The sequence below is a fragment of the Emydura macquarii genome, unplaced genomic scaffold (genome assembly GCF_026122565.2).
Source record: "Emydura macquarii macquarii isolate MOO-44397 ecotype Brisbane River unplaced genomic scaffold, CSIRO-AGI_Emac_v2 contig_2432, whole genome shotgun sequence".
In the NCBI taxonomy this organism is placed as follows: domain Eukaryota; kingdom Metazoa; phylum Chordata; order Testudines; family Chelidae; genus Emydura; species Emydura macquarii.
The window spans coordinates 3,103,062-3,345,683 of NW_027132569.1; the positions used below are offsets into that span (position 1 = coordinate 3,103,062).

The following is a 242,622-nucleotide window of genomic DNA, read 5'->3' on the forward strand; positions in this document are numbered from 1 at the left end:
AGACTGGAGTATTATGGGCCACAGGCAGAGAATAGGAGGGACTGAGGTGCACCAGTGGCAGGGAAATAATTAAATGAGCTATATCCGGATCTGCAGCCACACACTGCAAAGGAAGGTCAAAAACCCAAGGTCACTGCCTATCTGACTTGGGGGGAAAACTCCTTTGTGACCCCCATAGGGGGGTCAGTTAGAGGCTGAGCTTGTGAGCAAGAACCAGCCAGCCAAGCACCTGAGACGGAGAATGTTCAGGGCCACCTCAGAGCCCTGGCCCCACCCATCTAATGTCCCATATCCAGCTGTGGCCATCCCTGATGCAGAGGAAGGTGATCAACAAAAAAAAACCCAGAATACCTGGGTCGGGGGGAATCCCTCCTTGACCCCTGTAGGCGATGGCTGAAGCCCTGAAGCGTGAGCTTTTAGGAGCGTGAGACATAAACAAGAAGTGAGCCCCATGGCTGCTGAGCTCTGCCCCCACATCACAAGCAACCCTAATAAATTTTGCACTCATAAATTTGTCCAGCTCTCTCTCAAAAGTGTTTGCCCTCCAACTCTTGCTGGGGGGCTGTTCCAGAACCTCTCTCCTCTGATGGTTAGAAAACTTTGTTCTACTTTTTAGCCTGAGCTTGTTCATGGCCAGTTTATATCCCTTTGCTCTTGTGCTAACATTGTCCTTTAGCTTAATTAGCTCTTCACCCTCCCTGGTATTTACTCCCCTGATGTATTTATAGAGAGCAGTTGTATCCCTTCTCAGTCTTTGTTTGGCTAGACTAAACAAGCCAAACTCTTGCAGTCTCTTCTAGTAAGATAGGCCCTCCCTTCCTGGATCATTCATTCTAGTAGCTCTTCTCCGCACCCTTCCTGTCTGAATTCCTCGTCCTTGCCTGTGTGAAGTTTGGGGCGGCATTGGGGGAAGTTTGTTTCCCATGCTGTGCCTGGCCTGTGGTGAGAGGACTTCCGTCAACAAGCTATCAATCCAGCAGCTACAGCCAAGCACTACATTTGCACGTATGCAAAATTCTAAAAGTAATTATTAAAAAACAAGAGACATAACAGCCAACAAGGCTATGAAAGAGCAAATCAGCATGTACCGAAGGGATGTATTGAGTTTGAAAGGAGCTGTAGCCCTGCCAAATGCCCTGCATTCTGGTCAAGGCTCTACCAGATGATGCAGCACATTTTTCACGATGAATAAAAAGAAAAGGTTTATCACTTTGTGCTATGGAGAAAAAATAAATAGTGGCTTTATGTCTGAGGTTGTTATGAGCGAGTGCTTAAAAGCAAATACGTTAATCTCCCCACACCACTTTCATTGTACTGGCTTTTGAAAATATTGTCTAAACTCAAATAGTAGTAACTAAGTGATAGCACTGGCACATACACATTGTTACTTTGCAGAAACAATTATTTTGAACAGATTTTATTAAAAAAAAAAAAAAAAGGAACTGGAATAAAATAAAGCTGTTTAGACCTGATTCTGAACTCACACTGCTATAAATCCTGGGCTAACTGCTGAAGACCACGAGAGGTACGTCAGGGTAAGTGAAGTCAGAACCAAGTCCTTTGTCTCAAGAGAATTTGCAACAGGCTGGCCAGGTTCTTAGAAGAAATTTGTTGTTCTCCCTCCCTTTCCAGTTTTAGCAAATGGATACAGTTCAAACACACCCAATTCAATTACACTGTTTGTTTAAGGTTGGGGAGAAAATCAACCCTATTCAGAAAAATGAACTTTGAATAGCAAATAGAAGATTACTTCATGAAGTAATCACATCCTTAATATTTGTAACAGACTCTTACTCCATGAGCTTTCAAGTGAAAGGGAAAATGTATTGTTACACTACAGTATGTTTCATGTTTAACATTTACCTAACTGAGTTCCAGAGGGGTAGCCATGTCAGTCTATTTTTAGCAAAACAGCCCGAGTCCTGTGGCACCTTAAAGACTAACACATTTATTTGGGCATAAGCTTTCATGAGGCATTGGACGAAGTGGGTTTCTGCCCACGAAAGCTTATGCCCAGATAAATTTCTTAGTCTTTAAGGTGACACAGGACTCTCGCTATTTAACTAAATGTTTCACAGAGCAAAAGATTTAATACATTGTTTACATTTATAGGGCACCTTCACTTCATAGACGCCCTGGTTCTGGAAACCCTGTGCACATGCTAAACTTTCAGCACAGTCCCACTGCATTCTCATGTGCTTAAGTATATGCATAAATGTGTGCAGAACTGGGGCCATAGATTTCAGAGGATTTTACAAAGACATGTTTTTTAATTTCCATTTTCACACACAGAGAAACTGAGGCACAAAGGCTTGCCCAAAGTCACAAGTGAATGACCAGCAGAGCTTGGAATAACATCCAGGTTTGCTAACTCTTAGTGCTGCATTCACTGGACCTATGGACCTGATTCTGCCCCCTTTACTCATGGTGGGTGGCACCTAATTCCTCAAGCGTTCCCACTGAAATCAATTGATCACTTGCAGAGAAAGATATTACTTAATATGAAAGAGTGGCAGAATCCTGGCCTATATGAATAACCTGTCGTCAGAAAATGATCCGTATAGTTTTTACTGCTTTTTTTTAATTTCTTAATATTTTTCCCTCCTGTAAAATGTGGCTGGAGACTGAATTTACCTTTTAGCTAATGAAATAGAAGTTAAATGGGGCAGATTATCAGCTGGTGTGAATCAGTGGAGTGGCACTGAAGTAAGTGGAGCTATGTTGATTTACACCAGCTGAGGTTCTGGCCCAGAATGCTGATGGCAACCTTTAAACTGTGGTGGGTACAGTCAGAAAAGTGGCTATAAAATGGAGAAGGGGGAATCTCTAGTACAGCAATGAGTTACTTTAGCTCAGTGTTTCCTTCCTGCTACACAAGTGCTCTGAGGAAGGTTAATGAGGCAAGGTTGCAGGTCAGTGTGGTTCCACAAAAGAAAGGCTGGAAACTCCAGCAGAGCAGAGCTATTTGGCAAGCAGAAAGAGGAGATGATGTCTTGGAGCATGGAGGATTCTACAGGGTGGAGGTAACAGCCCACATGCTTTTGATTCATGACTATGCATAGTAAGTGAATTTCACCTGTGTGAGGGGTGATGTAAGGCATATACCCCTATTACATCCCAGTAGGACTTATAAATGGTGTGTAGGCCTCTTGCTGGCCCTCTGCACAAGGGATTGAAGCAGCTATTTAGAGGAGTTTGTTTAGATTGTTGTATATCAGTGGTTCTCAACCAGGGGTATGTGTTCCCTTGGGGATACACAGAGGTCTTCTAGGGGATACATCAGCTCCTCTAGATATACGCAGTTTTACAACAGGCAACATGTTGTATATGGTGCTCTCTGAGCACCTTGAAGAGGAGGGTGGGTGGTATTAATGGCTCTTGTCTGGAGTAGGGGGCCTTGGGATATTTTGCTTTCCAACATGCTCACTACCTGCTGTCACACAGTTAGCCTCTCCCTAGCTTCTCCATCATGTTTACTCAGCTAACAAGCCAAACCTAGTCACCAACCCTGCAAATGCAGCCTGCTGCCTCCAAGTCAAACAGTGCTCTTTGTGCTGCATTCATCTTCACCAGCAACTAAGATCAGAGAAGCAGAACTTTAGGAAGCAATTTCTGTGTGCATGCCTGCGGCAGAAACAAAAGTAGCTCACCGTTCCATAGCTGCATTGGCTGAGCAGTCCTGACAGTAACACACACTTGGGCCTGGCAGCAAACCAAGCAAATGGGATTCAGTCCATGCAGAGAGGGGCTGGAACATGGTGCCACCTTTACAAACCACTTTATATTGTAGATAGGGCCAAGCCACAAACTTGAATCGACGATCTGGATTTTGCACATCCAACACGTCTTCAGGGTTGTTTGGATCTGGGGGAGGGAGGTGGTTTGAGCTTTTAGGAGAAACACGGGTCAGACAAGACTCTCAGATCTGGAGCCAGCTGTAGATTCTGAACCCATTCAGCCTTATGGGGTGTGTTGTGGATCTGTATTGGGTTGGAGCCCAACGCTACTTGTTAATAATTCTAACCATACCCTTTAATCCAGTTAGTATCTGAGATGCTGTTCATCCCAAGTGACCAGCTGATATGACTGTGATTTTTACCCTTTCAAAAGAGGCACTATTCTCCGAGCAAGTTGTGAAAACTGACAGGACTGCTTACTCTATATGTAACTCCCAGAACCACTCTGCAGTTGCGCTAGCAACACTTGAGAGCACAAATGACTCCACTGAAAATGAATGGAATTAGTCACACCAGTGTAAACACAGAGTAAGCGCTAAAGTCGATCTACAGTTTTCTTCCACCCTTAGTAAACTCAATCCATGCACTGGTGAAACCAAGATTCTCAATCTCTCTGTTCACTTTTAATTGAACAAATGAAAGCAAGAACATTTTAAAGCAGCTATGAAAATGACCCACCTAGAGTAAATGGCATGTGGCTAGCAATAGCGCAGAGCTATTCACATCAATTAATTCTATCTGTCACCAAACATTTGATAGTCCTTCAACTTTACTAGGCCCCTGGCTTTTGTAGGCAAGTTTGCTTTGTGTTAGACGTTAGTGTCTTCCTTTTGGTTCCACTTTAGGGTGTGTATATTGTTTTCTGAAACTAATTATAGCCTGCTTCAGATCACGGTTAAGAAGAATTGCACTAGACAAGATTGTGAATTAGTGAGATGTTTAGTTCTCCATAGTTTCATTTCCTGTTCTTCCCCACCACCGTATACCTGAAATGACAGACTCCTTGGAACACACAGGACTAAATCCTCCTTGATGTCTTTAGGTGCTTTGTCCTGTTGATTTCAGGATCTGTCCTAAGCTGTGTACCAGCTACCTGTGTTGTGTACTGGTTACCAGCTTGTACCATTAGATATGTGTGTGTATAATACATGTCAGTTGGTCAGATGTTCTAAATGGTCTGCAAAAAATAATCCAGCTCTGGGGGAAATGTTTCCTGAAAGGTCTCTGAAGCCACTATAGCCTAAAAGAATGAATGCCAAAAGGGAGAGGTTTTATCAAGCTGGCTGAGGAATAAGTGGCTGGGAATGAATCATATCTAGATAAAGTTCTAATGTTAATCACATAACCATATCATCACTCTCAACCTCCTTAGCTCAAACATACATTAGATTCAGTGTCCTTTCACGAGGATTGATGGGACTGGCCTACTGATTGTGCTGTGCACTTGGCAGACTCAGGTTTGAAACTGACCATCACTTGGTATTTCCTGACTTTGGAATGCTTGACTTTGCATCTTCCACATTTTGCATGCGTGTGAGAGAGTGTGTTCCTAGACTTTTGAAAAAGCACACTGAATAGATAGAAATTCCATCGTGTGGAACCACCCTGACATTCACATGGGTCATCAGCACAAACCTCTACCACTAGTAAGTAGCTGGTAGCAGTATCAGGCATTTCACCTTAATGTGGACCTGTCACTAAGGAGGCATGAGTTGCACACTTTACCAATGGGTTTCACAGCGCTTTGGTGATTAAAGAGGAATGTTGAGATTCAGGAATTGTAAGTTCAATTCCAGGATCTGGAAAGGAGTGTGCTCTATCAATTGCAGACCCTTCCGTCCCCACCACACCCAGCCTGCGTAGGGTCTTGCTGCTCTCCATTCTGGTGCCTCATGTCACAGAGGCGAAGAGGAGCACCTGCAGGAAAAGTCCTGCTCAACAAGTTCTGTGAGGGGTGGAATACGTTCAGTGGCAATGAATGGAATACTTGAACTTTGTTGCTAGTTTCTAACAAACCTCTACTGAGCATTTGCAAACTGCAATTTTCAGACGTTTATATTTCAGCCAAATTTCAGTCAATTTTTGGTGTCAGAAAAAGGCCTCTCTGATCCCAGGGCCACCCGCTGCCAAATATCATGTTCCTGTTCCAAAGCATGCAGGAGCCAGAACTTCTCAATGAAACAGTTGTCAAAAGTTTAACACAGGCAAAACAATGTATTTTTCTGTGACCGATTGCACCCCTGTATTCACATCCTACACATCATACTCTTTGTAAAAAACAGGCCTCATGAGATATCATTTGAAAACTAATAACTCGCTGGCCAATAATATCATGATGAAATGTGTGTAGCAACATTATATGTAAAGTTATGAACATAAGCTGAAATTATGATTGAAATGTGTGTACCAGACAAAGTCTGGGGAGAGGGTAAACCTGTTTCTCAAATACAAAGGACAAGCTGACACCTCTAGCCAGGTGTCATTAAAGTTGATAGGCAGTCACCGGTCAAATGGCCGTTCTTTGGCAATGGAGGGGGGGCAGTAACAGATCAATCTGCATTTTAATAAACCACAACCTGGAATCTCTCTTTCACCACAAGTCTTCATGTCTCCATCCTCACAGTGGGAAGGAACTTTATTTAGGGGCAACTCTGAGGAAAATGCATTTCAAAGGGTGACTGGACTATAAAATTGAGGGGCAAAAGCATCCCAGATCAATCTTTCTTTCTTTCACCTAAGATGACAAATGATCCAGCCTTTTGACTTTGAGAGGGATCCTGACGTGAAAATTTGGTTAGCAAAGTTTCTGGGAACATGTGGTCAGGATTTTACCTTGAACCAAGTCTAGCTTAAGTTTTAGTTATTGGAAAGAGTTTTTTTTTCTTTTGTAACCATTTCTGACTTTAATACCTTATACTTCTACTCACTTAAAATTTATCACTTCGTGATTAAATAAATTTGTTTTATTTCTTTAATCAAAACTAATCCAGTGTAGAGGTTAAACAGAACTGTTTGGTAACTCCAGTTAAAGTAGCAGGCTGTTGGATATTGACCCTTATGGGAGCAAAATACCTCTAATATCTGAACTGTTCAGGAGGTGGTTGGACAGTGCAGAACACACTGGGGGAAATCCAGGACTGGGAGTGTATCGGGGTCATCTTGCAAGACACAGACTACTCAGGGTGTGACCTGCACACCGGCAGGCTGTGAGCAGCCCATGTTGGCAGCTACAAGAGTGAAGCTTTGTGAGGCACCCCAGATTGCAGGGCAAGCGGTGACACAGCCCCCCCCCCTCATGGTCTGGCTTGCACCCTGGAATGTGATATTTTCTCTAACCTTTTCTTGGAAATGGCTGGACTTGTTTTGTTGAAACTTAAAATTTAACCTCAAGCAGACACCCAGCCTGGAGAACTTCAGCCTGACGGGACAGTGTTTGGCAGTTACAAACAATGGAAAGTGCTAGGTCCTGTTAAGGATAGGCACTGCTGCCAGCTTCACCTGTTATAACTAGAGGCATCCCTACTAGCTCTGCCTGTGCGGTACTGCCAAAAGGCCGCTATCAGGGCCCTATTGTGCAAGGCACTGTGTGCACACAATGGAAAAGCAATCCTTGCCCCAAAGAGCTTCCAGTCTAAGACAAGACAACAGGTGGATGTGATCTGAGGAATTTGAACCTTTGATCTGACAAGGACTCGAAATAAGGGGATTTACCCAGAGTAACTGTGAGCAAAACAGCGAGAGTTCTGGGGCACCTTAAAGACGAACACATTTATTTGGACATAAGCTTTCGTGGGCAGGGACCCACTTTGTCTGATGCATGTGAGCAAAATGTGGCCCTCTGTGCTCATCCAAAGATGTCTGAATGCACCCCGTGCTGTAAAAGGGGTGCAGACTCGACTCACAATGGCACACAAACATCATTTGCAGAGTCAGCAGCAAGGCCTGCAAGAATTTCCCTGCAGATTTGCATGCAGCAACCCCCTCAGTAGCTGTGCTGTCTCCCCACTTCCTGCCATTCCCCTCAAACCTGCACTGCCCTCCCCACATGTTGTTAATGTGCGGGAGCTTCCCTGAGATCAGAGGGAATAGGGATCCTGCTGGGCATCTCCATGCCCTGACATGGGGTCATTTTGGGGCACCTGTGGGGCCCCCCCCCCTTACTGAAGGGTTGTCATTTATTTCCCTCCTTGTCCCTCCCATCAGTCTTTTTTCCTCCCTTTCCTTGTGATAGTCCCATTACATCACTTCAGTCCTCCACTAGGAGGTTTCTCTCTGTGTAAAGGCATTCTTCACTTTAGCCCCATCGCTCGGTGACATGCTCTCCAGGGCAACTGCCAGCAACGTGCTGGAGTGGAAAGGAAAGGTTTCTTCTAGGCAGGGCCTGGCGTGTACATACTAATGTGCTCTGCTTTGCAGTGCTGTGCGTGTCCTGGGAAAGTGGAAGGAGTAAACGGAGACGCTCCAGAGCAGAAATAGTCTGTCGTGATTTACTCAGGAAGCTTTTCCCCAAGTATTTTCTCTGTCCCAAACAGGTCCATACGGATGATAATGGATCTGCTTTCAGCCATGTGTTCTGCCTCATGCTTAGGAATCAGACCTGAGAACCAGCACACGGCCATGCGACTCCTTTCTGACATTCTTTGAAAGAGCTGCCCAAGGTGTCTCCCTCCTTGTGTGAGACTCCTCAAGCCAGCCCTCTTCTCCCTGCATGACGGGTCACATCCATGAGGGCGTCACAGTAATGCTGCAAGTTTTCAGTGCCATTGCCACCATGTACAGGCAGCTACTGACCCAGCCTGGCATGACAGTCGCATATCTCCTCACCATCCATACCAGCGGGGAGTACCAAACAGGCTGTGCCAAGTCTGCTAGCTCTCAAAGATAGATTTTTTTTGTTTCCTACTATCTCTTAACAGGAGTCTTGCGAATTTTTGGTGTCCTTCTCCCATTCTGTTCAATGAGTACCCCACCCAGCCCAGGCAGGCAACAGTGAAGGAACAAGAGAATGTGGGGGCAGATGTGAAGATAACGTATGCTATGTCTTTAAATCTGTAGCAAGAAGGCAGGCCAGAGGGGCCTAAGGAAGGTTGTAGGCAGAAGCTCTGCCATGACACTAAGTGAGTACAGTTTTAGGGACAACACTGTTTGTTTCCCATCTTCTAATAAAGTTGTTCAGTATTAGAAGAAAGTGACTTTGTGATTCTCATGCTCATGACAGTTGGCAGGAGAGACAGAGACTAGTGCAAGGAGGGGTGGGGGAAGGAGACCTAAGAAGGACTGGAAATGCATGGAGAGCAGAAAGGTAGACTGGGGACAGAACAGACTGGGTGTAGCAAAGGGGTGGGTGACGTGAGGATGGAAGGGGGGGAATGACAGCAAGGGAAATGGGGCATGTGGGTAGAATGTAGGCGCAAGGTAATATGGAGTGTAGAGTGGGGAAAGATATGAGATTGCAAAGGGAAAGGGGGGAAATGGAGGGAGATAAATTAATTTATGAGACAACTGTGGGAGGGAAGAATGTGAGACTAGCAAAAAACAGGCGGGGCAGGAACAAAGACTGGGAGGGGATGAAACAAGAGATGGGGGAAGTGGGCAGGAAAATGGTAGATGAGTGGGACAGACTGACCGCTTCCCCCACTCCCATGGGTTAGGGCAGAGAACACAGAGTGTCTCTCTCATTGCACTTATGGTAGGACACCCATAGTTGGTGTCCATTGAAGAATCAGGGACCTACTGGGGTTGGAACAGCTTCCTTCCTAAAAACTCCCAAATCAGAGCAAAATCCAAGACGATTTTCAAACAAACAAACAAAACCCCGACATGATTTTAAGCCAGTCTCATGAGTTTTTGGATCTGGCTCATCATTTTGGAACACTGGGGACTAGCAATCCTTGCAGGGGCATGGATGTGAGCCTGTTTCTGGTGTCAGGGGTGACAGAAGATTAGGCATGAACAAATGCAACGCAAGGGGTGGGGCCAGGTGGTAGGATGAAATTTAGGGAGGGAAGTGAGCAGATTGAAGCACAGGGAGTGAGAGGAGAAACAGGTGTCCCAATGTATTCACTTTGAAAATCTAATTGCCTTAACTGCAGTGGAAACTTAGCTACAGCAGGCAGTAGGGAACTACCTGAATTGCAATCAGGCCAGGACATTAGGGCTGAATGGCTAGCACCATTTCCTGCATCACTAATTTTTTTTCTTGGGGTTTTTCTATTCAGACAGATCCTTATGCAGCATGATCCTACTTCATTTGTGAGCTCTGACATCACTTTCTTGATCTGCACTTTTCCTCACTTCAGACTATCTGCCCTTGGCTTGGTTTCATTCCTATGATGGCTTATTCTCTCAGCTGTAACATCACCATGGTGCCAGGAACCTCTGTATTTTCATTCAACTTCTTAGAAAATCCTGCAGATCCCCTGGACCTGTGGGACAAATGGTCTAAGAGGGAGAGAATCCCATAGACACTGTGCAGTTGTTACAAGGTTTGACATTTTTCTAAGTCTTCATTATGTTGCCTGCTATTTTCATTCTCCATTGTTTTAGGTCTGTGTGATTAAAAATGGCGAACATACTTAAAATAACAATGTCAATAAGGAATTAGTTTAGATAGCCTTACTGGAAAGGGCACGACTATGCCTCTAGCTTTAATCCTGGCTATTTCTTTTGATGTAATTATTATTATATATTAATGCAAAGTTATGTCATTACATTTTAATTGTCAGTCACATGCAGGCCGTAATTTAATATGGACTGTTCTGAGATATAAAGAGTCTTATGATTATATTAGCATAGATAGTACATAGAATTGTCTAGTGAACCCAAAATGCTGATAGATGTTTTTCTAATTGCATTTGTTCCTCATATTTTATTTTAAAGCTACACAATCTGCTTATAAATAATAGATTGAAAACAACTCTTTAATTTGGCATTAACATTTTATGAAAAGTTAAAATAACTTTTAAACTCCAATTTACTTTTAAACTTTGCCATTTATGCACTCCTTTTTGCATTTCTCTCAGTTTAGCAATGGATATGTCTGTTTCACTCGGGTTTAGATTTGTTTCTAGTCCTCTTCCATTATGGTTTTCCATGCTACAATGCACCATCAGGGACCATTTAAATCTACACCAAGTTTGTTTCAATTAACTCTTTATTTCTTAAAGATATTCCTATGGGTAATTCATTTTGTAAGTCTTTCTTTCTTTTCCCACCTTCTCCATCCCAAACCTAGACTTGATAGCGATGTCCCTTTAAATAGCTTTTGCAAGAGATGAACTGACTTGTGAGGTGAACCACTTAAATCCAGTATCATGCCAAATATGTGGCAATGAATATTTACTCTGTTTACATTATAATACAAGGTGTACATTTATTTAGCCTTTTTTTTGTATTCTGTGACTTTGACATGACTTAAACATATTCATACTATTTTTGTGTGTTTTGCACTTTTCCTCCTTATAGCAGGTCCAACCTGTAGAGCAGTTTTGATAAGGTTCAATGGGCAAGATTTTCAAAAGTGACTAGTGATTCTTGGATGCCTTTGGTATTTAAATGTTCAGACTGAGACACCTTAAAGGAGTTTTTGTTAGAGGCACTTCCTTACTTTATTTTGCTCTTCCAGGCATTTTTTCTTACTTGAAGACCTCTTTGCACCTCCCAGATTCCGAGCTGCTTGAGGGGCCAGCGTAACCCCTGACCCGAGTAAGAGAAATCCCAGTGAGTTACTTGGGCTGCCTATAGCTGCTCCACTGCTCATAATGTTTGGAGTGTGGTGTGCTCCAGCCATTCCCTCAGCATGCACTTCTGCTGCCTGTGCTCCTCCTCCCTCCCCCCCGCCACTGGCAGTATTCCCTTAAGAGCCATTTCCACAATCTTTAAGGCCCCCTAAGGCCTCCAGTGTGGTGTAAAGGCTCCTTAGTGGAAGGACAGAATCTTCCCCTTTATGCCTTTCCTCCTTCATGTCACTTTGGGCCTTGTTCTCCTCTCATATACGTACCTCAGTTTCACACTTTTTTATGTAAAGTGGAGGATCAGGCTCTTTGTTTTTATTTTTAAACTTGTTGTCTGTCCCCCTGTAACAGTTGGCTCTGATTTCTATCCCCTCTCACAAGCTAAACAGGATTGGGCCACCTCCATAGTTGGACTGGAGACACCCCTTTCCTCCCCCCCCCCCACCCCTCCCAGGAACCCCTATTTGTTCCAGAAAGTGGTGTTGATGATTCAGTAGGGGGCTGTCTACTCTTAAGAGTGACAACTGAACCAAGACCCCAGCTGGCTAAAAGCTATTTCCTATATAAGGCATTGTCTATAAAAACTGTTTTGCATAGCCAGAGGTGCTGTTTCTGTAATTGACAAAGGAGGTGGGAGCACTGCCTGCAAAAAGAATTAGTTTAATGGGAGGGCTGGTCAAAATTTTTCCACCAGAAGTGTTTTGTCAAGGGGAAAATTGGGTTGTCTGCTTTCGGTTTTTTGTCTAAATATTTAGAAATTGGAAATTGTAGTGCCTCATGGGTGTTGTAGTTTTCTCCTTGTGTCCCCATTCTCCTCTACTGGCCAGGATCCTTAGCTGGGCTACATCTCCCATAATGAACTACAACCAGGGACTCCAGGACTCCCCAAATAGGGAGATTGTGGGCTTGTCTACGCTTACAGCGCCACTGTTGCGCTTAATGTAGACGCTGCATACACGTGTAGTTAACTATCGCCTCTCAGGTGGAGGTGGATTATGTCAACGGGAGAAGCTCTTCCGTTGACACAGTGCTGTCTCACCGGGAGTTAGGTTGGTATAACTTTCACTTAAGGGTGTGGAATTTCCACATCCCTGAGCAACATAGTTATAACAACATAAGTTGGTAGTGTAGACATAACAACATGATAGTGCATTATGGGAGATTCAGTCCAGCTGGGGATCCTGGCCCATAGAGGAGACTAGGACATGAGGAGCAGACAACTCCCATGAGGCAGTACAACTCAGTTTTGGCCAATATGTTTTTTGTTGATCAATTGAATTTTTCTGTGGAAAATTTGTATGTTTTCATGTTTGTTGAAAATTTCAATGGAGAGGTGTGGGGGAGCACATTTTCTCAGACCAGCTCTATTAACATATATGAGGGAGTGGAGAGATTATTAGAAAGAAAGGAGTTCCTCTTTATCTGGCAGATTGCTAGTTCTATGGGCCTGAGCCAGCTTTGTAGGAAAGATCCTAGGCATTAGTATCATCAGATGACTTATAGCAATCAATTTAAAATAAATTCCTGCGGTCAGTCCAGTTTCCAATGAGCAAGAGCCACATCCTGAAACCCACTGGGCTTGGCTATACTGGTACCCCTGTGATCATTCAAAGGCCAAAGATCAAATGGACATGGAAAACACCCTGCGAGATGGCCCCTCCAGAGCAATATTAATGCTGCAGTGTGAGGAAGTTTATACTGCTGCTGCCCATGCTGTATCTTTTGTGTTGGTGCAAATCATCAGTTAGGAAGCTTTACGGACTATCATTCTTTATTCACACAACTCAAAAGCTGTAGGAGGGACTTAAAAATTCTTCTTGTTGTAGGTTTGCCACTGGAGTGTCTTTAATGAATTTCAGATTGCTACCGATAACAAATGGAAAACATTCATGTTCTATCACACTGACTTAGAGTTGGTAACTTATGCGCTAATATTTAATGAGAGTACAGTTAGGAGAAAGAGATTTATGAGAAACCTAAACCAAAACTCCCATGAGGCAGAGTGGCACCATTTCACAAATGAAGTTTTGGCCAGAAACTTTTGGGCTTCAATTTTTGCCAAAAAGTCAGAATTTTCCATGGAAAACTTTGATGAAAACTTTCGTTCTCACAGCTTTAGACCTAGTCATTTTTTTTTTTTTTTTTTAAACTAACAAGGGCACTGCGAACCACAATGCTTTCATATCCTAACTTGTGTGTTTACATTTGCAACTTTGTTGCATCTAAAGGTCTTTATCTGAATTAAGTTACCCCTGTTTAACTTTTCTGATGTAGATCAGGCTCTGGGTGTGAGTGAGGTGAGTGGGAGTCAGGGAAGAGAGAGGGAGAGATGGAAGGGCATGTGGGACACTTTGGATGGTGATACTCTTCATTTTGCAACTTAAACAATTATTAAAGATCAGAAGTCTGTTATCACATTGATCGATATTGTGAGACTTTCTGATTGTGACTTTATACGTAGTATCATCCACATACTTTATTACAGAACTTCAATTCTCTGACAATAACAAGGTCCATCACAATAAAAATTTCAAAAAGTTTACAAAAAAGTACCATTACAAATCTGAAATACTGTTACAAAGGAGGCAGGACAAGTTCGGTGCTGAAAAATAGAGGTTGACGTGTGTGCCTGCTGCTACAGTACTATTGTTTTGCTGACACTTCCAGAATCTAACCTTGTACTGGAATACACCGATTCACATAATGAAGAATGGTAGAAGTGGAATGGGAGCAATTGCTGTGAGGGAGAATAAACCCCAGGGCTTTTAGAGAAGAAAAATAAGTCCCTGGAGTTCCCATTGGCAAACCCAGAAAGCAGTATTGGAGTGTCAACGGGCAGTTGAGAAGGAACTGTAACAGTCATATTCTGTAGCAAAGTAACAAATAAACGTCATGTTTTCAGTGACACCATTATTGAAAATAGAATAGTCCCGACTATTACCATGACTACTACTGGGTTGCTTAAGTATCTGTATTTACTACAGAAGTGACTGGGGGGAAATGCAGGGGTTATTTAGTTAAGAAAATTTCACCTTTCTTTCACAAAGAATGGGACATACATACCTCTGTCACAACAGTGGGCCAAATGCATCCCTGGTGTAACTCCACAACCCTCAATCCCATTACCTCCAAGGATGGCTTTTATCTGGAATCTTCACATTCAACCTTTGACATGTGGAAAAATTTTATCTGCGCTTCTGCTGCTCGCAGCAAAATAGCTGAGCTGACATTCTGAATGTCTGGGTGCATTAGTGGGGACTGAACTGCAACTATTTCTACCAGGTTGACGCAATCGTACAGCAACTCAGTTTGCCGGTAGGGCTTTGAAACAAAGCTAGGCAGGCAAAGCTAAGATTGATGTTTTGGGGGCAGAGAGGAAGATTCACCCACTAGAATGCAGAGATTAAAAGGCTTTCAAGCTGCTAACAATACAAAAGTAAGGCCGCCATGAGGTGTTCTTGGTCCATAATTTGTAAATTGGCAAACTTGCTCATTGAATTTCTGGAGCAGCTCAAATGCTTTTTTTTTTTTTTTTTAAGCAGGCAGCCATCCTAGCACACATGTGATACTACTTTAAATGCAGCTGGTTTTATGGGTTATTTAAAAAACTTCAAATCCTCTTGGCCACGTGAGATTTCTTTTCCTTTCATTTTAACACTGGTCACAAACTTTAAATCTGGCATGGACACCATTGTACTTGGTGTAAAGTCTGAGCGTTTGGGGGTTATTCCATTCCTTGATCTAAGACCACTGAGTTCCACACAGGTGGCTGGATAGTCATTCAGCCATATGCAGCCCCACCAGGGTGTAAGACCTCCCCACTCCTGTGGTGTGTCTGCATTAGTGTTCCACGTATTGCAGGCAGCTCCTGACATACAGAGTGAGGGGAAAATTGGGGCCAGTATACCCCTCCCTCAAGCAGGTGAGTGGAGCTTTGGCTCCTATTCTCTTCTCCCTCTGACGCAAAGCAAGCTGAACCCTATTCTTCTTAACCTCTGAGGACAGGACAAGAAGCAATAGGCTAAAATTGCAGCAAGGGAGGTTTAGGTTGGACATTAGGAAAAACTTCCTAACTGTCAGGGTGGTTAATCACTGGAATAAATTGCCTAAGGAGGTTGTGGAATCTCCATCATTGGAGATTTTTAAGAGCAGGTTAGACAAACACCTGCCAGGGATGGTCTAGATATTACTTAGTCCTGGCATGAGTGCAGGGGACTGGACTAGATGACCTCTCAAGGTCCCTTCCAGCCCTATGACTCCTCCAGAGGCACAGGGACTAGAGGCTTAATTTAGCCTTGGTAAAATGATATAAATTAAAAGTAAGTCCAATACGTGAGATGCAAAGCTCAATTGAGCCTTTACTATGGAACTTCCGGTAGTGCTTTTGTAATACTTTGGACTCAGAAAATGTGGTCTCTGTAGTGAAAAGCCCTCTTGCCTTGCCTAAGCAATTAGTCTGAATAGATGACCTTACGGTAACGTGCTTTCTTTACTTGTTTTGTATATCACCAACATTTAAAACAGAGCTAAGGATGCTTCAGATGTATAAGAACACTGCAGTTGCTTTGGACATTGGAACAGGGTGCTTGTGAATTTTGTTGTCCCACCCCCAGTTAAAGTTTCCAATCCTACAGTGAGCTCCATGTGGGCAGAGCTTTTTGCAGCACTGGGGCCTAAACCACCTTAAGAAACCAAACCCCCAGTTGCTAGAACTAAGGGGTGTTTTTGCTTTTTGAAATGAAATATGGCCCAGTATCTAGATTTATTACCTACATTAGTCAGAAAATTCTCAGTTCAGCCAGTCCTCCTTCCAAACCACTAACACGTTCCATTGCTAAACATGCTAAATATATTCTCAAGGGCCAAAAAAAGGCCCTTTCCTGTAACTCAGCCTCTTGAAACATGTACTGTACAAACGCGAGGACAGTCATTTAAGTGAAAGGCATATAATGCTGAAACAGCACAACCCCTCTTGGGATGAAGAGGGCAACTTTCTAGCCTGTTTATGGCCATTTAAACATTTACTGCTGCTATTTGAAACATGAAGTGTGGAAATCACCTCTTTATAGCATGTCCAAACTACAATACTGTTGTGCAAGGGAGTGTGTCTGTGCATTTTTTCAGAGGGGTAACCATGTTAGTCTGTATACAGCAAAAACAACAAGAGTCACACTGTAGCACCTTAAAAACTAACAAATTTCTGTAGGCATAAGCTTTTGTGGGCTGCAACCCACTTCATCAGATGCATGAAATGGAAATCACAGATAGGAGGTGTGTATCTATATACATCCAAGGGTAAGAAACATAACAATGGGGAGGGCAAGTGCTAACAAAACCAATTCAGTTAGAGCAGATGAGGCCTATTCACAACCGTTGATTAGAAGGTAAGAATCTGTGAACAGTGACAATTACTTCTTGTAATGAGATAACCATTCCAAGTCCCTATTCAGACCCAGTCTGATTGTGTCAAGTTTGCATACGAGTTCCAGCTCTGCAGTTTCTCGCTTAAATCTGTTTTTGAAGTTTTTTTTGTTGAAGTATGGCAACTTTCAAGTCAGCTACGGAGTGTCCTGGGAGATTGAAGGTGCTCTCCTACTGGCTTATGGATGTTACCATATTTATGTCTGATTTGTGTCTGTGCATTGGATCTTACAATGAGGGAAGCAGTATAAAATGGGATAGAGTTAAGAAGATGGTGGCATAGTCTATAGCAGTTCCACAGTTGTTTTGTTGGTTGGTTTTTGTTGTTGTGAAGGCCATGACCAGAAATGAGGCCAATGTCAGTGAGCCAAGGGGAAAAATTACAAAACAGAGACTTCTGAAAGAACAAAAAGCAGCGTATCATAAAAGCAAGAAATTTCTAACAATCCTGCTTAGTGTACAGAACATTTAAGGGACAATGGGACTCTGAGCAGTCACAAGGGAACTCCTAAACGATGTAGCTATGTTCAATCCATAATTTATTGGGAAGATGCACAAAGCTTTTTTGTAAAAAAAACAATATATATCATGAAATGAGGAAAGAATCTCAAAGAACTCTTTTTCTTCAAAGAAACGTTTCTGAATCAGTAGTCTGAAGTTTGTATTTTTTCTTTAAAAAATTAACAGAGCTAAATATTCCAGATTTTTGCCAAAAACAAAAAAATAAGTTGAATCATTCTATTTTTTGCAAGCTGTGGTGAAGTCCAGTTCTGCATACAGAACATATTTCAGGTAAGAGACTGACTATTAAAATATGAGATCCTGGAGCTCTTTGTCAGTCAGATCATTGACTTCCATGATCTTTTCCAAGTGTCCCATATATCTGACACGGTCCTGCAAGAAGTGTGGTACCCTCATGTTCTCGATCGCAGCAAATTCCTTCAAGCGATCCACATCCTCATAAGAAATCTAGAGGAGAGGCGAGGGGGTTAATTCAAAGTTGTACCCATTTTGCATATTTACATGTCTAAAACACCATTGCATTCCCCTCCCATAGGTGACAAAAGGATTCCAGGGCATGGGTGTTTTAAAGCCGCTTGTCAGAATCCTTCTCTCGAGGTGATTATAGAGTCTGGCTTTATGCATGGCCCAGTATTACAACATGATCCCAGAGGAGTTACTATGTCCTTTCAAAGGAGGCCTGTTTCTACTTCCATTGAAGTCAACAAACAGACTCTCAGAGCAGGTCTACTCTACAAAATTAAATCGACTTAAATTAATCGACCTACAGCCACTGCAGTAATTAAATCGGCTCTGTGTCCACACTACCTCTGTGCATGTCCTCATCAGGAGTGCTTGCACTGACTTAAGTGGGGGCATTATGGGTTACTGACTGCCATAGCCACGTCGCTCCAGGGCTGACAACCGTCAAAGGCAGCAACAAGCGATGTAAGCTATGTACTGACTACATGGACACTGCGTCAACCTAACTACATTGACCTAAGCGCTATGCCGGCATAGCGGGTGAGTTAAATCGGTGGGTGGAACACTGTAGTGTGGACGCTTACACAGTCAGGTCGATGTAACCTGCCTTACACCAACCTAACTCTGTAATGTTGACCAGACCTCAATGACTTCAATGGAAGCAGGATTTGTGCTTGAACTAGCCTGGAAAAACTGAGTTCCCTCCCAACCACAAGGATGGCATTTCCACCTCTTCATTTTTGATGATCCTGTTGTATGTCCCAGCAAATGTCCATTTTCTTACACTGGGGCTGATATCTCCTTGCAAACCTTATGTGCTCTGGAGCTTTCCTGGGTGGAGATGCCCAATGCAATTGGGGTAAGGGAGCTCTGACACAGAAGCCACCATGTGAGCAAGATTTGAAAGGCAGAATGAGCTTCCATGCACAAAGGATTAGGGTTATTGCAGGCCCTCTTAGGTGAGGAGGAAGGGATAGAAAACTTGCTCTGCACAAGTTCACATGCAAGGGGAGGGGCAGGCCTGATGGAAGATGTGAGAAGGGAAGGGGAGCTGTTGCAGCCAAGGTTTGGGGAACTAAAAAGAGAAGTGGAAAGGCTCTCCGAATGTATGGCGACTGCAGGGGTGGGAGGAGTCCTCAAATGGTTCAGAGAAGCTTTGGGGAAGTATTAACAGGACCCAAGTTTCCAAAGCTTTAGTTTCATCCTCAATAATTCACTTGTGCTTGTACAGAGCAAAATAAAAATGTCTTATTCTATCATGAGGGCTGCCACCCTCTGAGTTACAAAACACTGGGACATGCAGGCTGATTTGGGCCCCATAAAACTGTGTACTGAGCTCCCTTAGCTGTCTTTGGAAATCTGTATCTCCAAAAAGGAACAATACTGAGAAAACTTGGATAGGTGGCATACCAATTAGTAAATAACTTGTTGCAAATTATGGTTGCAGTATTGACAATCTAAGCATTCAGAAATAATGAGTAAGGTCTCAACAATCATGAGATTACTTTTGTAACAATCAATTGTGGGTTCCTTTTCTTTGCCTTCTGAGCCATCCGAGTTCAAATGGCATATGTTTTCATGCATTTCTCCACTACCATAAAGACTATACACTTTTTTTTTTTTAAATAACAGCTGAGAGTCTCACATAATTAATATACTCGAGGAGCTGCGGCTTTAAGAAAAACCCCAGCTATCCCAAGATTCCTGATAAAATTATGCAAGCTGGCAGCTCTCTGATTGAATCCTGCAGGGAGGAAGTGCGAAGGGGGGCTGGCTCGGGTGTTAGCCACAAGAGCCATCCTGACAGCATTTTGGGCAATGTCCAGCATGATGGAACCTACGTGGCTGCTCCACTGGCAGGACTGAGGCATGGATGTTTCTACTAGCTGGCAAACCACATTTCCCTGGGGCCATGTTGTGCCAGATGGGATAGTAGCAGATCCTCTTCCCTAGAACTCTCTTGAGGACAAGCCGGTAATCCTGCTCTGCTCCTGCATAGGGATGGGGAATTGCAGGTGCACCCACGTCCTCTGCTCTCACGAGCACTTTTGCAGGATCTCGCCCTGCACGATTCCTTCTTCTCTTTGCTAATTGAGCATGTGCCATTACAACATTAATTTTATAAAGAGATTTTTTTTAAATAATCTTGGAAATGTTTCTGCAGCAAGAGATTTCAGCTCGAGCGTAGTGTTCTCTTTGTAAATGAAGAACAAATACAAGACGTATTATTTGTTTTTATAGAATGTGGTGAGGTAGCCAGAGAGCTTTCTAGGATTGCATCAGTTTCTCCCACCTCCACAGTGCTCTCATATGCTATTGCTGGGTTGGAAACAAATGTAGCTTCACTAGGATATAGCTTAAATCACAGGCTGGCAGTGGAATAGCAGGTTGGGAAAGGAAGGCTAAAGAAAGTTCTTCTGACTCCCTGAGGCAGGTGGTTTGCTGAACGTCTACACTGCAGTTTTTAGCCCTGCAGCCTGAGCCCAGCAAGCCCAAGTTCAGCTGACCCAGGTCATCCATGGCTGTGCCGCAGTTCTTTTACTGCAGTGTAGACATACCCAGAGAGAGTTGGGAAATTGGTGAAAACTGCCAGAGACCTGAGGTCGCTGTAGGTTGTTCCTGGGTAAAGGCTAAAGTCAGGAGAGCAAGAGGGGTTTGCTGGCTAACCTCCCCAAGCCAGAGGGCTGGAGAGATCGGAGGGCCAGGGGGAGTGAGGGATGCTCCCCTGGTGAGGATGAACACCCAGCAGAGAGGCAATGTGGGGTCCTGCCTGGGAAGAGCAGGGGTGGCTGTCCTGGGAAAGGACTGGAGAGGATCAAAGAAAAGTCTGGGTGTGGTGAAGATGCTGGAGCGTGGTATGTGCTGTGTTGATGGACCCAAGGAGGTGATATTTTACAGGCTATGAACACTGGCTGGGAGAAATGGACTACCGTTGGGACTTTTGTTATGGATTTGAAACTCTGTTTTGGCAATATACTGGCCCCAAGGAGAGTACGGTTGAGTCAAGAAAGCTTCTGTGGAGTTACTGGGGTCTCTGAAGGAGGGAAACGGAAGCAGGCTAATTAATTAATAGGCTACTGGAGACCACTTGAGTCAGGGTCACTCTGACTGACGCCCTTTTGATGCCCTGCCTTAAAATTTCAACCTGCTCCCCCCAAAGGACAATGAAGTCTTTATTTTTGTTTCTTACAAAAGGTAAAATTCCTATTTGATCGGAATCTGCACAGGTGCTCAATGCTCCTATTTTGTCGGGATGGTATTTATGGTATCACTGCATTAACTATGATCAAATTATAACCCAGTGAAGCTGCATCTCCCCCAGCCACTGTCATCACTAAAAATGACATGGCAACATTTTAGGAGGGAAAAACCTGCATCACCACATAGCCTTCTGTTAATAGGCTACTTTCATCCCCATGTGCAAGCAAAACTGTTGTACTGGGCCAAAAGAAAAAAAAAAGATTCTTGCCTTTGAGTTGTTTCTGAAGCTGATTTTTTCGATCAATCTTGCCAGCTTGCTTTCCAAAAATGTGTTAGACATTTTACATTCTATTGTGACTTTCAAAAATCTTGAATTTGATGCATTTAAGAATCACGTGCAATGTACAAATAATGCTGGACAACAGAAACAAAGCTCCATACATGATTCTCATGTTCTAGGCTGTAAAGATTCCGAGATTTAATTCCTAGATAAACCACTGCAAATCTCTAAAATGGCTACTTCTCAAGTATTCTTTCTCTCTAGGCTTCAGCCTCTTTCATCTCTTTCCCCCCATCTGGACATGGCCAGCACACTAGTCAGACTCTCTCTGCATTCCTACATACTGCTGTCTTCACAATCCCAAGTAAAATGAGAAGTAGCAAAAGACAGGACTTTTTCGGGGATTGACAAGGCTTTCAGCACTGAGGAAAGGGAAGAAAACATAGAAACTGCTCCATGAGCACTATACTAAACACATTTCCAGGATAAATCAGGACCCTGATTTTACAGACACATTCATTTTAACTACCAATAAAATGTACAAAGTAATGATTAGCAGCACTCTAATCCTTCTGTTCCCTTTTAAACCTGCATAGAACTTGCATTCTTAGTAGGAAAATGCGCATCTTGTGACCTGTCATCTGTCCAGAACTGCTGCAATAAGTCATGAGACCGTGTTCAAGTTTTCTGACTGAAGTGAGCGCCATCCACTTGGGAAACTATCTTCATTGTGATTGGATCCTTTACTCTTTCAATTTCTTTCAGCAAAGCTTAGTATTCTTTTTGGACTATCAAAATATTCATTTTTTTTGGTAAGCTGGTCTTATCATAACACTACCATACGTCAAATTCCTGTGGGAGTTTATATTCATATCTGATGGCAGAATTTGTCTTTCTAAGATCAGCCACTGCTCTTACATGTCTCAGTCTTGGTTTTCTTACAAAAGATACTTATAATGAAATGTATTAAAATTACATTAAAAACCTCACATTAAAAGAACACTAAAGTTGCAAAACCTAGCACTCATAAATTAGAAAATGCCAGAATGAAGGGTGTCTGTCCAACTGTAATTTGGTCCCCTTGTGTGTATACATTATGATAGTCTTTAATTGCATGATACTTTACTATGTTTTCCACAGGACACCTGCCTCATTCAGTGCACAGGATGGACAGTGCTTACTGATTCAGTATTTATTTTTATCCTCATCATTCAATGTGTAGCCTCAGGCCATATTATTGCAAATCATTCAAACCCTGCACCAAGACAAAATTATTAATTTCCTCAAGGGCTTTTCTAGTATGTTTAATCAACGTAGTATCTCAGAGTTTCACAAACAACAATGAATTTATCTTTACAATTTCCCTGTGATGTAAGGTGGTATTATTGCCATTTTAGATGGAGAAAAGGCACAGAGATTAAAGCCAAGTGTTGACTAATTTTTGGTGCCCAATCTAGGGCTTGATTTTTTTCCAAGTACTTATCATTTTTATAGCAGTTTATATGCTCAAAGCACTGCTCCCACTGACTTCAGTTGCAGCTGTGAGTGCTCAGTTCTTCTGCAAATCAGACCTCAGGGTCTCTAGTTAGGCACCCAGAAAATGAGGAACACGTAGTTAGTGACCACATGTGAAAAGTTTGGTTTAAAAGACTTGCCCAGCATCGCATACAAGTTCTATGGCAGAAGCAGGGATAGAATCCAATCCTCCAGGGTAGCATTCAACTGCCTTAACCATGAGACCCTCCTTTCTTTTCTTGCAACCCCTTGCCTCCTTCACTATACACCTTCCAACTGTTGCAGCAAACGAGGCAGGGGTCCTACAGACACACTACAGCTTCAAACACTACCCAGACTCCTTTCATTCCTTAAGGCTAAACTACCCAGTGCACTGAATGAGGCTGGTCTTGTAGAAAAATAGTATGTGACTATGTAATTGCATTGTATCATAATGCATGCACGCAACGGGGCAGAATTAAGATTGCACAGGAAACCTTAATTCTGGCAGCTCCTAACTTTTGAGCACTTGATTTTGCAACCTTAATGTTCTTTTAACATGGTTTTTATCCTATGTAATTTCCTAAAGTTTTAATAAAAGCAAACTGCAAAATCAGAATTTACATCATGTGGTACTAGCAGGGTCATTGACGGGGTGACACCTTTGGATCCACAGTCTAGATTTTCACCACTTTGATGGAGTATCTAGTAGCAGTAGTTGGCTATTATCCTCTTTGTGGACCAGCCACTAGACACATGGGCCCAGATTCTCAAAATTATTAGGCTCCTAACTTCCACTGAAATCAATGAAATGTGGGAGTCTAAATATCTTTGAGGGTCTGGGCCACAGTTTGCTAGTGGGTTTCACACCCGTTTGCTGACAGCAGAGAAATGTAGAAACTCAGGATTCCAGAGTTCATTTCTAGGTTCTGAACGGGAATGTGTTCAAAGTGGTTATAGACCTTGCTGCCTCTGTCCTTCCTCTTCTCCCCCCATTCTTCCCCCTCATCCCCCTGCTTGTACTCCTAGTCTCCCCTCACCTCTTTGCATTCTAGCTAGTCTGCTTCCTCCATCTCTTCTTTGTTCCCTGGGTGCCAGTAAGCTGGGCACTGAGTACTATGACAGAACATATTCAGCAGCATTGCCAATGCTCACAATTTGATTATTTTAAAGACCCAGCTACTGGAATCAGCTTATTTAATGAAATCTGAGATTGTCAGTTACATAAAGTAAGTTTCTAGTAGGGCTGTCAATTAATTGCAATCGATTAACACAAAACAAATCAATGTGACTTTTTTAATCTCGCGATTAATTGTGATTATTTTTTTAAGTAACTAGTACTGACAGTGCACATAATGATAGCAGCAGCCAGTCATTTTGCCTTTTGAAAGCATGAATTGCTCAGTCTACAGCGATCCATTACAGTAGTGCTTAGTGATGGTTTGAAAAAGTGCTGGCAAAATATAGAAAACTTGTGGGTCATTTCAAACACTGTCCAGCGAACAGTACAGAGCAAGAAATACAACAAGCTGCAACTGGACAGAAACAAGAACCTCTTGTACAAGATATTTCAACCAGATGGAACTCCACATTGGGTCTGATTAAACACCTGCTTAGAAATAAAGCCACTATCACAGCCACATTGTGCTTTAGAAGAGCTAATCTACCAGTGCTGACAGGTAATGATTTTGAAAAACTGCAAAAGCTAGAAACACTACTTGAGCCCTGCAGGTGTGTGACTGAACTCCTTGGGGGAAGAATTGTATGTCTCTTGCTCCGTAGTTTTGCTATATATTTCGTGTTATGGCAGTCTTGGATGATGACCCAACATATGTTGTTCTATTTAAGAACACTTTCACTGCAGATCTGACAAAACACAAAGAGGTACTAATATGAGATTTTTAAAGATAGCTACAGCACTCAACCTAAGGTTTAAGAATTTGAAGTGCCTTCCAAAATCTGAAAGGGACGAGGTGTGGAATATGCTGTCAGAAGTCTTAAAAAAGCAACACTCCTCCGTGGAAACTACAGAACCTGAACCACCAAAAAAGAAAATCAACCTTCTGTTGCTGACATCTGACTCTGATGATGAAAATAAAAGTGCACCAGTCTGCACTGCTTTGGATCATTATCAAGCAGAACCCATCATCAGCATGGAGGCATGTCCTCTGGAATGGTGGTTGAAGCATGAAGGGGCATACACATTTTCAGCATATCTGGCTAGTAAATACCTTGCAACAGAGCCATGCAAACGGCTGTTCTCACTTTCAGATGACATTTTAAATAAGAAGCATGCAGCATTATCTCCCGTAAATGTACACAAACTTGTCTGTCTTAGCGATTGGCTGAACAAGGAATAGGACTGAATGGACTTGTCGGCTCTAAAATTGTACATTGTTTTGTTTTTGAGTGCAGTTATGTTTAAAAAAAATCTGTTTGTAAGTTGCACTTTCACTATAATAGATTTCACTACAATACTTGTATGAGGAACTGAAATTCATTTTCTTTTGTTTATCTTTTTGCTGTGCAAATATTTGTAATAAAAAATAAAGTGAGCACTGTACACTTTGTATTCTGTGTTGTAATTGAAATCAATATATTTGAAAATGTAGAAAAACACCCAAATATTTGCAATAAATTTAAATTGGTATTCTATTATCGTTTAATAGTGCAATTAAAACTATGATTAATCATGACTTTTTGTAATTATTTGACAACCCTCGCTTCTAGCCCTCATAGTTCCAAAGAAAACCTTGAAACTATGAACGCTAAACGATCAAACACCGGAAGACAAGAGGAACACAATTTTTATTTTAAAAATTTCACAATTTTTAAGGCAATTTCATGATTTTGAAGGGTTTGACTTGTGATTTTTTTTTTTTTAAACACGGGGGGTTGGCAATACTGCAGTCACTGTGCAGGGATGGTGCATGCTCAATCCAGTAGGCACACAGGCACTGTGTGGGGATTGAACAAGTTCAGTACAGAAGCAATCTTCAGAAAATAATGCTGCCAGCTTCTAAAATACACCTATTGAGTATGTATCAAGTGTGACACTTTTTTTTTTTTTTTTTTAATTTTAAATTTTTTTTTAATTTATAACTTGGCCAAATTTGGATAACAGGGAAATAAGGACACCTAAAAGCACATCCCTGATTTAAGAATGACTCCCTGACAAATGTACCATCCCTGCTTCAAAGCTGCATGATAGCTAGTCAATGAAACAGCTGTCAAAATTTTTTAATATGGGCAAAACAACATATTTTTCACTAACCTAACAGCTGAGCTGCTTTGGTTGAAACTTTCCCAAAAAGTCACCCTAAGGCAGACAACCAATAGAAAATTTCAGCCCAAATGGTAAGTATTAGCATTTAAAAATAAACAACTCCAGAATAGGTTCTTGTAACAGAAAATGTTAGGCAGCCTTAACTATAGGGACTGCTACCACTGTCACCTATAAATAGTCATTTGTCACCTGTCCATCCAATGTGACATCATTATACCGCTTAATAATATATGGACTAAATGTAACTTCATTGGATTTGGCCCATTGTGTGTTTCTGAAATGGTTTGCAAACACGAAAGTCAAACTACTTGGTAACTTCTGTATGTCAATGATCTGGTATAGCTTCCTTGTTTGTTGAATACTATTAACCACATCTGCTTTTTCTCCATATAAATAAGGTATTTCCCTATAACTTTATCTAGAGAGCAGGAAGCAATTTATGTCCTGAGTCACATGTTCCTGACCAGGCTTCCAAAATGGAGCGAAGGCCTTGGGTAGACCACTGGCTTTCCTATACATCATCCCCTTCAAAGATGAGGAGCTCATTCTAGCCTCCCTGAAGCTATGTAAAGAAAGAGGTAACATCAAATTAAGTTTTCAAGTGAACAGCAAGAAGCCTGTCAATGGTTATCAGTGAGGCTATGGTGAAACCACTGCATGGACATATTCTTTAAAACACAAGAAACATCTTGCCCTCTTGAAGGAAGAAATGAAATTTTCCCATTTATTTGCAGAGGACTCTGCTTAAAATGGAACTCTGTAGATTTTGTGGGAAAGCCTATTTTAGCGTTTTCTGCAAAACTTGTAAATTGAGGCAATTTCTACATATTTTGTTCATGTAATTTCCCCCCAGTTGACACCCAAAGGGCCAGTGCACTGTGCTGTATGTCTACACAGCAACTGGGAGCAAGTCTCCCAGTCCAGGCTAAACATAGCAGGTGGATGCTCTTACGCAGCCAGAGCCTTGAGCTAGTGACCTGAGCTTGGATCAGGGAGTTGGGTAGGTCTGAGGTCAGGTGGCTAGCCCAAGCCTTTGCCAGTACAGCGCTGCCCACTGCTATTTTTAGTGTGCTAGCACGAGCCCTGATTGCACAAGTCAGCCTACCCAGTCGGGATGGCTCACTCCCAGCTGCAGTGTAAACACATAATGCTAGAGTTAATACACTGCCAGCATGAACTACCCATCTCTGGTATCCTTTCTAGCTTTAAACACCTGGGGCCTGACTCTCTGTTGTCCTGTGGCCCCTTATGCTTGAGAATCAGTCATACTGATTCCCTGGTGAACTCTCTGGGGCAGTATGCCAGCCTGTAGGTGTAGGAGGCCCTAGGGCAGGCGCGAAGGTGGCTGGGGAAGTAGTTGAAGCAGAGGTGTGAGAAGCCCTAACCTGTACTTGGGGGAGGGGTGGGGAGGTGAACTTGTCCTGGAATCATCTTATGCATGTTGCCTGCACCAGAACTGGGGTGCAGAGATATGTCCCCCTCTCTGACTTTGTCTTCACTGCTTAAAAAAGCAGGTTTTAACAGTAAGATAACGAATGTGTGGTTGCTGTAACATCCTAAATGGAGGCAAAGCACTGGGCTGTGTCTCCACTATGGTTTTTACAACAGGATAGCTAAAATGCACATTATTTATCCCGTGGTAAAATCATGCCTTTTTATTTGTCAGTGAAGACAAGTCTTAGTCTGATTCTTGTCTTCCATACAGCAGCTGGGCACCATTGATGTTCCTTATTTACACTGCTGTGAGGACAATCAGGTTTTAGAACCGCTGCCAGACTCTAACAGCTTTGGCAATGAGCAGGAAAAAATAGGATTCCCTCAGAAGGCTGCTGATCAGCGCTTGGCAATCTGTGTGGTCCCAAGAAGGAAGAGTTGCTAACCCATTAAAACTAGTGTTCTCCTCTCTCTGTTGCAATAGGTCACCTCTTTCCCCTCCCTTTGCCCCAGCCCCCACCTTGGTCACACAGTAGCAGGAGCACAAAGTGAACAGTGCTCCATTCCAGGGTCTGAGCCTGGATGCAATGATATTTGGTTTTAATCCTGTTTTATCGAAATGTAAATCCTGCTTCATGAAACTTGGAACCTTGTCCAAAGGTTCAGTTCCATGAGTCCAATGTGAACCTATAAATTCCAGTGTAAATCTGAGAACAAACTGTTCCATCCTTATATTTAAAACTCTTCTCATGCTTCTCCCTTGGAGAAACTACCAAGAAGTGATGAGATAAGAATGGGAAAGAAAGCAAGTTCTGTGCATTTTGAACCCTCAGACTCCTAAAAAGGGTTGGGGTTAACCACGCTGAAGAGAGAGTGCAGCAAATAAGCTACGGAACTGTAGAACAACATCATTTTGGGGAAGGACACAGGGCTCAAACATCCTGTTTGGGTTCTCTTCTCTCCTTATTGCAAGTGACTTCATGGGTGGAGGTACAAAAGGGAGGGCACGAGCATCTGCAGACTTTGCTATTTCAGTAACTCTGCATTTATTAATCCAAGGACCTCAAAGTGCTGTACTAATAACATTAATCAAAGCCTCACAGCAGCACTGAGAGGTAGGTGAGTATCACTATGTACTGGGGAAGGATGGTCCTGTGATTATGGTTCTGGATGGGATTCAGGAGACATGGATTCAACTTCAGCCACAGATGACCTGTGTAACCATGGGCAAGTCACTTAATCTTTTTGTGCCTCATCTATAAAATGGGAATTACAATATCTCGTTTCCTCCCCTCTTTGTCTGTTTAGACTGTAAGCTTTTAGGGCAAGGATTCCCTTACTATGTGTATGTTCAGCACCTACAATAAGTGGGTGCTGAATGTGGCCGGGCTCTAGATGCTATTATAGTACCAATAATAATAGTACCCATTTATAGATAAGCTCTGTATCTCAGTATGCTCATGTCTACACTGCAGCTGGGAGTGAGCCTTCTAGTTGGGGTAGACCACTTTACTTGAGCTAATGAACTAAAAATAGCAGTGCGGATACTGCAGCACCAGTAGACTTAGGCTAGCCACCTGAGCTCAGAGCCAGGAGGCTGGGTGGGCTTGAGAACCCAAGTTTCCACTGGTGCCATAATGTCCACACAGCTATTTTTAACATGCTAGCTTGAACCTCGCTAGTGCAAGTCTGTCTAGCCAGGATAGGAGGCTTGCTTCCAGCTGGAGTGTAGACAAACTCAGAGATGTTAAGTGACTTGTCAAGTTGGGAGCAGAGCCTAGGATTCCTGACCCTGTGTCCTGCTTCAGCTAACAGATCACACTTCCTACTCTCATCTGAAAGTCAAATCCCACATTGAAATTTTGCACTTTGCTGTTCCCTCTTCTGCATATTATGAACTGGTGGCTACGTCCCTGTTTGTGCAGATAACACTGCAAGTGGGCTAAAGGAAACCCACTTACACAAAATCACACGGCCGTCTGAAAATACATTACCTGCCATTGTTACAAACACCTACTGTTAAAATAATTTCAAGATGAGAGAGACATTAATTTTTAATTTCATTTGGGTACGTTGTAGATTTGACATAATTTGTGTAAAGTTTGCCCGTTGCCCCAGTTGTTGCAGTGCAAAAGGCCCATGCAAATTGGGAGGAGAAAAACATTTAAAAGAACAGAGAAATGTGTCTATAAAACCACAAACTGGCAGGTAGAAGGTGGTAGGAACCTGACACGAAGGTGTAGATCCTGAAAGTACTTCTAATTCACTCTTTGAAATTGACTATATTTCAAGTTGGTGGTGCCTCTTTACTATAATGTACAATGATGTCTGATTTTACAGACAGTGGAGACTCAAGATCAAGGTGATGCAGAGGGCCCCAGAATATTTTAAGACCACACATATAGGAAGTGATCCAGTAATGTTCATGCAACTTAACTATTTAGGAAGGTGCTTTTTAAAATGATACTGATATTGCTTCTGTTCTGAGATTGATTCCACTCACCTTGCCAAGAGCCATCAGCAAGTGGAAATCGATGGACTCCCTGTATCTCAGGATTTGGAGGATGCCATCCAAGTATACCTGATCCTTACTGAAGCAGCCTAAAGGAATCAGAGTTATGGTATTTTTTTCAGGCTTTTTCAGAGTAATGCATTTGCCAAAAGTAATTATGCACAAAATAATTTTGTTACATGCCATTAGATACTTCTGTCCCAGGGCTTGAAAAATTTATCAGATTCCCACTGGCTACAGCAGTGGCTCTCAACCTTTACAGACAACTGTACCCCTTTCAGGAGTCTGATTTTCTCATGTACCCCCAAGTTTCACCTCACTTAAACTGCTTGCTTACAAAATCGGACATAAAAATACAGTAGTGTCACAGCACACTATTACTGAAAAACTGCTTCCTTTCTCATTTTTACTATAAATTATAAAATAAATTGAGTGGAATATAAATATTGTATTTACATTTCAGTGTATAGTACATACAGGAGTATAAACCAATTTTAGTTTGTACTGACTTTGCTAGTGCTTCTTATGTAGCCTGTTGTAAAACTAGGCAAGTATTTGGATGAGTTGATGTATATCTGCAGACGCTGTATCTGCAGATATCTTCTTTGTATCTGTGGATAGCTGCATCGCTGGATGCAGCTATCCACAGACCATTTCAGGACCTCAGTGACTTCTGGAGCAGGGCTGGAGCAGCTACCAATCAGGTGTGCAGCCAGAACAGCTGATCAGCTGTTAGGCAGGCAGGGCTCATCAGCTGTTTGGGGCAAGAGGGGCTCTACAGCTGATGGGGTAGAGAGAGGAAACTATTGGCTCCAAAACAGTCGATGTGTGGATGTGGTTAAATCTAAAAGAGGGAGAGCGGATTGCGGGTTGGGTAAAACTTTATTCTAGTGGATGCGGATCGGATGTGGATCCATGTATTTGTATATGTTTAGGACTCTACTGATGTACCACCTGGAAGACCTCTGCGTATCCCCAGGGCTACGCATACCCCTGGTTGAGAACCACGGGGATAGAGGATTAAGCCTACTTGAAAAATACTAAGCAACGGCACTGGCCTTTAGGGAGACTTGTTTGCTGGGAATCTCACAGTGTAAGGCAAGGAGCGCCACAGCCTTAAAACCCCCAGTCACCGAAATCTACAGCACTCTGGTGACAAGCCCAGCCCCGGGCATAAAAAACAAGGGAGGTCAAACTGAGAATCTAAACATCCTTAGAGTGTCTCCTTTAACAGTCATTAAAAATCCTTTACCAAATCAGTTTGAAAGTCCACAAAAATAAATTGTTTTTAATCTTAACCTTGGTTTTAAATGAAGGATCCTGGCCACTTTCTGGTATCCATTTTTGAAAACAAAGAGTTTAATTTTTTCCACAATCCTTTGCACAAATTCTACAACCTGCCAAGACAGCTGCACAGCCTCCTTATTTTGAGCAAAGCTTTTGGAGAATTAAGATGGAATGTGCTCAAACTGCATAGGAAACCAACCTGGCTGAGAAGTATCAGTCCACCCTCTCTTGGCTCGTACACAGTAATCCCACCTAGTGTTGGGGTCCTTGACAAATCTCCCCACATCCTGGAAGAGCTGACTGAAGGACATTTGGCTAGCTTGATAGACAGTGTAATAAAGAAGGGCAGCCCTCCACAGGAAGGGGTCTTTTCGGAACAGGACACTATGAATACTCGCCAGGCCTTCCTCGGTAGGGTTGATTGGCTTTAACCCAAGCTTTTTACGTCCATTCCAATTGCACCAAGGCTGGCTGTTGTTGTTAATACCTCGAAAATAATGAGTTCCTAGAAGGAAAGAAACCGCGATCTTAGAACAATAACAACCAATGGCTCAAATAATAGCTAAGTTTACGATCAACTTCAGGATTCTCACCTGTTGGCTCAATGAGGGACTGGGAAAGGAGGTAACTTTGGCTTTGACTAGAGTGGAGAATTTTACCAGTGTTAATTAAATGACTGAAATAGCACTCATCTAAGCTCCAACTGTGCAGCATGTCCACAGGGTGATTCCAGTGGAGATTTTCAAAAGGACCTATGGGATTTAGGAGCACAAGTCTCAGTGAATGTCAGTGGGACATGTGCTCCTAAATCCCTGCAGGGAGGTTTTCAAAAGTGCATAACACACAGGGCATTCACAGACACAAAACTTAAAAGTGTAACTTGGTCAAAGCCACTGGATTTCATTTGGGTTTGATCTGCTAAAATGGAACAGAGATTTCACCTAAAACCTAGAAAAAGTTGGAGAAACTTTCTACTATTCTGAGCTAAACTATTCTATGTTATAGAGGTTTTTATACCATGCTCATCACTGTAGTATCTGAGTGCCTTCCAGTAGTGCATAAGCAATGTGACTACTACATGTCTGTCATGAGTTGTTTGGTCTCTTATCCTCTCCCCAAATAACTCAAAACCCAGGGGGACTTGCACAGATTTGGGGTTCACCGGCAATATTTATCACATCTACATATCTCAAGGTACTACCTGAGTGTTTTAGCTCTACTGTATATTACAGTTACAAATAGTCCTTTCTTATGCTTTACCACATCTCCAGTATAAGCTCTTTGTGGCAGGGGCCATCCGTCCTTTTGGGTTTGTACAATGCCTTGCCAGTTGTCAGTGGTACTGAATACAAATATTAAATAGGAATGCACATATTCTCTCCTGCATGAAGAATTCATAAAATGTCCATACCTATTTCATGCCTCAGCATCCCTTCTAGCCAGTGTTCACGTGCAGTGGAAACATTGATAGTCAGAGTTGGGCGGCCATTCACCACTGTCATTGAGGCACGAGAAAGCAGGTCCTCAGTGAGATGAACTACAATCTAAAGCGAAAGGAAGGCTTGAGGCATACAAGAGCTCTTTTCCTTTCCTGCTTTTGCCTCTTTATTCTTCCTCCCACTTCCCAACAAGAGGCAAATCACCCCATGTGCTATGTTTTTGTGTGTCTAGAAAGGTTCTAGTCCCCCTGTGTCTGTGTGAAGTCTCATTGACTTCAGTGGGACTCTGCATGGGCATAAGGATCACACATGCAAACCAGATTGCAGAATTGGAACCTAACTGTCCAACAGAGAGGGAACAGTGAAAGTGACTGAACAAAAAGTGCTGTCAAAGGCGCAAAGTAAACAAACTGAGAAAAGAGAAAATAATTCTCTTTTAAGTCATTTATTGGAACCTTGTGTCTTACTAGTAGCAAAAGAAGGTAGATTTTAAAAAAATCTTGACAAATCGGTATTTAAATTGACTGAATATACGTAGACTTAAATCTACGTTTAAACTAAAAATAAAAATTCATTTCACATCTTTAAAGGTCACCTACAGAAGTGTGCTATCTTGCTGCATTATGATGCTTTATGGGCCACTTAATGCTCACTTAAATCCTATTCTGGTGGATTAAGTCATGCACAATCTTTGTGTGGACTCTCTTCACAGGAGTAAATTTCACCCACTGTATATGGTCATTCCTGACATGCAGGTAAGACTAGACAAACCAATGAGGTCTAGCTGGCAAAATCCAGCATAGCTCTCTTATTTAAACCTAATTCAGCATAAATGTATACAACAGGAAGAAGAAATATAGGAAGCAGCAAAAAACAGCTTTGCAATATAAGATGGCTGCAAATTAGAGGAGATCGTGATGTGATATGGCAAAAACCCAGTGCAGTTTGGGGCAGACATACAAGTGGTAACTAAATGGAAATGTGCTACTCTACAAATAACTGAAGGGATAAGGAAGGAGAGTTGTTATTTAGGGTAAACCTACAAGTAATAGAATGAAATTAAGAAGGGGAACACACAATTCATGTAGCAGGGAGGCTTCCTGATGAGCTCTATTACACTATTACCAAGAGAATTGGTGGAAGCCACATTGTTTAGATCATTGAAGAACTAGAATGGACAAACCCATTAGAAAATAAAATGCAAGAAGTAATCCTATTCTGACAAGGGATGCACTACTAGATAACCTTACAGGTCTTTTCTCTTTCTAATTTCTAAATCTGTGGTTAAAGGGGAAGCTTCTTCATTGATCTTGTGTGCCTCCTACCTCACCAAGGCAGCCTTCTTTCACCATGTATTTCCTGACATGATTCCAGATGCGACTTTTTGGCAGCAGGCTACCTCCAGTGGCCTGCTCAAACTTTTCATAGCTTCCATATTTCTGCAACGTCCGTTCCATAATATTGACAGACTGTAAAAGACAAAAGCATAGCAGACATAAGTGCAATAAGATTCCAGCTGCAGACTAGCAACTGTATTAGCTCTGCAGCTATGGGACAAATGGTTGTTTTTTCCCTTTTACTATCATGGGATGCATTATTGAACTCTAGTAGTTACATATAAGTTAACACCCTCCGCAAGCAACTTCTGTCATCTTCAGAGCCTCATATGAATGCAAATACATTGAGAAAAAGTTCTGGAAACCTGGTTTACTCATCTTAGACCCCTATGGACACTGCTATGCTGTGGACACCTAGTATTAGCTTAGTAAATGGAAACCAATTCCCTTTATGACTTTGGAAAAATCACTTAAATCCAGATCCTCAATGGTATTTAGGTGCCTAACTCCCCATGGGTCTGAGCCTCTTCGTCTCAGAAACGGCATCAGAAATGCAAATATGTTCTTGCCTACCTAACAGGGATGTTGTGAGGTTTAAGGAGTTAGCACTTCTGCCATACATTTTCCCATCCAAGTACAAATGTTAAGCATTATTACAATCTCCCCGTTTTATTTCTTGATATTTTTAAATTTAGAAATGCTGAATCATGACTAAGCATTCCTGACATATTCCTGATATTTTAGCCCCTCTGTACAAATGATGTATGTGTTTGGAGAGAGGAAGGGGTGAAGGACTGGGAAATCTAGTCACTGTTTTCCTATTTAAATATGGGAATAATTTTCTCAGAAGCACAAAAAAGGAAGGAGGCAAAAACCACTTGACTGACAAACCAGTAAGTGTATTTCTCTGGAAATGCTTATACTTGGTTGCTGAAAACAGGACTGAATATAGACAGCACAATACAGTGTTCAACTTGTATGATGGGAACTGAGGTTAATGTGAGCTGAAGATCTTATAGGGGAGATGGGGATAGCCCACCTCGATTTGTTTTCAAACACTCTGTCATTTAGTGCACTCCAAAGACAATAAAATACTTATGAAGATCAATTTTTATGATATTCAGAGATATGTCAGCTTTGGTAGAGATGATTTAGCAGTAGCAAAGCAAGGAAGAGAACTCCCTCAGAGGCAGGATGACAGGAGAATTCTATTTGTTGGGAAAATTTGTACAAGGAGTTCCCAGGAACTCCATCCAGCATATCACTACCAATATTGCCACCCACAAGTGTTAAAAAAATCATGAAATTGGCTAAACAATCATGTTTTGGCTAAAAAAATGGTTTGAGTTCTTTTTATTTCCCTGCTGTTTTTTGAGCCTTTAGGGTTTGTTTGGGTCACATTTTCACGCTTTTCCCTACAACCATCAGGGCTAGAAATCTCCTTTAGAGGGGAAAAAAAAAAAAAAGCTGAGATTCTCATATGTTCATAAGACTCCTGGAGCTGGAGCATTCAGACAAACATGAAATATCATGAGACTTGCTATAAAACTGAAAGTTGACAATGCTGCACTGGACTGTTTATAGAAAACTACACATCTCTAAGACGATGTCACATCATTTCAAATTTATTCCTCCAATATTTCTTGTTGTCTCCCTTATTGAGGACCAGGTCCTAGTGTCCTCAAATACAGCTATTATGAATGGGATTTCAGTGTCTGCACTATCTTGCAGGACTGAGCTCTGAGTAAGTATCTCTGAGGCTAGGACTGGTTTACAGTCATTGCGTGTGGCTGCAATTTGTGTAGACATGCCCCGAGCTAGCTTTCATCTAGCTCGCTCAGGTCGCAGAACAATGAAGCGTGACAGCACTTACCTCAATGTGGACTAGCTTCTCAAGAAATTACCCAGGAAATTATTTACGACGCGCACGTTGCCCCAACTTCACTGTTCCAGAACCTGAGCTAGCTAAATTAAAGCTACCTCAGGCATGCTGACTCAAGCTGCAATCTTGCAACCTAGACCAGCGGTTCTCAAACGGGGGGGGGGCGCGAGATGGATCTTGTGGGCGGGATCGCCGTGGGCGGAGTTGGGGGGCATGCTGGGTGAGGAGCTGGATGGGCTCTATTTGCGCAGGCTCTCAGTTTGCGCAGCTATCCTCACCCACCTCCTGCAGCAGCAGCAGCAGCCCCCCGCTGCTACTCTGAACGCTCCCCACGCTGCCACTGCTCCTGGTAGCCGCCACCACCTGCCTCCCACAGCAGCAGCCTCTCACTGCTACCAGGCCCGCTCCCCATGCTACTGCCACTGCTCCCAGCAGCCACTACTGCCGCCCGCCTCCCACAGCAGCAGCCCCCCCAGTCGCTACTGGGCACGTTCCTGCTCCCCATGCTGCTGCTGCCACCCCTGCTCCCCGCGACACCCCTGCCACGGCTGCAGCTGCCGACCCCCACTCCCCTGCCTGCTGCCCGGTTTTTTTTTCCTGAAAGTGGTGGGTGAGTTCAGGGGAGGGGGCGTAACTGTTGTACAAAAATCCACCGGGGGGGGGGCTCCATTTTAAAAGTTTGAGAACCACCGGCCTAGATAGAGCCTTAGTTTCTTGCAAAAATGAGATTTCAATGGTTTAATTATGAGAACTGCATCTGAAAACTGGGTTGCCAGTTATAGGCCTGATCCTGCAAGATACTGGAAACTTCCGAAGGCGGTTTCGAATATCCTGTATTCACTCTGAAGTTAGGAGGAACTCAGCACCTTCCCTTGGGAGAGGATCAAAGAGAAGGAACCATATGAGACCAATGTTAGTCACATTGCTAAGTCTTAAAAGACTGCTTCTTGAAGCAGCTAGTCCTGGAACCCACAAGAGAAGAGACCATTCTTGATTTAGTCCTAAGTGGAGCACAGGATCTGGTCCAAGAGGTGAATATAGCTGAACCACTTGGTAATAGTGACCATAACATCATAACATTTAACATCCCTGTGTGAGGGAAATCTCCAAAGCAACCCACTGTGGTAGGATTTAATTCCAGAAAGGGGAACTACATAAAAGTGAGGACATCAGTTAAACAGAAATTTAAAAGTACAGTGCCAAAAGTGAAATCCCATGAAAACTGCATTTTTAAAGACACAATAATAGAGGCTCAGTTTATATGTATACCCCAAATTAAAAAACATAGTAAGAGGACCAAAAGAGTGCCACCATGGCTAAACAATGAAGTAAAAGAAGCAGCTGGAGGCAAAAAGGCATCCTTTAAAAAGTAAAAGTTAAATCCTACTGAGGAACATAGAAAAAAGTATAAACTCTGGCAAGTGAAGTGTAAAAACATAATCAGGAAGGCCAAAAAAGAATTTGAAGAACAGTTAGCCAAAGATTCAAAAAGTAACAGCAAAAAATGTTTTAAGTAAATCAGAAGCAGGAAGCCTGCTAAACAACCAGTGGGGCCACTGGACGATTGAGATGCTAAAGGAGCACTCAAGGAAGATAAAGCTATTGTGGAGAAACTAAATGAATTCTTTGCATCGGTCTTCATGGCTGAGGATGTGAGGGAGATTCCTAAATCTGAGCTATACTTTTTAGGTGACAAATCCAGGCACTGTCCCAGATAGATGTGTCATTAGAGGAGGTTTTGAAACAAACTGATAAATTAAACAATAATAAGACACCAGGACCAGATAGTATTTACCCAATTGTTCTGAAGGAACTCAAAAGTGAAATTGCAGAACTACTAACTGTGGTATGTAACCTATCATTTAAATCAGCTTCTGTACTGGATGACTGGAGGATAGCTAATGTGATGCCAATTTTTTTAAAAGGCTCCAGAGGCAATCCTGGCAATTACAGGCCAGTATACCTAACTTCAATACCAGGCAAATTGGTTTAAATCTATAGTAAAGAACAGAATTAACAGACACATAGATGAACACGATTTGTTGAGGAAGAGTCAACGTGGTTTTTGTAAAGGGAAATCATGCCTCACCAATGTACTAAAATTCTCTGAGGGGGTCAACAAGTATGTGGACAAGGGTGACTCAGTGGATATAGTGTACTTAGATTTTCAGAAATCCTTTGATAAGGTCCCTCACCAAAGGCTCTTAAGTAAAGTAAGCTGTCATGGGACAAGAGGGAAGGTCCGCTACTGGATAAGTAACTGGTTAAAAGATAGGAAACAAAGGGTAGGAATAAATTATCAGTTTTCAGAATGGAGAGAGGTAAATAGTGATGTCCCCCAGGGGTCTGTACTGGGATCAGTACTGTTCACCATATTTCTAAATGATCTAGATAAAGGGGTAAAAAGTGAAGAGGCAAAATTTGCAGATGATACAAAACTGCTCAAGCTAGGTCAGTCCAAAGCAGACTGAGAAGTGTTACAAAAAGATCTTACAAACTGGGTCACTGGGCAACAAAATGGCAGATGAAATTCAATGTTGATAAATGCAAAGTACTGCACATTGGAAAACATAATCCCAACTATACATATAAAATGATGGGGTCTCAAGAAAGAGATCTTGGAGTCATTGTGGGTAGTTCTCTGAAAACATCCGTTCAATGTGCAGCAGCAGTCCAAAAAAAGCTAACAGAATGTTGGGAACCATTAGGAAAGGGATAGATAATAAGACAGAAAATATCATATTGCCTCTTTATAAATCCATAGTATGCCCACATCTTGAATACTGCATGCAGATCTGGTCACCCCATCTTAAAAAAGGAGTTGAATTGAATTGAATTTAAAAAGGGCAGCAAAAATGATTAGGGGTATGGAACAGCTTCCATATGAGGAGAGATTAATAAAACTGGGACTTTTCATCTTGGAAAAGAGACAACTAAGAGGGGATATAATAGAGGTCTATAAAATAATGACTGGTATGGAGAAAGTAAATAAGAAAGTGTTATTTACTCCTCATAACACAAAAACTAGGGATCACCAAATGAAATTAATAGGCAGCAGGTTTAAAACGAACTAAAGGAAATATTACTTCACACAACACACAGTCAACCTGTAGAACTCCTTGCCAGAAGATGTTGTGAAGGCCAAGACTATAACGAGGTTAAAAAAAGAGCTAGATAAATGAAGGATAGGTCCATCAATGGTTTTTAGTGAGGATAGACAGGGATTGCTGTTTGCCAGAAGCTGGGCATGGGCGACGGGATGGCTCACTTTATGATTACCTGTTCTGTTCATTCTGTTCTCTGAAGCATCTGGCATTGGCCACTGTTGGAAGACAGGATGCTGGACTAGCTGGTTGATCTGATCTAAAATGGCCGTTCTCATGTTAGTGTATTACTGGAAGGTGCCCAGATGCTACAGTGATAAGGACACTATAGGAACCTACATAAAATAGACTAGAACAGGATTAAGCCTTACCACATTATTACTGCTAATATAATACCACTAATAATAATGGGAAACGACTTTTTTTAAAATGCTGACTATCAGCACACAGCGATAATAAGGTGACTATGCACACTGTTTGCAACTAGATTATTCTGATATTTGGGGAACCTGTGGGTGGATTTACTGGGCACAAGTTATGATTAATTTAGAAACTTACGCAGCTACAGTCTTGTTTTGTTTGAACTAAAACTGAGCAACACCAAGCAAATGCCATTGGAACACACTAATGCTATGCATGAGGTGTTCTTTAAGTATTGGAGATCTTGGCTGAAAGAGAGAGAGATTCTCTGAATGCTGATCAGATATTCCACTCCATTCCTGATATTTTCCTATGATCAAGCTCAGAATGTTGCCTCTCACACTTACTACATCCAAAGGGCCTCCTGTAAGATCTGAGGGCTCTATTCAACTGTAACATCAGTAGCATAGTTCACTAAATTTAGCTCTAAAGAAAGGTGATTGGTCAAAAGAAGCCATTCTTTTTTTTTTTTTTTTACATAGGTTCAGGGACAAAGGATATATCTATGTATTATGTGTAATCGGCATGACCTTTCCTCCCTGACAGACATCTGCTCCTGATTTACCATATCCAGTTATTTACTGAACTGCTTTTTAAGTGATGTGAGTGGAGTGCATAATAATCTGCACGACATAACAGTAAATCAGATAAAAAGGTTTTCATTACTGTTGGAGCTATAGGGCCAGATCCTCAGGTACATGCAGCTAAGTTGTGCAGCACTGCCAGCACAATCTGTCCCCAGAACTAGTGCATCTGGGGCTGGAAGGATCACTCCAGTACAAGCAGGATCTTTCGTGCTATAGGCCAGGCAGAAGCTCTTACACACTCCCCAACTCCCTCTGGCTGCTGGATCAGCGCACAGAGAGAGTGGCCAGAATGCCCCATCCCATAATAATGCCCCATATTAGCTGCAGTGTCGGCCCACTGAAGCCATTTGCAGCTGGCAAACATTCGAGAAATCCTCAGCTGCTCCAAATTACACTGGATAACTGGCCTTGCATATGGTAGTCCCAGGACCAGGGGAGTGCAAAGGTGAGCTTTAAGTCACGATTGCCCTCCCCTTCAGACAGACCCCAGGATCCGGCCCTTAACTGGCAGAGTACTTAGAGTTTTCTGCTGTTCCCACTAAAGCCAATGGGATTTTTGTTATTGATTTCAATGGGAACTGAATCAGGTCTCATTACCAACAAACACATCAGTGAGGAGTAGTAGTTCATATGTTTTAATTTGTAAAAGATTTTCTTGTAAAAGCTGAGGTGATTATATGTGTGTGTGTGTGTGTGTCTCTGAAAATATACAGAGTAAACCGGGAAAGCCATGCACACATCTCAGGTTTATGATGGCATCCCAAATCACTTTACTTAGGCTTTTGTGGTTACTGTGATGTTGTCTGACCCCTGGAATGTGTGTGTTTATAACTGCACAGCTCAATATTCAACAGAGGGGGAAGTTTCTGTTTTGAAATGACAGAATGGAAAATAAATCCCACAGATACCAAAAACATGAAGCTATGGAAACACTGCTTTTCTAAAAAGAAATCAATTAAAAAATATTTATAAAATATAGAGGCCAGATCCTCAGCTGCAGTAAACTGGGGAAGGTCTGACTTCAATGGAGTTACATCAGTTTGCACCAAATGAGGATGGTTTTGAACATTCAAATGAAGCTTAGTTAGGGCTGTTGTTTTCACTTTTCTGTTCATTGTCTTATTTTATATATATATATGACTGAGTGACAAGAACTATAATGGGATGTGTATATTATAGGCCTGATCCAAAACCCACTGAAATCAATGGGAATCTTTCCAGTGATTTCTGTGGGTTTTGGATCAGATCTATATAAATGCATAGTTGTGACTGAGTCTTACAGATGAGTAAAGTTTAGAGGAATTACTCTACGCTAATAACTCAGTTGTTTCTCAGTTTCTCAGTTGACAGGTCAAGTCAATTTGTTTAATTTAAAAATTACTTCAGACAGATTATGCACTAGTTTGTTCTGATTTTGTTTTAAAGGGAAGAATATGAGTTCCTTAAAGGAAGGAATAATTTGCTTGCTTCTCACAGACCAAATCTTTATTATTAGAGCCTATGCTTAATGTGCTGGCCTTCTGCACAAGGGTGAATTTCGCATTCTGCACTTCCTTCCTCACATGAGGCCTAGTCTTTGTACAGTACTAATTGCAGTGAAAATTGCTGGCTGTTAGCAACTCTCAGAATTAGAAGCTAAAAGCAAAGAAGAAATCTAAGTAACATTTAATTCTTAGTTAATTGCCCAGTTTGTTTATTAGTCAGGGAACCTGTGTGCTTTCTCAAAGTGTTTTTAAAAAGGCTGAATTATAAATTTGTTCTAACCATCTTCTGATATTCATTTTAAATGGGTGTTTTCCTGTCACTGTGCACATTCTGATGTGTGCTCTCATGCTTGTATACATCACTTATATGAAAAATAAGATCCCTATTTAATTACAGGAGTACAGTTTACTTTCACTGAGTAACCTGAATAATTCAGCACACCAGTTTTTCAGTTTCTCTTATAATGCACCAGATCTTTTCAGATATTCATGTTATCTATTAGTTGCTATGTGTATCTCGTTTCATTGAACAATTAATATTTAAACAGAATTTAAACTCCTCTAGACATAGAATTTTCTTCACTGCTTTTGAAACAAGGAAATTCAGTGTAGTCTGTTAGGTAAGCACCTGAAATCCCAAGAACTGGGCACCTATTTATAGACTCTGAGGCTCAACTCCCTTTGAACATGCAACAGAGACCTGCATCACAATGAAACTTAATTGACCAATCGTCTCTTATTCTACTTCCCATTCCTCTTTTCTCTCCCTCTCCCTCTCCCTTTCTTGCCCCCACATCTATCCAATTCCACCTCTCAAAAATGAATAGTGGATAAATTTTACTAAAATGTATTAAGATGTTGGAAATAAGGATTTAAATCAGATTTAACAGACAGTGCTGTTATGTGAAATTACTGCACCAATTGATCAGTAAGAGTCCAGTTCTGCCACCTTATTCACACTGAATGAACTCCTCTCAGATTATAGTGCTACTCAGCATGGAGGGCGGCAGAATCTGTCCCTATGGCTACAGTCCAGCTCTCGTAGATGACAATGAGAACTTCTCCATTGAGAGCTGGATCAGGCCCTAAAACTTTCTGTCACAACTATGTTGAACTTCATAGTTTAACCACAACAATAATACATTAATTATCTAATAATCACAGTAATATGTTTAAGCAAGAATAAACAATAGGGAGTGTTCCAGGCTAAGATCCTGCCATACCTTGAGTGGATTATTAGTCATGAGGCCAAAGGCAGAGCAATGCAACTGCCCCAAACGCCATAATATGCTGTATGAGCAAGATCCCTGTGCCTTTTTATCTTTGTAAATCTAAAGTCACCTTGTGCGATTATTTATTATGACATTGCCTTTGAAAAGTTCTTAAATAATTTGATCAAAATTGTAATAAATCCTTGTGAAAAAGTTTCATATTTTAAATTCTGTAAATAGAAATTTTTTTTAAAATCATTCCTTTAATAGTCAAGTCAAACTGCTTTATGTACACTGTTAAAATTGGCCTCTCTATAGTCTTGTGAGTTAGGGAGGTAATATTTATTCCTATTTACAAGCTGGGAAACTGAGGCACAGATAGGTTAAGGCCAACGTTTTCAGAAGTGGCCGCTGGTTTTGGGAGCCTCGGTTTTTGGAAGCCCAACTTCAGACACCTTCGGCCTGACTTTCAGAAAGCACTAAACACCCACAACTCCCGCTGACCTCAGTTGTAGCTGTGGATGCCCAGCAGTTTCAAGTCCTAGGAGTTTCAAGACGAGCACGCCAAGAATGGAGGTAGCCAAATCAGTTAGCTGCTTTTGAAATTTTGGTGGTAAGTGACTAGCTTAAAGTCACATGAGAAGTCAGTAACAGAGTCAAGAATGAAATCCAGGTATTCTGACTCCTGTCCTTGGCTTTGATCTTGGCTGAGAGGCGTTAAGAGTGAGATGTTGGGAATAAGTTTGTTCACAACATGAAAGCTCACCCATAAAGGAAAATGAAGAGGCTTAGTAAAGGCAATTACAGGTAATCTTTAGTAGATACTCCTGCATTTTGACATTGCTTATAGAGGAATGTTGATATTAACTGTGATACAGTTTGGCAAATAAAAGCAGCTCTGGCATATGGTGCTGCTATCTCAGAAGAATGCACTGCTATTTAACTAATCAGACTGCAATATTTTCTACTACTACTTCATTATAAATAACAGTGAGGAAATGTCTTTAGAACACTGAACATAAATGAAGCTCTCAGTGACAGGAGACGCCGATCGCTAATGCTAGGCTTGGGAGTCTCTGTGAACCAATGGATGGCGCACTGGTCTCAGAGTCAGGAAACCTAGGCTCTATTGGCTTGTTATGTGACCTTGGGCAAGTCAGTGAACCACTCTGTGCCTCTATCCCCCATCTGAAAATGGGGCTTATGATATTTACTAACCGTTGTAAAGTGCTTTGAGACCTAGGGATCAAAAGTGCTATATAAATACTAGGTTCTCATGGATACATTCCTGTGAAAAGGTGTACAAAATCCTTTGAGGATCATGAGATGAACCCTTCTTGGCCAGATGAATTCAACTCCAAAGGAGAATAACCTATTCAAATATGTAAAAGTGTAGGGATAGGTTGAGGACACTAGCAGCAACCTAACACATCCATTGCAAATAAACCATTTTTATGCTCTCACCAGATCCAGTTATAATAAACATGGTTGAGCTGTGTCCACGACACAGCCATGTGTCAACTGAGTTTGTGTGTCCACAACTACTACACTGTGTTTTCTATCTGTGCATTCTGAGAAAACTTGGGCAGTTATCCCATAGTGCCAAAGTAGGGTTCAGAGAGCCCAAAGCATAGGCACAAAGAGCAGTCCCTGCAAAGATCAGATAATGTATTCTGAGCTGTTCTCCTGCACAGAGCTGAAAGAAAGGAGAACTAGCCAAACCAGTTACAAAGATATAGTCAGGGGACCCAGTCAACAGTGTTACAGTCTAGGAAGCCAACCATATGTAAGTTGTTATAATTTATTTGGTTTCTCTTGTAGAAAAAGCCCTTCCAGAATAATTAAGGTAACCAATCAAAGCCTGAGAAAGTTGCATAAACACTGAGGCCTACATTCTGTTATAGGGAAAATGCTTTATGTACTGTATATAGCAGTGTTTGACTACAAACTACTTGACATACTGAGAACTGTTTGTTAACTAGTTCCAAGAGCTGAAACTGTCTCTTCAGAATGTATCAGTAACTATAAAAGGCTATAGAGTGTTTCCCCTTCTCTTCCCAAACTCATTTTTCAGTTCAGACTTTCAATTCACACTGCAGTGAGGCAACAACTTGTATGTCATTTTGGATACTATGTTGGCTCATCTGGATAAAATCTGTAAGAGTCTATATTCAAATCTGCATGAAGATGAGGTTTTCTATAGTTCATGAAAAGAAATAGTGCCACCTGCTGGAATTACTATTACTTGAGTTATGACTGCTGCTATTTTGTTTATTTAAAGTCCAGAATCTGTTTATTCAATTCCTTAACAAGTCAAACTTTTAGATGTTGTTTTTCTTTACAATGTCAATCACTTAAAATAATTCATTTGATCAAGCAATTCACAGCTCTATCTGGGAAAAGCAGTTTTCCGTTGTTACGCATCTGACTAAAGAGAAATGATCAGAAATGTCATGGTTCACTGGAGAGGTGACAAACATACAGCACTGTTTTTGTATTATGATATTAAAAATTGTAGTTCTCCACATTCAATTATGAACTAGAAAAGTTTAAAGTGACATTTCAGTCTCTAAAAACAGACAGCATACTGCTGAACCATTCATTATTAGAAAAGACGATTCATTATTACGGTGTTTAGGTTTACTGAAATATGCAGAAAGAAATCAAACCTTTAAACAGATACGTTACAGGTTTTGATATATGCAATCTTCATATAAAATCCTTTTATGGTCTGATTTTTTAAAAAAATCTAACATAGGCTGAATTGTTTGGTTTTTCATATCATTAGCCTTTTTGAATTCAAGTGCAATCTGCAAAATTTAGTTTTGATAATAAAACTATTTTATTGCTTATAGAAGGAAAAGAGGACCTGAATTTGCAATCATCTATTTTTATACTTCTAAAATTATTGAAAGAGCAAAAGGACATTTGTTTAAAAAAATGACAGAGAAAGAAAAATAGACTATTTTGTCACTTCTTAGGACAGAACAGATAAATTGTAAGTTCTGTTTTTCATCATGGTAATAATAAAACCAAGCTACTGGGTTACATTAATATATATTCTTTAAAATAAAATTGCAAATTACACCTTTTAAATATGATAACTATGTGAATCAATAAAAATGAATCTCTGAAACTTCAGAGGTTTTGAAAGTGAAGGCCATAAAATTCTTCTTCAATCAGATGTTAGAATCATGGGTGTTTGGTTTTTTGTTTTAAATTTTTGCACTGAGCTTCGTTACCTTGAAATGAAATAATTGGCCTACTCACACCCACCAAAACAGAACCTACTACAAAATGATAGGGCTTGTAACCAGGGCATCACTTGTAATATTGGATTCTCTATTAAACACATTTTCTAAACATCTTTCATTTTTCCTAGGCTAGACAAGAATCTTACCAAAAGATAGCTAGTGGAAAGGGGATCACTTCTGAAAATGGGTAGATAAGCACTGACTGTGTCTCATTTTGTTTACATTTAAAATAGTTTAATGTTTAAATAAAAACATTTTGAGCCTGAGAACACATAGTTAGAAAGCCACATTACTAAAATGAAGGGAAAACTCTGCAGATTAGTTATCAGACAAACAACATCATCCTAATAACCCCACACTGAAATTAGGCCATGTGTCATTGGAAAACTGATTTCTGAAGCTTTACCTGTCCCTGGAACAGAATTTCAATCACAGTCAAGGGCATAGGCACTGATTCGCTGCCTGGCTGAGCCTAATGCAATGTGAAAATCCTTCCAAAGCTAATTAAACCAAATGAAATCAACACATGCTTATCTGATAATCGTGACCTTAAGGCAAGCAATAATAAATGTATGATTGCCCCCAAATCCCTGTTTCATTAAGAGCATTGGCGGGTTTTCTAGGCTCTTCTGCCGCTCCCCCTTGAGCCATATACAAAAAGCCTACTTTATTCAGTGTACTTTTCCTAGATTAGATCCTGTGTAATTACTATATGGTCCCTTTCATGCTTTAAATGGGTTTAGAGCTACAAAAAGTTATAGTGAAATCTTGATCCATAGAGCAGGCTAGTCAAAGAAAACAAGAAATAAAGAAAGACATCTAGTAATTAACATCTTGTGGACAAATTCTTATAGATTATGCTAGGATGTTTTAGGTGCTTTATTCCTGAAAAAAAAAAATTAAAATCAAAATACGTTCAAAGTGAAAAGACTGCTATAATACAGATCTGCATTCAGTACTACTAATATCCCATATAATTTGTATTCTGGCAGCTGCCATATTTTCATACTCTACTTTAATATAGCCTGTTGGGAAAAGGTTCTACAAAGAGGAGTGAACAAGGAACATGTGTGACAATAACTGTACCTGTTTAAGGAACTTGTCAGATGCTTGGCTGTGCTTAGCTAACACATTTGGCAATGCAGGATTTGCATATTCAAATTGAGGATTATAAATAAAATCGGACTTGAAGAATTTAATCTTCTCTTTTTCCACATTGGAAGGCTTGATGGCAGTTAGTATACAGAGTTTTCGGCCAGAGACATCTACCTCTTTACCATGGCTTTTTGAAAATGGAGGCGGCTTTGGCTTTGATAGACTAGAAAAATAATGCCTCTTAGCCTTGCTTTTGGGTCGAGGTGGCAGTCCTATGCTGTTCCCTGCAACGGAAATACTGCGTGTAAACTTTACACTGCTAGACACTGGGCTAGTGATAAAGATGGATGGCTGCCTGCTCGTGCAGTACCATCCGCTACTGAGCAAAGGCAGTGGGGCTTTGATCTTGCGGTGCTCGTTGCTTCGCGAGGTAGTAGAAGACTTGGTGGACTTTCTGTGTCTCTTGTGGTGGGCAGATGACAGCTTTTGAGAGTGGTGTTTTTTCTCCTCTTTACTTTGCAGAAGGACATTGTAGCTACTGGTTCCTGTGGTGAAAATATCCTTAAGGATTCCAGAGGACAGGTGCTGAAGACTGCTTTCATTCTTGATCAGCTTATGTTCTTCTGGACTCAAGACTGACTTTTTAGAGAGCTCTTGCTTAGGCCAGTGAAGTTTTTCTGCGTTTAAAAAAGAAAACAAAACAAAAAGCTAGAACAAATCTGACTGTTCTGTAGATACAATATCAACATACAATTCTTAGGACCTAACAGAATAACGGGTATGAAACATAGAATTTGAATGCAAAATAACTTCACCTGATTGCAACTACAGTACCTTAAGCCAATCTTGATTTTAAGATACAAGGAAACAGACACTTCTCTGTGTGTGTGTTGTTAGACAAGGTAGATGTGGAATTTCAGGAATAATTTGTACCAACAGCTCCATGTGCAGTTGCCTGATATGGGTGTGCAAACTCAGTGCACATCTCAGCAATTAATTACCTTGTTAAAATTCAGATGCTGTGCATGACTATATACATTTACATAGTTATATTATGTAATTAGCTTTTCTACTCGTTTGTTTTGAAGCAAAATATAATTATCATTAAAGGTTTTTTTAAAAAATAATTGCTGTTTAAAAAAACTGTGAGCTTTGAATTACACCAGCTGTAAGTGGCAGTGTGTAGGTGCACCTCCTGACCAAAGGGGAGACGTGCCTCAGAAAGTTTCCTCTGAGGCTATGTCTACACTTAGAGCGGCATGAAGAGTATATACGCTGCACGCCCTACTAGCACGGGTACAAACAGCAGTGTAGATAGTGAGACATGGCTTAGCTGAATAGAACAAAAAACACACCAGAACCTTACAGTAAATACCCTTCCTGACTCTACACGTTCTAGCTGTGCCTCCCCATCTACACTGTTATTTTTAGCCATTTAGCGTCCTGCTGACTCCCCTTCTGGAGTTTTTCCCCACTGCAGGGAGCTGCCAGAGCCTTTTCCTGCCGCAGCAAAAGACTCAAGTAGTGGGGAGAGGCTCTGGCAGGCAAGGAGCAAGAGGGGAAAGGCCCCAGCCAGCACCTTTTACTGTCACTTGCAGCTACACACTGCCACATGGTCACAGTCTGTTTTTCAATGTGGCATGTAGCTACCTTATACACCACTGTCAGTGTAGATGAGACCTTAGACACAGTTTCTCAGGGACTCCCTTATTGTGCTGGAGAGAAAAATAATGTGTAAAGTCCTTTAAAAGTGCAATTTATTCTCCCACATGCATCTAGCCTGCTCAGCGAGACACTGGGGGTAGGGTCTGAACCACAGGTCCCATCTACCTCCCTACTCTCTGCCCAGTTGCTCCTGGAGTGAGGGAAGCACCTGCTATGTAGCCCCATGCTCCACAAGTGCCAGGACTGCACCCTAATATTACCACACAATGGAGTCAGGGAGGCCTTATTACTCCCTTCTCCTCTGAGCAGCTGTGTTAGGCCTGCCGACGCTCTAGCCTATAAAAAAACTGTCCGTCTCCAGAAAACTCGACTCCCAGAATAAGCAGCCAGAGAGGTGAGAGAGATATAGGATGTGCCAACCACTGTAAAAAAATTTCAACACCGCAAAGATGATAGCGTATGTTCAGGTACTTAGTGTGTTTTCCCAAACTCACATTTTTGGTTGCCAAGGGGTTTATCAGCTATAAATTAAAACCCTCCATTGATGAAGACTATTAAGAAAAGAGAACAGTTAATATCAAAGCCATTTCTAAGGATCTTAACTCCATATTGTCAAAACATCTACTCAAAGCTCTACAACATAGAATCATAGAAGATTAGGGTTGGGAGGGACCCCAGGAGGTCATCTAGTCCAACCCCCTGCTCAAAACAGGACCAACCCCAACTAAACCATCCCAGCCAGGGCTTTGTCAAGCTGCACCTTAAAAAACCTCTAAGGATGGAGATTCCAGCTATATCAACATTTAGCTGGGTTTAAAAAAATGTGCTTGAAAGTATAAACACGACAAGCTAAACTAAATTCAATAGGCAAATAAGGTTCCTCAAGGACTGTATTAAATCCACTTTAGCGAAGAGCAAGTCCATTGCCCCCTTGGCAAGGCAGCACTTATGGCTTGGAGCCTTGCTGGCTTCAACCTTGCAGCTGATTCCTTCCCCTGGGACATCCCTCAGGGAGGAGGGATCTACAGTGCCAAGGGGTTGCACACAAAAATCAGTATGTAACATCTGTGCTGATTGCTCATGGAGTTAGTCAGCACTACAGGTAGGCTTCTGTTTGGCCTAAGGGACGAAGACAGTATGGTGGCCAGTTTTGGTTGGATGTATTCCTGAAGGTTTCATCACATGACATAATCTTTAATTAAAGATTATTCTTTAATTTCTGGAGTCTCTGGGACACTCCTGGAGGGCTGGCAACCCTATAATGATGCCACAGATACACACTTTCCATTTCTGTGCCTAAATGATAAGGATTCATGGAATAGAGGATATGTCCCTGAGTATGCACAGAATTAAACTTAATAAAGACCTCGGGACTTGGCCCACCATTAGACATATCTGAGCTGTAATTAACTGTATGTACAATAATTGTGCTCTGAATAGAGCATTAACAAAGGGATCATTAAATCCCTCAGAGGTAACTGAATCAATAATTTAATTCCAGCTTTGTTTTCCTAGTAAAATTAGACTTGGCTCTCAGAACAAATGAGACAAAAAGCAACACCACACCACTATGAAAGTTTTCATGCTCTATGAACTCATTTTCATATTTCTCACGTTCTTCAGTGCTACTGGGGCTATTGGTAAAAGCAGTAAACAGATCAATGTACTGTGGTCTTGTGTACATTGCACTTTCCTGCAAAACATATCCAGAAATGGATGGGGGGAAGGGGGAATACCACATACAGTCTTGGAGTGTTCTTCTAACACTGTAAAGATGAAGTTAGAAGTATTAGGTTATTTTTCTCTGTTCTTACAAGCAGATATTATGTAAGATTAATTTTGCTTTATGGTCAATTTGTGACACTTCCTTTATGCTTGGCACAGAGATGGCTTTAGGGCGTTACAGTCCAAGTTTTATAAGATCAGTTTAATCAAGCAGGACAGACTGCTTATCTAGCTTATTTGCTTTGGCGTATACTTTAGCAGTGTGCAAAATCACAGTTCTCAGCACAAAGAAAACAACATTTAGTAACAGTCCCTCAGAGTACGATGCAGACAGGATACTCTCCAGTGGGCTAAAGTTCACAAGCAGGCTACTAAAATTTTCGGTACACAGTTTTAATTGTGCATATAAAACTGAAAGTATAAATTTACAAACCGCCTTTGAAAATTTAGCCATAGCAACTTACAAAACAATTAAATTCCAGCTATCTAACAGTGGAAATTTATCACCTTCACTATGTATCTGTTCAAAACAGTGTTGGGGTAGAAAAGGCTTTTCTGTTGCTACAATGTAAGCAATTCCTTGGAACTGAAGTAGCATGTCACAAGCATACCTAAGAAATGAGCAAAGCAGAATAGAAGTAAAATGCAGGAAACAACCCAAAATAAAATAAAATCCCAAAGATTCTTGCACAGAATGACCAGATAGCAAGTTTGAAAAATCAGGACACTTTTATCCTCGAGAAGGGTGGTGTAATAATTGCCTATATAACACAAAGCCTTTAATATCGTTATGTCAGGTCACCCTACTCTTGCATCAGTCTAATATCATGTGCTTATTTGGGGAAGCACATGCCAGTGGAGCTTCTGGATCTCAGTACTACAGCCAGGGCAATCCATAAATGGATCACCCAAATGTCTGCCAATCTCTGCACATCACACGGCAGCAGCAAACAATCCGAAACCTCCTATGACTATCATGTATATGTGGTGTTGCAGTTTGGGCTATAGAGTTCCAGATTCACACAGCTCAAATGTATAATAAATATTCCATCAATTGCCACCTGCAAAACTCTAGTTATATTTAAATGGGCATTCTGGTTGTGAGGCTTTTTCTTGCAGCTGCCAAACACAGTATGGGCTCTTTAAGTATTCTCCAACCTAAATTTACATAGAATATATCTTACCCAATATTAATATCGTTTGATACACATTTGTGCTGGAAGATGAGGGTCAACAGAGGAAACAGAAGATTTTAATGATTATAACAGATGCTATTTTCTGTAGCTCCTACAAAGGTCAAAGATTATGTAACTGTTGTGCTGGATCCTCTATCTGATATTGTAACCTTCATGAAATTATTTTCCAAAATAAAGCACAAGAGACTGACGTTCTGAGACATGATGGAAAAGCAGCTTTGGAAAAACTGTCATGAAAATTTAATCGTTTTGGCATACAATCAATTCAATTAGTGACTAGTAATGATTAAAAGACTTATGATGTTTTATTTGCTCAGGGTCAGTGACCAGTATTTATTAAACCTGTTTTTTATCTGTGACATGTCACCTACGTCATGCCATGTCACTGCCAATCTGTGGCATGGTATATTTTTGGTGTCATGACACATCCGAATAGTAGGTGTGTGACCAGCCTGTCAGTTCACTGATTTACTGCAAATAAGCCTCAAAATGGTACAGTCCTTCTTGCAAAATACATGATTCATTTGCTGTTTTTCTGGTACAAAGAAAAACATACTCATTTTACACCAGAAGTCTGAAATTTCAAAAAATGATGTCAAATAACATGCATGTGTACCTGAATTTATTCAGACTGAGCCACACTCTTTTGTTTTGAAATGTTGTTATGCTTGTTTAAGACATGGCTACACTTTTCCTTGAAGAACTTCATGTGGAAGCAGGATTATATTTGCCCCAACTTGTCAAACAGAATTCTTAATGGCTCTACAAGTCTCTAGATGGAGCAAGGAGAGACAATTGAAGTACATTTACATGTAAGGTATACAAAGCTGCCAGGCAAACCAATGTAAAGGGTGGCCATTTAACACTCTTGAGGGGGAAGCAAGTTACAGCTGCAGAAAAGCTCCCTGCTTCCTGAAGCAAAGTCATTGGACTTTGGAAGATACAAGGAGAGAGCGAGTGAGACACTTTGGCGTCCTTCACCTGAAGAGTCAAAGAAACCAAGCACTTGCGGCTCTTGTGATTGAATCCTGGCTAAGGACTGGCCAGCCGTACTCAAAGAACAACTGTGGTAAGAAAAACTACTCTAAATAAAAGGCTCTAGTTTGTTAAATTAGGCTTTAGTCTTATCAGCGTACTTTAATTTTTGTTTGTTTGTAACCATTTCTATCCCAATTCCTTCTACTTGGTATCACTTAAATCCATGCTCCTTGTTACTAAACTTAATCTTGTTTTACTACACAGCTATCTGAGTGCAATGTTTCAAACTGAAGTAAAATCCTCAGACAAACTAACAGGCTAGTGCTTTGCACTGTCTCTTTAAAAGAGCAGCAAATCTGATAAGTTTTTGTGAGTGCAACAGTGAGTGGGGCTGAGCAATAGAGAAGAAACGGTACTGGGGAAACTTGGGGCTGGAAGGACTGTTGATGTCACCCAGCGAGGAGTAACCAGGCTGGTGGGAGCCAGGGTGAGGTGACTGTACTGTAGGCATGCTGTTGGTATCTGGGTGCCAAAGTTGCACAGCACAGGGCATCGCGGGTTAAATGGCATGTGATGACACAACCCCTTACTGGGCTGGGCTGAACCCTAAAATGGCCAAGTGCAATTTAATTTCAATATATGGTTCCACTTTCTTATCCAAGGTAAGCGTTACAGATCTGTTCTACCAATGGCACTAGGTCATGATCTGGAAAATCCACTATTTACCAGAAGCAATGTCTTAGCACTACAGCTGCACCAAAGCCACTCAAGAAATCAGCCTCTTTAGTCTCCTTGATCGTTATCAGATAAAACTGCTAAAACTAGTTGGTTTTCTCACTGGAACTGTTCTGAAATACTCGAAAATACATTTTAATGGCATGCCATACAGGCAAGTTGTCATCCAGTATCAAAGTGGCCTCTAATTTTATATATGCAAAATTACTCACTTGTTATGTATATATGGTAATTAGCTGCATAATTACTGCATATGCACATGCAAATGCCTTCATGCATTAAAAAACCTGTCATTGTGAGTGAAATTCACCCCAGCTCAGAGACCAGCCTAAGGAGCGGAATTTTTCAAAGGAGCTCCATTCCCAGGCACCTAAATGAAGTGGCCAGATTTTCAAAACCCAGCATTTTTCTCACTGCTTTCAATGGGAATAGCTTGGTACTGAGCACTTTTGAAATCTCACTATTTCTTTTAGATGTTTGGAAATCCAGCCCCAAATGGGGCTGTTGAGCACTCATAAAAATCTGTTTCTTTGGTATCTGCATCATTTGAGTTCCATTTGAGTCAGGGATTCACAAATTTTTTTGCTGGGACTCCCTTTGAAAATATTTCAGGTATGATGACCCCCACCCTCCAAAATGAAGGCCCCTCCCATGCCATGGCACCCTTACCAGTATGTGCAGGGGCTGACAGCTCGTGACCCCCCTCATATAACCTTGCCACCCCGAGGGGTCCCCCGTTGAGAATGCCTAATTTAAGTACTCAAAATAGGATTCAAGAGGGCCATAAGTGGTGCATAGGCCATAGCGGATACTCTTCACAGGGCCGAATTTCACTTTGTCTGTGATGGATGTGCATGCAGAGATTGCCTTAGCAGTCCACAAAGCCTAAGCCAGCAAGCCCCAATAAAAACTTTCATTTAAAAGTAGAATGTGTCACTAATTGGTTGTGTTGCAGAGAACCTTGAAAATGTAAAACAATTCAAGTCAATTGTTGGGATTGGTTTTTTTTTTATTTGAAATATTTAGTAAAGGTAATAACTTAGAAAAGTAAAACATAGCACCACCTTCCTATGAATTTCTACCAGCTTGATGACGTCCCCTTGAATCAACTAAATAAAATGATGTATGAAGATCCATTTCTTTGCAACGCGTTATCTAATCTATAATTACAGAAACTTCTCTATGAAACCATATAAAAACAAACCTGTGTTTGCAATATAGATAAAAAAATAAAAGAGTTGTTTGCCAGGGTATATTCATATGTTATAGGGATTTGTGTGCTGAAGGGTTATACTACGTTGTTTTAAATCCAACCGCAGCCTACCAATGAACAGCTTTATCCAATCTAAAATTGTGTTGGCTTCCAAGAAACCCAATACTACTAAGTACAAGAGTTTGCAATGATTAATTAGCCTGCATTAAATACAAAACTGTTAATACTGAGATTGAGATTCCGGGGACTCCCATAAATTGTTCCCCTCAAACAGTTTAAGAATTAACACCATATTGTACGTCACTTTACTGTATACGGTGTTAACTTTTATGTCCTAGACTTAGTCTCTGTGTGCAAGGAGGTCAAGTTACAACTGTTCTCGGAAGTGTAATTTTGAATTTCCTGACTTTATGTTATTTATATCAATTTATACAACAACAAAAAAGAAAAAATCGTCTGTCCCAGATTCTGGGCAGCCTTGATGACCTCGCTAAAACTATATGATATACACACAGATTCTCTCAGTTAATTCCATTGCACCATACTCAGCAACGAAAACCATATCACAAAAACATAATACTTCTGACAAAAAACCATCAGAATCCCTTAAAACCACATTACTCCAACCTGGCTTTCTCCATGTTTTTTTTCTCCTGTCTGTAACACCCGCATTGAGGCTCTACGCAATTGTGTAGTACCTTCCTAACACTTGCAGATCAACTTGTACACTGACTGGGTAGTTTTCTTCTTATTTCCCTCTTTCTGTTTTTATAACCAACCTGTAGTTAAATGTGAAATACTTTCTGCAATATTATGGCTGAGTTCTTAACACACACAAAAGTCAGGAAAGGTCATGATTCCTACAGCAGCTATAGTTCAGCCACACTGAAGGTTCATAGAACAGCATGAAAACAAACACCATACACTGTATAGTAACAGAAAATATAAATGGCCTGATTCTGATTCACTTACAATGGTTTTACACTAATATAACTCCATTTACTTAAATGGAGTTATGTCTGATTTATACCACTGCAAAAGGAGAATCAGGCCCAAGACTGGAGATGAGTTGTGGCTGTTGTGGGAGCCATAATTCGACTTTTTGTTACTTGTGTGTGCATGTGGAACTTCAACAAAATGTTGCATTAACATTGATTTTGCATTTATTAACTGCATTTATTTTACCCAATTCCTAACTTCAGATCATGTAGAAACCTAGTGGTAGCATGGCCCCGCATGGGAGGGAGGGAAGGGTACACTTTGCCAGGGCCCAGAGGCCCTGGGAGGCCTGGCCAAGGCTGCAACCCCCATTATGTGTGTGAGAGGGGACCCATGTTACAAGTTTGTACTGGGCCCGAAAAAATTATGCTTGGCCCCTGAGTGGTAGCAAATATTTGTTGGAGGTTATTAGAAATTATTAATACAGATTTTAATTTCATATAATCTAATTCTTACTGGCATTATTTCTCTTTCAATATCTTGTTACTATGGGCATGGTAATAGCATCATTTATTACATTGTAACTAAGAGCCTGATCCAAAATCCACTGAAGTAAATTAAGGTTTTTTTTCATTGACTTCATTGGACTTTGGATCAGCACTTAGGGCCAAATCCTGGCCCAGTGCACAGCTTAAATGATTGAACATCATCATACCTGGGATCTCTGCAAAGGCTTGGCGAAAGAAAACAATCTCCCACCTAGACCATTTGTGGTCATTCTTGCAGCCTCAAGGACTGGGTAATTCCCAAATATCTTAAATCTTGCTCTGGTGGAGATAATGGAGTGGGATGAATGGTTGGCGGATCTTTGTAGTTGCAGATCTCTCTACCCATTCCATTCCCAGCTCTCAGCACACAGGGAGCTCTGGTGGTCATTTTCCCTGCCTGGCACACAGGGAAAGTGGCCTTTGCTGCATAAGGAGCAAATCCTGTCCCACTCACTGTACTGATTTTGGGGGGAATCTTTGCACAGAGGTCCTTGGAAAGATTACTTCCCCAGGCAACCCTCCCATGTGTTTAATTGTGGAAAGATAACGATCTGAGCTGTGATTTTTTAATTGTGTGACTGTCATTTTAGAGTACCACCCTCAATAAGTTATCTTAATGTGATTTCTTTTCTATTCAATTTCAATTCAAATTCAATTTCTATTCAATATCAGCAACTACATACAATAACACCATGTGTTTGGCTGTCTATTATCCAGAAAAGCCAAATAGATTAAAGCAATTCATGTACAAAATAATAAAGTAGCAAAAATCTATAACTCAAAGTTGTAGGGAAGTTATCTCAATAATTTCTTTCAGAGCAATGTCCTCCCTCTGACTCATCCCACAAATTTTAAATTATGTTTTTTGGATATTTTTAAACTTGTAAACAATTCAATATTTGTCATGAACATTTAAAAGATGGTACATGCTCTGACTGTCTTGAAGATTCTTGCTAATGTGCATTTTGTGTGCAGAGGGCTGCAGAATCAAAATTCTGAAGGCTAGGTAATATCATAAATAGGCTAGTTTGTGTATATGCACCATATTCTGCTTTAGCTCAAATGATAGGGGCCTGTGTCTTGAAACAGCAGTTTCTTTCTCCTGAGTGACCATGGTGTGTAGCACAGTGACAACGACAACAACAAAAAATCCTGTATGGCCTTGGTTTTCTTATAATGATAAATATATTCACGCTGACTCATTATTTATAAATGGTATTTCAATAGCAACCAATCACCCCAATAAGTCTGAGGGCAATTGGATGCAATACACAAGCAGTGTTTGTAAGAGCACATATGAAGACACCGGATGTAATTCACTGCCCTACAGCAAGTATAATGCCTCTCTGAGGAACAGCCCCGCTACAAGGGGCCCCATGCCAAGCACAGAGTGAGCTGGTGCCCTTGCTGTAGGGAGCATTCTGAGATAGAACAGTGATGTATCCGGTGAGTGTGGTTAAGGCAGACCTGCATCCTGATGATTCTGCATCTATGCAAAGGCTTACAGTGGCTGCTGAAACAGGGACATATTTTAAAGTGGTCTTCTGGGCTGCCCTACTCTACACTGGGACCAGGAAGGACTCTGGTTGACCATGAATAGGGTAGGTTTCCGACATATACACCTATTCCCTGTTCTGGTGATGAAGCTGGTCCATGGTTCCTACATGAAGAATTTACAATCTAAGGAGACTTCATATATGTGGGTGCATATATATGACACTAGAAAAAAAATACATTACAAGAATGCTAGGGTTGCAAAGTCGAGCACTCAAAAGTTGCTTGTGCAACCTTAAATCAGCTTGTGTGTGCATCTGCATTGTAATTCAGTCTTTAATTATGTGATCAGATATTATTTTTTTCATAGGATCCCTGCCTCATTCAGTGAATGGGTAATTAGTCAATATTTTTTTTTATCCTCCTCATTCTATAAATCCTGGGGCTTATTTAAAGCACACTGTCCAAACATTGCACTTAATACTTTTAGGCATTTCTTAATACTTCTAGGCATTTTCTATAGTGCTCTCACCATAGTATCCGGGTGCTTCATAAACATTAATGAATTTCTCTTCTCAGTACTCCTGTGAGATTAGATGATGGTGTTATCCCCATTTTACAGCCAGGGAACTGTGGCACAGAGAAATTAAAGCCAAAATTGTCAAAAGTGTCCACTAATTTTGGGTGCACAACCTGAGACACCTAGGACCTCCTTTTTCAGATACTTAGCATTTTATACAACTTTAGAAGTTTCCAAGAAGCTCTCACATCTGCCAAGTCTCTGTCTGTGTGAACTGAGATTTTTCGGAGGCTCATAACATGGTTTTATAATGGAAAATGTTGGGAAACCTTAACTATATACGTGGTGTGACCAACTCTGCAATTGACTGAGAATTGTACAACTTCTCAGTAAGCTCAATAAAAATAATAATTTTACGTAGCATGCATATTAGCTAATTTTCATGCAATCACAACAGCTCATACATTAAAAGAGATAATTGCCTATCTAAGGATCTACTTCATGTTATGAACTGCCTGCAAAATTAAATTTTAGAAGTCAAAGCTGGTTGTAAGATTCTTTAAAAATCCTACCTACATTTTTATCTTGTAACCTAGTATCTGCTATTCAAAGGGTATTTTTTGCCATTAAAACCATAAATTTAGCTACAAAGGTAAGTTTCAGCCCCCTGGCTTCTACTGGGCTCCATTAAGGCACAGAGTTTAACATAAGAATGACCACACTGGGAAGACCAATGGTCTATCAAGTCCAGTATCCCGACAGTGGCCAGTGCCAGATGCTTCAGAGGGAATGAACAGAACAGGGCAATTTATAGAGTGATCCTTCCTTCCCCCTGTCATCCAGTCCCAGCTTCTGGAAGTCAGAGGTTTAGGGGCACACAGGGCATAGGGTTGCATTCCTGACCATCTTGGCTAATAGTCATTAATTCATTTAATTTTTTTTAACCCAGTTATACTTTTTGCCTCCACAACATCATCTGCCAATGAGTTCTACAGTTTGATAGCGCACTGTCTGAAAAAGTACTTCCTTTTTTTTTGTATTAAATCTATCTGCCTATTAATTTCATTGGGTGACCCCTGCTTCTTGTGTTATGTGGAGGAGTAAACAACACTTCCTTATTCATTTTTTCCACACCATTCATGAGTTTATAGACCTCTATCATATCCTCCTTAGTCATCTCTTTATTTAACTGAACAGTCCCAAACGTTTTAACCTATCCTTATATGGAATCTCTCCTTATATGGAAGCTCCTTATATGTTGCCCTTCTCTGTTTCCTCTTTCTCCCCCCCAGTTCTAATGTATCTTTTTGGAGATGAGATGGCCAGAACTACAGGAGGTATTCAAGGTGTGAGAGTACCATGGAATTATATAGTGGCATTATGATATATTGTTTTACTATCTCACCTTTTCCTAATGGTTCCTGATATTGTTCGCTTTTTTGGCTGTCGCTCCACATTATGCAGATGTTTTCAGAGAACTATCCACAATGACTCCAAGATCTCGTTCATGAGTGATAACAGCTAATTTAGACCCCATCATTTTGTATATATAGTTGGGATTACATTTTACAATGTGCATTACTTTGCATTTCTTGCCAAGTCACCCGGTTTTGTGAGATCCCTTTCTAACTCTTTGCAGTCAGTTTTTGATTTAATTATCTTGAGTATTTTTGTATTGTCTGCAAACTTTACCACCTCCCTTTTTCCAGATCATTTATGATCTTATGCAGATTCAGGAGCAGAATCAGGGCCTAAAATTAACATCTTCACTGTTAGCTATGATTTAAGATTATTATTACTGTACATTTCTAGAGAAGACTTCATCTATTCCTCCCTCTAATTCTTATTTCTATTCCTTTGACATCTCCAACTACTGACATTTTCACAATCACCCAACAGACAGTGCCACTACCAATCTGAAGCCATACACGTTTAAAAGGCCTATACAGCTACTCATGTCAAGGCTAATTAAAAGCAATCCTAATAATGAGCATAACAATGTCCTGTGACTGTGCACTAAATCAACTCAGTCATACCCCTCACTACAGGAAACGTTTCCCAGTGGTGGGATGTATTGGTCAGAAGCAGTTTAAGAAATGATGTACAAAATCACTATCTTTTAAAAAAGAAATTGTATGGGGAAAAACAAACAAACAAAACAAAAATAATTCAAACTTCAGGAAGTTAATGGGATATTCCTATAATTTCAACTTAATTGTATACAGTACATATATTTATTCCTATATATTTATTATGTAGTAGTAGTTTAATTGTTATTTATATAGTCTATGCTACTTTCACTATCGTTATTATCATATGGTAACTGTTTGCACAGTTTTCTGAGCATATATGTTGCAAAGGGATGGGAAAGATACTGCAGAAATAATTACCAGCAATTTTTATTACTATTTTATGCTTTATTTGCTTCTTCCATTATCTCTCTTTTAGTGTTTTCGTTAAAATGCTGTAGTTACATTTTAATTCTACAACTTCTTAAGATAGAAGGGTGCCTCAAACAAAATTATTAGCATTCTTGTTTAGTGTTTTATATGGTTTTTACATTGCCTGTTTTGTCCTCTCACTGTTTCCATTATATTTAAGCTGTTTAGGTGTGCGGCACCCCGAGTCAGTGAACACACAGGGAAGCAAGGGGTTTATACACTATGTGAGCTCATTTAATATTTTATCTGGTTGCCATTTTACATGTTTTTCTGTTGTTATGCCATTTTAATTGCGGTTGCTAGAAAACGATTATATTTTTTTCAAAGCTGTGCCCCAAAACATATGTCAGCAGGGTGGGAGATGGCCATTTCAGGAACAAAATTATGTGTCATTTCATATTTAATTTGGGGTTTTTTTTATATTGCTTTATTCCATTGTGATTGTTGTTGATTATAATCATTACAACAATGCAGCATCCCAACTGCACCAGGGGGGAAAAAAAGGCACTGATAAATATTATCCATTATTTAATGGGAGAGGGTGGTGTTTAAAGTCCATTTTGTGCCATTTTTATCTGCTTAAACTGCTGTTTTCCTGGTGTAGTTGGCAACTGCAGGAACAGGACAGGAAGGGAAGGGTTGAAAGCGAATGATGATGATGATGATGATAATTAATAGCAATACTCACCAGTGACACGGATGGATTCGAGCATCATTCCTCTTGCAGTGCGTGTGGTTGTTGTGTGTGTAGAGCTGCCTGTATGTCTACCTCTCGCTCTCTATTGCCCCCCTCTCTGCCAGGGCCCAGCATGGAGAGCTGTGAGGCAACAGCAAGCAAGGAGCAGCGGGGAGATAGCTAGTATCCTCCCTTTGTTTATACACGGGCTGGTGAAAGGGGGAGGAGAGGGCTGAGGTGGCTGCAGCCGTGGGAAGGGTGCGGGGCTACGTGCAGCCCGCCGCCCACCCACACCTAGCAGCTGCTGCTACCTCCCCTGCTGCTGCTGTTTCAGGGGCAGCAGGGAAGCGGCTGGCTCTGTTGCCAGGACACCCGCCGGCCTTCCATGGCACGGCACAGCACAGCCCTAGGGCGGCGAGAGGGGAAGAACAAGACCCAGCAGCATCTGCGAGACTGACAATGCGGTCATCCAGGAGGGAGACTACCAGTCCCAGCATGCAGTGCGCCACAGTGATTCCCAGCAGTCCTACAGGCAGCCGGGAGCAAGGTGGAGCATTGCATCCTGGGATTTGTAGTCTGGGAGGGAGATTAAAGGCTGGAGCGCGGCTCTGAGCAGCAGCGAGGCGGCGTCACACAACAACCACCCCAAACATTCCAAACGCATGCATGCGGCAATGCTTGCTGTGTACGTCATAGAGGGTGGAGAGCAGTACAGTGTCCTGTGGCTGACACCGCCTCATGCCATTTCGAGTGGGGCGAGTCCCCACACTTTTATTTATCCACTTTCATCCCTTGTGGTTTTATTTTACTTGAGGTAAATGCAAAAATACTGGACCAAATTCATCAGAGAAATCAATTGTAGTGTAAATTGCACCTGATGTATAAGGTGGTTAGAAAATGGATATCCATGGCCCCGTAGTGTGACTTGCGCCAGTTTAACATTCATTGCACGTGCAAACTGATTATACCATTTTGAAATCTCTGAGCCCAGGGATTGAATGGAACCCTAGCGTAAGCAGATTCAGCTCTCACTGAAGTTAATGCCTGTTGCATCCACTCAGGCTACATTTGTCATCTGAGAGTTTGGGGCATGCTGTGGGTGCTTTGCATTTCTTTTTATGACACCCATCTACCCCTTGACATGTAAGTTACACAAATTTTAAGTACCCACTATGTCAAACAGCAGCAAGTTACACTGCCTTGACACTTACATCTGTTTTGAGAGGTTCTGTTTTCTTTCAGATTCCAGAATATTACCGAGATAAATATTTTTGAATCAGACTCTATTGGAATAGATTTGGTACAATAATACATTGTGGATTTCTAAATGGTCAGCACTTTACTGACACTTTTAGTCACTGTTTTTCAATTATGTAAAATGTACACTATTTGAACTAACCATTTAACAAAAATATACAACATACTATATATGGATTTGTAATAATATAAAGTCATGACATCTGATTGTATTAGAGTGTGAAAGAAAATGAATGTCCATAAGCTTCAACTCTACAGCAGTTTAAGATCTAATTCTGAGTCCTACCTGAAAATGTTTCATGGAGCGCCGACCCGGCCCTTCACAACACGCAGCTGGGAGCCTCCTGCACCCCCCTGGCCGCACATTGTGAAGGGCTGGCCCGGCACATCTCCCTGGCTGAGGGGTGAGGCTGCCCCATCCGAGTTGGCGCCGGGCTGCGGGGCTGGAGCAGGAGAGCTGGGCGCCACGCAGCGGGTAACTACTGGTGGGGGGACAGCGGAGCCCGGCCAGAAGCAGGCGCCGTCTGGCCAGGCTCCGCCAAACCCCACAGGAGGAGATAAGCAGCATGTTCCCCCACCCCTGTAGGTACAGACACCCCCCTCTCAGGGCATTGGAGCCCCAGGGTATGCCACTGGAGCCAAGCGGGAAAACCATGAAGGGGTACTTCAGGTGAAACCTTGAGACCATAGGGGTACAGTCTCAAAAAGCTTGAAAACCCCTGGTCTAGTTTAGTGGTTCTGCTAGCTGGTTGACTAGTTTCTGACCAAACAACTTCACTGGCAATCTGTCTCTAATTGATTCTCTCTTCTGTTGCACCTTTTCTAGAGCCTTCTCCTAAAGTCTCCATGACATCGCTGTCTGACTCCAACTGGATTCTAACGTTCTCCCTGTAAACAGTGACTATACTACCTGTTTATAGAGGGCCAAATCACCTTACTGGTGTGCACAGGCCTATTCAACTCCTTTAAGGCAAGCAGATACTATGCAAATCTTTTTGAAAGAGTAAAACCTGACACAGGGCATGTATTATCCTGATTCTGAGGGCTAAATTTAGCATTGGTATATGCCAAGGAACTGCATGCAGCCAGTGCAGTTTGGCAGTGGGTGGCACAGCCTGGGAGAGATCTGGTAACTAAAGCTGTTTCCTGATTGAATCATGAAGGATTGTGACACTGGAAACACACCCTGCCCTAAAATGACTGTGAATCCCTGGAATGCAGCAGCCATTGCTCGTACAAAATTCCACATTCCTGTATCTGCAGGAGTGAGTCTGATCCAGGGACTACAAATAGTTTGCACAGGTTTAATTAACTGAAGCATTTGACTTTATGTTCGTTTCCCTTCCCATTTCACTCAGACTACTAAGTTTTACAAATTGTGGACCAAATCCTGAAGTCCTTACTTGGTTTTTGTTCAGGCAAAACACTCATGAAGGCAGGGGTAGTTTTGATTAAGTAAAAACAGAGTAAAGAGGTCAGGATTTGTGCCTAAAAATACTCTCTACCCTTTTCATTTATCATACAGATTTCCCAAGTCATCTTCAATCTTTTTGGAAAGCAATAGTTCAAGTCCTATTTTGGTTACTTTTAACAAAACAGATTTTTAAAAGAGCTAGGGACTTAGTAATAGATGACCATGAAGCACGCCTGAAACTTTCTTTGCATGTGAATCTCAGTGCTCTCCAAGAGCCTGATCCTGCGCCACGGAAGCTTTGCCATTGACTTCTGCAGCCACTGCATCAAGCACCTATGGAAGGAGGGGTCAGTTGCCTCTGCAGCAGTGTCACATTTACTGAGCGCCTATCACCAAGATCAGGATCTGCATGGATGGAGTGGCCTTTGCCTAGCCTGGTGTTGTCTCTTCATCTGTCCTGTGGAGTTCCTCAAGGACAGGCAACACAGCCTGGACTGTCTGACCTTTTCAATGAGGGCCCTCCATGGTGGGGAATCCCCTCTTCACAGGGTTTCAGAGGTAGGTTCAGCAAAGGGAAGTGCTCAGCATTCAAGTATGAAGGGAGAGAGAGAACCAAGGCAGTGCAACATTCAAGCTTTGTTTCCTGCTCCACATATATACTCCTCTCTAATATCAAGCACTTTTTGAAAAGTAGAGTTCTCTAAATCCCTGGAGATTACCAGTTGCCTAAGCATATCTATACTTATCATACTATAGCACCCCCTACTGGGAAGCTGTCTATCATAATAGGAAGCCCTGGCAGTAAGAGAGTAGTATGGAACTACAGGGACTCTGCACTGGTAACACTGGCCTCCTGTGGATCTCCCCAGGGCTTTTGAACCAGACGTGTAGAAGGACAAGCAGCCCCTCTCCTCCCCTCATCCAAAACAGCACCACCAAAATGATGTGGTGGAAATTGTCTGCCGGAATCATGTTGTTTTTTTCTTCCTCCTTAGTCCCCTTTGTGTTTGACTGCAGGAGGAGGTAACCCTGCCAGGTATTATATCCTGCTGCATTTGTATTACACCCATGCATTTTATAACACTGTATTTGTATTACATATCAGTATTTTATGTATTATTTTTCAGAGGTTTTTGCTTATGCTCCTTATCGCCGTGCATGTTAAAATCTCTATTCCATTTCCTGTCAGTTACAGTTAATCTATTTTCCATTGTATTAATAATATTTATAAAAGCAGGACTGAAGTGTTTAGGATATTTAGTCATCGCTGGCCACACTTTCTTATGTTTATTTGAGTAGCTTAATACTGCAGCAGAGATGGCTATGTTAATAAAATCTCTTCATTGTAGATATGTGAAAAAATACTGTCTACATTACATTTAGGTTTGATTTGCTCACAGCATCATCGCAGTTTACCCTCTTACACAGCCTCATTAATTTAAGCTGTGCTCACATATTTTAATATAAAAAATATATTTCCAGTTGCAAAACATGTTAAATAGTCTTAAAACCCATTAATTGTTTAAGTCATGCCCTCTAGTGTAAACATGTTGTAATTGCATAAAAGATTTCAGGACTCACTGCTTGTTAAAGTACAACTTGTTAAGGTACAAAATGCAAAACAAATGGTAGAGAAAGCAAGTTCACAAGCCAATATTATATGCCATAAGATGCAGGTCCTACAGTCTGATTCAACAAAGCTTTTAAGCTCATACTTGTGTCCTAGGTATTCTGCAAAGCACTTAAGCATATGCTTATTGTAATTTAACATGACAAGAATCACTGCTTGGCAGCAACAGAGTACTGAAAATTATTATCTTTTGAATGTATTGCATGTTGTGTCACCAGATTGTAATCTGTGGACTAGAATTTCTTTAAAAATTTTCAGCAAAACAAATTTTCAATTAAAAATGACTTTTCAGATAAAATCTTCCAGTTTTTAAACAAGAAGGTTTTTTTTCCCCAATTTTTCAAAAACTCTTTCCAAAATACAAAATATGATACTATGTTATGTGGGATATGATTAATGATGTGATTTTCTGTCATTATTGTGTCATTTCACATAACCAGCAACCACTGTTTCATGTAGAATTAAAGCCAGATCCTTAGTTAGCGTAAATAAGCATAATTCATTTGAAATACCTCCATTTTAGCCATCTGACCATTTGTCTTTTTCAGGAGTTTTATGTCAGCAAAATGTCACAGCTGTATTGAATGGCAAGGGAAAAGAGAGGAAACATTTAGTAAGTTAGACACAAATGAAAGAGGTCTTTGTCTTTTCCCCCTCCTTTGCCTTTCTGCATCAATGAAGAAAAGTCAGAAGACCCAATTTAGAGGTCCTGGGAAACCTTCTGTGATTTTGTGATACAATATTACGCTGAAAAGATTAAGAATGGAGCAAAGTTTTTCAAATTCCTGCGTGGGGAAATGTTTCTTAATCCACATGACCTTGGAAAGATGCAAAGTTCAATTGCTCAGACAATATTTCAGTTTTGAAAGCCTGCTGTTGAGTTGCATGTAGAGTTCATTTCAGACATTTGGGATGGTGCTCCAGAATGGCAGAGAAGTTGAAAAGTATATATCTTTTGGTTTCCTTACTTCAGGTTAAATGGTTCAGCCCCTCTTCCTCTAGAGCAGTGTTTCTCAATTGGTGTTCCGCAGAACCCTGGGGTTCCACGGGAACACTGTTAGGGTTCCGCGAGCAGCTGTTCTCCGCGCCGCCGAGAGCAGCTGTTCTCCGCGCTGCCGAAAAAGGGAAGATGTCTCGGATTTTCCGGCGGAGGGTATCCAGTGTAAGTGTAATTTAAGTGAGAAATGCTGACCTTTGCTTATTTCGACATTTGAAGACTGCTAAGGGTTTGGGGGGTTCCGCAATTATTTATGGAGTTCAAAAGGATTCCGTGGCCAAATTTAATTGAGAAACACTGCTCTAGAGTAATCAGGTGGGTGTTAAACATATCAAAAGAGAAGGGTAAAAAGAGGGAAGATATGAGCACATGGTTAGCACAAAATCAAGATGTTGAGAACAATATTAAAAAAGGAATCAAAGAACATGAAGAGAAGAAAGTCTTGGATTGCTTATACAACAAATTTAGGAGTCTGGGTAACAAACAAAAAGAACTAGAATTGCTCATTTATCAGCATAAATTTGATCTAGCTGGTATTACTGGTGGGATGATTCATACTATTGGACTGTTAAAATCAATGATTATAACCTATTTAGGAAGGATTGAGTGGGCATAAGGGGAGAGGGAGTGGCAGCATTACCTGTTTCTGAGTCACTGATAACTTGGAAAAAAATTATCTTGAATGCTTATGGATCAGTATCCTAACAGATAAAGCACAAGATGGAGTATTAGCTGATGTCTGCTACAGACCACGAAATCACACAAGGTAACAGGATGTTTACACACCTATCTCTAATTTGTAGGAAAAAAAGCTCGACGATCATGGGGGGAAGGGGGTGCATCATTTTGAGTGACATATGCTGTAGCATCTCACGCTTCCAGTACTAAAACATCCTTGGAATTGCCAAACATTATAGATGATAATTTCCTAGCTCAGAAAGTGTTGCAGTCAATGTGGGCAAATTTTTTACTAGACCTTGTCTTAACAGATAAAGAGAAACTGATAACAGAACTACAGAATAATGGTAACTTAGATACAAGTGAAGGTTAAGGGGTGACTTGATTACAGTCTGTAAGTATCTACATGGGGAACAAATATTTAACAATGGGCTCTTTAATCTAGCAGAGGAAGGTATAACATGAGCCAGTGGCTGGAAGTTGATGCTAGACAAATTCAGACTGGAAATAAGGCAAAAATATATGATGATGAGAGTTTGGAAAAATTTGCCAAGGTTTCCATTATTTCCATTTAAAATCAAGCTTGGATGTTCTAAAAGATACACTCTAGGAATTATTTTGGAGACGTTCTATGGGTTGCGTTATATACAGGAGATGATCACAATTGCTCCTTACTAACTGTGGCATTTAAATCAGCTTCTGTACCAGATGACTGGAGGATAGCTAATGTAACACCAATTTTTTAAAAAAGCTCCATAGATGATTCTGACAATTACAGGTTGGTAAGCCTAACTTCAGTACCAGACAAATTGGTTGAAACTGTAGTAAAGAACTGAATTATCAGACACATAGATGAACGTGATTTGTTGGGGAAGGGTCAACATGGCTTCTGTAGAGAGAGGTCATGCCTCACCAATCTATTAGAATTCTTTGGGGGGTGGTCAACAAGCATGTGGACAAGGGTGATCCAATGGATATAGTGTACTTGGATTTTAAGAAAGTCTTTGACAAGGTTCTTCATCAAAGGCTGTTAAGCAAAGTAAGCAGTATGGGATAAGAGGGAAAATCCTCTCATGAATCAGTAACTGGTTAAAAGACAGGAAACAAAGGATAGGAATAAATTATTAGTTTTCAGAATGGAGAGAGATAAATAATGGTGTTCTCCAAGGATCTGTACTGGGAACATTGCTGTTCAGCATATTCATACATGATCTGGAAAAACGGGTAAACAATGAGATGGCAAAATTTGCAGATTGTACAATATTACTCAAGATGGTTAAGTCTGAAGCTGACTGCAAAGAATTACAAACGGCTCTCACAAAACTGGGTGACTGAGCAAGAAAGTGGCAGATGAAACTCAGTGTTGACAAATGCAAAGAGTGCACATTGGAAAACATAATCCAAGCTATACATAAAAAATGATGGGGACTAAATTAACTGTTACCACTCAAGAAAGAGATCTTGGAGTCATTGAGGATAGTTCTCTGAAAACATCTGCTCAATGTGCAACAGAAATAAAAAAATCTAACAGAATATTAGGAACCATTAGGAAAGGGAAAATAAGAAGACAGAAAATATCATAATGTCACTATATAAATTCATGGTACGCCCAAACCTTGAATGTTATGGGCAGTTCTGGTCACCCCATCTCAAAAAAATTATTTTAGAATACAAAAATGATTAAAGGTATGGAACAGCTTCCGTATGAAGAGATTAAAAAGACTGGGACTTGGAAAAGAGATGACTCAGAGGAGATATGATGGAGGTCTGTAAAATTGTGACTGGTGTGGAGAAAGTAAAAAGGAAGTGTTGTTTATTCCTTCACATAACACAAGTACCACGGGTCATCCAATGAAATTAATAGGCAGCAGATTTAAAACAAACAAAAAGAAGTGCTTCTTCACACAACGCACAGTCAACCTTTGAACTTGTTGCCAGGTGATGTTGTGAAGGCCAAAACTATAACAGGGTTCAGAAAAGAACTAGATAAGTTCATAGAGGACAGGTCCATCAATGACTATTAGCCAAGATGGTCAGGGATGCAACCCCATGGTCTGAGTGTCCCTAGTCTCTGAGTACCAGAAACTGGGAGTGGGTATGGATTACTCCATGACTGCTCGTTCTGTTTGTTCCCTCTGAAGCATCTGGCATGGGCCACTGTCGGAAGACAGGATAGTGGGCTAGATGGACATTGGTTTGATCCAGTGTAGTCATTCTTATATTCTTCTGGTTTTGGAATCTATGAATCTTGCTCTGCCACTCTGGAAGCTAGTCTGTCTGACAAGTGGCTCTTTTTGTTGGTGGAATACATTATTTTTGGCTCTTTCCATGTTACACTACCTCTCTAATTCTGTTTTGTCTTCTGATTTCTTCTTTTCCTTTTTCTCTTCCAGTTCTCCCACTTCCTTCTTATCTACCTCTAACTATAGCAGTGCACATTTATCTGGATACTTGTATGGCCCCCTCAACACAGACTATGAGCATTTATGTAGTGCTTCTAATTTGTAATATGAGTGGTACTACACTACAGAGCTAAAAACAGCAGTGTAGATGGTGGAGGCACTACTTGGGCATGTAGAGAGCCATATAGGGTATATACCCAGCCTAAAGTATATAAAAGGATATGCAGTGTACTCTGCATGCTGCCATACATGTAGACCTGGCCTAACTGTTGGTTGTTAGTAGAACTGGTTAAAAATTTTCTGATTGAATGCTTTTTTGTCCAAAAAATATTCATTTGTCAAAATCAACACATTGTACAGGAATTTTGACATTTAATTTAAAAGTAATACAAACAGCACTTTTATAAGGTCCAAAATGTTCTGTTTAGATTTTTTTGTTTCAAAACATTTCATCTTGAAATTTCTTATATATTATTTTTAATTTTATGCTATAGACTATTGTATTACTTTTATTTTTAAATGTTTGTTTGTTATATTATAAAATTAAACAAATATAAATAAAATAAAGTTTAAATCAAAACAAAACATTTGGACTGATGCAAAATAAAATTTTTTCACAAATGTTTTATGGGAGATTTCAAAATTTTGATTTTTAATTTGAAATCAGGATTTTTTATAGTGAAATTTCCTGCAGAACAGAAATTTTGAGTTTCTAGATGTTAATAACGTGCACCATATCTCTAGAGCAGCAAAGCTTTCCATATAGGTAATACAGACGCACAGACGCAAAGGAGGATAGGGGCAATAAGGGCAAGAAAAGCATACATATGAATTATAATTTAAAAATCAAAGAATCGGTGCATTAAAACAATAACATTCGCAGTTAAGGCACCAAGGTAGCCCAGTGTATGTGGAAACAATAGTAAAGCCCCCTTTTCCTGTAAATGCACATTTTTGTGATTTGTAAGCTGTCTTCTCTTCATTATTTGAAGTCTGTGCAGCCCCATAGCTGAGGTATTTTTTTAACCTATTTTGATTTTCTGAGCCCTATACTCTGTAGAGCTCTTTTGAGCTGTTTCACTGGCACAGAAGAAGATTGCAAACTTGGTGATCTGGCCAGCTGGAAATTTCCTCTGGAAAGGGGATTCCTTGGATGGCATGAAACCCATGTGCTAACAGCTTGGAGATGCAGAACTGTAGGATGATTTGGGACTACGGTTAAGATCCCAACTGCATTAGAAAATGGAGCCATTTATTAACATTGTGGTGAGCGATCCCCTAACATGCTCGTGTTTGTAGCATCAATGGATTAGTCTACAGTGTGGTTTGTAGAGATCTCTCAAAATTAACCCTGTCCACACTGGACAGGAGGAAACCATGTTCTGGAAGCCACACTTTGTAACCTCACAGCTACCGCAGATATTACTCAGAAAAGGTACTACAGTCTGATGGTGGGGAATCTCCCTATATGGAAATCCTGGTGGGAGCTGTGGCCAGGGGAATCCCTGGTGGTGGGGACACAGAGCTGGTGCAGACACATACGTCTTCCAGGCAGGTGGTTCTGGTCTCCTTTACATTCTCCAGGGTTCGTGGACAGTGGGGATGGAGTAATCACCTGGATGGAACAATCCCAAATGAACTCTGCAAAAGGATTCTCCCTCTTAGCCCCCTCACGCAGGCTAAGTAACTTGCCCATGCTGCTGTTAGAATTAGTGTCAGAGGTGGGCCTATAATTTAGGAGATTGTGACTCCCAGTCCTGTGCACTAGACTATGGCCTGATTCTCCTCTGCCTTGCACCTTGTGTAGCCATTTACACCTGTGCAGAGTGAATGTAAAACACTGCCAGATCAGAGTGGGAGTGTTTAGCACACATTTAGCACAGATGTAAATAATGGCACATGGTGCAAAACACTGGAGAAGTAATCCTTGTATATATCAGATCTCCAGCCCCAGCAGCTTTTTCCAGCACTGTACAGATTAGACTAGCTTTTACTTGGTTTAATTGACGACAGCTTTTAATTGAGAACAGCAGCCAGAGTCTAAGAACCATGTATATTAGAGTTCCCAATACGGCAGCTGACTCAGCATGAATTTTTGTAAAAATGATTTAATGTAGACAAAATTCTACTGCATGTAACATTATAAGAAATTTTTTTGAGATGTCCTCAGTACTTAGCTGCAAAGGTCAGTGTAAGCTTTCACTTTGAGTTGTGTGTGTTGTATCGTATTTAAAGGGAACTGTCCTCTACTGTTTGGCAGTAGTCAGCCAGGATTTCTCTGTGTAATGCATAGTTCGTCTAAGTTTGTCCACGGATCTAGGGAGACACTTTGCATGTACCTCCCAGTTGTCTTTCTTTGCTGGCGAACCATCAGGATCGTAGATGCCATCCTGTCAGCAAAGGGCAAGCTTTGGGAGATATCCTCTCAGGATTAGAGTCGTGCTTCATAGACGAGTAGTAGGGTTGGGTTGCAAAGTCAGATTGGTTCCACACTGTGGACCAATAATAAAACAAGGATTTTGTTCTTCCGTGTTTAACACTCAAGTTTGTATTGGTATTTTAAAGGACGAAAGCCAGTGCCAGACAGCATTTGGCCCAAATTTTCCAAGTGAGGTAAGAGAGTGCTCCACTTTCTTAGTCATTTGATACATGTTTGTTCAGTTCCTTGAAAATGTAAAACCATCCTTGGAAAAATTCCATTTGACCTGTGCAAGTAATTTTTGTAGGGGAAATGGACAAGTCAGGCATTAATAATTTATTTGTTTGTTTGTTATCATGATAAAAGGCAAGTGATTAGTTTCTGTGTCTGGGCTGTTAGTTTTCATGACAAGTTTTCAAAGCTGCAGAAAGTGTTTGATACATGCTTTGCATTTTATTGTTTATTATTAACAGAATTCTCTTTCACCACTGCTAGGAGACAATTGCCAGTCCCACCTGGCAAAATGGAAAATCTGATGATCTCAAACCGATCTCTTAGATCAATTTCATGATATTTGGGTGCCTAACTCATGATATTTGAATCTCTGAGATTGGCAATACTGTGAGTCTAGTGCATAGTGCTGGGCATTCTTTCACCTATCTTCAAAACAGAATTCCTTGCTGTCTTTCAGTTTTTCAAATTTGTAAAAGATTATTTGATGCCTGTCTTTTGATTCCTTTTTAGGCTCTATGGAACACTAAAGCTTAGTATTAATTTATTTGGGGGGAAAGTGTGTCATTGTGATTAAACCTGGTAATCTGAGGTCCCTTGGCTCCTGTTGTGCCCAAAAGCCCTTCCGTAGCACTGTTCCAAAAGACTGACCTTCTTTGAAGCTTTTGACTGGTAAAAAGATATCAGATTAGTGGGAGGATGGTCCAGTGGTTCTGCCATTAGCCTAGGATTTGGAAGACCCACGTCCAATTCCCTGGTCTGCTACAAACTCTGTGTAACCTTGGGTAAGTCACTTAGTCTCTCTCTGCCTCAGTTCTCAGTCTGTATAATGGGGATAATAGCAGTAACACAGGGGTGTTATTACGATAAATGCATTAAAGATTGTAAAGGATTTTGAGATCTAACTATGAAAAGTGCTATATAAGTGCTACATATTATTAATGAAAACAGAGGTAATTTCCTTTGAGAACTCCAGTAAATAAATTTTCCCAGTTACATCAATCAGAGACCAGTGCAGTTTGGATCAAATTGATAAAGCATTTATTGACTATACAGAACAGAGAGAAAATAAATATAATAGTAAACACATATACTTGTAGAAATCTTAATCTTAATTTCATTTTAAAGACTAAACTTCCACTAAACTTCCACTATTTGCACACCACACAGCTGATCAAAATTGTGTACAATATATTAATACAACTTGACAATGTCTAAAGTGGAATGGATGGACTTGCCAAAATGATGCCTCTATGTACAGCATAGTGCAAGGAGGAGTGCAGTGACAGGATGGAGTGCTTGGATGCAGGTGCAGGAACATAGGCTAGAGCAGTATTGCATGATCCCACCAGAAGCACAGTAAGTCAAACTGGAGCAGTTCTAAAATGCATCCCAAAGAGTTGAAGAAGCCTGCTAGTTCTTGAGCCACCTTCCCTTTGGATTGCTATGGACTACATGTTGGATGGCCTGATTTCTATCCCTCTATTGTTCATGGAGTCTGTCCTAATACTCCAACTAAAGAAATTGCTCTTTTACCCCCACCAGTAGTGGCTTGTTCTTTTAGAGAAGGAAATGAAGTCTCACCCTTCTTACAGTTGTGAATGCTCGTGTGGTCACAGAGCATAGTATATAAGTGATATGTCTCTATGGTGGGCTCCAATGATGCCCACCTTCCATGAACACGTTCTAATCACTGGACTGTAAACTGCTGCAACCCCTGTTACATGGGAGCATTCCTAACTGCTGGTTAGGAGGTGTCCAAATGGCAGACAGGGGACTGATCAATCTCACATTCTCACATATCCAGAAAAGACTGGGAATTACTGGGTATACTACATCTTAACTTCTGCTGCATGTTGTGTTGCACTGTTTCTGAGGCAACACTTGTTTACCTTGGCATGGCAATAAAACTAGTATTTGGATTTGAAAAGAAGGGAGACAGATAGTGAGAGGGCAGGATGAAAGAGAAGAAATGGTGGCTTAACTGGAAGTGGGAGACAGGGCTGAAACAAAGGAAAAGAAAGGGGAAAGGTAGAGGAATGGAAGTAAGGAAGGGTGTTAGAAGTGAGGAAGCAGAAACTTATATTATTCACTCGGGAAAAGAAATAAAAAACAAGCACAACTCCTACAGATCTCAGCACCCAGTTTATGGGCTATTTGAGTAAGCTCAGCACAGCGAAATGTGCCAGACTAAGGCAGATTCTCATCAAATACAAAATCAGTGACCATAACCTAGTGGGAAAAGCATAGCGTGGGTTATGCCTAGAGAGGAACAACGTGACAAAAAGGAGAGATGGGGCTGATGAGCCACTTTCTACTCAACCTACAGGTCAGTGTGAAAGATATCGCTATGCTGCCATCCAAAGTGACAAAGAACTTCCCATTTCAGGGCAACAAGGAATTCCTGTGTGTGACCCTGGGGAGAGATGGCAGCAGGGCTGGAATAAGGTCTGGGTGTTATTGTCCGTGCATCAAAAGCTCAGCTTTCGTGATGTAGATGCAGCTCTGGGGGAAGGGGGTGTGTGAACAGGAGCTTGAAGACAAAATGGGGTGTGAGCACAGCAGTGCTAGTGGCCTGAGTCTGCAGAGAGCCTGAAACAATCTCTGTGAGAGGGAATGGCCTACACACCCTAAGGGGGGGGGGAGAAGGATGATACCAAGCCCCTGTGCTTCCTGCAGTAGAATGCAGCTGTGAGCCCAACCACCAAGGTGGGGCGGGCAGAGGGCCTGGTGAAGGACTCGCCATTGCACCAGCCTCCGGCTCCTCTCCCCTTGCCCCTCCGACGGGTGACTCGATGGGCGCGCTCATTGCCCGCCGAATGGCCAGTGCCCACGTCAATCAGAGCTTTTGTCCCGCCCTTTCCCGCCCTCCTCACACAAGCAGCGAGAATCCGGAAGAAAAAAAGATCCGGTGGGATTACGTTCCGCCGAGACTCCTGAGCGCACATGCGCAGCCCCTCCTCGGGTGGTTCGGTTTCCCTTCTTCCCGACTCAGCACGAGCCCGGAGACCGTATCACGTGACCGCGCGGGGCGGGCCGCGGAATTGGCTCCCGCTGGCGGCGCGTGCGCAGTTGGGGCGGGCGCTGAAATTCAAAATCCCGAAGAGCGGTTGGGGGCGGGGGTTGGTGGTTTAGCCTGGTGGATTCATTGCCGCAGTCGCCGCTTTCGCTCGGAGCAGCGCGAGGAAGGGACGGGGTGACGGACTCCGACGCGGGCGGCGCCTCGGCATCAGCGATGGACCCCTTCACCGAGGTGAGCCGGCCGGTCCCCTCCCCTGCAGCGAGCGGGGCTGTCACGGCCGCCTCTTCTCTGCCCGGGAGCCGGGGACTTGGGCTGTGCCCGGTGTCTGAGCGCAGGGTGTCGGCGGCACCCGGCGCGGGGGGGGATCCCTGCTGGGTGTGAGCTCGCTGTGAATGGATCCTGCCCCCTCCCCCCCACCAAAAAGCTTTGCTCTTTCAACAGGCTCCTGGGCTGCGGGGCGCCCTGTGCGGGGTGGCCCTTGGCAGTGTCTGAGGCCGGGGGTGGGCTCCCCTCCCCACCCCCCCCAGTGCCCCCATCCCCCCCCCTTGCAACTCCAGCATCAAAGCCGGCGAAGCACCCTAAGGCTCCGCCGCGCCCTGCTGCTGACGCTGTCACTTCTTGCACCGTTGGCTCGGCTGCCTGACGGTTCAAATCATACAGCCCCGAACAACGCCGGAGCGTCCCCACCGCGCTGCCGTGCCGGCGGCCTCCCGGGAGCTCCTGGAGAGCCAGAGGCTGTCGGGCGGGGCGCTCCCACGCAGGGCATCTAGCTAGCTGATGTAGCTGCTGCCCCCTGTGGAGTTTCTCCCTTTCCTGGCTGCTCTTTCTTTTGCCTGGCTTCAATGCAGATTGCTAGGAGTGCTTATGCTTCCCCATTGTTGTTACTTACCCTTGGATATGTGTGTGTACATATACAACTCCTAGGTGAGTTCTATTCCTTACATCTGAGGAAGTGGGTTACAGCCCAGGAAAGCTTATGCCTGCAGCAATTAAATTGGTTAGTCTTTAAAGTGCTACAGGACTCTCCTTGTTTTTGCTAAATATGAACAGTGACCTGGAGGTGAACTGAATGAGGTTGAACAGTCTGAGTCCCTGTGGTGGTTGCAACTGATCTAAACATGCTGCTTTCAGAAAATTAAAAAAAAATCTGCAGAATTGTTGTCCAAAGCGATGACACAGGTACCAGCATAGAGCTGTCTTGTGAATTCTCAATAACCAATTCTGTCCTGGTTTAGTTTGGTTATAGCAACATGGCTACGTATACTCGTAAACTGGTTGAAGAGTATCTGAGCATCTTAAAGTGATTTTAATGTAAATGATTTAAGAGTGCCTGCACAAATAGGTAGCATGGATTTAATTGGAGCACAAACGTTAGCTCTACCCTTAGTTTATGTTAAAATGGAGTCCGTTTAGTCTCTGTGTACGTAAGATTGTTATATGTAAACAACTTAAAATCGTTTCCTTAATTGGTAGCTGGTGACCTGATGAGACTAGTCTTAAATTCCTTTTCAAGTCCAAACTACTGAACCAAGTTTAAAATTGTTTTGCATGCTGGGAAGGATTCCAATATGCACATACCCTTCTTGTATGTAACTGAATTTTGAGAAGTACAAGCTGGAGCTGTTAGGTCACTCCTTAGAGTAAACTTTATTCAAATATTTCACAATACTAAAGGATACCTAAAGCAGCTTCCATCAAGCAACTGCATTTTTTTTGGAGGAACTGATTCTGCGCTTTCTGGAAAGAAGTATTATTTGCTAGTATTGGCCAGCCTTCAAGCCTAACACAACTTTCCTTGAACTAAAATTAAATACCAAGCACCCTCTGTTTAATATTTTAGACACATTAGTTGTATAATAATATATCTCTTGATAAACCTTAGGTACAAAAACTAACACAGATCTTGTCTTCTGAATGTCAGTCAACAATCTGTCACTCAGGTCTGGTCTACATTACAGACCTATATTGGTATAACTACGTTGCTCAGAAGAGTGAAAAATCCATAGACCTGAGTGATGTGGTTATGCCAGCCTAACCTCCTATGTCGATAGTGCTATGTCAGCAGGAGAGCTGCTCCTGCCAACATAGCTACCACCTCTCAGGGAGGTGGATTAACTATGCTGACAGGAGAACTTTCTCCTGTCATCTTAGAACGTCTTCATTAAAGTGCTACAGCGGCACAGTTGTGCTGATGCAGTCTTTTAAGTGTAGACATTCCCTTAACAATATTTGGCTGTCTAGGTGAGAAGTGGGATAACTTGGAGCCCTCTGCCTGTGTGCGCCTTTAAGATAAGGTAATAGATCCTGTATGGGCTATGTATAAATTTTAATTTACTATATATTTAGGAAGTACGTTTTTATGGCAAGTACTAAAAACTATGAATGTTCTGATTAAACTTCTAGCCCTTGGCAAAATCCTTACAGAACACAATAAGCCCACCCACCAATCCCCAAATACTAGTGGGCTTCAAAACGAATTCTAAAGGTCATTTTGAAGTGTGGCTTATTCATCAAGTGTGTAAGAGCAGAATTTGAGTTATGACAATTTCTTGGAAAACTTGAATATGCTGCAAACCAATAAACGTTTGAATTTTGTGTTCAACAATGGAGCTACACATTCTTGTTAAATGACATCCTAACTGCAGCAACTGAAACTTAGCTCACGCTGGGCTAACTGAACAGAATGGAATGTGGCTGTACATTTGAATAATTCTACGTGTCCCATCTTACACATGCTGTTGAACTATTCCTTTGCTGCATATTAACAACCTAGTCTGCATCTGAAAACTTTTAACACATGTATAGTTCAGTACAGTTCTCTTTTTTGTGGGGGTAGTGGGGTGGAGCAAGGGAACTGGGTGGAGTGCAAAACTGACATGCAACTTGTCACTACAGGCGCTCAAGGCGTTTCATGTAGTTTTCCAAAGTGCTCCTTTGTTAGTTACAGAAATTTAGAATCAGCATTTTGCTTTTGCAGAGAACTGCTGAGATTGACATTTCATTTAGTGCTATAACAAGAACATAAGAATGACCATACTGGGTCAGACCAATAGTCCATCTAGTCCAGTATCTTCACTTCGGACAGTGGCCAATGCCAGATGCTTCAAAGGGAATAAACAGAACGGCAGTTAAGTGCTCCAACCCCTATCATCCAGTCACTCGCAGTCAAAGACTTACGGACACCCTCAGCATAGAATTGTATCCCTGACCATTTTGGTTAATAGTCATTGATGGACCTATACTCCATGAATTTATCTAATTCTTTTTTGAACCCAGTTACGTGTTTGGCCTTCACAACATCCCCGACAATGAATTCCATAGGTTGACTATAGATAGTGTGAAGAAGTACTTCCTTTTGTTTGTACCATGGATTTATATAATGGCTTTATGATATTTTCTGTCTTATTTTCTATCCCTTTTCTAATGGTTTCTAACATTCTGCTAGCTCTTTTGACTGCAGCAGCACATTGAGCAGATGGAATTAAAATCTGAAATTATATTTGACTGCTGTGCAATGGGGAATATAACGGGTTATAAAGCTCACAGAATTTAACTACTGTGTGCCATCATCACAACACAGCACTAATTGCTGCCTTTTCAAAGCATATTGGAACTTTTATAACTGAACTTTTATGTCTCAAAGCACTCTTTAAAAATTTAGCTCAAAAGTTAGTGTTCACACTTAAATTGATCAAATCAAGTAGTGCTGTATTCCATAAGCAATATCTAATACAAATACTTTAATTTTAAATAGTACTTGAAGACTCCAAATACCACTTGTTACAACTTCTAAACTTTCATTTTGAAGTGATTGATACGTAATGGAGTAAGTCAGAACACCAAAAATGACACGCAGATTATAACAATCAAAGCAGGGAATCGGAAGAAATATCCCATATCTTTGGGGACATAACTGCTATATCTTTGTTTAAATCTTTCCTCTTTTAAATTGAATACTTCTGTCCGTATAAAGACAAATATTGTCGTGTGGTTTTTTGGTGTGTTTTTTTTTTTTTTTTTTTTTTGTCTTTTGCCATCTAAACTTAGAAGTACCGATCTCTTCTTTTGAATGGCATCCTCTGCATCCATGATGGCTTCAAAATGCCTCTCTTTAGTCTCTTCATCCCGCTGGGCATGCTCATTTCAGAACCTGTTAATGCTGCCTCTCAGTCAGCTAGAAGGGTTGCACCTTTGGCAGCATGGTAATAAACCCCAAAAAGTAGTAACCAAAAACGTGACTATTTTTAGCAATACTACTATCACCTGACATTTAGAAATAAATAATTCACTATTAGTCACTATGTCACTACTTATGAATTTCTTTATTTAAATGGATAATGGTTCAGAAAATCAAAACTTGTAATTAGTAAGCTTTCAACATCTGATAGATGTATTTGGTTCTGAACTGAAGCTTTTGCTTCCATAGTGGAAATCTTTTGCATAGGACATTAGAAACATGTAACTGAGAATTTACTGTAGAAATTCAGTGTGTCAGTAATTTATACTTTATTAGTAACATGAGTTTCCGCTAGAATACTGAAATATGTAACAATCTGTGCCTTTCTAAATATTTAGAAACTTCTTGAACGAACCCGTGCCAGGCGAGAGAACTTACAGAAGAAAATGGCTGAGCGACCCACAGCAGGAATGAGGGCCACGATGCAAACAAAGAGAACTAGAGAACCTTTGTCAGAAACTAATAACCAGCCACCTTTGCCTGGTGAAGAAGGTATCTTGCATCAGTGTAGTACAGAAATAAAAAAAACCTCTTGAAAAATCATGACTCACCATTTCTATGTGAAAACTCCAATTTATTTCCTTTGATACATGTTACTCTGACTAAAAATTACTACTTTTTACCACTAAAGTTTAACCCTCTTCTTTCTAAACTCAGCAGTAAGGGTTGCTATTGCCTGCCTTTTTAATTATGTCCAAAATGCAGTTAGCCTCTAAGCTGGTGGCAAATGTCTTGCAGATCACTCATTTAACGTAACTTCAGGGCCCAATGAATAGTTTAAACAAATCACTGCAATTAGTCATTCTCCTTAGTCAGTAAAACTGACACACATTTGGGAATGCAGAGTTTAGAGGGATAATCCAAGATTTGATGATGGACATAAAGATTGGGGAACTCTTCCCCCCCCCCCTCTCCCCCCCAATCACACACACACACTCGTACACACTTTTTTAAAGAAACTCATACGTAAGACATAGTAGAAGGCTTAACAAAATAAAAAGTTCTTTCAGGAAGATGAAGTATGTTCAGTACTTTTAATTGCAGACTGTGAAGATCATGGCTAATAACTGACTGGTTCAAATATTTTTAACTCTTACAGTGAAACCTAGTACAAAGCCATCCCCATCAAAAAGGCTCTGTTCTGACAGCATGGAGGTTCCAGTTTCAAACTCAGAGAATAAACAGCCAGTTAATTCAGTTTCCATAAAACATCTTCCTCCTGAGATGACTGCACAGCCACAAGCAACTGCAAGTAACAGGGCTCCCTCAGTTCAGCCCGTTCCGCTGCTTGTTGAGAAGGAGGAACAGAACTTGAAATCTGAAGTACCTGCAGCCCTTACAATCAAAACACGTATGCAGAAATTGGCACAACAGCGACGATGCTGGGATGATAAAGGTCTGTTCCTCTTCATATAATTAAAAAATTAAGCCATTTGTCATAACAGTGGTGTAAGCATGCACTAGAAAATTTTTTCTCAGTGACTGTTCCTGATGCAGGATTTCTTTAAATTCCTGTCTTTTATATTTCTTGTAACACTTACGAATACTGTGGGAAAATAAATGGGTGCCCAAAAGAATACAAAATAATTGAAAATAGACCTGTACTCTCTGCCATCCCCCTATCTGATTTTTACATCATTGTTATATTTGGTGTAATCAATTTTTAGAAATTTAACATTTCTTGGGTTCTAATGAAATAATCTGCCATTGTCTTTGTAAAATAACCTTCCTTTGTAGCCATTTTAATTGAGTTGCACAGGAACCTTATTTTTAAAAGTAATCGTTATAAACACACACAACAGGTACAACACATTGACTGTTTCTAGTGTCTTGTGTTTTTAAAAACACATGTGCAGCTCTTAACTACCTATGTCTTAATTTTCAGATCCATCTGAAAATTCCCCCGTATCTCCCCTCCTGTCAAAAGAACAGGCAGTTTCCCCACCCAAACAGCCATCTCTCTCAAATGATACCCCAATTGGGCGAAGAGGCCGTTTAGCTAACCTTGCTACTACAATTGGTTCCTGGGAAAATGACCTAAGTCATCCATCTGCAAAACAAAACAATACACAAGAACAGCCTGGCACTACTTGTTTATCCAAATTGTCCACTACAAGTGAAGCATCTGCTCGAATCAATAGTGGCAGTGTAAAGCAGGAAGCTGCATCCTGTTCTGAAAGGGCAGTGAACGTATCTGTAAATAAACCAGCAACCTCTAAGATATTGGTGAGTGATCACATTTAACAACTAACCTGATGTATTTTTTGAGGGATGGATGTTAATCCTTGCATGTCTAATCTGAATGTTAGTGACAAATGATAATGACAGTTTTAAAGTGAGTAATCTTAATTATTTCTTGCTTATAATTTCAATCTTAATACCTTTTAAAGTGTCAGATGAGCAATGGTATCATAAACTTCTCTTTTCATTACGAAAATTAAGATGGACCATAAGAGCAAGAAAGGGGAGCAGTGGCTTCCAAATGTATGCTATTTGCATTTCTTTGTTTGGTCACCAGTGGGGATTTGTAAGAGTGGGGCACTCCCAGAGTAAATTTAACAGGCTGGAATTATGAGGGTCTCACTTTTAGAAATCAATTGTTCATGTCATTAATCGTGACATGAATCAACTATAAATGTAAACATTTTTATAAAATGCGAGTCAGACATCTGAAACTAGTAGCATCTGTTATAAAAATTATTCCATTCATGAATTTGTGGTGTTCCACTGAACTTAGAATTAAGGATATGAATTTTAAAGAACATGTGCAACAAGTGGCAAAGATATAGAATCAGATATTGAAAAACTGATATATTGGATCCAAATGTTTTAATGGCATCATTAACTTGATCTGCCTTTTCTGTTCTCTTGGGAAATACAGGTGTCCAGATTTCAAACAGTGCTATATGCAAAACTTTTTCATCTTGCTTTTTCTGGGTGAGTGAAGAATGTGTGGTCTTCCCATTTAACTAAAATCATATCCAGATATATATTTCTTTTCCTCCTTAGGAACCAAATAATTACGTAACCGACTCCTCTAGAGTAACCAATCCCAATCGTAAGGAAACTGAGGTACCAGAACCATTAAAAAAGAAGCCCTGCAGCCCTCAGAAAACAGAGGGACTTAAGACAACAGTAAAACCAATCTTATCTCAGCCAGTTCAGTCCAAAGAAGAACCAATCAAAGGAACACATGTGCAACTTGAACATAAAGATAAGCCTACAACACCAGGTAAATGGCTGTTTAAAGCAATGAATGATATAGTTTACTTTTTAACCGGTACTTTCATTTTAAAATTCAACTCACTGTAAATGTTTCCAACAAACTATACTAATGTATTCCTCCCCCCTCCACCTGAAGGTCCAAAACTACCTTCTAACTAATGCTGGTCTATACCATGTAATGGTTAGCTGTTCATATTCTGAATTATAGATTATAATTTTTTGTAACTTTCTACTAATAAAATTCTAACCAAGCATTTTAGTGATAATTTAAGAGACTCTCCATAAATTTAACTTCCACAGTCTCATACTTTTGGTAGCTCTCACTAGAACCACTTTTAAACTCTGAACTAACTTGTTTATAGATAAAGAATGTTTCAGTCCCTCTAAAACCAGGTGTCATAATTTTGGTGGGTTTTTTTTTGGTTGAACCCTTGTCGTAGTCTGCTGAAGGGATGCTGTCTCAGGCCTCTAGCAGCCATCACTCTGGGCACGAACCAATGTTCCTTTCCCTTCTGACCAGGAGTTTAGGCTTACAGCACACTTGACTATTGGGGTCATAATTAATTGAATCAGTTCAAACTGGCCATTTATACCCCATGTTCTTTCTTTTCTCCTTTGACTTTGGAGACTGTCCTGAACTATATATGCAAACTACCCAAAAGGATGGTACTTTTCTGGAGCTGTTTATAGTCCCAGGCACTGCAGAAATTACCCCCGCTGTTTCTAGATCCTGGAGAAACTGCAGTAACCCTCAACTATGGAGTAGAACATAATCCTTGGCCTGCAACTATACATAACGTTCATAAAGTTAATACAGTACTCCCCAAAGATACTGTGGTTGCAATATTGTCACACTAGCCAACTTGGTACATTTAAAGTGATTTGCAAATTATTAAATCTTATAAAATTAGGTTCTTGCTGCATATGGACCAAAGAGTTGTTCATATGATATCTTACACAGGTGTTACAGCATGAAAGTGTCATCCATTCCTCAGTTTCTAAAGACATGTTTTGGAATATTTGGATTTTTGAGAGCTCTTCTAGTGACTCTTAATGTGACACTAGAAGATCAGCGAAAAATATTTGAAAGTAATTGTAAACAGTCTCAGCCAACTAGCTGATCAGCTGGCAAACTGAACTTTACTCCTTCTTCTTTTTCTTTTCTTAAGTTAGTCCTGCAGTTTCTCTTTCTAAGATTCACTTAGAGTAGAAGACAAATCTATGCTATTAGACCCAACAATGCTATTTTAAAATAAGGTAAATGCCAGACAGCATCTCCACCTTGTTTTTCCTCAGCTTATTGAGTGCCACTTTGTACTAACTTGTAAGTGAAATCTGGTTCTGGAAAGAGTAGGTGAGGAAGCAAGCCAGTTTTAACTATCATTGCGTTTAGAGTGTGAGATGTCTAGCAACTTTGATTTGCACTGCTGTAATGTCCATTAGTCTTCTGTTTGGAACGAGAGCAACAATTACATTCTGAGCATGTTCAAAAGTTAATGGAGTATAAGATGCAAAACACTGAAGGCTTTACAAGGAAGTAAGTAATATGTTGAATGGTCTAAAAATTGTTAAAAGTATATGACTCTTATCAAGTTAAAACCATTGTTTTTGTTGGGGGATCAGGAATCAAGCCCTTTCTGGAACGTTTTGGAGAACGCTTTCAAGAACATAGCACGCGAAGTCCTGCTCCAACTACTACTGGGTACAGAACACCCATTATTACCCCAAACACAAAAACAATCCAAGAAAGACTTTTCAAACAGAATGAAACATCCTCCACTGCCAGTCTAGCACAACAGCTCAAGCAGGTATGGCTTGCTGAATTTTAATAGCTTATTTGGAATCTCCAGGAATGTTTCTTAATGCTCTACAATTGCCTAAGGAATTAAAAAAACAAACAAACAAACAAAAAAAAAACCAACCACTTCATAACGTATCTATTATGGCCACTTAACCTATAGCAGTGTTTCTCAATTAAATTTGGCCACGGAACCCTTTTGAACTGGATAAATAATTGCAGAACCCCCCAAACTCTTAACAGTATTTTTACATATGGGGCCAAAAAAAGTCGAACTAAGCAAATTATATACAAACAACTAGGTCAGCGTTTCTCAACTAAATTACACTTACACTCGATACCCTCCGCCGAAAAATCCAGGACATCTTCCCTTTTTCAGCGGCACGGAGAACAGTTGCTCGTGGAACCCTAACAGTGTTCCCGCGGAACCCCAATTGAGAAACACTGACCTATGCTTTTGTGTAACATAAATTTCTCTCATGCTTAGGAACGTGAAAAAGAACTTGCTTGTATTCGTGGCCGGTTTGACAAGGGCAGTCTGTGGAGTGCTGAGAGAGGTGAAAATTCAAAGAGCAAACATCCAGAAACTAACATGGTAATATATGTCGGAGTGCATTTTTGACATGCGCATATATATAATATATAAATAAATAAAATAATCCATATAAATCTTTGCTTTCGGGGATAAGCTGCACAAGACTTCTTATTCCAAGTGGTTTATATAATCATTCCTAGAGTACTCATTTCCTTCTCCAACAACCATAACCATTCATTTGAAAGGAAGGGGAAAAGATGATTTGAGTTTACCAACTTCATGATGATATGCTCTGGATTTAACACTTCTTTATCCACTGCAAAATCTTATATATATATTTTTTTTTTTCAAGTACTTGAAAAAAACAACTTGAACTTGTGTGCATACACTATATTACTTGCATTTGTCAGTATTTTAAAGGAAAATATAGAATCTTCACTTTCACTTCACTTACATTCTAATAGTACCTCAACAGTAGGTTTGCCTCACCTTCAGAGTAGGTGCTATTTTGCGATGTGAAATTTGCCCTTCTGGATATATAGTTTTAAAAAAATAAAATACTTCCTTCCATCCCACAATAGATGGGGGTTCTATGGGATCTGACCTGCTACATGTGAAGAGGACTACATGTGAAGAGGAGCCACATAGCTGTATTTATTTTCTAGTCTTCGAAATAAAACTGATTATTATTTACTGAAAACAAATTTATAAAAGTGAGGCTGTGCCACAAATGTTCAGATGTCAACTAGTTCATTAAGTTTTACAAGCAACAGTACATTCTGAAACTGACTTTAATGTAACTTTTTTTTAATTCAGGAAAGCCAAGCTCAAGAGAGTTCAAAACCTCTTGCTAGTTCAGATGCTACATCCCTTGTAGCAGAAGAAAAGTCAACATCTGAGAGATCAGTAAAATCTCCTCCCTCAGAATCTTCAGGTGAGAACAGTCCTTGAGTTAATGTGAATAATATTGGTGAAAGGATTTCATATTCATACTTCATTATGAATGTGTGGGACTCATAGCACTGGTTAAAACTGGGCATAATATATAGGCATGCCACTTCGCATGTGCTGCTAATGCATCTTAATCCTGATATGTAACATGATTGCCCTTCCTGTCCTAGGCTTCCTGAACAGACTGTTGACCCCGATAATGGCATTTATGATATAGGCAGATGTGAACTCAAATTACATAAGCTGATCTTAAAATGTTAATCTGTCTGACTTTTGTGTATGTAGGGGGTGGAGATAGTATGCGTGAGGGCTGTAACTACCCATACTGGAATAATAAAACTGGGGAGTGTTAGGTTCTCCAGGAAAACCCTATTGTGCCTGACTTCTGAGAAGCATCCCCTTTACTTCAATATGGTAGGCATCATGAAGCAATCAAATATCTACCACTGTAAGGGCAGAGGAGCAACAGAGGGTTTCTTGACAGGGCCTGGGAAGCTTATAGGACACTCCACCAAATACTTATCAGTGAAGGAATTATAACCTAAGTGCTCTGCCCCATGGCGGGGGGGGGGGGGGGGGGGGGGGGGAAGGGACAGAGGCCCCCTTACTACCTTTGTGTGTAAAGATGCTGGGCTGGCTCTGCATTCCCAAACACAGCCATGGAGGGCCAGGGTGATCTTCTGCCTCATCTTACTTTGAAAGATGGCTCCTATGTCTTCCTTGGGAGCTGAGTGGTAGTCTGTCTGAGTATTGTTCCCATTCAAGCGTCTCTCCATTCAGGGAGTGGGGGAAGGAGTCTTCCCCAGTGCTCCATGAGGTTTAAAATATTTCAGATTAAAACTTCAAAACAAACAAATTTATAGTACTATTATGTGGATTATTATTTGCTTTCACTTGTAGATTTATGGAATTTTTTTAAGAATCAGATGCATTGGATAGTTTTGACTATACCTGCAGTAACTTTACCTTTCTTTTGTTTTTAAAAAAAAAAAAAAAAAAAAACTTCCTAGGCACTTCAAAATGTGAAGAGACTGAAAATCCCAGTCCTCTGAAGACCACTTTGCTAAAGAATCCCCTAAAAGCAGTTTCTGTCTCAAAGCTTGAGGAACTTTCAGAGAAACAGAATGGTTCGTAGCACTTCATTAGCTAGTACCAAATGAACTTGATGACTATGATGATTTGTTGGGCAGAATACATTTCCTGCAGGTTAAGAAGGCTACTAGTTCAGCAAGTGTCTTTTTTGCTATCAAAGCATATGTTTGAGATCAAATTCATACAAACTTTACTGTGTTCCTTTAATTATTTCTTCATAGTTGGAAAATAGAAATTTATTGTGATATTCAGGTTTCAAAGGAATATAAGGCTGATGTGTGAACTTATTGCAGTGGAAAAACAACTGGTCCTACAGTGATGAAACACTCATATTTAAAACCTCTCCATTCAAAATTGGGATTTCTTGACTAAGTGCATCTTTTATTTATTAAATATCAGTTCCTTAAATGTACTACAGGGTATGCTCATAAACAATATTCTTGGGATCTCTGACCTTTTTTCAGATGCAATACGTGAAATTGAGATGAGTGTGGATGATGATGAAATGAATAGTTCAAAGATAATAAATGACATCTTTGATGAAGTTCTTCAAGAGGATGGGCCAGACATAGAAAAACTAAAAAAAGAAATGAGTATGAACTTGGAAGCGGAGAGTGATGATGAGCAGGAACAGTCACTGAATATTTCATCCATGTCTCTGCTAACTCCTTTAGCAGAATCTGTTGGTGTTATAAGTCCAGAGGTGAGAACACATACTAAATGCAGGGATCTACAATTTGACTGTGCACCAGTATTGCTATTTCACAAAGGTTTTTATTGTGGCCTCTGAACAAATATGAATAAAATGTGAGAGTTTCCTATTATATGTATTAAATCAGTGAAATGCTTAAATTCTGGTACTCCTCACCAAAATCCCTCCAATTAAAGTCACTGCCTAAACATTTGTTAAAATAGCACACAATCCCATTTAACCTCAGTTCATAAGAGAAGCCCCATATTCCTTGGGCAGTACAACTATCTCCACTTATTCTATGACCTAATCACTGATGCAGAATTTTTTTCACTGGGTTTGCTTCCTAGTTTTAACCCTTCCAAAGCAGCTCTGTGAGATACCTCCTTGAAACACGTACTTTCAGCATGCAAGTTTAACTTAGTTTCTACTATTTGCTGACACTGCAAAGGCAGGGGAAAATAGTAGTTATCCCCATCTTTTTCTCTGCCTTTCTATTTTAGCATATTTCATTCATGATGAAACTGCTGTGCTCTGTGGCTTGAAAGAGGTGCACAGCAGCTTTTTTATTTTTCCTAGAGCTTTCAGAAAGAGCTGCAGTGTCTCTGGTACTTTGCCTGATCTGTGTTTGGGTGTGGTGGAGGAGGGTCAGCTAAGTCACTCTGTGGCAACACTGGGGCAACTGTCTGCATCTCCTCAACAGTTTAACAGTTGCAGTTTTCTGTCTGAAGTGGCTGCACTTCAGTAATATAAAGCTTTCATTTCTTAACTTTCATTTCTTCATAACAATCAGTTTTATAGAAATGGAACAGGCTGAAGATTATTTGTGTTACTACTTTTTTTCTAAAAAAATCAGAGGGCTTTGCAGGTCAGAGGTGGTGGGGACAAAACTATATAAGCTACTTGTTTCATCTGCACTGCATACTGAACCCCTGGATTTCCCCAAATCTTCATTTAGTGAAATCACTGTGTACTGGTAGAAGAAAATAACAAACATTTGGCAAATCTTCCTGCTATGTGATTTCTGGAGTTATATTTTACAAGATGGTTGTAGAGTGATGTTTGCTAAATAACAAAAATGAACTTGATCAAATGCTAAAGAAAAATTAAACCCTTATATAGGGTTTAAAGAACAACTAGAAAAGGAACGTTTTGACTCACTACTTCCAAGAAGTTACTGTTAAATCACATTACTAGTCAAATACTTGCCTTTCCTTCCTTGGAGATGATGTTGTTTCTGTCCTGAAATCCTTACTTAGCTAGAACTCTAACATCAGTGTGAGCCCCAGAGGCATAAGGATTGCTGACTCTCATTTTTGACCATCAGTCAGGATCTAGTAAATTATTTCTGGTCCTAGATACCCTGCTGCCTCAGAATAAAATAGAACAGAACTAATTATGCAATAAGCTACTTCTTCATCTTCCCTTAAGATATTTTAAGGGTTTGTGTTTCCTGCTAGTGGATCTCAACCTAACGTCAAGCTGACAGCATCATGTTCTTAAAAACTAACTTTTATGTTCAAGTTTCAACCCACTTGTCAAAGTACCTAATGATAAAGCAAGGAACAGTCCATTAAACTGTCATAGTATATCTAAGCGTATTTGCAAAGTATAGTTTAAATAGTTCTTCTGACTTTTATTAAATATAGGTGAGGGGTTGCTTACTCAAAGGGAATGCATGGGAAGAGTAAATTAGGGTGGGGGGAACAGAATAAGCCACATTTTAACTGGCTGGTTATTTATGATGCATAACTTCCCCCCCCTTCTTCTCCCCCAGGTTTTTGCTTCACCTAATAGGTCAGTTGCTGAGAACAGCAGTATAAATGATGGAAGTCCAAAGTCTGGCAAATTCCAGAGGACACGGGTCCCTAGAGCAGCATCTGGAGACAGTATTGGCTCCTTGTCAGAAGATAATAACCTTCTATATAGGTAACAAATTTTCAGAGGTTTTGACTGAAATATGAATTAAGCCACAGTGCGGCCAGTATTTGGCTTTATTAAACTGGGTGTCTCCTGGAGGGGAAAGGCTTGAAAAAGCTTCAGTCTATCTCTTGGCTCCCAACAACTGACTACTTTAGTTATGTTGCTGTGACAAGGCTTTGTCAAGAATTTATCTAGTACTTTCATAGAGTTTAAGGCCAGAAGGGACCATTGGATAATCTATTCTGACCTGTATATTGCAGGTCATTACATTCACCCAGATACCTCTGGTCTAACTAGAGGCTTAACACAAAACATTTCAGCCCTCAGGGAAACTAAACTGTGTGCAAAAGGCAGAAAACAGGAGAGAGGCTTGAGGCAGGTCAGGAACCTGATAACAGGAGATGCCCAGATGATCTCAGCTTCCTCAAAGGCCTCTCCTCTACATCTTTTTTTAAATAAAGCCACCTTTATATTGCCACAACCGTACTCTGGACAGGAAGTTGCAATAAAATTGCTCCCATCTAAATGTGTTGACCTAGGACTTCTTTCTTGAGAGTGCATGGACCAAATCCCAAAGCATCAATACTTCAATGTAAAAAGCTGTGCTGGACAAATTCTAAAAATGCTAAAGGCATCTAACACTTGATTTCTTCTTTTAAAAAGTATTGATGCTTATCGATCTCAAAGATTTAAAGAAACAGATCGTCCTTCAATAAAGCAAGTGATCGTTCGCAAAGAAGATATTGCTTCTAAATTAGAAGTAAAAAGGAATGGAACTTCTGATCAAATTAATATTAAACAGAAAATGCAGGTACATGTAACTTTAAAACCCCCCAGCTATTCTCCCACTTACTGAGTTCTTGTATTTTCATTTTCTTTGTTCTGTATGAGCCATGAACAATAGATGTTGCTTAGACTGGTAAAATTAAGGCACCTTGTCCAAATTTGACTCTTACATTAATACATGTAGCATAATTTGATACATACTAAGTGCTTTGGTTATGGAGGTTGTTGTGTGAGACTATTTGTGGGCCAGTAGTCTAGAGGGAGCAGGGCTCTTGTATTGGGCACTCTTGCTTGTTCTTTCTAATCTACAATACTGCCATTTCCAGTTTTATGCAGGACTTGCAATTACAGCTTTAATTAGGCTGTGTTCTGAAACTTCCTCCCTTGCCTACAAATCCACCTGTATCTCTCTACCCCATATCACCTAAGAGTGAGCAGCCCTATTGAAGGTGGTAGCTCCTTCTAGAACATTCCCCACTGTTGCCTTGCCACATCTGTACTGTAGTTGGTGGTGGAAGGGAAGGGAAACAATTGTGAAAGTGAAACTTCGTACTGTAAGATTTATAGTTCAGTGCTTGTCTAGCTACATTTATACAGACTGGAGGAAACCATTTACAAAAAATGCTGTTTTAAAGGCTTTCTTCTTCGGTACTAGACCAAAGAATAAAAAAATTTTGTAACGTCACTATTTTTATGTGATTATACTAGGAGCTGAGTAATGAGATCAGTTTGCAGCAGACTGTGATTCATCAGGCCAGTCAAGCTCTGAATTGCTGTATTGATGAGGAACATGGAAAAGGGTCACAAGAAGAAGCTGAAGCAGAGAGACTTCTCCTACTTGCAAGTATGTTTTAAAGAATGGCTAATACCCAGACTAATCCTTTAAATTTCAAAACAATTTCTGAATAGCTGAAGTTTCAAGGTAACAAGTTGAGAAAAGTCCAGTTAAGATGACACTCCATAAATCTCTCTGGTTATCTGTTATAATCCGTCTTCTGAAAGGACAAGGAAAAGGTAATTAGGGGGGTAAAGGTCACTTGCCCTTCCATTCTCCCACACCCTTCTATCAGTACACTGCGTGCTTTTGTACAATTTCCTCTAGCATATTGGCACTCTGTCCTCAGAAACACTTCATAATGACACACTAACTCAATAAAGGAATTGATAGCAAAGGGTACTTGGAGACACTCGCTCTACACTTGGTTGTGTTTTTTCCTGTTCCAATTTAAATAACCTGTCTTTACAGCTGAAAAGAGAACAGCTTTGCTTGAAGAGCTCAACAAATTGAAGAATGAGGGATCTCAGGGCAAAAAAAATAAAGCTGCTTCTACACCTGGTAAATTTGCTCCATCCAGGGGATCTGTTACTCTTTCAGAAATGAAGCTACCTCTGAAAGCTGATTTTGTCTGCAGTACAGTTCAGAAACCAGGTAAGGTGCTTAGCTGTAACTTAGGAAAAATATTTATCCTGCTTTGCTTAAATTTTAATTCATGGATGTTGATGTTTCCCACAACTGCCATGGAGTTTGATAAGGAGATTATAGTGACTGTAATACAAACCTGGTTTTAGCTAAACTTTATTTCAAGTTTTTTTTAACAGCACCTGTCATAGTATCTGAGCACCTCCCAGGAAACAGCCTGGCTGCCTTAAAGTAGAGAGAGAAAATGAGACCTCTGGCCTATTTTAAATATTGTAGTTCTCATTCCATTATCTTTTCCCATCCATTTTCTAAAAGCTAAAATAAGTGTCTTAAAAATGCAAGATAAATATACCATGGATGCCCATCCACAGGCTTGTCTACACTGTGTAGTAAACCCAGGTCTGTGGGACCAAGGCCTGCAGATTGTTCTTTCCAAACTTTCACTTGTAGCAACACAGCATGGATTCTCATAAGCCTGATACGCATGCCTATACATCTATGCTGCGCTGTGTAGACATAATTCAAAACACTGTTTGTTCTGGGGATGTATCCCAGGGTTCTTACCACCACAGTTAGCTGTAGCTGCTCTACAACTTGGTTCATGGTATATTGTGGGAGAACTTGTCAGCCCATCCCACGGAACTTGACTGGAAGGGCTCTTAGCCCACCAACACATTCAACTGAGCCATTTTTGGGTCTGCACATTCCCTGTAACGGGGGTTAGCAACATGGATCCAGCACTGATGGAAGAACTTCTCATGCTTGTGCTTTCACTACTATTTCAGCAGTCAGGTAGGGCATTTGTGAGATACTGGTGAACATTTCAGCAGTGATATTTGTCCTATTGTAGGTACCTTTCTGATGGGGGATAAAGACTGAAATCAGGGTCTTGGGAAGCATAAGATTTGCTCCAGCTGCACTACATTGCCACTGTTAAGTCCTCTTAAAACCATAGCTCTCTTTTTGTCTCTTTGGGGCTGTGGGAGAAATATTCCTAGGATCAGTGAACAAAAAGCTTCCCACACCCTCTTTATTATAAAACAGAGGGATTTAGTATTAAGGAAATGCTATAACATTGATTTTTCTCACAGGAATAAAGTGGCAATATTATTGAATACCCAGCTACCTAGTCTTTGAATGGATTGCTTGCATAGTATGGTTTCTCAGAGGATAATTTTGGAAACTATTTTGAGATAATGTAATGCCTGGAAATGATTCCTACGAGAAGAAAATCCTAAGAGAAACCCTGTTGTCAAGCCCTTTGCAATAGGCAGAAGTTGCAGATATAGATGAGCCACTGGCAGTTGGTAAAAATGTGCCAAAAAAACCCTTGTGTCATCAAACTCGAATTTCAGAAAACTTTGATTATCTGTAGCCGGCTTCCTGCATTGTATTTTTCTTAGCAAACTGGGAATATCTGAAAATAAGCCTATTGGGCTCTGAGCCTGCAAATTAATTTGACTGCCTATGTGGAATAATTAGGGCCCTTAATTAGTATCAGATTAAGAAAAGAGATGCTAAAACTGATACATCCAGAACTAGTATAGAAAATCCTCTGAACTTCAAGCTGTTCTTATCAATAGATTAAGGACATATAAAAGTAAGTTTCCTGCTTTTGATAAAGTACTTCATGACTCACTAAAAATGTTCAAGTTCTGACTTCCTCTAAATTCTAATGTTCAAAAAAGGTCTAATCCTTTCCCTGATTTTTCTTGGATTTACTGTCTCTACTTTCTGTGGTTTGAATTTGCTGTATGAATTTCTGGATTAACATTTAGTAATAGCCTTGTATCAATGTGGTGGTTCGGGGTTTTTTTTTTTTTTTTTTTTTTTTTTAAAAAAAAATTTGCTCAGTATATGTCTAAACTACAGTTGCTGAGGAACAAGAATAATTGTTTCAAATTAAAGAATAAATAAATGCTCTTTCTGATAAGTAGTCATCTACGTGCCTGGTGTGTCTGTATGAAAAGAGTTGAAAAAAGTTAAGAACTGAATTTGTTAAATGTGGATCTGAAGGAGCACTATTTCATCTCATCAAACAAAGATTGTATATGTTAAACTTTTTGAAGATTTTTGTGGCAAATACTGGAAAACCTGAAATTCCTGTACCCAGTGGTAGTTAAATCTAATCATTTGCAAGCTCGCATTAACCAACATGCTTTACCCAGTATCAGTGATGTTATCTAATACCATCAGAAACTTCAGTGGTTTCTAATGTGTTACTACTTTTTTGCAGCACCTAAACTGTGAGGACAAGATTTGGTCTAGTAACTTTGTGTCTGTATGAGATAAACAGCCTCTTTTTACATGTTATGCATCATAAAATAAAATCTAAAATGTGCATTCAGTTAATGTTCTCTAATGTGAATCCTGGCGGTAGGAAGGCACATGTATCTGGTGTGATGTATTTTGTTTCCTTTATAGTTATTCTGCCAACTGTTGCATGTAAATTGGCTAATCCCATTGTTCATTTGCAATTGGGGCCCTATATATTCCACAAATGTGGAATTTGCCACAGTTGTGCTCCAAAAATCTCAGCTTCCATTTTTAAATCAGTTTTCTGCCTCTACTGTTGAAGAGAACCTCAAATGTGAACAGTGTAAACTATTGTCTGTCTGAGTCTGCAAAGTGCCTGAACCAATGCCTCTGAGAGGGAAAACTATTCCAGTCATTTTACTTTGGGTCCCATGGATTCTGTGGAGCTTGGTGTTTTTCCAAGATGCCACAGAACTCAGACTTTTTTTTTACTTTTTGTTTGCTGCAGTCAGATATCCGGATTCTCCTTTTGTCTCCTTGCCCTGCTCAGATATGCCTGCAGCTGCCTCTTACTCTGTACCTTTCCCTGCAAGGGGGAAATAACCCTCTCCTTCCTGCCTAGTTCTGTAGAACAGTGTCATCCAGTTAATGAGCCAGGGAGCCAAGAAAGCTAGCATGCAGGCTGTGTAGCCAGGCTGTGGAGAACACAGCAGCAGCAGAGACCTGGAAAGCTAAGAAGATGAACTGCTGAATTTTGATTACAAGCTCCCCTCCATCCTCTGGCATGTAGCGGGTGGAGTTAGACCAAGATTAACTGCCCAGACCATATCTTAACTACTTAAGCCTGTAGAGCTGGACCGTCTGAACACAATGGAGAAGAAATAATCACTGTTTAATTCATCAAGTATTTTTGACTGAGCCATGGTACAAATGTCTGTGGAGAATGGGAATGAAGAGTATTTCATGGCAATACAATAAGTTAACTTTGTACAATTGGGAGTCCTGTTCCACGGGGTGCACAGATCCTACTTACACTGATCATCTCAAATCATTCCACAGAAGCAGCAAACTACTATTACATAATATTGTTGAGATCTGGAGCAGAAAACATGGTAGCAACTCCCATAGCAAGCACTGCAAGTTCCCTAAACGGAGATGCTCTTACTTTTACTACAACGTTCACTCTGTAAGTATAAAGAAACAATTTCAGAACTCAGCTAGCTGGCTTTTGAAGAAGAGTATATAGGTGAACCTTGTCCAAACTAATTTTAAATGTTAACCTTTCTGTAAGAGCCCGGTATTCCACGAACATTCAGAGGTCTTGTGGCATGAGTATTTTCTTCTAAAAATGTTTGGAACAAACTTCCATAAAGAGCAATTTAATCAATGGATTGTAGAATAAGTATCCTCTGTCACTTGGTTTTTTTTCTCCTGTTATCTCTTGGACACCTGCAATGACAGGAGAATTACTCTCCCTAAGAAAAATTTCTGTTGACTCTGACTGATATTCTATTTGGCTATTTTTTTTTCTTTTGTTTGTTTCTGACAACATAGTTTTGAACTAAAATTTAACTACGTACCAGTCAAAGTTAGAGGAATGGCTGGTGTAAATATATTCTTAACAATAATGTGAACTTAGTTGGCTGATTTAGGACAGGATATAGATTAATCATTCCAAGCCTACTTTTTTAAAGTAAAGTTTTGTGGTAAACGTCATCTTTACCATATGCGCACAAACCAGCGAAGAACTGCTGCTTGATTAGTTTGATTTAAGCATATTTACTTTGTAAATTTTTTGTGTGCACTGTTAATGATTTGTGTTTTAATGGTTATAAAGATTTAAGTATTTGAATATCAATGTCTGTCATTAAATTGTCTGACCTCTCTCCATCCCCCATAATTTCTTTAAACTAAAAATTTAAATAGATTGGAAAAAAATGCTTAAACATAATGATTGTTCTAAATTATATTAAAAAAAAAATTAATTCTGCTAAGCAAATTAAAAGTGAATGTCTAAAATTTTAAACCTTGGAAAGTGAGAAGCCATGCAAGGTACTGAAACCTATTCTGAGGTGATGATAAAGCTAACTATTCTGAAAGGTAGCAGTCTATGTAAATTTTGGTCTGGAGAGTTGAATCTGCAATCTGGAAATACTCTTGTCCTGCTGTAGAAGGGACAGTGTGTTGTGAGGGAGTGTATACAACCAAATGTAGTACACACGTTACAGTAGAACCTCCAATTTTATAAACTAATTGAGGACAGAGTTCATAAATATATTGTATAAATATATATTGTAATCTCAATTACAATATATATGATGCATAAATTGCAACAAAGTGTATTTCATCACTGTCTTGTACTTCATACCACTGCAAAGGGATTTCCAATGTACTGAAGGCTTCAGAAGTGATATCAACTTGTTCAACATCATTTTATCTTTTTTTCCATTTGGGGGGAAAAATGGATCTTATAATCAAGGTTCTACTATATTTCACTTTCTCCTCTTGCTTGTGACATCTGGAATCTGTCTCAAGATAGCCATGTATTAAAGCCTCAAAATATTCTAATGTTACATGTTCTGGAAGGCTGCATTTCTTGAAAACAAGTTCATAGTAGAGATGGAAAATCTGACAGACCACCACGCTTGCCTGGAAGAGCAGGCTATGGTGCACTGATAAAGAATATCTGCTATTACAATACATCTTAGATTCACACACAATACTTTTAACTACTATAGATATTGCTTTCAGAATAACTAGTTACTGCAAACTACTCTACTTGAGGGGATGACTAACTTTTTAAAAACACTACTGGCCTGATTCACGCTTTTAACTGTAGTCTCTTTTTTTTTTGTTTTTTAAAGGCAAGATGTATCCAATGACTTTGAAATAAACGTTGAAGTTTATAATTTGGTATGTACTTGTCTTTTTATTAAGAGGCCACTTGGGGGAGCCAAGCACTCTACATTTCTCAAATCCTTTCTTTTCTTGCAGGTGCAGAGGAAAGAAGGCACAGGCACTGATAAGAGGAAAAAGGCAAATAAGTCAAAGGTACATACAAGAACTGATCAATTTTAATTCAATAGGATGGTATGCTAGAAGGAATCTAAAGAGAGGAGGGAAGAACTGAGCTACAATCCATTTTTTAATTCTGAAAATATTGAAAGCGGATGCAATTTACTCTTAGCAAATTGGTTACTGGAAAGCTTTCATTCACAAAATCTATATACTTTTCTTTTGATCAGTCTGTTTAATGTGCTCTCTCTCTCTCTCTCTCTCTCTCTTAAATGTCTTTTTATATTTGGAGTCCTTCAACTGAGTAGAATTGAGATTTGGCCATCTTCAGAGCTTTGGGAAGAGGTAAATGGGTGCTGGAAGCTGGCAGTGTTCCCACATGGAGGGCAAAGTGGATGACTAGAGCAACTAGATTGGTTAGCCTACATCTCTGTCAGCACATTCTCAAATCCTTTCCCCCCCCAGAAAGGATAAATTTATGTTAGTTGTCTCTGAGAACAAACCATAGCAAATTTTGTGCCAAAATTTTGCTTTTGATTTTAAGACTTATTTATTTGTAAAAATCTGGAGCCAAATCTGGGTCACAACTTAGTTGCTTTAGATAAAAATGTATTCATTAATATGGCAGTCCTGCTCAGAAGCCTCAATCAGAATTGAGGACCCATTGTGCTGCCCAATTAAAAATCTTTCAGGAGTTAAGATCAGTGCTGTTCTCCATTCTCAGGCATTCTGCCAATTTATATTTTTGAGTCTTTGAAGTAACGTGGAAGAGTTACTAGAAGGGTGACTTCATTATTAGCAATAGTCCTATGTTGTATTTGCATCTATATGTTTGAAGATGCATATTGGGGAAAGTAAGCGATGCTGTCCTTTTCTGGGACGTTCTCACCTTGAATTTCTAAAGCTCTTTTGATTGTAAAGAGTAAATCCTATCAAACCAACCTGATAGCTTTCTTTGACAAGCCTTCTGGATAGGGAAGAAGCAGTAGATATACCACATCTTGATGTTAGTAAGGTTTTTTATTTTTTTTCTCACATGACCTCATAAACTAGGAAAATACAACGTAGGTGGAGCTCCGCACTGATTAGGTTTCTACTGGAGTATTGTATCCAGTTCTGGGCGCCAAATTTAAGGAAAGATGTGGACAAATGGGTGAAATTTTGGAGAAGAGCAACAAAAATGATTAAAGGTCTTAGGAAAAATTGGGTTGGTTTCTTCTGGAGAAGAGAAGACTGAGAGGGGACAGGGTAACTGTTTTCAATTACATAAAAGATTGTTACAAGGAGAAGGGAGAAAAAATGTTCTTAACCTCCTGAGGATAGGACAAGAAGCAATGGGCTTTAAATTGCAGCAAGGGCGGCTCAGGTTGGACATGAGGAAAAACTTCCTCATGGTCGAGGTAATTAAGATCTGGAATAGAGGTTGTGGAATCTTCATCATTGGAGATTTTTAAGAGCAAGTTAGACAAACACCTGTCAAGGATGGTCTAGAACAGGGGTTCTCAACCGGTGGTACGCGTACCACTGGTGGTACGCGGAAGCTGGCTCGGTGGTACGCGAGGCAAACCACGCTACTGATTCCGCCGCCGAATCCCCCCCCTCCCCGCTGCCGAGAAACCCTACTGCTGCCGATTTTCCCTCCCCCCCCAGCCGCCAACAAACACTGCTGCTGCCGCTGAGAAACACGCCCCCCCGTTCCCCCCCCCCCCGCCGATTCCCCCCTCTGACCGCCGCCGAGAAAACCTGCCACCGTTGCTCCCCAGCCTGCTGAGAAAAGCCGCCGCTGCCGTTCTTCCCTCCCCTCGCTGAATCATGCCCCCTTGCTGCCACCGAAAACGGGCAAATGGCTTTAGGTTTTCGGCGGAGGGCATTGATTGAAAGTGCTTACATGGCTTATTTTCCGAGTAGTACTCTGGCCAGGTAGAGTCAGGTGAAGTGGTACTTGACCTGACTGTACCTGACCGGAGTGGTACTCGGGGGAAAAAAAGGTTGAGAACCGCTGGTCTAGAATACTTAGGCCTGGTCTACACTGACAGGCAAATTCGGCGGTAGTCAATGGGAGTTACGCAAGCTATGTAGAATAGCTTACATAACTTACATCGACTTCCTAAATTCCCTTCTGTGTGCCATCTCCACTGCGCTGATGGGAAATGCGTACCCGTTGATGCAGCGCTACGCTCTTTGGAGAGGTGATTTTATTAAATCGACTTCTGGATCAATTGAGCAGGTCTTCACTTCCGCTCAATCAATGTGGATAAATCGATCTGAGGGCGGCGAATTTGCTGCTGTCAGTGAAGACATTCCCTTAGTCCTACCATAAATGCAGGAGGCTGGTCTAGATGACTTCTTGAGATCCCTTCCAGTCCTACGATTGTATAATTCTGTGATTCTGCTACATATACAATTACCTTTACATAGATCTTGAGAGTGAATACAATTCACTTTCATGTTAACTGTTCTATCCCTATGGTAAGGGGGTTGTGCATTTCCTTGTTTAACTACTAGACATGCCATTTTCCTTCAGTCATCACCTTAAAGTTGTCGTCATTGTTTTCCTTGCCACTTCCCTATTTGGGATTAGCAATCTTAAAATTCCTTTATTTCCATTAATTCTGTACTTCTCAGTCTATATAAAAAGAATCCTTGGTCTGTTTTTGGGCAAAAAAAAAAAAAAAAAAAAAAGCCTGTGTACAAGACTGACAAGCTATAGTATTTAATAAGGGAATAATGAGTTCTAATTTCTCTACTCTCAGTAAGTAGAAACACAAATATTGGAGACTCCAGAGAGCCTGTGGGGTTTTTTGGTTTTTAAATCTAAAAGATTTCCTCTTCATATTTAGGAAAATATATACATTTGTGAATTAACTTTTGGTATTTTGAAAATGTGTATTTTGGGGAAAAGTGCAGTGTATTGCCACTATAATAGAACAAAGATTGAAACCTCAACTATGGAGATTTTCTATAACTAAACACTGGTAAAGATTATCATACTCTTCCAGGACAGATGAGACCTGAACTTTGTGTAGCTGTTGCTGCTTTTATTGGTAAAGCCAACTATTTTTTGGGAGGGGAAACTTTGAACCCTCATTTAAAACAAAGAATCAAAAGTTTCAGTCTCCCCCTGCATTTGTAAATTAGCCCTGGTCTACACTTACCTGGAAATTTGGTGGCTGTCGACAGGAGTTAAGCAGAGTAGCTCGCGTAATTCCCGTCGACTGCTGTGCTTCTCTTCTGCGCACCATTTTCACTGCATTGCACCACTTGAGGAGGTGGATTACCAGTATCGACTTCCTGATTGATTGAGCAGTCAGTGTAGACCCACTCAATCAATCCAGAAAGATCGATCTGATGGCAGCAACTTTGCTGCCGTCAGTATAGACATACCCTTAGTCTCCTACACTACATAAAAGGCTTGCTTGGGCTCAGCTTCTGCAAATGTTGGCCTTCATATATCAAAGAATCTCCAAGTTCCATTTCCTTCAAGCTTCCCCTTCTATTCCTATGTAAAGATGATCTTGAGACCTCTTGTGGGCACTTTCTCTCCCAGGCCTAGTTCTGAGGTAGTCTTCAACTGCCCAGATCCTGGGTTGGAGGTGTGAAGTACATCCATTCAAAGCAGGCAATAATGCTGCAACTTCTTAGCTCTGACTTCTGCTGAGGAAGTTGGTTGCAGCAAGGAAAGGAGGAATGGTCACCACAGAACCAAGATCTTTCTGTTTAAGTCTGATCAGTCTTCGCTCATTGAAGGATTTTCATTATGTTCATAACTTGCTGATTTAAAACATTTGAGTGTCTTTATACTTGCCACAAACTTCCTGAGAGGAAGAGACTGTTTGATCCTCAGTCCCTCTTCCAGCTGATGCACATCTGAAGTCTGAGATTCCGGGTCTACCTCCCTCCTGTGTGCTGTAGTTTATGGGGTGCTTCAAAGTTTGCCAGGAACCAGCCTTCTTAAAAGCACTGCATTGACTTGTTAGCTGGATCTGCAGGTTTCTGTTGCCTAGGGAAAGGAGTGAAGGGAGAACCAGGACCGTTCAGTAGGTACTTTTCAGTGCTGAGTGAAAGTTTTTGCAGGGCTCAACTCTGCCAGGAAGCTGGAACGGAACAAGTTTTCTAGAAATCAGCCTACTATATCTACTTTTGATGAGAAATTATCTGTTGTGTATCATTTTCCATCAGCTGCAAGGATGGACTTGTCTTGTTCTTAATTACTGCTTAATTAGTATTTTTGTCTTTTATATTACCTGGTGCTTTGTTTAGTTTATTTGTGCTCATTTGATAAGTTATAACTTAACACTTGTCAATCTACAAGAACACATTACACACTTATTTACTTACAATTTGATTCCTCATTTTAATTAACTGCTGAATTTACTAGGGTAACACATGCAAGTTGTGCTGTTGCTAAATGCACCAAAGATTTCCACATGAATGGAAGGCTTGGGATATTCGTTTTAAATACCTGCCATCCAGTTTAATGGATATTTGGGTATTGCAGCAAGTGTAAACGTATGTTTTTTGCCTCTTGATCTGTGTGTTTTATTACATGCTTCAGTAGAATTACTCAATTCTGGGTCTTAGGTACAGGAAAACAAACCTAGCTGACTCAGGACAAGAATTAGTCAGAATTGCTTTAGACTATAAAGAACTTGAATGGCATTTTTATCATACATATTAAAACTACACTTTGTTTTAACTACAGTGTGCAATCTGAAATGTACTTGGCCTTCATGCTGTCTTGTTTTTTCATAGGTTATTACGCCAAAGAGATTATTGACATCTATTACTACTGTAAGTACTAGTGCAATACTCTAATACAGTGTTTCTCAATTAAATTTGGCCACGGAACCCTTTTGAACTCCATAAATAATTGCAGAACCCCTCAAACTCTTAACAGTCTTCAAATGTCGAAATAAGCAAAGGTCAGCATTTCTCACTTAAATTACACTTACACTGGATACCCTCCGCCGGAAAATCCGAGACATCTTCCCTTTTTCGGAAGTGGCGGAGAACAGCTACTCTCGGAACCCTAACAGTGTTCCCGTGGAACACAAATTGAGAAACACTGCTCTAATGATTTCTGGAAATTAAATTGCTTTTTCTAAAGGCCATGTTCACACATGCTGAACAAAATTATTTCACCACTTCAGATAACTTGTATCTTTTGCTTGAAACTCGAAACTACCTAGCTTTCTACCAATCTTTTTCAGCACAAGACCATGTGCTAGCTGACAATTCTAAACACATTCCAAATGTTAAAAAAGAGAAAATTAGTACATGTGCGTTATTTTTAAGAGATCTAGAATTTCAAGTGCAGTGTCTAATTTAAGACTCGTGTTAATTTGCACAAAGTAAGCATCTAAAATTAGTTGATTCCTCTATTTTATTTCCATAATATATATTTCTTTCTTTCTAGAAAAGCACCCTTCTTACCCCAGGTAAGCAAAACACCTAAACTTCTTGTACCAAGGGGAATATTTCTAACACTGGGTAGCAAAAGCAATAATAATCTCTCAACAGCATTGTTTCGTACTTAATCCCAGGCTAGATTCTCAGTTGGTGAGAGTCAGGGAGCGATGTCAATTTACACCAGCTGAGAACCTAGCTCCAGGTTTATATGTAAATTATTGCTGTGAGTAGCTGAATTTTACTGTACAACTCCAAAATTAAAACTGGCATCAAAAGTTTATAGCATTCATTTCTTACCTGGAAAAGTGTGTTTAAGTAAACATAACCAAGTGTTCATTCTGGTTTTAAACCATATATTGGGCTCAACAGATACATTATTATACGATATTGCAACAGTCTTGCTCTTTGGAGACTAACTCTGAGGACCAATGGTAACAGATTTTAAAGTATCAATGTGCATTTCATTGGTATTTCTCAGTCTATATTCCTAACTTTGAAGAAGTCATTTCTACTGTGTGGCTTCTCCCCAACTCTGCATAAATGCCTTGTATCTCTGCCTTCCTCAGGGAAGAGGCACAGACCATTTATGCAGAATCAGGGGAGAAGCTGCTAGTGGAAAAATCGTCCTTCCATCTCTTGCTTAGTTTTGTAGGGTATGAACCCCCAGCAACACCATATATAATTTTGCATGTGTTATTTTTAAGTCTTAACATCCTCTTTCCTTTTTTAACCATCACAGCCATGGCTAGTCCCAGTGGCCCCAATGCTGTACGAACTAGTAACTTTGTACTTGTTGGATCTCACAAGATTTCGTTGTCTTCAATAGGGAACTCCAAGTTTGCTTTGGACAAGGTAATGGAAGCTATTTCTCACTACTTCTCCAAAAATACTCATGTGCTACTATGACAGAATGGAATTTTGCCTCACCTAGTGTTTCTAGGCAATATTACCTTAAAATAAAATTATTTTAAAATCTTCAGTTGATACCACCTGTAGCAGGGGTTCCCAAACTGTGGTACCAAACGCATATCCCCTCCTAATGGTATGTGTCTAAGATGCCCGATGCTCCGGTTGCCAAGGTAGCTTAAGCGGCGCGTTGGCAGCAGAATTTTGGGCTTAAGCTACCTTGGCAACTGGAACACTAGTAAACAAAGCATTATGATTTAAAGTAACCCACTCTCATTCTGAGTTACCAAATCATTCCAATTCTGGAGAGATTATGTAGACCTCTTAGCTTCATTGCAAATTTTTCCATACCAAAACAACTTCTAGAAGGCAAAATAGAGCTTTGAGTATTTATAAAGAAAGCTGATTGTTAATCTGTCCCTTAAATAAAGAGACCTGTTAATGATATGGGATGATAGAATTTGGATGTGAATGAGTCTTCACTCTTACATGCATTGAAACAATTCCATGCATGTTCTGTTCAACAGCTTTAGTGTTCTAATTACCCTTTAGTGACACAGGACCTACTTATGCTCTAGTCTAGCGTCGTAATGTTTTAACAGGTTTATACAAACAACTGTTAAAACCCATTTTATCTCATGTCTTAACTGTAATGAACACTTTAACCAAGGTTTTTAGGTTTAGATAATCACTCTTGGCAGATATATTTTCTTGCAATTATGTTTTCCATTTACCTAGAAGGGGTTAAATTTAGTTGTAAGCAAAGGAGTGTTCGGATGTCATCCAAATCCAGTTTCCTAATACAGAGGACAGTAGATTACATGCACATACCCAAAGCTTGAACATGAATCTTTCTAGATGGCTATACAAATAGCATCTCCACTCATATCCTAGAAAAGTAAGGGCTTCTGTACATTGAGAAATTTAATTCAGATTAAGGTAGGATGTGAATTTGAAGAGGAATAACTATTCCTGATTAACTCCTTGTGCAGATTTTAGGAGTGGATTAAATTTATTTGGAATAAGGCACTCTTATTCCAGATAAGAACATCCACACATGGAGATCATCAAGAATAGTTATTCCTTTGTAGATAAGCCCTTATAAGTGAAGTCTATGAAGACCAATAATGTTTTTGACAGCAAGTGGCTGTTGCTCCTGGTATTTGGGGTATCTGGCCACTCTTCCAATGACAGAAGTCATTGCTAAGTCATTCATTGCTAATCTTTTGGTGTTGCTGATTTGCTTCTACTGGGAACAAAGTAGCTGTTGAGAGGCATCAAAATTAAATAACTAAGTTGTTTTTTTGTTGTTGCAGGTTCCCTTTTTGTCCTCTTTGGAAGGCCATATATATCTAAAACTAAAATGTCAAGTAGACTCCTTTGTGGAAGAAAAGGGATTTTTGGTAAGTAACATGCTCACTGTTTCCTAAATTACTCTGACTTAAATTAGTAAAACAAATGCATTTCTTTTCTTGGCAGTAACCAAATCAGGCTTATTAAATGCTCAGGTTGAAATGATTCCAGTCTACCCATATCTTTGATTTAAAGGAAAATTTGTAAGACTGGTTTAAGAGCTATTACTTGCCTAGCTAAAAAGCAAAGCCTATTGTGTAAGCTGCTGCTCTAGCCTAGTGAAATGCATTATTACATTTGTGTCCAGCAGATGACAGTAAATGTGCTGCGAAAATGCCTTTGCAAAACACAACCGTCTATTATAATTTTGTTAATTCCTAGTCCAAGATCTGTCTCCCTTTCCTCTCCATAGAGAGAAAATTGGGAGCTTACATTCTACCTCTTGGAATCCCTTATTAAACTTCTATTTTCATGCAATAAAATGGACTGCCATACTATGCTAAGCACAAACAATAATATTTGAATTGTCACTAGAGTATTAAAGCCTTCTAGATTGGACTATTTTACACTGGCTTCCTGCACTGTTGAAATGTGCTGCCTTCTGAGTTGCCTAGGAAAGGGTGTGTAATGTGATGCAGGAAAACTGCCAATCTTGCCAAGAGAAGTAAATGCTCTGCATAAACTAAAGAAATATAGGGGTGTAGCTAGATATGTGCTTAGGGATAAACACTGAACTCCTCAGCTCTACTAAAGCATTTGGAGCATTTGCATTTGGAGAAATATTTGTTTTCTTGAATGGAGTGAAATAAATTGACAACCACAAACTTAAACAAACTCCCCCTCCAACTTCTCATTTAAGCTTACTTGACTCCTCACTCAGCTTATTCACAACATGGTCAAATTTTACATATTAAAGTGTTAAGTTAGCTTGTGATTTTTGTGTAATTATAAATGTTTGGTTTAAAGTTTAATGACTCTGATATTGTACTCTCACAGTTGCATTTTGCTGAACTTGTTTAACCAATGTCTGTTCTAGGTCAGTGGTCTTCAACCTTTTTTCATTTGTGGACCCCTAAAAAAATGTTGAATGGAGGTGCAGACCCCTTTGGAAATCTCACATTAGTCTGCAGACCTAAAGTCTAAAGGCAAGATCTAGCCTCTGATTTGCTACAGCCTTGACTATACACAAATTTAATATACTAGTATCGTTAAAGTGGTACGCTCCCTGTCCCACAACCACGCTCCCCACCCAAAATGACAGTCGTTATAAAGGTGCATATACCAGTATGACTGACCAATGTAATTCTAAACCAGGATAAACTAGGTATGTAGACCAGGTCTAAGTGTCACAGGTCACTTAATTCTTTTTTCTAGACAATGTTTGAAGATGTTAGTGGATTTGGGGCTTGGCATAGGCGCTGGTGTGTGCTTTCTGGAAACTGTATCTCTTATTGGACATACCCAGATGACGAAAAGCGAAAGGTAATGTAGTTTGATTCACCTCACTGAATATTATTGCTTAACGTGGGGGTTCTTCATCAGCAATACTTCACAGAACCTGTCTTCCCTTAATTCTGGCATCAGTAAAAAATGAATGCAGAGTTAGTTCTCTGCAGAGCCTAAGCTCTTAAAGCTTTGTGGGGTAGGGTGTGCAGGGTAACTCTTCTTGCAATTTGATTAACTTCTGTGTAACCCAGGACAAAAACTAAGGGTCAGATCCTGAAGTTGGTAGCGGTTTTCTTGGTGGCGGGGTCGGGAGGCCCTCCTTTTCTCCATTTAATTCTCAAGACTTCTCTTTTTCTGTTAGAGATCTTGTCAGGTAATTTATGTCTTGTCTGATTTATGAAGATGATGCAACACGCCCTGACAACTCTAGTAAGCAAGTTTCATTTAAATATGTGGAAGTTTGTCAGAACAGCAATCTTAGCCTGACCAAACCCCATCTATAAAACCTACTTTTAAGCATTGAGTTATAATTGTAGGGGCCCAACTGTATTGATAGCATGACTTACTGCTTATGGAATTGACCAAACCATGTTACAGCTATGGCTCACGTTAGAGAACAATCGCTCATAGTCTTGCAGCTCCTTAATGTGGTTGAGTGTGGTGCTTAAACACACATTTTGCACATAGTTTGAGTTACTCTTTAGCTAATGGGCAAAATCAGAAAGGTTCATCTGTCACAAATTTGGACCCTCTTGGCTCCTCGGTCTGGTTCTATATATGTATGTAAATGTTTTCAACTCCCTGAGGGTTGCCTTCAAGGAGTCTTCTGACACATGTAGACAATTTAACACTAAAAGTTTAATTTGTTGTCAAAGCATAAATTTCCTTTAAAATTCTGGGGTAAATACTGGACCTTTTGGGCCTTCTATGCCAGTCCACATGCATAGATGTAGCTTCTCCCTGTTAGCAGAAGACAGTACACTGTTCAGCATTGCTATAATGTATTCTGTATTTTTCCTCCTGGCTGGATGGGCAAGACTATACTCTTATCTTCCAGCCAGAAAGATCTGCAGGAAAGATTACGAGGATAGGAAGGTTCTTTGAGTCCTGGTCCCTACGTGGATTCCAAACATGGGTGCTCCTGTACGCCATGCACTGGAGTCGGAACCGTTCATAGCAGTGTTCATCAACCCGTATGCCCATCGTGTGTTGGCCACGTGGTTTGTCCAAGGTCTTATGAGGCTTTGTGGGTCGACACCCCTCCAGTTCCCTCTTATCACCACATGGACAAAGTCAGAACCCTCTTCCTCTCTCGTATTGGTAGCCTTTTAGCATTCCTGTATAAAATTTTACAACAATCTAATTTTTAGTAATTAGAAGTTAGCAGTTGTTAAGTTAGGAATTTAGTAGTAGTTTCTTTTTTCCCCATGTGGGGTATCCCACCCGCTTAAGGGGACTATGACCTGACAAGCTGGCTTTAAAAGTTATGCATCATGCCTGCACTGCTTTTTCGTGAACAATGAACAGTAGTGTTGTGTCTATTATCTGGGCAAAACCCACGACATCAACAGCTGCTCCATTCCACTCCTTCCCACGGTGGACTCGTGAGGCTCAAGAGCCCCAACTCCAAATACACCTTATGGAGAAAGCAATGCACCCGTGTGTGCACTTGGCTGGCACGCCGGCGGATCCACTGGAGTGTTCAGCCTCACTGCCAGTGAGCGCTTTACTGGCTCCACCCAGAGCGGCATCCTCTGCTCTGGCCGTACTGGCAGCAGCATCGAAGCAGCACCGTGGTCATAAGAAGCACGTGCATGGGCACAAGGGTGGCTTCCTGAGAGGGACCACCTCCAAATGCAGCATTGCCTCCCCGTTCTGTGCCAGGTCAGGTGAGAAGTCACATGATGACTCAGCTGCTCCTCCACCCAATAAGTCTTGGACGTAGCACAAGTTGAAACATCGTCAAGACCAACTGGTGTCATCCTAGACTTCTGTTGTGGAACTGCCGCCTCCAGCAGCGGCTCCACCCCACCACTGGGACCATCAGGAATCCTACTCCTGGTGCCAAGCACTCCTGGCTGCCTGTCATCCCTAACGTCTATGACAGAACTTCTTCTACTGTATGCATGTTCCCCACCACGTCCTCGCAGGAACTATATGCTCTCCATCACCGGTGGATGAGCCGTTCTATAAAGCCACTACTCTGAGCCCTGTAATGTCGGACCAGCAAGCAGTGCCATTTCAGGACCAATCTTCCAATTCAGAGTGGTCCTCTGAGCAGTAACCTGCCTTTTCACTGGTGCGTTCAATCAGCGACACCAACATAACTCATGGAGCCACCGCTCCCCACAGGAGGGTCTTCCTCCCTGGATCAGACACTCATCCCACCCTCCTTTTCTCCCCCGGATGACCGTGGTCAATACCAGGACCTGCTCTGACACTTTGCAAGGGACCTTAATATACTGATGGAGGACATGAAGGACCCGCAGGACATCTCAACCACTCGTTCCCATATCTGGACTGGTTCCTAGTTGCGTCGTCCTGGGAGCATCTCCTGACCACCATCCATACCTTACGAAACCTCCTCGCAAGCTAGCAATCTTTGTGACTCCTGCCAACTGCAAGCTCCCACTTTTTTACTCCAGGGCACTCTTGGACAAGGGTCTTGGGGGATGCACATCTCCTCCCTTGGTCATCCTACCTACACTATGCCTCCCCATATCACTCCTTTAACAGGTCATCCGCAAAATACGATGTGACTGTGCAGGGCTCATCTTCATTGCTCCTTTCTGGCCTTGCCAGTGTTTGGTTCACTGATTTTCTTCATCTCTCAGTTTACCCACTGATTCACCTTCTACATCTCCCAAATCTCCTCACACAGCAACACGGCTGGCTCTAGCACTCCAACCCGGAACCATTTCACTTCACAGCCTAGTATTTGGATGGGGCTCACAAGTAGACAACACACACACTTGACACTGGTACATGACGTCCTTTCTCATGGCAACATGCTCTAGTAGATGGGCATCTGCCAAGCGAAGCGGAAACCCTTCATGGTTTGGGCAAGCAGTTACTATCACCCTCTGAGCCCAGTCTCTATCCCCACTATCCTTGACTACCTACTCCACCATTGACAGTTGGGCCTTACCCACTCCATCTGGGTCCACCTAGCGGTGCTTAGTGCCATCCTTCCACCAACTGATAGGGTGGCTAAATATGGAAAATCCATCTTGATCCGTTTCCTCCGTGGTCTCCTCCACACCTTCCCCTTGGTCTGGAAAGCCCTCCATCCTCTTCCTCTTTCCTCAAAACCTGAAGCTTGTCCTCTCAATGCTCACCGAGCCGCCCTTCGAACTGCTGGCTAGTTGCTCCTTCACCCATTTCTCCATGAAGGCAATATTTTTGGTGGCGATCACATCAGCCTGCCGGATTAGCGAGCTGGTGGTGATGATGGCAGACCTGCCATAAGGAACCTTGTCCTTCATGACTCCATCCTAAATTCCTACCTAAGGTGGTCTCCCCGTTCCATCTTAACCAATCCATTCATCTCCCAACCTCCTATCCAAAGCCACACGGCTCAGAGAGAGCAGACACTGCACTCCCTTGATGTCTGTTGTACATTAGCTTTCTACCTACAACACACATGCAATTTCCAGACCACATCCAAGCTTTTCATCGCCATTGCAGAACGTTGGAAGGGCCATGCCCTTTCATCTCAGCATCTCTCCAAGTGGATCTCTCACTACATCGAGGAGTGTTACTCCTTTTCCCGAGTCTCTCTGCCATCTGGCATCACTGCTCACTCCACACAAGTGCAAGCAACCACCGACCGTCAGTAGGGAGGATTTCTGTAACAGGACATTTGTGAAGTAGCCACATAGTCCTCTGTCCACACTTGCACCACTCATTGCTCCATTGGCAGCACCGGGTGCAGCTGTTGACCACGCAGTGCTGCAGATTCTCATTTCTGATGAGCCCTCGCTTCCACCTCCATGCTGAGAACTGCTCACTACGCTGCCCACATTTGGAATCCACACAGGGACTAGCAATCGAAGAAGAAATGGCGGTTACTTAGTGTAACTGGAGGTTCTTTGATTATGTGTGGTCCCTATCTGGATTCCAATCCCACCCTCCTTCTGCTCTGCTATGGGCTCTGCCTCTTGGTAAGAGGGACCTGAAGGGGCTTCGACCCACGCAGCCTCATAAGACCTTGGTCACACCTTGTGGCCGACGCACACATGGGTTGACAAATACTGTTATGAACAGTTCTGGCGCATGGCGCACATGCACACCCATGTTTGGAATCCAGATGGGGACCATGCATCTCAAAGAACCTCCAGTTACAGTAACCTCCATTTCTCCTTACCTCTCAAAGGAGCTTTAGGATTGCTTCCTTGGTTTTTATCATTGCCTCTTTCTTTCTAATAACTGAGGTTGGGGTAGCTATGGTAATAGTTTACATTATTAACAGCATGTCATTTTTGTTTATAACTGTAAGTCACTGTTCTTCCTATTGGTCTATACATAAGACCTTCTGTATACCATGGGAAGAACCGCTAAATTCCATGGCAATGTTAACTTAGTCTATCTCAGTCCTTTATTCCCAAACAGAATTATGGCTCATATAATATTAAAATTAGTCAGTGATTACTTTAAACCATAGGTCGTCTTAGGTTGGCCTTCTTAAATAAACACCTCCCTAGTTGTTCAGGTATCCCAGCTCAGACCCTTCTTCCCCTTGTGTCCAAGGGAAATCCCTTCAATGGCTTATCTGCTCAGCTTGTGGACCCTAACCTCCTTGTTCTCCTGGCTCCCTAGCTGCAAATCGTGTCTACAGTTCTGCCTCTGGAGAAGTGCAGGGATCATACAACATAATAAAAACTAACTTTCCCTTGTTGGGAAAGCTAAAGATCCAAGAGGCAGTTGCATGCAGGTCATCTTGGAAAATATACTGAATCCTGTGGCTACAGAATCATGGTGTCCACTGAAATGAATGGTGCAGGTTACATCTCAAAGCTGTTTCAGGCTTTCTGCAGATTTGGGCAGGCACCACTGCATCAATTTTGATTCATATTTCCAAAGCTATCTTTCTGATTGAAGTAGGTTTGGAAGACTTTGATTTTTTTGTTTGTATGGTAAATATCAATTTCACGGTGCACCCACAAACCAACAAAATTTTTTCCATAGATAAGGATTGAAAGTTACAGATATGTAAAGTAAGAAAAATGCTACTTGAACTTAGTTTGATGTAAGGATATTTATTTTGGGTATATTGACACGTGATGTTGACAACTGTCACTTTCAATAATTGTGACACTAACTCCCCCACATAATATTATGCAACTCTGAAAATGTAAATAAACATCTAAAAACATGCTTAAAAGTTAACATTAACATACATTGAAATTATTTTTTAAAAGTACATCAAATTTTGTCAAGCCCACTAATGGGGTTAGAAATTTAGCTCCATTTTAAAAATCTGATATTCTGGAGCACAATTCTGGAGCAGGTGTTGTATTCTGCAGATGTGGAGTACATGGCAGGGGAGGGCTTGCTTATTCCACTGTATCTGCAGTCTCTCACTTCAGATATGGCTGTTTCACTTTTGGGTGAAGTGAACCCTGTTTATGTATGGGTAGAAAATCTGTTCTGGGTGCATGTAATATGGTACCTTTTTGGCAAGCAGTGCTATGTAGAATTATAAATCCTGATCGCCATGACCTGACTTTTCCACTAACTTTCAGCATCCTATGGGCCGGATAAACTTGGCTAACTGCACTAATCGTCAGATTGAACCAGCCAATAGAGAGTTCTGTGCCCGACCCAACACTTTTGAGCTAATCACTGTCCGACCACAGAGGGAAGATGACAAAGAGACTCTGGTCAGCCAGTGCAAAGACACTCTCTGTGTTACCAAGTAAGTGAATAAATATGACTCTTGTGCTTTAAAATGCTGTGACCTTTCTGCAGATTATTAGGATTGATATTAGCAGGCTACAAGGCTGTTGAATTTCAAAATTTGAATTGGACCATTATTAACTGCCACATTAAGACACTAAGGGCTTGTCTACACTACAAAATTAGGTTGACTTAAGTTAGGACAACCTACAGCCACCGCAGTAATTAAATCTGTTGGTGTCCAGACTATCCTTCTTCTGCCAGTGTTGTGCATCCTCACCAGGAGCGCTTGCAACGACAAGTGGGACACTGCCCACCGCGCAGGGCTCACCGCTGCAGAGCTCCCAACCCCAGGGATGAGCTGGAGACCAAATGTGAAATAATAGCCATGAAACTGACAAGAATGTCAGTTTCACTGCTGGTAGGCACCCTGCTGGGAAATTGAGCCCAGACCCAGGGTAGGGGGCGGGCTCCTGCTTTGAGCCCCGCTGCCTCCCAGTTTGGGGCAAAAGAAGAGGTGGTGGTGGGGCTGACAGCCAACAGACAATGTAAGTAATGTAGTATCTACACAGACACTGCATTGCCCTACCTACATCGACCTAAGCATTCCCCTCTCACAGAGGTGGAGTTATTAGGTCGATGTAGCAAGCAACTTACATTTGACAGAGCACCATTTTAGTGTAGACACTTATATAGTTAACATAACTCTAGTGGAGACTGGTGGTTCTCAACCAGGGGTACGCTGAGATCTTCCAGGGGGTATCTCAACTCATCTAGGGATTTGCCTAGTTTTACAACAGGCTACATAAAAAACACTAGCAAAGTCAATATAAACTAAAATTTCATACAGATGATGACTGGTTTATACTGCTCTATATACTGAAATGTAAGTACAATATTTATGTTCCAATTGATTTATTTTATAATTATATGGTAAAAATGAGACAGTAAGCAATTTTTCAGTAATAGTGTGCTTGTGACACTATTTTGTATTTTTTGTGTCTGATTTTTTTTTTTTTTTTTTTTTGTAAGCAGATAGTTTTTTAAGTGAGATGAAATTTGGGGTATGCAAGACAAATCAGCTCCTGAAAGGGGTACAGTAGTCTGGAAAGGTTGAGAGCCACTGGTGTACACCAGGCCTAAGTGCGTTAAGCTTTGAACCATTTTGTTTAGTTCTGTTTTGCTATTCTGGTCACATCCAGTTTTGAGAGCAGTACTAGTGTTCTGTAGTTTGTCTGACAGCCCTTTTGCGTAGCTGTGTTTTGTGTGGTAGACTTAAGTTTGATTTTTCTTCTTTTTGGAGCTCTGGGGCTTGGTTTGTTGGAGGTTTATTAGGAATTTTTCAGAAGGATGGTTGGTCTTAGTGACTTGGATAGAGAGAGAAGGATGTGCAACAGATTCTTTCAATTGATTTTCTTCTTTTAGGAACTGGTTATCTGCTGATACTAAAGAAGAGCGTAATCTTTGGATGCAAAAACTCAACCAGGTTCTTGTTGACCTTCGTATGTGGCAGCCTGATGCGTGCTATAAACCTATTGGAAAGCCTTGAACTATGAGGAAAATTGCCACGAGATTTTGTGTACGAGAAAACAAACACAAACTACATTATAAATCCTTTAATATGTAGGATTGTCTAAGGTCCTCTGGATTACTTATTATACCTTATGCTTTAAATATGAAAGAGTATGTGCCATGATACAGGACTATATTATGCAGTATTTTTATTTCTCTATTTAGAATTTTAACTGCTCTTTTCCTAGCATTTATGAGTGTGATGGGAAGCAATTCAGCTCTTTATTTGAATGTGGCAAATATTAATATAAACCTCCACTTTTTTGGAAATCTATACAGCTCAGTATGTTCTATTAAAATATCAGTTTCTTTTGAAACAGCTAAATCAGGACTTAGGTTTATTACAGGAAATCAGAAATTTCTTGTAAAACACAAGCATACTAGCTAACTGTATTCTATTCCTGTAAGGAATAGTGACTCATCAGAGATCCTACAGTTTAATAGGTAGGGTGCTGAAGCAGGAACTTCAATGCTTTTGAGTTTTTAGAAATTCTTCATTAGGCATAAAAGTTGCCAGTTTTGTGCACTTTACAACATGCAGTGTAAACTTTCATTTCTTGAAAGTGTAAACTACTTGTGGTCAGAACAAAAATGTACAGATATATATCCATAACTGTTTCTTACATTCTTAAAATTGTCTACCATTTCTTATACAAACCAGTTTATGGGCAAGTGCGTAGCACACGCTTTGTGGTTTACAGGTGTTTAATTATGTATGCAGTATGTTGCACATTTTCATAGAAATAAAATGTCTTGAGTATTTTACTAGGGTTTTATAAATTAAGTTTCAAACTTCCCAAATGTGTGCTTCCTGAATCTCATGATTTGTACAGACTATAATTCTCACTATTCTGCATTTCAGCACCAGGAAAATATATTGTAAAATTGTTCTTTCTATAAAACTCTACAAAGCTGCTATATACCAACTAATTCTTTTCTGGTCAGAAGTATATCAGAGATGTTGTCTGTAAGTGCAGGTAAAACTGTACTTCAGGCCATCAGTAAAATGGCCAAACTGCTCAGTTAAAGTCCAAATATGCAATGTTCACAAAAGCTTTCCCCTGGGCTTAGTGTAAAGTACTATAGCACTACTGTGAGTGCAGTAGTGTACTTTTAATTGCTACAGGCTGTTAAATTTTCACACTTCAAAGACTAAATTCTGTCAACCATATCTTTTTCATCCTGTCATTTTGTACTGTCACTCTTGAATCTTTTTTTTGATGTCTTTAAATATTTCAGAATGATGTATTAAGATTTATTTTATTCCCTTTATGTAAAGAATAAAAACACTGAGTAACTTTTCTCACAAATGGATTGTCTGCGTAATAGAAATATACTTGTACATTGAAAGGGAGAGAAGTGGCTCTGAAGGAAGTGTCTAATCCACATATAGATGGTGGATTGGGTTGTGCCCAATGGTGGGGAAGACCAACATGTATGTGTATAGAAAACAAGATGCATTGTTGGTGTATCTGGCCAATACAAAACTAAGTTTGTCATGATCTGACAATTGTCTGATCTGCTTGATATATTCACTCCAGTTCAGTGGTCAAATAATCCATGCTAGAGACCTCTACCCCTCTTGGCAACTTGATCTGAGACCAAGTGTTGACTAGGCATGGAGATTAGTGGTGAAGGTCCCACCTGGTCAGGATGGAAGCATGTTGGGAGGGCAGCATGAAGCATTTACTTCCACTGTCTATGCTCTATTTATCTGGATAGAGGACTTCAGTCTCCAAGTCTGTCCACCTATCTTTCACAAGTGAACAGCTTCCAAGAAAATTGCAAGCAAGACTCTCTTGGCCACCAGTAACAGAAACCCTCAAAACATAAGGAACACTCAAAGGAGCATCAAAAAGGTGACCTTTCTCAAATTGAGGGGAATGGAACTGATGACATGAAATGTAGGTACTTCAGAATGCTATGTGAGTTACAGAAAACTACTGCCCTTACTTTTTTGATCAGGCCTGTCTACATGAATTTAAATGTTAGTGGAATGGAAACTTTGGACCCTATTTTAAACCTCTGATCACTTCATTTGCATGCGTCACTATCAGTCTTTTTTCTTTTTCTTTTTCTTTTTTTTTTTTTTTTTTTGAACTGCCAAACTCCCAAGCAGCTTAGAAAGCTACTGTTGCCAACATAATTCCTGCACAGTGACTGGTACAGGATATATTTGACATCTTGCAACTTCAAAGCTAGAAACAGGATCTTTATCCCAACTGAAAGCCAGGGACTCCCCTCCTTCTATTAGCTTGTTTTCAGCCATAGTAAAACAGCAAGAGATTGGATCTAAAATTACATGTCTATAGATGTGTTTTTGAAACCTGGAAAAACTGAGCTCTATAGAATAGGTCTTATTGTACAAAGGGAGCTTAGCCTTATCAGTGGAAGGATAAAAGAATAGTGCATTTCTAAATTTTAGTCATAAGAGGACTGGAAAAAATGGTTTAGATTGGAACAGATATTTTAATTTTTTAATGGTATTAGTGATCACCTGAAAGGGGAATACCACTAAACTGTGCATGTGGTTCTCAATTTTGTGAGACTGACATATTTCAAATTATGTTCTTCAACAATGGGTATTTGGGGACCCAAAGGATGGAAAAATGTTCTCCGTTTCATTTTGTTAGCTAAATTAAATTGTGGTGCCTCAAGCATCCAGATCTTCCTCAAATTCTGTTGCTGCTGACACTGATACAGGAGACTAGCAGATGGACTTTTAGGAAATGGATTGGACAAAAGACAATGTAAATTAAAGTCAGAATGGACTATTGCCATCATCTAATCTGACCACCAGTCACAGAATTTACCTGGGGTTAATTCCTGTTTTGAATTAAAGCATATCTCTTAGAAAAACATTTGATTTTGGTAAATGCCCAGGATTTGTGAATTTTTAGGATAAACTGACCACCAAGGGTTGTTAGTAAATGATTTTTACTGAGAGTTCAGGGCTAAGTTTCTGCCTTGCTTGTGAAAGGTGATGGCTTGAAAGGCCTGAAGACATCTTTACTCACAGAACAGCTCTTGCATTATTAACAGACCGAGTTTCCTGCATGCTGCCTGATTTCAATGCTGAGGTGGGGAGAGACCCTCCAGTGCAGCAGTTCTCAAATGGGGCTGGGGGCTGTAGAATGCTTGGGGGGGGGGGGGGGACTTACTGTGCACAGTTTACCCACAGCAATGAATAATTAGCAAAGCTGATTTCTCCAGACAGGTGGTCAGATGGAACTGTGCATTTTGACAGTTTGCTGTGATGCGTGCATAGTGTTTTACCACGTTATTGCCAGCAGTAAGTTAATCTGTTTGCTCTGACACAGTTTGCACACTCAACTGTAAGCATCGCCCATAAGGTGCAGTTTTGCTTTTGCGCTTATTATCATGGCTCCTTTGTGAAACAGAAAAAAAACTCAGCTGAAAAATGAAGTCGTCAAAACTGATGCAAGTGAGGCACTGCTGCTGCATAGAGTGGTATATGTACTGGTGTGGCAGGGGTGTAAATAACTACAGACACAAAAAGGGTTGGGGGGCATGATCAAATAAGTTGGAGAACCACTGCTCTAGCTACAAGCAGCTACTCATTCAATCCTCCACCTGTCTACTGAGGCTCCCAAAGGGGCTACCTGCTGTTTCTCTCTTCGAGTGATTGCTCATATGCATTCCAATGTAGGTGTGTGCGCGCCCCGTGCACAGATTCCCGGAACTTTTTTCCCTAGCAAGCCCCGCATGGCCAGCTCAGGCGCCCCCTGGAGTGCCGCGCTCATGTCGCGGTATAAAGGGCGCTGCTGGCTGCGCGGGTCCCCAGTTCCTTCTTTCCGCCTGTGACGGTTACTGGAACTATCGCCTCTTGCTGTGTGCAAGTAGCTCATTCCCTAGTTGTTTGACTGTTTTCAACGTTTCTTGTTATAGTAGTAGTTATAGAGTTCGTTAGTTTGTAGTTGTAGTGACAAGTTAGGACCCCGGACGGGGTCCTCTTCTGCTGGGAGTCATGCCGGGGTCCACAGGCTTTAAGAACTGTGTCTTGTGTACTAAAGCCTTTCCTATTAGTGACCCGCATGACCGCTGTCTCCGGTGCCTTGGAGAAGAACACCGTCGAGACAAATGTAAGATTTGTAAGTCCTTTAAGCCTCGGACCCAGAAAGAACGAGACGCGAGGCTAAAGGCGATTCTAATGGAGTCGGCGCTCCGTCCAGCTTCCGAGCCGTCCCGGTCTCCGTCGGCACCGAGTGTGTCGTCGGTGCGGAGCGCCCCCCACCGGCACCGCTTTCGGCACCGCCGCGGGCCTCTAAAGTGGCCAAGAAGACGGCACGGCCTTCGGCCGCACCCAAGATCTCCCTCCGGCCTGCGCAGGGTGGAGGAAGTACGGAGATGCCCCAGCCAAGCGCCGTTGAGATTACTCTGGCACCGGGGTCTCCACGCGGGCTGCCTCCCCCGACTCCTGGTAGTGGGGGAGTGCACCTGCAAGGGCCGTCGACGCCGGAGGCGTTTACTGCAGCACGAGCCTTCATGGCCTTGCCCACGCCTCCGTCCCCCCCTCGGCCGAGGGACAAGGGACCCGCGTCTCGGGGCAAACCCACGCTGGGTGGTCCCGGTGGTTGGAGACGCTCCCAATCTAAGTCTCCTGCCAGACGGTCACGGAGGGCGGAGAGCGTCGGCTCCCCTCCGAGCTCCGACTCTAGGTCGTCGAGCGACTCGGCACCGCGGCACCGTGGGCGGTCCCGAGTCCGTCGCCGGAGCCGCAGATCCAGCTCTGATTCGAGCGGGGACCGGGATTCAGGCTCACGATCTACGGTGCGGAGCCCGTCCCGGCACCGATCGAGGTCACTGTCGGCCGTTTCGAGAGGCAGCGACTCACATCTGGCGGCACTGCCGATCCCGGCACCGACGCCTGCTTCGGCACTGTTGCCGGCTCTGGCACCGTTGCAGCCGGCACCGATGATGGCACCGTTGCAGCCGGCACCGATGATGGCACCGTTGCAGCCGGCACCGGTGATGGCACCGGCACCGACCTCGGGACGGCTGGACTCCCTTCAGCGTCACCATCGTCGGCACCGCTCTCGGTCTCGAGGGGCAAGCGGCATCGCAAGTCCTCTCGCCGCAGGGGCAGGTCGGGTGCGTCGTCATCGTCGTCCCCGTCCTCCTCTCATCGCCGGCACCGCAGACGTCGGCACCGGTCCACGTCGTCCTCATCGGACCGCTCCACGCGTCGGCGACATAAGCGACGCACGGGGGGCTCTGGTGACACTAGGGCGGTGCGGCTGCATCAGCCTTCCCTGCAGGCTGCGGGGTGGGCCCAGGGACCTTGGCAGTGGCCGTATTGGGGACCCTGGAATGCCTCTATGCCCCAGGGCTCGGTGTCACTGCACTCTGTGGTGGCCCCCCCAGTCCCCCCGGCCCCTAAGGTTCATGAGCAGGGTTCGGAGGACTCGGACCCTGGGGAGGGACCCTCTTCCGCACCCCTACCCTTCTCTTCCTCATCGTCACCGGATGAGGCAGCAGCAAGGGATCGTAAAGGGCCCCTGTTTGACTTCAGGGCCCACCAAGACCTCCTAAAGAGGGCTGCTGAGAACTTGGGCATGGAGTTTAAGCTCATGTCTGAGGAGGAGGACTCCCTCTTTGGGCCCTCGGGCTCTCTGGGACCCTCCCGGGCGACCTTGCCAGTGCATGACAATGTCATGAAGATAGCGAGGAAGCTGTGGCGGACCCCTTCCTCCCTGCCTTCCACCTCTAAGGGGGTGGAACGGAAATATTATGTCCCCAAGGAACCCTTTGAATTTCTGTACAGCCACCCTGCGCCCAGCTCTCTGGTGGTCGATGCGGCCAACCAGAGGGACCGTCAGGGGGTCAGGGTAGCACCCCTAAGGACAAGGAGGGCCGTAAACTGGACTTGTTCGGGAGGAAGATCTACTCTACTGCGGCGCTGCAGTTTAGAGTAGCGAACCACCAGGCCTTGTTTGGGAAGTATAATAAGAACCTGTGGGCCTCGATGCAGAGGTTTGCTTCCCAGCTGCCCCCTGACCAGGAGGCGGATTTTTCCACGGTTCTGCATGAAGGATCTGCGGTGGCTACCGCTGCGCTGCAGGCGGCTAGCGACGCGGCTGACACAGCCAGTAGGGCAATGGCCTCGGCGGTGGTGATGCGCCGCTGCTCGTGGCTTCAAGCCTCTGGCCTCACTCAAGAGGTTCAGCAGGCTATCCAGGACTTGCCGTTTGATGGCCTGGGTCTGTTTTCGGAAAAGACAGACGACAAGCTCCACGCTCTCAAGGACTCTCGGGCCACCCTGAAGTCTCTGGGGTTGTATACTCCTCAGGCCTCCAGGCAGCAGTCCAGACCGCAGGTCCAAGGGCAACCACCGCCCCCGCCTAGGCCGGCTCCTCGACCACCCCAGCAGAGGAGGGGTCGTGAGCGCTACCGCGGTCCCAGCAGGGGAGGCCGCCAGGGGTCCTCTGCGAGGGGCCAGCATGGGCCTGCAAAAGGGGGTAATCAGGCTAATAAACGTTTTTGACCCAGAGCAGGAGGGTAGTACTCTTCCTTCTCTCTGGGATCCTGGTCGGCCATTTGGGGACAGGCTTCGCCCTTTTCTTTCAGAATGGGAAGCCATCACTACGGACCGCTGGGTCCTGGAGGTGATTGCTAAAGGGTATGCCCTCCAGTTTACAACCTCCCCTCCCAACACCCCCCCAAGGCTGTCCCCCATTGGGGATCCGGCCTCGGTTCAGCTCCTGGTGCAGGAGATTGGGTCGCTCCTCACGTTGGGGGCAGTGGAGGAAGTCCCACTGGCCGAAGAGGGCAGGGGCTTTTATTCTAAATATTTCTTAATCCCCAAGGCGAAGGGAGGCCTTAGGCCCATTCTGGACCTCCGTGGCCTAAATAGATATATTAGGCGAGTTAAGTTTCGTATGGTCTCTCTCGCCACAATCATTCCGGTCCTTGACCCAGGGGATTGGTATGCCGCCCTGGACTTGAAGGATGCAAACTTTCACATCTCGATATTACCGGCCCATAGGCGGTTTTTGAGGTTTGTGGTAGCGGGACACCATTATCAGTTTCGGTCCCTACCCTTTGGGCTCTCCTCAGCACCCAGGGTTTTTACTAAGTGCATGGCTGTGGTGGTAGCCCACCTGCGCCGTAAAGGTGTTCAAATCTTCCCTTACCTGGATGACTGGTTAATCAGGGGGAGGTCGAGTGCCCATGTGAGACATAGTCTGTTCCTCACACGCGACTTGTGTGCTAGACTGGGGCTGATTATCAATGAGCAAAAGTCCACACTCACTCCGGTTCAATGTATTGAGTTTATTGGAGCCAGGTTAGATGCAGTACAAGCCAGAGCCTTCCTGCCTCAAGCAAGATTTGAGGCGATGGCAGCCATAATATCGGATCTTCACTTGTCCCCCATGACAACAGCCAGGCACTGCCTGCAGCTGTTGGGACATATGGCGGCTTCTACATATGTAGTGAGACTGGCCCGATTGAGGCTTAGACCTCTCCAGGCGTGGTTGAATTCGGTGTATGTACCACACAGGCATTCTCTAACTAGAGTGGTCCTGGTTCCCCCACAGGTGCTGTCGTCCCTCGATTGGTGGAGGGACCCCAGGGAAGTGATGATGGGCGTCCCCTTCAGAGAGTTCACCCCATCTATGACGCTTATCACAGACGCATCCGATCGGGGATGGGGAGCCCACATTTCTCACGATCAGGGCACCCAAGGGCTTTGGTCTCTGGAGGAGAGAGCTCTGCACATCAATGTGCGCGAGCTCAGAGCGGTCCGGTTGGCCTGCAGGGCCTTCCTCCCCTTCCTCAGGGGCAGAGTGGTCCAAGTCCTTACGGACAATACGGCAGCCATGTTCTACATGAACAGGCAGGGGGGGCACGCTCCTCGGCACTTTGCCAGGAAGCCATTCACCTCTGGAACTTCGCGGTGAGACACGGTTTTCATTTATCTGCCTCTCACCTCCCGGGGGTACGAAACAGCGAGGCGGACCGCCTCAGCAGAGTTTTTTCTCCCCGCCCCGAATGGTCCTTACACCAGGACATAGTGGCTTCCCTTTTCCAACGGTGGGGTTCTCCCCGTCTGGACCTGTTCGCTACAGCGGAGAACAGGAAATGCCCGAGGTTTTGCTCGCTCAGGGGTCGCGAGCCGGGCTCTCTGTCCGATGCCTTTTTGGTTCCCTGGACAGGGGAGTTAATGTATGCTTTTCCCCCTGTCCCGCTCCTGCCCCAAGTCCTCCTAAAAATCAAGAGGGACAGGGCGGACGTTATCCTGATTGCTCCAGCGTGGCCGAGGCAGCATTGGTACAGCATGCTGCTCGACCTCTCCATCACCGAACCGATTCCGCTACCCAGACGGTGCGACCTGATCTTCCAGGACCATGGGAGATTGTTGCACCCTGACCTGACCTCCCTCCACCTTACCGCCTGGAGACTTTGTGGCTGACGGAGGGAGAGAGGGCCTGTTCCATGCAGGTTCAACAGGTCCTCCTGGGCAGCAGGAAGCCGTCCACGCAAGTAACATACAAGGCTAAGTGGCGGAGGTTTTCGGGGTGGGCAGAAGCGAGAGGGTTACACCCTAGCATCTCCCCTATTCAGGCCATCCTGGAGTACTTACTGCAGCTTAAACTGCAGGGCTTGGCTTTGGCCTCCCTCAAGGTCCACCTGGCAGCCATCTCGGCCTTCCACCAACCCATGGAGGGCCGCTCCCTGTTTTCTCACCCTATGTCGGTGAGGTTCCTTAAGGGGGTGGAGAGGACTTTCCCTCAGGTGCGGGACCCGGTGCCACCCTGGGACCTCAACTTGGTCCTTAACGGGCTGATGGGTCACCCATTCGAGCCCTTGGCTACATGCTCCCTTCTACTCTTGTCATGGAAGGTGGCCTTCCTAGTGGCTATCACCTCGGCCAGAAGGGTCTCCGAACTGAGGGCGTTAACCTCGGAGCCCCCCTACACGGTTTTTTATAAGGATAAGGTCCGGCTGAGGCCTCACCCGGCTTTTATGCCTAAGGTGGTGTCTCAGTTCCACTGTAACCAGGACATTTTCCTTCCTGTGTTCTTTCCCAAACCCCATGGGTCGGAGGAGGAAAGGAAGGGACATTCGCTGGACGTCAGGCGAGCCTTGGCCTTCTATCTCGAGAGGACCAAGCCTTTCCGGAAGTCGACACAGCTCTTCGTGGCTGTGGCGGATAGGATAAGGGGCTTGCCTGTCTCCACCCAGCGCATCTCCAAGTGGATTACTGCCTGCATTAAAGCATGCTATGAGCAGGCAGGAGTACCCCTCCCAGGGCCGGTGAGAGCACACTCCACTAGGGCCTAGGCCTCTTCCGCAGCCTTTCTAGAGGGTTCCCCTGCAGGACATCTGCAGGGCAGCGACCTGGTCGTCAGTCCATACGTTCACGTCGCATTACGCCATCGTGGAACAAGCAAGGGAAGACGCAGGGTTCGGCAGAGCCGTGCTGTCTAGAGCAGGTCACCGATAACTCCTACCCTCCTCCAAGGTACGGCTACGCAATCACCTACATTGGAATGCATATGAGCAATCACTCGAAGAGAGAAAACAAGGTTACTTACCAGTAACTGTTGTTCTTCGAGATGTGTTGCTCATATCCATTCCAAACCCACCCCCGTCCCCGCTGTCGGAGTTGGCAGAAAGAAGGGACTGGGGACCCGCGCAGCCAGCAGCGCCCTTTATACCGCGACATGAGCGCGGCACTCCAGGGGGCGCCTGAGCTGGCCATGCGGGGCTTGCTAGGGAAAAAAGTTCCAGGAATCTGTGCACGGGGCGCGCACACACCTACATTGGAATGGATATGAGCAACACATCTCGAAGAACAACAGTTACTGGTAAGTAACCTTGTTTTCTGCTTTGAGTGATTGCTCATATCCATTCCAATATAGGTGAGTGCACACCACTGTACATGGGTTCTTGGAACTTTTTTTCCCCTTAGCAGATGCTGGAGGGTCAGATCTCGTGCCCCCTGGAGTACTGCGCTCATGCCGCGGTATAGGAGGCACTGCCGACCTCACGGCCCCTCAGTTCCTTCTTTCCGCCCATGATGGTTGCTGGAACGTCTCTTGCTTCTCACAAGTACTTTCCCCTGTTACAGCTTTGTTGTGTATAGTTAGTTAGTGAGTTCATCACAGTGTGCTTCCTCCCATCAGCACCATGTGTGGCAGCACTGATGTTCTAGGGACAGGCAGGGGTATCAAGGCCCCATTCCCGAAAACAAAAAATGGATTTGTTTGGGAAGAAAGTCTACCCCAGTGGGGCCTTACAATTTTGCATTGCTAACCACCAGGTCCTATTGGGCCAATTATAATTTTAACCTCTGGGACTCCATGAGACGGTTTGCAAAAGCATTGCCCGAGGACCAAGTGGTGGACTTTGCCACGGTCCTGGAGGAGGGAATCACGGTGGCTGGGGCGGCACTACCAACCGCCAGCGATGCAGCAGACATGGCAATCAGGGCCATGGCCTCCACCATCGCCATGAGGCGGTGTTTGTGGTTACAGGCCTCGTGGCTTTCACAAATCGATACAGGACCTCCCTTTTGATGGGTTGGGCCTGGTTTCGGATAAGACCGATGAAAAGCTGCATGCCTATAAGGATTTGTGAGCCACGCTGGGTTCCTTGGGCCTCTATACATCTCAGGCCTCGAGGCGCCAGTCACGACCACAGCCCCAACAACCACCTAGGCCACCGCCTAGATCATTTCAGCCCAGTTGCGGCAGAGCTAGGAATAGGGGATTTGGGCCACGCAATCGGCTTAACTCGTCCTCAACCTCCCAGCAAGGGCCCCCCTAAGAGGCCAGGTAACAAAAAGCAATTTTGATGGTGTGCCCAAGGGTGGCACCCATCCCTTTCTTGACAGGCTAAAGCCCTTCTCTGCAGAATGGGAAAACGTAACATCAGACCGTTGGGTCCTCAGAATAGTTCCCTGAGGATATGCCCTTCAGTTTACAGCCTTCTCTCCAAACAACCTCCCCCACCCCATCCCTCTTCAGGGACCCTGCTCACGAGCAACTTCTCTTACAGGAGGTAAACATCCTTCTTTGATCTGGGGGCAGTAGAAGCGGTCCCACCACACGAAATAGGGAGAGGATTCTATTCCAGATACTTCCTGAGGCCTGTATTAGACCTACACCGACTAAACAAATTTATCAAGTGGCTTAGGTCCCACAGGGTCTCCCTAGCCTGCTTTGGATCCAGGAGATTGTTATGCCGCCCTCGACTTGAAGGATGCATATTTCCATCCTTCCCAGCCACAGGCCCTTCCTTTGGTTTATGGTAGCTGGGTCCCACTACCAGTTTACGGCCCTGCCCTTTGGCCTCTCGTCTGCCCCCAAAGTATTCACCATGTGTACGGTGGTCGGGGCGGCCAACTTGTGGCGCTGGGGGGTGCAGATTTTTTCTTACCTGGATGACTGGCTAATCTGGGGCAGGTCCAGGGCCCACGTACAGGACAGTGTGGCCCTCACCTGTGCCACATGCAACAAGTTTGGGGCTGCTCATAAACGAGCAAAAAATCTACTCTGGTGCAGCGCAGAGTTCACGATTATCGCCCAGCTGCACCGGTGCCCCATGACGACAGTCAGGCACTGCCTACAGCTGTTAAGGCACATGGCAGCCTGCACATCTGTGGTGAGGCTGGCTCGCCTCAAAGTCAGGCTGCTCCATGCATGGTTGGCCTTGGAGTGTGCACCGAGTGGACACCCCTTGAACAGGGTGCTCACGGTTCCACCGTGGGTCCTGGCCTCCCTGAACTGGTGGAGGACCCCCTGGGGTGGTGTTGAGGGGGTGTCCCCTTCAAGGCTCTGGCCCCGTTGGTCACCCTGATCTCCAACGCTTCGGATGTGGGGTGGGGAGCCCACATTGGTGCCGACCTGGGCACTCAAGGGCTGTGGTCGGAGGAGGAGAAGCACCTCCATATCAATGTAAAAGAACTCAGGGCAGTCAGGCTGGCCTGCAAGGTGTTCCTCTGAAGGGCAGGGTGGTGCAGGTGCTGACGGACAACACCACAGCCATGTGGGGGGGGGGGCGCTCCTCGGCCCCCTACCAGGAGGCCATTCAACTATGGGACTTCTCAGTGAGGCACGACTTATCTACCTCTCACCTCCCGGGTGGGGGTGGGGAGGTCAGGAACGACAAGACGGACTGCCTCAGCAGGTCGTTTCTACCCCGCCACGACTGGTCACTGGTGACTTTCATTTTCTGCAAGTGGGGTGTTCCCCAACTGGACTTGTTCACGTCATCCTGGAACAGGAAATGCCCGAGGGCTTGCTCCCTTCAGGGTCACGAGCCGGGCTCCATCTCTGACATGTGCCTCGGAAGGGGACCCTCATGTACGCGTTCCCCCCGCATGCCGCTCCTGCCCAAGGTCCTCTTGAGGGACAGAGCACACATAATACTCATTGCCCCAGCCTGGCTGAGGCAGCTCTGGTACAATATGCTGCTAGACCTGTCGATCGCCCCACCAGTGGAGCTCCCAAGATGGCACAACCTGCTCTCCCAAGACCACGGTCATCTGCTCCACCCAGACCTGGACTCCCTGCAGCTGACAGCCTGGGGCCTCTGTAGTTGACGGAGGGGAAGAGAGCCTGCTCGGCGCAGGTCCAACAAATCCTGTTGGGCAGCAGGAAACCTTCAACACAGGTCATGTACCGGGCCAAGTGGAGAAGGTTTACTTGCTGGGCGGAGTCCCGGGGCGTCCGGCCCGAGCCTCTCACCTATTCAGGCGATCCTGGAGTACCTGCTCCAGCTAAAACTCCGGGGGTTAGCACTGGCCTCTCTAAAAGTCCACCTGGTGGCCATTTCAGCTTTCCATCAGCCGCTGGAGGGGAGATCCCTGTTCTCCCACCCCATGTCAGTCAGGTTCCTCAAGGGGGTGGAGAGGCTTTACCCACAGGACCATGACCCGGTGTCTCCCTGGGATCTTAACCTGGTCCTCTCCGGCCTAACGGGGCCCCCCCCCTTTGAGCCCATGGCTACATGCCCTCTGCTTGTCCTATCGTGGAAGGTAGCCTTCCTGTTGGCCATAACCTTGGCTAGAAGGGTTTCCAAGATTAGAGCTTTGACCTCGGAGCCCCCCTACATGGTGTTGTACAATGGTAAGGTGCAGTTGAGACGCCATCCAGCCTTCCTGCCTAAGGTGTTCTCCCAATTTCACTATAACCAAGATATCTTCCTCCCCGTGTTTTTTCCCAAACCGCACGGGTCGGAGGAGGAGCGGAGATGGTACTCCCTGGATGTCAGACAGGCCCTGGCCGCCTACATCAATAGGACAAAGCCGTTCCGGAAGTCGATGCAGCTCTTCGTGGCAGTGGCGGACCGGATGAAAGGATCACCTGTCTCCACCCAGCGCATCTCCATGTGGATCACCACCTGCATTAAGTGCTGCTATGAGCAGGCGAATGTACCGCTTCCATGAGCTGTTTCAGCACACTCAACCAGAGCCCAGGCCTCGACTGCGGCCTTCTTGGAGAGGGTGCCCTGCAGGACATCTGCAAAGCTACCACCTGGTCGTTGGTGCACACCTTTACATCCCACTATGCCATCGTGCAGCAAGCGAGAGAGGACGCGGGATTCGGCAGAGCCATGCTGAGGACAGCTCACCGGTAACTCCTACCTACCTCCAAAGTATGGCTATTTAATCACCTATATTGGAATGGATATGAGCAATCACTCGAAGTAGAAAAGAGGGTTTCTTACCAGTAACTGTTGTTCTTCGAGATGTGTTGCTTATATCCATTCTATACCCACCCTCCGTCCCCGCTGCTGGAGTTGGGCGTCATGAGCGCGGTACTCCGGAGGGGCGCCTAAGCCGACCCTACGGGGTCTGCTCAGAGGAAGAATGTTCCGGGAACCTGTGCATGGTGGTATGCACTCACCTATATTGGAATGGACATGAGCAACACATCTCGAAGAACAACAGTTACTGGTAAGTAACCCTGTTTTTGTAACTGATTTTGTTTCACAGGATGGCAAGCAGGTAAATGTAGCAGTGATATCACTGCTACCAATGGGCCCAACCCTCCGTCACTTATATATATAGCGTCTTGACCCAAGTAGACCCCTTCTTAGCTTCGATAGCTTCCTCATGTGAGTAAAGGCTGCAGGATATTTGGCTGTGTGACTGCCCAGGATAGCTCACACACAGTATAAATAATAATATACTTAAACTCTTGAAAAGCAATATCTTCTTTCCAAAAGCATAAAGGGGTGTCAAGGTGGACCCTACTTACTATCTGACCAATCAGATGGAATTAGTGCTGCCAGGCAAAGACAATTCTGCTTCATAGTCATCCACGGCACATTTTTAATAAGCAAATAGCAGTTTTAATAAGAGATTGACACAGTCACAGCAACCATGTAGAACACACAATTTATGGCAACATCAATGAGTTTTTGTCTGATCAGATTAACCATTTGAAATTATCCACCGGGAGATCACTGAAGAAATCTGAGGTAGGCTTCTTCCATTTAGTAGGGGCAGAGAAAACCCTGATGTGGATTTGCAAACTGGTGTGGTTAAATAACTCTGTCAGCAAACATCCATTGAATCATTTTCATGACTCTCTAGTGAACGCATAACCAAAGCTGAAGCAGAGGTTACTCACTCATGAAGAAGGCTGTTATGTCAGCTGTACAGTTACTGGCTCTTTACACTGCTACACTGGACAAAAGAGGCTGGCTTTGTTTCATTTGTTTGCATTTTGGAAGGCACTGCTAGGAATAAACAGCATTGCATGGCTGCAGCAATATGAATTCAATGTCCCCCTTGATCTTTGAACACATCTTCGATTTGGTTATTGAACGGATTCTCCTTTCCAAGCACATGAGGCCATTCGCTTAGTGCCCTCTGCCAGATAATGCGTGCCCCAAGGGCTGAAGTAATCTGCAAACAATTTACACAAATCTGTCAGTTTCTTATTGTCTTTCTTATTTGTATTGCCATAGCTCCTAGGAGCACTAAGCATGGATCAGTGCTCCATTGTGCAAAGTGCTGTACAAACACAGAACAAAAAGACAGTCCCTGCCACCAAAGAGCATTCACTTTAATGGGCAGAATCCTGCTTTCCTTATACACGAGGGTTAGTTCCAGTTAGTCAGTGAGACCACAGTCAGCAGGTGCAACATTTCCTTTTGGGAGGAAGTACAGCAAACCTGGATTAGAACAGAAGAGGTGGTACTGCTGGGCAGGGTCAGATAGTCCGACTCCTAGCAGAGCAAGGTTTGGATTGTAGTTGGAAGCAAGCCTGCAGCATGTTTAGCTGGTATCCTTTCTTTTTGCAGGTTTTTCTAAGCTTAGACTAAACAAGCACTCAAATGAAACTGTCTTGGTCAGGCCACGCATCAGGGAAAGAATGTAGAAGAGGCTCTTCGTACGAGTGTAAAGCCTCTATGCATCATTGACTTAAAATTCATTTACAAGTGTACTTTCATTTATTTCTTCACAAGTGCAGACTATTATGAGGTATGAAAAAATGGGTAAAGTGGCTGCAAGATTCAAGCAGAGATTCATAGAAGTGTAGGCCTGGAAGGGACCTCTATAGGTCATCTAGTCCAGTCCCCTGCACTCCAGGCAGCATATTCTATTGCAGTCTACAGGGTTGTATCACTGCTGCATTGTCAAACAAAAAATAAACCTGGATCTGATTTTCAGAGGTAGTGAACCCTCACAGAGGAGCTTTTCAAAAGCACCTACAGGATTTAAAGCACAAGCCTGCTGAAAGTCAGAGATCCATGTGCCTGAATCTGTCAGGTGCTTTTGCAAATCCCCCACTTCTCCCAACCAAAGTCAATGGAAACTGCAGGTGCTCACCCCCTCTGAAATTGGCCCCAGTAGGTCTAGGTTCAAATCAAACCTGAAAGCTCTAGTTCACAAGTGGTGCTGGTTGATTGCAAATCCCTTTTACCTACAGACAGCACTGGCGGGTGACGTATGTCTCAACTAGTCCCTTCATTAGCGGAGCTAATTGTTGTCTTCCCACAGTGGCTTTCTTAAAAACTGAAGAAGTGCAAGACGATGAGTATCCCCAATAACTTCAATACAAAAAGAACTATTTTAAAAAGAGCAGCTCTAACTCAGTCTGACTCTCCTGTCACAAAAGTTCTTTCATATGCAGTTACTGTGTTTTTTTACTGTAATTTCTGACTTACAGTTCTACTTCTGCTTCATTTTGATTATATGATTGCTTTGCAGAAGACTCACTGTCGCATTGATTATAATTACAAGACTAAAAGTTTGGGCAGGAAAGGAGAAGGGGCTGAAGCAGATGAGGTTAAAGGAGACAAGCTGGGGGAAGACAGCTCAGTTGTTCAGAACACAAATGAGGGCACCCCCTGACTCCAGCACGAGAAATGGTCTGTGAGAAATGGGGAGAAAACTGAGGCAGGACAATGGGGGTAGGTTTGACTAATTTTTGTGTACCTCTGTCAGTGTCTTGTGCTATTAAAGAGAGAGCAATGATGTGTTAGAATCCTGTGCAAGGTCTCCATAGGGCATGTTTTTATCTTATCCCACGCCCCTGGAGCAGGTAAAACCGAAAAGCTCACAACTTCAGGTGGCGTTTTGGGAGAGATTATGTTTAAGCTGTTGAGGAGTCTGAGGGCTCTGCACTGGTGCCAGAGATTGGGCAGTGGGCCTTATGGTCTTAGCTCCCAGCAGGGTATGCCAGGTAGAAGATCTGCACCCCCAAGGGTGTGCCCAGGGAGCCCATCACAGTGACTGGACTTTCTTCAGTCTCAAGAAGCTTAAAATATATGGGATCCAGTGGCTGAGTCCCCTCACAGCAGTCTGGTGAGTGGCGCTGAACTGATCTGACTTCTTGGTAATGAGCTTCAACTCTGACCAAAAAAGCCACTTTGGGGATGAGAATCTCCAGCACTGCTAAGCCAACAAGAGTACCAATTCTAGCAGGGTTTGTGGACATCTGTCATAAGACCATAGCAATGGCCATACTGGGTCAGACCAATGGCCCATCTAGCCTAGTATCCTGTCTTCCAACAGTGGTCAATCCCAGTACTTCAGAGGGAATGAACAGAACAGACAATCATCAAGTGATCCATCCCCTGTTGCCCATTCCTAGCTTCTGGCAAACAGAGGCTAGGGACACTTCAGAGCATGGTTTTGCATCCCTGCCCATCCTGGCTAATAGTTATTGATGGACCTATTCTCCATGAACTTACCTAGTTCTTTTTTGAACCCTGTTATAGTTTTGGCCTTCACAACATCCTTCAGCAAAGAGTTCCACAGGTTGACTGTGCATTGTGCAAAGAAATACTTCCTTTTGCTTGTTTTAAACCTGCTGCCTATTAATTTCATTTGATAACTGCTCATTCTTATGTTATGAGGAGTAAATAACACTTCCTTATTTACTAACTCCACACCAGTCATGATTTTATAGACCTCTATCACATCTCCCTGATTTGTGGTCTCTTTTCCAAGCTGAAAAGTCCCAGTCTTATCAATCTCTCCTCATACGGAAGCTTTTGCATACCCCTAATCATTTTTGTTGCCCTTTTCTGTACTTTTTCCAAATCCAATATATCTTTTTTGAGATGGGGCAACCAGATCTGCATGCAGAATTCCAGATGCGGGCACACCATGGATTTATAAAGAGGCAATATGATATTTTCTGTCTTATTATCTATCCCTTTCCTAATGATTCCCAACATTCTGTTAGCAATTCAGCAAGACATTCTGTCTGTACCCAAATAGCTAAGAAGATCACCAACTGCATTTTGCATGTGCTACCATGTACTTGCAAAATGAGCAAAGACCAACCAGGTCAGATGTCAGCCAGGGAGCTACAACAGCAGTGAAAGGCTCCAGTCCGTGCTGCTAACCTTTTGTAGACCATTGCTCTGTATTTTAGAAAAGTACACCATCTGATTTCAATAGGGCTATGCCAATTTACACCAGTGGGGGGGATCTAGCCCTGCATGCTTATTTAAAATTTTTGTCAAGCTGCTCTGAGCTGGGGCAGGGGACATTTTTCAGTACATTTAATTAAGTAACGTGTCCACGTGTCAGCTCAGCTTTGTCTTTCTAATAGAAATGCATTTTGTCATGACTTAAGGGAGACTCTAATCACCCTAAAGCTGTATCTGCCTGCCTGTACATAATCATTAGCAATTCTCTAGAGCAGCTCATACAGGTTCTGATTGCGACTCAGGGCTAAGAATTTTTTTTTTCCATGGGGGTAGGTTCATGAACCAAATAACCATTTTGTTTTTGTAGGAGCCTGTTGAAATGCGTGGTCATGTCATATGTACAAAGTCATCAGCTGCTTTTAAAACCGGGATTGCCCTCCAAGCTTGCAGTAACTTTCAGTGGGATTTTTGTAGTGAAACTGGATTTAAGGAGCTTCAAGGAAAATTGCATTTACTGTCTGTTTAAAAACAAAACAAAACTGTTCTCTCTTTTAAAAAAATGACAGTATAAATACAGTGTAACTTCCCTGAAGGAATCAATCAGGAGGCAACATTAAGAGTGGGATTTTCAAATCCACTTAGCCTTGGTGTAACTATGTTCCTGCTGAAATGCAGTAGGAGCAGAGCTGGGCCACAGCTGAATGTGTTTCACAATCTCACCCTCTATCTCCAACTTTAACGTTTGGAAAATATATTAGCAACTTAAGGGAAAGAAATCACTCTCAGAGAGACTTTATGTAAGAGGCGGATCCCAAAAGAAAAACCTGGGCACCTGAGTGAGGGTGTGCACTTCCACATGTGGTTGCTGAATTTGGCCACTGGGCTCTTTCAGGGGTCTATGGCAGGGGTCTAGGGTCAGGGGTCTATGGCTGAGTGGGGAGCTGGGAGTGCAGGGTTCTGTGCGGTAGTGGCTGCAATTGTCTCTGGCTCCCGCCTCAATAGCTCCTTCCTCTTCACCTCATCTCCCTCTGTCTCACTTGCTCCATCCCTCACTGGCACCAGTCTGATCTCTGCTCAGAAGCGCTGTGGAGGAATGGAATCGCTGCCGCCACCACACCAGGGAAGTAGCTGGCTTGCTGGGCGCGGGCTGCACTCGCAGTTGACTCTGTCTGCAAAACCACCAAGCTGGGGGCCCCGTGGACTCATCTCACTTCCTGCCGCCAGGTTCTGGGGACTGTCCTGGCTCATCCTGCTACTGGGGAGCCAGCCGGCTCAGCACTAAGCTGGCCCTGGCTCTTCTGGAGTCGGTGCTTCACCTGCCCAGCTGGGCAGTGCGCACACGTGGTAGAGTGGCTCATCCTAGGCTAATCCCATGCTTAACTGTTGGCAGGATTGGGGCCTAAGGTGCCTACTTTTGAAAATTGGGCCCAGGTTGTTTATGGGAAAGGATAGGTTTATGGGAGAAGGATGATCATGTGGCTACCACAAAGAGTCAAGAGCTAAGAAATCGGGGCTTCCCCAGCTCTGCATCAGACTTATTGGAGCTGGTTGGAACACTTTGTGCTCGGGGCTGTACAAAGACACAATTCTGGCTCCAAAGAGTTTACAATCTGAGACAACAAATGAGATGTGATAGCGCTGAAGGGGAGAGAGACAGACCCGTTTAAAAGATTATTATTATAAGGAAAAACAATATTATCTGCCCAATTTTTGATTCATGTCCTTCTCTTCCTGTGCATTGGGTGCCCCTGGGCGCATTCACCAGCCTGGGCTGTGCAGGCATGAGAGGTGGGAGAAGTTCTAGTGAGAGGATGCCACTAGGGCTTAGGCATGAGTTAAGCACCGAGCTCTTCAGTAACATCAGGACTTAGGTGGCTTTATGCATGCCCACTGGCAGAAATTTAGGGGACTTCACCAGCCGAAACATAGGCACCGAAGGCATTTAGACACCTACAGGGTTAGGCCACAGCTGAGTGGGGGTTTGAGGATTTAAATCTTGGATACAAGCACCTAAAGTGGATCAAGCCCCTGGAAAATAAGAGAAAAAGGGTCTGCCAACCCCTCTAGCAGGAGCACTAGACATTAACAGTTGCAAAAGGCTAATGCTAGAGGTGAGAGAAGTAATCCAAACCAAAGTCTAAACTCACATGGCCAGATGCTGAGCCCCATTATCATCTACTTTATAACGTTCCAGTGGCATAAAGCAGATTTACAGCTGTTCTAGGTGGCCAGCTGACAACTCCCCAGGCAGATGGGAATCACCTAGTGACACACAACTGCTGTAGTTCATGCTATGTCATCGTCCTTCCTCTACAGCATAGGGAGTGTGGGCAGGAGGAAGGGGGCATGGCTGGTGCACTGAGGTGCTCCGGCAATCCCTGAATGCTATTATTGGCAGCAACAGAAGTTAGCTGTAACTCAGAGCAGCCTCTGGTGAATCTCAGCAGTTGAAGGCATAAAGATTGTGTAATGCCACCTTTTCTCTGCCCTGAAGCCTCAGGTTCTTCTCTTTGCACGCTCAACCAGACCCAAGGACTTGGACTGTAATTTGTTCTTTCAGTGTTGTTGCCAACTAAAAAACAACAGGCCCATTAAGCTCAAATAGTTCACCAGGTTTGCAAATGTTTCACTCAAAATATCCCGCAGTGAAAACTGAGCCCACTTCTGAGTGAAAAATGAGCCCATTCCAAGCAAGAGGTGGTTTTCCCCACTACATTAGGCTCTGAGATGATATTTTTATGTGAATATCTATTTATATTGGTAGCCAAGCAAGAAAGTCTGCTGTAAAAGGGACTCACTTCTAGCAGGAGTGTTTTAACTTGGAAAGAGAGAGCTTGTCTATTGCTTCAGCTGTCTAGTGTGGGTATAAAAAATAGATGAGGACTGTGATATATAATGTAACTTTAACACTCCCAAAGCCCTCCCAGCATGGCCAACAGCAAAATTTGAGAACATTGGGCTGTATTACAACTAGGGATGGACTGATGTTCAACTTCCCCACCCCCTTTAACCACAGAGTGCATGTGAGGTATCCTAGCCAGGCCACCATACTGAATGCCATCACAGTAGGCTGTAATGCTCTTGGAAGCAATACTGCTAGCAGTGGCTTTGCTGGTGTCCAGTCAACTTTATCTGACACTGAAACATCACTGTGGAAAATAACCCTCAATTCCTTCAGGCAGTGACCAAAATTCAACATTCAACCTTCAACCAGTCGGGAGGGTAGGTCAGACATTCCAATAGCTGAACTGACTATGGTTCAAGGGCATGTGTTTCCCATATAGGAAGGAGTGCAAATGTTTCTAAACCAGTAGCTCCATCTCTAAAAGTAAGTGATGATTAATAGCACTGTTGTCTTTGCAGATCTCACATATATGAGAGTTTCAGCACAAAACTAAATGACTCAGACAGCGATAGGCTGATTCCATTTTTAATGTGAAGATCAATAAACTTTTCACCTGTTCTGTGCATTTTAATGTCTTGTAATTATAGACAAGTATAACCTATGCTCCACTCTCTGAGATGAGCCACGCTTTAAAAATATGGGAAATTGGACTGTGCTGTGACGACTGATAAAATGCACTAACTCCAGCGTGAGCCACTCCTGTGCTGAGTCATGGCCCGGATATGTACTGGGTTTTAATGGCTAAGCTGACCTACAAAGTTCAATTTTCAAATCTCCCTTTGTAGTAGCCCACTATGTAATTTGCCAGCACAGCCACTTGACAAAAGATTCCAAAACAATCTCTCTGCACTGGATACTAACCAGCCCTTTATGATGATGATAGGACCTGGGAATATGGCTTGATTTCACCTCATTACTTCTAATAAAATAATCACAGTATTATTTTATGTCTATATAGTCTTTCATCATCAAGGGTCCCAAATCCCTTTACAAAACCTATTGGCCAAATCCAGAGGCCTTTACTCAGTTTGCACCTGGGGCCAGAGTCTTAAAGGCAGTTAGGTATTACTCGTAGTAAGTGCCTAACTCCCATCCACATCTATGGGAGTTAGGCACCTCAATAACTTTAAAAATCTAGCAGTTGGTCCCTTATATAAGCAAATTCATATACAGTCAAGAGGAATTTGGCCCAAGTTAAGGACCACAGAACTGAGTAAAGACCACAGAATTTGGCTCCCATACAGGGCAGGACCATAAGGCCACTGAACAGAATGGACGTCTAGGCACTGACGGAAATTCAGAACTATTCCTTCTCACACCAGAGCGGAGCGCTGCACGTTAACAGCTAATAATATCCATGCCAGGCCGAGACTGCTGGTCAGAGCTGCCATGGCCAGCTGCTGCTGCGGCACTTGTGAGCGTTTGCGCACGGTGGCGGCCAGCCCTATTCAGGAGCAACGCTAGAAATATTTGCTGATGTTTTACTTCTTGTGGATCTTTGAAGACCAGGAACTCAGCAAAGAGAAAGTTGCTATAAATCATTTCTTTGAAATGCCAAAATATGCTCTTTCAAAGCGCTTGCCGGATATGGAATAAGACACTTCCATGTGACCAGCTGCCAGATGTCAAACACAAAACGAGGAGGGAGGCTTCTTGTGCCTCCTCCGCACTGTGCATCCATGAGGCAGGGGAGCACAAACCGGCCCTAACAGAATAGCTTACTATACGAGAGCCTGATCCTGCAAAAAATCATGCCTGTGCTGAATTTTCAGCATGTGTGTAGCAGTGAAGCACATATGTCAGGGCATGTCTACATTGTCGCTGGGAGGCATAATTCTCCGCTCGGGTAGACATACCCGCACTAGCTGTGCTTGAGTTAGCACACTAAAATAGCAGCGTGGCCATGGTACATACGTAGGGGGTCAGACGGGCTCGTACTCAGGGTGGCTGATTTGAGCCTCTGCCTGCGGTGCCATGGCCATACCATTACTTTAAGTGTGCTAGCTCAAGCAGAACGCCACCTCCCAGCTGCTGGGTACACACACCCAAAGACTTTGTAGGATCGGGGCCTAAATGAACAACGTACGGCTGAACGAGCGAAGGAAAGCAGTGAATTCGCAGTGAAGCTTTCCAGCTATAGCATACAACCCAGTACAACTGAAATGGAATTATTTTGGGGCTCAAGGGCAGCCTGCAGGCACATGGCACTCTGAACTACACAGGAAAGCAGCGGCCAAGGACACAAGTAGCTTTAATGCAGAGCAGAACCAACCACAGTTTATAATCTGCCCTCCAAACACAAGGGAACTCAATGTACTCATCTTAGAACGATGGACTGAAAGCCCCTCTGAGATTTGAACTTGTGATTCCAGGGAGTTTAAAGCATCGTCGTTATCTAAACGACTTCTCTCCTGTTTTCCCACAGTTGTTTTTTTTTTTTTTTTTGTTTACCTGATTAGGATGGAATCCATCAACAGGTTCTATCAGCTGCCAGGCTTCTCCTCCTAGTTTGTGCCACTCATCAGCAACTGTAAATCACATAATCACAAAGGATTACACACACACACCACATCCCCTTCATGCCACTTCAGAGAGAGTATTTTTAGCAGACAACTGCTGTGCATAAAGATTATGCTAATGTACGAAATATTGCCAGAGCCAATCCTGTATTCAACCCCCTTTCTTTAGGATCGTATTTAAGCCGTTATTTTTTATCCAAGGTATTTATACAGGGAAGTTCTTTGAACATATATGATTGCAAAACAATTCACTTTGCCTTCCAACTGAGAATGATGCTGCAGTGAGTGAAACTATGAAATATTTAACACTGATTTAATACTCCCTCATTTTACATTTCAGCAGCATCTTCAGCCAAGCCAAAAATAAAAAGCACTTCTGTTTGGAAAAAGAGATCGTACCAGTAGACACTTGGGTTGATGTCTTCAGAAACAGAATGTCATTTTCAGTTAACTTTTTTCGTGAGTGGCCCTTTTCAACTCTGACAAAATAACCTTTCTGAATTATATAAGCATCACATTCAAGGCAAATGATGCTGTTCTGTAAGCCCCAGGGTAAAAGGATTAAAAAGCTTCCTTTCTTGAAAAGGGTTGAGTGACGATCAAACATCGGATCAGTGGAAATGACATTAGTGGACTCCTAATTCAATAATGTATTTTATAATGATGGTTTAAAAATTCTTAATGATATTATGCACACATGGCATCATGAGAAACTGTGCTCTCTTTCCCCATCGCCTTTTAAAAACAGCATTTCTGCTGGGCTAAACAATCTGTCTTAGAATCCACTGCTGTTGCATCCAGGGCCTGATTCTGATTTTGCACGAATTGACTGCAATAGCGTTGGCCCTGTATAATCAGACCTACAATGTTTATGTAAACAGAAAAAGACAAAATAATTTGAAAACATGGATTTTTAAAAACATAATGCATATTGGTAACCCACCATGCATTCTGGATCTTCATCTTCCATTACACCACAGAAAAATCATGGTGCTCCAAGTCCTAATTAAATTAGGCAATTATATTTCTTAAAAATTTGCTCATGAGACACTGCATTTTCATAAGGGATCTGGGATATAACATGACACAACGTTACTCGGACATACCTCAGCACCACACAATGTAATTCAGGACACTCGATCGAAAGTAAGACAACACCAAACTGTCACAATCTCAGTTATTTTAGGTCCTCACATAGGCAAGAAAGACGAGGAGAGGCATATTCAAGGATCCAAAGGGATGATGCCTTTTAGTTTGTATTCCTGTTTTACTACCTGTTTGTAATGCATTACAGATATTTTTAAAATTGCCTTTGGGAGGCATAAACTAATCCTCGGAAGCTTATTACTGTGAGGATTTTGGATTGAAGGTACCATTTCATCTTGGGATTCATGTGTGTATTTGAGCAGAAACATGTTTCAGGGTATGTTGTTGTCACTGATGGCAGCAAATTCGCCACCCTCAGATTGATCTATTCAGATTGGTTGAGCAGTCAATGAAGACCCGCTCAATCGATCCAGAAGTCGATGCATTAAAACCACCCCCTCAAGTGGCGTAGCGCTGCGTCGATGAGAACCTGTTTCCCATCGGCGCAGCGTAATGAAAACGCCACATAGAAGAGGAGTTATGAAGTCGATGGGAGTTACGCAAGTTACTCTGTGTAGCTTGCATAACTCCCGTCGACTGCCACTGAATTTCAAGCTAAGTGTAGACTTGGCCTTATTCTTTTCCTTGGGAAAGAAGTGAGTTCATCTATATTTATATCAACCTGAGTAGGTGAGATATTGGGCTTCTTAAAGCCCCATATCCCATGTTCTCAAATGTCTTCAGAAGCTATTAGCCAGATTCTCAACTGGTGTAAACCAGTGCTGTGCCACTAATCTCCATGGAGCTGTGCTGACTTACATCAGTCGCGGATTTGATCTGAGTGGCCTGGTTAGCCAATACTGCAGCAATAGGCTTTGTAACTCCTTGGAACATTACACTCCCACCCACCCCGGCAATGCTACTCATGGCTGTATCACACACTCTGGCCCTGCACCAAGCACAGCTCAACCAGACCAATGATTCTGGGACGAGATTTTTAGGCTATATTCGTGGTTTAAGTGGCAGACTCTGACCACCCTTGACTCTCTTGCACGCTAGTTCATGAAGCAAATAGAATTGCACTAGCATAGGGAGTGTTGGTGTGACACTCCCCAAAAAGGCATCATCAACTGATGCTGTTAAGGTGTGTCCAGACCTGCAGGTCAGTGAGCTTCACTTCATGGGGTTTTCTTGGCAACTCTGTTCCCCTCACAGGCTCTCTCCACAGCACAGGACGATCCAGCCCTTAATAATTTTCACTTCACTTTTTAACTTCTCCTACTTTAAATAAGCCTATGGACCAATTTCTGACTGATGGTTGCCCCTGCCAGAAAAGCCACCAGGACAATACTGGATGGAAGTTTTTCTCCACAGTCTGTCTAGTTCACAGCCCGTTCACAGCCCTTGAGTCACAGGGGCCCTGGACACGTGGCTCTGCAGTCACAGAAGGGCACCCCACAGTTTCAGCACCTCTGGCTTCTGACCCAAAAATGGGTCCCAATACTTGGCCTCATGGCTCAGATTAGGGGCCTTAGGGTCTGAGTACACTGGAGTCCTAGGATGTGACTGCAGCTCATACAGACATACTCAAGCTCTCTTTAATCCAGCTAGCTTGAGAACCAGAGCAGGGAAGAGCCCGCACTTCAGTACAGGCTAGCCAAGTGAGCAATTACCCAGGGTTCCAGGCGGCCTTGTATTGCCTGTGCTGCAGCACTTGCTGCCACGGCTTCACGGCTCCAGTGCCAGAGCCAGCATGATTAAAGTTAGCTCGAGTATGTCTACATGAGCTGCAACCGCTCCCTGTGATTGCTGGGTGGACATGCCCATAAAGTGTCAGAATACAAACACACGTGAATGCCATGTTATCAACAACAACACGGGGACTCGTTTTGGTAGCCACCTAGTTTTGTGCCTGACTTTGGCCCTGTCACACTGCTCAGTAGGTTAGGATTTGTGTGTGTGTGTTGTTTTACTTTGTAATACTGTTCATAGTATGTACCCGTTTGCACCAGGTCTGAATTTGGCCCAATGTATTTCACTTTAGGTTTTGTCTGAGTATGCCCAAAGGCTTCATGAATGAACACCTCTGGCCTGTGAGTGTCTATTGCCTTTCTGAGAGCTTAGAGACCATTTATATGCACATTTATATCATTCCCCTCCTTAGCAGAACTAATAAATTCTTCAGCCAAAGTTAACACCTCAATTTGCATGTCCACTTAAGTAGTGCTATGGGGATTAAAATATGGAAAAAACAATAGCACCCAAACTTCATCCTGAGCAAGCAATGCTGGAAGTTACCATCTGCATAGTGATAGACCAGTGGTTCCCAACCTTTTTGGCTCGAGGGCCATAGTTATCATTTTTACGGCCCTTCAGGGCCACCAGCTTCTGCCAGCAGCCCCCCCTTCCCCTACCTCCACTGCAGTAAGATGGAAGGAGTCTTTGCTGGTCTCCCACGTCCTGTAGCCCCATGCGCTTCACCTGGGTCCCTAGGCAGTGGCTCCCTTCTGTAACCAGGGGGACAGGAGATCAGTGCTACCTTCCCTCTGGCTCCAGCAGGGCCCACCATGCCTAGGAACCCAGGTGGAGTGCTTTTGAGTGCTCCTTACTACAGCCAGGGGGAGGGGAGCACTGATATCCCTTACCCTTTGCTGTAGCAAGGAGCCTGCACCCATCTTGTAGCCCCACAACAACGCGCTCCACCTGAGTGCTTAGGCAGCAGCTCCCTTCTGCAGCCAGTGGGAGGGGATCAGTGGGCCACTTTGAAAGACTCCATGGGCCACTTTTGGCCCCCGGGCCATGGGTTGGGAACCACTGCTATAGACTGTTCCATAACCAGCCCTGCTTTGACGAGGGGATTGGGCTAGATGACCTTCTGAGGTCCCTTTCAGCCCTAATCTTCTATGATTCTAAACACAATTTACTGATTATAAAATGCAACTACTATTAAATATTTCATGTCTCGAGATTCTAGAAGGGATTTGCACCCACTTTAGCAAAAGAACTGAGAAAAGTAGGTCAGTGCCTATCACTGTTACGAAGCAGGCTGCTTACAAGGGAACTCGGGATTTGACAGTTTCATGAAGTGGAAGCCTTTATGACTATAGACACCCATGAGGCTGTCGAAAACTTTGCAAAATGTATTTCCAAGATAAAATTTGTATGCGTTGTGGCGGATTTTGTTCACCTACTTTATTTAAAAGTACAGTTTATTATGCTGAGATCTTTCTTTTCATTAAATCAAATACACAGTGAGTAATTTAATTTATTAAAATAATTTGTCCACTCAGCAAGTAGTTTGTACTAGTGTTGAATAATTCTTTTGAAATTTTAGGTAACTAAAAGTTACTCAGTTTTTTTTTTTTTTTTAAACTAAGTAAGAGAATTTCTACATGATTGAAAAGAAAGAGAAAGCAATTCAATTACTAGATTAAAAACAATGCTAAGTAATTTAGGGCCAAATTTGTCAAAGGCATTTAGTGCCTAAAGATGCAAATAGGGGTACATAGGTCTAGATTCACAAGGAGGACTTGGCACTGATAGGCACCACTAGCTTTAACAACATTCCTGCTCAGCTGCTGCCTAAACTTGTAGGTGCCTAAAGTCCCTAGGTGCCTAACGCTATGTGTGACCCTAAGAGTCACACAGTGCCCACTGTCAAAGGTTTCACTATCATGGAACAGCAACTCTTATCGGACTGACAAACTTACTATACCTAACACATTCCTGTCATGGATTTATCTATACAAAATGTTGTGTAAGGTATCAGATGAAAATGTGTACCATACTGGTCATCATAATCATTGTTTAATGTATGTATGGGAAAATATGGATGTACTAAAAATGTGTTCAAACCATGTAACCAAGCAGGGCTGGTAAACATGTTTGTCCCTGACAAAAGTATATTGATTTGCGTGTCTGCCCAGGTCTGGAACGTAAATGGAGTAGGACAGGCCAAAGCCAATAAGAATTACATTAAAAACAGGGTGAGAAAATGGGACATGGTGCCAGCACTCTGGGGAACAAACAGTAAGAATATTTTCCAAAGGATTACTGGACTATAAAAAGATTGTAAAACTGGCAAAGGCTCTGGGGGTTTTTCGCCTTCCTCTGTAACATGGGGCACGGCTCACTTGCTGGTGGATTCTCTGTACCTTAAAGTCTTTAAATCATGATTTGAGGACTTTAATAACTCAGTCATAGGTTAGAGGTTCATTACAGGAGTGGGTGGATGAGGTTCTGTGGCCTGCATTGTGCAGGAGGTCAGAGTAGATGATCATATTTGTCTCTTCTGACCTTTGAGTCTAAGAGGGGAAAGCAGACGTGGTTATCCATTCCTTAGGGAATGAAGAGGTTAGTGCCTTTTGTATCCATGAATAGTGGATCCTCAGCCATAGGAGCTGGTGACGCTCAGAGGTGGTCTTAGGTGAGAAATTGCTTTAGGCACAGATTGTAGCCAATTAAGTTTTAGTCACTAGAAAGCATGTTATAATTCTGGTTTATCTGTAACCATTTTCTGTTTCTATTACCTTTGCTCAGCTTCACTTAACCACCTAAAAGAATCTCTGTTCTTTTTTAATAAGCTTTTTTTTTTTTGTTTTACTACATGTTCACCTCAGTGCAATATATTAGAGTCTGACTCTTCAGCTGAGTTAACAGGCTGGTGTGTATACTGTCTCTTTGGAGACAGTGGATTGGGTCATTTCTGTGAGTGTCCAGTGACAGGGGCTGGGTATTGCAGGGGAACACTTTTTAAGGAGGTTTGGGGATTGGAGTGCACCTGTGGTTAACCTGCAAGGCAAAGCAAAGGTAGGCAGAGCTTTTGAGGAGAATGAATGAGGGCCTAACAGAAGGGAGTGTCCAGGACTGACACACAGAGTACATCTACACTGATGGCGGCAAAGTCGCCGTTGTCAGATAGACCTATCTGGATCAATTGAGTGGTCAGTGAAGACCTGCTGAGTTGATCCGGAAGTCGATGCTGTTAATCCACCCCCTCAAGTGGCGTAGCGCTGCGTTGACGGGAACACAGTTCCCATCGGTGCAGTGCAGTGAAGACGCCATGCAGAAGGGAAGCACAGCAGTCAACGGGAGTTTCGCAAGCTACTCTGCGAAGTTTGCATAACTCCCATTGACTGCTGCTGAATCGCTGGGTAAGTGTAGACCAAGCCACAGTTTAGCTCCAACTAGTCCCTCTCTCACTGAGGCAAGGGATTTGGAGTTCTGAATTCCCAGAGAAATCAATACTGTATATCTGTAGTGCATCAGAGGTGTGATAGCAGCATGTGTAGATTTCCTGAGCTAGCTAAACCATGGCAGCAAATGCTAGTCACTCAAGTACATATCCAGGGTACCAGGTAGACTTGAAATCAATGGGAGTTAGGTGCCTAAATACCTTTGAGGATTTAGATACTTTTGAAAATTCCACCCATCTTTTGAAAAGAGCTCAGCACCTAGAATCAAGGCAAGATCTTCCAAAGTGCTCAGCTCCTATCTAGACACCAAAATAAATTGGATGCTGAGCTCTTTCAACATCTGGGCCTGTGCTCAAAATGAAAATCTGCCCCAAAGGGGGTAAGATTAGCTTGTTAAAAAACTTCACTTTGGGAGGTGTAATCTGAGTTATTTAGGTGCCCAAATCCAGTTGAAAAAGACCATTTTGTTGAGGAGCTGTTCATCCCAGAGAATATAATGTAAAGCTGTCAAATAATATAATATTTTATAATTCGTGATGGCCATCTGTGCAATCTCAGGCGCACAGAGACAATGATAAACTCCAGCCTAGAAAATCTGGTGTGCCACAATATAAACAGCAATAGTTTTTTATTAGAATCATCTGGCCTGGCAGCCAACTCCATGGAGGGTTTTTTTTTTTTTAAGTGATTGTGTAGGTTTTTAATAAAGCATTACATGAGGATATTTTAAAAACAAAAATGCTATTTCTACCATATGTAACCACAATAGAGAAGAAATATTAAACAGAGAGGGAAAGTCAGTGCAGTCTAGTAGGGAGGGCAGAGGATTGGAAAGCCAGAAAATTTCAGTTTTATTGCCAAGCTGACAATACCTCTGATCACTGCAGGAATTTTGGCATCAAAGTTGAGGGGGACAGGTAGCTAATTGTACACGTGCCTCTGGTTGCTGCCTCTCTTGCCCTTTTGGTGCTCCCCTCAAGTTCTCCCTGATCCCAAAAGAAGAGGAATGTCCCCTTCCCCCCATCCATCCTGCACTTCTGCCCATACCTCCAACAGCTTTCGTGAGCTTGGATAAACACTTACTTTCTCTGCGTCATAGTTTCTTCATTATTAAAACAAATGTGCCAGAGGCTCATCTTGAAGAACCTCAGTAGTCGTTATTACACACGGACAAAAATTAAAAAGGGGCATCTATCCAAGGGCCGAGATGCAAATGCCATCAATTATAAAAACAAAAACTGATCACTTGCAGAGCACCAAACTCCTCCCCTCCACCCATGTTTGATTCCTCTCCAGAGCTCACCTCTGTGGCAGCCTACGTAAAACAGGTGTGTCCAGCAACATGCCCTGAAGGTCAATAAACTTGGAATACTCCAGAGTCGGGGTAGAAGCCTGCTCCAGGGCTGAGCAAAAAATACTCTCCTCCCCATTCCAGTTAATGGACAATAGCCTCCATTTGCCCACTGTACCTCATAGAAGTGTTCTGAGGCTTAATTTATTAATGTGTGTAAATCACTTCGAGAGGTTTGGATGAAAAGTGCTGTTAAGTGCAATTCTAGCTGTTCTCAGAGGTTCAGAATGCTGCAGGCTCAATGCCATTTCCCCTGGGTGGGACCTCTCGGGCTCCTCTGAGTGTTGCACATTGCCCGCATATTTTACAGCCCCTCCCGCCCCCCAAACACATTCATCCAAGATCCTGCATCGCTTGGAAACCTATGAATGCCACTTCTTAATCAGCCAGAGGAGTTGCTGTTGAGCAACACGGGGCACTCTGTCTCAGGGTCTATGTGTGCCGTCTATCCCGGAGACAGCAGAGCTGGGATGAGGAACTAAGAAGAGTCTCCTCACACAACCATCAGCCCTATCACTAGGTCCATGCTGGCTGAATGTCTGTGCTGTTATTTTCACATTACAGCACTAAAAATAAGAAGAATATTAAAGTGGTTCGTCCCGGTCTCGTCTAAATGCTTGTTGATTGGTACAAAATGCAACTTACTTTTTCCCCATGGGTAATCCATGTAGAAAATATCAAAATTGGCAAACATCTGAGATCTTGCTATTTCTTTCAAGACATTGGACAGCTGGAAAGCTCTCTGAAAAAACAAGGAATTAATGAGATTTTCACTGCCATTGAAACCACTTCATTTGGGTTCAGCTTTTTTGTAACCAATGTGGGAAAAGACATTCAAAAATTAATATGGCCATTTAACCCAGATACATCCACAGTACAAAGCTGGAATGAACTTAGGTCTGCCATTATACGATAAATTTGTACTGATGCATGTAGAGCATCAGCCCTTGTGCTTTTAGGATGCTGCTCCTGGACATGTTGCAACACTTAACTGTAGAATACAGAGTCCTAATCTGATTTATTCGCTTTCAGTTGTTCAACACGATGTATTTTGTTCTTTTACCAAAGTCAGATCGTTTAGTACATTTGCTATTCCTCTTTTATTACTCGGAACCCTCATTTTGGAGGCCCTTTTCATTCCCCCTACAGGTTGCAGAGAATTGAAATACCTTACATAGGCAAAGTTCTCTCCTTCCCTTTGCATTGCCCATTCCCATGCTGCTCATGTGGTATGTACCTACCATATCCCAGGCCAGATTCTGATTTCATTTACATCAGCGTAAATCCAGAGTAACTCCGTCGACTTCAATGGACTCCAACTAACTCATGTATCTCCAGTGTGATTTCTACCACCATAATGGAGATCAGAATCTCCTTATCATTTAACATGCACAGTTTATATAAGAACGTACAACAAGAGCTCTGAATGTTGACTAGCTCTTATTCTGCCGACACATGAATAGTTCATGGAAAACAGATAAGTACTGAGTATTTTCACTGTCTTATAAACAAGAATGGGCTCCATTCCGGCAAAGACTTGTGTGTGTTCTTAACTATATGCATTGATGGTCAGTGGTACTACTCACATAAAGTACATAAAGTTAAGCACATGCATAAGTCTTTGCAAAATTGGGGCCATAATTATTGTCTAGTGAATAGAAACATTATCACAAAGACATCCACAGCTGCCAGTTTGGACAATGGCATGGGCAACAAGCCACTGATGCTTTTTCGTGACTGCAGGGAAGAGAACCTCAAATATATTTGTACATTTAGAGAGACTCAGCGGCTAACGTTTTGTTGCCCTCAGATGATTCAGGTGTCAGTTGTAGGGTCTGGTTTCTAGGATGGTTTATAGAGAAACCTGCACTGGCAACATTGTGTAGCCCTGCCCATTAAGGCACTTTGGGCCAAAGCCAGTTTTCAGGCACTCCTTGCTCAGGTAAACTGGTAAACTGAAGTCAGTGGGAGTTTGCCTGAGTTACAATTTGGCCCTTAGGGTCTGAGCCTGCTCCCACTGAAATAAATGCAGTTGGATTTTATAATCACAGTTACTTGTCCCCTTTGCTTTGTTCACTCACATGGGTTCAGAGCTGGCATCTTTTCTTTTTTCGTAAATGAACTTCTTCTTCAGAGGTTACAATATGCACATTTGTGTCATAGCACGATGGGAATCATGTCCCATCTGAATAAATCTGGGGAATAATCAGAACTAAAATCCAAAACTGAATTCCATAACTTAACCCCAGACCTGAACACACCTGAACTTTAGAGGTGTTTGAAATCCAGATCTGCATTTTCTGGGCTTGAGTCCATCTCTATGAAAATAAAAATACTGATATCTTTCATTTGGAACCCTATCAAGGTTATATCCTTGAAGAAAACCAAGAGCACAATCCAAAAACACTCTCTTTAGAAAGGGGATGGCCAAAGCTATTATCAAATTGCCTTCTTTAGACATACCTCTGAGGTGAGGATCCTGAGGGTTTCATTTGAATTCATCCAGCCATTGCAGGGACTGATCTGTGAGATCAAACAAAATCCTTTTCAGTGACAGATAAGTCAGGAAAAAAAAAAAGATTTACTCAGCTGAAGAGGAAAACTTACCTGAAGACAATTTAGGAATGAATACATTTGTTCGTATGTGACATCTTTATTTAGCTGACCTGTAAAACACAGAGTTTAACTTTTCATATTTAAATCCAATGTTGCTTTTTGTTTGAAACCCACTACTGTATGTGGTTACCAAGTCTTTATACCCACGTAGGCTAAGCAGAACTGAAAGTACATAGATCAGGCATCAAATCCTGCTCACTTTACTTGCATGAGTAATCCCACTCAGTAGGACTACTCACATTGGTAAGGGGAGCGGAAGCTTATTTTCCACCTTCAGGATTCAAGTAATTCCCACTACAGTCAAGGAGAGTTACTCATATCCTGCAAGACCCAGGATTTTGCACCAGGTTCAGTGACAGCAGCAGCATGAACTTAAGCCAGTTATCTCAATCCCATTGTTCAGGAACTGTTTTCTTTCTCCCACATACGTGCGCCTCCCCCTCCTTCCACAGGCATTTCAGTCTCCATGCAAGCTTAGTCATATAATAGCCTGTTCAAATCTCAAGGGTGAATGACTGATGCTTTATCCACTAACGCTTCTTTCGCACTCCAAACAAATGGAGCCATTTCAAATCCAAAAAAGAAGATTGAAGGTGACTGTGTACACTCTCAGTTTTCACATTTACCATAGAAAGGTTAGCTTTAAAAGGTAGAAACACTTTACCTCTCAGAGAAGGAAATGTATACATCTGTGTGGGTGAGTGAATTCAAACACTAACATACCCATCAGGCAGACTTCCTCTGAAGTCACATAATGTCACATAATGGCATCATAATGACATCATGTCACATAATCACCCTGCTTGCTCTGTGAACAGTAACAGACAGCTGATCATCAGATGTCACGTTTAACATTTTGGTAACAGTTTAATTAGTGATCAGCTCTCTGTTACAAGGAAACACCTTTGGGATCAGTGTGCACTTGCAAACCAATGCATTCATGTTAGTAAAAAGATAATTGTGACAGGCATCTCTGTCTTAAAGAGAGAGTATTAAAAATTTAAATAGTAGCCCCTTTAAGAAAGCATATTAGAATACTGCTAAAGTGGAATAGAAACAGAGATTATTCACTCTGTGGTGGGGTTGGAAAATGTGCTCTTTTAAGTGTTTGAGTAGCACATGCTATATATAAAGCCAACCTTCTCAGGCTGTAATGATGCTGCTAACAGTTAACAGGGTGAACCTAGGAGAGAGTTAAACCATAGAAGCTTTGAAGAGCTCTAACACCCAGAGGTTGTCAAAATCAGTTGCAGGTATATCACCCTGGTTTAGGAGTATGATCAACTCTTCCTCTATTGACTGGACCCAGAGAGTAGAACAGCCTTCCACTTATTCTCAGAGCTAAGGCAATTACTCCTTTAGATCTAATGTGAGCCTTAAGTGCAAATAGTCCCAGATTTGATCCCTGCATGACTGAGTGCGCATACACAGTTCCTTACACAGGCACTGGAGGAGAGTATGCTAAACAGTTTTGTTTGCAGGTGCTTTCTATTTGTACAAGACCTTTACATTTCTTAACTTTGGGTAGGTGTGTATTTGGGGGTATTCTTGGGTGAACCCCCCAGAAAGCACAACGCAAGCAATAAAAATCAATGGCATCTACAAAGAATTCTGAATCCCAGGAAGTTTCCCACCAGCCCATACATGAACAGCCCTTCATGGTAATGCCCCCGTCTTTGCTTGGCATAATATTAAGCAAATAAACAGAGCGTGCATTTAGCAGTAGTAGTAATAGTAGTATTACTATAGTGCGCAGGAGCTCCAGTCATGGCCCAGGACCCTACTGTGCTAGGCACCGTACAAACACAGAACAAAAAGACAGTCCCTGTCCCAAAGAGCTTATAGTGGTCAATGGGTGCAGCCGCACATGTGTTCTGAAATGAGAGGCTTCCAAGAATGTCCCAAAATGCCTTATTACAATTCCATGTTCAAAGAAAGCCTGAACACATTCATTGGGAGCTACTGGGGAAAACTGGGCATGTTTTTTTTTTTGCAAAAGCTCATCTGTTGGAGTTTGTTTTGCAAAATCTAGCCATGGGCTTGTTCAAATCTGGGTCCAATTTTATTTAAACATCTAAAATTTGGGTGAGAACAGTTGTTCATGTAAATGACTCTGTTTAGCTCCAGGTACAACGATCCCCAAAACAATGATCAGCAAGTCAGACAGCAGTTTTGGACTAACGGGGACAAATCCAACCCTAGTATAACATCACTGAGTTCAGGGACTCACTGTTTCTAAAAGCCATTTTGTAATGTACATCAGATTCAAGATTAATCTCTAGGAAATGAAAAACAAGGTCAAATATTTACCAAGAGGATGGTATCTGTTATGTAATTGATCCCACAGAAAGCGGCCATCTACCAAGCCTGTTAAAATCACATGGCTGCCTTTAGGAAGATGAGAGTTTAGATATTGCAGAGTCTGCATGACATTGGAATGCATTTGCTTGGGTGTAGTCATGTAAGCCACTGTATCAGCTCTTCTATATATGAAAGAATAGGGAAAAAAAAGTCAGATAGTTTATTGATTAACATGCACACAAAAAAACCCCCAGTGTTTAGCATGGAACAGCAATGTTCTTAGTTGGTGCTTCTCCCTTTTATAATAGCTGACTAAAATGGAATGAAAACAAAGTTTTTTGGTTTGGTGTCACTTGTTTATTTCCACAGTCACAATCATGTAAAAAACCTCAACAAAACAAAAAACAAGCAATTGCATGCTTTCTAATAAGCACACAGAGACCCTGTCTACACTTACCTCCGAGATTTGGCGGCAGTCGACGAGAGTTATGCAAGCTACGCAAAAAAAGTGCATAATTCCCATCGACTTCTCTGCTTCTCTTCTGCGCTCCATCTGCACTGCACCGCGCCACTTGTGAAGGTGGTCTTAGTACGTCGATTTCTGGATCGACTGAGCGGGTCTTCACTGACTGCTCAGTCGATCCAGAGAAATCGATCTGATGGCGGCGACTTTGCCGCCGTCATTGTAGCTGTAGCCAGAGTGACCTCCATCTATAAAAGGACCAAAAGCCTGATTCTCTTCTCTCTAACACTGGTTTTATTGTGGGGTAACTCCACTGATTTCAACTGAGTTAATTTTTATTTATCCCAGTGAGAGGGGAATTAGGAATATGGGGCAGACTAGCCTTAAAATCCATGAACCTATACCATATCATTCAGTATCCTGATACTAGTAGGTCTTGCAAATTAAATAGGTGAAGGGGGAATCATAATTTTGACTGGAGAACACCAAGGAACATCAAAGTTCTGTAAGAAATGGTGTTTGTGATTCAGCCTGCATTTTATCCTCTGAATCAGTATTGAACCTGCGCCCAGACATGGTGAGAGGGGCACTAATATTCTGCCTTAAGGTACAATTTTTTGGATGAGACACAAACCAAGGTTCCGTCTATTGTGGGTGTTAAACATTCCATGTCACTTTCCAAGAAAACAGCAATGCTAGATACAGTGCTTTACTCGTCAAATTCCAGTTTGGGTATCTACATAGTGTGTTGAATTTCCCCCTGCAGTTTCATCTGGAGAAGCTATTCTTCACTTACTGTTCTAAATTGTAGAAGAGTGTTGCTGTGTATTGTTAAACAGCTGCTGTGTTTGAGCCCAGAAGTGGATGAAGTGATTCTAGAATATATAAACAGTTTGGGGATGAAAGATACGGTGTAAATTTAGGGTGAGCAGATAGCAAGTGTGAAAAATTGGTGGGGTATAATAGGCACCTGTATAAGAAAAAGCCCTGAATATCAGGACTGTCTCTATAAAATCGGGACCTCTGGTCACACTATGTACATTTAAGATACTGTTATGACAGTTGCAGTGGATAACAGCAGATATTTTCTAAACTACTGTGTGCATTTCACGTTCAATACATTGTTGTCTGGTTATAACAGACAGACATCGTGTATCGCTGAGGCTTTCAAATCCTGTATGTCCTTTGCTCTAAGGAAGAGTGAAATGCTGGTGAGAGGTGCCAGCAAATGTAGGAAATTAGACGTAGGAACAGCAGAGGCTAGGTACCACTCACCTGTGTGCTACATGGCGTGGAGCACCGCTCCATGGGGCTCCCTGCCTAGAAGTGCATAGGGGGCAGGTCATAGATAACCTACTGGAGGAGCCTCCTGGCCAGATGCTTCAGTTCTATCTCTCCATCCTATGGTCTGCTGATGATTAAGAATCCATGGGGCTGAAACAGATGCCATGGAGTGGTCTCATTGAGTTCCTCCTCTCTATCTACCTACATCTCCCCAATACCCAGGATGGCTATGTGGGTTGGAGACTGATAGAGGATATTACCATGTACATCTACTTTTTGCGTCAAAAACAAAGTATTGTCTTTGCAATTTGGCTTTCAAAAGTCATTTAGATATGGAAGTTAAGATTCTGTGGTTAAAATTCAGAATTTGTACATGCGTGCTGCATGATATGGGACAAACAAAATCTTATTGAATACAAACTATGGTGAAATAGTACTAACTGGACCATACCCTGGGGTGAGTGATCTTGGATTTACAGTGCTGCCCTGAACTTGGAATTAAAGTATCTTCAAGACACTCATGACAGTCTAATACTATTGTTTTCTATTAGTGCTGACAGAATACTATAAAACCATGCCCATTACTATTTACTCTGAATTTAAAATGAACTCACTTCAGCCATGCCCCTTTTTTGCTTTTGCTCTCCACAAATGTTCATGCAATCAGTGTCTGCAGGGAATGATTTTTAAAGTCACGTGCATGAGAATTCATACTGAGTATGCATACTGAAAGTGCTCAAGTCATGGCACAGACACAATCACATAAGACTTGTCTGACCCATCACTACAAAACACAGCTTGTGTATTGAATACCTGAAGAGAACTGTTTGTAATTTAGCCATAGTGTTAAAAATATTGTGTCAGATCCTTAGCTGATGTAAACTGGTGTGGCTTCACTGAAGTCAATGGAGCTAAACAGATTTACATCAAGTGAGGATTTGGCCTATTCACTACAAAAAAGTAAAGTGCTTTCCAGTAATGAATGAATTAATACCACCTGAGGATCTAACTCAGTGTATTGCTACAGCTGTTATCATTATCATTCCTGTACTCTTTTTTCTCCTTGTAGCCTGGTTACAGTACTAGCTGTCACAAGACCTGGATTCCGTCCAGACTTTTTGCCCTTGGACAGGTCACTAAGGAAATGGCTATATAGCAAAGAAACACCTGTGGCTGGCCTATGCCAGCCGATTCAGTCTCATGGGGTTCGGGCTGTCGGGCTGTTTCATTACCATGGGCTTGGACTGGAGCCTGGGGTCTAGAAGCCCATGGGGTGGGAGGGTCCCAGTGCTTGGACTTCAGTCTGTGTAGGCATATGCTAAATCTCCGTGCCTCAGTTTCCTCATCTGTTACTTATCTACCTCTTGGAGATAGCGCAAGGTTAACCTTAATGCTTGTAATGAACCACGAGGAAAGCAGGTGCAATTTATTTTATAGCTGAAGATTGCATAAGCAGAGTGTTAGTGTAGACATGCCCTCAGGGAGATGGACTAATTCAGTCGACAGGAGAGCGCTCTCCCATTTGATGCCGCTGCATCGGTGCCTGCCACCATGCCAGTGTAGGCATGTCCTTTGAAAAGGCTCTAGTTTTAGTTTTGAGGTAGTAGAAATGTGTGTTTGTGCGAGGGGAAGGAATCCTGTGGGACAGAACAGTGTGCTTTAGCAAGGATTTAGGATACTGTCTTGTGCTGTATTTTGCATACAAATTCATTATCAGCCAAGATTCCTTGGTCAGCAATTTATCTTTATGTGGTACGTGTTTCTGAAGTGTTTAAAAATTCAGGCTAGCTGGAAACAACATTAAGATTCAAGCTTGAACCTACTAAAGCAACATAAGCAATGAAATTTAGAGATAAGGTTGCTGGTCTGCCCTTAATTCACCTCGTTTAGCCTACAGGTATTGGAACACTTACCGTTCAAAACCACCACTCTGATCTAAGGTTTGTGCAATATGTAAACATCATGGATTGAACTGAAGATAAAGTGACATTCTTAACTCCACGTTTGTCCATTTATATCAGGCTGTTGCTATTTTAATGTATCTTTTTGTAATTTCCTTTCCATGATCGTGTTTGAAATAAAAAACAAAAAAAGTCTTACAGACATTTCTATTTCAGTCTTAGCAACAGTTGCTTCCAGGCTCATCAAAGCACACTAAGTGTGGATGCACTGTCAACACATCATCGAAGGACACCCGCACAGTTCTTGCACAGAGTACTCTGTAATAGCTTCACTTCATGTCAATGCATAACACTAAGATGTTCAGAAACTGAGTTCTGTCACAGTACATTGTGTCTATTCATACCATGCAAATGTTAATGTGTGGATGTCTGACAACATGCTACTTCATGTTGATCTGTCCTAGGGGGCTCTTACAATATTAGGGCCATATATTACTCTTAGAGCTGCACAACGATTTCTTACTGTTATCCTCACACACATACACACACTTAAAAAGTTTGTACACTAACATGCTTTTGTCTGATGGAATTCCTTGTTAGGGGCATGGTCCTTCAGCCCTTCGTCACAAGAGTACTACTAGAGTACTACCTCAGAAGGCCAGATCAAGGCCCGTGCACCACTTAAATATTTGAAATGGGATTTTGGTGGGACTTCAACAGCTCATAGGCCTGGGCTGGTTCTGTGTTCAGGGGTGAATTTCACCCTTAGTCCTGAGATGCCCCAGTTCTGCACTTACACAGGTGAATAAATGTACACATGAGTAGTCCCGTTGACATTTATGGGAATGTTCATGAGCATAAAGCATTTTCAGAACTGGGGACAGTAGGTAGTGGAGCCAGTAATAGCAAAATGGAATGTTAATCTATTCCCATCATATCTCTCAGCTGTCCCACATTTTTGACCATGGATTACCTCCATTCCACACTAATTTGCTATCATTTCAGTTTTATGTTTTTAGACCGTAAATGCAGAGTCACGAAAGAGGTTGCAGAAATGGTTTATGATATAAAATTGAATTAATACAATTTAATAATTCCACAGCATTTTAAGCTTCTTCCACTACTTATTTTCTCATTTTTTTTTTCATTTTGGGTCTTTGAGCCTCATTGTGTTCCACATTTGTGCCTGGGTAGGCTCAGAGATATAATCGCCATCTGTCTTTATTTTTCTAACCCCCGTGTTTGGACCACAATGTGGGTACTAGAGGGAAAGTATTGCATGTGCTGCCAATTTCATTATCTTTCCCCTCTACAAATGCCTATATTACTCACTGCCCAACTCTCCATATGGGAGGAAATATTGGGATTTTAACAGTGCTTTGGCTAAGGATTGTATCTGCAGCGTATATAGCAGCATTTATCTCTTTTGAAGATAGAAATATAGGATTAGGCTGGTGGGTCTTTATTACTGCAATTTAAAGCTGCCTTAAAAGACATGTTTATTTGTCTAAACTTTTGTTTAAAGTCATACCCTGTAGATGCTCTGTATTCAGTGGAACCTCTGTGGATGCCTCAAAACAAATTTAACTATATATAGAGACATCTTCTTGAAAACCAATCTATGGTTTCATTTCTGTTCAGTCATATCTGTGGGAGCAGTGAATTTCTGCATATTGCAGTAGCATCTTCCCTTCATAGAAGGAGTAACAAAAATGACTGTATTTTTATAACCCTGTGCTTTTTAATCCAGTAATTTTTTTGGTGGGAAACAGCACAGAATATTTGAACAGACAAAAGTACCACTGTCATGCGATGAAGGCTGAGATAAAAAATGGCCTTATTTATTGCACACTATTCAAACCCTGCTCTGCCAACAGAGTTATTAATTTCCTCCTGGCTTTCCTATGGTGCTCATCACTACAGTATCTGTGCTTACCAGACATTAATACATTTATTTTCACAACACTCCTGTGAAACGAGTAGGTATTATTGCCCCCATTTTACATATGGAGAACTGAGGCACAGAGAGATTAAGATCAAAAGTATCCAGTACTTTGGGTGCTGAATTTGAGACACCTGGGACCTGATTTTTCAGAGTACTTAACACTTCAAAGTACAGCACGCACTAACTTTAGATAAGAGGCATGTAGATAGCATGTTGTTTTTAAAATCTGATTTTCACTAATTCTTTATTCCTGCTGCTAAATAATACCTTGTTTTAAGAACGCTGTTCACAGGCTCCTGAAGGAAAGAAACATAAGTGTCCAGTTGGCTTTGGAGGGTGATAATGATTGTGCTACACAGGTCTTGGTTAAGAGTGGAAGAATCGTGTGATTCCACCTAGAGACGCGTAAGGGAAAGAGGCCTGTCATGTGAGGTGATGCGCTCTGAGAGATGGGAAAGGTGGCACAGCAACAGCTAGACTTGTAACTGTGACTAATATTTTTCAGCCCAGATAAAAAAGAGCATTGCTAACAACAAAAGCTAATCTTAATTGAATGAAAGCATAAAATAATAAGGCTGAAATGAAAAGTCCGCCAAGCCATATATATGGTAATATAAACAGTATTTTAATTTCTTGTCATCTTACCCATTGCAGACATCATTCCCAATTGTAGCATAGATAACGATGGCTGGATTGTCCAACAGTTGATTCCTAGCCATGCTGAAAAAAATATAAAAATAAATAAGTAGCAATATTAATGGGAAAGACCATTCTCACAGTTTGAGTTACACACTGTGCTTGTGAGAGCACACTGCACATTGTGAGCTATTCCTTTTCAATTTAGGCTATGTTTGAATCATTCTAAATCTGTTTTTATTATAGTCCTATATTTTGGTTATTTTTTCTATTTCTTTTTTTTCATAATTCCCTTTTTCTCTGATATATTTCTTTCCACTTCTTTACTAGCTGCTATTCCATCTTCTTTGCATCAATCAAAAGCTAAACCAAGTACTCCCCTTTCAGATAAAATCACAGCCAAAGCATTTTCATTAAAGATTGGATAAGGATGGCATGTTTCACTCTGGATTAGGTTTACATTAGGTTTTGTGTTCAAGGTCGAATCAGGATATGGTTTCAGCTTCAATGTTGCTGACCTCTTGAGAGCGAAACTCTCAAGACAATTGCCCAAAATGCAGGAACTCCTATTAAATAAGTTAATTTCGTGATTATCAAAGAATTCCCAATATTCAGGGTGAAAGAAAATCTTCCACAAATGTAAGTGGAACTGGAAAATAGGCCCCTTCTAGCTTTGAAGCTGACCTGGAGACCAAAACCTATAAGGGTACATTCAGATCCAGACATTTGAGTTGAAAACTCACAGCCATCCCAGAATTCAAAGAGGATCAGATTCCAGTGACTGGTTAGTAGGAGGTCACTTCAGACCAAACATACATGTCTTCATTGGGGCATCCAGCCAATGCCCAGGACCTGAAAACTTGGCATTTCATGAATTCACATTTTCCCATGAATGTGCCATTATATTAGAAGATCCATTCAAAAGTCCCTTGTAATGTTTTCACTGATCTATAAACTATATGGTTTGGGTCCTAGCTCATGAAGACACAGCTTTTCTTCCTGTGTACTGCACTGATAGCTGAGGTCAGCTGGAATGCTCACCACCCCTATATCTGAAGGGGCTGGGGGCTGAAAGCAGAATGTGGTTGCTTAAGGTTCTCAGCTCTGGGATTTTCTCTTCCTGTTGATCCAACACAGCCTGAGTTCATTCACCTTCAGGATATGGTGTAAGGCCCATCTATTTACCAAAAGCTATACTGGACTGGCCTTGTCTGGATGCAGAAATGTGGGGAACAAGGTGCAGGGGCTTTCCCTACTTGGTGCCCACTGTGTAGGGGCCAGCCACATGTTGCTAGGAATCAGAGCCACTGCTCTGTGCTAGGTTTCTGCCTTCCCAAAAGCGGTGGCAATGTGCCAGCCCATGGCAGAGCAGACAAGGTGCAGAGAAGCACACATTGTACCTACTGAAAGACTGTCAGAGAAATAAGTGATGCATCAAAACTTCACAGCATGGGTTAAGCGTAGCTTAATACAGTCAAACTTTTTCCTCTTTAAAAACAAACTGCCAATGAAAAGGAAAAAGGTAAAAAAAAAACATTTACAACTAGTAACGAGAAGACAAAGCAGTATTTGAAAGAGGCTGCCAGGCACACGGGAGTGCTGACAAGAAGCCTTAGGCAAGAGGAATTGCTGAGCCCATTCATGGAGGGAAAGGAATTGAGTGGCAGTCACTGGTAGTTGGGCTGCTTTAGTAGACAGACATGTCCCTCCCGCTGGAGAAGTAGTCCAATGGCTCAGAAACACTTGTTTCTCCAATGGCTCCATTTCTGTCATGTGTTACAGACATGAGAGCAAAGAGTCGGGATCTATTACAACTCGCACTTTAAGAAAATCCTATGGATCAGTTTTGATTGAAGATGTGGTGCGAGAGCCACAATGTACCTCCATCTATTAATGCTGGGCACGGCAACTCAAACCAAACCACTCCCTAGCTAAATTCAGCTCAGATAGGGGCTTGCTGCATGTTCATCCTCAGCCACTCAGCTTTATCAGTCTAAATTTAAGAAATTGCACTCAAAGAATAAGGCAAAGGGCCTGTTTAATAATGAATTTCTGGTAGTGTAAATGAAGAGTAACTCCACTGAAGTCAATGGAGTTACAACAGTGTAAATCTGATGAGAGGACCTGAGCCAGACCTCTTTGAAGTCAGTGGAAAGACTCCAATTGACTTCAGTGGGCTTTGGTCCAGGCCCTAAGTGTGAGGCATTCCAATCAAGAGTTTTTTATTTCAATTACTTATTCTGCATGATGCAGAAGAAATAGGCAGCTCTCCAAAGTATGTCAGGTAATTAAATCTATGGTTTAAGACTTACAGCACTGTCAGCCAGTATATTCACTGCACAGTTTTGTTTTAATTTATTTTTGGAAGGCAGAATTCTAATTAGCTACGGTATCTGCACCCAGGCTACAAATCCCAGTAAGTGCTTACCTTTTCATTAAATCCAGAAGATTTTTTGAAGAACCACCTACATGATCAAACACAATGGGAGAAAGAGAAAGAGTGCAACACAATTAAAATGACAAATCACTAAAGCAAATTTGTTTTTCTAGGGATGTAGGAATATTAAAAGCACACGTAATCTCTGTGCCATTTCTATTGGGTTCTACTATTTATGAAATGAAAATGTTTCCATGGACCTCCTTTCTTCCACCTGTACAAAACAGTTCCAGCAATTGACCAGCTCTATAAAGATGCTTCCAATGGTACTATGTATAATAGTGAAGGATCTGATTCAAAACCCCAAATTAAAGTACTTCTGAATTTTGGGGTAAATTTGAATCTTGATTTGAATCTAGATTTGGCCGCTTGTGTCCATCTCTAGGACACAGTCATCTCCAGTAAACCACCCACCCTTGCTTTGTGAACAGTTAAACTGTTTCTAACCTTCCCTATAAATTAAGAAGTGAATCATTCTCACAATTTAATCAAAATTAATAGTCCATAAGGTTTGGTAACCTTATGAGTGATAAGCACGTGAAAAATGGGACTTTGCCAACAGCACCTTTTACGACATATAGTGCAGCTGTGAATTTCAGTAGCATTTCATCCAAATGGTTAGATGTAGAACTTCTGCCTAAGGGGGAAAAAACTAGCAGTCACACCCTGTGGTGTTCTGCAATGGAGACTCCATTTAGACCCTAAATCAGGAAAGCATCCCTGTTTTGAAAAGCACTTAAGCACATGCATAACTTTAAGAAAGTGCTTAAAAACTAAGCTTGTGTTTAAATACTTTACTGAATCAGGGCTTTACTCATGTCCACAATCCCACTGCCAAATTCATTTCTGTCACTCTGTCGCCTATAGGAGAAAGTACAAGTAGTGACAAGTAGCCAAAATAAAGATATTTCTGTTCCATCTGTGGCTATTTTGGACATTAATAACAATAATGGCAGCATGATGACAGTAAAATCTTTCTTTAATCTAATGTATAAAAGCCTGCACTTCTGAGAGATATCCTCAGTTTTGTGTTCTCTATAACAAGCTGGACTCTATAACAATCTATAACAGCTGATTGACTATTTATTAAAAAACTCTATTAATCATTTATTAACCCTGTACAAGCAATTTATAAATGCAACCTTAATATAAAGTGACATTTTCTTTCCTTTCTTTTTAATGTCAGAAATGGATGTATTTAACTTGCTGTATACTAGTTTTCTGGATTGCAATAAATGACTAATTAGGTCACTAATAGCTACTCAGATAGATATTTTGATTGGTACATACCAGATTATGTGGGATGAAAAGGGGCACTTTTGTATTGTGCTGGAAGAGTTGGATTCCAAGTTGTGCCAATATTCAGCATTGGGTTGCATTGCTGTGAATGTCTTATTGCTTAATTAACTTTTGGCTCCCCCAAGACATAAAAGCAATTTACAATGTAATAGTGCAAAGAAAAAGGCTCCAGGTTCCTTCAAATACATCCAGATGAACTATTATTCCCCAGACAGCTAAAATGAAGATAACATTGTAAACTCCTAACTGCATTCCAGGCTGCAGTGAAATATCTGGTGCTTTAATGTTCAGTGTGCTAGAGCATACGTTAACAGATATAATGCTTGAACATTTCTGGTCAAGGCAAAATAAACACCAACACACCAGATCACAATACAGAATGTTGAGGGAATAGATGATAAATGGTGATTTGAAAAACTGAAACAATTCCAGCAATAATAAAAAGTGTAGGTTCAGAACTCTTAACAACAATTAGGGATAAAGGAAAAAAAATTTCAGATGCAAATAGTCTTTTCTAAATGCAGATACTGAAATTATCAAACTACATGGAATATATATACACACACACACACACACACGATATGCTTCATAATACAGTGACTATTACACTGTAGTTACACTGCAAATACAGTGTAATTACACCATGATAATGTTTTTTAACTGTTAACTATTACCTGTTCACATAGTCCCTGATTCAAAGCCCACTGAAATCAGTGGGAGTCTTTCCACTGATTTCAGAGGGCTTTGGATCAGGGCCATCCTGGAAGTTTGATTATATTACTAAACTTATTATCACCCCTTTGATTTCATACTTGATTAACGTATTTTTAGGACTCAGATACATTAACTATATTGTATTTCATTATAATCACCCTGTTATGCAGTGAATCTTCCAGTTATGTGACTTTATTAGTAATTACTGACATGAAAAAGAACAACTATAGCATCATTACACTGAATATGTTCTAAAACATATATATACACACACACACACAATTATGTGTGTGTGTGTCAGAGAGAGATGCGGGTGAATACTGCAAAACAAAGTTCTGTAACTATTAGATGATTTTTAACAGAATCCACTTTGACTATGTGCATGTCCCTCACATGTTCATCTCTGTGAATATTCTAGCAAAATATATTTACTAGCAGAAGTGTTCACCAAAACCAATTTTAAGCAAATACTGCAGAACATTCACACAAAGCATATGTCCAATTCTTAATTGTGTGTATCTGCACAGGAAACCTGATCCTAAGGGTTGTAGTAATCCAACCAGGAAACAGAAATATGCCATGTGACTGACTGGTCCACTTAAAACAGCTTGAATTTAGGACTTCAGATAACGAATAAGTACAATGAACTGCTTGTGAATAAGCTATGCTCCAACAATTATTTCCAGAAATTATTCAGTTAATAATTTTGAAGAGCAAATAAATTAGATTTTTAAACTATTTACAGATCACTTCCAAACAGAAAAAAGAAGTGAAATTGCTAGAGAAAAAGATTAGTTATGAATTATTAACCTAGCTCATGTATTAAACATGTTGTAAAGCCACTGGTAAGCTATGTAGGTCATCCCAAATGAGTGCCAAGAAAGCATTTATCCCATACCATCATGTATTTTGTATATACCACATATGTTACAGATTCACTATTTAAGGCGTATTCTAGAGAGGTTTTATAGATTTTAGTGTGACTATTTTTGTATCTCTCCAGCTGTAAAGCCAAGTGCCTTAGCGACCATGAGTCTAACTGTGCAGGGCTCAAATGGAGCCATAAAAATCTTCACAAATAACTTACCAGAGCTTTTCTGTCCCTAAGAGTGTCACAAATGTAAATGCTCTTATCTCAGACATCTCCATGGATATAAATGATTACTAGGTCATCTTGAGAAATTGGGACCCTCCAGTTTGTAATGGCACACAACTCCCATTTCTGGCTTTACAGGATATTGGACTTAAAAGCTGTGACACTGTTATATTTAGGAAAGCTGTGACCGGCCATTCCCTCATCCCTTCCTGGTTCTGTTTGCATTGTGGCCAAGGATGCCACAGAAGAGCGTTTCTCCACTGTGCACAGAGATGTGGAATGCCTCACTCCAGATGCGTCTCAGTTTTCCATGTGCACACTGTAAAACCACCATGCTCACAATGCATTTAAGACCCTACTTATACAGATGGCATATTGGTTTTTGCCAGCCTGGAGCACCTAAAATTTTACATAAGCAACAATTCCTCAGCTGAATTTTGATAATCAAGTTACGTTCTCCCAGATGGGACCACTGTCAACTCAGTGATTAGTTTTTAGCCTTACCAATGTGAACAGTGTCCATTTACATTTTCCCATTTGGGGAAAATATTACCCCATATGAGATTATACTTTACAACACTATGTCAGGGGGATGATTAAAAGAAGTCACTAAGGGAAGTCATCATAGGACTTTTCTATCACTTGTAATTTTTGTCTTTTTAAATTTTTCTCTCAGTTTTCTAGCGAGAATTTGCCCTGACACAGTCTCATCTCATTTTATACCCTGCAGGCTTCTGCAATGTAAGTGTAAAATATCTATGTGAAATGAAAAGAAAGAGAGATGGAGAGCTCATCAAGATTTATAAAATAAGGAATATAAAATAAGGGAGTAAGGAAGAGAGGCCAGAGAAAGGGGGGAGGGATGGGAAATTAAATGTACAAATGTTATAGAAAGGTGATGTTATAGCCAGTGAATATATGCCCAGATTATAAAACCAGAAGGGACCATTGTGATCATCTAGTCTGACAATTTTTATTTCCCCAAAGATCCAATGGGATTTGAACCTAGGTCCTCTGATCTTGTGAGAGCCAATCCCCTAGGTCACCAAGCTACCTTAAATAGTTCTATTATGTATACACCATATATACAATTTTGCAAAAGTCTGACCTGTACTCTATAACAGCCTTAGGGGAATAAAGGGTTGCATACAGAGCATCAAATCTCCAGAACATCCCTGCACAACAGGGTAGGAATATCTCCTAGCACACACCTGAATGCCAGGATGGGGATGCAACTCATGTTCAAGGGTGGGGAGGAAGGCGCACGTTGCTTCTTTTTGGAGAAGGCATGAAATGCACGAGCCAACTAGCCTTGAGAAGGCAGGATGACTTTGGACCTAAGCACAGGCCTCAGCACAATTCAGAAATGATTCATTCCTGTCTCCACTGCAAGACCAAATGTTGCTCCAACCATGTCAGGCACTAAGCATTCTGTAACCAGGACTCATAACATGGTGGCTTTCTGTATCACATAAGCAGTTTTGATTCTGTATCTTTTTTAATTCTATCATTGATATAGAGCGCCCAGGGGAGGTGGGGGAAGGAAATATTTTAACTTTCTACCCAGCAATAATTTCTAAAGTTAGTAACTCTAGTTGCACAGAACCTCAATGCAAACTTCAGTGTTCAGAGCTAAACTTTTTTTAATTAAAGAAAAAATATTTAGACAGAGAAAAATGAATTCCAGGATAGAGTTACAGTGGAACACATCATTATTAGTCAGGCAGAAGTCATTAGTCATAGAGCAGATGAAAGAGATCAAGCAGATATAAGTTTTTATTCAGAGTCAATAGAGAGATTGAACCAAACAGAAAAGACACTGTATTAAATAGATTCTGTCCTCTACAATTTATGCATGCAATTATGTAGCATTTTTCTGAATGGTATTCCTGAGCTGTACCTCTTAATGCAACATCAAGTATCAAACATTCATCTGTTGGGAAAAATGAATATAGTACCATTTTTGGAAATATTCTGGAAGTCTCTGTGATTGCAACGGTTTCTTCTGCGTAAACGTAGATATAGAGAGTCTGTCCAGCCTCTGAAACACATTAACAAAAGGTACACAACTCATATAGTACAAATGAAACCATGGTTAGATTAAAGAAAAGGGCTGGCACATTACATATTAAAAATGCATTAAAATATAAAATATGTTCTCTGTACAGGGCCCAAGCATAGTTTTTTCGGGCCCAAAATAAACTTGTAACACGGGTCCCCTCCCACACACATAGCACAATCCCTCATCCCATACATACAATCTCATGAGCCATGAAACATTTTTTCCTCATGGTAATGGGGGTTGCAGCCTGGGCTGGGCACCCAGGGCCTCCGGCCTCAGTAACGTGTACCCTTCCTCGCCCCACCATGTGGGGGCCCTATCTCTTTATGAACAGTTTTAGACCACAATTCTGCATACACTAACTACTGGGCTTAGTATTTACTGCCAAATATAATACTTATTATCATAAGTAGTCCTACTGAATGCAATGGAATTACTCATTGTAGTAAGTGTTTGCAGGATTGAAACATTATTTTGCATTATTTGGCATATTTTGTTTGCTATGCCATTAAGCACATCCCTTATCGTTTAATTTTGGAATCCTGGCATACTTTAAGCCAATAGAGTATGGCAATTTTGACAAATTGATTATTAAAGTTTTAGGAAGAGATTCAAATTAACACTTTGGGGACGATTTGTCAGAATACAGCAATCTGGAAGCATACAACAATTTTTAAAATGGATAAAAAGGCAGGATAAGGCAATCAGCAGGTTAACGAGGTTGAGGTAAGACCAAATAGCCCAAGGACGCAGCCCATAGGTGAGCAAAAGGTAAAACTGCCTTTGCCGGGTTTAAATTGCACTAGCTATTTATGAGGATTTTCCTTTAAACTCTACTCGCACATAAACAACCAGGAAAAGCTTTGCTGTGTGGCACAGTAGGGTCCCAAGCCTGAAGCTGCTGAAGAAGGCATTAGCATCCTTTAGATTTCATTATCTGAATAACAAGGAGACTCAGTGGTTTTGAAAAGCCAGAAATCAATTTGAGATCCAAACCTGACATTCCTTTGTTTTTCTGTCTCTTTTTAATAATTTTCTTTTAAATATAATGATTTAAGTGGAAATCTAGATATCCCCCCAAAAGCTCTCTATAGGCTTACGTTGTCTTTCAAATTGTCCATATTTCCAATTGTGTTTATACTGACTTCTTCAGATAATTGCTTCATCAGCCTTTATGGTAGAAGTCATTTACCAAAGAAATACCACTGACATTCAGGGATTTTGGCTTCTTGTTATAGATGTGGAACAGTAAATAAAAGTGAGGAAGTACTGGCAGGACATTCATTTCCCACTGTTTTAAATCTTGGCCGGACTGATTTGAAAGACAGATTGTGTTTGATTAATGTTCCCCTTTACTTTGAACGGCAGAGAAAAATGTAAAAATCTCTGTACAGAATAACCTTAAGGAAAGCTGATGATAAGACCACTTTCTACATCCCTTGTTGATCCTTGTCAATTTCTGCTGGAGTTGTTGATGTTGTGTTTGAACCCAGATGTAGAGGAATTTAGATAACTTAAGTGCCTGGGCTAAAGAATTGCAAACACAATGCAGAGAAATGCAAAGCAATGATAAATTTTCCAACCAAGCATGAAAAACAAAATATTACCTACATTGAAGTGTGATAATGCTGACCATTAACCATGAAAAGAGGCTATTAAAGTAATATAGTAAATCTCTAAAGCCTTCAGCATGGTTTAAGGGTATGAGATGGAAAGCAAAGCAAACAGAATCCACTGGTCAAAGAACGCAATATTTAGTTAATCAAGGGTTATAAATGCTTCATCCTAGAAAACAGCATACTGTCCCAATTTTTTAATTCAGTTTACACAGGATTTTAGCTAGCTTTGCTTCAGTCCTGATTTTGCATATTCCAGGCACGTATTAGCCCAGTTATTTTATAGTAGACATGTAAAATAAAGAAGTGGGAGTAAACTATGGCACTCAGAATGCAAATGTATATCCGCTAACTCCTAGGTCTATGTCTTTTTTCCAAGTCCATAGTTTTGTAAAACAACCACTCAGTGCAACAAACATAGGTCTACTCACAGAACTGCAAGCTGGGAACTTACTGTTTATTTAACTACACCACAACAAAGTGGTGATAAAAAACTCACACTGACTAAACAGGAAGTAAAGGGGTATGAGAAGGGAGCAGGAGTCCATCCCATAATAATGTAGGCAACCTAGTTAATCCTATCACTTTGCTACACACAGCCTGAGCTGCCTCTCTAGTCTAGCGCATGAAGCAGTAGTGAAGCTGCTCGGTGTCCATTACGCTTATCCCCAGTGGACTCCATACCACATGTGGTATAGCTGTTATAGCTAGTCAAAAAATGAAAAAACAATTTCAGGAAAATGTAGAAGATTTGAAGTTGTTTTCATTTCACAAGGTTCAAAATGGAAGAATTTTTCATTTCTTTTATTCATTTTTTTTAAATGCTTTTTCTAAAACTTTTGAACTTTCCTTCCTTTCTTCCTCTTCTTGCCCCCATTCCTCAACTTTTTGCCATTCAGTGCAATAAAGTAAATGATGTTGCGGGCTTCCCTCCACCCCAGCCCCACTTTTCCATTTTCTCTTGTAGTACTCTGATTTTTCCAAATGTCTCCAACTTTGTAAAAGTTACAGAGTGGCAGGGTTTCGTTTTCCTTTTTCACTGTAACTTTTTCAAAGACGAACACTTGGCAAAAGTTACAGAGTGGAAAAAGAGAAAAAGATAAATGAAAAAGTGGAAAAACTCTCCAAAAATGCAGACATTATTCATTCATTGACAAAAAAAGGAAACAGGAAGGGGAAAAAGTACAAATCCAGAAAATCTAAATTTTAAATATGGGGGGTTAATTTTTTGGGGTGAGGGAGGGGAGTTAGGGTTTTATGTTAAAGATTTGGGTTTTGAAAAAAGGAAAATTTCGTCAATTTGTTTTTTCAAATAAAATTTCTTGACCATCTCTAGAGACTGTGCTGAGTGCAAGCAAAGCTGAAGGAGTAGGTGAGGCTGGTCTGGGAGCTCACACATTTGTGCAAAAGTTTGAGATGACAGAGAGTGAGGAATAATCTTTGAGACAATCATGATTTTAGGAAGGGCAGAGGCAGAACATACCAGCACTTTTATTTTTCCATTCAATTTCCATTGGATTTTTCTCCAATTATCTTTGCTTGATTTCTTCTCTCCCCACCTTTTTTTTTTTGGTCATCAAGGCTTGCTAAAACTTGGCTTAGCCCTTCCATTAGCTTACCCAATTGTGGAGTTCAGAAATCCAGTGGTCCCTGAGAAATGGGGCCAGTCAAGCTCATTGGTAAGCGCCACTGGGAGATCAGAAAATGTTTTCTGAAAGGAAATTTAAAAGCAATTAAGGTGGTTTTGCTTTCACAGATAAAATCCCATTCATTGAATCAAATACCATTCTGAACTTGCAGCATCAGCTAATTAGTAATAATACCTTACATTTATATAGTGGTTACATTGAAAAAAATGTTACTTATTTGTGAGATGTTTCCTATCCCTAACATGGGGAATAACAGTAGAACCAATAAACACTTTCAGACTAGTAGAAACATTTTATGTGCATACATTGTACATACACCTCTGATTCTGAAGGACCACACAGTGCTTCACAAACTACAGTACTATACTTACAGCACCACTGGAGTGGCTGATATCAGCTTGCAGTATTAACTTCTGCACCAGTCTCATGGACCCTTCCAAAGGGGGATGTCTGTGGGCACAGGAACCAATGGCAGCATGGTTCCTAAGGGCCCATGCTATGGGGGTAATGGGAGTCCCGGCATAACTACATAGGGGACCCGTGTACCTCAGGGCTGAAGCCTTCTTTTCTCACTGTTCCCTAAGATATGTGGGAAGGGTAGGGTGGGAACACAGGAAGTTTTAGAAACTTCACAAGGTGAATCTGGGTTTCCTGGGCCTCAGTCAATATCCTCCAGGTTTTACCATAGGCAACATTTTTTATTTTAATTTTTTTATTCACAGAGTTTAGAGGGAATCATCCCCATGGTAAGACAGACATGACTGGGGATCTCTCTGCTACAAGGGAGAATTCAATGATGGGGAAAGGAGTCAGGGGATGGCACATGCATAGGAGGAGAATGAGGAGCAGGGCATACATTCTGAGTTGCTAGCACAGAACTTTCATGAAAACAGATACAGCCTTTATGTTTTCCTAACCTCTGCTCTTATTATCTCTGTAATACATTTTAGGATACAGTTTATGTGAAAGACACTATGCCGATGAAAGCTCTATTGTACATTCAATATAGTGCACTCTATTCTTTTCCATCTTGATTCGTGAAACTGTTAAAAAAAAAATCACAAAAGGGAAGAAAAATGGTCTAGAGAAATCACCTTGTCTCACAAGGATGAGAAGACAGAGTAAATTTTCAGCTTTTACCAATCCGAGTTACACTTCCCAAGACAAATACATAAATCCTTTGTGCTCATGCTGAAAAATGGTTGATGAAAAAAAGTAATAAACAAAGGAAGGTCAAAGCATAAAGTAAGGAAAGCCACAGACTGGTGTTTTCCATTTTAATTTATTAACTTCATTTTCTTTTAAAGCAATTGTGGTTTTTTTCAAACCCTCACAACTATACACAGCCAGCATGAGGATAATTCTTTCCAGGGGCGAACAATGAACAATAGAAGAGCTAAATCCTGCAGTCTTTACAAAGTCCTTATTCCAGCAAAATTAACATTTAAGTGGATGGCAGTTTTACCTGTATATGGACTTCAGGTTTTGGCTCCAAGAGGTGGGGGTCAGGGGGATGGGTGTGGGCGTGGAAGGACTGGGAAGAGGAAGGAAAGATAAATCCTGAAGTCAAGCTATAAGCAGCATAATGCAGAGCAGATGCCAGTTTACAGCAAATCAGATCGTATTTGACCTACTTACAGTAGATATGCTTTATCTACCAAGGTGAAAACGGTTCTGGCTCAATAACCCATCATCTCACTCAAAAACAAACATTGGGGACAATTTTCAAATCCGTCTGCCTCAAATTCTATATTTGTGTGTGCAGACAGGCATTTATTGAAGATACACAAGTGCCTGGGAATTATCTGGCTGGTCACTTTTGAAAATTTGGCCCAAATATGTTTATTATTAGAGATGAAGTGAAATGCTTAAAATGAAATCTGTAAATATAAAATAATGTTCAAGATCCCTTGTCAATTACAGAATACACATGTAAGGTTTCAAAAAGATGATGAAATGTATTTTAAAATAAAAGATCTCTCTTTAGGACCTGGCAACATGTTTTATAATATGATTTTAAACTGGTTTTCAGGCTAATGTAGGTTAAATATAGGATAGCCAGCATCTAGTCATGTTGAAACTGACTTGGAAACCATGTATTAGCCTAGAACTATCTTCCAACCTAAAGCTGAATTCTAGTTTAGCACAGAGCCTGATCCAGCAAAGTACTTAGGGTCAGACTTTTAAAGATATTTAAGCACCAGAAGGTGCAGACAGGTGCCTAGCAGGATTTTCAAAAGTGCCAGGGCCTATCTGTAATTTTAGGTGCCTAAATACCTTTAAAAATCTGTCCCTCAAGATCTACAGGCATGTAGTTTGGAAAGCATGTTTTAACCTAAAAAGATGTATTCTATCTTAATCTAACATTCAGACGTGCCCAGTACAGAAGGTGGCCCTAGCTGAATTCTACATTAGAATGGTGTTCAAGCATGGCCTGGTTTAAACACCATATTCTAGAAGACTAGCCTGGTGTGGAAATTATGTTGTACCCTTGTAACCAGGCTTTAACACAAAAGGATTAGAAGGGTGTTCTAGCCTAGTTATGAAACTGTGTTTTAGCCTGAAATGTTATTCCAACTAAGCCTAGTTATGAAGTAGTATTCTAGTCTAGGAATCATTTTCTGGCAGTGGCTTAGCCTAGAATGGTGGTACGGCCTAGCCTGGTTTGGAAAAGTGCTAGCCTGAAGAGTCATAGTTCTACTATGTAGGGCAGTCAAAACAATGGGTAACTGTGCACACAGTTACCAAGGTATGCTGAAATCGAGTGAGCCTGAAACAAAGAACTTTGCCATCACTCGCTGTAGGGGAATATTTTGCAAATACACAAAAAGGAGTTGGGTACCTAACGCGCATCTGAACCTACGAAAACCATTTACCACACTAAACATGATGGCTGAGATTTCCAAAGCCACCTAAGGAGTTTGGTCTGGAATTCACAGTTCCCATTCAATTTACTGGGAATTTCTTGCTTAATTTTAATGGGAATAGGTGTCCAAGTCCTCATGGCAGCTTTGCAAATCTCAGTTTGTATTTCTTTTCTAAGGGCATGAATAAGTAGTCATTAAAACTGCAAACCCTGTTTCTTTACCTGTTTAAGATTTCTAATTTTCAAAATTGCAGGCTTAAAATTAGCAAAATAAAAAATCCAATTTCTCAACAAAACAGTATCCTGAGGACCAAAACATTTGCTTATAGAAAATAGCATGAACTTCGCTGGAGATGAGACTGAAGTTAGAGCATGGATGGTTCCCACTGAAGTCAATGGCCAGAATCTTATTAACTTCAATGGTAAGGAAGCAAGCCTGTAGTGTACAGTTTTCAGACTAAGCTTTCTTCATGAGCCATGCGTCTAAAAAGCAAGGAAAATATTTCTTGCATGGAGGGATATGAGACATGAATGTGAACCAATTATTTAATTTAAAGACCAGAACCACTCTGCTCTTGGGTAAATAAATATTTATTGCATCACAGCTAGATTAAGGATTTATTTTTTCTCTTGCTACAGCATGAAATCAAAACTTACTGAGTCCAGAAACACGTATCTTAAATTCAACTTCCTAGGAGAAGTGTCATCAGTTTTTCAGAACAGGGTGGTAGAGGGCCTTTACCTTCAAAAGAATCACCTTTCAAATGAGATTTAGAGTTAATCTCCTATCCTAGACACATTATAATAGGAAAGTGCTGCATTTTGGAAGTCAATTCTAAAGCAGATGGCCAGAGAGGCAGCAGGGCAGTAGCTTCTGCTAGACATGATAGTGTTTTTTAAACATGAGATTTTCAGAAAAGGCCTCCACATAAAAAAATCTACAATACTTTTCCACTTCGGTAAACCCCTATAAAGACTTATGTCTCTGTGCTATAAACTTTGTATTTTAAGGTCAAAGAGACAGATCATCCGTGCTGCATGTTTTCATGGGGGGAATTAATACAGCAAAAACCTGCTAGAACCAAGAACCACTGATGGGAGTGAAGCTGAACCTAAGTTGTATCAACATTCCTGGCCCTGTCAAAGACCTTCCATGTGACCTCTGTATGTTTGAGGCGCTAGTGATTTAAGGGCGGTGTGTCTGGACAAATAAGGGACAGAGCCACTCATCTGCTGCAAAAGACATGAAGACTTACTCAGTAACACTCTCAGCATTAGTTCTTATATATTGTTGCTCCTCATATTCAAATCCCCTCAGGACAGGCATTAAGAATCAGTGGCTGGTGAGAGGGTTTTAGGTCAACGGACCAAGGGAGAATAGTGGAAGCCTTACTCCTCCATGAATGTCTCAGGATAGACAGGTTTTACCTGTGGACATTTGGTTACCTAAAAACTGGAGGAGAGGAGATCACACTCACATTTGCTTGCAGCTTTCCAAACACTGTCCCTTCCTACCACATGGTGTGGAATCCCTGCAGATTTTTCCCCACCTACACTCAGTTCTCCTGGGCGCTTTCCTGTGGAAGGGCATGATGTGGGCCAGAGACTTTAAGTGTCTGGCCTGACTTTCATTTTACTAGGCCAAAATTTTGAAACGTGGATGCCTAATTGTAGGTATCTAAAATCCATATTTAGACATCTAAATAAATGGGCTGATTTTTCAGCAGTGCAGTTTGCATTGAACTAAGGGATATTCAATGCCACTGAAAAAAAAATCAAACCTCTCCTGTAAGTGGCTAAATATAGATTTATGTACCTAAATTTAATCACCCTGGTTTGAAAGTATGGGTCTCATCTATGCTGATGATCATTAAATTATCCAACATGATAACCTGAGACTTAAGTAAGGAGATTTGATCATTTATTCTATAATCCTCTCCTAGATCATCCTGACTTCCACTGCATGGCAGAGCGGGGACAGCCAGCATGACAAGGCACAACAGACATTCCTCAGAGTCTCTTTACTAAACTCCCAATGACTCTCTTGGAAAATTCTTGCCTAATCTAATTAGCACTAAAACAGCAGTTAATAGTCTCCTGTGGTGTGGTGCTGATGAACTGAAGGGTGTCTGGAATTGCTATAGACTGTAAACGTCACCCTTTAAATAACTCTGAAAAGGCAGCATATTCATTTCCCACTCCCCGCAAGATTTAATACTCCAGGAAAAACATTTCCTTTTTGAACGTCCATGTTTGAGTCATTTGAGAGGGGGTGGGAGACAATGAATGTCAGGGAAAACTGTTCAGTAACTCACTTTTCCAAGTATCTATTCAAAGGAGGGGTGAAGGAATCAAAGCAAAGTGTAGTTTAATAAGTTAACAGTAGCTATGTGACTAGTTAGGTGTGAGTAAGAGAGTCAATATGTGCTTACAACATGATGAACTACAAATCAAAGAAAATGTAATTATTGCCACTGTTTGAGCAAAGAAGTTTAACTATATTTAGCATTCCATGCTCCATATAACTCTGCATTAATATTTAACTGTCCTATTTTTCCAGGTTGGTGGGAGAGTTTGCATAGTCCACAGTCAAAAATAATCTGATTCTGTTATCCTAAACCTCATGTAACCATTATACCTTTGCAACATGAGGGCAAAGATTGGAGAGCCTAGACACTGGCACTAACAGAAGAACACACAAGCCAGAGAACAAGGGACAGCATCGTGTGGACATGTCAACCACACACGTCACCAAGCCAGGAACAAAGTCATGTCAACCACACACGTCACCCTGACCAACCTGATTGCTTTCTATGAAAAGGTGACTGGCTCTGTGGATGTGGGGAAAGCGGTGGACGTGATATACCTTGACTTTAGCAAAGCTTTTGATACGGTATCTCACAGTATTCTCATCAGCAAGTTAAAGAAGTATGGGTTGGATGAATGGACTATAAAATGGATAGAGAACTGGCTAGAGCATAGGGCTCAACGAGTAGTGATCAAAGGCTCCATGTCTAGCTGGCAGCCGGTCACAAGCGGAGTGCCCCAGGGGTCGGTCCTGGGGCCGGTTTTGTTCAACATCTTCATTAATGATCTAGAGGATGGGGTAGATTGCACCCTCAGCAAGTTTGCAGATGACACTAAGCTAGGGGGAGTGGTAGATACCCTGGAAGGTAGGGATAGGATACAGAAGGACCTAAACAAACTGGAGGATTGGGCCAAAATAAATCTGATGAGGTTCAACAAGGACAAGTGCAGAGTCCTGAACTTTGGACGGAAGAATCCCATGCACAGTTACAGACTGGGGACCGATGAATTAGGCAGCAGTTCTGCAGAAACGGACCTGGGGGTTACAGTGGATAAGAAGCTGGATATGAGTCAGCAGTGTGCCCTGGTTGCCAAGAAGGCTAATAGCATATTGGACTGCATTAGTAGGAGCATTGCCAGCAGATCGCAGGAAGTGATTATTCCTCTCTATTCAGCATTGGTGAGGCCCCCCACTACAAAAAGGATGTGGACAAGTTGGAAAGAGTCCAGTGGAGAGCAACAAAAATGATTAGGGGGCTGGAGCACAAGACTTATGATGAGAAGCTGAGGGAACTAGGTTTGTTTAGTCTGCAAAAGAGAAGAATGAGGGGAGATTTGACAGCAGCCTTTAACTACCTGAAAGGGGGTTCCAGGGAGGATGGAGCTAGGCTGTTCTCAGTAGTGGCAGATGACAGAACAAGGAGCAACGGTCTCAAGTTGCAGTGGGGGAGACCTAGGTTGGACAATAGGAAAAAGTTTTTCACTAGGAGGGTGGTGAAGCACTGGAATGGGTTACGTAGGGAGGTGGTGGAATCTTCATCTTTAGAGGTTTTTAAGCTGTGGCTTGACAAAGCCCTGGCTGGAATTAGTTAGCTGAGGTTAGTCCTGCTTTGAGCAGGGGTTGGACTAGATGACCTCCTGAGGTCCCTTCCAACTCTATGATTCTACATCTAGTGACTGGCTCCCACTTCCAGCTAATGGAGTTGCTCCCATGTTTTGTCTGCTGAAGACCTTAGACACCAGGGGTCATGTGCAGGGATAGAACCTGTGTCTGCGGGTTTGTATTTTTACACAAAAATTTCTTTCAAATTCCACCATCCAATGATCATATAAGTCTTCCTTTTAAAAAGATAATATGGCAAGTGAACGTAGTGCTTGTGAAAGATGTCAGCTGGACAAAGACAAAGTCTTGTACTTGTCAGCAGTTTCCTGTTGATGTGCCTTAACCCTGACCTGGAGCGACCACTTCTAGGAATAAAAGGGTAGCTCAGTCTCCATGTCCATTCAGTCCTTGAGCTCTCTAATGAGACTGCCAGTGGGGGTTCTGCTGATTTTGTCTACTGGGTGCTACACTGAGAAGACCAGTTCATTTCACATCCTGGCCATTCAACAGCTATCAGACAGTAGCAGCATTCAATCCCAACCCAGCTGGTCTACATTCAAACCACTGATTTAGAAGTGAAAGCTTCTCTATCCCATTATTAATCTCCATTCAGGGGAGGATTTAAGTGTGGATCATTGAGTTTGAAGCCCAGTACTCAGAGAAGTCCAATCCCCAGCCAAACTCAGAAAGCAGGAATGAGTCAGAATAGAGCCTGACAGCAACAGCAGGAGGTGTGCTTCACAGCTGGTTGCTGCCAGCTGGCTGCCTGCTTCGATCCCTCAAATCATGACTAGCGAATGAGCTGAGAGACAAGGAATTGTGGAGACGCACTGTTGCACCTGGGCAACTGAGTCACATTACTGAACTAGGGTGCCAGGCTGTCTGGGGGAGCGTAGACTGGCTGGCATCTGACTGAACAACACAGGGGAAGGGCACACCAGTGGCACCAGAGACGGGAGACTGACAGGGACAAAATGGAAGTTACAAGCTAAACAGTTGGATTCTGGGGAGAGCAGGCCCGCTTCGCCTGGGGACAAAGCAAGGACCAGTTGGTCCATCGTGAGCCGGACTGGATGGGACTGCATTACTTGAGGAGGAAGAAAGTTAATGAGTCTTTCAGAGCTTGGGCAGACTAGGAGGAAGATCCTGAGAGGGACTGCGTCTTCTAGGCTGAAGGGGGAGAGAGAGGAAATGTCTGTTTCAGAAGTGAAGTGGCTGGAATGTCCGTCTAAGAGAGACTGAATTTTTGAGGAAGCCCCACAATTTTAGTGCCTCTGGGGCTCAGCTAGCCTTCCTACACCCCTGAAGCCAATCCTCCAGCAAGCAGTGTTTTAAATCTGAAGACATTTAATCTTAACTATGCTAGGTTTAAACCTGTGCTAACATGAAACTGGGTAGCCCTGACACATCTTAAAACAGATGCTGTAAACCAATTTTTGTTGCATTTCATGCAGGAAATATGCTTTGATTCTGAAAGGTTATATGCCAAGTTTCAGGTTAGAGAAACTGTTTATAGAAAAGTTCTAACGTGAACATTGGTGATTTATAATAGAAATGCTGACAGTCTAAAACTGTAGCTCGAATACATCACTGTATTATTATATTGTTATTGTCATCACCAGTATTATTACCATATTTATTAGACAAGACCATCTCAATTATCATTACCACTAATTCATTATGTTCCAGCATCAGTTCTGTCATCAGTGTCATTCCTATAATCATCTCCCAAACTATTAATGAAGAAAAACAACTGATAATTTAGAATATTTAAATCAGTTCATCTTTACAAATGAAAGATGAAAAATGCATACAATTCTGATTGAAATTTGCATGCCTCCAGTAACACTCATTATTGGTACTGAATATTTTCTTTAAAAATGGCTAATTTTCCATGTTTCTCCTCCTTTTGGGGCCAGTGTGAGTTTAGCATGAGACCGAGAAATTCAGTCTCTTTGGCTAACTTGGATCACTTCTGAGCAATCCCTCTGTGGCTGATCCAAGTGCAGTGCTGATAAACTCCAGAGGGAATAATATACAGCTCTTCGCAACTAGAGGGTCAAATCTGTGCAACACGAAGAAGCCTATTCAGGGAGGAATAAAGAGGAGGAATGGAGCATCTTGGAGGATTCCCCTTCACCAACAAGGGGGCATTCTTTTAAGTGACTCACTCCCCTTGCCTTTTTATTCCACCTTCATGAATGGCATTGCAATCATCCTTAGCATAATTTACATTTTGGCTTTTTTCCATTTGAAAGCCAAGACAAGATCCATGCTGAGATATGATCCAAATGAAGAGCCATCATTATGGTATTGATAGACTACCCTGTACAATCTCTTTCCTTTAAGACTAGTGTAATTAATCCTTGGTTTTACACACACATGCACACGCACACTCTACTACATACGTGTGGCATGAGGGATAAAACCCATGGCATTTGGCTTAAAAAATATAGGCCTTGAACCAAAGCATATTCTCCAGCTATCAGCCCACCAAATTCTGCAGCCCTTGTTCAGAGCGAACAATATTAATGGAAGTCCAATTGACTTCATGGAGTCTGCTTATATAAGTAGTACTTAATGTAGGAAAGGATAACAGAACTGGACCCACTGACAGCAAAACAACATTATCCTTTGGTTCAAGGCTTGCAGTTATGAAGTCAAACGCCTGGGTTCTGTCTCCAGTGCAATAGCAGAGCTTTGGGGCCAAATTCTTTGCTGACCTAACTCCACTCATGTCAAAGGCATCAAGGCAGCAAAGAATTTACCCCTTTATCTTATAAATTAGGCACTTAAAAAAAAAAAAGAACCCCTTGGCAGTGTTTTGGCATGGGTTGGGATGTTTCCCCTTCCTAAGACTCTCCAGAATTCATTCCAATGGAGATTTCCTCTAAAAATGTGATGGATTTCCAAAACAAAGGGCATTTTGCACCTGTTCTCATTTGGCACTCTGTGTAATAGGAGAGAAAGCAAATATCAATCCAAGACTGGCACTGCTTCAATGATCAGAACAGAATTCCTTACCAGAGACATCTGTGCTGCTGTCATCCATTCAGGAGGGATGTGAAAGTGAGCTCCAGCTGAATCTCCTAACAGAATGATCCCCTTGGACTCTGCATCTGATAAGTACATTTCATTAAAAGGTTTAAAATTCTCTTAAGACTTTGTCACACTGTAATGTGAAGCTCTGTATAAAAAACAACAAGGTTAAGATAAAAAGACATGGCACTGGCAGATTCAGCATGTAAAATGGAAATAGTGCTGTGGTCACTATTTGTGTTTGAAATGTGTTCATTTCAGATCCTAGGATCACAATCAGAAAGATTCCCGTAAGATTTTATTCAAAAATGGAATTATTATTTTAATACAGGCTCTGCTGTGAAGCTAACATTCTTTTTTACTATCTATGGAATATTTATTAAAATACTTAAAATCAAACAATTAGGGAAATCAGAATACTCAGGGAATTGGTAATGACTCATTAAGACTAGATTTGTGAGTCAGGGGCTCTCAAGGTAATGTCATTGGAACAACCTGGCTTTTTAATAATTAATGTTACTTTAGCACTTGAACAGTACTTTCCGTCTAAAATGACAAAGAGCTTTGCAAAGGAGCTTTTTCACCTTTAAGTCACTAATTTAATGTGAGTTAATGTAGGCAGTGATTGAAAGCTTTTATTATGGCTTCTTAATATTAATTAATAATTTATATATATTAAATTTTAATTAACATTAAGTATATATACACACACACACACACACACACACACACTAGTTAGTTTAAATAGCCTGAATTGTTAGTGTCAGTCCATTTCCTATGCAGAGATAGCCATACCAGGAAAAATATCACCACCACAACAGGCACCATTATTGACATTTCCAGCAGAGTGATGGACTGGATGTGCATAGGAACTAAACTGTCCTCTCACTCCTAAAGCGAGTCCCTACAAGTTCAGCTTGAGGCTTATTGACAGGATGAAGAGAAGTCTTCTCTTCTGCTGCTGCCCTTGCTGTACCCGGTCTATGAATAAAAAAATCAGTTTTCAACGCTCTCAACTGGTATCTTTCAGCCCTAAATACACTTTTAAAATAATTTTAAAAAAAATATTGATGTTATAACAGGATATGCCCTTTGAACTTTCCCCTCACATTAAAACAAAGACTGAATTTGCTATTTTTGTCATTACAAAGAAGCTGTGAAATCTGTCATCTTTTCTCCAGATTTACAATGACCATGACAGTTTGTAACAAAACATATGTAACCTAAATATTGTTATTAGCCATGTATTCAATTTAATGTTTTACCTTTACAGAATTTTTTCTCATATGGAATTCCATCTTTTGGATCCACACCCTGATAGAGGAGAAATGGGAAGAGAAAAATCTATTTAATACCTGCAAAGTGACAGCACAAATCAAATAGTAAGACTTCCATTTGGATTATTTGCTTTTAAGAACTATCACATCATTATAATGTTAATTTAATTCAGTGGAAGTTTATTTATAACTTTAATTCTCTTGTAACTAAGTGTTTTGTCTGGGAATTCCCTTTTTTTAAAAATAGAGATCACAAAGAAGTTTGAAGTTCTTGCTATGTCACTGGATCTGGTGCTAAATCCAATGTAAAGAAGCTAAACAGCATTATGTTTGAGAGATCTCAAACGTCATGTTATTTAGATTAACCTTGGATTTGATGTCTTTTTCAAATGCTCCACTCATAAAAGTGATCATTTTTGCCATATTTACGAGTAGATAATTTAATTTCCCAGTGGTCTCCGGCTATGCCTGTGGAAGCACTGTTATAACTTCCATGAATTCTCTTTTGGACTTTGCACTCAAAGACCTTCATAAGGTGCCTGAAACTTTGCAAAACAAACACCCCCACAACACTTCAAAACAAAACACCAGACCAGGAAACACTTGCATCATTGGGTTGCGTTGTTACAAACCTGAAGTCTGTTGAGGTTTACTGCCTAAGGGTCATGTTTCAGAAAGTTCTGGATGTGTGGTTCAACCCACCCAGCCACACACAGTGATATCCTTTATTTATAAGGAGTGGTAGCATATTCCACAAGTAGACCTACTGACTTCAGTGGTGTTTCTTGTGATAACCCAATCTGGTATGTAAATGAAAATAGTCTAAACCAGTGGTTCTTTCAACCCATGGCCTGTGGGCCGCTTGTGGCCCGATCAGCACACAGCTGCATGTGACGTCCTCGGAGCCATACAGGTAGTATATATATTGTGTGGATGTGGCCCATATAATACATAGAGAGGTGCATATGTGGCCCACAATGGTAAATAGGCTGAGAACCACTGGTCTAAACACTTGTAGACTAATTCTAAAATGGAGGCTGGGTGGAAGGGAGGGAAAAGAGAAGGGAAGGGGAATCAGGAAGAAATTTCAAGATTTAACATCATTTACTTACCCATATACCATTACAGTTAGAATCCCTTTCCACATCCCAGTTTTCTGGGCTAAGACAGAGTTTCAAAAAGAGATATGGCATTAAAAAATAATAAAACAGAGTTAACTGAAAATGCTTTATGTTGTTCAGAGGAACCAGTCTCCTTGGTTCACTTGCTGTAAGAGCATAATGTCAGACCATATGCTCCTTGGAGGTCATCAAACGGCCAGGGGAACAAGTTTAATCATTTTTAGTAAATAGTTAGAAATTTCAAGTTGCACATATATTTTTCTTTTCAGAATTTAAGAGAAGTGAAATTCCCTCCAAAACACATCAGTGATTTAGAGCCCGATTCTGCAAGGTGCTGAGTGACTCTAACCAAGGGTATGTCTATCATGGAGCTGGAAAATCATTTCCAGTGTGGGGAGACACACCCACAGTAGCACGGTAAAAATAGCCGCATAGCTCCAGCTGCATGGGCATCAAGATGAGCTAGCTGCCCCAAGTACAATCCCATCTGAAACTCTAGATACATACTTGGTTTGGTTAGCCTTTGCTGATGGCCATGCAGCCATGGCTACATGGCTATTGTTAGTGTGACTAGCTTGATCAGAGATATCACAGATATGTCTATCTGAGCTGAAAATTACCACTCCAGCTCTAGTGTAGACACACCACAAGCACCCTCCACTACCACTGAAGTTAACTGGACCTATGCTTTTTCCCCCTCGTTCACCACTATTTCAAATCTCATTAAAATTCATTGACGGCCTGCTCCAACGCCCTGAAAAAACTCCCATTGATTTCAGCGAGCTTTGGATCAGGACCATCATCTAAGTACAACTGTCTCATGCTCACTTTGCATTTTGGCCCTATCTAAAGTTTCTCCTGTGTTAACCGTGGTTCTGCTAACACAGTTGTGCTGCCCAATGGGAGTGGAACATAATTCTGCTAAGCCTGTATTTTTAAACCATTCAGGACTTGGCTACTGTTTAATCAAGGGGACAGGTTTTAAAAACAGTTCTGAACTATGTCCTGTTGACATTTGCTGGTGCCATCATGTGAGCAGAAACCTTTTTGAAATGATTTTGTAGTATGGGGTAAAGTAAGGGGCAGGGAGGGCCTTTGTCACAGACACATAGTTATAACTGAATCTGTTCTCCACTCAGGATGTGCACTTAAGTCCCACCGATGCTATTGGGAGTTATTTACCTAATAGAGGGGAAAATATCATTTACACTAAATTTACACCAAAGTTAATGCATCGGAATCTCGCCCTGTATCTAGTCAGTGATCTATACGTGGAATTTCCACCCACATCAATAGAAGCTGCACTAGTGGACAGAGGGCTATATTTGATCCCAAATACACATGATATTCATACTTGGACCGTTCTCCTTTCCTTTCCTCGCCATTTCTCGTCTCCTAACGGTCTATTTCTGCCTTTAGACATTCTTGCACATTCTGGCATGGGCACCTGAGAGCAGAATGTTGCGTAGTGTATGTGTGTGTGTTTCCTCCTTGCTTCAAGGTATTAATATGCCCTACTCTGGGTGGTTCCAGTTGCTCTTCTGTAAGACTTACTGTACCAGGATTCAGCTTCTCGTGAATACCGAGTAAATAGGAGCTAGCTTTGAAGATCAAAAAGGGCCAAAAGCGCCTAACGTGCAAAGGTGCAGCACACCTGCTACCACCAATGAAGTCAATGAGGACGCGATGAGAAAAACAGTGTAGTCTACTGGATTAGGACTCAAGAACCTGGGATATATTCCTGGCTCTGCCACTGACTTGGCATGTGACACTGAGTAAGATCACTTCACCTCTCTGTGCTACTCTTTGTCCTCCTCTCTCATCCTGTGTCTGTCTTGTCTATTGAGACTGTAAGCTCTGTGTGTTTGTATAGCATCTAGCCCCTCTGGGTCCCATCTTGATTGGGTCATCTAGACTCTATCGAATACAAATTAATACATAATAAATAATGCATATGCTTTCAGGATTTGACCAAAAAATTGGAAAAGGTTTCTTTTTAATACGACTATCTAAAAATACTTAACAGAATTACCGTCTACCAGGGTACACTGTTGATTTTCCTTCGTTGCAGTCTCTGCCTCTCCAGTGATATCCCCTCAAGGTCTAAAAGCCAAGAGAAGCATAAATAGGATGTTCCTTTTATTCTTTTTTAAATGTCAATGGTCTAAAATGAAAATCTAACTCAAGGCGCGGGAATAAAGCCTGGTAAATGGCTTTTATTCCAAATTCCCTACCCTAAGCTTTAATAAACGAGGCTGCACTAATTTTGATGCAGAAATAAGAAAAGTTGCCAATTTAAATTTTTTAAAGATGGCTTTGCTTCAGCCTTCTAGTAATTCATTAAATATACTACTCAGTGGCAGAGCAGTTTGCTGCTGCAGACAATGCAGCTATCTCCGACAATGGCTTAAATGAATGATTACCTTCTATTATAAAAACTGCTCTCACTCGACTCCTATGCTCCCCCCGTGAAAGAAAAAGGTTTTGTGGAAGCTAGAAGAAACTTCAAAGAGATTCTTGTCAATAGGGGATTATGTCATCAAAAGAGAAGCTTTACTTACTGGGAAAGCACTAAATTTATCTCCATCAAAGTCTTCATAAGGTAATTTATTTTGTATGGTGCTGTAAAAAAACCCCACAATGCTTTGTTTCAGAAACAAAAATACAGTAAAGAGAACAAAATAAGCAAGCTTTTTGCTACTATGGTATTAATTTCTCACTCCATGTTCAAGCACAAGTATCTGCATTTCAGTGTATCGATTCCACATTTCAGCCACTCTGCTCTCAGTTCAATGGAGTTACACCTGCATAACAACATAATCTGGAATTCCTAAAAATGAGCTAGCAAATCAAATCTGTGGTAAAATTAGCCTAATAATTTCTGAATGATGTAAAGTGACAGCATACTGGACCCCATGGATCCTGTTGTGCTTCCACACATTATGGCATCTGTCCTTGGCTAGGGAAAACAGATCAGCATCTGTCTTCAGTGGTGAAACAAGAACTCTCATGTATTGCTTAGCAGGTGGTGTTCTTGGAATGACATGCTAAGAATCCTCTCCTTGGGAGGCTAAGCATATGACCTTCAAAGAGTTTCCAACCTCTTGGACACATGAGAGCTGTTGAATCAGGGTCAAAAAACTAAACTGCTGCTCCTAGGCGAGGTGATTTCAAATCGCATTAGCATCAGGAACTGACGAACCAAAGGAGATAGGTTATGCACATTTCTATTTGTACTTCTTGTTGCCCTGGTTCTCTGTGCACTCAGTACTTTGAAAGGACTGCCTGCTTTAGGCTAGTTCAGTTTTTGTGACTAATGTCAGTTGAAAGGAATTGGCACAGATCCAGAACAAGTTCAAAGAGGAAAACATTCTGCCAAGTATGGAGGGAGGAGGGGTAATTGAACCTCGTTGATCTGGCATATATTTTACAGTGTGTGTGTACATTTTGGGTCCCACTACCACTATCTGAGCTAAATCTTTTATTCTTCCTGCTCAGAATACTTCTGGCCTTGAATTAATGGATTTTACTAACACTCTAGAAATTTTCTACACAGATCGCTCCAAGTCCTACTATTGATATTTGAGGTTCACTCACAAGAGTGGAATTTTGCTGAACAAATTGGGCTGGGGAGTAGAGCCAGTCTAAAAATGCTTCATGTTTTCCATCCCTTACTACATATGCTTCCAGGGCTCCTTCTCCAACCCATCAATTCTCTACTCCAGCTGATGTGCTCTGGAAACAGTAGTCCATTTGGTGCCCAGTCCTAGGACTTTGGCTTTAATATATGTGTAATTGAGCATTTTTCCTCTCCATTGCTTATCTTGTGTTTCTCAACAATTTGGCCAATTCTCTTATATTCTGCAAGAGACATTTTACTCTACTTGCATCCAGGTGCCTTCTACAGTTATACAGATGCTTTGTGCTGTGATCAAAGGAGAGCACACATCTCTCCAGTGGACAAGAAGCACAATAACTGGGTGAGTGACCAACATGGACAAGCTTCTTGGAAACAGGAAATCTGAGGGGGAAAGTGGCACTAGATGATAACGTGGCTTGCAGACATGGAATCTCTGGGTGGGAAGATGCTGGGATATCCCCAGTTTGGGACAGGGTCTGCATGTCCCCCTGCCACCACTGTAATTATGCTTTTGTTTTCAATATTAAAAATATTCAAATTAATTTCCAGCATCTTCTTCCAGGAGCAATATGCATCTTAACAGTTGTACTTTCTAAAGAATGTTTCTGATGGAAAACAATGTTGTTATCTACAGGAGCAGAACAAAGCCCTTTTTAATCTGAAGGGTTTTTTTGGTTGTTTTTTTTTTTTTTATTAAAAGGAACAAGTGCCCCAAATATTATGATGTCTGTGATTAAGGACTGGAAATATCATACATACTATGCAATCTTCTCACACAGCTTGACCAGAGGGGGGAGTGAACATATACTTGAAAAACCATCTATGTTTTTCTAGGAAAAGAAAACAGTGCATTAGTTCATATAGGTCATGTACTTTCCACCTGCTTGTGTAATGGATATCGCAGAATTAAAGGGGTTGAACAATTTCCTAGGAAAAACAGTCATTTACCAGGATTCTTCACTTTAATAAAGTTGTCTTTGTCAATGTTTTATAAAACATCTGCATCTAGCATGAGAGCAATAATACAAGTGACAATAATACTTACTGGGAATTGTGGAAGTGTTCATTGAACGTAAATCTTGCTCCTGAATGCTCAAGGACAGTTTTGGGCGAGCAAGGGATGCAGGATCAGGCTCAAAAGGAGGATAATTTAAGGGCTGGATGTGTACATAGTGTGCCTATTGGTTTGAATGGGATTTTTACATAGAAAACCCAGGGCATGGCTGTATTTATCACCTGTAGAAAAACATATTCCAAGGTAAACCCCCTTTTACAGTACATGACCTTAACTAGTGACAAAGCAAATGTGGAGGATACAGAGTAATCCAAATATCCCAGAACTAAGTAGCACTAACTGGTACATGCTTACGTTAAAGAAATGCTCACATAATGTAAATAGGGCATTAATTTAATGTACATGTTGCTAGTGTGACCTACCATACATTCAAATGGACTATAAATATTAAGGGCTAAATTATTTTGTGAGTAATTGGGCAGTGTGCTGAGGAGGATTGTAGGGTATAAACATGAATGGCTTTTCCTCAGGCCAGGGAGGATTATTACTATTATTTTCAATACCGTAGTGCCTAGTCATGGCTTAGGACCCAATTGTGCTAGGCACTGTACAAACACAGGAGACAAAGATGGTCCCTGCCCCAAAGAGCTTACAATCTAAGTATAAAACAAGAGACAACAGCTGGACAGACAGACAGATAGGAGAGTGCAAGGAAACAATATTGGTCAGCATGGCAGTCACAGGTCCACCAGCCTCACCCTACTTTACCACCACCCCACTCTCTAATGTAGTCCTCATGGTTCTGTGCTCTGCAGCATGCAAGAGGATGCAGCCCTCCTGTGTGTGCTCCATTAATCCTGGCTCCCAATACTGTAGCAATGCACCAGTTCTGCTGTGTTCAGGACTGAACATGGCCATGGTGGAAGGGATTTGGGTGGAAGGGAACAGATTTTCCAAGGCAGTAACACGATCGGAAGGTATCCACATGTCTTGGGTGCACAGTGAGTGGCCAGCTACCTTCAGCATCTGATGTTCAGGAAATTCTTGAATTGCCTATACACAGTGCTAGGAGCCTGGGTTACAAACAAGAGAAACTGGAATTGCTTATTTATGAGCATAAATTCCATCTAGTTGGTATTATTGAAACCTGGTGGGATGATTCACACTATTGAAATATTGAAATCAATGGTTTTAACCTATTTAAGAAGGACTGAGCATGCAAAAAGGGAGGAAGAGTGACACTCTATGTGAAAAATGGTATTACTTGTTTCCTAGTCACTGACAACTTGGAAGAAAATGGTCTTGAATGCTTACAGATCAATGTCCTAACAGATAAAACACAAGATTGGGGATTAGTTGATGTCTGCTACACACCATCAAATCACATTAGAGAACAGGATGACTGCCTCCTTCCGCAGCTATCTATAGTGTGTAGGAAAAAAAGCTGTGAGATCATGGGGGACTTCAATTTGAATGATATATGCTGCCACAACTAAAACATCCTTGGAATTTCTAAACATTATAGATGACAATTCCCTAACTCAAAAAGTGTTGCCACCAACACAGGGGACTTCTTTATTAGATCTTATCCTAACAGATAAAGAGGAACTGATCACAGAACTAAAATTTAATGGTAGCATAGGTACCAGTTATCATGACTTGGTTACATTTATAATGTGCAAGCAGAACAAAGTCCAGAGCAGTGATATATATACTTGATACTTTAATAGGACTAATTTCACAAACCTGAAAACAATTATGAGCCAAATCAGGTAGGAGTAAGGTAACTGGATAATTGGGAATTATTTAAGAACATCTTACTAGATGCCTCAAAAGCCACACTCCCACATTTAAGGAAGAAGTCTGCTGGTTAAAAAAACAATCTGGTACAGAGGGGAAGAGAAAGCAGCTATTAAAAATAAAAATATAACATATAGAAGAAAGGGGCAGTTGATGGTAATGAATATAAATCAGGAATTATAGAAAATTGATAAGGGACACAAGGAGAAATCTTGGGCCAGCAGAGATAACGGACAGTAAAAAGAAGTTTTTTAAATATATGAGAAACAAAAAGAATCCTTAGAACGGTATTGGTCCATTACTAGATCGAAATGGTAGAATTATCAATAATAATGCAGAAAAAGCAGAAGTGTTCATACAATATGTCTGTTTTGTATTTGGAGAAAAAACAGATCTAGTCTCATCATATGGTGAGCGCACTTTTTCCATCCCATTAGTACCTCTGAGAGATGTTCAACAGAAGTTGCTGAAGTTAGACATTTTTAAATCTGCAAGTCCAGATAACTTGCATGCAAGAGTTTTAGAAGAGCTGGCTGAGGAGCTCACTGGACTGCTGACAGTGTTTTTCAATAAGTCTTGTGGGACTGGGAAGTTCCAGAACATTGGAAGACAGCGAATATGTCCATTTTTAAGCAGGCTATACAAGATGACCTGGGTAATGAGAGACCTGTCAAGCCTGACATCAATCCCAGGCAAGATAATGGGAGCAGCTGATACTTGATTAATAAAGAACTAAAGGATGGTAATGTAATTAATGCAAATCACCTTGGGTTTATGTGAAATAGATCCCATCAAACTAACTTGATATCTTTTTTTGATGAGATCATGTATTTGGTTGATAAAGTTAATAGTATTGACATAATTTACTTAGACATCTATACGTCATTTGACTTGGTACTGTACAACATTTTGATTAAAAATTAGAACAATATAAAATTAACCTGGCACATATTAAGTGCATTAAAAACTAGTTAACTGATACATCTGAAAATGTCATTGTAAATGGGGAATCATCATCAAGTGGTGTCCTTCTGGTGGGGCCCTTATGCTATTTAACATTTTTAATCAATGACCTGGAAGAAAACATAAAATCATCAGTGATCAAGTTTGCAGTTGGTACAAAATGAGGGAGTGGTAAATAATGAAAAGGACAGGTCACTGATTCAGTGCGATTTGGATTGCTTGGTAAACAAGGCATAAGCAATATGCATTTTAATATGGTTAAATGTAAATGTGCATCTCTTGGAACAAAGAATGTAGGTTATATTTACAGAATGTTGGACTATATCCTGGAAAGTAACAGCTCTGAGAAAGATTTGGGGGGTGTGGTGGGTAATCAGTTGAAGATGAGCTTCCAATGTGATGCTGTGGCCATAAGAACTCATGCGATCCCTGGATGCATAAACAAGGGAATCTCGAGTGGGATTAGGGAGGTTACTTTAAATCTCTTTTTGACATTGGTGCAACTGCTGCTGGAATACCATGTCCAGTTCTGGTGCACACAGTTCAAGAAGGATGTTGCTAATTGGAGAGGGTTCACAGAATAACCACAAGAATGATTAAAGGATTAGAAAACATGCCTTATAAGTGATAGACTCAAAGAGCTCATCTATTTAACAAAAAGCAGGTGAAGGGGTGACTTGATTACAGACTATAAGTATCCATAGGAGGAACCAAAATTTAATAATGGGCTCCTTCAATGCTTCAATATCTCCTTCAATATCTGGAAATTGAAGCTAGATAAATCCAGACTGGACATAAAGTGTAAATTTTTGACAGTGAGGATAATTAACCATTGGAACAATTTACCAAGGGTCATGGTCAATTCTCTCTCACTGACAATTTTTGAATCAAGATTGGATGTTTTTACTAAAAAATCTGCTCAAAGAATTATTTTGGGGAAGTCCTATAGCCTGTATTATGCAGGAGGTCAGACTGGATTATCACAAATGGTCCTTTCCGGGCTTGGAATCTGGGTAAACATCACACAATAAAGGAGTACTCTAATGTGCAATACCACTTACAAAGCTGAGGTTTACACACACACACACCCAACTAGCTTGTGTAATTGTTTTAAACAAGTTTGGAGGTGTGTACATACTGTGCTTAGTTTCATAAAAAGTCCTTTGCACAAATATATCTGACTCCCCCTCCCCCCTATGTAAATCTAATCCAAATGATGAATACAAAAGCAACGGAGGTTGTAAGATATTTTTAGCACCCTAAATCTTGTGCTTTCTTCACTCAAGCTGTCAGCTTTTCAGCTTCAGCCTAAGTCACGATGTTCTCCAGTCTGCAAAGCCTTTGATGTTAACACAGCCTCTTTTAAACTGGTGCTTTAAATAAATTACAGTTAAATTTGAGTCCAAACTTAGCTGTAAATCGAATAGAAAACATTTCTTCCCTCCGTTTGGTTTGTCATTTTAAAACAGCTTCAGACTGAAGCCACATCAACTTCAAAGATTTCACATGCACAGCAGACATCCCATCTTGGGCAGAAGCAGCTGAGGTGATGGTTGCATTGAGGACTTTGAAGACGCAAAAAACAGATTATAGCTAGTCTTTCTGTGTGTACACCATAGGTCTCCTCCCCGTGCATAGCCCGCGTGCTAGCTAGCTAGCAACTGCAGTACTTTCACTCAAGGAAATGCAGGGATACTTTCATATCTGTGTCCCTAGTAGGGTGACCAGATAGCAAGTGTGAAAAATCAGGACAGGGGTGAGGGGTAATAGGCGACTGTAGAAGAAAAAGCCCCAAATATCGGGACTGTACCTATAAAATCAGGACACCCTAGCCCCTAGTGGGTGGAAAGAGATGGGCCTCTTGCCACCCCCCACAATCCCTCCCCCACAACACGCATACACTGGCCCACAGTAGAGGGTTGGTGGCCTGAGGGGAGCTGACTGAGCCATCCTAAAGGTTAATGCAGACTACACACCACCTGTGCATACCAGGGAACTCTCTTTGTCTCCCTTTGGGGCAGTGCAGCTATACAGGGCTGTGCCTTGCAGGCACAATTTAGCCCTGATTATGGATTATGTGCGTCTCCCATTAAACTTCCAGGCCCTGGTTCTCATTTACACCGAGATCCCTTTTCACTGCCAGAGCCCAAAGGGGCCTTGGTGTAAATAAGGATCTAGCCCTAAATGCATTTCTCCATCTTAAAGTAACAGCTCACTTTTAGAGGTGTTCGCATTAGCTGATAATGCAAATACCTGTTAACAGTCTACAATACCATCTATTCAATATTGTTTAGTTTTACAGAAGTCAGTCTTTAATGCCTGTTCTTATTCCGTTTAACCAGTCACTCACCTATGACTGACTTTACATTTAATGAATGACTGGAAGAGTGTTGTTAGCATTGTTGTGTTGGAGCCATGTTCATCATGTGTCTGCATCTGAAACATACTTTCTCTTTCTTCTAGATCCAAGATTATCCTAAGCATTTCCTGATGAGTTGCAATCCTTTGGGAGTCAGAGCTGCAGTTCTAGCAACCACCAGCTGTAACATGTCTGTTCAGGGTCAGCTGCCCTTTTGGGAAGCATGCTTGATGCAGCATGTTACGGAGATCTCACACACTGTGCTCTCTGATGGAGATCTTATCTTTTGCTTTCTTCTTGCTTTGTTGTTATCTTTAATCTAAAATAAAACTTGATCAGACTGAAAGTAAATGGTTGCACTTTTTGTATGGAGAGTCATAAAAGATCATTAACCCTTGGAGATTATATTAATTTTAATTAATTTGTAGCTTTAAAATACGTTTCTATCAGGATAGCTGTGAGATAATTGCTAGAAGTTTGCTAGGGTTAACTACAGGATGGGCCTAACGAATGTATTATGACATTTATTTTAATGCAATTTTGATTTTGCACCATGTAGTTGTCTTTCTTAAACAATTCATACTCATTATTCATTGAACAGAGAATGGAATAACTAGTATTTTGATGAATAACTGAGAGATTGTTCATCCTTAATCTGCCCAGCCTGTTGTGATAATTGGGCCTACAAATTTATCCTAATTGTGAGCTCAACTGTGAAGAATGAGTGAAAGTCCATAAAACGTCACAATAACCTATAACAACAAATGTTAACAGAAAAAAGGGTGAAAAGGGAGAGAGAAAGACTGAATGAATCCAAACAAAAAGGCTGATTGGTATAAATCATGGACTGTGTTAAGATTATGCCTAGTAAATGGACCAAAATTAATACGTCAGAAATTAGGCTTAATTGGTGAACAAAATGAGAGGATGGACTATTTTGCCCATCACTCTTTTTTGGGATCCTTAAAAGAAAAGACTGTTTTGTGGGGAAAGGAAGAAGAATTTGTCTGTTAAAAACTACTGATTCGGAGATAGGTGAACCAGAAGATGCGAGCTTTACCATCAGGGCTGCCAGCATCTCCTGGGACCCAGATATCATTGGGCTGTCTTCTTCCTAATCCCGAGAGATGCCCTGACCAGACCAGGCTAGAGAGAGGAACCCAGATGACATCACCAACTCCACTAGCTAAGGCTAAATCCTGACAACTACCTGGGATGTGATATTTTTTCACCTCCTCTTCCTCCCCAGTGTGTTCTTTTCTTTCCCCACCTTATTTCTTCTCATTCCTATCCCTCTCCTCTTTCCTTCTATCTAATAACAGTCTAGCTTAGCCAGCCAAGACTATATATTTCACAACACGGTTGTAAACCTATGACCAGAGAGGCAGATAATAGCAATGCCCAATGCTGGTCCAAGTTGCCAAGTTTTGAAGTGGCTAATAAGATTGCATTGCATGCATTGTTTCTTCAGCAGTGAGAGAGAGAGCCAGAGAGAGTCAACACCAGAGACAGAAACTGTATTTTCTACCTTTTCTGTTCTTTTCTCTCCCCTTGTGTGTGTGTTTCTCTTGTTTTGTCTTTTAGGAAATGGGATTGGACTTTAACAGCAGCCACAGCAACAACAGCTTCAGTCCCTTTCAACTTACTTTTTCTCTTTCCCCCCAAAAGGGACAGTTATCTTTAATATCATGTATAAGACGGTCAGACAGAGGGATATGCCTTCAAAAAATTCTTTTCGGCAAAAGGGAACATGAGCAAGGGATGTTGTTAAAGTGAAAGCCTGGCTTAGTACTTTACATTTTGAATGCTTGAACTCTGTTCTCATGTGTCTTTAATACAAGGTTAAAATGATTTTTTCTCATGGCACTAAGCAGGCTGAGGTCTCTGCATACCAAACCTTATACAGTTTTACATTGCTCCAGTGACTGGAAAAAAAATAGAAACTTGATGCAATTTGAGAGGAAATATTCGACCATCATTAACATGATATTGAATTGAAAGTATAATGAGCAGAACCCTAACGTTGCTGCTCCATGTGAGCGGAAACCCTTATTTACAGTGTATTGTTTATTTCCTTGGCATCTCAGTTTGGCGTTCGCCCGAAGGCTAATTAGGAATCTCAATTTTCATTTCTGTGAGCAGCATCACAGTGAGGATTCAGGGAGAAACAATATCTATCATTTCTTTGCAAGCAGCAAAAAACATTTGCTCCATTATAAAATGCCTGAAGAAAATTGGAAGTAAACTCCATGGCTTACTTGACTCATAAAACTGAAGGCACAGGCAGCCACCAGCAAAATAGTTGCTCTTCCTTTTACTGCTATCAATTAGAGATGGGCTCAAGCCTCAGAATGTAAGGTTTCAAACTCCAGTGTTCGGGACTGGGTGGAGCCAGGCCTTTAGTTTGGTTCAGCACACCATAAACAAAGGAGCAATTTGAAAAATTTGGATCCAGTTTCACCTTCAGTTTTCAGGGATGTTCAGATCCAGGGGTTTGGTTCAGGCCTGCCTCTGCTAGCAAGAGGTGTGTGCATGCAGCAAAGGCTGGAGGGATGGTGGGCTAGGAAGAAAAGTGTAACTGCAAAACAGGCGGGGCTGAAGCAGCAAATCGGGAGACACAGCCGGAGGAAGCGCACACGGCAGGACGGAAGGGCTCTGGAAACTTTTGCTTCTGCAAAGAATCTAAATAGGATTTGAACCCAAAGGTCTGACATCTGGCTACTGAAGCAGAGTTATAAGCACTACAGCGTCATGGTGTTCGTTACCTGGATTCCTCTCCAGCACCAAGGCTATATTGTGCGTTCAGTCTATGCAAGCAGATGCCATTGGTGTCACTGGGAAGAGTGCATGTATATCATGGCACAACGGGGCCCCCCTGCCTCTAAAGATTCCTGCTTCCTTAATCTACTGCCCTGAATCCACTTCCCCATTCATGTCCTCAACCATATCTTAATGAACAAGATTCCTACATACATAGACAAACATCTCTATTACCTTAAAGGTAATCCTTGATCTCCCATCCCTCTACTCTCCCCTTTATTACTTGGAATGGGTACACTTAGATTTTCAGCCAGCACTTCGGGGCCGGGACTGTGCCTTTTGTAGGTGCTGTAAAGTGCCTAGCACATTTGTGGCATCATAGGCTCAATTCTGCCACCTTTACACACACTGAGCAGTACCTAGTCCCATGAATAGCCCTATTGGGTTCAATGAGGTTATTCATGTGAGTGAGCGTTATTCAACATGAGGGAGGCTGCCAGCACAGGGTTCTGCAGAAACAATTACAAACAACATAGCAATAAATATTAAATAACGAGGAGTAATGCTGCAGCAAACACTCAGATGAGGATCTGGGCATGTGCACTGAGTCTGAGTTCAGGGAGCTTCTTGAACCATTATCGGACTGGCAGGCTTAGTAAAATGAATTAGAGTTCAGGATGCTTTTATTCATATAATTCAAGCTTTTTTTTTTATCCCCCTGCCCCTTTTAAGGATGGATGAATCACCAAAGAGTTAAGCTAGCACAACCGAGTGCCAGTATGGTACTGACTTCAGCTGGTGTGTAAATCTGCTGTACCTGTTTACACCATGAGAGGATCTAGACTCTTGTACTTTTCATTACAGTTTTGGTCTTGCTGGCTCAACCTTTTATTTTCCCTTACAGTCTCTCTGCATTTGTTTTTCACTCTGCTGCATTTTCCATCTATTTCCACAGTAGATATTCTCTTTGCACCTTCTTTATTCCTTTTTTCAGTCTCACCTAAGCAGAGTGCAGAACCAATAAATACTAAAGGGTGAGTCAGCATTTCAAATTTATGACGTTCAAGTGGGTTCAAAATTAGGCAAATTGAGGTCATCCATCTCTGATAAATGCCACCCTGAAGTAAAATACTTTTTTGTCACTTATTTCTTACCAGAACTGTGGAATTCTGAACAATCCTGTTTGCTTTCCTTATAGCCTTATTCAACCCCACCTAGAGCAGCAAGAGAAAAACAAAATAACATAACAATTTTGCATGTCTTATATATTTTTACCCCATATATTTTCTATCTTTCTGTCATTAGTGATGGCACAGAAATGAAGGTTGGCTCTACAAATACATCATCAGCTACCTTTTATTGGACTAACAATCAATTATCTTATCACCAGCTATGAAATGCCAGTTGCAAGAGTTCATTTATTTTGCTCCAGGGCATCATTTATTTTCTTAGATGAAGTCCAGCTCAGTTTAAGATTTGGGATTCATATCTTAGCTGCGCTGTAGTAGCAAAATTTAGCAATGGCTCATACAGAAGTGCAATCTATTTGTTGGTTGCAAGATGGACAGAAAAGGATGCAAGGATGCAAGAACCACCCAGTCTCCAGAAAAGAAGGGGTTAACTTCAGTTCAGATTTGCCATCTGTCATAGCTCTGTAGTGTCCCTGTTCGCTGAATGTGGCACTGCCAGTACTCCCTGCCTCAGTTTCCCTCCCAGAGGTGGTTCTCCTTGGCTATCCACACACCAATTTGTGCTGGAGATGTGGCTTAGCTCTCTGACCAAGTCACAACAAACACAACCCCTTCTAGGGTACCAAGAGCTGAAATGAAAAAGTCTCCACCAAACGAAAAGGTCCCTCTGCCCTTCGGGGCAGCTCTTCTCTTCAGCACAGCCGCTGGGCTCTGTTCCCACCCCCTTTCTGGGCTTGACGCCTCATGTCCTTCCCAGCTCTGGTACAGAGCTCTGCGTACCCCAGCTGGTTCCCCTATAGTATTCTTTTCCTTACAGACCCTGGCTCAGAGCTTTTCACAGGAACCTTTGGTTCCAACCAACAGGATCTCTCCTCCACCAGGTCTCCCTCTGCCTCCCCTCCTAGGGGCATCTGGCAGTCATTCCAAGAGAACTTCCCACTTCTCTTATTCTCAGGGAGCTGGCAGGGAGTTCCACATGTCTGCTTTCTTTCTCTCTGGCCCTTAGGCCTGATTCACCCAGGCACTCCCTCTTTGAGTCTCTTCCTCTCTCCTCCCCCCCAAACGTAGGCCCAGGTGCTCTCTTTAAAGCCCTCTTAATTGGCCAAATTGGAGTGTGCTGATAAGGCACAGGGCAGCCCTGCTGTCTCTTACACAGGGAAGGATAGCAGAACAGGGGGACAGATGCATGTCAAAGAGAAAAGCCTCTCTGTGCAAATGCATCAAATGCAACTACACTAATAATCCTGACACTTGCAGCAGCACACAACGATCCATGTCGCCCACCCCCTCAATTGCAGTGAAAGCATCGCTTTTTGGACCAAGAAATGTTACTGGGCCATCGGCTTTACTTCCCTGTCAATGCCAGTCACAAGAGAATTCGCATGCATCTGGCACCGTGAACCTGAATGACAACAGTAATCCCAGAGACCTGCTCCTATGGCAATAGGAGGTAATCTGTACAGTCCTCTGTGCAGGTCAAATCCACACCAACCACTGGTTCTCACAGCTGGGACCTGCCAAATGATCAGCCATGCTATCAGGACACAGCAGGCACTCTGGAGACAAGAGGAAACAGCAAGGGGTCTAGTTTCTATCAGTGTCTAGGTTCTTGTCAACAGCCCCATTAGTCTGTAACACCTGCTGAGTGTAGTGTGTCACAGAGATCTGTGACTTGCAAGGCGCATTGTGAAAGAAAGCTGACTTGTCAAACCTGCACTCCGTCACCACACTGGGGACTACACCTAATATTAGAGCTTGATATTGAGAGCCAGTGGGAGCTGTGGGGGTTCATTGCGTCTTTGGCTCAGGTCCTTGTTTGCTTGTTCTCCCTTGCAGAATCCAAAACCTGGTGTGCACCATTGACCACAACTAATTGACACCTACGGTTTCATTTTTACACCTGTTTTTGTGCCTCCCTTGCAGAATTTGTCCAGGTGTGTTTTCATATTTTGGTCACACTGCGTCAAAATCTTCAGTCCAGACAGATTTGGCCTGAGAAAAGTGCAGGAAGAAGTGGGCAGTGGAGCAGCTGAGGAGCCGTTATCATGGCACAAAAATAATCTGGCCCTAGACAGTGGATCTTTCAGCCTGCCCTGCCCTCAGCCCCACCTCATCCTTTTCATGAATGCTGAAGCATGGAGAGCCACTATGGCAGACCACTGCACCATACTGTGGTGTGAAAAAGCCCCCACTACACAACTTTAGGAATCCTTTCCCAATCCTTCTACAGAAGAACTATGCTGTTTCCTTGACAAAGGATCCTTCACTGTCAAGGAGGTGGAGGATTCTCCCCCTCAGTTACGCTCAGATATCCCCCTACTGAGTGGGTTGGCTGGGGTGTAAGTCTAGAATCTGAGCCACTGTATCTAAGGACTGTTCTCCCCTCTACTGTAAATAATATTAATCAGATTTATGCAGGATACTGAGGGGAGAGTAGCTCCTTTAGTGAATGGCACTGTATTCTGGAACATATTTATACTCTTTTTTTCTTTATGTATGAAAATATCAATTTTTTTACATATTAAAATGTCAATACATTAAACAGTTTCAGTAGGGGGAAAAGGGTAGCTATATGGACCCGAGAAAGATCTGACAAAATTTACATTGCACAGAAGTCAGAGTCCTGTAAATGGAACTCAGTTTTGTAAAGTGCTGAGTGCCTCTGGAGATTGAATCTGCAGGTGGCTTGCAGGACGGGGCCCAGGACTTAAGACAAATTTGTTAACTTTTGTAAGGGCAACATCTTAATACTCTTCAGACAACTTACTTATTTGAATAATACTCTTTCACAACACTGATGATGAATCCCATGTGTTGTTCTGCTTTTATTAGGCCATTTTTAGTAACCAGTCACATCAGTTAGGGACACATTCTCCTGATCCTTTCAGTCTTTGCCATTCACGTTTGGCATGAAGAGAACTGAGAATATGCCCCACTAACCTTCCAATAGAAGGAATCCCTGCTTCCTTTCTGTGAATTATAAGAATCAGTGAACTAAGAAATCAATTCATGTTGAACAGTTTTCAAACTGAAAGGAACATTATACTATCAGATCACACTGTGTGAGCGCTTTGCTGCTGATCAAAAATGATTAGTCAGGATAGACGGTTCTTTTTGACTATGACCTATCAATCCCTCCTACAATCCAGCATAAGAATATAATTGCTAGCTTTAAATCCGCTAGGCTTGAAGGCTCAGTAGTAAATTCAATGGAAGTTTATATTTATATGGATGGAGTTACCAGTGTGGGGAAAAGCATTCTTTGCCAAGTGGCAGATTTAAAACATTTGAAAAAACAAGTGATGTTGCCATACTGAGTGGCTGGCATGCCAGACTGGATTCTTTAAGCAGCATATATTTGCATTTCAAGTAACCACCATCAACATTTTTGCTGGAGATAAAATTCAAGTTGTCATTATAATTGATGTAGATACTGATCAAAGCAAATTAATTAACTCAGGAATTTAAGGGTCAAAAATTAAAGGCAAACAATCTGAGGAATAATGAAGTATAAGAACAACTAGCAGAAGAGCCTCTCTCAAAGAAAAGGTTGTTCTTTGTGTAAATTTTTATATGCAGCATTATTCTGCCTACAGCATGAGCACTATGGTGCTTTTATTCTAAGACAGTCTTTAAAAAATATTGGTTTGTAACATGTAACAGGTACATGAGAGGTGCCAATAAGGAGCCAAGATAATGTTGCCCAGTTTTTTCCAATTGGGCAAATTCTGTCCTCAGATACATACATGCAGCTGCCATTTGCAATATTTATCTTGAATATATATTACCGCCAGAATGTACCCAAAATTTTTCAGAAGATTACTGTTTGGTAATCCCCTGGCCCTCATTTTATATGGAAAATCTTTCCACAAAATGCTAACTCCAGTTGTCCTCTGTCTACTCTGACTATGGAAGTTACTGCAGCTTTGCGTGTGGTGGGGAAGGACAGAGAGTCGAGGATAGGCTGCATGTATTTGGAGGTGACAAGAGTCTCTCTCTTCTCCTCAAGCATCCAGAGGGGGGAGAGATTTTTAGCTTAATGATTTGCCCTGCCCTTGGCTGAGTGCTCCATTTTGGAACTGTCCCTGTAGGCTACACAGCCCATACAATCTCCCTTGCTGTAACTCTGCCAAAGAGTAACCTCTCTGTGCTGCTACACAGAAGAAGCGCTGTGTGCCCAGGATGCCATTTGACAGCTGATGGGTGAACTCAGATTCCTTCCCTGGGGAGGGAAGAACATCGGGTGCCCACATAGTCCTCCAGAGTAGGTCCTTCACTGTTTTCTAGCATGGTACATATTTATTAAACACATCAGTTTCTCTTCTCACTCAGGATCTCTCTCCCAATTTTCAGCTTCTTTTGAGAAATACCTGTTGCCATCAACAAGTAGAGAAAGGTATCAAAACATTAGAGACCTGGATGAACACCACTTGCAGATGTTGGATTCACTATTTCTATAACTCATTCCTTACTCTTGCATTTGTATCTGAGATACAGGCAGTAGGAGAGAAGGCTTTTTTGCTTCAAGAAATGTTTTTCAGAAACACGTTTCTTATTAACATCGTTGACTCTGATATCACATATAATAGCAATAAGGTCAGAAGGGAAGGCTGAATGCTCTGTGCAGAACTAAAATATCCAGGTTCTTTGCAATTATTGGTTTGAAATATAGCAGGGTTGACTCAGCCCTTTATCACATTACATTGAGTTCCATGCAGTCTACTGAATATGAGTCTTTTGGAGGAGACCATGGCTGTGTGCACTCTGGATTAAAGATCTTGTGGCACTTTCTGTAAGAGCAGAGGATTGCCATGGTGTCCTTTCCTTTTCTTGCCCTAACACTTTTGCAGCATTATGCAGCGTGCTGTGTGCCAATTGCCTTCCTAACCACAACACTCTCACCCAAGAAGAGTCTGTGCTTCAGTGTGGCTGTGTGTATATTGTTTGTGAAGTGCTTCGGTTTTCTGCTTGAGGGAAGCTGCTGTATATGACGACACATATCAATGAATGTGGAGAACCACCTGGGGAATGAACTAGCATTTTCTCTGTAATTTTTGCGTTTCATTTATTTCCAGCAAGTTGTAGCTAAGTGAGGTGGAGCGGGAACGAGTTACTACTCAAACTGTGCACTCTCTGTTAGGCTGGGTGCTCAGTAATGCATTTGTTCAGGGTTCAGTTATGACTGCACTAGGTATGCCTTGTCTTTTGGTCAATCCTTGGAGTTCCATTTCAAGATATGAACACTCAAAAAGGGAAACAAAAATTGAGAAAGCAGGATTTTTTTCAAGACTCTGCCTACTCAAAAACAAATTGCTTGCTGCACTGATATCTGCTTTCCCCCTGCCCCATTGGTGAATACTCTTAATACTCAAAACAAAGGAAAGAGGCCCAAGCCACCAGGTTCAGAGTTGGTTGGATCCAAATCTGACTTCACCCAGAGTTCAGAAGTATTTAGATCCAGAGGCTTGGCTAAGTCTGATCCCGAGCCATAACAATTCACATGTACATCTGAGGAGACAGGTTACAGGTAAAGAAGATTTTGTGGAGTATTTTTGTGTTTTGCTCTGTGTTTAATATTTGCTTCTCTCATATACATTTGATTCCCTCTTAGCATGTCAAGTCAGAAGCTCTGAGAGCTAGCCACAAACCGAGTGAAAATGCCGTCGCCAGAAGCTAGGATAAGCACATAAAAGTTGTCTCTCCACTTGAATGATTTGTATTCCTAGTAATTTGGATAGTCTGGATAACTGAATCAGATACAAGCTAGCATTTCTCTGGTAGACAGAAGCAGAGTGCATACACATGTCTGAGGCTGCCTGAAACAATCAAACATTACAGCTTCCAGAGTAACCTAATTGTTTCCATTAATTTCTTTTTATCTATCCTTTGGGTCAGGTCCCTGCTTCACTTATGTATCAACATGCCAATGGGCCACAGGGTTTCAGTTCCAATACAAGTGACAGGCTAGGCTGTTGGTCTGATTCACCCGGCAAAAACTTCTGTTAAGTCTGGATCACTTAACTCCTTTTTAATATTATTGAGATTTCTGGCAAATCAATCTGTGTCACTGAAAGAATGAGTAATAATTACAATATTCAGAACAGAAGTGTCAGGCCAGAAACTTCATAATAATGTCAATTAGGGGTGTGATTCTTTGCAAAGTTTCTATATTGGCAAAAGTCCTAGTGTAAATACCAGTGTAAAAGTACTTTGGCTAGAATAGCTTATTTCACTTGGGGAACCGGTCTAAACTATACCCTTAAAAACACTTTTATGCTACTATAAGATGCATCTACAGTAGGAAGGTTTACTGGTACAGCTGTACTGGCAAACCTTTTCTACTGTAGCCTAGACTTAAGTCTCAAAGACCAAGAATCCTGACAAGCTATGCTGGATAAAGACACTGAGCTGCAATGGATACAGACATGAAACATTTTAAAAGCAGCACTGGAATGCAGACAAAGAGTCCCTCAGAAACATACTACTAAACTTTAATTTACACCATCATCTGGTTCCTACGTATGTACATTGTACGAACTTAGAATGGCTAACCCATCAGTAAGTGGGTGTAGATAAGTCTAAGAGAGTGTAACTTACACCACACTTTAAATATTTCCTCTGCGCTTGACTCATATTGCTTTTAGCAAGTCAAAATAGAATAATGGATACCATATCCCAAGAGCCCATTTTAGTCACAAGCCTCAGAATACAGATTTGCGACGGGGCTGCTGTGTTCTCTGAAGCGTACAATAATGAATGCATAGAAGTCAGTGACCATGGAATCTTGTTTTCGCAGCATATGACTATGATAATGAAATAGGCTGAGATTTCCAAAAGTCAGCAAGGAGCTTTGGACAGCCATTTCCTATTTTACTAGGGATTCGGTGTCAAAATCCCTTGAGCAGCTTTGAAAAGCTTGCCCCTTACCCCCAGATTCACTCCACAGAATAAATGGGTAGTTCCCCTGCACAACTGCTCTATGACCACCCACCCACACCGAGTTGGTTCCACTGTTCTGGAGTATTCTACAGCTCCTGCTCTGTTAAGTGAATTTCACCCTTCATGAACAGAGCAGTATTTTCTAATCAGAATTATCTGAGTCTCTTGTAATACTCAGGGGGCACTGTTGGCTTCAGGAGGCTTAGGACAAAATTTAATTTGTGCTAATTTGTTAGACCAGGGACTCTTATTTGCTGAATACATTTGCCCTTGAGACAGCAACATGTACGTTTATGCTACAAAAAATGAAAGAGATCGATTGAGAAGTATTGATTGAAAAAACTGTTAAACATCAAAGTGCCATTAATATTTGTTGTTATAAAGTCAATTAAAAACAAAAAAAAAGATGCTGTCCTAGAAAGAAAAGCAACTACATATTTATTGCATTCACTTTGCCAATACAAATATTGCACTAACTCTGGGAAAGTGTGCATTCAAATGAATAAACAACGGACCTGAAAATCAGTAGAGTTGAACCAAACAGTCATTAGTATTAAAGTCTTGTTCAAACACTTGGCAAGGAATTAAGCCAACATTTGCAGGCTCATATAACTGAAATGATCAATCAAATTACAAACCGAAGCAGCAAATGTGAGGTAAACTGGGTTTTATGCATCTGGGTCCCTGACTACACATTAAATTTCCCCCTCCCCCCCACAATTCATCTTTACTCAATGTTACTTGTCACAGAGTTACTGTGGGCAATTTATCAGCCATTAGAGCATGGTTTCTAAATGAAGCACCTTCCCCCTCCTTCATTTGGTAGTTTCTTGGGGGCATCCAAACGGTTAAAGATTCAGGGGAAAACATTTTTTGGGGGGGGAGGGAAATCTGTCTGTTAATTGACCTGCCTGTATGATGATGAGAGACAAATGAAGCCTGTCAGAGAGAGTAATACGCAAACACTGGTGAGCTGGAGAGGGCTCGCAGGAGCCTTAAAATAACACTGGGTCATGCAAATGTGAATCTTGACTTTTAAGAAAAACTTCCAGCCATTTTCCTTGCAGCTCTATTCTGAAAAATGTAATCAATGTGAACGGCTCTCCAAGGTTGGAAGAGAGAGGCAGAAGGGTTCCACTTCTGGTGTAGGAGACTGGTGGGGGTGAACCAAAGACCAAAATACTCAGACACACAGGATGAAGTCCTGACCCTATTCAAGTCAATAGGAGTATTGCCACTGACTTCAGTGGGTCCAGGATTTCATCATCATACACTTATTTATACAAAGAGTCAGTTAAATTTTGGGCATCTCCCAAAATCACCTCACTAGCCCTTCCCAGAATTCTTAGGGTGACTCTCTGCATAGCACTGTGATAACGGTGGACAGGAAAAATTGTTTTAGGTGGCGAAAAATACTGTGGCCATCTCTGCTGGTTAAAATTTTTAGCCTTCTCTGAGGCTGGCACTGACCCAGCTGCTGCTGGCTCAGGGATGAATACCGTCTTTAGGTATAGCCCTAGAGTGTACAGTGCCCTAGATCAGGAAGCATTGTGCTTTCAGAGATACTTCTCCAATCTCCTTAGGCACAGTTCATTCCTGCTTTCCCTTTGTTCCAGAAAGTATGTATTTGCTGCTGACCCAGGTCCAAGATAGTCTTAGCACATGCAGAGGTCTAAGGGAAGTTCTTGCCCCTCCTTCCTCCCCTGTTCAGGCACATAATCCAGATAAAAATTTAGCTTTCTGGCATCTGCTGCACTAAAGGTGCAGCAATTATTGCCATGGCACCTTCTATAAGGGGAACTGCCCTTCTGTCTGCCCCACCAACACTGCTAGGAGCAATGCACCATATAGTCCCTCAGCATACCCCTGCGCACTGCTCCTGGAATACACAAGAAAGAAAGAAAGAAAGAAAGAAAGAAAGAAAGAAAGAAAGAAAGAAAGAAAGAAAGAAAGAAAAAGCCAAACAGCTGCTGTAGCACTATTACTAATCCTGCTGCTTCTGACACCACCATTGATGCTGTGAGTGCTGGGGAAAGGAAATCTCAATGAGCCAAGAGATACTAGGGCAGGTGCAGGCATGGAAGCAATGGTGGGTTTATTTGTGGAGAAGAGTATGGGGCTGTATGAGTACGAGTTTTGGAGGAGGGCAGGAGGAGTATGGGATTGATGACGTGACTGTGGAAAGGTGGAAGGGGTATTGTACCCAAGGAACAAGTTGCCAGCTGAGACAGAGTATTGCTGAGGGATCCCCTTTGTTAAAGTCTTGGCAGCATAGCACTGGAGCTGAGCAAGGTGGCTTCCCACCCCTCTGTTGTGTCCACCTTCTCTCGCATCACCTGGTAGCGTTGCCATTGCTGTTGCTGCTACGCATTGGTGATGGGGTCAGAGGAGATAGTAAATGCATAAAACGCACCCATGGTGTGAAGTGAAATATATTGTAGTGCTCGGTTGTTGGCACCAAGGAAGTCAGACAAGTGGGAAGTCAGTTATTTCCCCCCCTCTAAACAGAGACAGAATTAAAGCCAGCTCGCTCCTTATGGACTTGATTCAAAGCCCACTGACGCCAACAGAAAGATGCTGATTGACTTCAGTGGGCACTAGATCAGGTGCCACGTCAACATTTTATTGAGATATTTAGATTTCTGAAATGGATCTGCCCAGGGTTCTATAGATAATATTTTCAAAAATAGGTGCCAAAATATGTGGAGTGATTTTCAAAAGTGCTGAGCAACCCAACATATCCCAGAGATGTCAACGGCACGTGGGCACGCTTAGCACCTGTGAACAATCAATCCATTTCAAAGGGCCTAACTTTGGGCATCTAAGTTTGAAAATCTGAGTTTGTGAGTGTATTAGTTTTTTATTTTAAAAACTGGATGTTTAATTATATAAAACATTGAATCCAGGAATTTTACTCATTCTAGGTCAAATGCACTCACGCACAACGGTGCAGGCGAATTTACCCCTAAGACTCCCACTGTGATGAATGGAGACTGATAACCATGCATCTGATACTACTGACAGGAGGATTACACATAGCCAAAGAAATAATAAGATGTACCATGTACCCTTTCTGGAACAGTCCACTGAAAGCTTTCTGGAACAGTCCGCATTTAAAGTGTTTCTGTTTCCAATTCAATGCATGAAGACTGAAAACTTTTCTTTCTTTCTATTGTACAATTCATGTTTAGCAGACCTTCTCTACACTGTAATTTCAAAAAATCTAAGCATAACTTACCTTAGGAGGAGGGTATAAGTGACAAAATGGTTGTCCTGCATTCTGTTTACACAGTTTTAAGGCATGGCATACCACATCAGGATTCATTTTATACGTTAACCTAAAGGGAAATGGTGCACAACAAAACTATTAAGCTCTCCTGGGTATTAGAAAATATAAACTACTTCAATAGAAGAGTGAATATCTGGAATACTAATACTAATACATTCATTTTATTATGGTCTTTAAGCTCAGCACAGTTTAGCTGCCTGAACATAATTATTTTCTGCCCCTGTATTCTACTCTGCATTTAAAAACAGATTCCAGAGTGAAGGAACCCTGAGCTTTACATTCTGTACCTGCATCAAATATATTATGACCTTACTCATTTTTAAGCAAGCATATACATGACAAAGATTTAAAGGATAAAGTTAATCCAGATACAATTTGGCAGGTACAAATTTTCATTCTTTAACTCAACAAAATAACCAGAAATCCTTCAAGCCTCTAACCAGATACAAGAGCCAAGATTGTTTCCTTCTTTGTGGGCCACGCCTCTGGGTTTATGTTTGATTATTAAACTACTGAGTTCTGTAGTATGATCTCTGGGCTAGATTTAAAAATAAAATAAAATAAACCCTAAGAAAGTAGAAGGTAAAGCAAACACTTAGTTAATCAATCTGAGAACTTGCAAAGAGGAATAAATGACCCAATTTTATTTTTAAAGGAATTTATATTAGTTGGTGGGGCTCCCAAGTACTCAAATCAAGTTTAGGGGCTGGGAGCAAGTAGAGAATGACAGTTAGAAAGCCCATTTAGGTAAAAGAGAAAGCCAGGAGCAAGAGATTAAAAGATTATGACCCTTGAGATCATCTCCCCCACACACAAATAGTTCAAAAAATTTCTTCCACAGCCAAAATGGACTGAATTTCAAAAGGTAACAAAGACAGGTGGCCCTGATTTGAGATCTACGGATGTAAAGCTCAGTAAAAATGCTTAGCAGTAGTAGTAGTAATAGCATTTATTTATTCATTCAGGCACAATTGTATGGGACCAGGGCATAGGCAGTCTGGCCTAGCGGTCAGAGCTGGGCTGAGATCTGCCGGCCAGGAAAAGTAGTCACCAGGCAGGAGCTGAAGGAATCACAAGAGCCATAAGCAAGAGTCAGGGTCAGAGACGGACTGGAGAAGAAGACTGGAACTCAGGATATCAAGCAAAATCTGGTGTTGCAGCAGGCCAAAGCCTGTATGGTTGCCCAGGTAAATTCCTGGCCCAGTCCCTGAGGTTAAATAGGGTGCTTGACCAATCAGAGGTTCCTCAGGAAGGATAACATCACTCTGGGTCTCTTGGGCTGCACTTCCTGTGGCACCTACTCTCAACAGTGTTTCCTGGCTGGACCTCTGTGGGAATATGAGCCATCCTATTCACTGCAGACACAGGTTTTAGTCCTTACAACAGCTAACTTTGGTCTCTTGCTAAAACTACCTAATCCAGCGTCTCTCTGGAACACTATATATATACAAAAGAGACATACTAACAGGACTTGAAGAAACAAACCCTTGCACTTCACACTGACAATACATCAAACAAACAAAAACAATCCCTCAAAACAAGCAAACTTTAGATGAAAACTTAGTACTTACAGTTTAATTAGCTCTGGTCCAAAAATTTCAGCTACCAAATAACAAATGCCTTGCAAGTTTAGTACTTCTGGAAAATATACATTTTTGAAACAATGGAACATAATTAAAGATAGTTTTACAAACTCATGAAACACAGCAGGACTTGCTTAATCAAGGTCAATATCAGGTTCTTTTAGAGAAAAGCATGTGCTCAGACAGTGTGAGAAGTATTGTGAGACTTAGTTAATGTTTGTTAAGTGCTTTGAGGATGAATAGCACAATATAAGTGCTAAGAATTATCAGAATATTTATTACAGAGCTCCTTCTAAGCAGGTTAAGGACAAAGCACTTGTTATCTTATAGTATAGCTCAAAAAGAAAGCAAAACAGATAAATCAATGTGCAGAAAACGACGTATGAGGTCATATTACTGCTGGAATTACTTAGTGTCTTCAAGTCTATATGCAGGTAAAAAGTTCATTTCTTTAGTACAGAAATAACTTCATAATGAATAACAGAAGGAGTAATTATACTTTAACAAATAGCTATCGTATTCCTTTTTTCTTTCGTCTTTCACATTACTGTGACCTTTCTAAATACTGACTAAAATCTCATTCTTTTCAGTTGAATGAATAGGAATACACATCAAAATATGGTTTATAAAAAATATTTAGCAGCGTATTTACTGAAAAAGAATAGTACTTGGGCTATCCGATTGCCTTGAAGGAGGAGCACTGCTATGAGAGAAATCGGAGTTTGAATCCAGTCACAATCTAATCCTATGGCTTGATCTTGTAGTTCCTCTGCAGGAATGGGAGCATTTCTTGCATAAGTTTCTTATAGCTGGACTCAGGCCTGATTCAGCAAAGCATATGAACATATTGTTAAATGAATCTCTGTTCACTACACCACTTAAGCATGTGCCTAACTTTAACCACATTCTTAAGAGCTGTGCTGAATAGGGATGTATTACTCAGTTGGGGCTGTAATGCCTACCAGTCTTCCTGTATGTTGTAATAACTGAGTATCAGGTTTTGCTTCTTAATAAGCAGTGAAGCTTGACTCTTAGCCAGACAGTAAAATAAAGGTGCATTTACACTGGTATCTATATGGTTAAAAATGGCAAAATACAGAAGCAAGAACAAAAGCCACAATTCCCAGGACTTCAGAAAGTAGCTATGTCCAAGTCTCCAGTCACTTCCCCCTTAAACACTGTTCCCCAAACTCCTGTGTATCTCTGTAAACCTTGTCTGGTTTAACGTGCCCAAATAAATACTTAGGCTCCACCAGTTGAAGTAGCTATCCTTCCTCACCCAATCCAATTAATCAGAACCAACATCCAGCTGAAGTAGTCTGTTTTAGGGTTCTCCCCCAGACAAAAGTATTTCCTTCCAAAAGACCACTACCTTTTAAGACAGCAATGGACCTGACTCTCCTCTCACTCCTACCAGAATAAATCAGGAATAATGCCAGTCATGTGAATGGAGTGACATCAGTGTAAAACCTGCATAAGTGAAAAGGCTTAACGATGTAGCTGTGCATGCATAAATTAAATACCATGCCCAACAACCTCTTAATGAGATGGTGTTGCAGGTAGCTGCGGGAGTTACTGTAGCTTACCCTTCTTATCCCATGTCAAATATTTTTTCTCAATCAAGTTATTAGCCTCATTTATTTACCTCCTTTGCCACCTAATTTCTTTCTTTTGATTTTTATAATCTATCTGCTGGTTAAAAATTGGTCTCCCGACAATAATTAGATTTTGCTATTGCCCTGGATGGCAACAGTCCCATGTCTGCTATCATCACTGATTAAAACACCCTTTTAACCAGCAAGCCAGCTGGCTCTTTGAAGTGTCCTGTAAGAGGAAATCGTCGGCTTCCCCAACATCTCCCATGGTGGACAAAAGCTGACAGCATCCTCTAACGTTTCCCATTGAAGAGACAAGCCCGCTGGTTTGTACAATGTCTCTTACCCAAGAGGAGATAACTGGCTGGCTCAGCCTCACTAGCAACTAGAAGGAGGGGTTGGTTTGGCTTGCTATCAACTCTCGAAAGTAGACATTGGGGAGTCTGCTAACTAGAGCCATTTCTATGCGCAGAATTCCTTATGAGCATAAGAAGCTCAGTATATAAATATCCAATGACATAACAAAACATATAATGATTGGCTCCAGAGGGGATAGCAATAACATAAAACTGCCATAGGGTAAATATAGTCTTCTTGGATTGTACGTATTACATTCAGCATTTGGCTTCAGGCAATATACCACAACCTCTGACCAATATTTTATATTTATGTCCTCAGAGTCAGTCAATACTTGTATATACACACATCTCCTGCTGTGTTGTATGCACACAGATACAAAGAGAAGAATACACAGAAGTCTTTTTATAGAAACAAGCTTTGCTAGGGAAAAGAGGCTCAAGTAAGAAATGTTTATTTTAGCAGGGAGAAGAATATTGACCTCAAAGGAAGTTGATGAGGCCAACCACATGTGCCCTTTAGTTCCTCTGAAAACCTAATAATTTTATATTAGTTTTGTTTTTGTTATTCACATTTGGTTCTTCAGGCATATATATGATAATAGAATTGCTCCTTCAGCTTAAATGGTACCTTCTTCCTCAACAGATCTGCTCCCTATGTGTATTCAAAATAATATTTATTGCCTTGAGTGACAAAAGTAAGTTACAACTACTTTTTACTCTTGTTAGCTCTGCAGAGCCTATACATCTAGGTGAGAGTGGGCTGGATTGCATTCTGGCTGATGCATCAACCATGGAATTGTTAACTAATTTCTAGCTTGGGTCAAACTCTTCCCTCAAGGGGAATAACAATAGCAATAGCATCCATGTACCTCACTGAAGATAACAAGGTTGCACAGATATAACTTGAAGGGATGAGGGGGTTATATATATACAGAGGAGGGCAAAATTTGGCCTGTAGAATTTTTATACTTGCAGTGATCTATGACCAGAAAGAATGCAACTTGACCTTCAGAGGGGAGGGCGAGTTTACAGGTCTAGCAGTTAAAATTAAATGTCACGTTTGTATACCGAACAAATTTGAAATGGATTCACTGAGTGAGAATAAACATAAAACCACAGCATGTCATCTTTACAGAGTCTTTCTTTTAGAAGAAAAGCATACTTGCACAGCAGTATTAGGCTTTATAATTGAAGCTCTAAGGTTATGTGCCCGTGATGTCAAAAATGAAAATATGTCTCATGGAGCAGGAACTGACTGACTATTATTCTACTCAGTGAATGACCTCTAGCAAACCCTTCACCACCCTGCTTCATACAAGGAAATCATACCTCAGAAAGGACAGAATTATTATTCTACATGCATCTTCCTTGAAACTAGGGACTAAAGATCGAGACATTAATTTTTCAGAGATAGAATTAATAAAATACTGCATAAATAACTTTTTTAATGAAGAATCCTAAACTGTCTTTTTAAATTCATGAAATTAGAGACAGTATCAATTTTAGATTCATAGATTCCAAGGCCAGAGGGGACCTTTGTCAACATCTGGTCTGATCTCCTGTATAACACAGGCTATAGAACATCCCCAAAATAATTCCTAGAGCAGATCTTTTAGAAAAAACATCCAATCTTGATTTTAAAATGGTCAGTGATGGAGAATCCGTCTGTGACAAACTGCACCCCCCATGACCACTCACCCTTATAGTGTAATTGTGTATTGTTTAATGCAAGGAATATCATGTAAGATGTTTCTGGAATGCTCATGACGTACTGAACATTGTTGTTATAGTAATATGTTTGTTGCCATGTCATGTGTATGGTTATGAGGCTTTGCTATGTGATATGCCAAAAGATGAATCTCATGGCTTAAAACATATCCAAGCAAGACTCTCTGAGCAGAGGTGCAGCTCACACCTCATTGGGGCTTGTATAGAACAACCCAGCTCAACATTCCAAGAACAAAGGACTGGCCTAGATGTCAACAAATGAACCACAAAGGACCTCCGTGACTCAGAGCATTGAGGGAATTATACACGGACATTGTTTGTCACTTGACCCTGAAGGGAGGGGTGGAGGTGAGGGGGGTGAAGTCCCAGATAGGAAAAGGAAAATTTTAAAAAAGAAAGACATTTTGCTGTTCTCTCTCTCTTCCTTCTCCATCTGCAAACACCACCAAGCAACTGAAATACTGACCCAGCAGGGACCCTGGCTGGAAAGGAATTCAGCCAGCCTGTGGTGAGAATCATTTGAGTTTGTAAGGTTGCTGAAAGTGTTAAGCTTAATTTAGAATGTGATTTGCCTTTTGTTTTCTCTTGATCAAATCTGACTTGTTTTCCTCTGACTTATAATCACTTAAAATCGTTCTGTACTTAATAAATTTGTTTGTTTGTTTTATCTAAAGCAGAGCATTTGGTTCGAGGTATGTTAGAGACTCCATTTGAAGTGACAAAGCTGGTGCATTTCAATTTCTTTGTTAAACTGATGAACTGATTATGAGCTTGCAATGTCCAGTGGGCAGCCCTGAACATTGTAAGACAGAAGTTCCTAGGGTTGCATCTGGGACTGGGAAATATTGACTGAGGTCATTCTGTTGCATGATCTAAAGAGTGACTTGCCAGGAGCACTCGCTCACTCAGTTGGGAGCAATTTGCTTGCTGCAGGCTGTGTGTGATCTGCTCAGTAGTTGGAGTTCACACAGCAAAGCGGAGTAAGACAGGCTCCAGGAGTAGGGGACTGGGGTGACACAGTGATTCACCAGTCCAGATTGCAGAGGGGAACGTCACACCATCAGGACCCTTGAGGGGTACCTCTCCTGCCTGCCTTTTCTTAGCAGCACCCCACACCTCTCTCCCCACCTGGTAGGCCAGAACCTGCCTCACCCCGCTTGGGCTCTGGCTTCCCAGGCAAGACAGCAGGTTTGCAGGGCTAGATATGCCCTCATCATGCTGCGGATTGTGTTACTGTTGCACCAGTGCAGCTCCATTACATTTTGGATGGGGGAGTGAGGAAATGTTCTCTACCAGCACATGGCGTGGGCATATCTCATCAATTTTAAAAGGTTACTTGAAAGTCATTGAATGTCTTGCACCTGCCCTTTAGTCCCCCTGCCAGTTTTTGTGATTTTACATTGTTTCCTATGTCTGAAAATTTTTGCATCTTCCCAATTGCTGTGTAAAGACTCACACAAATGTAGGAGGGGAACTGACTGAATGAAATACAATGAAACGGGCTATACTTAAAATGCCGACAAATAGACAAAGTAAACAAAGTATGAAAGTATCTTTGGGGTGAAATTCTGGCTCCACTGAACTCAATAGAAATTATGTCACTGACTTTAGTGAGCCGGGATTTCACCTGTGATATCTTTCACATACACTATTCTTAGCTGTTGTAACTGTAGTGAATACAAAATGTTCATATTCAAGTGCACTTTTAATTAACAGTGAAATACTGTGGTTCCAGCATAACATATGGTGTATATATTTACCAGGTAGATAGTTGCAGAGTATCTCTATTGCGTCTTTTGCTGTACTGTTGTGAATCAGTGCAAGCTGTTCAATTACTGATACCACAAGCACACATCCTGCAAATAACCAAAATCAAGAGATCACTATATCATACATATGACAGGATAAAATAGAGTGTCTATATAGCCAAGTGCACATGAACCATCGGGTATTTTGTTTTTTGAGATGTTCCATGGCTGATAAACTTCCATCCTTAGAGGTTTTTAAGCTGCGGCTTGACAAAGCCCTGGCTGGGATGATTTAGTTGGGGTTGGTCCTGCTTTGAGCAGGGGGTTGGACTAGATGACCTCCTGAGGTCCCTTCCAACCCTAATCTTCTATGATTCTATGATAACAGTTTGAAAAAAAAATCCATTATATTTCTAACTTTTATTCAAACAGTGCTACTTATCAAGCCAGAGGTTGTGGTAAATGAATACACGGAACATCCTGAATTTTATGTAGCCATATTTAACTACCTGAAAGGGGGTTCTAGGGAGGATGGGGCTAGGCTGTTCTCGGTGGTGGCAGATTCTCAAATTGCAGGGAGATCTAGGTTGGACATTAGGAAAAAGTTTTTTTTTGAAGCACTGGAATGGGTTACCTAGGGAGGTGGTGGAATCTCCATCCTTAGAGGTTTTTAAGCTGCGGCTTGACAAAGCCCTGGTTGGGATGATATAGCAGAGGTTAGTCCTGCTTTGAGCAGGGGGTTGGACTAGATGACCTCCTGAGGTCCCTTCCAACTCTAATATTCTATAAATATTCTATGATTCTATATTTAGATCTGGTCAAGATTCCATCAAATCTGACATTTCAATTTTTTTTTCATCTTGAATCAGAAGAAAACCAGAAATTTTCTGTGGAACAAAACATTCTTTTAAAAAAATTCATTTCATTTCAATAAAATCAAGTTGTTTTGTTCCAACTTTGACTTTCTTATGCTATATTTTCATTTATAATATAAAATAAATTTCTTTAAACAAAAAACCATTTTGAAATAAAAAAAATCAAAATGTTTCATTCTGATAATGTTGGCATGCCTTATTATCCAAAAAAATTCTAAACTCTATTTTGCCAAAATCGACATGTTCCAGCAGAAAGTTAAGCTTTCGACAAAACAATATTTTCCAATGGAAAAATACTTGGAAATTTTTAACCAGCTGTAGCTGTCGAGAAACACCATGCAAATAAAGGATTTTAAATGTTTGATTCCTGTCCCTGTGTGACCCCCCACCTGCACCTTAAAAAACAAGCTCAGGAAAGAAAATATGTTCTAGAGATTCAGCACTATTCCAACAGATGGTATTGTAATCACCATCTTGGCACTTTTCATGTAGAGGGCAATCTTGGATTCACAGTGACTTAATTGTTATACCTTCACAGTAGGTACCGGGGCAGAACTAAGCAAAAGCTGAAGGACAAAAAGCTCCTGCATGACTGTAGATTAGAAATCACTAACTACAAATATACAAACATCAAACAAAACACTCCAGTAACACATGGCATGATCCTGCACAGCATCTCCATGGAAGTCAATGGAGGTGCAACACACAGAGAACTTGCCAGAATATTTGCTAAGGGCAAAATATTTCCTAAATATTCACCATGCTCCTCTTTTGTGGTTGTTTAGGGGTCATTTTCTGAGCTCTGGTAAGCTCAAGGATTGCTCACTGCTGCTCCAGCCCCCGAGTAAGCAGGAACACGGCCTTGCCTCCACTGCACCAGACAGCAGAGCCAGGCTGGTGCACTGAGGGAAAGGACAGAGAGAGATGGAAGAGGTTCTATTTAATCCCAGAAGAGCACATTTCATTCTCCTTGTGTGACACACTGCATCCCATGAACATCCTTATGGTATGATTATTTATCATTCATGTTCACACTAATAGTGTAACTGTGTATTGTTTAATGAAAAGTATGTCATGTAAGGTATTTTTGGAATGCTCATGACATACTGAACATTATTATTATAGTAGTATGTTTGTTGCAATGTCATATGCATGGTTCAGAAGCTCTGCTATGTAATAGTCCTAAATCTGTGTCTCCTGGCTTGAGGCAGATCTAAGCAAACCCCTCCAAAATCAGGGAGGTAGTTCATGCCTCACTAAGGCATGCATAAAACAACCCAGCTCTTCCAGGAACAATGGACTAGCCTAAGCATCGGTAAGGGGATACTCATTGACTCAAGTGAAGGAAGCCATGCCGGACATTGTCTGTCACCTGACCCCAGAGGGGGGCGAAGGAACATGTTAAAAGAAGAGATGTTTTGCAATCTCAAGTTCTGTCTTCCACTTCCATCTACAACAAACAACATCAAGCAACTGGAAGACTGTCCACAGGGGGAGGGCCTGGCTGAAGGACGTCAGCCAGCCTGTGGTGCGCATTATCTAACTTTGTAAGGCTACTGAAAGTGTTAAGCTTAGTTTAGAATGTGATTTGCTTTTATTTCATCCTGATCAAATCTGACCTATTTTTCCTCTGACTTATAATCATTTAAAATCTTTCTATACTTAATACATATGCTTGTTTTATCTAAAGTAGTGCATGTGGTTTAATGCATGTTAGAGACTTCATTTAAAGTGACAGAGCTGGTACATATCAATTCCTTTGATAAATTGATGAACTAATCATGAGCGTGCATTGTTCAGTAGGCAGCACTGAACACTGCAAGATGGAAGTTTCTAGGGTTGCATCTGGGATTGGGGGTGTTTTCAGGGGGCCATTCTATTGCATAATCCCATGAGTGGCTGGCCAGAAGCACTCACTCACCAAGGTAAGAGCTGCTTGCTTGCAGGAGGCTGTGCGTGGGCGGACCCAGGGAGTGGGTTATTCACACAGTGGAGCAAGTGCAAGATGGGCTCCAGGAGTGGGGGGATTGGTGTGACACAGAGACACACCAGTCCAGATTGCAGAGGGGAACGTCGCACCTTGTGTGCAAGGGGCAGCTGTGCATTTGAGAGGTCCAGTGTCCCTGGTACTCCTCATGCGGAGACTACACACAGCGCTGTGGCTCAAAAGTCACACACAGATCCATATAAAACTAAGGCACCTCTCACTGTTTCTGGATCTTCTTCAGTGAGGCTGTAGGGTCAGGGGTCTGCAATTTTATAAAGGAGCCACGTTAGACGATGCAAAGTCAGACCAAAATAGCCAGCAGACTCTTCCTCGCCCGCAAAGTTCAAGCCAGGCTTAGGCTATGACTACACTGAAGCTGGTGGTGTGATTTGCAGCTCAGGTAGCTCTACCCTTGCTAGCTTGAATCTAACTAGCTCGCTAGAAATAGCAGCGAGGACATGCTGGCGCTGGCTGGACAAGCAAGTATGTACCCAGCAGAAGAAGTGAGTCTGTACAAGCTGCGCTGATGCCCAGGCCATCATGTCCTCAGTGGTATTTTTTAGGAGCTTAAAGCTTGCATAGTTATGTGTACACAAGCTGCAAATTACATTCCTGGTTGCAGTGTAGACAGACTTAGAGAGTGCCTGCGTAGTGACAATCAGTAGCACAGGCTGTGTTTACTCTAGGAGTTAGAGAGCCCAAGAGAATAATAAGATCTATCTGTTTCCAGCAGCCCAAATAAAGAATTCCCTTTGTATTCAATATCGCTGAGTCCTGTCTCTTTTCTACCACCAGGGTCTACTGAGGAGGTTCAGATTTCAGGTTTTGGTTTGACACAGAATAAAGACGCAAAATTCAAGTACCGATACAGATCCAACCTTTCCCAAAGCTCAGAGCTGTTACCATTCAGGGTTTTGGTCAAGCCTATATCTAGCTAGGGGAAGTTAAATTCTCTATAGCTGACCCTGCCACAATGCGCTAATAAACCCAACAAGGTATTATTTTCCAACATAAGGCTGTGATATTCTTCATGGCTCAGGTTATGAGTTGGAAAGTGGTCGAGAACTATACCACCATTGGAAATTATTAGGCCCAATCTCTTTATTGAGAGTTTTTTTACAAGGTAATATAACTCTATATAGCGAAAAGTAAACCTTATATTCTATAGGAAGTAATCCATAGGATAACAGTGGGAATAGAGGTGAGCTGACTTCATAGAGGTATAAAAAAAGTGCTTCACTATACTTAACGTCATTAAACAAAACTCTCAACAGGACTCCTGTACAGAGTGTAATTTAGAAAGCATGCTAATTATGAGAATGGATACTTCCAGATAACCTCACATAAAAGAAGAGAAAAAATTGAGAAAGACACCAAGGAAGAAAGACAGCAGAACATTTCAAGGAATTAGCACTTAAAAAATCAGTCCATAATGTAGAAAATAGCCCAAATAATAAGAATCTTAGCAACAAAATCAGAGACCCCAACATCAGTGCCCAGAGAGGACATGGTGTACACCCCTACACTCACCATGGAAACCCTGCTAGGAACATATCCAGGAGGCACTTCTACACTGTATACTTAGGGGGCCCCACTACTGTAGTGTCTGAACACCTTACAAATATTAGCAAATTTATCCTTGCAAGCCCTATTACTACCCCCATTTTACTGATGGGGAATGAGACAGAGAGAGATTAAATGACTTGTCCAAGGTTACATAGGAAATATGTGTCGGCGCTAAGAGGTAAACATGTTTCTTGAGTACCAGTCCAGTGCTTTAACAACAAAATACCCTTCCTTTCACAGCCCTTGGTCTAACGAGTTTACACTGTCTAGAAGACAGGACTAGAAAGATTAGCAGAGTGAGAGGCAGGAGTTTGCCTTTTGACATTTGTAAAAAAAACATTCATTCTTTTTCATTTTTGTTGTATGGGGGCCTTACTGAAGAAGTGACTCTTCAGGGAAGAACTGAATGAAGACTGGCTGGGAGAACTGGGTTTGGAAGATCATTCATTGCCTTACGGGCAGCATGGAAAAAGTGCAAAGATGGGAGTGGTAGAAGAAAATAAATGAGGGCATCGAGATCAACATTGTTGGCAGAGCAAAAGGTATGAGAGGAGAATGTGACAGGAGACAAGAGCCAAAATGCAGACCTGAGCAGAGCCTGGAAGGAAAGGGCAAAATGTTTAAACTGATGTCATGGCAAGGAGAACCTTTCAAACGAGGGAATGAGATGTTCTTTTGGCAGATTTCAAGCATGCACATGTTCACAGAGAAGACACATATCCCCCACACCCCCCAATAATGTAGGTAAAATTTGGGCAGATTTTCATTTAGATTTTGAACATCTACCTCCTCAAGATGAGCAACCTGTCCCTTTGAGCAGCTGAGGACAACAAAGACTGCAGCACAGAAAAATACTGTTCAATTTGTCTTTATTATATAAAAGAGAGCTCAGCATTCTCACTGCTCTTTCACCATCTAAGCCTCTCTTTGCATAACCTCTGTAGCTCCTGTTTACTATATATTCACCCACTTCTCAAATAACAAAGCAATAAAGCAGCACATCGGCTTTTCTTTCAGAGCACAGTGCTGTAGCCATTTATAACAGGGATGAAATTTCAGCCATAGCCATGGTTATAATCCATGGAAATTTTCCTCCGGTCTCAAGCATCTTCTTGCACTCTATTGGGCTGGAAGGAAGGAAATGTTTGCTGTTGTGGTTAGGGAGCCATAGAACCACCATTTAAGGTAACCAGTCAGTATGGTGCCATACTCTCACGGGTTATGTGATTGTGTGTTGCAATCATAGCATGTTTGCAGTCGAGCAGAAATGGGAGGATACACGTCCTGTGTCGTATCACTTCGTATTCAAAAACTGAACTAAGTATTATATCCACTTCATGTTCCAGAAACAGCAGCATGTCAGTAAGATGGATGCAAGGATGTTAATTTATGTTAACCCTCTGCGTTGTTACATGGATGCATGCCCAGATTGCATTCTGATGTATTATGGACAGATTTTGTTTCAGTGTATAACTAAGACTCATAGATAACAAATCAACATAATAATTCATCATTTCCTTCCAGATGTCCTAGAAGATAATGACACATGGCAAAGTTATAAACATTCCCCCTGTGTATTTTTGTGACGTTTAGGGTGGAATTCTGATTTCTTTAAATTATAAGATATTCAAGGCAGGGACTGTGCCTTAGTACACACTGATCATATCATAATCATACCCCATTTATACAATCACATTTTCTCCAGGCATATACTAGTAACATCACCATAGTTCACTTTTGCTACAGATTTTTTATTTTTAAACACGTCACAGTGAGTAGACAAATCATCAGCTCCTCACGCAGTAATATTAGCAAATCTTCATAAGACTTTTATAGGGCTGTACTTTGGAGGCTAAAAATGGGAAATCATTAGGTACATAAAAAGGAAAGGGGAAAAAAAGTTAACTGTCTTCGAAGACCTGGTGAAATCTCACTGCTTTAATCAAAAGTTCTGCTGATGTCAGAGACTATTGTCAGAGAGTATGTAAGCTTTTTAATACCCTTGGCTCAGTGGAAAAGCAAGTTACCCAGTTTCAAATCTAGAAATACCTGGTTTTAGATTGCTTTTAATTCACTGAATTGCTGTTTGATTTAATTTTCATGAACTTAAAAACTTGCACTTTTTCTGTAGTTGTGTGGGATTTCTTTTATAAACAAGATTCAAGAAATTGACTGTTCCGTGGTACTTGATAATAGGTTTTGGTGTCTTGACAGGTTGAAGAATGTTTTCTCTAGGAGAAATACATTGTTAGTATAATGCCTACTAGCCATTAGAAACTAGACTCTGGTATTAATGAAATGTCTGTCTCTTTTAGAGATAGTTTGTCCCATTTCCTATTAATTTATGAAGAGATAAGAGGAAACCATAACCATTTTACTCAGCAGCAGTAATCTGAAAATTCACATGTCAAGGAGCACTTCTCCCCATGTATTTGAAAATAGAGTTTAATAATAAAATGACATTACCAATAGATTAGAAAAAATCATACCCCTATAATAAAACCAGAGCAAGAGAGATTCATTGCAGCCTCTGGCAATCTGAGCAGACTGTTTAACTTAATCCACTTCTGCAGCAAACATAAAAAAGAAACTATAATTAGAATTAAATCTATGGCTGCTGTGAGGTGTCAAGACACAGAGTTGCTGCTTTAGTTTTCAGGTTTCAGATTTTAGATAAGTTTGTCTAAAGCCAAGATTTTATTGAATGGATTTTCTGGCACTCTACACGAACTCGCAGACCATCATGTTAGTGAATGAGAATAGCTTGCCATCCTTTACTTCAATCTAGGGTGCTAAACAATGCAATATTTCCTCACCCCTCCACCCAACTTACTGAACTCCTAGCATTAGGTGAACTGCCCCTCTGAAAAGTGCAATTCAGACATGAAATGAGAGAAGCACTGAGGGGGCTTTCTACACAATCTGCTTCCATCATTGTGCAAACTCTGAGTGCTAGATTGTGGCTAGCCCTTTCACAAACACACAGGGCGATGAGGAAGTAATGAGCTTCCCCTTTTATGCGGCTCATGATGCTTCTCCTCTTATGCAGCTGACTCAAGCCCGAGCTAGCACAAGTCTCTCTACCCGAGTGAGGTGGCTTGCTCTCAGCTGCAGTGTAGACATAGGGAACACCCAGAACTGCAGTCAGTCCCCAGGCGCAGAAGAGTGTCAGGGCTACAACTAATTGGTTTCTGTCTTGGAGCAACTTGCTGGAAAGGCAGTGGGGAGTGGGAGGTGCTATGGTTCTGCCTTTCCAGTCCCAAGGAGCCAGTCAGTTGAGCAGAGGACAGCATCTTGTATTCCAAAGGGGTGTTGCAAATTGTTCTCTGCCCTTTGTGCTACTGGGAAGCACTAGGAGGCGTTCTCTCTAACGCAGTGCAGACTTATGAGGTAGGGTGGGAGTCTGCATAGAGGAGTTGAGGTGCAACCGTCCCTAAATTATGAACACCATTTGGTGAAAAGTCACAATATTTGGTCTTCAGTGGTATCTTTTTGAACCTTGGACTATAGAGCAGTGTTTGGAGGGTGGGATGAGCTCTACACAAACACAACAGAAATCTCACCATTCCCCTTTCCACTTAACATGACTACCATTCCTAGCACTCCCTCTTCTAGAAGCAGTGAAAGGCATAACGGTGCATAACGACCACTGTTTGCACTGCATGTGTCTACTTGCATTGATTTCATTACTTCATTTACATATTGTCCTTCTACCCGAATGAGCAAATCCAAATGGGAAGGCTTACTGTACACGTGAGAGTCACTGCTGCTCAAGCAACTGGAATAAAGCAGTTCTGTTAGTGAACTGGGTCTTTCCATTGTGTGCTTAAATATGCTATTGCAGAAAGGAGTCAGGAAACTCTGATCACCCCATATTAACATTGTAATATCTGAACCGCTGATGGGGGGAGATACCATTTCCTATCCAGGTGCACTGAATTTTCAGGAGCCAAGCTAACATTGGCTGACTCCCCCCACAACTGTTCAAAGTCAGCCACTGAGGGGAGTCCATGAGGGCTACATCTTCTCTCAGGGCTAGATTTTTGCTAGGTAATTGATGGGGTCAGGAGCGAAGCATCCAACAGAGAAGAACTGATTGCTGGCTCCATTTCTTTCTTTCTCCACCCCACTTCCAAAGACCCAAGTCCTAGCCTTGCAGACCTCCTGTGGAACAGCAGCTGCCTGATCCCCACTGGGCATGAGCCTGCTGCAGTCCGTTCTCCCTGCTTTCCGCTTTGGGCAAGAATTGTTTTTACTCCTCCCGGCACAAGACAGCATCTGATCCCACTTATTATTAAGAACTCTCCATAAAATGAGTTCCAGTTCAATGGAAAATAAAGGCAGATCTAAATATATGGCAAAACCTCTTGATTTCTGTCTATGAAAGAGTGATCCTTATAAAAATGAATGTCCATTCCCAAATGTTATACATATCTTAAATGTTTCCTATTGATATCAAGAATGAGGACTTTATGGAACACAACTCCGATTTCATATAGCTGTCTGGCCTCATATTCCTGTCACCTTCCCATACACCCGCATTTGGATGAGGAGTCTGGTGATCTAGACCTCTCAGCTGCTTGCTGGTGTTTTTATCTTGTTTACCTGAATATATTGGTAAGTTAGCTAGGAGCTGGGGCTGATAAGGTATGGTTTCAACTGGCACAACATTGTTCTAAGTCAATACCCCTTAATCTATTGTACTTCACAGTTAATACAATAGTTGTTCAAGTTTCACACAATTCTATTACAAAAAGGAGCCTTAGGTAATGGAGGAAAATCAAGAAACAGTGTTAATAAAAATGTCTTGGCTATCTCAGTTGGAGACCTTAGGGATGATTAATACAGTATGCAGTGTATTGCCAGAGAGGGCTCTGGAACATTTCTGGAATTGTACTTCTGCAGAGAATTTGTTGTATTTTGACTTGCTTCAGCACATTGGGCCAAAATCATCCCTGTAGCCAAAAAAAAAGAGGAAATATGTGATCTAGTGGTTACGGCACTTGAATAGATCCTTAGGTGAAACTGAAGTCAATGGAGATGTGACAATTTACACCAATGGAGGATCTGCCCCATGGAGTTGTGAGCCTCGGAGTCTACTCCGTCAGGGACTTCCTGTGAGCCTTTGGACAAGCCAATTCACAGTCCAAGGCCTCAGGTTCCCCATCTGTAAATAGGCTCAGTGTTTGGAAAGTGCAATGAAAACCTTGAAGGCAATTATGAAATTATTATTCTATAGGACTTGTTCACTTTTCTTTATACTTGCTGCCTGAGGAGCACACATGCAGATGCATGCTTTTCTATAGAAGACAGTATATCTGAATTTCCATGTGGCCAAATGTGCATTTCCCCCCACAGAATGTATCTCACTGAATAAAGGGCCAAATGTGCACCTACCAGGCAACCCAGAGAACCTATGGCTTTTGAAGACAAAGTATAAAGAGACCTGAGTTTGGGAGGCTTTGAAGGACAAAATTCAGATTTTAGTTTTCCATTTCATATGCATAATATGTAAATATATTTGATAAAGACACAGATGTGACTGTAATTTTAGGTACCCATTTTTGAAAATGTTGGCATATACCATATATTTTCTCCTAAATTTGTTGTGTTATGCAATATATTTTGCATATGTTAAAATATATATGTGGCAATACACAAATTGTATTTAAAATATTACCAAATTTGTCAATTTTCGTTATATATGAGCTATGCTGCATAATGTAATATATTGTGTTACCATACATTTCAAATATGAATATCAATATATTGATATTTTAAGTGTTTTGCATCTCAGTATATTGCACAAAAACCTAGGAACATCACATTTGTCACTTTTCTTGCTTACCATAGTCACTCTGAACATCATGCAATAGCAGAGACAGAACTCCGATCCTCCTGCTCCAAGAACAAAGGTCTCTGTTTTTCTACCCTATAGATACCATACAGGGGCCATAATACAGATGTGGAAAGTTCTGATTCCACCCAATAGAGGTCTCTGATACCTGTCCATACAGGTCTAATGGAGCCCTGGTGCTACACAGGGTATATCTGAATGATAATAATTAGCAAAATATATAACTCAAACATTCCCAGTGAATCTGCCTCTTAACATGTGCATGCATGTGTGTAATCTAAGAAATGATGTTCTCTTTCTCTTTTCTCTGACACCCCAATTCAGGAAAGCCTCCCTCTTCAGATAGGTGCTTTAGCACATGCTTAGCTTTAAACATGTGCTTAAACCCACTGAAGTCTGAATTGGGGCCGGATGATTTAATCACATCTTTACTTCCAGTTTGTTCTGTCTAATGCAAAAAACTACCACAGTAGTTATTACTGCAGTAACACTTAAACGCCCCAGTTGTGCTAGGTACTGAATATATACAATCACATAACAAAAAGATGGTCCCTTCCCCAAAGTGCCTCCAATCCTACAATTTTATATGCACAAAAGTCAAGAGATTCAAATCTATGACTCCCTAAACCACTGAAACTTGTTCCTTGAGTATTTTCTACTTTTCAATATTTCAATATTTTCAGGATTTTCTACTACTCTGTAAGAGGAAAGAATCTATATAAGCATTTGGTAGCTGAGTTACAGCTGTTATGGGAATCAAACAACTATTCATGATCATATCATTCAAACAGGCCAAAAAAGGAGTGTTACTAAAAGTCCAAGGGGGAAAAAAAGATGAACTTTGGGCTAAGAACAAGTATGAGGAATTTCAACCCAAGGGCTGATAGGTGAAATGTTCGAAAGCACCTAAATGTATGTAAGTATGCTATATATAGTATTTACAGCACATTGGACTATAATGTACGCTTCATGGCCACTGTCTTTCAATGAGACTTAGTCTCCTAAGTCACTTTTTAAAATGGGACTTAGGTGCTTTTGAAAATTTTACCTTATATTACTTGAAAGTTATACATCTCTGAAAATAGAAGCTTAGAATGAAAATGTCTATTCAACTGTTAGTATAGTATCACTACCACAGTGTTATATATGCCTGGGATTAATATATACATCTCTCTACCAAAGGAAAAAAATAATACATTTGATATTTACAACTGAATATGGTCCGAATCCTGCTCACTTGCATCTATGTAAATCCAGAGTAACATCAATGAAGTGAGTGGCTTCACTCTGCATTTACACTGTTTACTTGAGATCAGAGCAGATTCTAGCCTAGACTGTCAGCCTGAAAAGAATTGTGGCTTCACACTGAAGCTAAAGTATGGCATTTTACAGCACTCATTGGACTATAAATTATGTTGTATAGCATACTGCTTCCCTAGACAATATCGACACAGCCATTTTGTTTCAGCATTATTATTAACTGTGTTAGGCATGTACCACTGTATTAAATGATCAGGAACTGCAAACAACATTGATTTAAGGTCTGGAATTTACTGCTCTACAGTAAGAGACAAGGTGGGTGAGGTAATCTCTCTAATATCCTGGAACCGACACAGCTACAGTTACACTGCATACTCTACAGTAAGTTATTCAGTCCTGCATCCATGCCATGAAAAGCAGAGCTAGCCAGTTTTAAAAGTTGGATATCACACAAACCATCAGAGCTGCCAATTAGCACTTCATAATACAGGAAATCTTGAATCATGTGTTAGGGTTTTTCCCTACTTTTCTGAAGTTATTATTATTATTATTATTATTATTAAAAAATATACGTGGTTTTAATACCATGCCTACCGAATGCCCTTCTCCCCAAGAAGTTAGATTCTCACAAGTGAATGTGAGAGGTGGTCCAGGGAAGTTGCTGAGAAGAGTGAAGCAGAATGACATTGGCCCTGGTGAAGGTGAAATTGGCCTTTGTGGCTGTTGACTCATGCAATATCAGTCAGCTGGAGAAGAAGATTAAAAAAGCTGCTGCCCAAATGTATTGTGCTCTCCCTGACTAATAGCCTCACTCCAAAGGGCAGCCAAAGTTGAGCAGCAAAGGGTGCTGTGCAGGCTGAAGTTTTTAAAAAAGGAAATAAAATGTGCAATTAGCAGGAAGTGCCCTGCAATGGCAACACAAAGTCACATCATTACAAGAGACCACACTGATCAGTTGCACAGATCGCTTACAGCACTCTCTGGCAACTGAAGAGAAAACAGAAGCTTATTTTAAAAATCATTAGCAATGTAAAAATATTCAGCAGAGATGCAAAAGAAGAAATGATGTGAGACAGAGACTGCGATGTTAGACAGGGCCAACAATAATACTTGGTATTCAAACTGTGTTTAGCAAATATTAATTATTTCATTCTCACTACGGCTTTGTGAAACGGGCATTATCTTCCTCAGTTAGAAAATGGGGAAACAAAGACATCAGCGGTTAGAGACCACATTCTCATAACTTTTTTTGGAGAAGTTGTGTGTGTAGCCTCATTTAAATTAGAGGGGCTACTCTTCTCAAAAAGTACAAGTGAAAGTAAGTAAGGATATACAAACCTGGTCCCAACTGGCTTCCTGAAGGCCACACAGTGAGGTAGTGGCAAAGCCAGACTCAGAACTCAGGAGTTTCTAACCCCTGGTCCTGTGTGCAGAGCCCTAGATCAAAGCCTCTGTCGGGAAAAGCAGATGTTTTCCTATGGTTGTAATGGACATTTAAATATAAAAAATGGGCAGCAGTTTAAACCCTTCTTATCTATCATTATAAAAATGATGGAGCACAATATCATATACACAACACAAAGAAGATCTGAGGGAGTCCCTAAATTGTTTCTAAGGTATTTATTTTAAAAGACAGTATCATTAAAATCCCTTCACGTACAACTACATTGAAACTGTGAAGATAGACTTATTATGAAAATAAAAACTATTCCCAAACAGCCCTTTGCAGATCCAGGAACAGAATTTTTCAAACAAGTCTGGCATGTGGTTATGTGTGCAAAATGCACACACAATTACATACATTATTTTTGTGCTATTATGATGACTGGATGAAAGTTAACTGTCAAAACTGATTGTTGATGGAAAATTCCATTTTTGACAGGATTAATTGTTTTGTGAAAATTGCCTGCTCCCTACAGAAAATGTTGATTTTTTATTGAAAAAACAGACATCTGAAAACAGAAATGTTTTGACCAAAAACCAAAACATTGATTTCAATATCCTGCCCTGGTTCCTCATGGGAGTTGTAGCTTGGTTTCCTCTGCCTCTTATCTTCTACGGGCTTCTGAGGCAAACTACAGCTCCCATGGTGCACTGTGGCCACAAAGTCCCATGATGCAATCAATTCCTCTCATGATGAGCAAAGACTGCAGTGCATCATGGAAGATAGTTTGACCTCAGAGCCTGGACTTCAGCTGGAATGGAAGCACAAAATACCTGACTTACAACTCCCATGGGGCACCATGATAGCATTCTTGAAACAAAATATTTTGATTTTCAGTTTCACTGAAAAGTCAAACTGTTTAGTAGAAAATTTCAACAACCCCTCTCCCCCATTTTCACTGAAATTTTTCACAAAGTTCATTTTCCAGCCAACTCAAGTTACTACACACGTAAATCAGGTATGTTGCGGGCACACACACAGGTGAACTGAACTGTACATTTACATGAGCTGTTGCCCAATTTGCTCATGCAAGGGACATAATTGTCTTTGAAAGTTAGTTGGACACATAATCTGTCTGAAAGTCTGCTCCTTAAAGAACGTCTCCCTATATATTTTAAAGTGGGCATTTCACTAGAGCATTTGCTGTTTCCTGTTAAAAATACTGCTTCGTCTTATCTCAATATATAACATATACGAGAAGGGGCGTCCAGGATGATTCTTCAATCTCTCTCACTCCTTTCCAAAACCGAGAATTCAATTAAGAAGTTTGTTGCTCGGGGCACCTGTTGAAGAGGAGTCACAAATGATGTCCACCCTTTCCTTAAAAGAAAAATAGGATCCTACCTTCCCTTGATTTTAAGCAGATTAGTTTTTTTGTTTTAGGGCCTGATTCTTCTCTCACACCAGTTTAACTCCATGCACTTCTGTGAAGTTACTCTTGCTTTACACCAGTGTCAGCGTAACAATCAGATCCTCAGCGCTTTGTTTGTTTTTTATTAAAGGGAAGAAACACGGATGGCTTGTCGTTGGTTTCCAAATAAATACTGAAAGCAGGTAATAAGAAGTAAAACCACAGGCACTATAATCTGGGATAACTAATGGTTGTGTGTGTACGAAATTACAAAGCCTCTCTGCTGGGCCCCTGCACATGCATTTTTAATTATCTGAACAGTACATTTTTAGTTCGCAGAGCTTTCAGAAGCATAACAATCTGTTTTGATCATGAGTCAACTTCTGGTGTCACATAAATGGTTTCGGGACTGTTAATTATTTTTTCTACATCAAGAAGATTGCTCTGGATTTTGGTCCTCTCTACACAAAGTGCAGGTGCAGTTTTGAGTCTTTTCAAAGAGGGAATGGATATTAGATGGAGGGTCAATGACACTGAGGAAGGTATGGGCATAGAATTTACTTCCTATGTATTCCAGTGCCTCATGCAACTAACTAGGATTCAGATGCAAAAATTAACGGGACATAAACTTTAAAAAAATCACATAATTTTACATAAACTAAATCCCTTACCTGTGTTAAGAACTTTGATGATTAAAACTGAATATGAATTTTAAAAATACAATTTACTTTTCACTGTTTATGTTGTCTGTTTACTATTTGCACTGCTGTCAGCTTGGACAATAAATACCAATTAACTCCATCTTGCTTTGATTACAGTAAGTTTCACTTTCAGGTTCTCAAGGCTTCAGTGATTGGGTTGAAGACACTGCAAGGCAACATTTATTTGTTGGAAAACAACTGTTCCATTAGACTTTTTTAATTCATGGTAAAGTTTTCTACTCATCTTAAGTTTTGCAAAAACTTGTTTTTACAACACCTACGTTTATTCTCCCTTCCTTAATCATAAAAGTAATTTTAGACTCAAAATAAAAGATTCTTCTTTATACACAGAGAACAAACCTTGTATAAGCTGTGTGAAAATTGATACATGAGTCATATGTGAACTAATTCATTGAAAACTGAATTATTTGAGAGAGACAAAAGCATGTCAAACAAAATCTGTCTGGTCAATAAGCAAATTGATGTTTGTTTGGTAAATACAAGTCAATTAACATAAATAAATGAAAGCTGCACTCCTTTCTATGTTAATTGATTCTCCCTCCTACTGCTCTTTAACCACAGATACAAGAAATGCCCAGAGCTGACTCTGACTTTAATAATTTTATCATATTTGCTACACCATGGGAGTAAATTGACCAAGTCCATGTTGTGGAGATCATTATGAACATGTTTCCTAGCGGACATGTTTGTCAGAACAAAGGGGTGAACTTCACTTCACCCTCATAAAGCCTGAATCATCTAATATTTGGTGAAGTGCATGGACTCTGGGTGTGTGCATTTAAACCACATCTCAACCTTGATGGCTACTAGTCCAGCCTGAAAGTTGGAAGAGCAGCTGCGAACCTCCACACCACTTGTATGGGTAGCTAGGACCATTGAATCCATGGATCTCAAGGCTTCTTCCCTAGCATTTCCCAATGCTTCCTTCTGTGCTGGCCCTTCAGATCAAAGTGGACACATCCTCCAAAGCAGAGAAATGCTTAAGTGATGCAAAAAGCTTTGCACAGGCCCTTCACATCAGATGAATTTCACCGCAAGCACTGAGAACATATTGTCAAACACAAAGAAGCACTCAAAAAGCTCTGTATCCCAAACCTAGATGTATTTCTTAAGAAGATTTTGCTAGGAAAAAACAACTGAAATGAAACTTCTGGTTTTTAAGGGTATTTGGGGTGTGGGGGGAGCTCATCTTACAATAAAATAAAACATACATTCAAAACAGTAACCATAAATATGTGAAACAACCATATCCTGTTTTTGGCTCTCTAGCTACTAAGTGTGAAAGCCAGTATCACTAATATTTCCTGCAGAGCTAGGGTATGAATTCATGCTCCAAAACTAAATAAGAAAACCTCCAAACCCCATGTTAGTCTTGAGAGTCTTAAAACAGTTATTATTTGGGCTAAGATTCTTGGTATTTTGCCACCGCGGCAACTGTTGAAACAGAAAAAGGATGATTTATTATGTGCACAGCTAGCCTCTGTTTACCAGCATAATAACAAATGAACAAACAAAACAAGCAAACAAAACGTGAGTACATACCAACACAGGTGTGTCCCTTGTGAATCCCACCAAAGTCCAAAGTTGGTTGGGCTCTACCAGAGAGAGGTGAGGCTGAGACATCCTTCAGTGGAAGCATGAGGAGGAGAAGGGAGAAGAATACAGGAGCAAACACCTGCCAGGACCCCCTCATCCTAGAGAAAGGAAGAGAGAAAGAACTGTAACACAGGAAGAACACCCAGGGACACACATACCCCTCAAACTGAGGGAGAGAGTCGCACACTTACTTCTCATTGGGGGACAGAGAGAAACTCAACCCTCCCAACTGCTACACAGGGAGTGTCTCTCTCACTCCTGCCCCTTTGGTGTTCACCCCCCTCATTGCTACACAGGAAAAGTTCCCCCCACACACGCACCTTTGATGGTCAGGGAGGATCTCACACACACATATCCTCCACACGTCACTAGTACTCAGGAAAAGTCTCTCCCTCCATCTCCCAATCACTAATATTAAGGAACAGCTGCACAGTCTCTCACTAGTATCCAGAGGTCTATCATGCGTACCAAGAAAGTCTCTCTCTCCCCCCAGTACCACTCACACAAGATTCCTCCCCTCTCACCAGGCACTTAGGGCAAACCAGTAGTACCTCCCAGCTCCCACAGCACACACACCTGTATTATCCTTTTCTCTTTCCCGCCTTTTCCTCCCCTGCTGGCCTTCGAACAGGAAGGGGCTGTATACACTGCTCTGGCTCTGTAGCAAGCGAAGAGCTGCTGCAGATGACTAACTGATCACAAAACCACAGCAATTGCTGGAGCCACTCAGCATTAATAAAGCAAGACACTCCCCTCCATAGCTAGCATGGCAAAAACAAAACACAAAAGAAAAAAAGCCCAGGAAAAAGCTCTAATCCAAACTGTTCCAGTAGTATCTCAGGCTGGGCCTTCCACTTTCAGCTAGCTATAAGGTACACTAATAACAGACAAAAAACCCTCTGGCTTGGTGACTCACTTCCAGCAAACAGTTCAGTTTTCTGCTTCCTTTTTCTTGCTTCTTCCCTTTTTCAGTTCGCTCCTTATGGGGGTGGGGGGTGAGGGGAGGTGGCAATTAGGCTGTAGGATTCCCAGGCTGGTGTTTTACTTGTTTCGTTCTGCTGAAGACTAATCATGAGGAAAGAAAAGGAGCCAAGCCAAGCTGCCAACATAATGGGAACAAAAGGGATGCAAGTAGCTGAATGATTCAAAACAGACTCGGACATCTCTGTTCTGATCAGTATTTTCAAAGTTTGCTTACATCCCCCACCAGTGTTTGAGGATTAAAAAGCCAGATAGTTTCCTGTCTTGACTGTCTGAGCTGCCAAAGGTTTGTTGTCTGCTTTTCAAATGAGGTTTGAAACAAAAATTGAAATAAATTTAACCTCTGCCTTCAGTAGAAATGAATAGTGAAATGATACCTTAAAATGAAATTGGGCAGAGACTGAACGAGCCCAAATGTCTTAATCAAGGAAGCCATGGGAGTGGGAGGAAGGATGGTCCACTGGGTAAAACACTGGATTAAGCCTTAGAGTTCATTCCCCAGGTCTGCCACTGGAAATGCTTATTCAGATCCCCATCCATAAAATGGGGTTAATCATATTCCATTTCTCCTACTTTTGGGCTGTCTTTTTTCCTTTGGCTTGTAAACTCTTAAGGCTTAGACAGCCTCTTGCTGTGTGTTTGTATGATACAAGAGGTCTCCGATCTCAGGTGGCATCAATGTTTAAAGTATTCTGAAAAAAGTGTGGGGGGATCCATCACCCCCACATCTCTCTGTTCCCATGCCCAACAAATAATTCTGCCTCAGCCATCAAATCAATCCTGTGCCTCCACTCCCCACATCTGTTCTGCCCTCTCCAGTGCCCCTCTCCTTGTCCTGTAGCTCCCGGAGTGCTTCACCTCTCCCAGGCTGGGACAGGCTGAAGTGAGGTCCCCAGCCTCCTTTCCTGGCTAAGTGTTGCCAGGGCAAGAGGAGGGAGCCACTCTGAGCTGCTAGGCTTTTTCTGCTCCTTCATGCTCCCTCCTTTCTTCCTGTGAGAATGGTGTTGGATTTCTACGGGATAGGAGAGAGAGCTCTGATGGCTTCCGGCAGCAGGCCTGACTGGCTGCTGTACCCTAGGAGGCAGGCAAGTGGGGAAAGCAACCAGTGAGAGGGCAGTATGAAATCTATACATCCTCAGCCACCCAGTTTGTGGCTTAGAAATTGTATTTCCTACACTATACATTAAGCTACTATAATAAAATAGTTAGACAAATATTTATTGAAGGGGGTTCAAGAACTGAAAGTTTGTCTTGATTTTAAGGAACAAAAAGACATGTTCAAGTTCTGATCCAAAGGCTGCGAAAAGGTTTGTTAAAAAATGTAATATGGACACACCTGACAGTACTCGTAATTTCATTCTTTAAACCAGAGCTCAGTATTATGGAGATATTTTCCTTGCCCTTAATGAACATTAAAAACAAAATAAATGTGATAATTAATACTTGAATTTCTCAAACTTGTCTCTACTTATTCTTCCTCTTGAAGCTGGCAAGCTTCATAGTGAATGACCCCTATTTTCAATAGCAGACAAGCAAACATATTAGTGTAAATGACCTTTTCCATATGCCAGTCCTACTAGAATCTGCAGGGATTTTTTCCTATCTCAGTAAAAACTCACTATAAAAAGATAGTATGCAACAATGTTTGCATCTCCCTTAATCCCCTGTTTTAACACATATATTAGTTGGGTCCCAGTAACACTTTGAAGTCCTTTAAAACTGGATGCTGGCTCAGAAGAGGCTGTTGCAATAATCAATCTCTCATATTCATGTTGGATAATCTTCTTAGCACCTAGATCTTTTGAACTGGTTCAATTCACAGCAAAATACAAATCTAAAACATCACCACCACTTAGAAAGTATTTAGGTACACTGGCAAGATACTCAGCTGCTGCTGGGGATGTAAGCCAGGAAAGACTATAGCTCTCCGCTTTTATCAGTTATTTGCAGTGTTGGTGTAGTTGTTTATCAGTTATGTTATTTGTTACACGTACGTGGTGTTACAGATACAGGTGCAGTAACCCAGAGGTCTGGGTAACAAAGATCTGAGTGGTTTTCTCTACATTTTATGTATTTTTCAAAGCTACTAAACCAATAAAAACAAATCTCTTAAAATACAGACTGAGTGGGCAAACATGGAATTTACATGGTCAGTTTTAGAGGGCAGGCAAAAATTAACTCAGATACTCTTTCCTTTTGCCAAGGGTATTTTGGAGGTAAAAATGTTAATAGCTTAGATTTGTCACTTTACTGTTCTTTATGATCTGTATATTCACTTTAGTACAGCAAAGAGGGAACAGGTAATATTGAGAACTTCTTGATAAGAATAAGCATGAGATTAATGAGGATAAAAGCCTTGAAATTCCTTCCAAACTTAGGGCCTCAGACCCAGCCCTGACTAAAGATCTCTATACGCTGCCTCAACACTAAAAAATAAAAACTAAAATAGGCAAAATTCTGCCTCCTGCGGAATGCTAGGGCCTACCACCTAGAAACGCTCTTGTTATCTGGTAGTCTTCTCCTGCAGCCAAATATTGCTTGACACTTACATGAGTGCACGAGAGGATAGAGGAAAGTGTTCCCTGCATCCATTCTCCCTCTAATGAACCTGCACTGAGCCAACTGTGGTTTTCTCATAAGAGATATATATACATCTGAAGGAGACAGGGAACATTAACCTTGTGTGTGGCATTAGTCTGGCGCTAAGCAGGCGGTAAATTTGGATGCAGCTACCTTAACAACTTGTTGGGACTTTACATCTCTATTCTCCAGGTTTGAAGGATGTCTGACCCCACATGTGTTTTCTGTGTTGCTGCAGCTCCTCTCTGCTCCGGCACATGTTGAGCAGTAACTTACTCTGTCTCGTTAGTGTCACTGGGACTAGCTATGTGAGTAAGGAGGGTACACTCAGTGCCTAAGAATTGTTCATTCCCAACTGAATGTTAACTCAGAATCAGCAAGAGTAGTGAGACAGGCTCATTTCTCAATAGCGGCGAGACCTTGACTTAAGAGGCAATCACTGCCAGGCAAGGTAACATGATAAAATCTGCTCAGGCACATTTGAAAATCCCCATAGATATCTATCTGCGTCTTTGGACCCTAAATACCTTTGGAGAAACTCTCTGTTATTCTCTCTCTCTCTCTCTCTCTGTCTCAGTTCCCCACCTTCAAAATGGGGATAATAGCACTCCTTCCCACCCAGGGATGTTGTGAGGGTAAATACCGGTGTGAGGTGCTCAGCTCCTACAGTAACGTGGGCCAGTTAGGGGATGTCTACACTGCAATTGCGAGGTGTGATTTCCCAGCCAGGGTAGACAGACTTGAGCTAGCTCAGCTCAAGCGAAAGCAGTGTGGACTTTGTGGAACAGGTGTTGGCTTGGGCTAAGTGTCCAATCCCCAGTCTGCCTGACCCCTGGCGTCTGAGCTAGGGTGGCTACAAGGACCACACTGCTCTTTCTGGCCCATTAGCTCGAGGTAGGCTAGCACGAGTCTGTCCACCCATGCTGGGAATCAATCACACCTCTCAGCTGCATACCCACAGGTACCATCGATAGATTAAATAGAACTAATGCAGCTACACGGGGGATCATGGGGGAGTCAAGACTCCCCCCCTAGTTCTCTGCATGGCTGGTCTCAGCTCTGGGTCCCCGATGGACCCTTGTCTCTGCACTGCCACTGCTTCAACTAGCAAGTGGGCAGAGAGGAGAGGGAAATGGGCAGAGTCATAGCTTTGCAGCTACAACAGGACGGCTAGCGTAGCTGACTGGCAATGAAGAGAGAAATAAACTACACCATTCTCAGGGCTCCAGACAAGAGAAGAATTGTGACTCTCCGATTTCCGCCTGGCATGCCAACCAATACTCCGTCTAGTCCCACTCCTTTTTATCACTGTAGACAGTTTAACATTATTATGCCCCTGGTTTTTATTATTATATTTAAATAAATGTGTGTATGCTGGGCTGTATAAAACAGGACTAGATCATAATGGTAAAGACCAGGTACTGTAGTACCTAACTAAAGGCCTGACCCTGTTTAAAATTTTATATTTACTTTATGTGGTTCCTTTGGAAGGCCTCCCTTATTTGACATGTTATTTTCTCTTTTTACGTGACTGCAGATGTACCTCAAGTTTTAGGAATCTGTGTACGAGAGAGAAATCCAGCAGAGAGAGACAGCTCATCACCTCAGTTCCTTTTCATGCTTTTATTTTCATAGTGTTATCCTCAGTGACCTCTGACACCTAAATTCTTGCTGGTTCATTGTGTTGGTTATTTTAAATTACGGCTCTTACAATTTCTGGGACTGTCACAATCATCTCTGTGTTTGGCGCATTATCGCCGGCATGGATGAACATTTCCAAAGCCCCATATGGATTTTCTACAATGCCACATCCAAATGAGTCATTCCCCCGCCTTGGTTTCCTTATCAGTTGCTGCTTGTGGTTCAAGTCATACATCTATCTCAGATTCTATTTCAATCTCCTTGTCATTCAAAGCTCCAGGGAAAGCATTCAAACCAATATTATTCTACATTCATATCTGAGAACGTGTTCCAAGCTATTATCAAGCTGTAGAAGAGATGATCATCCTTTATTCTGTAACCTTTAATGAAATTAACAGTCTCAGTCTGCAAGAGCTGTTGACATCTGTGCTTTTGGAAATGTAAATTGCTGACATTACTCAGTTCAGTTTCAGGTGTAACAAAATATGTGACTCAAGACATTTTAGACTTTTAGAATAAAAGTACTGGTATGAAATGTCATCACATAAACAGGATATGTATCACATTTTTAGCCGATTGTTCTAAGTTTGTAGAAACAACCATAGTTGCTACATCTTTTACAAAATGCATTTGTAACACCAGAGGGTTGGCATGCAGCTTTACAAACATAGGTCCTGATCCTGTGTTTGGCTTTGTGCTGGCATAGAGTTTTGGCTGTGTGGCCATAAATAAGACATAATTCCTGCTCTACTAGTCTAAACAAGACAAGACAAACACGCATGGCAAGAGTTAATGAGAAAGAGGATGTGGGGGTTATTGATGAGGAGATGATGTGAGGAGGGATAAACTAGAATGTTTATGTCATATTGTAAGTAAAACCGGAAACACTGGGCCAGATTTTCCCACAGCCTTGCACTTGGTATAGTCATTTACTCCTGTGCAAAGTGGGTGTAAAATACTACCAACTTAGAATGGTAGCATTTTAATTTCACTCCACACCGGTGTAAATGATTTCTCCGTTACAAGGTAAGAGAGAATCAGATCCATGAAATCCACCCCTGCAGAATTTTCACTGTACAGTCATTTTAATCAGAAAGGTAGCAACTATTTTAATTTTTACTGGGTATGGTGAAAAGCCTGAATCTGTACAGGTAGCATCATGTGAAAAGTATTTGTAGTTGGGAGTGCAACAGCTCAAGAGCTGATTATATTTATTCCATCCAGCCTTCCCTCCACTGGAGAAAATAAAATTAGCATTACTGCCTAGTCCTGGTTGGAACACAGGATATCTGTCGATAAAAGACCCATTTAGTAACTCATTAAAAATGGCAACAATTACTCCATAGTTTGGTTTTTGGCACAATCAAACGTGACAATGGGCATTCTTAGTGTAAACTAAAGATCACAACATTCTTTAAATGTATTGTGTGAGGTTTGCAACCGTGTCTTTTGTGCTTAGAAATGGGACATACATTGTGCCTGTATAAAATGTATTGGGGGGCGGTATATAAAAAAAAAATCTAGATTTTTTTTTTTTTAAGAGACATTTCCCTGATTCTCACAGGTAAGGTAAAACCTGCAGATGAGCTGGACAATCTCCACTAGCAAAGTGGCTCTTCAGGGTGGGCATCAGTGATGTATGTATAAATATGCAGAGCCAGTTCATGCTGATTTTTAAACTATTAATAAAATAAGTCATTAGTCATCCAGCCGTTACAGAGTTTCCATAATGTACAGGAAGCCTAGCCATTTTAATGTGCTCAAGGCACTTAGGATGCATACTTATCCATTTTAACAGTCTGAGTTTTAGAAGACTCAGTGCCAGTTGTGCACACAGCAAAAAGATGAATTTGTCCTTTAGTTAAACACTAAATGCCACATATTCCTTTGGTGCTAATGTTATACAGGTTGGTAACCTTACACAGACGATCCAAACACAAATGCTAGTTCAGCACACAAACCTTAGTCTTCCAGGTATTTTTACTGACATCTGATTCATGAATAATCTGCATTTATCTGTCTATTTCATAGATGCCAAGGACAGAAGAGACCATTGTGATCATCATGTCTGATCTCCTGAATGACAAAGAATTTCCCTAATATAATTCCTTTTGAAATAGATAGAGCATATGTCTTTAAAAAACATGTATATTTGATTTAAAAACTCAAGTCTCCTTTCACTTACACCAGTTTTATGCTGATTTAACAGCTCTGACAGTGGAGTTACTCCTGGTTTAATCCTGCCTGTTTATATGAGAGAAGAATTTATGGACGCATGGTCCCAATTATGATAGTATCTGAGACCTCATAGTAATTAAGGAATTTATCCTCACAGCACCTATAGGCATTAGGGAATTATTTTATTCATATGTAGCTCTTTCCTCACTCCCTTTTTGTTGTTACACTGGTTGCACAACTCTTGGGTGTGACTGTTTGTTCCAGAATCATGATAGAATATTTTTGTTTGTAGAGTCTGTTACTGTTAGAAAAATACTTGCATTCTTGAAGAAAATACAGTACCTCCTGCTCAAGCACTTTACTGATTTACCTGATAGGATGAGTGACTAGAATTCACTAGACTAGAGTTTGGTAGAGTTAATTCCCCTTTTAAGAGGCTCAGTCATGGAGATTACAAGCCTGATTCTTCTCTCACAAAGCAGGAGTAGGGCCAATGAAATCAAACCAGTGAAATCAAGGTAGCCATAAGATCAGTGTAAAATGGTGTAAGTCAGAAGAATCAGGCACTATATTGTATTTTCCCATTCCACCAATCCCTTGAATGCAGAATGCTTCCACCTGGTCTCTGGTATTACTGCTCATGTTGGAATCATTAAGTCATCCATCAAGATACAGTACTTTGTGCTCTGTGGGATAGCTGACTGGTTGACTGACTCCCCCTCTCATTACTGGTCTTCTGCAGTCCTTTTCAGCTGATTTAACTAGCTGATTCAATGAAATATAAATCATGTTATGGATAAATGTACACCTCCTTATAATACCTTTCTAGTGCCTTTTCTACTCTCACTTCTGGATACATAAAAAAGAGCTATAATGCTTTCTGATAAGTTATTGAATCCTCTCAGAAACTTGATATATGCTCAGTGTAAGGTTTATTAAAGTACAAGAGATATAGTCATATGCATTAGCAAAGTCTAGCCAAGTAAATTATTCTTGTCTGCTTCGGCTTCACAAATCAATTGATCGATCATACTAATGAGTTCCAAGATTTCTGAAAGCTGACACTCCTTTTCTGCACAAAGGTGTCCAAACATATACTGATCATGAAAAAAGGTTGGTTTTTTTGTTTTGTTTTTTTAAATAATCAAGCTTAAGCAGCTGAACATCAAAATGTCAGGAGAGTTGTTATTCCGTTTTTATTTTCTGATCCCAATTCGGTATTCTTTGTCTAGATACTACAGTGGTTGGTTCCATATAAACATCATAGCTCAACAAATAGAGAAGTCAGATAAAATTATCTGTGGTTATATTGGGGTGGGGAAAATATTTTCACCCACATCTTTGCTTAGAAAATAAGTTAAATAAGGGCAATATTCTCAGGTTCTCGCACTTTATTTTATTTATTTGCTTTTCACCACTCGTCATGCAGGCTCTGAGCGCATATTCCATATTTAAAGCAATAAGCACTATTTAATAACAGATGTCAATTTAAATAGACTCCAACTTGATCATTAAATTATTTGCCTTCATCACAGCCATCTCTCACAAAGACAAAATCTGAGTAAGCAGCCAGGCCTTACACTGTGTCCTGAAACTCAACAACTTAGGGCTCACTCCTGTAAACCATATGCACCTGAGAAGTTCTATTAACTAGGAGACTCAGTGAGACTCCTTATTACTTTAGCAAGGACATTTAAGTGAGTGAAGGTTTCAGGATTGAGCATTGAGGGTCTGTCAGGCCAAAAGAGAAAGCAAATAGATGTACAGATTCATGGATCATAAAACCAGAAGTGACCATTGTGATCATCTAATCTGACCTCCTGTATAACACAGGCCATATGACTTCCCTGAATTAACTCCCATTTGAATTAGAGCATATCTTTTAGAAAAACATCAGATCTTGACTTTAATCTTGCCAGTGATGGAGAATGCATATAGACACCATCACAGTTTTCTGTCACCTTTCACTACATTCACATGAAACCAATTTAAAAACAAAGAGAGAAAGAAAATGGGTAAATTCTCCTTGAGAGAACATAGTGTATGTGTCTTCTATAGCAAACTGCATCTGAACTGAACCCAAAATGGCAGATCAGATTCCTAGAAATTTAAAGGAACACTATTCAGGAAACAAAATAATAACAGTTACCCGCTTATTGCATGCTTTTCTTTTTTATATACATTTATAATTATGTATTAATTTTCCAAATACAACAAATATACCAAAATACAGAGATTGCATGCTTTTCTAAAGTACCTGTTGTTGTGTTAGCTGGGTGCCCTTTACATAAATTAATGATACATCAGAGTCCCCATAGAGGGCTGATTCTGAACAGTGCAAATGTAGAGTGTGGCCTGTATAAATACAAGAAAGAAGGTGATGTGCAGAATAGGAAGTGTAGAGGAACTCAATCCTGTTTTGAGAACTCTTCTGTGAGACCATCTGTACTCCTGATTAGCGACAGAAGTAAGGCCAAAGAGGAGAGAACACATAGTTAAATGTTTCATTATCATAAGACTCTAGCTCCTAGATACTCTGAGGATAGGTGCACTACACAGATTTAATAAAATAGGTTGATAGATGGCTGGCTAGCTAGATGTCCACATCTTCTCAGGCACATCCATTCTCTGCTCAAGCCCCCCTTTTACCTTCCAAATTTCTGAGCTATAGCTTGTGGGACTTGACACTGATCATTGTGAAGTACCAATGCTCCAATTTTGCCTTCCTGCACCAATGAGTAGCTTCCATTCTCACTTGCCACGGTACCTATCAAATACAACGTTTTGTGGGATCAAGACCAAAGGCAGCTTTACTATCTCCTGGCCTCTTTCAATCAGAACTACCTGCTTACAGTATGGTCCATAAGATGCCATAATTCACTCTGCAGAAGGCTTGCACAAAGAGATGGGGGCTTGTTTGCTCAGAAGGTGGTAGATTTGGGTTCAACCATATGTCCAGTGGGAGAAAATTCTAGTTAATTCTGTTAAGAAAGTCTTTCTTTTGCCCCACAGGTTCTACTGTGAGAAATAATAGTAACTTTTTAATATTTCAGCCTCCACATTTCTTCATATATATATATATATATATATATATATATATATATATACTGAGAATTCTAAAGATCACACAAAGAAGTTAAGAAACGACTGAAAGTAAGATAAAGAAAGTTTACTCAAGACAGTAGGATAAGTAACGGGAAATATTTACAATACACATGGCCAGTGTTATTTCCTTCTTTTCATGAATACTGAACACTTGCTTGCTCTAAATCTACTGGCACATTATAATATTTTAAAAAACAATTGAATGCTGTATAGTGATGTAAAATTCATTAGTCAATAGAAAGATGTGTCTACATCTTTCATTGATTAATCCTAGATACAGCAGTTTCTTTTGATGACCAGAGGACATGAACATAGTCAATGGAGATGAAAGAAAGCTATAACTTTTATTGAAAACTTACTGTCTTTTTTTAATCAAAGTGGTTTTTGTTTGTTTTTTCCCAGAGACACAGCACAATCCCACATAAAAACGGCCTTACTGGGTCAGATCAATGGTCCATGTAGTCCTGTAGCCTGTCTTCCAACAGTTGCCAATGTCAGATGCCTCAGAGGGAATGAACAGAACAGGAAATCATTGCGTGATCCATCCCCTGTCGTCCACTCCTAGCTTCTGCAGTCAGAGGCTAGGGACACCCAGAGCATGGGGTTGCATCACTGACCATCTTGGATAATAGCCACTGATGGACCTATCCCCCATGAACTTGTCTAACTCTTTTTTGAACCCCATTCTAGTTTTATCCTTCACAACATCCTCTGGAAACAAGTGCTACAGGTTGACTGTGCATTATCTGAAGAAGGACTTCCTTTTGTTTGTTTTGAATCTGCTGCCTAGAAATTTAATTGGGTGACCCCTGGTTCTTGTATTATGTGAAGGAGTAAATGACACTCTCTTATTCAGTTTCTCCACATCAGTCATGATGTTATAGACTTCTATCATATCCGCCCTTAGCTTTCTCTTTTCAAGCTGAAAGCTCTTTTCTTTTTAATCTCTCATGTGGAGGCTGTTCCATGACCCTAACCATTTTTGTTGCCTTTCTCTGTACCTTTTCCAATTCTAATATATCGTTTTTGAGAAGGGGCAACCAGAACAGCATGCAGTATTCAAGGTGTGGGCGTACCATGGCTCTATATAGTGGCACTATGATATTTACAGTCATTATTTATTCCTTTCCTAATGGTTCCTAACATTCATTTAGCTTTTTTGACTGCTGTTGCACACTGAGTGGCTGTTTTCAGATAACTATCCACAAAGCCTTCACGATCTCTTTCTTGAGTGGTAACAGTTAATTTAAATCCCAGCATTTTGTATGTATAGTTGGGATTATGTTTTCCAAAGTGCATTACTTTGCATTTATCAATACTGAATTTCATCTGCCATTTTGTTGCCCAGTCACCCAGTTTTATGAGTTCCCTTTGTAACTCTCCGCAGTCTGTTTTGGACTTAACTGTCTTAAGTAATTTTGTATCATCTGCAAATTTTTCCACCTCACTGTTTACCCCTTTTGCCAGATCATTTATGAATATGTTGAACAGCACTGGTCCCAGTATAAATCCCTGGGGGACCCCACTATTTACCTCTTTCCCTTGTGAAAACTGACCATTCATTCCTACCTTTTGTTTCCTGTCTTTTAACAGTTACTGATCCAGGAGAGGATTTTCCCTCTTATCCCACGACTGCTTACTTTGCTTAAGAGACTTTGGTGAGAGACCTTGTCAAAGGCTTTCTGAAAGTCCAAGTACACTATATCCACTGGATCACCCATGTTCACGTTTGTTGACCCCCTCAAAGAATTGTAATAGATTGGTGATGCAGGATTTCTCTTTAGAACGGACATGTTGACTCTTCACCAACAAATAGTGTTCATCTATCCTGTCCCTATTAAATACAACACTTACTCAATGAATTCCAATTAAATCAGTTCCCTTGCACATATGGAGCCAGGTTAATCTCATTAGGATTCCCTGCACCAGCCAAAGAGGATTCACCCTCATTACTTCAGCACTGCATTCTTACTCCTTTGGGATTTCCACTGAGGGAGAATAGCTTTAATTTCCACCAATGAGGCAGGAGAGAGGATCCTGTATCCACCCACATGCTCTAGTCTCTAGCCAGCATTGTCCAGTTTTTGGGGCTATGGTGGTCCACTGCAGCCAGCCTGCTCCCCCCACCTTGGTGAAAATTCAATGAGGATTAATCAGTTAGGGCCAAGTTATGGTCTACACTGCACAGCAGTGCAGTGGGCTAAGGAAGAAAAAGACTGTCCCCAACAGGCTCTTCCCAGAACTTGGGTTTGGACTGCTACGAATCTGCTACTCCATCCTGAGCAAGCAAGGGAGTGGATGGTGCCATTGCTCCATCCCCAATGTACCAGCTCAGCTCATGGGAAACAGGGACAGTATGATTCTTTCCCTGGGCTGATATGGAACAGGGCACGTACATGCCATACCTGACATGGCACAAACTGGTAAACCACAACCTCGTTCTTACTGCTTATTACAGCACTTTCAGGGACTTGGATGGAAGGTGTTCTAGAAGTGAAAAGTGTGATGATTATATTCTCTACTCTTGCCCACAGAGTGTAATTTTTGAGTTAGTATATTTAGAGCACTCTCCTCCTTATAAACTCTAACATTCAGTTATCATCTAGTTTGCATATAAGATGAAATACACCCCTTCAAACCCAAATCTTGAGCAAACAGGCTTGGTAAAAGGAACTGAGAGGGATTTGGGAGGAGGATGGAATCCATCCTGCCAATTTGTGGGTACCCTAACCAAGACAACCATTTGAAGGGCTTCCCTCTTGATCAGCCTCTTTGGAGGTTATAGCTCATCTCTGCAGCATGGGATAGGAGTTCTCCTGCCCTTAATGTCCATAATACCTTTTGGACATTAGGGGCAGGGAATTGCCATCATGCCACTCTACCTCTTTGAAAACTTCTGTGGTGCTCCATGAAATTCCTTAGTCAGATTTAGAAGGTGTAAGATTATTACTCCCAAGTAAATTAATTATTCACCTCTTTGTAAGATATTAAAACATCTTCCAAATAAAGATTGTACAAAGACTTATTTAGGATTCAGATAAATGAGATAGTGGGTAAGATTTTATGTTGTCATCCCTCCCCTCCCCCCGAAATGACTGGCAGACTTTCTAATAGTAAATTGCTACAATACCATGACTCTAGACCAGTGGTTCCCAACCTGTGGCCCGCCGGCCAAATGTGGCCTGCGGGGTCTTTCAAAGTGGCCCGCTGCTCCCCTCCCCCTGGCTGTAGAAGGGAGCACGGCAAAGCGCTCCACCTAGGTCCATAGGCGCTGGGGTCTCTGCTGGAGCCAGAGGGAGGGGAGCACTGATCTCTTGTCCCCCTGGCTGCAGAAGGGAGCCACTGCCTGGGGACCCAGGTGGAGTGCACAGGGCTACAGGACATGTGCAGTTTCCCTGCTGCAGCCAGGGGGACGGGAGATCAGTGAGGAGATGCTCGCTGATCTCCTTCCATCTGGCTGCATTGGTGGGAGGGAGGTGGAGGCTAGTGGCCCTTCAGGGTTGTAAAAATAATATCTGTGGTCGTTGAGCCAAAAAGGTTGGGAACCACTGCCCCTAAACCTTTTGTCACTAAAATTGTACATGGTAATTGGCACAGTTTATAAAATAAATAAGTTATAAATTCTTTCCATTCTGTTCATTATTCTGGACTTGGCTCCTATTAGTTCAGTGTGGTTATTTAGATCAGTGATGCTCTCTCTATCTGGCACTGCCTGTGAGTCCGTGACTTCTTCTGTGGAGCTGACTGACGTTTGACGTTGCTTATTCATGATACACCATTTTCAGGTACCACACCAAGTGCTGTCAGCTCTGTCAGAAGTTGTTTCTGAGATACCAAACCCCCCTCCAACAAAACCCACTTATTGTGGTTGACCTAATGATTAACTTCTTGAGTGTGTAAGAAGCTGAGGCGCCTCATCATTTTAAAGCTGCTTACTTCTATTTAGGGCACTTGTGACGTGCTGCAGAACAACACTGACAACATAAATCCTCTCCTTTGGTGTTTTAGCAAAGGGCAGGTGGAATTACTGTCTGCATTGGCTGAAACAAGATGAAGACAGCACACATCCCCTTGTAGAGAAGATTCAGACGCAGAGTGACTTTTTTGTCAGATGAATGGACAAAAAAATTGGAACAGGAGAGTTGGGTTTTCCACTCCTGCCCCAGTAAAGAATAAGTATTTGGTGCTGAAGTTTATTTATTATTATCTATTAGATATTTTTAGCAAAACAGCGAGAGTTCTGTGGCACCTCAAAGACCAACAAATTTATTTGGGCATAAGCTTTCATGGGCAGTAACCCACTTCACTGGATGTTTTGCTAAACACAGACTGACATGGCTACCCCTCTAGATATTTTTAGGTCATCTGGCATCATAGTATTTAAGTGCCGTGAAGTGAAGTTAACAGAAAGAATTGTAGTGCATTTATTAAAAGGGACAATTATTTTTAAAACTCCTTATTTAATTAGTATAGGGCCAAACCCTGACTTCAACGGGAGTTGTGGGTGCTCATGATTTGACCCAATCAATTTTAAGAACTACTTTTGCGGCTAATAATCAAATGTTAATGTATTGATATTGCTTGTTATGGGTTATCTCCATACACATGCTTCTTTTCCCACTCTGATTTCTTTCATTTTCTACCTTTATCCACTCTTTCTCCTTCCCCCATTTTCTTTTGCTGGTATTCCAGCTCAGCGGTCAGAGCTGGCAGTTTCTGTGTGAGCCTGAGGCAGCTGACTCCCCAGTCTCAGACTGTTCAGGGCTTCCCCAGATTGAATGCCGCTCCAAATTAATTGTGAGCCTTTGATGATAGGGAAAGCCCCTCAAATTACCAGATGTGAAGACAGCAGCTGGCCCATCATAGTTCTTGTAGGATATCTGGAAAAGCAGGGGTAGAACACAGCTTGGATAGGGAAGATCCTAAGAATTCAGGTTAGTTTGAGGTTCAGGCTAATTATTTTGAACCAGTTCATCCATCACTGGTTCAGATACAGATGAGCAAGCGTACATAGTGTTACCTTTCACCTAATTTCTTATACGATGTGAAACTGACTGCTTGTAGCCATTAAAGATGGCATCCTATGGCAGATTTTGCAGGACTAGGGGTCCTGGCCAAAATTCCAAGTCAGACCTTCATTATTTATCTTCCCCTATAGTTTAACCCTACACGAGTTATTCTTCACTTTCACTTTAACAAACACCCGATCTTGCTGGATCAGAATAGCTGCTGGGTTCAACTCCAGAGCTGGGTGCATTTCAGTGGTGTGGTGGAGTAATCCTCTCTCCCTACAATCCGTAAAACATTCATTGATCCTTCTGGATGACAGGCATATGGGCCATCGGGTAGTTTAATAACCTGGGGATAGATGAAACTAGCAAATGGAACCATTTGTACTTTAAGCTGGTTAGCTACTCCTGATTAAAGTACAAACAGTTCAGTGTGTTCGCAATATCCACGCTGACATGGACGCCTTGACCTGC

The 242,622-nt window shown here is 41.5% G+C and overlaps 3 protein-coding genes and 1 pseudogene across 4 annotated transcripts; 2 read left to right on the plus strand and 2 right to left on the minus strand.

The window, feature by feature from the left end:
• Positions 1-16,638: 16,638 nt before the first annotated feature.
• On the minus strand, positions 16,639-61,450 carry MATCAP2 (microtubule associated tyrosine carboxypeptidase 2). Its single transcript, XM_067562447.1, has 7 exons — positions 61,325-61,450; positions 47,174-47,859; positions 34,134-34,277; positions 32,781-32,913; positions 31,569-31,874; positions 30,074-30,171; positions 16,639-17,860 (listed from the first exon to the last, which is right to left on the minus strand). The coding sequence occupies exons 1-7, from the start codon at positions 61,350-61,352 to the stop codon at positions 17,699-17,701; spliced, it is 1,557 nt and encodes a 518-aa protein (XP_067418548.1). The 5' UTR covers positions 61,353-61,450; the 3' UTR covers positions 16,639-17,698.
• On the plus strand, positions 20,610-25,210 carry LOC137162560 (E3 SUMO-protein ligase ZBED1-like; annotated as a pseudogene).
• Positions 61,451-75,258: 13,808 nt separating the features above from the next.
• ANLN (anillin, actin binding protein) lies at positions 75,259-115,307 on the plus strand. The gene is made up of 24 exons (XM_067562512.1): positions 75,259-75,593; positions 79,938-80,091; positions 80,699-80,995; positions 81,485-81,825; positions 82,609-82,831; positions 84,448-84,632; positions 85,110-85,217; positions 85,974-86,091; positions 87,119-87,235; positions 87,665-87,903; positions 89,669-89,820; positions 90,478-90,625; positions 91,309-91,444; positions 91,847-92,029; positions 95,336-95,462; positions 97,141-97,189; positions 97,271-97,327; positions 102,044-102,082; positions 102,708-102,729; positions 103,440-103,552; positions 104,923-105,009; positions 106,334-106,441; positions 112,150-112,322; positions 113,729-115,307. The coding sequence occupies exons 1-24, from the start codon at positions 75,576-75,578 to the stop codon at positions 113,850-113,852; spliced, it is 3,318 nt and encodes a 1,105-aa protein (XP_067418613.1). The 5' UTR covers positions 75,259-75,575; the 3' UTR covers positions 113,853-115,307.
• A 12,885-nt stretch (positions 115,308-128,192) lies between these two features.
• Positions 128,193-227,461, minus strand: AOAH (acyloxyacyl hydrolase). 2 transcript variants are annotated; one of them, XM_067562448.1, is made up of 22 exons: positions 227,231-227,461; positions 226,601-226,752; positions 210,009-210,104; positions 204,555-204,621; positions 202,933-203,032; positions 192,720-192,779; positions 183,428-183,498; positions 181,590-181,650; positions 181,061-181,131; positions 179,020-179,068; positions 177,896-177,944; positions 176,616-176,710; positions 166,786-166,877; positions 163,447-163,529; positions 158,371-158,407; positions 155,952-156,026; positions 149,723-149,895; positions 147,404-147,462; positions 147,260-147,319; positions 145,442-145,538; positions 137,097-137,173; positions 128,193-128,759 (listed from the first exon to the last, which is right to left on the minus strand). In XM_067562448.1, exons 2-22 carry the CDS (start codon positions 226,749-226,751, stop codon positions 128,631-128,633), a joined length of 1,752 nt encoding a protein of 583 aa, XP_067418549.1. In that variant the 5' UTR covers position 226,752; positions 227,231-227,461; the 3' UTR covers positions 128,193-128,630. The 2 variants fall into 2 exon arrangements, with proteins under 2 accessions (XP_067418549.1, XP_067418550.1); XM_067562449.1 differs by lacking the exons at positions 202,933-203,032; positions 204,555-204,621; positions 210,009-210,104.
• Positions 227,462-242,622: the final 15,161 nt, after the last annotated feature.

Bases quoted from the DNA above. Each gene is read 5' to 3' on its own strand.
- ANLN (XM_067562512.1), top strand. The intron at 87,236-87,664 runs GTTCGTAGCACT...ACCTTTTTTCAG, and splicing joins ACTTTCAGAGAAACAGAATG to ATGCAATACGTGAAATTGAG. The intron at 89,821-90,477 runs GTAACAAATTTT...TCTTTTAAAAAG, and splicing joins GATAATAACCTTCTATATAG to TATTGATGCTTATCGATCTC.
- MATCAP2 (XM_067562447.1), bottom strand. From the start codon at position 61,352: ATGATGCTCGAATCCATCCGTGTCACTG. The intron at 47,860-61,324 runs GTGAGTATTGCT...TTTTAAACGCAG, and splicing joins CGAATCCATCCGTGTCACTG to AAAAACTTCACTGGCCTAAG. The intron at 34,278-47,173 runs GTACAGTTATTG...TGTCTTTTACAG, and splicing joins CTGACAAGTTCCTTAAACAG to TCTGTCAATATTATGGAACG.
- AOAH (XM_067562448.1), bottom strand. From the start codon at position 226,751: ATGAGGGGGTCCTGGCAGGTGTTTGCTCCTGTATTCTTCTCCCTTCTC. The intron at 181,651-183,427 runs GTATGTATGATA...GTTTTTTTACAG, and splicing joins CTGTGTGAGAAGATTGCATA to CACCATACAAAATAAATTAC. The intron at 177,945-179,019 runs GTAAGTAAATGA...CTCCTCTATCAG, and splicing joins CTAACTGTAATGGTATATGG to GGTGTGGATCCAAAAGATGG.